Raw genomic sequence first — 222,259 nt, 5'->3', positions numbered from 1 at the left:
ATACCAAACAACCAGTGCCACGCAGCACCATCGCTGGCTCCATCGCCACTATTTCGAGGCAGCGCATTGATGGATGGAAATGTTGGCTCCTTATTATGCTGCTGTCCGTTTCCGTTTTTGGCCCCACCCCAAAACCCTCCCAAACACCCCACCTTCATGGGCAGCTGCCTCGGTCCGATTTGTTTTCGATCAGCCTCATTATTCACTCGCATCTCGATCGATCATGACCGTGCTGAAAGGTTCCGAAGCGATGCTTTTGCGTCGAGTTGTGTTTTGAAGTGAATCTCTGGACGTTCCCGCCATTGGACGTTCGATTCGGGAATTGGATCGTCATTATAATATCACCTCACCTCTCCGTTCTGCTGCTCTGCGACACGTAGTTGTCAAATCAAACGATCGCGATCGATTGATCGAACGAATCGCGCGAGTACGACGAAAAGTGCCGCTGCCATACAAAATTCAAAAACGCAAATTTCTTTTCACACGCACACACAGCCACCTAAAGGAAAACAACCAATGCTCTGTATGCAGCGAGGGTAACTACAGCGTAACAGGGTGATTATTGCTATTTTTCTCTCAAGGTATTGTTGTTATGTTTTTTCCATACCATGAAACCAGCTCTCTCTCTCTCTCTCTCTCTCGATCTCACCGGACTAGGGATTTATGCTCATAATGCTTTTCTTACCATTTCATTCGTTCGTTCGCCACTGTCCAAGCCGCCTCGATGACTCGATCATTTTTTCGGGATCTTCCTTTATTAACGAGGTCTTTGGCTGCTAGGAAACAAGTCATAAAACAACGCACAAGCGACCACTCGAAGGGTGTAGGGTGCTTTAAATGTCTGTGTGCCCGAGCGCGAGAAAAGGTTGGTGTGGGCTGTTTCTGGAACTCGAAAAAAATAAAATAAAACCAAGTCCACCGACCACATCGATGGAAAAGCTGGGAGATGGGGATGGAAAAAATCGATGTGGCGATGCTGTTTATGCTGTACACGACCGCGCTACCATGCATGTTGCGCCTCGTTATCAGTTTTCTCGAGCTTTTTTTGTGTGTCTCTTGTGCCAGCGTGAGAAAGAGCGGGAAGAACAGGATCGACCAGCAGTGAGGGTCTTAATTTTCTTATGTTTTACCAAACCCTTTACGAAGCCCGATCGTACGAAGCCATGCATGTAGTTCTTATCTTGTTGAAGCTGTTCAAACTGTCCTACTGTCGGGATGTGTTAAATGTGGCGTAGCATCGCTGCGAGTGGAAGTATTTAAGTACATCATAAAGACAAGGGGGAGGAGTGGGTGGTATAATGGGGTACGTTTATTTCAGGTCGTTTAGATTGGAGTTTGTTGTTGAAAATGGGTAATTAAATGGAGTTTTATTTCAATCTTCCTCGATTGAGACTACTTTTCGTCGCACAGAATGATGTTAAATTAATGTATAAATGTTTTTACATGAAGTAATAAAAAATATGTAAACTTTGGTAACGTAAATTATATTCCAAAGCTCATTTGTTTCTTGCCTTAGCTTCATGTTCCACACAAATCACATTCCTTTTGGCGCCGAAAGGAATTGCCAATTCTCTTGAGATTTTTTCCCCGCTCCTTCTTCACAATATTGTGTTACAAGAGAACGAGAACCTTGTAATCCATTCTCGTGTCCCGTGCACACAGCGCTTTTTAGCCAGCGTAATCGGGAACAGACGCTTCCACGACCACTCTCGACTGGTTAAGCGTAGAAGGGAACCAACAAAAAAAGGATGGAACCAAGAAATGGTGAAGGGAAACCGGGATGGCAAGTGAAGCTTAGCCCCCGCTACGTAGACAGGTACCACTTAGCAAGATATATTGGAGCATGGACAATCCAGATTATAGCCCTGTCCCGTGATGCAATTGATGCAACCTTGAGCTGGATTACTGGCGCTAAGTACAGTGGAGTGCATACGATTAATCCGTGGGCCGCTTTTGAAAAGGATGTTGTAGTTTTTTATAGATTCAATATTAAACCTGTTTTGTAGTATTTTTATTGTTAAATCTATTTAAATATTAAAAAAAGTTTTTTTTAATTTCTCTAAAATTGTTTATATGACCATCCCTGTAGAGTCGTTAAATTACGCTTATGCCTTTACTCCCAAATGGCAAATTATCATGTACAATTTTGTGAGCGAAAAACAAGGTCCACAGGACGGCGAAACCCATCTTCAGTGGTAATCTATTGTTTTCTCGCTTACTTTTTGGTGTACTGGAGTGTACCAATTGTGTCAAACCTGTTGAAGGAGTAGAATTTTCTGGCCTTAAAAATATTTATTTATTAAATTTTGAGCATAATGACATTTTTATTTTATTTATTTATTTATTAAGTATGACGGTCCGATGCCGTATTGCCACCACCGAATGTTGTGACTGTGAATTAAAAAAAGGAAGTTATTTAACAGTTATTAAATGCTGTTATGATAATAAATTAAAATTTTGTTTGTATCTAACAGACAATCGACAATGCTATTAAATTAGTGAAATTTATGAAATGAAATACTAAATCAATTTATATTTTTTCAATCATGTGTTAAATTACTTATATATGTTTTTATTGTTATATGTTTTTCATTTTATTTTATTATATTATTTAAACTTTATTTATAAGTTTCACTTACTTATTTATTTATTTAATTGGTTGTTTTTTATTTATTTACTTATTAATTTCATAAGCCATCCGGCCGAAGGTGGGCACCACATACTGCTGATCGTTGATTCCATAGGCACGTTGCAAATTTTCCCGAACTGTAGGCAAGATGCCATTATATGATTGCAAAGTTTCATAATTGACTCGTATTATTCCATTATTAGTTGAATTTGAAACATTCACCGGAGTGATTCCCCTCACTAGTTACATTGTATGGATCGAAATCCTGTAGCATATACAAAAATGTAATTAAGGTTGAGAAACACATTAAAAATAAATACAAAAATAGCTACAAGTTCTAAATTAAAATAAAACAATGTATCTTTGCTTATCTACAAAACAACTAATTTCTCAACAAGGTAATATGTTCTCTATTAAATGACCCTTTATGTTTGGTAGATTAATTTGTATGAATTTTTTATTTCAAAATCTTTACAAAAACGGCCTAAAATAATTTTATCATTTATGCTTTACGCTCACTCATGATGTTTGACGCTCATGACCCTACAGTATCATCTGCATGCTACACGGGCATGCTTGCTCGTCCTCATGCTCCATTTTGCAAGACTCAGCCCAAAATGTGATAAAACAGGATCGAGTTTCAACCAACTTTTCACGCCCCAAAGCAGATGAGCGGAACAAACACAAGAACAACAAAAAAAAACAACAACAACAGCTTCGAAGCCTCGAAGGGGTAGCCCTCGAAAATGGATGCAGCTCCAAAAGGGACTGTAGAATCTTCCTTCTACAGTCTGGGACTGTAGAAAGCTAAAGCTCGAGTGACGGTCGGTACGCGGGTACAGGTATCAGTTCTCGTTAATCAGGGACGAGCTCGTTTTATGTTGTTACTTATTTATTTTTTCCCCAAGCAATCCCAGCACTAGTGTGTGGCTATTTCCGCGCTTTCATTTCTTTCTTTTTTATTCTTTCCTACCTCCATGCTTTTGTGATCCCACCCCCCTTTCTGATGCTCTAGAATGCAATTTAAGAGAGAGGGATGGAGAGCAAGGTATTTATGTAGCGCGCTTATCACGCCCCGGACCTTATGGCGGAAACGCAGCAGAAAAATCCGCCCCAACGTTACCGTGCCGCCACAGGCGTGGAGCTCACGTACGAACCATTTACAGATGTTTTCTAATACGGCAACGTACCTTTAGCAACGCTCATTAGCAACAGCAAGGGGTTTTTTTGCTACTTTCCGTGTCGGAGTGAAAAACCGAAGTAGGCGGGCAACAGAAGACGTTCGCAATGGCAGTTGTGTGGCCCGAGTGTTAACGATGCAAAATAGAACAACATTCTTGTGGTGCTGCGGTACACGCACAGCGCGGATGGATGTTTATGTTTTGTATGCTGTTCTGCTGCTGATTAAACCATTCAGCGCAGCAAAAAGCTTTGCCTTTGATCGATACATGTTCCGTCAATTTATGTGTTTGTTTAGCGGACGTAAGAGCATTGGAAGAATTTGCTTTATGTTGTTAACCGGTGAGCATACACAATTTAGATAAGCTTTTTGCAGTATGAAATTAAAATAATGTCTAATTTACCTGAAAAATTAAACTATGCTAAAATTATCTCTTAGCTGGTGTGAAATTAAGCGCAAGATTTTTCCATATCCACGTCCAACTCATCCGATGATCATAAAATGTGCTAATTTCACCCATTGCCAGAGATCGGTGCTTCCAGTCTTCGTGTGCTAGCACACACGCTCACACAACACTCCCATCTTTCGTGAGATTGCAGAATAATCTATCTTGTTAAAATAACGATAGCTTGTTGAACGAACGGATTGGCACGGCAACGAAAACGCCACCATATCCGCGTTAAGAAGAAGCTTGACGCACTTTTCTCCCAACTGCCCACCCTGTTTGCGTGTTGCTGCGTATTCTTGCGCCTCGTACCGCGTGTCGATACGGCCCAAAGAGCGGATACAGAAATAACGAGCGTGGAAGGAACAGAGCAAGTACATGTATTTAATTTTTCAAACCATACCCCCAACCATCGCCTATCGTATCTGTCTGTTCTCATTAGGCAACGGCACGAACCACCGAGCACGGAATAAAACGCGAAAGCAACACACACACACCCAACTCCGTCCGTCTGGGAGTTTAAATCACGATAAAAAATGGTTCCTCGCGTTTGCCCCTGCACCGGCAACAACAGCAGCGTGTTGTCTGTGTTGACGCGAAACTTTACGCAAATGGTGATGGGTACCAAGCAAAGGGATAAAGCAGAGAACGAAAGAACGAGAAACGAAAGAACGGTTCATCTCCAGAACGTACGGAAATCTTTCAGGTCGACCAAATGTGTGCTGCTGCTCGTTCGGGGATGGGTTCCTCGCTTGATGTTGCATCGCAGTCTCTTGTTTTATTTTACGTTCGCTCACACCGCCGCCAACACCATAAACCGTCCACGCTTCTTTGCATGTCCATTTTTCTCGCATACGTACCACACTCTTCCCCCCACCCCTTCTGTCTTCTCCCCTTCCTCCCCGTGTGCTCCCGGCAGACCACGAGTAAAGGGTAGAAAACAGCAACAAAAAAATGGTAAAACAAAAGTGAATAAACCAAAATATCGTTAATCACCGCAAACGCAGCAGATATTTCAACAATGTTGCCCGCAGCCCCAACAACGTTGTCGCTGGGGCCAACCCATACCGTGCAGCAGATGCAGCCGCTTTCTTAACAATGCAATGCAGAATAAAAGAAGAAATAAACCACACACCAACAACAACACACTCGTTCGTTGGCCGGCATGTTGCAGGGTTTTGGCCGGTCATAAATAAGCATAAAGCAGTTCCTGCGTTCCAGCGTTCCCGTAATTTTTGGCAGTTTTGGCAACATTTTTCGCATCCGTTGTCCGAGGAGAGCACCTACCGGTGCTGGTCGAAATAAATTCTTTGCCCCTTTTTTTCATCGACGCTGTACTTTCAAATAGAGTCGGTGTTTTAATTTGCATGTTGATGGGAAACAGCAACAACGAGCGCATCTTTTGCCGGTGCTGGGGATTTCGAGCTCAGATTTATGTGTACATGGACGGTTAACATCGTACTTTTTAGTATTTATTTTGAAACAGCAAAAACAGCTTAAAAGTAAGTAATAAATTACTGCATTTTATATTTGCTTTGCTATAAACCGAATAAAATTTAATGCGTGTGTTACAGTACGAACATTCAAAGGTGCTATTATGGAGCAAAGTGCTGCTTGAGTATTTGAAAAGGATATTTTATTTTAAAAAAATGTACACTTTATTATTTATAAGAAATAATTCGTTAAAGATTACATTGAAAACAGGAATGAATAAAATTTGACTCCGTATGATAAATATTAAGCATTTTATTTATAACTTATGTATGATCGAAAATGTAAGAAATTGGCCCTATCATAACTAATTGAATACTAGTTGTATTTTTTGTTGGATAGGAATGGCCTGGAAAAAATACTTAAAATTTAGTTAAAAATATAGTTCAATTCACATTGGTTTAGAGACATATCCTTCTGCAAACCGTGAAAAGGCACCTTATCCCGGGCGAGCTCGGACATCTCTTCGTATTTTTAATTAAACAAAAATTTAAAGAAACTAGATTAAAGTTATCGGGGCGGTCCGGTGACTGAAGCAACAGCGGTGCCGGTCTTCACACGGCAGGACCTGGGTTCAAATCCCATCTGGACCGCCTCCCCGTACATTGGGCTGACTACTTTACTACGGGTAAAATCAAGTCACAGAAAGCCAGAAATGGTAGGCCCAAGAAGATGATGAAAGTAATATTGTAGAAAATTGTTTAAAATTAAAAATTCACTTTTTGCCTCGATTCGAACACCTACGGAAAATGTTTGTTTTAATCTAGAGTTTTACATAAGCAAAACAGCCAGACCAGGCCGTCCATAATGAATACAAAAAAAAACAGAAGTTTTAAACGAACTTTATTTAAGTAAACAAATCGTGTTTTGTTATGTATTTATCTGCCTGCCATGCAGATTACAATGTTTCTTTAAACGTTTACCGTATTGTTATAATCGAATATTAATATTCATTATACATTTTCATCAATTATTTTATGTTAAATTGCTGTTTAAACTGTATTTTAATTTTTTTGTAGATATTGCAGACCAAATACCCTTACGAAGTTGCAAGCTGAAAGTAAGCTTAATAAGTATATTAAGAAAATTTTCCTATTTTGGTATGTTCACTTGCTTATATGGGTCCTTATCCCGGACATGGTCGGTTGTGGGTGTGTGGCGATTGCAGTGTAGTTGTCCATGCCTATTGTGGAGGTTGTATTGATGATTTGGTCCGGGTCTATTGCTATCTTTTTATTTGTTGGTGGTAGTGTGGTGTGTGAAACGGAACTTCCTTCCGTGTAGCGGATCTGTTTAAAACAATACTTAGCTAATAAAATTTGAACCATGGAGCCAACATGGTTCTACAATAAACTTATTCTATAAAATCGTATCCTCAAATAATAATATTTGAACACATTTTTACATTTTTTTTTACTCATCAAGGACGGCCTGGCAGTATTGCTACAGTTATTTGATTATTTGCACAACAAATAAAACATCTGCCCACAGACCAAACGCACCAACAGTGCCCGAAAACAATCAACCATCCGCACCCCTGCGTTACATGTTAATTTAATGCGCACTCCATAATTTGAAGCCTATTTAAGAAGTTCAGTTTGTGTTGCTTTTGTTTGCATAAAAAAATGCATAAAACGCTCATTAAAACTGCTCATTTATACGGTCGAGATGCGTTCGGCAAGCTTGCCGTTTTCAGCCAACTATAAATTATTGCCCACCGTTACCTTCGCACTCTGGCACACCGGGACGGGATCACGCAGTCACGCTGTACGCATAGAATGCGCGTACATAATAATCACTATTTCTACCCAAAACAACAACTCCACGACGCTCACTCGCAAGCTCTGCGTACAGACACGTACGCCTGCGGGGAAAGTAATTGAGTAATAAAAATCGTTAAATATGAGGTGAAAACTTGTACTTTCGGTGCACGATCCAGATCTTCCCGGTTCTTCAAGAAGCGATACTGGCTCAACATAGCAATTGGCAAACTCCCCCTTCCCAGAGGACATCAAAGATAGTAGCCAATTAGTTGAAACAATAGTTGCCGGTTTTTTCTTTTCTTTCACGACGAAGCGATAAAATCTTTTGAGCGTATATGCTGATCAGCTGCTGGTAGCGTGCCACGATCGAGTGCATCATCGCATACAATCTACAATGCGCGCTACATTCTCGATAACATGATGCTTGTTTTTATTTGTTGTTTTGCGGAAGCCAAGAAGAAAACAACGGAAATACACTGGAAGCTCGTGTAGCTGGTGCGCATGACTGCTTTTGCACGTGAACGTTTGTTACAGGGTGTATCTGAACTGGAGATAGAGTTTAAGAGAATTCAGCTTTAATTCAGGACAAAATGCCCTTAAAACGATATCAGTAATTTTGAAGTAAAGTTAAACTTAAATAATATATTTTTAGTTTTTCTAAAACAATTCTATTGCGAACAGCTAGCAATTATTAAAACAAATCATTTGTATCACCCTTGGCCACTCGTGTATTAGACAAAGTCCCCTAGCAACCAGACGGTATGTTTGTTTGCTCCTGACAACGGCGACAATACCAAACATTTAGTGTCTGTTGGAGCCATGTAACGCGTCTCAGTATAAAAATATTATTTCCTATTAGTTAAATCGTGAATTCCAGTGTCCCCTTGCGAAAATGTTTCGCAACGAGTATAACCTTGCGATGGAGCGTGACTCGGGCAGCGTTTCGTCCGTGTCCTCCTTCCAGGTGGACGATCTCATGGAGAAACTGAAGCTCCTGAACTACGAGCGACTGCTGCTGAAGGAGATGAAGATGAAGCAGATCAATCGCTACTACTTCCTGCGCTCCTTCAACCCTGGCGAACAGTTCTTCATGTTCACCTCGATCTGTGCCTGGTTGATACGCAAAATCGGTAAAACGTTCGATCAACCGCAAGAGTTCGACGATCCAAACATTGTGATATCGCGCATCATAAAGGTGCTGCAGGAAATGGTAGGTTTCGAGGGTGTTTCCAAACAGAAACAAAATTTCTAATACCGGGATGTTCGATTGCAGGATGTACCCACCGACTTCCAAACGAATCGGCTCATTCAAGGAGCGGGCCCGATCTGTGTCTACATCATGGACTGTCTCGCTACGCAAGCACTCAAGCTAACCAAGTTCCAGATGAAGCGTCCCGAATGTCGCAAGGAGGACGATCCGATGGTCGATCTGATCGAGAACGATTCCGAGATTATACTGGAGAAGGTGGAAGAGGAACAGATGGCAGGTGGCAGCGATGACAGCGATGACGAGCGGAATGGGCTGTTCGATCTGAGCTTCTCCGATCCGGCCCGTTCCGCTGCACACACTCGCAAGGAAGCGCGCGAGTACAAGGTGGATTCACTGTCGGACAGTGAAGCTTGGAGGTTAGAGCTGGAACGTGTCCTTCCGCAGCTGAAGGTTGTGGTAAAGACGGACCCGCGGGACTGGCGCGCACATCTCGAGCAGATGAGAAGTTTGCGAAGTAACATCGATTCGGTAAAGGGATGCCGTACAGTTCCAGCAGAACAGAGACGCGAGTAATCGTGCTTCCTTTCTAGGCAACCGAAGAAACGGACAGTCAGCTCGCCAAACTTCAGTCCGACATTAGCTACGTGATGGAGAAGATCGAAAGCCGCGAAAAGCATCTAAACAACGATCTGAAGGATTTGATCGCTCAGTACAAACAGATCCTGATCGAGCACAATCAGGCGACGGGACAGATACGGCAGGCCGAGCAGGAGAAAACCGAGCACGAGCATGAACTGTCCAAGATCACGAACGAGCTGGAGAATGTTAAGATTCAGATGGAGCAGCGTGGCAACTCGATGACCGATGGCAGTAAGTGTTGGAGCAACACCCTCCTGTACGAGCAACTACTTGTACACCTGTTCTCTGTTTGTCTAACGTTTGTAGGTCCTCTGATCAACATCAAGAAAGCGATCTTTCGCATCAAGGAGGAACTGTGCGAAATGGACATCAAGATCGGTGTAATGGAACATTCGCTCAATTCGGAAATTGTGAGACAAGGCTCACAGTACGCGGAGCTGGACTCGCTCGTAATGGCTGCTCACTAATCACAGTGTTGTTTGAGAAGAATATGTGGAGTCAACCTCCTATCGCTTTCGTTTGAAATAAAAATCATGATAAACAGTAACGTTAAGATCATCTTCTTGATGGGGCGATCAAGTAGCCTAAGACCGTTGCAAATAGCAGCAAGACCGGTTCATAAGGCAGGACCGTTCTTCGTGCCCCAACAGTATCAAAATAAGAACTTACTAGACGAGACTTATGAAATTCTTGCCTCAGTGAATATTAAATTGCCCAAGAAGCTATTTGAAATAGTTTTTGCAACCACATCACATTTTGTAACGTTTGGTCTAAAAATCTCAATTGAAACCTCGTATATTTATCCCGTTCATTTCGGTATTCTAGGCAATGAAAGGGCAGATCGATTGGCCAAAAAGGACCTCACGAGCACATGCGTGGCTCCCAGTCTGTCTGCATGACTCGGTGGCGATGTATGTGGAGTATGTGGGACACATATGAGCTTGGGAGGTTTCTACATTCGATCACCCCCCCTAAGTGTCCTTGGATCGTGGATCCAAGGTATGTCAGAAGTTCGTGCGTTCATTCGAAAGCTGTCTAGGGTTAGGTCTAACCATTTCGCATTGGGCGAGCATCTCCAGCGTATAGGACGGGTCGACTCCAAAGCATGTGGCTGCGGCCTTCAATACCATCACATAGATCATTTCCATGGTTTTGTGAGGAGTACGAGACTGCTTGATTCTCCTTATTGGACGCAGTTCGGGACATCGGCACAACGCATAACGCTCCTATTCGAGATCTGCTGGGAGGCGAGGATGACACCTACCTAAGGTCTATTGTTGAGTCCTGCCGAGCGAATGGTATAGTAGTTTCGTACCTTTCCTTCTTTCCTTCCACTCCTACTATTTGTCTGTTGTAGCTCGCTTGTATGTATGATGATGAATGACTAGATGAATGAATAAATGTATGAATGAGTGAGATGATAGAGGGAATTGGTAAGACATAAGCGGAACATCTGGGATCCTGTATAAAGATCGCGCATGGAGGTGTTGCAGCGGCTAACAACAGCAGACACAATTGGGTGATGGAGAAACTCTGGATCTACATAACCAAGGAGGTACCACGAAAATTATTCTCTTTTGTAATCTAGTTTTAGGCAGTTTGGTCAGGCCGTCCTTTATGAATAACCAAAAAAAAATCATATATTTTTATTGGAGATAGCTGTCCCCCTAACAAATGTCAAAGAGAAATAATGAAAGAATTCTAAGGAACTATTAAATATTACCTTAATTCAAGTATAACTTATAATACAAAAAGCATTGCATGGTCTCACGCACAGGGAATACAAAATGTGCATATTCTTCCCCGAAGCGATCAATGCTAACCATCCCTTGCTCCACTATCGCCCTCAGGAACGCCTAAGGAAGGAACGAGCAATAAATTATCTTCGATGAAAATATTTGTTTAACTTTTCATCACAACCTTGCGCCGCTGCTTGCTTATTTACGCAGCCCGGCCCGATCTGTGGCCGCGGCCGATAATGTGAACGAAACGCACCAAAGCACGCCATCGAGATCACGACGAGTGCCTCTCGGTGCCATAACCTTTACTTAATTGCACACCCCGATCGGGCTTTAAGCTGTTTTAACAAACTCGCAGCAAAAACTCGATCCGTACCCCCAAACTACGTTGCGTTCGAAGGGCACCCGACCCTGATCGTCGACGTGCAGATGCGATCTCGAGCAACCCCTAATCAGGTTGTTTGTATTAAATTGGGACAGTCGTAGGGAGGAGGAGTTTTCGCCAAAAAAAAAAACCATCAGGAAAAAATAAACACGTTCACTATAACAAACATGGTCGTGATCTCGTTAGCAGATTAATTCGTGCAAGTCTGCATTTTTTTTTGTCTGTCTGTTGGTTGGTTCCTGTTGCTTATCCGTCCGGCAGCAACGATTATCCTGGACGTTGCTTCGGACGCACTGCTGCTGCCATTTGGCCATTGCAGACTATTTTATGGAGCATAATTACTATCAACAGCCTTGCAGCTAGAGAAAAAAGCACCTAAAAACATAGGATCAATATCAAATGTAAAGTTTCTCATAAAACTATCCATGATCGTCGATTTTATCGTTGAATTTCCGTCCGTTTATTCCGTCTATTAGTTTTTCTTCTGCTTCTCACATTCGTGCTTTACATTCTTGTCCCACGGTTTTGTTGTTTTGTTTCCTCCATTATCACACGGCCAACCATACGCGCTGCTTTTCGTTTTAATTACTATGAACAGTAGCAATAGTGCTTTACACGGTAGGCTATTTATCGATAGTAGCAACGGTAGCAGTGGTGTGACAAAATTGATTTTCTTTTTTCAACGCAAACAGACAATACACATCCATCGGCAAAGTCTCCGTTTGCCAAGCGTTCCTGTTTCCTGTGACCTTCAGCATGTTGTTACCGGGAAGCCCAAGGAACGGGGTGCTCGGAAACAACACTGCGCCATCACTACTTGTGATCACTATCATCTTGTGTCGGATAGAAAAGTGGACTTGAAATTCGCACCCTGCTCTTCTATCCCCACCGATCATCATTTACATGCTTAGATCTGTTCGTCCGTCCACAGGCTTATCTCATTGGCAGGCTCAAGATATACAACGCTGTACCGACCGGCAGGCACCCTTACTTCAGTACCCCATTTTCATCCTCGCACACACACATACACACACTAGCTTTTCACGCGGCGCCATTCACATAACGCACCTCAGGTCCCCTGCAGCCATTGAACGTAAGCGTAACACAGTTGAAATGTCTACTCTAAGTCTACATCCTTTCGCTTTTGTTTTGCTCCTACTATGTCAGCTACCTTCTGTCTTACACACAGCTCCCAACGCTCCTAACCCTTTTCCGCACTCACTCCAGTCCCTTTCTTATATCAAAGCGTTCTATCATACGTGTTACCGAGATATCTGTTGTTGCTTTTTTTGTTTTAATTAGAATTTTGTCTATCAGCTACTTACACACTATTTAGAACGATCTTTGCCTTCACATTCCACCTTTTCTAAAGCCAATCTGCTCCTGCCATCGTCCAACCTCCCAAACTCATTCCCCATTAACGCGTGATTTGTTTTTTTTTTTTTTGTTTTTGGTAGAGAAGGAATTCGTGTTTCATAAAAACAGCTGAGTTTAAGGTGGGCAAAAAACAGCTAGCAGAAGATATATTTTACACAGTTCCTTAGAGAGCTGGGCACACCAGGCCGGTGGTTGGTTCACGCTCGTCCACGTATCACGGCATTGCGTCGGTCGTTGTTGTGTTGTTTCGCGCACAACGCAAATTTTCAAAGTGTGTTGCAGTGTTGAGTGTTGCATATTAAATTCATGAGAGCGATGTTTGCACGATGCATTAAGTTAGGCATGCTTCCGTAACGCCACGTAACAGCTGTGCGTTAGTTTTTTTGTTTGCGTGCACAGGGAGTTTTCATTACCAAGGCTTTAGAGCAGGATATCCCGAAATGTTGACACTTTCCACTTGTTTGACAAAAGGAAGTTTGTTTTGTTCTTGTACACATGTTCGTATAGTTAAGTTTTGTGCAAAAATATTGGTTTCAAAAATTTGGATTCAACAATATTGCAAGTAGGAATCTTAGTAATAAAACCGAAAATAGTTGAGAAGAGGTAAAAAAAAACCGTGGGACAAACTCAAACCCGTCTGGGAATGCGTTAAACAAACTCCGGGATACCCATGCAATTCCAAGCAACACAATTAGTAGTTAGTAGCTGATAAACAGTCAGTCAAGATCAGCAGTATTTGCTTACAGAAATATCTATACTAAAACCGGAATTAAATCAAACTTTATGCTGACACTTTATGTGACACACGCACAGCAGGCCTCCTCAAAAAAAACCAAGCCACACTTTCCTTCTAGCATTAAGTGAAGCGTTTAACATTAGTTAACTTAGTCAGTGCACTCAACAACGGTCGCTACTTTCGTCCAGCGCTCTCGGCAGTGGAGCCACCGCACTGTCACTATCCTCCGGATCGTTCGTCTCGAGCGACCGGTACTCGGAATCGGCCGAATCGCTCACATCATCCGCGATCGAGCCAAATCCGGCTCCGCTACCGCCACTTCCGATCGACAGCAGCGACTGTACTGGCGGCGGCTGTTGCGAGCTGCTGCCGTGGATGTTGGTGGCGACAAGCGGATGGCGAGTGCTGCTGGCAGTGGACGCCTCACTGTTGTTACCACTGTCGGCGGCGATAGTCGGTGCTGCCGGTGCGGGAACGGCTTGCTGAATCGATGAGGTGCGAATGGCAACAACGGAAGTGTCAGTAGTGGCGCTTGTGTAGCAAGCCGGATGATCCTGTGCCGGGGGCATTTTAGAGTCCAGCCGAGTGATGTTGTAGAGTTAGGGTGGATGGAAAGAAGAAGAAAAAGAAAGGCAACACGGATTTGCTTTACTTCGTGAGCGTGCAGTTAGGATGAACGGTCTGCTTACTGGTTAGGATGATGGTGAATGATGCTGTTAGTAATGCGCGTTATGTGTGAGTTATGGAGGCATGTCCCCGTAACGCCCGGGCGGGTGTCGTGCGTGCGAAAGGAATCGCGAGTATGATTTTGTGGCCCGATCGGTTAGCATGAGCGGAGTAGAACAAGTAGTTAAGGAAGGGGGAAGCTCTAGAGAAAGCAACGAGCAACCGTCTGTACCAAGCATGTTTGGGAAGGCAAGTGTAGCACCAGCAACAGCAGCAGCAGTAACAGGAGCAAATACGCATACGATCACTATGTGCAAGTTGAATGTGCGTCGAACATACAAAAAGAAACAATAATCGTACAAACTAGCAGCATTAGGCGCGTTAGACTTTGACTAACTCGGCGTGTTAAAATCGAACGCCGGCGGTAGGAAAACAAAATTGACTAACATTCCAAACGAGCTTTCTAACACCGAAAGTAGTTTAAATCATTTTTTTTTTGGTTTTTATTTTTAAATTTTCATTAGAATAATTTCACTTTTCGTTTGTATTTAATCTACGGGTTTTTCCGTCTGTTCCGTTTCCTTTCGAGAAGCATCCTCCTTCCGTAAGCTAAGCATTGTTCGATACGACAACGACGACGACGGTTCGTTTCGCTTCTCTACCCTCACCGCTGCTCCACTAGCTTTGGCTGGTTCTGGGCCGTACTTTCGAGCAATCACTCTGCATTCTGGTCTAGTTCTAGATGTCCCTCACAATTTTCAACCTTTGCCAATCGGTTCTGTCAACACATAGTAGTGTCGCTGTGCAGGCCCCCCGGTAAAAAAAAGCTGTGTCCCTCACTGTCCCTGCCTGCTTTTGTGTGTGCCTTTCTATTCTAAAATGTTTAAAACACGGCCATCACGGTATGTTGCTGTTTGTTTTTTGTTTTTGATTCTGTTTCTGCCCGGCTCCTTTTTACACCACCCGAGATATCTCTCCACCGTTCTGTCTCATCGATCCTGAGAAATCAATGAGAGACCAAAGAGTTTGCATTGTTTAATATTCGATGTTTATACAGCTTTCTTCCCTCTGAGAAAAATAAAAACAACGTTTCCTTCCCTCCCGTTCCCTTCCCCTTATCCTATATATCTACTGCCGCTCTGGTGGTTTGGCATGCACACAACACTATGTTTGAGGGTGTGTGAAACAGCTTCATAGTTTCCGCCTATCGCCACAACTTTAGGGCAATCATGCACTCGATTTACACAACCCGCTGGATTCTATCACTGAATTTAAAACATCACCGACTGAATACATCATCATTTTACATCACAATCGTTCTGATCTTCATTATCATCTTCTTTCCTTTGTTTTTTTCTTTTCATCTCATCTATCATCATCATGATCATCATTCCTCGTCGCCGTTGAGTAGTAGAAAAGCTTTAAGCAGCATCAACTGGAGGAAAACCGAAGGAGGATCACAATCAATACACAAAACGATTCAACAAAAAAACCAAACCAAAAGTCACTAAAGCGAGAGGGGTTCTGGTGGTGTGGCGGATGCGGATGCAAAATATATAAGAGCAAGCGCCCTCAGACAAATAAAAAAAAATGGATCCATACACCTATCATTAGGCAAAAAGGATACAAACGTACGTGTGATGCGGCATACGTTTATATGTTTTACAATTATTGCCATCTAGCTACGACGCAGATATAGATATAGAAACAGCAAGCAACGGTAAGCTGCTGCATAATCTGGTTAAATGAGGTATAAACTGAACCACACCGTTTGAGTTAGCTACACATGTTTCGCGAATTCATGTATGATGAAGAGTAATCCGGTGATGTAGCATGAGTTGTAATGAGTAATTGAAACACATTTCCCTTCCTCAGCAGCACTATCGATGAATAATGAATTGAATGGATTTGTGGAATGGAAGCAACCTTTTACAACATTTGTGTTTAAAGGATGAATTTGAAAACAAAACAACATCTAAACACATTAGCTTTAAGCAAAAAATATTGTACGGCGAAAAAGTAGAGCAGTATGATAGTTGAACAAATAAGCGATATGGGGATCCCACATGAAGGATGAACAATTACAATGTAAAACCGTAGACAAATAGATACGGTTTGGTTTTGTAAATGGGCTGTTGCTAAATTCAAATGTTTGCTGATTGAATGAGAGGAATGGAACGCATGGAACCGTACCGAGCATGTTGCGTCGGTAAGTGCACGTCCGGTATGAAGATGTGTGAAAAGGCGTGCAGAATGTACAACAACCACACGATCGATGCACGGTGCAGGAGTGTAGCAGCGAAACCAACCAACAGCGAAAGGAAAGGTACAGTACAGCAGAGAAAACAAAACTAACGCCCCGAAACTAATGGGAAAACTATCACAAGTAGAAATTTACCGTCGCACTACTGCTACCGCCGGTACTCTCCGGAAGGCCACCACCACCACCGCCGTCGGTCGTCTCATCGTCGTCGCCGGCCGCCGGATCTTCCTCCTCGCACACGCTCTGATAGCGGATACGATCGATGCTACCGGTCGAATCGATGCCCGCCACCAGATCGTCATCATCGGTGTTGCTAATGTTGCGCTCCCGGTAGCTGCTGCGCTCGACCACACCGGAATCGATCATGTCGCGGCTGGTAGCGGTCGGTGATTTGCTACCATCCCCGATCAGCCGCGTCGACGTGGAGGCCGGCTGTTCGGTTTGTGCGAAAGAATCTATCAGCCGGCCGGCGGCGCTGCTGCTGGATTGCATTGCGATCGTTACTTCAGCCGTTGGAGGTTGTTGGTGGGCTGCTGAAATATCTGCCGCTGAGTCACCGCTCAGGGACGACGCTGTATCACCTATTGGCAAAAACCAAAAAAAACGGAAGGAAAGATATTGTACACTAACGTTTCTTCATCGACTAGATCGATTCCACCGCTGCTGCTGCGTACCTCTGGGCTCCTTCGTGAGCGTGATAGGCTTTAGCCGGACGCGATAGAACCGGGTACCGCGCGGAACACCGTACCGGTTATCATCCCTGCGTACATAGCAAAAGTGTTTGTTGATGATGGTGCCGTACCCGAATAATACGGCTGGTAGGTGATTCTTTTTCGGCTGTACCAAACCGAGATCCTCGTAGCAGCTTTCGTGCAGGAAGTACATGTAATCTGCCACCTGAGGAAGAAAGGTCAAGATTTAGAAAGCATTCTTCATGGGACATCTTCTTACACTCTGCTGACTACGAACCTGCGGAATAATGTAGTGCGAGTGTGCGGCATTCCACACATACGAGACGGTGTCACCTTCGACGCAGTTTAACAGCTGGATCGCATTCTTCCGGTGCTTTTCCACCGCCCGTGCCAGCGCACTCTTTTCCAGCTCGAGCGTTTTCATGCTTCCGTGCAGCTTTAGCAGCTCCTCCGCCAGCTGCTGCCGATCCGCTTCCACCGCTTCCAGCTGCTCCCGGCAGCTTTGATCGGTCAGTGGACTCAGTTCCGGGTCGGTCAGCGATAGAATCGTTTCGCGCATGCGCATAACCTCACGCGCTAGCTGCGATTCCTTCTCGCGCAACTCGTCCAGCTGGCGATCCTTCTCGTCGAGTATGCGCTTGTACACGTCCGGACTGCTACTGCCGGGTGAACCGGCCCCACCATACGACCGATGCAATCGGTTCGCACTACCCGCACTACCGACGGGAATGCCAGCACTGCTGCCGGTGGCACTCGCTTCCCATCGCTGTCGCTCCTCCTCGATAGCCGCCCGTACCGCCCGCTCCTTGTCGCGCTGAAAATCGTCCCGCATCTGCGCCACCAGCTGCTCGTGCGTCGCTATGTCGATCATGTCCGGCTTCTCGATCTTCTCCAGACTCGTGTCGGACGGCGACCGGTCCATGCTGGTGGCCATCAGCTTGAACCGACAGCGCAACGATTCGATCTCCGTTCGGTGCTTGTGCTCCAGCTGCTCTACCGCCTCCTGGATTGCCTTCTTGCGGTCTACCTCGGCACTGGCCAGCTGACTCTCCAAGCGTCCGATCACTTCACGCATCTGCGCGATCTGTTCGTTCAGCTGCTGCTTCTCCTGCTCGTAGCTCGAAACGGTTTCGATGTGGCTTGCCTTCATCGTGCTGTTGTCCGACCGCAACGATTGAATTTCATCGTCCTTCTGATGCACGCTCTTGCGCAAATCGTTCATTTCCAGCTCGTGGTCAACCGTAAGCTGCTGGATCGTTTCCCGTTCGCGATTGCGTGCTAGCTGCTGGATGTCATTCCACGCACGGTTCATTGCGCCCAGCTCGGACTGAAACTGGGTGCGGTTGCTTTCGGCCTCGGTACGCACCCGCGCCAGCTGATCGCGCAGCATCATAATCGAGTCCTGCGACAGCTGGTAAACACTGCTCAGTAAACCTTTGAGCCTTTCTACCTCCAAACGCGTGGTGCCGAGATTATCCTACGGGCAAAGGGGGAGGGAAAACAAAAATTTTCAAATCTGAGGTGAGCGTTTTGCATTTGCGGTACATCGTTAGTTTTCGTCATTAGTTCCAAGCCGTCCTTTCCAGTCCAAACGATGCAAACGAAAATCAAACGAAAATAAATACCCACGAGAATAGATTAAGGGTTGCTTTCAATGGTAACCCTAATTTATCTCGTAACAACAAATAAAAACCAAAATCATCCCATAAAAAGGCCCAATTTGGTTTAAAAAAAATAAAAAAAAGGCAAAACTATGCTAGTGTAACGCATAAAACTGAAACAAATTGTAATACAAATAAAACAAATAATTTGTTTCGTGTTTCGTCCGTATTTCATTCGGTGGTCTCGCTGTCTGTACCTGCAGGAGCAAAATGACGGTTCCCTCGTCATAGCTGCTACGACCGCGGGCCAGCAGACAATCGGCAAACGGGTGCCGAATATCTTGCGAATAGTACGGCTGCTGCTGCTGATACTGCTGTTGTTGTTGCTGTTGTTGTTGCTGCTGTTGCTGCTGCTGGTAGTGCTCCAGCTGTTGGCGTCGCTCGACACTGGCCGCACTTGATGGCAGCGATTCGTCGATGTAAAATTCACTATTAATAAACTCGCCTTCCTCGCCGGGCGAACGCAACACTACACTGCCCGGGCTCGGTTCCATCAGTGCCAGCAGCAGCAGCTCCTGCGAGCTGCTCGAGCGCTCCGATGAGGAGGTGCGTGTGAAAATGCCTTTACGCAGCCGGCGCCCCCCACCCTCTAGTGAGCTTGGGACGTACAAAGGGCAACGACCGTCAAGGCTTGCCGCACTAGCAAAGGCTCCAGCTGAAGCATTTTCTTCCGGTATCGCCGGATGAAACCCCGACAGCAAGGTAGGGTGCTGTTCCACGAGCTCCACCGTTGCAGGAGGTCTTGCGGTCCCATCCTCACCAACCGTGTCAGTGGAAGTTGTCAAAGTGTTAGTACCCATGCATCTAGCTGTGTTAGTAGTAGTAGTAGTGGTGGTAGTAGTAGAAGTGTTTGTCCCTGTGATCGCTGTTGTGCAAACAGCAGCGTCCGGAGGAATTATGTCGTTAAATCGCACCTCTGTTAGTGTCTCCGCACAAACCGTCTCTATCGGTTCGGTGCAAGTGGCGACGGTGCACGTCACCGGAACAACAGGCAGCTTCGGTGTTTCCTCCTGCCGCGAGGAGCATCCGTCGACGGGACTCTGATTCTGCACCTTCTCATAGTCCTCTGTGTCGGTTTCCGATTCCGCTCCGATCCTACAACACACACACACACACAGCAAAGCAAAAAAGATAAGTTTAAAGATTGCACCACGGGGGTTTCAATGTTAGGCAGTTCGTACTTATCACTCTCTTTAACCCCCGCTGCCTGGTCGGGCCCATTCGAAGAAGATTCGACATTTTCGTTACTGGACGATGCTGTTGCGTTGTCTTTGCTTCGAACTGAGGCATCGTCCTTCTCGCCACTACTCCCTTCGTGTTGCTGCTGCTCTACCGATCGAGTATGAAAAAAATCTATCACAGAAGCTATGTTCGGTAGCGGAAACTTTTCCGTCAGTTCAGGCAGGTGGCGGGACAGTTCCTCAAGGTCTGCAATAGAACAAAAAAGAGAAGCAACCAGACCACAATGAATAAAGGATGCACGTGTCTACCTTATCTATAGCAGCATCCTTTAACGCATACCCTGCTTGTCCAACGCTGGTAGACTAGAATCGAACACCGATGGTGCCTGAATGGCGTAGGACGGTGGCATATCGTTCATGCCAGGAAACAGTGTGCTCAGGAAGTGGCCTTCGAATAGGGATGAAAACTCCTGCCGCCTTGCTACCTCCTCGTTGTGTATCGCCATCAGGCGGCATGCTAAGTCGGAAGCCCACTGTAAAACGGACACCAAACGTATATGATCTTCCCGTTTCACGGCACGGTATTCAACGGATGCTTACCCTTAAAAATGCGCTAGAAAACATGCGCCGACGGACCACCTCCGTTACAGCGCTTACGTATATGCATGGCACCATATGGATTTGCTCGATGATGCTCAGATGCTTCTGCAAGCGCTGCAGCGACGTGTGGTACAGCTGCAGGGTACTGTCCAGCTCGTGCACCCTTGTTTCCACGTTCATAATGTACCTGTAACGAACAGACGCGAATGGGTAAAGTGCAAACTACGGTTGCAAACCAACACACATACTTTATCCTCTTGGTTAAGTTGAAACCAAGCTCGTCCTTCGCGCTCGTGCAACGGCGCCGGTATTCGAGCAGCTCGGTATGGTTTTTCTTCATCAGTCGCAACGTGTTTTGATGCATCGCGCACAGGTCCGGCAGCACTGACACGTCACCTATCTTGTTCGCCCGATCTTGATTCTTCAATATTCCTTGTGCCAGCTCGTTCTGATCCTGGAGCAACTTTTTCGCGCTCGCCAGCAACTCATCCAGTCCCCGCAATCGTTCCTCCAAGCCCTTTACAACTTTTATATCCGCCTGCAAATGAGCGAAACAACAACAAAAAAACAACCACGTGAAGCATGCCCGCTCGTTACGGAAACACACACACACACCATACTTACACTTTGCGACGCTTTCACCGATTTGTCGATGCGCTCGTTCAAATTTACCAGCAGCGTGCGGTTGAATTTTTCGATATTGATCCGACACTCCTCGGCCATACGCTTCAGCGTTAGTTGACCATCCATTGCCGATATCCAGTCGAGCAGCGATATACCTTTCGCACGCTCCAGCTCCGTTAGCGTGACCTCCTCGGATGTACCTTCGGCCGCCGTTGTCGTTTCGGCACCACTTTCGGCCGCGGTGTCTTCTGCTCCGGGAAGCTCCGACGACGAATGAGCAGATTGTGTCGCCGGATCGTCACTTGTTTTCACGGCCGTCGATTCAATCGCACCGGGCACACCCGGCTCGGACTGTTCATTGTTGCTAGCGGTGCGGCTTGCTCCGCTGTTGGTCGTTACGCTCGGGTTAAACACCTCGTCAAACACACCGTACGGGCGTGATTCGGCATTTTCCATCAGCGACGAAAGGATTGGAATGTCTGCCAGCTGCTGAAGGCTTTTGTCAAAGCTGTAGAAGACATTTTAGCACACATTAACACCTTTGCCCAATCGCATCGCTTCACGCACATCACTCACTTTTGCAAAATTTCCATCTGCTCCTCGTGCAACCGTAGCTGCTCTTCGTAGTTACGGTTAAAGTATTCGGAGCGCTCCTGAAACACCTTGATCGTGTCCTCCATGTTGGCGACCACTGCGGCCCAACCCTGCTGCTGCAGATGCTGCTCGTGTATGAGCACCTCGCACCGTCTTAGCTCCTCCCGGCCCATCTCGTAGATCTTTTGTGCTAGCTGGGCACGTGCGGCGACCGTCGTGTAGGAAACGGGAAGCTCCAGACTTTTCCTTACCAGACCCTCCAGATCGACTTCAGCTGTGTTGCGCGCAAGAAAGCGAACCAAACAATATTACTATCTATGATTTCTGTTTTCCCCACCATACGTACTCTCTTTGATCGGTCCGGGGGACAGTAGCGGTGATTCGCCCACCGTTTTGCAGAACATGTAGATCGGATTTGTGTCGGTACCGGTTGCATAGTGACAGGCGCGACTATCGTCCTGCAGCAGCTCACCGCCACTGACGAGCAGAACGATGCTTCTGGCCGGTATCGCATGGTTCCGCTCGATCACCTCTTTAAGCTTCCGGATGCTGAAAGCAAACGTGGAGTGTCAGTAAATTAGTTTTCCGAAAAGCCACCTTCATTTGCAACAACACTTACTCCTCAAACATGCACTGCATCTTAAAGGTCAGCATGCGACCTTGATCCACGTGAAATACGAACATCATGATGCCGGGGGGGATTTGCCGACGCTTCGTTCCGTTCCTATTCTTCTACGACGATCGTCGTCTGCCACCGTTGCTCTGCGTCCTTGCCGTTCGCTGTAGTTCGTGCCTCCACGCGCGTTTCACCACGTCAGCCAGCAGCGGTGACACACTGGAAGAGCCGCACCACCGCATTCGTTTCGCTCGGTCTAGTCTACGCTTTCGATATCCTTGGCGATCCTTTAGCTGTGTGGCAGCGCATCCCTTGCCATGCACGCACAAACGGTTCGCAGTATCGAACAAGACTTTGGCTGTATGTGTGTGTGTGTAGAAATCGCACGAGATGATCGTGCCGTGCAATTTCGTGCTTGTGTGAAGGTTCAACTATCTGTGTTCCCTTCGAGGACCGTGCTGTTTGTTCGGGAGGATGTTTGTTTTATCTCAGCACACTCCAAAACAAATACACACACGTTCGTCCTGACGGCGCTACAGTGGTGACACTCCAATGGCAACGCCACCGGTATGGCGCATCGCTAATGCAACCGCCGCTGTGTGTTTCACGTGTGTTTCGTGTGCAGCCTATTGCTCCAAACTCTCTGTCTGTCCCTACCGCCCGGTCCAGCTTATTATTACTCTCTACCACACTCGATCGATTTCGCCGTGCTGTGTGTGCAGTTTCTATCCGCTACAGTGTTGCCGCCTGCCGGTCTGCACTGCTCCACTGCGCATATTATCGGATCGCACGGGAATGTGGCGCCGCCTGCACCAACAACAAATCTGCTATGACGCTGCAACCTCTCGATGATCGCTCGATTGCGATCTACTGTTTGTTGCCGTCGCGTTGCAAACGCGTGCCCTCGCGTTTCCTGATGCACGAGCCCTCTCTCCCTCTCGCTCTCCTCGGGTGCGATCTCCTCGATCGTTCTATCTAGCAGCAACGTGTTGCACCAACTTGCTGTGTGGGCGAACTTTGTCCGTGTGCCAGGGAAAAGGGGTTGTATTACCGGGCGGCTGTTCGCTATGTCTCTGCCTTCCTCCGACACACTGTCTACACCGTGTGAGTGTGTGTGTGTGTTTTTTGTTGCTTTCAACGTACGATTCTGTGTGCTGTGAAAGTAAACAAAACGAAAACAGACTCGATTAGATGAAATGTTGCAGAATCACAGCAGCAGAACAGCAACAAAATCGCTAAACAGTAGTGGGGCGGCCATGTGTGGTGGTGAATTTTACAATGAATGCTTTTCTCCCGGTGCCGGTGGCACGTTTTTTTGCACACTCCATGCACGTGGAAGGTGGAATGCGGCACACGCTCAGTTCATTGCACCGGCCCTTTCGGTGCCGCAACGCTGGTTCATTACCCAAACGGCGGTGTACAAGCCTCTCTGAACCAATATGTTCGCCCCGTCTGAACGCGTGTATGTTGCGATGGCTCTTGCATTCAATTAGTGTGTACCCTTAACACAAACGCGGAGGTCGTTAATCAAATCACCCAGCCATCGATAGAAGCGGCACATTGCCCTAAAACCAATCGTTTATGTTGCGGCTTCATGGGCCACTGGCATCAATCGCGATAATTTGTTGGCAAAAGTTCTTCCGCGTAACAGTCGCTGCTCTGATAACGCCAACGACACCTTGGTGCGGGTATGGTGGCTAATGCTTTCCGATTGATAATAAACCTGCCCACCGCCTACCAAACGTGCAAACAGCACGACATTGGTAAGGCATGATGTGGTCCAGGGTGCACAGCCCGGTAAGGTGAAATTACGTCTTAAATAGCAGGTGACGGTGATGTGCCGCTTGCTGTCTTCATTCAACATATTCCCTATCGTACTAACACCACCACCGAAAACGACAAAAACAACTGATCATCAGCTAATGGCGGAGGGTGGGGGGGGGGGGCAGGTTGAAGGACAAACAGCAGGCCATTCAGCAGAACAAATGGCGGACGGGGAGCGGTGAGGGTTGGGAAATCCTACCCCAATGAAAACACAATCTCCCACTGACCTAATTACGGCCCGGCTCCGTATCTGTCAAACGGCGCTTATGGCGTGGTGTATTCGAACGACGGAAGACGGGATACACACACGCCACGTACGCATACACTGGCAGTGTATGGCCCCGGTGCATCATCCGCATCCATCCTCCATATCGCTAGCAAATAAATGGGTAAACAAACATTACGAACCTCTCTCCGTGTAAGTCGTTAAATGCAGACTATTTACGCCGTCAAATATGGGCCCATTCGGGCGAGAAAGCGCGTTCACCGAGGGATTTTTTGTTGTTGTTGCTTTTCGCTCAATGATAGCACCGTTCATATACCCTTCGACGCCAGTTAATCACTACCTTCCCTCTAGCGGAGGAAGTGTTGGGCCGTGATTTGCGCTCAGAGTCTACAACTTCAGGTCAACTAAGTTTAAGATAGAATGAAAATGGAACGGTCAGACGTGATTCACGAGGGAAATAACCTCTCGGCAAACAACCTTACAAGTAGACGACACCTCTCTGCCAGACGCATGTGAAGGAAATGATCGCGAACGATCGCCCAAAAGGATGTTTTAAATTGCAAGTGAGCTGTGGAATACCAAGAGAGCTACGGGTATGTTTCCGGAAAGTACGGAAACCCGGCATAACCTTCCGGCGTCCTTCCGAAGAATGTTTCTTCTAAATGTACCGCTACTGTTACTCCATTTGCTGGATACACACAACACTATTTAATGCTGCCTCCACAAACAAACGGCTAATCGCTCGGGCGAAGGTTTCCTTACATTGGCATGCGCAAGAACACAACATACAACGTTCCGTTCGTTGGTTGGTTTTGTGCCATACTCCAATCGAACGTGTTGTGTGTTCGACCTGAAGGTTTACCGTGCCGTGTGTGCCCGAGTGTAGTTTCTTTCTGCGTGTTGAGAGAAGCCGCCGGCATTAGACGGAAGTATCTTCACGGCCTTAAAGAAGTGGTTGCGTCCTACATACAATTACAGATTGCTTCCGATGTACATTTTTCGCAACAACTTTTTGCGGAAGACTTCGTACGCAAATATCAGCAAATCTGTTTCCTAGAGGTCGATGTAACCCATTTATGAAACTATTGCTTTTCTGATGATTCTGAATTAGCTTGATCGTGTATTCGCTTTTGCGGTCCTATTATGAGTAATTTTGCTTTAATAACCCGTTAACTGATGGTCAGTATTGAGGAGAAACAAACCATCCTAAAGACGTCTAAAACGCGATGATCCGTGTAATATTTCGTCCGTAGCGCACCACTCGGTACCAACCGCGCCCGTACGATCGACAACCCAACAACATCGCCAGACATACTAATTGCGCATGTTTATTATTATTATTTTGTCGTCATACCTGTTTTCCTTTCCGCGAACAATGACATTGCACTCAAAACCGATACGTGTGTTTAAACCCAACCATCCGATTAATGCAACCTCCCCGGACGATCGCGCCCAACTTCCTCTCCGGATCAACTATGTCACCAAGTCACCAAGGTGCTCCTCCGTGCATAAACAGCAGAAACATCTGATCCGTCAGAAATGCGGCCTAGTGTGCGTGATCGCACATGTTCGAGCTCGAGCATCGGCCGTTTTGGGAAGTGTTCTGTGTGGGTATCGGACACGCAAAACACCCGTGCCACCCTTCTCCTGCTCGCTGTTAAGACACGCACCGAAAAACCCCGACGGCGACGGAAAAGCATCGACAAAGCGTTCCAAGTCGAACTTGAAACCGAACGTCATGGCGTCGTGGAACTAGTTACAACCCTGACGCTTACTATCACAGCACATTGCCCTTGAATGATGGGAAGCGAGATTTGAGTACAAGCGGTTACAAAATCGTGCCTCAAATTATGGGTATGTAAATTATGCGACCCACTGAAACACAACGAGGAACAATGAAGTAGAGTTGGTTTTTTTAATTATTTTTGCGAAAAACTTTACTATCAAGACAACTGTATGGATGTTTTCAAATATCTAACGAACAATTGTACAACAAAATGAAGTTGCATTTCAGTTTTCGAATATAAATTCTCAAACTACAACCGATCCTGCCATGCAAATGAGATGATCTTTTTTCCGCTTCATTATCATCGGAATGAAATTCGATGATTGCGATTTCGAGTAGCCACCTTGAACTTTTAGATTTTTCAAGTCAGCGTATTAGGTATTCTTGCAGTGTACGATGCTACCTGTACCACAGTCAGTCGAGTGGACTTGCTTCCGCAAACATGAATCATGGAGGGAGCCGAACGTCAAACCCGTACATTTTACACTGCTGCGCTTGTTATCTAAAGTCACAAACACACCGACCAAACGTACTTTACGCACAGGCAGAGACAGGCAAACGTCCCGGTTTTACATTTTTTGGGGCATTGATAAGAGAGTGTGGCCTTCCCTCCTATCGCCATTAGCATCGTAATTAAACACAGCTGACGAAGAAACGGGGCGTTGTGTACACCCAACCGATGGCGGTTGACATTTGAAATGGACGATTTCTATTGTGCCGCTGTCCACCGTATTCATACTGAGGTGTCTTTCTCTTTCCGGGTTAATCGGTCAATCGGGTCCAACGCGGGGTGGTGCTTTGTTTTCTTCTTTTCACCACCCAGCAGGACAACGTTTTGTTTCGCCATTTTTGTTTTTTCTCCGTGCCGCCATAAAGGGTGGGAACGCGATTACACAACATAATGCAATGTGTGTGGGCTTCTTGAAGAAAGGAATGCATATTTCATGACCCTGATTGCGTCAAACCGGAAAAGGTTGGATGAAAGTGAAGTGGCACACCCGCCAGTCGGTAGAAAAACAATGGAGCTTAATGAATGTAGGAAGACGAAAGGGACAATTTAGCCGAACGTACATTATTATTGCTTGGGGGGATGGCATACGATCAGATCTCGACATTTACTACCGATGAAAGACACCAATAATTGAAACAAAATTGTGTTCGAAGGGTTGATCGATCAAGTCAGAGGCGGTTGATGGGAAACGAGAAAACATACATGTGCTTCTGGTTATCTTCAGGTGAGCTAATACTTAACGCCACAGCAAAAGCTCTGATAAAGATGATGAAACCACCTTTACACTAGTGTACGTTACTTACAAAAAGTGGAAATTTCCCATTTCTTTCCATTTTCCGTGCGATAGCTTTTTCATTACTGTTCAGCCACATTCTAGCCTGCGTACGGATGGAATCGAATGCAGCAACGTTCACCAGAACCGGGGCTATTGCACTTGCACGTGAGCGATCAGCAGCATAATGCGTGGGATTTTAATTCGCTACTTTATCAGCCTCGGCTAACCAGGCCAGCGCATTGCTAGGGCCAGCAGTACGTAAACAACAACAAGAAATCGATTTCAATATTATCGACCCATTACATCAGCTAGTAGCGGGACCAGCCAACCACGAGCAACCGTCCATCTCGGCCGCAGTAGACACACAAAGCCAAACTCATCCTGCCTCCGGTATTTACCCACGCCTCCCATAATGGTCCGGGGATCGTTGGATGGTAGGGACCAGTTTAACTCCACCCGGCTACGGTAGGGTCCCTCCTGCTGCGCGATGCAGCACGTGCATCGTAATGTGCAACGCCGCACAAACAGTGACAGACCGGTGGTGTACACGGGTAAACAACAGGCGATATCAACGCATCCATCGGAGGGGTTGTTTGGCACTCGGTAGTTGTGTCTAGTCGCCCCTTCTCCAGCTCGAGATTTTTGAGCACTGAAGTGGCAAATGATCCTCCCGACAAACGGTCGCTAGGATTAGGGGAGGTTTTGCAATGCTGGAATGGAATAACAAACGCCCGACAAGCAGGCGAACTAGCTGAGCATGAACGAAACAAGTGAACTAATAACAACTTTGTGCTTTAGAGGGAGTGAAATACTGCTGTGCCCTTTGATCGTCTGAAGATCGTTCGCTTTTCAAAAAATAGAATTATTTTCTCGATATTTCATTCGATGACTCAGTTTACTATCGATCTGTAACGTATGCTTTGGCCCCTAACGACCTCCTAGGTTATGCCTGCCATTTCTGGCGCCGGTCTTCATGTGGCAGGAAAGGGTTCATATCCCATCCAGACCGTCCCTCCGTAGTGAGGACTGACTGACATGACGTAATATGTCGTTAGATCCAGAGGCGAAAGAGGGGGTTATACTTGGCTCCTAATTTGAGTCCCCCTGTAGCGGACAGACGGCCCTAGCCGACCGCCTACTCTGCCCACCGTTGCATCTGCTACTGCAGTATTGCAAATCCTGACGCCCTTTTATACATCTTTCGGGATTGGGAACATATTTTCACTTCTACACGAAAATGTTTAATAGATGTCAGATTCGGGACACCCAAAACAATCGTTCCATCCTTCAGGCATAAAGTGACGAGGAAACCCGATGGTGATTCCATCTTGCTGAAGCTTTGATCAATAATTTTGTAGTCTCCGTCTATGAGAGGAAGGATATCTTTGACAAACATAAAATAGAACTCCTTAAGAAATCCACTATATAAGGACATTATCCTATCATTTTGTAGCCTGGACTGAGAAGAGATTTTTTTAAACGACTACCATGCCTAAGGTCCCAGCTATCCTTCGAAAGCGCCACCCAGGAAGAAATGGAATAGACCTCCAATAGACTAGATATATTATCCCTTTATGGAGTAACGAACGTACATCCAAACCCAGAAGAGGATCAAGTCGTAAGTTTAGTTACAGATAACACATCTTATAGTATGCCAAATCTAACAAATCGAATTAGTGTTGACATTGTAAATAAATAGAATACTAAGTTCTGTGACTCCCTCGACGAACATTGGTATGTGTGTGTGCCAGCAAAACCGCCACACTAAACCCTTGTTATCCTTGCTTCGAACCACAGAAAGGCGACTTTTGCACGTTGATTCATACCCAGTCTGGTCAAACATGAATGAACACAGCTACTTCACACACACACGCGCGCGCACACGGCGTTATATGTTTGGTGCCACTTTGTTGCCGTGCGTTAGTCTTCCTTTTCTTATGCTATTTTTATGACATGTTCCCACCAAACCAAAAACGACGTTACAGACACCCGTGTCGAGTGAATATCCGCGTGTGTGGACAATCGTGTGGCTCATTGCAACACCACCCCACAGGCAGGCGATTGAACTTCTTCACGACGACAGTGCCGCTGCTCCCTTTGTTTGGACGAACCAACCCGTGATGCATCATCGCCACACTGGTAGAATGCAATCGGGGGGATGTCATCGTCGGGCTCGAGTATGCGCGCACACACAAAGGAAGCGGTCGTACGCGGTTTTGCGTATGAAAAGTGCACGACACGAAAGCAGGTTGAAAAAATCTCGGTCCAGTGGTAAACGCACGTCACATGATGGCACAGTGCAGGCGAAATGCACGTGTTGTGATAATTCTCTTCGAAAAAGCTCGCTTGATGACCAGTAAGACATACAGCAAATGGCAGCACGCACAGCTCCAAATCACAACGGTTTCACGCATTCGTACGACAACGCAACGTGAACCAGTATCGAGGGCATTATTTGTAAACATTGCCTCATACCGCACACACTGACAGTCGCCCTCAACACTTGTGTGCCTTGACGGCTGGTGTTATTGTTTTTGTTGTTGTTGATGATGACGATGATGACGGTGATGACGATGATGATGGTGTTAGTAGTCTGGGTAGTTGCAAGAGAGAAGAACGAAATTCCCTGCTTGAAAATACAAATAGCGCACTTGTTCCGGGGCAAAATGGAGCAACCGCGTACTCGGTCACCACTGGCTGTCACCAGGTATTTTGCACGTTTCGAATTAAAACCCGTCCGTATGCTCCGCGGTAGCTTTTGTTCAATCAAATCACCAAACACACACGCACCGTGTAGTGCAAATGGCGTACGTTCAAAACACACTTCGAAAGACCCTTTGCTCTAGCAGGGCACAAGATTTAGGACGCATTTTGTTGCGCCTACTGCGATCCACACACACTCTGCTTTATCCATCATCGCACACGCACGTAAAAACGACGTCATCCGCAAGAGAACGCGTTGTTGTGTTTGCGAACATGTATTGCGTACGTTTTTCTCTGTAGCTTTCCTTCGCGATTTTTGGGTGGGGGATGGGGGGTTTGAAAACGGGATCGCGGGTATCGCTTTGATGGGGAAAAGGGATTTACTTTATCATAACAAATGAGATGCACATCCAAGTATACGCAGCCACACACACACCTTCATACATACGACGATGTTAACGATTTTTCACCAAGGGAAAAGCACAGGTACAGCTGGGGTTTTCAAGTTCGCGAGTCCGCGAGAACGGTTCTGACCATCGAGATCGCTTAAATGTTATCGAACAACTGACCAAAGCGAGGCAACATGCAGCGCGAGCACACACCATACAAAAAAAATCACCCATGTAGATGTGTATCAACCACACACACGGACACACGGCCACAGCAAAGAGAGCAGATAACCTTCAGCCAGCAGAGACTTCAGCAAACCAACTAACAAAAAAAAAATACAAACACAACACACAACACCACAGTCTCACCCCTTCGTTTACGTCACTTCCGACCGAAAAAAAGACATTAGAAAGAGACGAGACTCTTCCAACACTGGCAGGCATCAGCAGGGCAGCACTTTAATTTGCCAGCGGGCTGAGCTGTTGCTATACTGCTTCCGATTTCTTCGCACACGAGGCTGATTCACCACCCCACAGAACAGAGCGATTGCCTTTCGATTTCTGCTGATTAGCTGCTCTTTACGCAGTTCGATAATTAACCCACACGGAAAACGGCCCCCCGGGTGAAGTGCCACCAACCAACCAAACATAACAAAGCAACCTTTGCTGCATGTGTTGGTGGGTTGTGTTGTGCGCACACACACACACACGCAGGAGCTACTCTATACACAAAGCTCTTTTCACGCGTCTGGAGATTGGAGTACCGATCCCCGGAGCAAGGACCGGAAGGGCAAACTGGTAGACCTCCTTTTACGATTGGTTCCGTATGGCGTGAAAATGGGATTCCCTCAACATCGACGGGAAACGGGAGAAAAATAGAAACGACATTCGCACACACACACACTCGCACAACACTTGCTTGCCCTTCCTTGTGGTGTGGTTTTGTGGATCTCTGCCCTGAAGCACACTTACAATTCGGAGATATGTTGTGTGTTTTTACGCCACCTTTTTTCCTTCTGGGTTATGCTGATGGGTCGCGATGTTTGGTTTGTTGCGCTACAACACTTCAGTGTGTCTCTTTTTCCTTGGTTCAAAGTTCGAACAATTTCAACAACGATCGACACACACGCACGCGAGCGCACCACCTGGATCACAGTTTCGCGTAACAGCAGTACGGGCACACCGTCCGCTCTTATTGTTCCGCGAGAAGTTTCTGAACAACAGCAGCGAACGGACGACGGAACGAGCAAAAAAAACTCTTGCTTTTCAAAATGGGCTGAGAAAATAAAACTGTACACAACGAAACGCACACAGGCGCAACCGCTGACAGCTGATTTTAGAGACAGCTGTCAAAGGCATGTTTTCATTCAAATCCTTTGTCCTGCGGTTTGGTATTTTGGAGCAGAGCAACGGGTCGATTGGATTATATTATTTTCAATATCTTTTGATAATAATAAACCAAAACCTTTACTTTTATAAAGATTTCTTCTATTTATCGTTCGCTAAAATTTCCAGTCAAATCCTCAACATATGGGCATAGACACATGCTTTGCAGGGGTGTCGAACTCGAATACAAATTTCGTTCCGATCATGATCGTTTTTTTTCAAATTATCACTTGGAATTAGAAATTCAAAAACCCACCAGACTTTACAAAATGTGCGTTTATGTAGTAACGAACAAGCAAACAGTTTTACTCTTTGGCTACTTTCAACCGTCTCTCCTTATCATCTAGCAAGCGTTTATTCCAACAAACTTTTTCGTACAACAGCTAATCTTCTCCCGGTTTCGATCTACTTAACCATACTGCTGTATTTTCTTCTTCCGCTCCTTTGAATCTACCCATTCCTTCACGAACAAATCGTACTGCCGCTGGCTTTTGCAAACGATTATCAACGATTTCGGCCGGCAACCGATTTCCTTTAGCTGCGCCATTCGCTTCTTCGTCGTCTGCAAACTGTGCATCAGTATGCGCGGGTTTAGCGCAATATCGTTCGGTGTGTAATCAAGCTCATCCAGCAGATAATCGATCACTTTTTTCACCTTCGTTATGCGCACATTCCGTACCGATGGTGCTTTTATGATGATCGAGTTAGCTACCTCCTGATTGAACCCTAATCGCTTGCAGAAATATTCAACAATCGTTTCATTCTCCCCGAGCAGTGCGCCACTATCCTTGGTCAGCTGTAACGACTTCTCCAGCACTACTTCCGGACAGCGAACCATCCATGGCATCAGCTTCTTTCCGCGCACCTCTTTCGCCCTTGCAATACGTTCGGCTACTATACCCGGCGAGTACTTGAAGGCCCATAGGTCCGCGAGAATATCTTCCCGATTCATGTGCTCCATAAATAGTTTCAGATTGGCGAGAAAGCTATCCTTCGGTATGCGAAACATGAACGTTCGGCGGGCAAACTGTTCCGTCACTTCGCTCGGTAGAAAGCCGGTACTGTCGGAGAAGTAATATATCCGGTTCGTATTGACGCGGCCGAGCTGCTCGTTGTTAAGATTGGTAACGATCTTTTTCAGCTGGTATGCCTTCAAAACACACAATGGTATAACGTCGTTTAGATTTCGCAAGCACTGGAGCGTTCCTATTGTGGTTATCTTTTGCTGTAGATCTTCCCGCTTTCCCATCAGTATTGTGGCATGTTTTATGATCGTTTCGGCCAGCACTCCCTTCTCCAGCAGGAACTCAATATTTTCCACCAAGTGAACTGATCCTTTACACTTTTCGTAAATTTCTCGGCTTTCTTCTTCCGTGCAGCCGAGCAACGATTCCATGCGTTTGAGCACGTACGTCTCAAACCATGTGCCTGTGACGCTATCTTTAAACACTGGTTGTTTGCCTTTCTCGATCACTTCTTCAAACGATTTGCCAAGCGCGATGTCCGGTACGCGCACCATCCACGGTTTAATCTTTTCCAGCGGCGAGTTTTCCAATGCCTTCAACCGTTCCTCTATTGAAGCCGGTGCGTAGGCCAACACCGACAGATGCCGCACAACGTGAGCCGGTTCGAGATGGTCCAAACAGAGGTTCAAGTTGGCAATGAACTTTTCCAGTGCGATACGATACACGCGTATGTTGGTGGCGAAGAACTTGATCACAACAGGAACTTCGGTGCCGGTCCGTTCGCTGATGTAGTTGATACGATTTCCACCGGGTATTGTCTCCTGCTTGGCCACATCGATCATTCGCTGGATAGATTTGAGCGATGCTTTTAGGAACGGCGAAAGCATTTTGCTATCTTCCACTGCAGGAAGTTCGCGCAATAATTTCAATTTTGTAGAAAGCTCATCTACAACAAGCAAAAAGAAAGTAGCCTTGGTAAGCATTCCCTTTAGTTTTCATTGTTTTCACTTCATACCTGTGGGTGTTGAAAGTACGCGCGGGTTCTCGTAGATAAACTTATCCTGGATCCCATTCGCTCGCAGCAGCTCGATGTTATCGGTGAGGAGCTTCGGCGCAAAGATGCGCAACGCCTTCCTGTTTGCTTTGTACAATTTTTCCGTCTGCTCGTGGCTGCAGTTGAGCAGATTTTTCAAGCGCGACAGGAGCTCTTCCTTTCTCCACAATGCTGTCGCTGCCGAGATCGAATCATCGACCAGTGGCAAATCGTCTTTGTTTGCATCATCCGCGCGAAAGGCGTGACGCAAAAGCCCGCCATCAATTGCACCGACGTACAGACTTCTGGTAGAAAGCGTATTACATTTCTTTGGCACAAACTGAAGCCACTTGAGCATCTTTTACTTCGATTCAATGCATTAAACTTGCTTAAACGCACTTTTTTGCGGTAATCACGTTTCGCACAATAGGGAAAGGTGTTTGATAACCAGCCGGTGTGTCGAGAACTGTCAAAGAATTTGCGTTGTAAACAAACTAATATTGAGGCTATTCACACTGGCATGATCACTGCATCGCCACACGTTTTGCTGAAATAATGTTTTAAACGCTAAAACAACAGTTAATGTATTGAATTATAAACTGAGTGCTAGTAATGTGCGGCAATTCATTTAGTTTATTTCTTTAATTTAGCTTCGTTTCGTTTATTGACCAATTTAGCGAAATTTTACCGACCACACTTTCCATCACGTGTGTACCCCACCTAGGAATGATTTTGTTGTGAATCCTCGATGACGTTTCTCGTATTGACACTTTGCCAGCAGGTCACTTTTTCCTGCTCGATGTAAACAATCGAAGCGAACGTTCACTTTTTTATTTTAGTTTAATTTTTCACATTCTACACGCGAAAATGATGAAATTGAACGCATTTATAGAAGACAGTGATATCTCCACCGCAGACGGTATAGAGGAAGTATGCCAACGTATGACGGAAAAGGAGGTACGCCCGGGGGCGAGCCGATGGGTGGGTGGGCCATTAAAAAAATGCTGTGTGATTAATGTGTCTTTGCTTTGCAGCAACAAATCGATACCCGACTGGAGGAGATCCTCTCGCAACAGTGTCAACTGGAGGCAAAAATGCGTAACATAGGTGTTGCGCTGAGTGGGCTGAGCGTGGTGTCCGATAAGAGCCGGCAGCTGTCCGACATGATCAATCACACGGCAACCCTGGCGGAAAGTGTAAGCGCCAAAGTGAGGAGATTGGATGAAGCGCGGGTATGTGAGATGGTAGCAACTTACTCAACACCAAAATTGTAACCCGGTATGCAAATCCCGTTCCATTGCAGAGCCGAGTTTCGGAATGCCAGCAAAGGGTGCACGATCTGATTGATCTTCAGCTATGCAGCCAGGGCGTAATGAGTGCGATCCGTGAGGAAGACTTTGAGCAAGGTGCTGGGCACGTAAATCGATTCCTTTCGATGGATAAAACGCTGCTCCAGAAGACGGCGGACGATGTAAGCGGTTCGATAACGTCGGTCAGCCAGGCGGTATCGACGCTAGAGCAAGCGACCGTGCAAATGCAGCAGATGGTGAACCAAAAATTCGACGAAGCAGTAAAACGAGATGATCTTGCATCGGTAGAGCGCTTTTTCAAGATATTCCCTCTGCTCGGTATGCATGACGAAGGTTTGGAAAAGTTCATCACGTACATCTGTGGCAAGCTGCAAAACAAAGCGGCCAAAGAGTTGCGAGCTTCGATGGATATCGCCAAAGCGGAAAAGCGTACGGCCGTTGCATACGCCGACACGTTAACAATTCTGTTGGAAAATATCGCTCGTGTGATTGAGGTTAACCAAGCGATCATTGAGAGTTGCTATGGACCGGGACGGTTAGTGCAAATTTGTCGCATTCTGCAACGCGAGTGCGATGACGAGGTGACGAAATGTGTGCAGGAGTTCAATCGTAACCGACAGACGGGACGAAGGATTGCGCAGATAAATGATTATATAAAGAATGCGGGTAGCAATTCAACCCTGGGTCACTACCGGAAACCGTCCGGTGGAGGATCGATCGATAAGCTGAACGCGAAGGACATCGATAGTTTGATTGGGGAGATTACGATAATGCATTCGAGAGCCGAATTGTACGTAAAGTTCATCAAGCGAAGGTGTGCTGTAAGTATTTCCGTATGTACCTTACACCGCTCTTATGGTTGCTTGTTAATTGCTTTATATCTCCTATAAGAATGATTTGGAAAAAAGCCCTTTGTCTGCAGAGGTGAGGCAAGAGCGGCTGGCCGAACTGCAAGCACTGTTACAAAAGTCACGGCTCAACACACAAATGCAGGAGCTGCTCAGCACTTACTTGCTGTTCGAGCGTTACTTTATGGAAGAAAGCGTTTTGAAAGCGATCGGGCTGGACAAGCTGGAAGAGGGCCAACAGTGTTCCAGCATGCTGGACGATGTTTTCTTCATCGTGCGCAAATGCATACGCCGCTCGAACGGTACACAATCGCTCGATGGTGTGTGTGCTGTGATAAACAATGCCGCCAGCTGCCTCGAGGAAGACTATCTGAAAGCGCTGAAAGCACCTTTGAAAGCCGGCTATCCTACCGGTTACATCGATCTGGCCCAGGCGTACAATGCATTCCAAAGTTCCATCCAGCAGGGACGGCTACAGACGAGCGATTCGGATCAGGCCCGCGGACGGTTCGTAGCCGCACTGAACAATGCCGACATGTCGACCGAGTTCATCGAAACGCTCTGGAAGATGATGACCGAAGAAACCGAAATCACATTCCCAGCGATGAGTGTGCGAGAGAAGGAAAAATTGGACAGTTGCTTGGGCGGTTTAAAATCGGTAGGAGATTCGCTGAAAGCGTTGGTTGATTTCGGTTTCCAACAGCTGCGGTCATCCGCCATCAAACCCCGACTACATCCATGGGTTGATCAATTTTTAACGCACAATCATAATCTTACGGAAGAGGAACTAGCCACGTACGAGGCAAGCGAAACGTTTGTGCAATTTTTAATCGTTCAGATCGATGGGCTGCTGAATTCGTTCAAAGTGGCGCTCACGCCTCGCAACTATGATGCGCTAGTAAGTATCGTGACGACAGAAATAACGGCACGCATGGAACGGGCCATCAAGAAATCGACCTTCAACCGGTTAGGAGGGTTGGTACTCGATCAGGAAATTCGTGCGCTCGCTTCGTTCCTGACCGGTGCAACATCCTGGTCGGTGCGGGATAAGCTAGCGAAGCTGCTGCAAATGGGGACGATACTAAATCTGGAGAGTGTGTCCGAGCTGCCAGAATATTGGGAATCGTCATCGGCCAGCTGGCGTCTGACGGCTAACGAGGCACGTTCTATTTTGGCGCTTAGGTGAGCATGGTTTCCATTAACATTCGCATAAAATTGTTTTAATCTAACGAGCTTTTTCTCTTCTTGCAGGATCGACTTTAAAATGGAGGACATTAAAAAGATTAAACTGTAACCGTTAATAAAGTGCTAGCAAACAATTTATATTATTTTCTCCACACTCGCGCTCACCTTTTAGAGCGAAATTTTCTCCTTCACAAATGCATTGCTCGTGTTGAAGTAGATATACAGTACGGCCGAGGCAAGTCGGGCCTGCGAATCTAGCCGCTGTATGTCGTGTGCCCACTCTACCTTGCCCCAGTGTCCTTGCTGGAATTCTTCCTCAAGTCGGGCAAGCTGAACAGCCTTCTCGATCGGGATGTATCGGTCGACACAGGCCATCGTTAGAATGATCGATTTTATCGTGTCCACCGCAAATACAAATCCGTGCAGTGCAGCAGTATTGTAGGATGAAAAATACCGGCTCAAATTCATTGCCATACCCGGTTCAAACGTTGGCACGACGAGCGAATCAGTGGAGGCAAGATTGATTTCGTACCGCTTGTTGCACCACTCGACGATCGGTGTCCACTCTTGCTGTTGCAACTTTTTTAGTTCTGGCTCCTCCTGTTGAAAAAAGGCGCGAAAGGTTAGTAATGGCCGGACGGATTTCTACTGCGGTACGACCGGCTTTATACGTACGCTCGAGTGGAACAACACGGTATCGGTGGTGATGTAATTAACCAAATAGTTCACCATATCGTGCTTCTGCAGACTGTTTGGATTATCGATCACCGTGCTGCTCAGTGCGGTCTATACAAACGGTGAAACAAAGTTAGTCTGTTTAATAGCATCAGAGTGCTTATTCCATACCACCTACCAAATGCATTGACGAACGGTCAATCACGTCCTTCTGTGCGTCCCATTCCGTGGCAATCGCGATAGCAAGCGGTTCACTCTCCACGTAAAACGGTAATCCTCTCGGTGTTTTCAGCTTACGACTGTCGAGCGTAATTTCGTACCGACCGTTGCTTGAAACGACGCCGGTGTTTTTGTAGAACCGTTTCGGTGGAGCGGCTAGAGTAGTTGTACAATTTTATTGCTGTTGTGCTACATTTTACGCCGATTACCTTCCACACGTACCATAGTGCCGTATGCTTGTTTGAAGCGAAGAGCGTGGGATTCGTACGATGTGGGAAAAACAAGAACGCAGCATTTTATGGCTCAATTCCGTTTTCCAATAACTTACATAAATGCGGTAAATGCTGCTGAAATTAGTACAGCACGGTGTGTTTGTTATGAAAATGAACGCCAAGCAAAGTACGCAAAATGACAATTCTTCTGACAGATTGAGCTGCGCGTGAAACAAGCCCCTATTTTTTATCCCTAATGGCCGTTATTATATTCTGCTAAAAAAAACGTTTTTAAAGTCTGCTATCAAATTACTCCAAATCAGGATTGCGGCTTTGTGTGTTAAAATTCGAAAATAAAATTATCAACCCCCTAAAGGAAATAAAACAAACTGATAAACGATTCCTGCCTGGTGCGTGAACGAATGCCGTCCCTAACTACAAGCTTGACAGCAGAGCGATTCTTTTGTTTTCGCGCATTTTGTTTCCGATTCGCCGAAACGGCCTCGCAGCTTGGATCTGATTCGTTGCGGTGGGTTTCATAAATTTTTAGTCCTGTGGCGCCTAAATAGTGTATGTAGCTAAATCGATTGTAACAAAGTGCTTTTGGATCAATTTCAGCTTGTTATCCCGGTTCTCCATCCTCCCGAACAGTATCCCGTGCCATTCCATCTCCATGTGCCATAATGACTACCGAGTACAAAAACTTTCAGCCGACTCGATGCAACGTATGCTTCCGGGATTGTCCAAACAAGCCAACCACGGGCAAGCTAAAGTTTTGCGCGAAATGTAAGCTTATGAAATACTGCAGCAAGGAGCACCAGAAAATCGATGCACCGGTGCACGAAGAGTTTTGTTCCGCCGTGCATTCGGTGCTCCAGAAAAGTGGCTCCGACCATATACTGTCCTGTGCCGATCGATACCTAGGAAAGCCGTTGGCTTATGCCTGCGCCGAACCGATCGATTTGATCGATCTGATGACACGCATCAACTGCGCCAGCATGCTGTTGGCGAAGGTTTTGGATCGTCCGCTGTACTACCACGAGCAGCAGATGATCAGCTTCCCGGTGCTGTGCAACGTCTGTCTGGAGTTCCGCCCGGGAAAGCTAACCCTGTGCCAAGATTGTCACCAGATTGCTTACTGCAGCGAGGAACATCGGCTCAACGATCGAGACAAACATTCCAAGTGGTGCGATGGATTGCGTATAAACTTTTTCTACGACGGTAAGATGCAACGCGATTCGGAGATTGAATTTTGCTCCATCTTCGCTTTTTTTTTTCTTTTCTCCCCTTTTACAGGTGGTCCGGTTTCAATGCCAAAAAACGTGTATCCCAACATTCGTTTTGACGATGGCGACGCGTTGCGCAAGCCGATTCCGAAAGATACATTCGAACTGGCAAGTGCAATGTTGCTGAAAGACATCCAAAATCCCGACACCGAACCCGGCCACGAGCTGGCGCAGCAGATCGAGGAGCTAAAGCTGGCCGGGATGTTTTCGCACGTCGGTACAATCCTGTACGTTTTGCACAAGGTTAGTTTGCTGGAGGCGGTAGGAACGGAGCTGAATATTTTCCTGCTTGGTGCAGAGAAAGAGCACCAACTGTTTAATATAATCACACAAGCGGCATTTTTCGCCTATCTGCCCAATTTAAGACACCTTCGACTGTGCTTTATTGGCCCGAACGTGGAAACAGTGCCCAAGAGTGTTGGGCATTTCGCGGGCAATCGTAAGGTGGAGATCGAAACCTACCGATACCTTTACCACAAGCTGCCAAGGTGGGCCAAACTTCCCACGCCGCATCTTGCCATAGCTTTCAACTGCGGGTTTAATGAGTTTACGGATTCGCCGGACCGTACATGGGACAAAACGATATGCAAAATTCTAACCATTCCCAACGTTCCGCTCGCATTTACGTCTTACACGCTCCGGGAAGCGACCGATGATGTTTGCGTTGTGGAAATGGCAGTGAAACGCAATGAGCACACAAGCGGAGAACTCGTGTACGTGGTTCGAAACGCGGTCAATCCATTCCGGCAGCCGATACCACTGCGCAATCCCAATCTGGATGATGTAAATCACGTGCTGTACCATGAAAATGGGTACCTTGCCGTGTGTTTGATGCAGATAGGATAACGCTTTTCCGAAACTCGGGATTTCAGATGAGAATCTATGCAAAGCTGTCGTTTTGTATTATACATGCCATAAGATGGTACATTTCTACACAAGAGAAACAGCCACACAAGCGACTTCTTTCGCGAAGCATTTAACGTTCCAGTGTACAATGGGAGCATATCCCTTTTCTATGCATGTTTTTTGTAAGACTAATATTGATGTAACTTTATCACGAATTTATTAAACATCACTTCAAATAAAGTACAACGTTTAGAGTAACTAAGAGAGAGGAAAACTAGCACTGGCATTGGAGAAATCAAGGAGAAAACTACACATCCAGTAATGTTTATCATAGTCGATGGTCGTATTTATTGTCATTCAGGTAAAACGGGCTGGTAAACGTAAGTTAATGATAATTGTCCGGTTGGGTAAAAACAAAAAGACTGCTGAATCTTCCCGCTGGAAAACCAGTTTGGTCTCTTAATACTGCTCCCCTTTTTCTCTGGTAGGTCGCCGGGACCACCACCGCTCCAACGTTGTCAAAGTGCGCCTTAGTTCACCTTCAGGAATTCGGACGAGTGTTTCACCCAGAAGACACCTCCGTTGAGAGCGATCGTGCAGTAAACACGTGCCTGCTCGCTAAGTCCCTTCGGAGCGATCCAGTTGAAGGTAATGGCGTTCGGTGGGTTTTCAATCTTCTTGTGCGTAACGGCCGACTGTGGATGGTGGTACAAACAAAAGGAGAACAGTGAACATTCAAACCTTACAGCTGCCGGACCGGACTGTTACAATTGCAATTTATCTTTTGAACGAAGCTATCACAGGTAACGGACCGATCCATACGTACGGCTAGAAACAGTAGCACTATGCTATGGTAATCGGAACCAGTTAGAACAGCCCGAGCCCCTTTCGTGTCTAATTAATATCCATTAGACACCTCGCGCCTATCACACAATCACGACAACGTGCCGTTACTACATTGCCACCCAAGGCGCTTGCGGGAATCGAATGTTTCCACACATGTTTCCGCCGTTAGAATGCAAACGGTTGGTTACACACTTACCGCCTTAGAATTGCCGCAGTCCAGCTTCTGGATGTAGTTGTTGTTCGGCGGCACATCGAATGCACCGACCGGTGTCTCGCCAACGCGCGCCTGGCAGAGCAGTCCCTTGATCGTGTCCTTGGCGCTGTTACCTACCGGCCAGAGAGATGCAGGTGAAAGGATAGAGATGTGAGTATCATATGCTGTTTGCTGCACGGGGTGCTACTCATGTTTATTCGATTCTAATTTCCCGCTTCCCGTACCTTGCACGGTGATCGTGACACCTTCGCCAGCGTTAATCTGCTTCTTCGAGAGGATGATCTGGTACGGGGCAGCCGACTTTTGCGGTTCGGTGTGATGCTGCGGGATCATGTCACCGCAGGCACCGTTCGGGGCACCGGCCGAGAAGCTCAGCGCGGGAACGGCACAGAGGGCCACGGTCAGCAGGACACACGCGAAACGGTAAGCCATGTTGAGTATTATAGCTGTCGGTAATGAGCAGAGGTTAGTTAACAGTTAGTTATTTCAATGTGATTATGCAGTAAACAAGCTGCTATTTTGTAACGGTCATTAATGTATTGAGTACCGTGAGCTGAGTGATTAAATTAATTTGTAGTCGTATAGTAACAATATCTGGTATTTGTTAAAATAAGTCTGTGAGCATCTCATTTCCCTTCGCGTTTGAAAGCACCCAACACATGTTTTAAGGGATCTGGTAATTCTAAACTGACATCACAGAGCTGTAACAAGCCTCCAAAGTAATTACGTTTGCTGCGGTGCCCCAGATATTTGTGGAAATACGGAAGAGACCCGACCTTCGAAAAGTTGACAAATAAATTTAAAAAGGCCATAAGTTAAATTGAAAAAAAGAATCACCTGTGGCCGGAACTTACAGCATTGAAAACCTGCTATATTGCTGGCAACATTATTCAATTATTTTATCATCCGCTTCTCAATGAAGCTAGCAGCAAATTTATGCCATCAGTCGTATGCTTTTTAACAGGTAACAGAATTATGTTAAATTGCCTTGCCCGTGCCCGTCTAACGATCTAAATTACGCCAAATCATTAAAACTGCGTAAGGTCGTATCGATCTTCTTTAACCATTTTAATCACGGCACGTGACTGCATTTTCTGTCCGGCAAAAGTAATGTGAGCGCGGGGTTTCTTTGCTACATCCGCGTGCGGATATATCACCATGGCCTTGCTTCCATCGTAGAGGAAGCTGATTATACAGCGAACAGTTAGTTGCCGGGTGAATTACTAGTTGTATCTGTTCGATCGTGTTTATAGATATCAAATCACCTTTCTTGGCTTCTGCCATACATTCGTACCACTCGCATCGCAACGACATTGCGGGAAACATATTAATCAGTGAGTCGAAAAATTGAAAGTAATGTACTAAAAACAGGAGCCTCCATCATAGCCGCACCAGTGCTTAATCGCCGACCGTATCAAAACTATCCACCCTTGCGGGGCCTGTGAACCTGTCAACCGGTTCGGACTGTAATTATGTGGGACGTAAAAATTAGCATAACGGCGACGATGTCTGCTGTGGGGGCGGGGTATGAAGAGGTTCCACATCTCCACCACCTCAAGTCTGCAACTGGGCAACCCAACGGACAGCATCTCGACTGGTTGTTGTGACTTTTGGGTCAATGCTGTCCAAGTGTGACTGCATAATCAAGCTGCAGAGTCGCGGGAACCGCAGGTGCGAGCCGAGTTGGTGGCGGTCGGGTCAAACTGTGAAGCTGAGAGAACTCTGTTTTCTAAAGATCGAACCTTTAGACGGTCTTGAACGTTTCCGTTCTCATCAGACAATCCCCCCCCACCCCATCAATCGAGAACTAGAAATCAATCAAGTCTCCAGACTAGTCGGGTTCTGTGTTTCTCGCTCCAACTCGCTCGTATGTTGTGCGTATTTAAGATGGCGCCAAACGGCAAGCACGTAGCAATTTTGGTGGAAGGCCTTGAAACGGAGCCTGTACTTCAACGTAGGCTCTACCGCGCCACGGGTCATTCATCATTCGTTCGGTGTACTTACGGTGCCAGCTTACGAAGAGCGTACAAAGATAAGCGTTGGCTCGTTGCGAATATGCTCTAGGGCCTGTGGTGCTGTGAGCAAACAGACAAAAAATCAACACCATCAAAACGAGCTCAAGTGAAACAGGTTTGGTTTTTGGGGTGCCGTGGACTTACCCAAGCGATCAATCCGAACTGACAGGGTTTTTCATGAAATGTTAGTATCGATTTTACTTCTCCGATCGCGATTACTCTGCTAGGGGTCCGCTGCCCAGACGTTTGTGCTAGCTGGTGATGAACAAAAAAAAAGCGGAACTCTCTGGAATGGAAGGTTCCAAAGTGTGTCTAATTCATCATCCGTTCCTTTCAATGCTGTTCAACCCGTTGCCAAAATTGCCCATCCATCTTTCCTTCACCTCTGTCATACGCGTATGGCCATCTTGAACGTTACATTCATCCACCAAAAAGGGTAGGGCATGGACAGGTTTTCTTAAGCCGTTTGCAATGGACACTGAAGATGGCCGCTATCCAGTTTTATGGGCAGCATCCTTCGAAGCGGAGAATCCTTCGAATTATGTATAACTTACGGATGGTGAGGGCAGACAGCGATCGTTTAGGAATCGAAGCAAATTTCGGCACCTTTACGTTTACGATCCGGGCCGGTCGTGCCTCCACACTTGTTGTTGTCCAAAAAGCTTTGGGTTCGAAAAAAAAAAACTTCAAACACCTTCCAGACAGCAACGTTTTTGTTCCTCCTCCTTCTTGTAGACTGTATCCTACGAAGGTTAACTGCTTTGAATCTAATCTCCCGCCTGTCTGACCACTCGGACATAAAGCTGTACAGTCACTGTCCGCAAATAAAATGGAGCCTCGTTTTGAAGTCGGGGCCTTAGCCTTCCAACCTTTGTATGATCCAGCCTTATGGAAGGCAAGGAAGGGAGGTTTTGCGGTTTTTTTTTACTTTATTTTACATGCTAAATCCGTTTCGCGCATGTCAACTTATTTCCTGAACCGCTTGCTCGGCGAAGGACAAATAATATTGAGCGAAAAAATAGGCAAACGGTAGAAATGTTTGCTAATGTCGTTCAACGATTAGGGGCAATTAAAAAAAGTGGAAAAATGTACTATTCTCCTATTTACTATACAATTAATAAGATTCTTTAATTTGCTCTACTAATGCGTTAAGCAGAAAGTGAGATTTCCACTGTGAATCAACAATCTGCTATTCCCTCGTGATGTAGCGTCGTCCGATAGAACAGAGGAAACACCCCAACAATGGTGGCTTATTTCCCTCCGATTAGAGGGAAGATAAGAGGTTTACCCTAGCTCAGCCTAGCTTTTCCCAACTCTAATAGTTTAGCTGGGAGGAAATCGTTACTACACGATCACGATCGCTCGATCGTCATTGCGCAAATCTTGTAACAACCACACAATTATAGATCAGATCACGGGCAAATGCAATAGAACACCCATTCCATAGGATTGTGCATAGGAACTGCGAAAAACCGGCCATATCCGTATTAAAAATCACTTTCGATAATGGCTTCCTTCGACGAGTCCAACACAAACACATGGAAGCAATACTACAGTACTTTGGCAAATAAAATGGCTCATTAACTACAGCCGATACGAGGCCAGCCTTCCTGCTGCTGCCCCCGGCTTCACATTGCCCCCGTTGTAATCTTTCTAATTTTTGGGGCGGAAGCTTAATCCGCAACATTACACGCTCGATCAGTATAAACCAAATTCACAACGACATTCCACAGCTACGCTTCACTAAACCGCATGCGTCTTCCGGCCGGGGACTACTTACCTTGATGGGTTGCTGGATATCCGGAGCAATTAAACACTTTGGTGAAGGTGATCGCTGTGACAACACTACACACTGCTGGCTGAATTGATCCTCTCGAATCGAACTCAAAACGCTGATTGAAACGATTGGCCGCGCGTTCCGAAGCTTTTGTTCGCAACCGCCGACGACCAGCACGAGAGCAAGCTGCTGCTGCTGCTCTAGCCCCCCTTTCGCTGACGCGTTTCGCGCGTTATGCTTGAGAGGTAAGATCGTTGCCGGCCGAAAATGAGTGTTTCTTTTTTTTTTTTTGCTGCCACTTGACTTGGCGAGAACGATTGTCGTGAGCGCGCCGGCCTCCCTGGTGCCGGTGACGTAATGGATATGCGTGCGAGAGCTTTTGCAGCGGGGATGCAAAACGGTTGATGGATGCACCGATAAGGTAATTAGCCCACCGGTCTCATTCGCATTCAACGCCTTTTTAACGTCACTTTACAGCTTTTGGCTTTTGGTTTATCGATTGGGCGAACTTCACCAAGACTGGGTCACAAAGACGATACGAAACAATAGTACCGATGAATCTTTTCGGTATTACATTATGGTATATTTGGCTATTCGATAGAGCTGAACATGGGAAGAAATGAGTCGTCACATGAGCTTGACGGATAAATAGGTTTAAAATGATCGATCTGATCTGAGACAGCAGCTGAATTATTTTGAAATTGCGAGGAGGTTTTAGAAGAATTTCTACAATGTAAAAGTCTTGTAAATTGTGTATTCAAAAAGATGTATTATCTCTTAATGTATTTATTAACTCCTAATCGTATAGCCTAAGCACTTTTCATTCAACCCCACATAGCTAGGATTATGTTGCAGCTTTGCTGATGCGTATGAAATGTGAGAGAGTGAGCAAAGAGCAATGTTACACTAAAGCAGCCGCTTTTCAGCTTTATTTATTGGAAATTTATTTGGAGTTTTATGTGGTAAAATAATCGAGAAGGTCCCCACCCCCTGACAAAATTTGTTAGGCACTGTAGGATTTACGCCTAAATGTATGCAATCCGCAGTACACGTTGTGAAAGCTTCACAGTGTGCTTTCAGTGTGGTAAAAAATGGTTGAATAAAGTCGAATGAAATATTGTACATTATTCGATTAAATCCCCCTCCCTCTATCCTGGCCATTTATATTGGCTTACAGGAGCTACATACTAATTTTTGGTCACGCTAGGAGCCCCTGGGAGGACTAGGAGACCAATCTGGCCTACAACATACACGGTGTTTCCGGACTGTAACGGAACATTGGTTCGATGGATACTTGTTAACGGGCATAGATATTCAAAAAGGAGGAAAAATAAGAATAATAACATTTCAAAACACTTCTTACAATGTATATTATCATGCTCTACTCGCTGTCCAGTAACAGTATTAAGGAACAATGCACAATGTTTATATGAAACGAGTTATGACCATACAGAAATCCTACTGTGCAATATAAATGACAGACCACAGTGCTGCACACAAAAGATTCTGGAGGGGGCGTTCTCGAGTCTTTTACCTTTTTGGTAAATAACCTACGTATTAATAACCGGTTTACGTATATTTTTTATAATTTATTAATAATCTTCGCAAACCTTATCCGATATTATTTTACAAGTTAGATAGCTCTATTGCTGGGCAGACTTTACTTTTCCAATTGTAAAAAATTTGACATTGCGGCTCTTGTATCTACAAAAATTTGGAATGCCCTGCTTTGAAAGATCTCACCAATACTAACCAATTAGGCCGGCCTCAGGTTAGTTGTCATAGTACTTTCCTTAGAAGGCTACAGCTGCCGCCGTCTGTTCTATGTTGTCGTTACCATGACGATGATCATACGGCACCAATCGAGACCACATGTTTGTTACGGCAAGCAACCGACACGAAAGGAAATGTACGCCATCGTGTATAATCCCGCGCCATGTGCCACGATAGGCAATCGGGCCCAAGTGCCGGCATCGCGCGGGTTCATTCCGGCATCGATAGGCAGTCGCGTAAGGTCCGGCATCGGATTCAGTCGGTTTCGTGAAAGAAGCGTCGCTGTTCAGCAAGCTTGTCCGACCATCGTGGGCGATCCGCTGGACGCTGGTAAGTAACGATGGTGGAAAGTGGACAATATTTGGAGCAGCGTTTGCGCAAGGCGTGGGGCGGTGTACAATGTTACGATTTCAGCATTTTTGGAACCATCCTCATGCGCGCATGTTGTGGCGTGCCCGAAGCTATATTTACATCGTCAGCAAGCAGCCGGTGCAGATGGCGGCGTGTTAGAACACTGGCAGTGGAAGTGGTTATCGACCGCAAGTAATAATCGCGTGTGAATCTATTCTCTATTTTCCTGTGCAGGGCCCCACCGACCAAACTGCTGGTAGTAGTGGTGTTGTTTCGTCCTTATCTGTGTAAAGCAGTGCGCGCTCGCCTAGAAAGCTTCAAGGACTGTGTGGCACATACGGGCCGCAGAGCAAGACGCCGGTAGAGAATCAGTGCATTTATAGCGTGGAACCTAGCTGACTCGTGTGTAGCGGCAACTTACAATCGGCCACCGAAAACGCAACAGTGTTCCTACCGATGTTATGAAAGTATTCCTGTAATCGTTGAATTTTTGTTTGAGTGATACATGTGTGAAAGTTTAGTCTAAAGCAAAAGAAAAAAACAAAACAAAATGGCCGGTATACTGTTTGTGGTGCACATTCCATCGGCGCGCTATGAGCGGGAGCTTCGACGCAAAGAGCAGGAACTGCTTGCGAAAACGACGTCTGTCACCACGGAGGATGAGAAGGATTCCGAACGACCGGCCGGCAAATCGGACGAGATGGAACCCTTCGTAACGCCACAGCCCAAAAAAGCTACATCAAAGGTAAGTAAGGTTCGGGGATTTGGGTGGAGGAAAAGAAGGACAACGTGTGATGCATATCGCAATCTTGTCCCAACCTAACCGAGCCATTTTGGCAGCAGCAACTATCTGCTACACCTATCAGCAATTTGCATCCCGTCCAGATACGGAACACATACACACTTCCTGGTCGGTGTGCGTTATCAAAGTTCATCGCATGAGGTGTTTGCACCTCGTGCCTGCCACGAACAAGAAAGCATGATCATGATCTCCCCCTGTATGCCCGTTTGAGCTGAAACGCACACTTACCATTACCGCTGGCGTGGTTCACTTAACCTAGAGGACGAGCTAGCCAGCGATGGCGTCTTCCTGTTCAATAATCAGCATGGCTGAAATGGCGCAAAAGTCCACAGCTTTGCACAGGGTTTGCCATATCTAAAGCCATGCCCGGTTACATCCATACTGGCGGTGGCTTCCTTTCGCAGCGTTATGAATGGTAGTTTAGTTAGCAATTCAATGACGCTATCGGTCCGGTGCACTTCAAACGAAAACAGCGAAGGTGCGATGTGGTGTGATAAAACAAGCGAACGCTTTATACACTAAACTACCCCTCCCGGCTCTCTTTCACCGATCATGGTGGATGATAAAAGTTTCTAAATGGAAACCCCAACCAGCACGGTTTGTCGGTGGGTGACACGCGTGGAAAGTATCGGTTTTTGGTAGGATCGCTTTTCTTCCCGACTCCGACACAACGCCAATCAGCTAATGTTTTTCTTACTGATTAAAGGTACTTAAGCTCCGGCACTTTTTTTGCTGGTTTACGGCAGCCAGTAAATATCGACCTCGTTGATTGTCGGTCGGGTTGAGGTGTGTTTTTGTGTTTTATTTCAGCCTCAAGATATTCGTTTTCCTGACCTAGAGCCACTGTTTGAACAGGTGAAACGAAACGAAATGCATTATGCCACCCGACCAGGGGGTACAACACCGAACGAAAAAACAAATGAATTATGGCAGTGGCTGCAATTTGTGACTCGCTTTCCGAGCGAAGAAAACACTGAGGCAAAATAAGGCCAATATGCAGGTGGTCTTAGCTTATGGTAATTTAGGCGGTCCCTTTAAAAGAATGCTTTACTCGAAAATAGACTTGTTTATTGATTTAAAGTTTTAATCACTATGGCGCATGCAATGACGATCCATACTTTGAATGGATTTTTCCTTCTTACGTCAAGGAAATTAGCTTCAAAAATGTGATCAATAAAAGCAACAACAGATCAACGAAAAGAGCGTTAATCGTTCGGCTTAATGATTTACCCGTCCCGACAACATTGTCCAGGGGATGTTAATTGTTTGCTTTACGATTAGAGTGTTGCGCCCGCCGCCTGCCCGTGTACGTTAGTTCCTGCACCTCAGCCATATTTGATGGGTCAAACACAGAGTGAAGAGATAATTTCTTTGATAAGCAGCAGTGTATTCGTACGCGTTGCACAGGAAAACAGTTAGCTTCCTTAAATATTAATGCACTACAGCAGGGATCGTCCAAAAAGTTGACAAACGGACGGGAGATATTGACACAAGATTGAAGAAATTGAGTTTCATATTAGAGAGTTTTTAGCTGTTTGTTAAACTCACAATGTCCGCCATCTTTGGTAGCATTAAGAAGATTTGTTAGGAATGTGATAAATTGTTAAGTAAATTATATGATTCCAGCTTGACGACAGCTCTGGTAAAAAAATTACCATAAATTTTCCCAAGCAACACTATTCGACAGGATCGACTAAAGCGGATCGCTTGTAGGACCTACCAGCTTGGAGACCCCTGCACTGCAGGAACCACTTCACTTACATTGCCATCATCGTGCCATCTGCCTTTGTCAGCATAAATCTATTCGAAGCGGGGGTTTGTTTGACAATTTTTGTTTTGAAAAGCTTGTCGGGCGTTTGGATTCAGTCCAAGCGATACTTTAAACCAATTTGCACTTGATGCTACACACACGATCACCGGGCAGTCGATCATCGGCGGCGAAAGAGAGGATGATTAGCACTATTTAAAGAACATAGCAAAAACTCTGCTTCACATCCGGAGGTAGGCGTCATCACGTGTTGTTACTTTCTTTCACACTCTCCAAGACACGCCTTACTTGCACAGCAATAGGGAGATGGCTTACGGGTGTTTGTGTTTTAAAAATAACTTCTCGAAAATAAGTTCCTGCAAACCGTAGCTCCATTTGCACACTGGGGAAGCGGGAAAACGTGTCCGAAGATTTGTCACGGTTGTTTTGTAAACGAAGAACCACATTTACGATGATACGATCGCAGACGCTACGCAGTTCTAAATAAACACCGAGAATGCTCCGCTCCAGGCAGTGAGGATCGAGAGAATGTTTAGCAATCAGATTAGAATACAATTTCACATCTATTTTTGCTGCTACTACCCGTCTTCTAGCAGTCTTATCACTTGTTTCGTTTCATTTCGTGTGCAGATTCCAAAATCCAGCAACGTGATAAAAGCGTCCGATGATGATGGTAAGAAAGCGGAACCGGCCGGACCACCGACGATCAAATTCATCGATCAGGATGGTGAAGAGATAGCGACACAAGCGGCCGAACCTAAGGAGGACGATGGTAAGGATGCGGGTGAGGATGGAGAGAAGGGAAAGGAGAAAAAGTCCAACTTCCTGGCGGAACCTTTCGACCGGGCGTCTGCACTGCGCAAGTCGTGGGATGGCTTCAAGGATCTTATCGGCTCGGCACGGAAAGAGAAGACGGCACGTGAGGAGGCGGCCGAAAAGCTAACGCTTACCGGCGAATCGTCGATGGAAGAGATATTGAAAACGATTATCGCCGAGAAACGCATCCACACTGCAGCTTGGATCGAAACCGATAAAGGCAACGGGTTTCACGTAAGTGTTTAGGGTGACCAGAAAGTTCAGAACCGTCTAGATAGAGCATTTGCCAACAAAAAAAAAACGCTTCCTTTCACAGATCATGTTTTCGATTGCATCGGGCCCGATTGGTGACGACATCATCTACATGCTCAGCTCGTGGGGTGTTGGTCAGCGGTTCAACTCAACCATCTCGATCACGTCATGCACGCTGTACAGTCAACCACCGGAGGCTCCCGAAGAAACGGAAGAGTAAGTATATCGGGTTGGGAGGAGCAAAGGTTTTCTAAGAAGCCGGTATTGATCGATTCACCCCTATCAGGGATGGTGCGGCTGGCGACGCAAACAGAAACCCCGAGGGTGGCGCGTGGAACACCTTCCTATCGACCGTCCGGGCACGGCTAAACGTGGCACAGATCGTGGAGGAAGTGAAGCACGATGCACAAGTGTCGTTCGATTTCGTATCGATGCTTGCGGTGGCCAGGTATGCTTGATAAAAAAAAATCGCATGAATCACACGCCCCCGAGGTAAATGGTTTCTTATCTGCTTTTCCTCTTTTTTTTCATTCAAAAGTATTTTGGCTGCATTCGGATTGGTTGAGGACAGTTCCGTTTTCCTCATCGCCAGTATGCTGATTTCGCCGCTAATGGTAAGTATCGGCTTCTTTCGTATAGATGGCGCTTTTTTCCTAGGAATGGTTTAAAGCTTCACACATAGAGGGCGCTAATGACAGTTGAATTTAAAAAAGAAATCGTTACTAATATCCACTATTTTCTTTCCAGGGTCCGATTATTGCGGTTATTTTTGGAACGGTGGTCAAAGAGCGTACCCTTCAGTTGATTGGTCTGAAAAATGAAATTATCGGCATTATGCTGACCGTCACGGTGGGTTTCATCTTTGGGCTGATCGTGTGCAGCATTGACGATCGGTACAGCGTTGGCGAGGGTATTACCCATGAAATGTTGGCCCGTTGTGAAACACATTCGCTGCTGGTCGGTATAGCGATTGCACTACCATCCGGGGCCGCCGTTGCCATTGCCATTTTGGGCGAAAATATTGGATCACTGGTCGGTGTTGCCATCTCGGCTTCGCTGCTTCCGCCAGCTGTAAATGCGGTAAGAAAATCAGCAACCGAAATCAAGAAGCCTCGTGCGTATGTGAAGCTACAATTTAATCCTATTCGTTTTCCCCCTTTTCCAGGGCGTACTGTGGGCTTTGTCGTGTCTGTACTTCCTATTTGGGTCGGAAGAATCTCGCTACGGAACGCTGATCAAAACGCAAATCTACTCCGAAAACCAAGGCATCGAACTGTTTACACTCGGATGCATGAGCATGTCCTTGACGTTGCTCAACATTTTCTGCATCTATCTGGCCGGTGTGATATTCTTAATCGTAAGTGTGCAGTACGCTCATCCGTCAGTGAAACAAATGGACGCTGGGGTAATAATTTTGCTTGTATCCTTGCTCCGAATAGATCAAAGAGGTTGCACCGGTGGTTCCTAAGGATCAGAAACAGTTCTGGAAGCACGACATCAAGATTGCCCGCGACTACAACCGAACGCTGCACACCACCGACGGTCACTCGATGAGCAAAAACCTCATGCAGGAGCTAACATCGTTGCACCACAACAACGACACAACCGGTGGGCTGCGCGGAGACTACTTGCTGAATTCGGCCTCCAAGGGCAATCAGAATACCTGGTCCCCGCGGCACAACTATCACCAGCGCGACCACAGACCCACGATCCAGGAACTGGAAGCGCTGTATCTAAGCTTGTCGGCCAATACTAGCGAAAACCAGTTCCACTACTCGTCGCACCATGCCGGGCCTCATTTCGCGCACTTCGAGCGACTCGTAAGTATACTTGCGAACGGTTGGAAGGGATATGTTCCCCTCTCTCAACACAAATCTCCTCTTTCAATAGTCCACCTCACCGACGCAACATCGGCGCATGAATGCCTCGAACCCGATCAACATCCACGGTGGAATCTCGCGGCACAGTCGCTTCTCGGAGTCGCTGCGTGGAGCATCCGCACCGCTGTCCAAGATACTGGAGGATGTAGCCGCTGGTACGTCCGGTGCCAAGGGTGAAACTAGTCACGGTGCGCATCACGGTGAGCGTGGCAAATCGACGCGAAGTTACGGTTTGCCAGGATTCAAGCGCAGCTCGAAAAAGTTCACCGTCACCCCGGCGTACGATCCGATCCAGAAGGAGTGAGAGAAGCAGTCCCCGGGATCTTTTGCCGAATCTTCAAAATGGCTATTTTATGCAGGCTGCACTTGTGTTGCGCTTTGTGTTGTCGAGAGTTGCGCCGGACATTGCGTCCAGTGTCAAGTGTCTTGTGGTATTGTCTAGTTCTTACTGTTTCGATTTATCGATTCTGAGTGTGTTGTTGTTATTGTATAAGTTTCACTACCATCGTAACCCGCGTCGTTTGCTTTGTGTCTCCACCGTCCACTATCAAGAGCACAAACTGTAAATAGTCATCATAATCGTGTAAGATCGTGTAGTTCGTAAGCAAAAAAAAAAAGAAGAAAGGTAAGAAAGGCCACATTTGTCTGGCAGGTGGTCGCCTGCAGGAAACAAACGTGATTCAGGCATCGTGCGCGAGTCTACCAGCCACAGATGCCAATGTGAAAGGCACTGTACTTAATCGGTTCAATGGTAAGTGAGTGTGAAAGGATGCTCGCAAGCGTCTCAGCCAAAGCGATATGCTTATCGGTATACGAGGATTGTAATAAAAATCGTGTAGGAGTGAAGCAGATTACAATCGTTCACGAAGATGTGGTTTATTTATTTGCCAAGTTCCATTCCCTTTTGCCGGTTTCCTTTCGAACGATTGATAGTCTATTTCAGCACGATCCTCAAACAGACTCCTATCCATTCGTATGTGTCAAATCTTAATAGACGGCTTTCACTTGTTTCACCCGCACAACTGCATCCGCCCATCGCCTGCCCTACTGCCCATCAGCATCAGCCCCAGCCACGTCCGATGGCATCTGCCAGATGACCTTTTCGCGAAGCGTTTTTGGTTCGTTCGATGCCACCACACGCACCGTCTCCAGTCGGATTGGCTTCGTCTGCACGAACCGATCGGAAGATTCGGTTGCATTCCGAGTAGTATTGCTGGACTGATGGTTCTCCTTGCTTACTGTCTCCAGGGCGCTACCGTTCACCGGCAACGGTCCTACCTGATGGCGCTTCTTGCTAATGGTGATCGTTTGGTTCCGCAAATTGCTCGTGTTTTCCAACCGCTCGATCTTGATCTCTTCCGTGCCCAAGAACGGTTGTTTGGACGGTTGGTCATTTGGCTGCTCCGCATGCTGTTGGAAGCGATGCAGGTGCTGCTCCAGCTGCTGCTGCTCCAACTGCTGCTGATGGTTGTGGTTGGTCTCGACACGCTTATCGTCCACCGCATCGTTATCGTTCGTATTCATCAGAAAGTCACTAATCTCGAGGAAGAACTTGGCCGGCAGGTTGGCCCCATTCACTTGCAACATCGAGGCACTAATGTCGGGCGCCGCTTGGGAAACGTTCCCGGTGGACTGTTTCTCCGCGGGTGATGGCAGCTCTACAGGGGGCCGCCGTGAGGATGCTTCCGGTTCGGCGAACCCGGCCATCTCAACTCCCAGCAAACGCAACACGGAATTTCGAATGATCTGTGCCATGTTTGACTTCTGGAAGCGGTCCAGCTGTGATTCTGGTAGCTGAAGCTTAAAGTTCTTAATGCTCAGCCGTATGTTGGTTTCGCCATTGACCTGCCGCTGGTCATAGATAACGTGCTCGGCAGAATCGGCCCTGCCCTCATCGTCTACGTTTTCGGCGGGCCGATCGTCAGCTACACTTTCACGTTTCACTTTCCCTGCCAGCTGGTACGATCTCACAAACGCATCGCCCGACCCATCTTGCTGTTGGCAGTTGGTCACCAGCGTCAATTGGAGCACTAAAATCGCGATCAATAGTACGTCGCACAGTCGCACCTTCGACATGTTCACTGCGTTACTTCCAAACGTGGGTAAAACCAGGGCCTCATTCGCCTCAAAACTGTCCACAAATTCACATTCACCAGCGGCCGAGTGTGTGGCTTATCGTGTCACACCGAACGGGCGAAGCACACGAGTCGTCCGAGACCGCTAGGCTAGCGAGCAATGTGTCCGCACGGTTCGGCAGCACTTCGACGGATGACGAGCGGTTCCGAGGGAATCGCGTGCACCTTGTGCCATTGTGACGAAGATGACAACGGTTCAAGATGGGAAGGAACCCCTCCTTGACCGCTCTTGTATATTGGGGACGGCGCAGCATAGAAAACAAGCAAGCAACAAGGGAAACAAACATTTTCGGGTCCTGCAGAGAGGCGAAAAATGATCATCTCGCGTACACGGCTTGCTAACGCATTAGGTGACTTGGCTTGAAAATCGAAAAAGGGGTTTTTGTATTCAATTTGGAACTAAATATGCAACACATAGATTAAAATTCAAATATTTTAAGAACATTCAGCATGCTACTTTGCCATTGTCCATATACCAGTTGAATTGATGTCACTATTTAAAAATAATGAAAATCTTCTGATCCTCTGCACTCGAGATCGAATAGAAGCTTTAAGAGATGGTTTCTCTTTTTATTGGGTTCTAAACCCACGAAAGATTTTGGTCTGGGCCTCATTGGTCCTGTGCATTGGTTCGGACGGACTGAATTTATCTGATTCTGCCATCTCTATTTTACCTGAAATCTAGCTTGAACGAAGTACCTTCCAGTTCATATGAAAAATGCTTAGCACGATATAATCCTCCACTAGACCTATAAATACACCCAGCACCGTTCTTGATCGATTGATCGCGCATGGAAATACCATTTCAAATACGTGACCGTCCGTTTGGTGGTAGAAGAAACGTGAAGAAACTGGGAAGCGAGCCGCCAGCAAACATACGCCACACACAAACACAAACACACACGAGACCCATTCAAGCCATCGTCAGACACAAAGCAAATGCCATCCGTGGCAGGGAACCCGCTGGAAAGAGAAACCCCAAAACAGGTGACTCGAATGATGCGTGACACGCGAACCTTTGCCACAGACAGCGCGCGCGATCGGATATGCGGATTGGCTCGTAAAACTACCTGCCCTGAGCGAGCTTGAGTTGCGGTTTTACGGCTCACAAAATGATGTGTCCTTCCTCGATTTAGCTGTATGAGGGATACGAGCAAAAACCAAAAAGGGTAGCTGAGTACATCCCGGTACGTAGTTCCCGCGGTGAATTGATTAAGCTGTTAATGGACGTCAATTTCACGGTGGATTAAGTGATCTTGCCGTTCTTCAGATGCTTGATTGGCCTCGTACGATTGTTGCATATTCTATTGTAAAGTAAGACGAATTGGACACTGCCTAATTATTTTTTTATAATTGTATAAACTGCTTCTTTTTCCTCCTTGACACTACTACCGATCTTGTGAAGACTGGTGCCGTTACTGTCTCTACCACCGAACCGCCCTAAACTAATACTACAATCGAAGATACTAATCAAGGATCAAGCATTGCGATCGTCTGTCCTATGAAAATTTAAACAGTATTTTAAATGTATTTTTTCAAAATTAAAAATTCTATGCCCAATTCGATAATACAGCGGATCACTGTGCATTCGATCACCAAACTCAAACTTGACCCAGTTTCTGCTTCTGGTTCTCGCAGCAGGTTAGTGGTTCAAATATTATTTTTTTCTTTCTCCAACAAGACCAAGGAAGAACTGTTAGCTAAAATATTGACCGAAGCGTGTTGAAAACCAAACCAAAAACAGGTTCCTTGTTTGTTGAACGGCATGGCGTGACGCTAAAGAACAGCCGAGTGCGCCAGATGATCGAAGGAGAACACGAAGATGGGTCACCGGTGTGTGTGTGCTTTGTATGAATTTTGAATGAAATAATTTAACTACATTTATATTACCTTAATTTACGAGCTTTTATTTAAGTTATCATAAATGCATGTTTCTTACTTTGCTATTAGATTAGTTGAGCCAAGCGAACGTTCCTTCGCGGTAAGGTGTGTCCTTTTCCCATGCTTGCTACCAACTTCTCCCTATCCAGTCGCTTGCGTTCTCAGTCAAGTAATTTCCCATTTTTTTCTCAACGAACTTATCACAACGGAAGCCACGGAAAGCCCGGGAAGCCGTTACTGAACCAGCACGGTACGCTTCAGCAACGGTCTCAACAAGTTGGCAAGGCGCACCTTGTACCTGGCAAATAAATAAAAACCGTTACAATTTGAATACCGACGCACGTGTGACCACGGAACAATAATTACTTTCGCTTATGCTTACGCTTCTTCTTGCCCGCATGCTGCTGTTTGGGCGTTTCTTGTGATGCTGCAATCTCGCGGCTATCCTCATTCGATCCGTTCGCCTCCGGATCACGAGCAGCGGGCGCTTTGTCCAGCTTCGTTATAAGTATCGGGATGGCCGGATTCGTGGATTCGGGCGCCGTGTTGAGACGGAACGGAATCTCACCCCGCTTCGGATTGAAGAAGAACGATAGGCCCTGGCCGAGCAAGCTGGCGGGCAGATTGGCGGACAGCCCTTGATAAGGGAAGTCACTGGCGAGCAGCGGATCGGATGCCACCACCGTAGCCGTTGTGGTGCTGGTGGTGGGAGCGACGGTAGTAGAAGTGGTGGAACTTGCTCCTGTCGCGCTGGCAGCAGAAGAAGATGCCGATCCCGATATGGTACCGTACGTTTCCTCCGAACTGTCGTCCTCTCCGCCCTCGCCAGCTGCCGACAGTTGCGATGCAAACAGATCCAACAGGGTCGCTCCGGCAAGGGTTGCCGATGGAGACATGTCTGGTGCTGGCAATGCCACCATAACACCATCCACCGATACGCGCACGTTAGCCGTTCCGTTCTGGCGCTGATCAAACACTAGATCGTAATCGTTCTCGAAGCTATCGTCATAATCACTGTCGTCGTCGAGAAGGCTCGTAATGGGCAGAGAATCGATTCGTACCACTGTTGCGACCAGCAGAAGCCAAAGGGTCACCGAACGTCCGCTCCAATAGGTACCCATGATCGGGAAGCGAGTTACACAAATCGCACAGTATGCTCGTATAGACACACGGTCAGGATCGCTCACTGTTTCAGCCCCACTGAGATGCTGCTCCGAGCGCAGCCTGATTTCGAGTGAAGGTTCTAACGGTGGACCACAAGCATCCAACCCGGGTCGAATTGCAGAATTGGTTGTTTATCCCGTTCCCCGGGAAGAACGTCCATCCGATCGCCGACCGTATCCTACTCGCTCTCTCTCACTCACTCTCGTGCTCAAAACGCTATCTTCGTGGGGCCAGTCTGAAGCAATCATCATAAAATCTGGATTCCCACGTGCAATTCTGCGGGAAAGGGTTCCTCTAGGGGAGGAGGGTTTCCATTCTGGTTTCCTTATGTACTGCGGCGTCCAGGTCCGTCCCTATGTACAGTGTTGAACAATTGTTCTCGGCATATTATTTTTTCTATTTAATGTATCATAATTTTTATTAAATTTCATTCTATTTTTCCCAACACGATTCCTAATTGACCATGGCACTCTCACTGGAAGATCGATTCAATATGAAAGAATTGTGATGCGTTGCATTCGTCACTCACTGTGCCCCAACATCCTACGACTTTCACAACGCGTTCTATACTCAGCATGGCTCACAGTCATCGCGCTCTCCTCCTGTCCCCTCTTAACTCAGACTCAGCTGTCCCGCCCAAAACATCTCACGCGTAGGGTCAATCGAGAGGCTTCAGGAAAACGATGAAATATCAATACCACTTGCTAGAGATCATCTAGCAAGAGAAAGCATAGACAAGTACGTCAAAACCCTCCACAAGAGACAGAGAAGCAAAGAATCACATCCTCCCGGTTCACCTCGAACAGGTTACCGAGGAGATGGTTCCACCCTTCCCGGCTGGAGGGTGGCCTCGAACCATCTACCTGCACTTATCCAATTCACCCACGGCCCAACATCCCAAACCCCCCCACCCCTTCCCCCCAGAGCAATCGGACGCGAGAGCTTTCGTCCCCGGACTCCCCCTTGGGCTTTCTTGGGGTCAACGAAACTAACCGTTTCTTTGCCGTTTTTTCTTCATTTCGAGTTTGTTTTAGCTCTGCGTGAAAGCTCGTACTACGTTTCTAGCGAACGATCGAACGCGGATCATTTGGAGAATATCCACCCCATCGATGGGGTACGATGTTTATGGACCCGAGCGGATGTCGTTTGGGGGTCGCCCCAAACTGTGACATCCGTTAAGGGTTGGGGGTGAAATTTTCGGGGGGGATTCGCTAGACGATACGATAATTGACACTGTCCAGAGAGTTTTGGGGGTTTCAAGCGATCATGCTAGCCTCCGGAGCTCGGGACTTACAGGGAAAACATAACCCACAGGACGCACACGATCGGAGTGTCATCGAACAGAGAAAAATGACCTTCGCCGGAAGCTGTCACGAGCTCCAACCGGACCAATTTTGTGCTTAAACTGCCGACGGATGAAACGGTACTTTAGCTGGCTTCTTGGTGGAATTCAACCGTGCACGGGTAGGATTTGTTTGCGTTGCTCGATCTTAAGGTTTGGAGTAGCTTCTGTGTCTGATGACGTCCACAACGAAGCTGGCGAGTGGGCAATTAAGCTAAGTTGAATTGCATTTCCCCGTACGAAAGGCTGACTACTTTTCTACGGGTAAAATTAAGTCACAGAAAGCCAGAAATGGCAGGCCGAGACCTTTCAAGGTTGTAGTGCCACAGAAGAAGAAGAAGAAGAATTGCATTTAAAAAAGTTGCAACGCTTAACCTGAAGAAAATGGTTGGTAAGGTTTTGTTCTCAAACCTGATACTTTCGAGATAAGCATCTACATGGTGTTATTTATAGAAGCATATCTAGGTGAGCTTACTTATCTCCCAATTTCGAACAACATTGGCATGGCCCAAATAGAATAAAAAGAACCCCCGAAAAAGAGTGGTGCGAATCACCTTCAACGGACGGCAAAGGCAAACATCGAAATATCACTCGGGCTATAAGGCTTGTGTTCTGCTCCATCACCTCCCGGCTTCTGACGTGTACGGGAGCAGTCCCGCTGCGTATCAAATGCGACATGTGCTCGATAACGACATTCACCGGAAAGTAGGTCGTGGAATATAACGGAATCGTAGCCCAGCTGCCCGGCTGACAGTGGGGTCGGACGCGATCGTCACACTGTCCGCCTTTCCTTTCTGTGTGTTTTCCGGATTCTTTCTCCAGTGTGCGGCTCTGTTTTTGCTAGCATTTTCTCCTCTGTTCTGTTGCTTTCGTATTTAATTTTACAATTGCGCTGGTTCGCGGCTTTGTTTTGCAGACCTGGGGTGATTAATCATCCGATGCTGACCACACAGAGAAAGTCGTCCAGAGCGTGATGCTGATTCTAGAGACGAGGCAGAAAGCCGCACGAGACAGACTGATGTAGATTATTCTTAAAATACACATCTCCGCGCTCCTTCCTCAGTTCTTCCTCAGAACCTAGCCCGTCAGGTCCCACCGCTGCTTCCGCGACGTCATTAGATTATCTTGTGCATGGTCTCACCGGTCAGATTCGGATGCGTACTGATTTGGTTGTAGCGCGCTTCAAGGTTCACCATGTTTTCAATGAAGGGAAACAACGACAAAAAAAAAAACAGATCACACGGTCGGATCGAGTAGAATATGGCTTTTATTTGGCACAATGGCATCAATAAATAAACAGCAGAAGAAGTGTTGGGGTTTCTTCTAGCGCAAAAGCTCCCCGACAAAGCTCGCCAGTCGCTCGAGCTGCGGGAGATCATCGATCCTTTCTGTCGGTCCCTCTCAGAACCACACTTAACCTACGAACTAATCACTACTAAAATGTCTGCCACGATCACGGCTGCACAAACTGACAGACGCCGTAGCTGTCCCGCTTCCGGTCCGGGCCACACTGCTCCTGTGCGCCGAGTAGCCGCAGCTCGTCCCAGTCGCCGTCCAGTGTGTCGGCCTCATCGTTCTGCTCCAGATCGTCGTAGCGGTATTCGCTGTCCGGCTGTAGCTGCAGCTGCGTCATGTCGACATCGGAGCGCACCGGCTCGTACTCTAGGCTGTCGAGGGAGGAAGGTGGAGGAGGATGGTGAGAATAGACGGCCAGCCCGTTGTCACCGTCGATACCGTCCCGGTCCGGTTCGGTCGCGTGTCCGGCAGCGTCGTAGCTCCGGCGAAGCAGTAGCAGGGAGTTGGTTCCGTCCCGTGGTGGATTGTTGTCCCCGTCACCAGGAAGGATGTGGTTGTTAGTGGCACTACTACTACCGGCGGCTACTAGCAGGGTGTTAGTGTTAGGGTACCCGCCGACCCGCAGGGCCCGCCCGTTCCCATGCGGATGGGGATAGTTACCTGACGCGGCCGGGAAGCGAACCAAGCGGCTCGACGACGCCGGCTCCACACTGAACGCGAACGATGCTTTGCGCCCTGGCGCACCGAGCGGACCCGCGTCGTCTCCATCAACGCTGCGCGCACTGCTCGACAGATCCACCTTGTACGGTGTGCGGCCCTCGATGAACTCCTCCGTTTCGAGCTGCGCCGACCGCTGGCTGTTCTCGTCCAGCACGATCACCTCGGGCGTTACCTGGGCGATCTTCCTGTGGGCACCGTGGGCCTTGTTGTTTTTGCGCTTGTGCGACGCCTTGCGGGTTTGGTGTGCGTCCTTCTTGTGGGCCGAGCGGGTCAACAGATCCAGCAGAGATGCACCGGAGGACGAGCCGGACGGGACGACCACGATTACAAAGTTTTCCAAATCGGCACGAATGTTGTATTTGCCTTCCTGGCGCTGATCGAACGTGATCACTTTGCGGGGAGGCTTCGTCGTGGGGACGGTCGGTTCACCGCTGACCGCTGCAGTGCTCGGGGCTTTCGTCGTGGTGGAAGACGTCGTCGAAACTGTTGAAGAGTCGCTCGCGGCCGTAGTCGAAGCTGAAGTTGTAGGCACCGACGTTGTGGATTCGCTGTCCGTTGGCTTGGTTTCACTAGCGGCGGTGCTGGTGGCATCGTTCGCTGGTTCATCATTGCTAATCGAAAGCTTCACGGGAGATTGAATGTTTTCTCCCGGCGCGGGTTCTTCACTAGCAGGGGGTTTCGTTTCCGGTGCTGGAGGCACCGCAACAGTCGTAATGGCGTTGGCTGTCTCGTCCTTTCTTACGGTAGGCCCTGCGGCAACGAGCGCCACCATGGCTACGAACAGCAACAGTGCGTGCGTGAATCGTAGCATCTTCTTTGTGGCTGTTCAGGTTCACTGCTCTCCAATTGGCGATCACTGACTTTCGGGGTTTGCTTGCTGAATGGTGTAGCTCTTTTCTGGTTCAAGTTCAACGCGCGACTGCTCAGCACAATACTCAACCACGGCCAGCGCAGTCACCAAAGCGCGGTCTCCAACGGTCGTTCCATCGGGAGAGGGTTTTGTTTTGGGGGGATGAAAAACAGGGGATAAGCCCGCGAGAGTTGCTGGTACGCAACGAGCAACCAGCGATTGCGAGAGGAATCAAGAGAAATCACTGAAGGCGCCGGCGATCGCGGACGATCGTGAGCGATCGTCCGTAAGAGCAGGAGAATCGGCAAGAAAGAAGAACGCAGTAGTAAACAAACAGCAAGTAGGGTAGGAGGGTTGAAGGGTAGTTTACCGAGGGTAGGGGATGAAAATCTAATCGAGATGGAGAGGATTCTCCTTTGCTTTATGCCCATTCAATGTTGTTAAGTTGTTTAGTTTGTTGCACTGTTATCACTTTATGCGTTTAAAAGTGGAATGGTAATTCATCTACTGATATTATTAAATATAATTTCGAATTGCTTGTTCAAATGGTAATTCAAATTCAAGATTCTAAGTTTCAGTACAATACCAAGTAATATATTTAGTAAGATAATACACCTCCTCTCACATGATCCTCCGCTCGGGTACATTTCACTGATCGCAATATTCTATTTCAAATGCAACGATCTACGATTAGCATAACACTTTCACAAACAGTGTCCCCGTCCGGCAGCCAGCAATGAGTGAAAACATTCGCAGACTTTCACGGGTGAGGCTCACCGGCAACCGATGCAACAGAATCGAGCAGAAACCCTTGTTGGGAAACTCGCCGCTTGTTGGAGCATCGGTGAACGGGAATTGGCAGAATCGCCCTAGAACAGCATAACGGCATCGCTGATCGGGGCTTAATTATGTGCGTAAAGACTACGGGACAAACTGGTTGCCCGATGGTTGTTGGCCAGCACGGAACGCAAAGCTACCGTCCGCATTCGTCTATACCGCCATGAGGAGATCGTGCTAAGGTAGATCTGTTTTGTTTGAAGAGTTAATATTTTTTGGAAGTTTTTATTAAGGAATTTCAGGAGTGCCATACTAAAACAGATAATCAATTTATCTTTTACCTATTTAGTAGCCTTTCAGACAAGTTAACACTTATATCACGAAATTAGAAAGAGACAACGAAATACAAGAGACATCAACTATGAACTTGATTGCTTATTAGCACCATTTTGCTGTAACCTTCAGATATGTTTGCCATACTCTGCTAAACATAAGCCACGAAGCCACACAAATGTATCAGGGTCTCGCGATTTGGGGCGCCTGTTGCAGAAGTCTAGCGCCGACGGTCCATGGCTACGAGCGCTGGGCCGTCCGGTGCCATTTTCATGACATGATCAGCCAACCGATTCTACACTATCCTTCACCACTAATGGCGCTAATTATTATTCTAGCTCAAGCTTTTGGCTAATAAAAATTAGTCAGTATCGGACAGAGCCCATTACTTGATAAATACACTCACAGCTTTGTTTTAAATAATTGTTCACTTTTATTGACTTTCAATATTGGACAATAAACATACACAGAAACTGGTTTGAGTTGACAAAAATCTGCCCGCTGTATAGGGTTAGGTAATGTTCTAGCACTCAACAAAGCTGGTTGGAATACAAAACGTGATTTAGTTTGAAGCCTTCTTACAGTTTGCCCGTGCCGTTACTTTCATTCATTCAAATCATTTATTGCAATGTTCTTCTGTCATGTTTGTGAGCTGCAGCTGTGTTGACTGGTCTCCTTTGAGTATCAATTTCTACAATCCATCCCTTTCCCTTAACACTGGAATTTGTTACAGCTTTTCGTATCCTGTAACCCTGCTTCTTTCCATTTACACTGCACAAGGTGTAGTGCCATGTGCGGCTATCGCACAAAGGAAGCGATAACGTACGGTTAATTATAATAAGAACAGTTAATAAATTACATTTCCGTTTTCACACGAAACAATACCCAAGATGCGCCTCACACTACATCAAATTCATATAGATAGCTGTATAGGATAATATGTATATATGGCACTGGTTGTTAGAGAGAACAGGAGCGGTGCATGTATCGGTGCTGTGAAACAAAAAAAAAGGATCATCAGTGCAATGCTCAGTAACTAATCCTACTGCCGGCACCTTACGGGAATCGAGAACTTGCGCTTGTTTGGTTTCTTCATGCATCACTGTTTTATTTCTCGGTACCGTCTTAACTCTTATATAGCGACGTGTACGTGGCGCATTACTCCTGAACCGGACAAATGGCGTTTTGTTACGCTTTGTTATGGCTTACGAACACAGGCTTACCGAATCTTTGATCACTTTAACGGTAATCTCAACATAACAAGTAGCAGTGGGCTGCCGGGAAAGGGGATGGGCAGAAAACTTTTCAATCTAACGCACGATAGAACTCGATTGCTGTCGTCCTCTACTCGTTATTGTCGTTTAGTTTTCCTTCCGGGGAACTGTTAACATGTGTGTACAGAACGCGATCGTAAATTGCTTTCCTGTCGCTCGAATGCGTTTTTGCAGTTGCAAGGCAGGCGGCGGCACTCCTTGCCCACTCGGTTTCTTCCACCTTCCTTTTTGCGGAAAAACTATGCTCACCGAACCGGTCACAAACGTTGCTTGCCTGGTACTATTTTTCGTTCTGCTTTCCTGAATGAATTGTCACGATTATAAAATGCAAAAATCGCGTCTATCATGCAAAATACCCTATACAAATATGTCACGGCACAAAAGTATGTCCATCGTGCAGTGATGGCGTACGATCGCGTCTCGATCACCTGCTGGCATAGCGTGTTTCATAATTCTTTGATTCGTCGCGATATGGCGATATAAGTTAGCTTTTAGCCCACCCGATCAGGGGAAAACACCTGAACCGTGGGGACACACATACATACACACATACGTTCTTTTATAATTTGTTAACGTAATTTTTGTTCTTTTTTCTCCTTACACGGGCACTAATATGTACATAGAGAGAAATGCATTGTAGCTATCGGCAGCTGGTTAGATAATGTAAAATGTAGTTACTGTCACATACAACGGGTTTCGAAACGGAGAGCATATATAGCGGGAAGAGCGAAGCGTAGGTTAGACATTAAATTACTTCTTTGGATGGTGACCGTGTGGCTAGGTGCTAGCATATGCTATGAAGTCACCTGTTTCGTGTCCGTTTTGCTGATGAGTTTGTGTGTGATGTCGAGACAGAATACTAGCTAGAAGCAGTTACAGTTTATAAGTAGTAAAATTGTGAGGTATGTAGGTATGGGAAAGATAAATACCATCATGATATATCGGTCCACCTTCAGATGCCACCCTTTTTGTTTTGTTTTTGCTATCTCACTTGACTCTCCCTCTTGCCTCATTCGATATGGTCGAATTGCCCCTTTTGACGCTAAGCGAATTAATAGGCCAATTTATACTGACTGCTCCAAGGGATTCTCCCTCTCCCTCTCTCTGTATCACTTTCCCTGGCGTTACAATTCCATTACAAGAAGGTTGCGAAAGAATCACCTGAACACCTAACTTTGTGCAGGTCACTCGCTCGCTAAAGCATCTTAAATCGTGAAGCCGTTCTAGCTACTTTTCACATCAAACGTGTTGATAAAAGTACTGAAAAGCGTGCTTGCTTCGAACTCAATGTGATGTCCGCTGACTTCCAAAACACGGAACGTTAAATTAAATAATGCTCGATATTTCGGTAGACACCCGAAAACAACGCTTGAAGAAGAGGTACGGCCACAACAATTGACGCGGCACGCACAGAGGACACTCAAGCTCGAGCTAGACAGCGTGCAGCAGTGTTTCCTATTCTTTGGATTCCTCCGGCTTCGTAACCATGAAGCAGCGTCGATTGAAATGTGTGCACATTTGCTGGACCTGTGATCATTGATTCGTGTATTAGTATCGAATTAGACATTAATTAAGACCGAAAAAAACACTTACCACACCGGAACCATAGTGCCAATGTGCCAGGGAAGATCCAATCACCAGCAGATACAGTATCGGTCTTTCCAACAGGGGCATAGTGAGGCTCATCACAATGGCCGCACATAAAACGCCCGTCATCCAGTTGAACGTTTCTGCCGTCGTGTTGGACATTTGCGACACAATTAGCCGACACTGGAAAAACAAAAGAGGAAACAAAGTCAGTAAATCCCTTCCACCGCTCGGCGCGCAACCGGGTACTTACACTGATGTTACTAAAAATGGTACCCGTCATGATGTACACGGCTCGCGGATCACGGTTCATGATGTCGCTCGGCGACACAAACACCCACAGCAAGCAGACGAACATAAAGCTGCCGTACGTGAAGAGTGGTCGCATCGCTTCCTTCATGGTGCGCATCTTGCCGGTACGATCCTTGTACGATCGGTACATATTGTACACGACCATCGGCAGGTTGGACATGGCGCTGATGTGCAAGCACAGCTCCATCAGCTGGCCAGCCGAAAGGCCCCACGGCAGTGCCACCTTCCACAGCTGATAGCCAAACATCCACGTGGCTAGGTACATCAAAACGGAACCCTACCGAGCGAAAACCGAGAGAAAACATGCGGTTTTAGTATCGTGCACCGTTCCGCATGAAGGCCCCACCAACACCGAACCATACTCACCCACATGCCCAAATCGTATCCCCACGGTAGGTACAGTACACCCGTGTTGTACTTTTCCCAATGCGATAGATAAAAGTTGAAAAATATCGTCCACATGATGTAGTACATCCGTATCGGTGGTACCGACGTAGGGCCACGTCCAAATATGCTGTACAGGCAGGCCGGAATGAAGAACGCCGAGTACGAGTCAAGCCCGTGGTCGAACAGCTCACCGAGCGGCCCGGACAGCTTTATCCTTCTGGCCTGCTTGCCGTCGATACCGTCCAGCGTGTAGGCTAGGAAAATGTTTACGGCCGCCAGCGCCCAGAACCAGTTCGGCACCGGTGTCGTGTTTTCCAGCTCCGTACTCGCCCAAAACCCCCAATCGTACCAGGAGAGCATCACGAAGTTGGCCACCGTGAACAGGAAGCCGGCAAACGTCATCAGGTTCGGTGCAATCCATTTTGGAAAGTACTGCAATAGAAAGAAATTAGCGAGGTCAGCGAGATGATATTGTGTTTTCTTTTTGCGTGCATGACTGTAATCGCGGCCACCTATTTCTACCTTTCGCAACCTTATCAGCCGACTAAACGGAGTAGCGAACGAGAATGGGAGAGTGTTCCCCCTGTTTGGGTTTATGTATGATGCAATCACAAAGTACGCTTGTTTTCCTATCGAAAACGACATTTTCGGCACTTTTCTTGAGCGGTGTCTGTCGTTTCGAAGAAAACGATAAGACACCGACATACCGGACATGCCTAATCAGTGATAAGAGAGCGACGGTAACGCAACCCCAACTGAACCGTCTAATATTTACATTTTAATAGATTTAGCTACTTTTTTTTAGAAGCGTTAGGAGCAACAAAAACTGCATTCTAAGCGCGGTTTGAACTTACCTCTACGAGCCAGTTCCAAAACGGATGCATAACATAAATACTGAGCGGTGATGTGTCCTTAGCATTGTACTGAAATTAGAAAATAAATATGCATGAGTACGTTTGGAAGCGGGCCAAACCGGAACTGATATTAGTAATAGCTTGCGGCTTTTAAAACGCCCTGCTCAAGGCTGGCAAATAAATACGGGAATTATTGACTAAAAATAGATTCACAGAAAACATAAAAGTACATTCTAGGTGCTGGGACAATATTTGGTCGATATCGTTCACGAAACATCTTATGACGCGCTTTTTTTTCTTGAACTCGCTGTTTGGTGCAACATCGCTTCGATTGTTGACAATGCCAGCTTTCGGGACATTGTTTTCCGCGTGCGTGCTGTATCCTGTATGCCCGAAAATTGGCACACAATGCTCCTTGTTCTTATGTAACGGGGAAATAGCGTGTCCTCTCACCTTGTAATTATCGAACCCGGCCAGATGCTCCTTGGTCAGGTAGGCGTCACTCATGGTAAACTAGTCGCACGCACAACGTTAACGTTAGCAGGGAGTTAATTAGCAAATCGTGCTTCACAATCGTGGGCACACCTCTACTGGTGTTGCCTGCTGCCGCCTTACTGCTTTTCGGACCCGGTTTTGAATCCCTGTGCACGGATGCCTTTGATGCTGCTGCTTTGGACAATCGATGGCAACTTCACAGCGGAAACAAACTATCCGTTCACACCCGATTCCGTTGTGGAATGCGTGGCTGCGAGGTGCAAAATAATCGCTGCTGGTCCCGGCCCGTCCACAGTTTTGCCGGCTGAACGAACCGCGTTGATCGATACACACGCTGCACACGCTTACACACCACAGTTCAACGATGCAGACTCCGTCCCGGCAAACTGCTCATCGCAACCCGGTTTTCGCTTCGGATGGATTAGGTGGCCGCTGGACGGGAACGGGAAAATGCGGCCAATGTTGTGTGTGCGTACGCGAAAACCACACAGCATGCAAATTGTTCGATTTTCTCTGCGAACCACTGAGACGGTTTTTCTATCGTGCTTTCCTTCTTTGCGCTGTGCGTTGTTTGGGGGCGACCAGCAGCGTTCTGACAGCTGTCAAACCCGCCGCTGTGCGATAGTGTGTGTGAGCACGTGTAGCTACGGAGCAATCAACTGAATAATTGTAGGAGATATCGTCGAGGAGAATGTATATTTATTGGTAAAAACTAGAAAATTTTCCCGTATTTTAATGTAATGGAAGGAAAATTTCTCCGACTGGCGTAAAAAATGACGTTATAAATTTGAATAGCAATTTAAAAAAACCCAATCGATGATCGATTGCTGCTTTGACCGCAGCTTGATGTTGCCAGTTTATTTACATCGAACTGTCAACACAGCTAAAACACGCGTGCGGCATTTGCAGCACATTTTGCGAGAAGAAGCACAGTAGTAATGCGCGTAGCTAAAGTTTTTTAGTGAAATTACCCAACACAGCACGTATTTACAATGGTTAAATCAACGGCATTATCGCCGCCCGCGGCGGACAAAATCCTGGCACTCAAACCGCAGGTGACCAAATTCCGCAAGTACACAAAGTACCCGGGAAATTACTTGAAGTAAGTTGCGATTTGCCGATAGTCCACCTTTCGAAGAAAATCAACGCCTTTTGTTTGGCACGTTCTACAGGCTGCAGAAACCTCTAGCTAAAAAGTTGAAATTGTTGGTGAAACAAATATATGACCATGGAACGAAAAATCCTATTGTGGGGCACGAACAACCGCTCCCGTACCTCGACGAGCTGGTCACGGAGGAGATGGATAATGAGCAAATCTGGCAGCAGCTCGAGCTCAAGAATGACCATTTCATCGAGCAGGACCTGAAACAGTTTCTAGACGTCGTGTCAAAGAACGAAAAACGTTTGCAACTTGCGTACAGCACAAAACCCGCATCTCAGGTGGATGGTTCCGACGATGGTTCCATGTCTGCCGATGAGGCGCACGATGAATCGGACGAAGAAAACGGGATTAATGGAGACGGAATGGATTCAGAGGATGAGGAGAACGAGGCAAACGGAAATGGGATGGATTCGGATGAAGCGGAAGAAGCACCGAGAAAGGCGAAGAAACAGAAGAAAAAGGAGAAGAAACAATCTAAGGCAAAGAAATCGGTTGTAGACGATCGGTTCTTCAGGCTGGATGATATGGCGAAGTTTTTGGATGAGGAAGATGAACGTGAAAGACGAAAGCAGTACGGACTGGCCGAGAGAAACCCGCTGATCGAGATTGATTATTTTGATGAGCATACTGGAGAGGTATGCGATCTGTTTGCCACTCGGACACGAGAGCTTTAGGAAGACTTATCCTACGTTTGTCTTTTTTTTACAGGACGGTGAGGATGGCGCTGACTTGAAATATGCCGATTTCTTCGATGACGAAGACGACGAGGAAGATGATAGCGAAGACGACGAGGAGGACGAAGACGCAGAAGACGAGGAGGAGGACGAGGATATGGAAAATGAAGCTAACAGTGATGACGCTGAAGTGGAGGATGAAGAAGAGGATGAAAACGACAAGGAACCGAAACAGGATGATGGTGAACTATCCGATGAGGCGGAAATGGAACGCAACCGGAAGCTACGGTTCGAAATCTACAAAGGAGAAGGAGGCTTTCCCTCATCGCTAGAAAGTCCTGCCAAGAGGACGGCCATTGATCAGCCGGATTCGAGCGATAGCGAAAGTGAGGATGAGAAAAAGCAAGGCAAAGACGATGGACCAAAATCCTCGTACGAACTTCGGCAGGAGAAGCTCAAAGAGAAGATAACGCAAATGGAATCGAAGCTGCTGAAAGATAAACCGTGGCAGCTGAAGGGTGAAATTTCGGCCGAAACAAGACCGAAGAACTCGTTGCTTGAGGAGGTGCTAGAGTATGAGCACACAACTCGCCCTGCGCCGGTAATAACGGAGGAAACGACGATGCGGCTGGAGGATATCATTAAGCAGCGCATAAGAAACAAAGCGTTTGATGATGTGGAAAGGAAGGTGCGTCCACCTGAGAATCCTCGCGAGTACCGTAAACAGTTGGTGCTGGATGGCGAGAAGAGTAAGGAGTCCTTGGCCAAGGTGTACGAGCAGGACTATTTGAAGCAGCTCGAGAAAGCTAATCCCGACGCGGATGGTAAGTGAATCGAGTTGTGTTTTTTTTAAGTTTTCTTGTTAAAAAAAGACTTAATCGTATTACTTTTGTTTATAGTTCAAGCAAACGAAGAAGAAGAGGAACCGAAAGAGCATAAAGAAATTCGTCAGATGATGAAAGTGGTCCTTGCCCAACTGGATGCACTCTCCAACTTCCACTACACGCCACGCCCGGCCGCACCGGAGTTGAAGATTCTTACCAACACGCCTGCCATCAGCATGGAAGAGGTGGCACCGGTAGCCACGAGCGATGCCAATCTGCTCGCACCCGAGGAAGTTCACCGTCGGCCAAAGGGAGACGTCATGTCCAAGGAGGAACGCACCAAGACAGATCAGAACCGCGAACGGCGGTTGAAGAAGCGCTTCCAACAAGCAAAGTTCCGTCGCGAAGCGGAACGCGAGCAGAAACAGCTCGAAAAGGCTGGAAACAACAACTCCAAACAGAACCGAGCACTGCAGACATCGCTGCTGAAGAAGGTGACGAAAGCGAAAAATGTACAGCAAATGGTGGAAACATCGTCCGGACCGGCCAAGTCTTCCAGTGCGTTCTTCTCGCAGCTGCAGGATGAGGTTCGTTCACAGGTAAAGGCGAAGGCGGACGGTACGGTGAAAAAGAAGAAGAAAAATACGGACAACTTGATAGCCAGCAGTTTGAAGCTGTGAGAAATGTGTAAAACAGATGTAAGTGTTAATAAAGGGGAAATCTTGTTTCTTCAGCAAATAATTAGCAAAAGCTAATATTATTCTCTTCGCTTATCACTCTCAAACTGTGCTCATATTGTTGCTTCATATCTCAAACACTGTAAACCATAACGTTATGTTGTTCTATTACGACCGGCTTTTTAAATGTCCGCCTGCATTTGCGTATCGCTGAGCTGAATTTTCTCGCCCGGCTTGAATGCCGGCATACCCAAATATGGACAGGTGGCACACCGGAATGCATCTCCCAGATAGCACTGTAAGTACATGGAATAAAAAAAACTGTTGTAATGGCTGCGTAGGATAAACCATATCCTGTTGACTTACACTTCCACAAGAAGATTTCGCTGTGGTGTCGATAACTGCTTTGCCTTTTGCTTCTGCATCCAGTTCTTCCGCTAGTCCGCAGGAGCAATCTTTGCAGGCCTTTCTTTTGCCGGTTGTTCCACAAACTATAATAGCAGGTAACTTATGATTGTTATTTATCCATCGCATAATTCGTCCGGTCGGACTTACCTCGAAGAGATTCGGCAGACGGTTTGGCCTTGTCTTCCTCATCCAACAGTTCCTCGTCGTCAATGCGTTCTTCCTCTTCATCATCGTCCAGTTTCCATACAGCGGCTACCTTCGATTTGTTGGCAAAGGACAGCTTCGATTTTGAGCCAACTTCGTAGTCTGGTTTCTCGCCGACGTACACTGGAGCGCGAAAAGGGGAACCACATACAAAACCATATCATAACCATTTCGTGGTTAGGTGATAATGACCTCCCCTCCCTTTTAAGCAGAAGATTTTATCGTTTACCATTATTGTCCGATGCCACAATGTTGATAAATCCCGCCAGCAATAGATTAGAACGTGCCTGCTCAACGCTTGCTGCTGAATCATCTCGGAACACAACTTTGCCCTTGGGCTTCAGCAACTTTACCAGCAGCGTTACAAGAGTTGTGTTTGAGGTGGAAACTTGTGCCAGAATTACATCAAATTGTGAATTTCCATACTCGGCTGGTTGGGAGAAAGAAGTGGTGAGAAAATCAATGGAAAGTTTACGGGACCAGCCCGCACATAACCGATCACATTCCAGAACTTACCAAGCTGCAGACGGTCAACATTTTCCACATTCACCTGCACTTTTGGAATGGATTTGATTTCGTTCACTTCCTTCTCGATTTCCGGCCCAACGGCACCGCTCCACAGGTAAAGTACGTGATTATTTTCCTGAACAAAATTCATCTTTCTGTGCGTTTTGGACTGTGCAATTGTGCTGCTCTTGCTCTTCAATTGAATCAACAATAACTTGCCGTTCGACGACGCATTTGACGTTTACAGCACGGTCGATGGACGAACGTGTTTAGTCGATTTATTTCATCGATTAATTTCAAATATTTCTTAATTTTTATAATATTTCACTGCTTATTCAAATCGCATATGAAGCCATTTTTTTATAAAATAATAATAAATTCTACTGCTTAAAGCATTTTTCTTCTATTTAGCATCCATATCAGAAATGTTATCCTCCCCGAATCGAGCTACACGTTTCATCGATTTTTCACCCCTTTCTGACAGCTGCATTTTCACGTGCGGTAACCTTTTCTCTTCACGTTGCTCGGTAGCAAAACAGAGTGTGCCGGGACGAACGATGGAATTGTAGGTGCGTGGAAAAGCACCGTCCGTCCGTTCGTATTTGTTGCTAACCAGCAACATAAAATGCTCCCAGTGTTGTTCCGCCCAGTGTAATGCATAAATTCCTCGCAAACGGGCGATTATGGTGCGACCTAGTGCGTCAATCCGGGCCCAGAATCAGCGGTCGTCCTCCGTTCGCTTTCTGCACTCGGTTGGTAAGTACACGGGGAGATGAGTGCGTGATGTTGTTTTGATTGTGTAACCACCAATCGATGAGTCCTTCTCGTGTGACGAAATTACCTTGAACAAGGGTTTGGCTCTATTCTTGGCTTCTTACGTACCGTTTTTTTTGTTTGTTTGTTTGTTTGTTTGTCTATATTTATGTTCCTTGCAGGACACAACTGGCGCAACATCGAGCGCGGTACACCTGTACGCTATCAGGAAGCGGCATAGCGGAAGCAATGACACCGATTCCGCACAGTTTAGTAGCGATGCGACAAAAACATCTCCGGTGCATCGACCGGTGGCCATCCCGTTGGCTGTCCCACTGTCCGTAGTACCGCCCGTAGTGGACGCGAAAGCGTTAGTTAGTGAAATTAGTAAATCGGTTGGTTTGCCGGCGGGAAGCACGGTTAGGAAAAGTGGAAAAATTAGCAGTGAAGATGGAGCGACGGAACCCGTGGTTGCCTCCGTGACGTCTCTTCCTGGCTTAAGTCGGTTGATTTATCACTATCTAATGCTATCAAAGATCCGGTTGACGTGTAAGTGTACATAGACGATGGAATGCGCAAATGGTAAATGAGATGCACAGCGCAGTAACACACCGTTTCCATTGCAGCTCTTGTGGTGTTGACCGCGATGGCCGGATATGCGATGGCACCGGGATCGTTCGAGCTGGGAACGTTTCTGCTATGTTCCGCTGGTACAACACTCGTTTCGGGTGCGGCCAATTCCATCAACCAGGTCATTGAAACTTCGTTCGATGCTCAAATGGCCCGCACGCGCAATCGCGTGCTCGTAAAAGGATATCTTTCGTAAGCGTTAACGAAGCATGATAAATGTGTCGAACAGCCAACTTATGTTTCCTTCTTTTTAGCCGAATGCACGCGGTCGGATTTGCGCTTGGTGCGAGCACGGTCGGATGCAGTATGCTTTACTTCGGTGTGAATGAAATGACGGCCGCACTGGGCGCCGCCAACCTTATCCTCTACACCAGCATCTACACCCCAATGAAACGGTACAGTATTTTGAACACCTGGGTCGGATCGGTTGTCGGTGCCATCCCTCCACTGATGGGTTGGGCCGCTTGTACTGGCGGAGATCTTGGCGCCGGTGCATGGATTCTGGCCGGTTTGCTGTACTGCTGGCAGTTTCCCCATTTCAACGCCCTATCGTGGAATATTCGGCCGGAATATCTGAAGGCTGGCTACAAAATGATGGCCAACTCCCATCCGGCCCTCTGTACACGTGTTTCGCTTCGCCATACCGGTTTTATTACGGGTCTTTCGCTGCTCGCCCCTGTTCTGGACGTAACGAACGTTTGGTTCGCACTGGAAACACTTCCTCTGAATGCGTACTTTGCGTACCTAGCGTACGATTTTCATCAGAAAGCGGACAGCAAAAGCTCCCGGAAGTTGTTCCGCTTCTCGCTGCTGCACTTGCCCCTGCTGATGGCACTGTTTCTGTTGAACAAAAAGCATTGGCTGTTTAGAGAGGACGGCAAGAGCGATGCGGTGGAACTGGAAGGTGGTCTCGCGGATGGTGCCATGGCTACGGGTGTGCTTGTGAGTGGAGGTGCAAAGAAAGGCGAGGAAGGTAGTGAATACCTGGTACCAAATATTGTGGCCGACATTGGAGCTTCAACACCATCCCCTGGAAGCATCAAGGCGATCGAAGATAGCCTGCTATCGAACGTGGCCACTGTACTTCCTACGGCAGGCAAGCAAAAGCTTTGAACGGATGAATGCTACGACAGAGATGCTATTGTACAAAGGAGCTAGATTTACGAAGTGATATAGAATCAATGATCAATAAAATGTCGGAAGAAAGGAAAATATTTCCCACGTTTTCAGCAATAGAAAGGAGTGGAAAGGAGAAAATTGTCGTCCACGCGACTGGCTGTAAATGAATCGTTGTTGATTTTCGCACAATGTACGGACAACCAGCCGGCCAAAGTAATTTATATTTAAGTTTGCACTTGCCTTTAGTTAGTTATTTATTAGAAATAAAAGGATTGAAATAAGCAAATGAAAGCCAAGCTTTGATAGCATGATATGGGCACAATTTAAAAATCATGAAACTCTTTAGCCTCGTCCATAAAACTAGCACCAGCTACGAACGGTTTCAGATTTAAAATTATTTTTCTTCAGTTAAAAAAGCAAAATCTATTCAAATAAATCATGTTTAAATACTAAATAGCTTATTTATAAACCACAAGTATGATAAAATAAATTATTTATTCTCTAAAGTGCCATTTTATTTGCTCTGCGCAGATCCGATGATCGACCACTATCCAAATGTTGTTGCCGAATGCGAAAACGTCAAATAAAACGCCATTGAAAGAATAATAGAAGCGTAGTGCGTGTATTTCTCTTTACAAAAAGTGTTTAAAAAAGTCTAGTTGTATCGGTTGTGTATAGTAAAGATAGGCTCGTGGCATACGTGCCGCGCTAAGAGTAGTTGAAATTGTATAGTTGCGTATCGTGTAGGACATAGGTTATCCCCACTGCCGGTACCTTCCGTGTGAGCTTTGTATTACCCCAAGCGCGAGTGTAATCCCTAGCTATGGCCGATCCGCTAAGTTTGCTGCGTCAATACAACATCAACAAGAAAGAAATCATCGAACGGGATGGTCAGATCATATTTGGTGAATTCAGCTGGCCGAAAAACGTGAAAACCAACTACCTTAAATATGGGTAAGCTGGGGGACGGCTTCCCTTGCGTCCCTTCCCGTACTAGAACGCCCTTTGTTTTGTTTGTTTACAGTTCTGGAAAGAAGGGTGCACCGAAGGAGTACTACACGCTCGAGTGTTTGTTGTACATACTTAAAAATGTGGGGCTGCAGCATTCGGTGTACGTTCGACAGGCCGCTGCCGAGGACATACCGGCCGTCAACCGTCCGGATCGTAAGGAGCTGCTGCAGTATCTTAATGGCGAAACGAACACCTGTGCCAGTATCGACAAAAGTGCCCCGTTGGAAATTCCGACGCAGATCAAGCGTCCGGCTGAGTCGGACGGATTGGACAGCCTGGCGAAGAAGGCCCGGTACGAGGACACACAGGTGCAGAAGGTGAAGGAACAGCTGGCAGCTCGGTTAGACGTGAACAAGAAGGAAGCATCGGTGAACATAGACAACATTAAGTATGTTTAAGCTGTAGAAGGTCATTCCTGAGGGTGATTTCTTACTTACTTTACCGACGGTTCCCCCTTCTTGCAGATCTCTTTCGGAAACGATGTCGGTGGAGAAAATTGCTGCTATCAAAGCGAAACGTTTGGCAAACAAGAAGGTCACAATCAAACGTACCGACAACGACGATGCGATGGGCGTGGGACCCGATTTGCGCGTTATTCTCGACTTTGACGTCGACTCCACGAAGGATATCGTTAGCCGCGAACGGCAGTGGCGCACGAGGACAACCATCCTGCAAAGCAATGGCAAGATATTTGCCAAAAACATTTTCGCCATACTGCAGAGCATCAAAAACCGGGAGGAAGGTAGAGGCCGTCCACAGGCACAGCCGGTCAAGCTTCCCGAACCGCCCCGAGTCAATCGTCCGCAGCCCCAACCGACGCAGTACAATCGTTACGATCAGGAACGGTTCAACAGGCAGAAGGAAGAGACGGAAGGTTTCAAGATCGACACCATGGGTACGTACCACGGTATGTCGCTGAAGCTGGTAACGCAGGGTTCGGCCGGTCAGAATAAGGCACAGCAAAACAGTTTAAACAATAACAACAGCACCAGCAACAATAACCTGTCGGCCGGTATGCCACCGGGACGGCCAAAGGAACTGATTCCAACGGCCCAGGCACGGCTGTTGGCACAGAACGCGGCAAATAAGCGGACATCACGCACACCGATCATCATCATACCGGCGGCGACGACTAGCTTGATTACGATGTACAATGCGCGGGATGTGCTGCAAGATCTGAAGTAAGTGTCGGTGGTCATGGTAACGGGTCAAGTCAGCGAGTAACGATTGACATGGTGCTTTCGTTTTAGGTTCGTTACTACGGACGAAAAGAAGAGAGGCGGATGTTCGCGCGAAAATGAAGTGCTGATCCAGCGCCAGAAGGCGGGCAATTTGACCGTTCCGTATCGTGTGATAGACAACCCATCGAAGCTGACGGCGCACGATTGGAACCGGGTGGTGGCCGTATTCGTTATGGGACCGGCGTGGCAGTTTAAGGGCTGGCCTTGGGATGGCAATCCGGTGGAGATATTTTCGAAAAGTAGCTATCGGGTTCCAAACGGGGTTATTTCTAGCGTAATGGTACAAGAACACATTAAATCGATTCGATCGATTATCATCCTCCTTTTCAGTCGCTGCCTTTCATCTACGGTACGACGATCTCAAGCTGGACGCAAATGTGGCCAAATGGGCTGTGACGGTGCTGAACATTTCGAGAACGAAGCGCCATCTGGACAAGGCGTGTCTGATGGCGTTCTGGGAGAAGCTGGACCTCTACATGACCAAGTACAAACCGGACCTTCGATTCTAAATGACCACCAGAGAAGCGATGTAACAGCAATACACTACTAGCGCACGAATGCGGACTCGCTGGAGCAGCGCAATAAAAACGATAGGAATTATTTTTAAAAGCTCATCGGGCGGACTTGGTAGCATTCGCTTTTGCCGAAAGAACCTCTTTACACAGCACTGCAGAAAGAAACTGCGCCCGAAGGGTTCGCATCGGGGGTAAAGAATGAAGTGTATGACAAATCGAGCGCAAACAATTTCACCACCGAGAGTAGCAGTCTCGTTAAAATTGATAAATTCGACCCGAAAGCTGGGTGGGATTAAAGCGAAGGTGATTAAGATATCGGCCAGGACGCGTCGCACAATGGCAAATGTGCAGATAAAGCGCTCGATACGCGAAGCCTTCGGGTAAAAGGTTTTGCACTAGGCATGTGGAAGTCTCGGGAGCGATTATCTTTGCTCGTTTTCGGCAATTCTGGTGCTGATCCGCGCTCGAATGTAACGCGAACAGAACAGAGCTGATTGTGGCGCATCAGCGAAAAGCGGTTGTGATTGTGGTTTTGCGTCCTAACAAACGGTAGGAAAATTGGTAACGAAAAGTTTAGCAGCATTGGATTGGTGGTAAAGAGGTTCACCTTGTGTTTGCAGACATTCTTCGGTGGAACGGAACGATTGAAAACCCTTCAGAATGCATGCCTCCCGCAAGGCACTGAACATGATCAAGTATCTGATCTTGATGCTAACGTTCATGTGTGTTGTAAGTTAACCTTCGTAAAGATAAATCTGGACAGTGGATCGTTTAAACAAAACTTCCGTTTCGCTGCAGGTGATTGAAATAATTCAAATCGTCGTTGGTGCGGTGTTACATCGACTGTTCGCAACCTACACCGTCTTCATTGACAATGACTTTGTGCGTGCGACTCACTTCCTGATAGCGGTCGGTATCGTGCTAGTGTTCCTATCCATTTTCGGCTTTGCTGGTATTATTTTCGAAAATGTGATAATGATATTTTTGGTCAGTATGGTGGTGTTGAGTGTGAAGCCGTAGGTTTACTACAAACAACTAACCGTTTTTCGGGGATTTTTTTGTTTGTTACAGTACGCGGGAATGTTCAGTTTGGTTGTTATCCTGGAGATCATCCTTGCATCGGCCGCATTCTCGATGTACAACCGGGTGGATAGCATGCTTACCCGGCGCATGAACATTGGCATACAGGAGTTTTATTCCGATAGGTTTATGCGTTCCAGCTTCAACCATATGCAAACGACGGTTCGTATTGAAAGAATATTGTTCGGTGAAGTTTAAACTAATATTAATGTATCCTTTCTCTCCCCCATAACAAGATGCATTGCTGCGGTATTCAATCGTACGTCGACTGGAGTAACTTTCATCCTGATCGAGAGCTACCGAACTCTTGCTGCCGTCGTTTTGAGGACGGTTGTATGCCCCACGAACGTGGCTGCCATTCACCGATGTCTGATTTTATAGGCTCTCGCATCCACATGATCGCGACCGGCACGACGATTATTATCGTGTTTCAGGTGGTCTGTATCATTACGGCCATCATCATGGGAGCCCGGTTGTCGCTGTACAAGCGGCGACTGAGGGAAGCCGGAATGAGTCCGGGCCCAGTAACGGCGCCGGAGCCTATCATGACCGAGAAACCAAAATATTGAGATTAAAATGCAAAGCTTTGGATTGTTGGGCTGCTCTAGCGTTAAGGATTGGAGGGTATTAATATAAAATGTTGAGATAACAATGGAATAAATGAAGCTTTTGCTTGAGTTACAATAAGTTAGCAACTTCCAACTGATACTTTTATTTTCCAAACTCCAATCTGTACTAGTGTACGAAGGAAGTAGTAAAATGAGTAAACGAAGGAGTAAAATGAGTTATTCTTCTAAATACACACATTAAAATTTAAAGTTAAAAGCTCAACAGGGCGAAGAACACATTTTCACAGTTTAATTACCAATAAAATACCATAAAACGGTTAATTTGAATAAAACTGTCAACTGCCCGATGTCAGCTGTCGGTTTGACACTGGCAGAAGGCGATCTCACGCACACAATCGCAAACGACCTGTCAGTGGCTTGCTTATCAAAATAAAAAAAATAATCTGAAATAATATCCGTTCGTAAATACGTCATCCTCCGCTGGATCGAAAAGAAAGCAAAATCATCTGTGTTTTTTGAGTCATTTCCTGGACTGGCCTGATCGAACGGCACGATAGGCAGCAAACGCATATTTACTCGATTTAGCGAAACCGTAGCAGAACGCAGAATGTTTCGTACATCCGTGTTTGATAAAAGTTTGGGTAGGTGAAGGAGGAGCAGTCTGCGAGAAACACGGGAACAGTAGCCCCAATTGTGAAAATAATGTTTTGCTTGCTCTTTGCATTTAGAAAATGCTACCAGCAACCTTAACCTGGAACCGGACTGGCAGGCGATACTGGTCATCTGTGACACCATCCGGCAGGGCGATGTGAAGTGAGTACAGAGCACGGCGAGCACCGTGTCGAGTTGGGCTGGACATTCCTAACCAGTAGCATTTACTTCCAGTGCCAAGTATGCCGTGCAGGCGCTGAAAAAGAAGATGCAATCGCCGAACCCGATCACGGCCATGTACGCCCTGCTGGCGCTGGAAAGCATCGTAAAGAACTGCGGTACACCCGTGCACGACGAGATCGCGAACAAGGCCAACTGCGAGATGTTCCAGACGCTGGTCAACACTACGAAGCACGAGGAAGTGAGGGCGAAGATGCTGGAGCTTATACAGGCCTGGGCGTACGCGTTCCGGTCCACCATAAAGTATCGCTCGATAAAGGTAAGGGTGGGTTGGTGTGCTGTGTTTGTTTGCGCATCAGCCGCGAGTTGACAGTTGTTTGGTGGCGGTCGAACGCGAAAGGAACACGCATTCGTATGCAGTTTGCACCCCGCTACGGTCTGTGTTGGTGCTCGGTGTAATTGGATTAGTGTACAGGGAACATCGGGCTGAATCATCGGTGTGAAGTTGAAAATGACGGTAGGGTTTACATGAAAATGTTGTTGTTTCGTGATAATTTTTCTAACTCTTGCATTGTAAAATGCAGTAAATATTGTGCTGTTATCATTTACGCTACCAATTGCAAGGAAGGAAGGAAGATTTTAAACGATTTTGTTTCGATTTTAGGCCCAGAAACACCACAACAAAGAACGAGAAAACTGTAAAGTGCAGTGTTAACAACCTAGAAAATGCAGACTTTGGTTAACTTTACAGTAGATAAATCAAATTTTCATATTTACAGAGAAAGCGTCCTTACACTCGTGTAACCGCCGTGTAACGACCACAGCTCTTTGTCTCGATTCATTGTCTCTGACATCTTCAAGTGCAAATATTTGCTTAATTCTTGTGCTAACTTTTTTTCTTCTCCTATATCCCCCCAAACAGGATACGATGAACATTTTGAAAACGGAGGGCCATAAGTTCCCGGAGCTGAAGGAAGCGGATGCAATGTTTTCCTCGGACATTGCCCCCGATTGGGTTGATGGAGACGTTTGCCACCGTTGCCGATCGCAGTTTACGTTCACCGTGCGCAAGCATCACTGCCGCAACTGTGGACAGGTCTTTTGTGCCCAGTGCTCGTCGAAGAACAGCACGCTGCCCAAGTTTGGCATTGAGAAGGAGGTGCGCGTATGTGACGGATGCTACGCTCAACTGCAGCGACCGACCGCAACGCTTACGAAGAAACCTACTGAGGAAGAAGATTTGCCGGCCGAATATTTGACCAGCTCGCTTGCCCAACAGGCACAGGGTCCGGCACGCAAGACGGACGAAGAGCTGCGGGAAGAGGAGGAACTCCAGCTGGCCCTTGCGTTGAGCCAATCGGAAGCGGAAACCAAGCAGCAAGTTCAGGCACGTCGGGTCACGTTCCACAAGGCACCGGAATCACCGGAATCGCAAACGCCCCAGGCGCAGGTCAAACGAAGCCCGTCGCCTGTTGAAGAACCGCCGGCCGATCCGGAGCTGGCACGCTATCTGAATCGCAACTATTGGGAGCAGCGCCAGGTGATGGATTCGCCGGCCTCGCCATCGGCACCGAGCCCGATGCCAAGCCCGATGCCATCGATGCAGCCGATCCTTCTGACCAAGAGCGCACCGGAAGACGCGGAGATTGACGAGTTTTCCAACATGATGAAAACGCAGGTGGAAATCTTTGTGAATCGCATGAAATCGAACTCGAGCCGGGGTCGGAGCATTTCGTGCGACAGTTCGGTACAAACGCTGTTCATGAATCTGACCTCGCTGCATGCCCGGCTGCTCACGTTCATTAAGGACATGGACGACAAGCGCATGTGGTACGAGCAGCTGCAGGACAAGCTGACGCAGATCAAGGATTCGCGCGCCGCTCTGGATGTGTTGCGGCAGGAGCATCAGGAGAAGTTGCAGCGCATTGCTGAGGAACAGGAACGGCAGCGACAGCTGCAGATGGCCCAGAAGCTGGAGATTATGCGCAAGAAGAAGCAGGAATATCTGCAGTACCAGCGCCAGGTCGCTTTGCAACGCATTCAGGAGCAAGAGCGTGAGATGCAAATGCGTCAGGAGCAGCAGAAGGCCCAGTATCGCATGGGAACGGCATTCCCGTTCATGGCGCCTGGTCCGGCACCGGGACCAGGACCACAGGGATCGCCTGTGCATGTTGGAGGAGTGCCTGGTGGTTATCCGGGACCGGGATATGGACCGTACGGTCCAATGCCTCCAACGAACGGTACACTTCCACACTATCAACAACAGCCGCAGCAGCAGCAGCAGCAGCCACCGCAACAAATGTTTTCACCCCAACACACCGGACAGTACGGAATGCCTGGTGCAACCGCTCCGGGTGCGGACGGACAGGTTCCAATGCAGCAAGGCCCGATGCAACCGCCACCCGGTGGACCTGGCATTATTCCTCCCGGGATGAATGTAATGCCTGGACAGGTGCCACCACCGGGTGCCATGAATATGCCTGGCGGCGGCCATATGCCAGGGGCACCCATGATGGGCCCTCCACAACAACCTCAACCACAGCAGCAGCCGCAGCAGCAACCACCGCCGCAACAACAACATCCACAGCAGCAGCATCCCCAACAACAACCACAACAATTACCACCCCCAACTCAGCAGCAGGCCGGTTTAATGGGCGGCAACCCAATGCAACCGCCGAACGATCTGCAGCATCAACAACAGCAACAGGGACAGATTCCTCCACCGGTTGCGATGCCTCCCGTAGTGCAGATTCCTCCACCCGCGCCGATAGTTTCGGCACCGGAAGCAGCACCGGTAGCCGCTCCACCACCTCCGCAAGCGCAACCCGCAGCCTCGAATCCTGAACCAGCTACGGCCGAATTAATAAGCTTTGATTAAAGAAAGGAATGGTAGAAGAAGCTAGACGGAAATGCCCATCAAGTATCAACTATTACAAGCAGTGGAGCTGTCTGTTCAGAGCTTTTTCGTTCTATTTTCCCTTTATTATATGCAAACACTTCGTTATTGTCAAACTGCTGCGTAAGCGCAAAATAATTATGTACCGAACCACATGATATGATAATGAAAATAAATCTTACTATGACAGGTTAAGAAGTGGATGTTATTATTGAGTAAAAGCTTTTAAAAAGTACCTTTAAAAAACGTATTTGGTAATTATGTATCGAATGTTATAAAAGTGGTAAAAGGTTCCTCGCCTGTAGAGCTTTCATCGTACTTGCTTGCAGTGTGATAGTCCAGGCTTGACGCGGCTTGTGGCGGGATAGCTTTGCAAAACCGGAACTCTTAACCATGTGAAAATGAGAACTCTTCGACGATAGGACGATGATGCGACGACTACGAGATCTTTTGGTCGATCACGACGTACCTTGGTAGACCTTTCCCGTTGAAGTTTCTTTGTAGATGAACCACAAACAGGCCCTTAAATCGAAAGCGTAGCTCTTTTTTTTATTCGTAAGGATTTTTAACTACAGTGGAACTACAGTGGATTTTTAACTACGAGGGCCAACGAGGCTCTCGTTAGCCTATTAGACTCAAAAGCTAGGCCATTTCAACTATGAGCTCACTTGACATATATAACGTGGGTGAAAAGGTCCTTTAGTGTGCCAGGTCTCTTAATACACGAGGCTTGATAGATGACGGGAATTCATGGTGTATCAGGCACTTACCAGGCCCTTAGAATGGCGAGGTCTCTTTGATTAAACGATCTCTTGGAACGACGATGTCCTTCTTGTATAGACCTTGTAGTGAAATAGAGATCTTGTCGACGAGCATTAAAAGAACTCTCTGTTGAAAATGACAGCTACCAGGAAGGCACTTTCTACTACGAGGCTTCCTGGTAGCTGTCATTTTCAACAGAGAGTTCTTTTAATGCTCGTCGACAAGATCTCTATTTCACTACAAGGTCTATTAGTACATGAAAGTTGGATGAAGAAAACCTCAACGAGGTCTCTAGATAGATATACTTGATACTTGGGGCTCTTATGACCTTGGAGTCTCTTGGTAGAAAAGACTTCGATAACAAAATCTCTTGGTAAACGAAGGATCACGAGACTTCTCTGATTAAATGGTGTTTTAGTAGGTAACCTTTTCTTTGCAGATGAAGCCTTTTTGATCATCAGAATCAGGCATTACGTCCTTTACGATGATGAAGGTCTTTCGAAAGACGAGGTCATTTAGTACATCAGGGCTCACCTAAAAAGTCTCTTCGTAGACGAGGGATGAAAAAGTTTGGAGGATATCGCACCTTTGACGACAAATGCCCTTGAATGACGAGCCCCCTGAAAAATACCAGGCAGCCGCCCACTGTTAACTGTAAGCTTCCACTCTCATTTTCATGTAAAAAATACTGCCATAACAGGTTATACATCAAAATATTTTCTGAAATACTTAAAAAAAATTATCAAAAATTTGCATTTTTTTATCAAACGACATGCCCTAAAGTTTGCAATTCACATCACAAACTTATCTCGCGAGTATCTATGAAGCATCTTTCTTCAACAGCTTGTTATGGGGGCAACAAAGTCAACTAACCGCAAATAAGCACGCACAGCCTGTGCTGTGAAGTAATTAAACTTACTTTCATTGTTTCGTCCGCGCTTGCAATTCTGTTCGCCGAGATTGCCGAGGAAACGAGATGGACAGCTTGGTTAGATTTTTATGAAGTAGAGAGAAAAAAAACCATCATACATCAATCCACCCCCGGTTGCATCCGATCGACGCGAGATCCTGGTGCACGTTGGTCACGTCCGTCTCGCATTGTGTCACTTTTTTGTTTGTTTTTCGTTTCGACATCCCTTATCTCGATCGATCACGGCTACAGGCGTCGCGGTGCGGGTCGCGTGAGTTATCAGTCATTCGCATCACGAAGTCTATAACTTTCACGCGGACCGAACCGCGTGGATCGAGCACGGGTTTCCGCCAGATTGTCTTGCAGTAATGAGGGTGATTTTCAGCCGGATGGGGTGGGTGGGGTATGGAGTGGCAGCTCTCCTTTGGTCTGCCGGTTCGAGATCTGAGTGAATGGTGCGCGTCTTTGTCGTACCGGAACGGTTACGAACATCCTTGAGACGGCGGCTTAGGCCATTGACAGCAGGTGCGAAATCTTCGGCCGGGAAGCAGCATACACTAAACGGAATAAAGGAATCGGTACTCGGCGCCCATCAGTATGCCGCTTCTTGCTGAATGCTTGAGCAAGAGCTTAGCAATTTCTTGTGCTGTGATCAAGTCTCGTTACCTTAGCCGTTTTGTCGATCAATCAGGTAAGTAGCAAATTCTTGTAGTAGCTTGGAGTCAAATAACCGTGCAAACCGTAGGACATAACCCTTTAGCCAGTGAGAAGTGTCGGAGATTAATAGTAGCTGATTAGGAGACATTTAAAATGGAAGGACGCGCGACCAGATGAATCAGTTGAGGCATTATCGAACTGATAGGGATTTATTTGTGCAGAAACTAATCCAACATTGGCCTATTTCGACTCAAGGTAGTTTACGGCGAAGGACGTCTAAATTGATAGCGTTAAGTCTGATGTCATGATGAGCACGTTACACGTGATCGTGGTTGGAACGTGTGTCTAAGTATTTACAATTTGAGATTGGAGGTTCATTTTAAAAATTTAAAATATTTTTTTAATGTACTAATGGTCTTCAAAAAACCTGCAACATTTGCTTTTTTATGACAGTTCATAATAAGCCCAAAATACTTATTAAAGAGGTTAGACTTTTGTTTCATCATAAAATGCAAAGTTTCTTACGATCACCACACCAGCCCGCTGATAAGGTTAAAGTCATTCAGAAATATTGCCACTTCGTTTGGTGTCGGGTGGTGCGATGCACAAGTGCGCAGCAAGCATGCCGTAAATCAATTGCAATCGCGTTGTAACCCGATAAATGGTGGGTCCCTATGCAGACGGGTACACTCCGCGACACCGTACAAGGAACGCAAAATTGGGCAATGGCCTAACCGCAGTGGGATGCAGTCGACAGTTGCCTCCCCACTCAAAATCGGTCTGCGGTCGTGTTAGGTTTGGCACCAGTCGGAACGTCGGGACGGGGATCCAACGTTTGGCATTTCGCGCCTACCAATCGCGCACACCCAACCAGAACACGTCGCCCCTTCTCCTTAATGAACTCCTATGGAATGCCAGAACGTGGAAGTGAGTATCTTATACCACCTGCTTCTGTCTGCTCACCAGAGCCATACGAGAGTGTAGCAGCCACTATCCGTCGCACTATTGGCAAGATGTCCTAAACTGTAGAAAAATAAATGGAAACCCGAGCGCGAATGCGGTTTTTCCCGTTCCCACCAGCAGATCCGTCCGCGTGGAGGGCGCACCTGCAAGCATCGATCGCCAAGTCGGCGTGCCCGGTACTACGACCTGATGGTTTATGGGCGCTTGTACAAGCGAGCTTCGGTGCACACACGACGAGCGCTTTTGGACAAGACAGATTGCGAAATTTTGGAGGTTCCAGCAGGCTCCCGGACGGCTGTCTCGATGGGGCCCCGGGTGTATGGTGCAATGCGAGCGGGAGTCGAACAGTGTCACCGTGTCGTTTGTAGGAACGGAACGCATCGAACGCCACACACTTCCACTCCATTATGGACCACCCTGCTCCGTGTGTGTGTGTGTGTGTGTGTGTTGTGCAAGATGGTAACCGTGTCTCCGTGCTGTGGGATGAAAATGGAAAGTAGTTTTTCGTCGGCATTTTCCGCGGGCTCGCCGGTACCCTCCGTCCGCAGTCGGGTTGGAGTTAGAAAAGTAGGTTGCTGTGTGCTGGTGGCCGGTCGGTGGTACGTGCGAGCGTTGTGCAATGTGCCGTTTTGAGGTTTTGGGACCCAGCGCCAGAGCGCGATCGTGACCGGTGATCGCTTCCTAATTGAATCGTTCGCCATACGATCGTTGGGTGGGAGTATATTTGAGTGGTAAGGTATTAGTTTATCTAAGCTAATTGGCCGATTATTTACAATACTTGCTGTACGTTGACATGATCTTTTCAGCCTTTCTTTACTACTTCCCTAAGGTTTGATTTTAATGACAGGCGATCCTCTAGCAATAAGGAACCATTATCCGGAACGCGATAAACACGCAATTCTAATGAACCATAACAAGCAGCCAACAAATCAAGCAGTTCGTAGATTCGCCCGATAAGAGAAAAAATAGTACAATTATTTATGATGAGAATGACCTGACCAGCATGGGAAAACGAACCAGTAACGTGAAAAATAATGTTAGAAACAAATGACGATCTTGATCGAATAGCAGCTGTAACTTTTCGATGAGCCATCAGTATTAAGCTTGTTTTGATAGAGATGGCGACTTACAGTTGATGGGAACAACTAGTGCGATGGTGGGGAAGTCCAGCTACTCTCTTTTCATTTTGCCTTGGGAAAAAAAAATTCTCGGATGATTGATTCGGGGAATAATATGTCCCTATGTGTGGAATATAGTATGGGTCGTCGTTCTTCACTCCCTTTCAGACAACCTTCCCGTACGCAGGACTGAATTGCCTTACTACGGGTCAAGCAACAGGCAGCCAGAATCGCCGAGACCTCAGAGGTTTTGTTCTTCTTTTTTGTCCTAACGACCTCTTAAGGTCATGCTAGCCATTTCTGGCTTACTAGTCTTATTGATACCGCATAGTTGGATAGTCAAGTCCTCACATTACCATGGGAGAACGGCCCAGATGAGATTTGAATCCCGGGCCTACCGTCTATCACCACAGTCGCAGCTACCAGGGCGGCCCTTAGAGGTAGTAATGCCAAATGAGAAGAAGCAGTATAGCCTCAATTGGACATCTCCAACAAACCAACAATGTTCTATGTTTCAATTATGGATAAGTAAGTGTGTGAGTGATTTTCTTTTAAAAAATACAGCGATCTCCGTACACTGAGTTTACTATAGTATTTTAGTTATCTGTCAGGCTCTGAAAGGTTGATAAAGTCTTAAGAATAATGCTGCACGGGGAATACAAGGACATTTTTTTGTTCTCAATATTGAGATAGCTTGTTGACATACTGAAAAGCAACGAAATGATAAAAACCGTACGGGGCACTTCCAAATTCAGGGCCAGGAACGCTCGTTTTAATTTTAAACTTAACGTCCCGCAAGAACTCGAAATCTGTCATGTCATATCTCAGTGTAATTTCTAGTTTTGGTCTCAGCAACTTTATGATCTGTCTAGCTTTGACGATCCTTCAGGTTATGGCTAGAATAATAAAGATATTTGTAACTTTGTAACTAGACTGTCACTCTCCTAGCTTTCAAGGATCAGGCTAGGTGCAATTTAATCCTCAGTGGTGTTTAACTATTTTACAGGATTTTTAGATTCCTGTACAAAGTTGTAGAATTTAATCGCACTCTAGAAATGTTTGCAATTTCTTGTCAATTGTTTTACCCGCTCTAGCCTCCCGGTAACCTGCACCACCTATATTAGGAAACGCGCGCCGTATCAAAACCATTACTCACCATGCGAAAGATTTATGACATCGTTACAACCCGCTTATTCGCACCAAATCAATCGCCGGCATGATGCAGCGGTGCGTGTGCACGCGCCCTTCGCGCTGTGGATAATAATAAATGTCATGGAACTTGATCTAAGACGACATTCTCGGCGCCCGATTAGTTGGCGATCGGCAGCGGAAGGTCATCGTTGTTTTAATGCGCCTTGCCCTCTGATTAAAACGAGTATTAAGAAGAAGTCAGACGGGACGAGGAAAAATGACTTTACACACGAGAAGCTTTTTCATTCATTTTCCCTTTTTACCTCAGCGGCTGCTGCCTCCAGCCCCTCTTCCAACCGATGGCTGTTTTGTTTTGATATCTTGCCAGCATTTGATAAACGAGCAACGTGTTTGTTCGAGGTGGAGTCCCATCATAATGGGACACGTGGTTGTCGGTGGTTTTGTCGGTTCTCTCGAGGAGGGATCGGTAGGAGTCGATCCGTTTGGGTGCGTAAGTCATTATCGTTAGCTGGCGGATGTTCATTAAAATGTACTCTAGATCGGAGGTTGGAGACTCTCGAAGAAAAACACAATCGCACGTGTTCCGCGGACTCGCTTGTCCGTACCGTAGTAGCGCACTGTGAGGATGTAAGGGTACGGGCAAAATTTGTCGATCGCGAGACGGCGCTGCCAAACGGTCGCTAATTGCAAGGCCATTAATTAAACACCTCAAATCTCTCGGTGGTGGACCGGCATGTGGCAGATTTTCGTGCATAATTTATCATAACTTAGCCGGGCGGGCTGGCCGGTTCTTCCCCGTTCTTTGGAGGCGAAGTTTGTAGTTCCCATTAAGCTGGCACCGTCAAAGGTTTAGGGTTAAAGGTTGGTTTGGGCGTTTTTTTGTGTATGTGTGTGTGTGTTGGGTATCTGTGGCTGTACCGTTGTTGTCATGCGCGTATCGTTCAAAGTGCAGCCGGGGAGGGATTGAAGTATTAGATCAGGCCATACCATTAACGATCGGAAGGTAATTTGATGATTGTGCACAGTTTCCAGCTGCGTGCGAACCTGCTTTGATTGCATACCCTGTAAAATGCAGGCGGAAGTTTAGGTGGGCTACACCCAACAGGTAGGAGGGGGCAGGTACGTCACACACCCGTACGTCACCTGGTTCTCGGAAAAGCTCGATTAAAGTACTGTAATTGTCGAATGCGTGTGTCGCAAACTTAGAACCTATTGTCGTGTGTGGTACGCTTCGAGCGCAATTCGCTCTTTGTTTTACGTACCTCATGGAAGCCCTTTTTGCCTCCCTTCCTCCTTGATCTGCTTGCCTCTTTGCCCTCCAGTGGCAGAAGTGAAAGTCCACTCTGGGACGCATCGTTCCTGTGTAACCGTACAAACGTTCAAGTCCAGGGCCGTTCATGGTCATGGCCAGGTTCGATGGCAATTCCTGGACCTTATGCACACCTTCCTGGTAGAGAGCAAAACAAAACTCTGAACAAGGAGCAATATACTGCCTTGCGTACGTTGCCTGTTATTCCAGACACGGAGAGATCTTTCGAGAGGATCACGTCCCCCAGTAGTGTGTTTCGCATAAATGTGATAACTTCCTTTTTTGCTGTGTTGATTATATGTTTTATACGAAATCCAGTGTTTGAACTTTGAATGAATCATAAATCTTCATTTTTTTGTAGCATTGTTTGCTTGTGAATCACCATTCTCACCATTCAGCTCATGCAGTGTCATTTTCAGCGAATGTCCATTCGGGAGTCTTGATGTTTTTACTGTACTTTAGTATCATTAGACTCTCAAGGTGTTAATTTCTGTGCAGTACGTTGTAATGTATCTCTTCTTTTTTTACATATGGCACATCTGTTTACAGACCCGATAGTGAGATAGTAATTAAGAGATGTCAAAAATGGCGTCTGATGTATGAGGATGTAAGCAATAGAGAGAAGTAAATAATATTTTAAAGGATGTGATGATTGCATTACAATTTAAAGGCATACTCAAAAATGATAAACACACAATTAATTATAAAATAAAATTTAGGGTTATCTATATAAGCTTAAACAGCGCTAGGGCTTTGTTCTTTGAGGCGCTTGAATGTCATCAATTATTTGAATATTTTCTACAACTCAGTGAAATAATCGATCAATCGTTCTCTAAATAATATACTTCTTCTTATAGCAGGGAGTTCTTATAGCATTCTTATAGATATCATTAAAATGGTCCGCTTTTGAGGGGCTTTAGTACATCATTAGTTAGGTTTATTACTCACAATTGATAGTTCGAGTTAATGATAGTTCATTTAAACTTGGAATTGACATCGTAAGAATGATAAAATAAAGAAGTAAAATTATTTAAAATGTAAAGCAAAAAACTAAAAAACACTACACTACTGATTCGGAGTACGATCATATGGAAATAAAAAATTGGTTTGTAAACATCTTCTCCACGTTACCACCTTCTACCGTTCCGGTGTGACGAAAATATTAAGAATGTTTTCGAAATTTTTGCGTCCCAGGCCTGGAGAAACAAACAACACGCTCCATCTGGAGGGCCTGACCGACAAAGTTCACCCAAAAAAAAAAAAATTGTTTTTCGCAACCACGCGGCGCCAACGACCCGACCAGATATACCGGTTTCGGTGATTTCGGCGTTTTGGAGCAAGTCGGGCGCGGCATGGGAGGAAATAGCTCAATTGTTGCACATTTTTCGCACAAGCTTACCAGCGCACACGAAACTGAGCCGAACCAGGAAGCCGTGTCTGGTGAATGGAATGGAGCAAAAGAAAGAGATTGGATTAAAAAATATATATTCTGAAGATATTCAAAGCGCGTCTAAAGTCCGATAGCAGTTTGGAGACATTGTTTTTAACAGTGTCATCGTCAGTGAGTTTCGTTGCCCCGCTTTTTTGACCTGCATTCGGTTAGATGAAGAATCTGGCAAGCAACACGGAAAACAACGATCTTCTGGTGCTTAAGATCTCGGAGTTGGGAGTTGAAGAGGTTCGGTCAAGTGTTTGACATTAGTTCAAATTTAGCATATGATCCTACACTTCTCGCACTTAAGATGGCTTAGAACTGATTGGAACCGAATCAGCAATTCCACAGCCCAACACGTTAAGTGAACGCCGTTCACTGTCGAGATACGGCTTTCTGGACGGACGTCTTTGCACCGATGCCGATCGAATCCATCAAGCTGGTGCGAAAACACAGCACACTCGCTCGTTGCTCAAGTTCTCGACGGGGTAGTACCGCGCACGTCTGAGAAATCGCGCGCGCACACACGGCACAGGTCAGCTGTCGAACGGAACTGGCGCGGTTGCTCAGTTCTCGCGTAAACTCAAACCGGACGAGACGTCCGTTGCAAGACCTCGTGGTCCGGTCGTCTTCGCCGTGTTACCGTCGTCCTCATCGTCGTGCTTGTGCATTGTGGGAAGTGAAGCAGCTGGCGCTGAACCGTACCGAGCTGAATAAATTTCGGCTGAGAAGGTAATGCAACTCGCATTACTTGCACTCGCGGCAGTGTCGATCGCAAGTGATGCACCGTGCGCCGATCGTATGTAGCGCAATGTGTCTTATTTTTAGTGCAGGTAATCGTGCACAATTCCAAACGATTGTCGCACACCGTGCTGGCTGTACGGCAGTCGTTTCTCATACCGTCAGCACGGTGATTGGTAGTAACGGGGAGCGATCGTAGCGCGTCGTGTTAAGTGTTAAGAACGTGGAACGCCCCGGGAGGAGCAGCGCAGAGCAAAGAACAATTTTGCCTAATTGAATTAAGAGCAACGCTTAAAGGTTGCGACACGCGATATCACATCGGGACAAGTGATGAAGTAGTCGGCAGCAGCACGAGGTTCGAGATCGAGAGATTCCCGTCCCGTTTGTAGCTCTCGGCAGTGGACGATAGAACGTTTCTCCCGTGCTGGAGATAGCAAGCCAGTGTTACGAATGCGTCTTGTGATGATACAATTTCATGGTTCAATTCAGACTCTTTTGGGACCTAGTGCGCGGATTCCCGAGCGTCATTGTTTACGTGTGCGAATTTTTAAAAATAACCGTGCAACTAAAGACTGGTGCCCCACATTGATAGGGAGCCCCACCGATCGAACGAAACCGGCACACCGGGTGCATATGTTTGCAGGAAGAGGTACCATCTCGTCCACTTCTGGATGACGCATTCGTCGGCAAGTCCACAGCTGTTTCTGACTCCACGGCCGTTATCAATCGATGGCGGAAGATGGTTACGTGCCGCATCCTTTTGCACCCGGCATGGCGGTGTCTTATGCCCCGGGATTGTCCGTTTGCCCCCCCATCTTTGGACTCCTTTTCTTCGGAACTTACCAGAATGACAGTGAATAATTAATTAGAACACGCGGCACTGGTGTGTTGTACTGGTGTTGCACATCGTACTGCTATTGATTGCCAAAGGGCGGTGAAGACAAACCAATATTGCCAGAAGCAAGCGGACTGAGGTGACCTCGTTCCAAAGGAACATGTCGATAGCGTCGTTGCGTTTACCGATAACGCGATGCGTTCTTATGTGATGTCTGCGACCTACCCCAACAATCGTCGACCGTCTCGGTTCGACTTTGGTTGCGTTATCATGCGAAACGATGGAGCAACGCATCCTGCTCCTCCTGGGAAGCGTTTTCTATGCCGGAAGTCACAGCCAGCAGGCGCATTCTAGCAACATCTACAAGATTCTCGAGGCTTTTTGCATCACCTCATTAGTGGTGGTCCTTATCGGAAACGCATTTCGACGCAGCCGACAGTGACCTTGCGCTGAAAGTGATAGCTAAGATCCCTTGGGACAGGGCCTTGCAGCGGTCGGCCTCTCATGTGCGTTGTGTTGGAAGTTTAAGCTTTCCCCATCCCCGGTTTGTGGCTCAAGCCAAAAGCGGACGTTCTGACCTAGAATTCCGTCGGAGTGTTGTTAATTAGATTAGAGCAGCTTTCGAGGTTGAATGTTCCGAAAATATTTCGGTACACAGTTCGCAGCTCCGGCGCCGTTGCAGTGATTCACGCTTCGCTCGAGCGGACTGCTTTCCGATTACCGACAAGGCTGGCTGATCGTGGTTGGTTTGGATCGGAACGTCGGTGGTGTAGGTTTGTGTGGCGATTGTGCTAGTCATGGTGATGAAATGGCGAAAAAGCCCTTCCAGTGAGGTATAGAACAGGGCAATGTGAAAGTATTTGTGGCACAAAGGCGTGTGATATCGATAGAAACTGTGGCGAGTTCTGAAGTGGTAGAAGACATTTGTCGGAACAACATGATACAGGCTTTAAGTATAAGGGCCAATTACAAGCTGAAAGCGTATACTATATCTTTACGACAGCAGTTGTCATCGGAGTTAATCAATGCAACGTTAGACGGCAGATACGATGCAGATCACACTCATCGCACATAAAAGATCACCTTCGATCCTCGATCTATCTAGGTGGAACCTATTAACCGGTAAGGTCCTAGTGTTCCGTATGCGATCCCTTCGTACAGACCAAGCGTTTACCTTGGATTCGTCTGTTCGGGAAGGTCTAGTCAAACTAGATTGTGTGGCGTCTGCTAGTGCTTCCTGTTTTGTTCGACTAAGCCGCTTCAACTACTGCTGCTGTTGCTGCTGCTGCTGCGTGATGACTGTTCTTGGGGGTACCATTGTGAACAGGTTGCTCGCGCGATAGCCAACGCGTATCGGCGCTGCGCGTGTATAAATGATACCGCGTTTGAACATTAGGTTCTGCTTTGGAAATGATTTCCGCGTTCGTTGGTCACCCGCGGATTGGCTTGAAGAAGCCTACGAAACGCTAGAAGTGATCGTACGGTGATAACACTGGCCAAACAGCTGAAGCTAAGCTCATGTTCCTTGTTTTGGTGTATAACGATGATCTTAGCTGGTGCCGAGACGGAGCACCGTATGATCGATTTTTATTCTCCTACAAAACGGCTTTCTGTGACGCCAATCTCCGCGAGGCGGGAACTCGGTAGCTGCTAGGATATGCCAGTGCGCAATTCGTTCGTAGGAAAATTTTTCACTAACGGCAGCGACACACCACCGATTTGATCGATTCCTTCGCTGGCGTCCCAGTTGCCCCAGGCGGGGATGATGGTTTGATGCCGTTTACGTAAAAAAGCTGTTTGCACTTGATCATAGATTGTTGCTGTACGCGCGGGTTCGGCCTGGCCAGTCTGAATTAGTAGAACCAGTTCCACGGGCTCACCCTTCGGTAGGGGAGATTGCGAGTGTTCTCGGGCTAATAGATTCAGCGTTTCTCTTTTCCCTGCTACTGTGGTGCCGCCAGATTCGCAAGTACGCGTCAGGTAATCTAATCTGGAGCCTGGTTGTTAGCTGCGTTGATGTGACGTATCTGTTTATGGCGGCGGGTGACAACCGTACGAGGCGGTTAATTTGAATTGCAGGAATCATTCCAGGGGATTCTCTTATGTAAGACGGCGTAGAACTTTCCAAACAGTCGATGAGAGTTTTTATTACATTTCAGCATTTTCAGTATTCGTAATGAACATTCCGTCCAGTGTTAAGACTTGTGTAGTGGTTGCGGATTTATAGACTCGCCAAGTGAATCTGCCAGTGATAGCTGCGGCTGTTATATCTCAGTGATAGATGGTAAACATTCCGAAAGCAACAAGTGACCAGTGACGGTATAGTGTACCAGTTGAATTCAACCAGTTTGATTCGCACGATCGTTGCTGTTCGAAAAGCCCATATACGTCCCCAAAAGCTAACAAGCCAGTCCTTCGCGCGCAATGGATGTCACCTTTGACAACATCACCTATACGGTATCCACCGGCAAACGAGGTAAGTTTTTCGACGTTTAATTGAGGCCGGTTCTTATGAGGTGTATCTGTTTATTTCTGTTTGCGCTTTTTGGAATGGTTAGGCTTGGTCGATGTTGTTTTCCACTACTTTTCTGTGTGTGTGTGTGGGCGCATTTTGCGCAGTCATTTAGTTGTGCCTTTTAGCGTTCTTTGAACGCTATGCTTCTACTGTTTTCAGCACACGCGTACCTCGTGGATGGTAGCAATTAATTAGTTTAAGTGGTTCTAAAGGTGGCTGAGGTCAATGTGATCGTATTTTGGGGATAAAGGTTGGGTTGTGGAAAGAAGACGAAAAAAAAAAGCGCTCTGTCTGCAACCATAAGGAATGAGGAAAAAAGGAGAACCAAGTACGATTTAGCTTATCGGTAGACATTCGTGAGGTTGGTTGTTAAAATGCGTTGTGAGGACAGTTTTTTTTTGTATCTTCCATGAGGAAGATTAAGACAGATCTCTTGAGGCACGTCTTGTTGACATTCTACGAATGAGGTCAGTACGCGTGTGTGTGATCGCAAAACAGTGACGGATGTAAGCGTTAGCGGAAGAATGGAGGATGGAAAGGCACCACCAAGGTAGATAATTAATTTAAATCTTCTTCATGCAGGAAGCAATGGTGTGCATGTTTGGGAAGATTTAGTGAATTTCCTAGGTAGATAACCGGTTTCGGGTGTATCCCAAGGGTAAAAACCCCTTAAGATGAGCAGACATCATAGAACCCTATTCGTATGTAATTGTTTTCGTCGGACTCATAAATTTTAAATTAAATTAGAACGATGTCGCAAAAGCTACGGTTAAGCCGTATTGCGTACACATTTCGTCGAAACCATCATCCGGAATAATAATTAATCAAACCGTCGTTATAAATCAATCCATCTCCGTTGGCATCGTCTGACGAATCGGTGTGCCCTAGAAGCGTTCGTCGATGCGATTTATCTGATTTGCTAAAAAATTTCGACTTGTAAATAATCCTCCATTTCGCAAGCGATCGACTTCCACCGGACGACCGGCGATTGGTTTTGTTGTTGCTTTTGTTTAAGCTTTCATATCAACCATGCAGTCTTATTTGGTGGGCAGTGAGGCACATCAAAGCAGCTTTGCGGCGACCTTGAACATGACGGGCGTGTGCGATAGTGAAGAAGTTCGAAACCAACCGGAGGCCGGTTGTGTATAGAATACGTTCCATATCGTTAGGTTTGAGCTTTGCTTGTTGGGTGAGCTTAAAACACACCTCCTCCCACACCCTTCCCCCTCCCTCTCCACCTATATACACTCGAATACAATGAGCTGCCTTGCTAATCGCTAAAAAAGAAGTTCCCAAAGGTGTGACCTTATGCTAAGGTTTTTAGTAAGATCATTTTGCGCTGAATGCCGGCAGCGATACGCTGTAGAGTTGGTTACTGATCAGAGTGGAAACTTGAACTTGAAACCGTGCAGTATTATGAAAGCAGAGAGAAGAAAACCGACAAAAAATACCACCCTTCTGTGCAACCCTCTCTCTGCGAACATAAACATCGATCGCAGGCGGTGATCAACGCCGTTACCCAAGCAAGCCATGCCTTCGGCGGTTCACTTCAGACACAAGACTGCGACTGGTGGTCGTGTTCGTGTGTGAGCGATCGTAACCGCGTGGCCTGACTGGGGCCCGCGATGGCCTAGCGAGCGATTTCAAAGTCAAGGTAAGGCTGGCATAGACCGGCGCGACGTCGGATGGCTTGGAATCGGATTCGTTGCACTGCCGTGGTGAAGTTTGACAGGTTGGTGACTTTCGAAGAGGCTAATGACTGGATGGTAGCCGTTTTGGGTGGATTCGTCTCACGATCGTCGCTGGTAACGGGTTTTAGTATTAGTTGGACGGGAAACGGATTAAATTGACCGTTTTTCTTGATTGAGCTCCGTTTGCGAATCTTCGTTAAGACGGACGTTTGTATTGAATCATATGCAGTTATAAAAATATTGTGTCTTCTGCTGCTGTGTGGTAAGGGGCAGAAAATGCCAAGGACAATATGTGGTTACGGCATCTTTCGTGTCGATCGTTGATACGTATGAGACAGCCTTTAGGAATTCCTGGTTGTATCAAAACTTGGTCTAAGGTTGGTTGTGCACAATAGACTCATCTAAAAACACGCCATTCATCTATTCGTGAATTCTATAGGTTTTCAAGTCCCAGTCATTCATTTATTTCTTTATTTACTCTAATATTACTCACCTGCCCGGGGCTTGTCTCGGTAGCGATCAAATCCGTTCTAGGCTGTAATTTAATTCGAACGCTTCTAGCCTTTGAACGCCCCGTTTACCGATGCTGGTAAGCAGGTGAAGGATGCACTGCATTCTCGCATCCGCACGGCAATGCCCCAGTAAGTGTCAACGCCGGGTCCAGCGTGCAATTCGCTGCATCTGCACGAGGTTTCGAACTGAATCGAATTAATCTCGCACGGTCTCGGTTGAGAGTCATCGCCGGAATTGCTGCAATTCTCATGCGCGATCGGAATGTGTGTGGAGGGCGTTTCTTGGCCACAAGCACACACACGCGGAGCTTGTCGTCGACTAATTCACTTAGACTTGACCGTATAACCGAGGTGAGCAAACGCAACTAGGGCATGCTTTTCACCGTTCCAATTGGCAAACGTGCTGACCTTAGGTCAAGGTGGCCACCGTCGGCTGCTGGGTATTGCCGACAGATTGCCCGTTCTACGGGCGACAAACGCCAGAAAAGATTGCATTAGAACCGATTTGGGGGAGCAATTATGACAAAATGGATCACAGCTTCGACCACAGTTGATGGGTTGTGCTTTTTGCGCGCTGCGTTTTCACCAGACCGATCCTTCGCTAAGGTCAGCTCGTTCAGGCGAAACCCATTTGCTAAGTAAGGCTAAACTGCTATGCCTTTTAAAAAGCTTTGGACCATTTGACATTAGGCGAATTAAGGGGAGCTGAGAGATTGAAAGCGCGATCGCCGGCAAGGTAATTTGGCCGGCGGAACGTCAATCTTAAGGTGACAGAGTTGTTGAAAGGTAGGTGGGTAACACCTCTGTCCAATTTGAACTTCGCCATCAAAACGCCTTCTTTTGGGGTAAACAAAACAGCTGCTCCAGCAGACGCCAATGTGACGAGTGATTGATCGCGCAGGCCACCATTAAAAATTATCGAACAGGTGCTGATTGGAACCGGTCCAGCCGTTCCTTCCGCGTTCCAGTACTACGGTTCGGCCGAAATGGTGGAGTATCTGTTTTTCGGACGCATCAATATGATGTGCCACTAGCGAACACCCGTAAATAACCTTTGAAACAACAAAAATACCGGACCCAGGTCCGCTCTTTCGCGAATGATAAGCGGACGCATCAAGTTGTGCTACCGAAATCAAACGCCGTGGCATCGCATCAATTTTTACACGATGACACATAACGGCGAGTGACGCAAACTCCGCGTCCAAATTCGATGTTTACAGAGGCTCTCTGTTCGGCGCACCGACCCGACCCGGCATTTCTTCCGGCGAGGTGGATTGCGAAGCGTGCAGAGCACGGGCCAGAATGATCGAGTAAATATTTGCTTTAAAGATATGTGGTTTTTGTGGGATGTTTTGTTTTTTTTGCAAACATTCTTACCAATTTTCTGCATGCAACATCACCGAACAGACATTTCAATGTCTGCCCGGTACCTCTGGAAGATTCTCCCGGTAGTTCGGTGCCGAGTGTCTACACTGTTTGGAGTATGATTCGGTTGTTTTACTTTGTGCTTATGGTGTCAGGAAAGACAAACACACACGCAGCGAGGGAGAGGAATTTGTTTCGGGATGCTTCTTTGATTTTGTTTTTGCAATATCCCCCGGCACGGTTTAAGGTCACATTGCAGCCGAAGAACCGAGGAACGTGCCGTGGGGGAAGGCACCATTTGGGGAAAAACAATTCCATACGCACGTTTGGCAAATGGGCCTGTTAGGGCAGGAGCTGTTTCCTGTAGCGACTATTGGAGGAAGTCCCCAAAATATTCGCCTCCAAAACATCGCAAACATGAGCAACAACCGGGAGTCAAAACGGTTCGCGTCTTTTGGTGTGGTCGGGTCAATATTTGTCAATCATTCGCTGACATTTGTCGATGTCAACAACGGTAGACCTAGCAGCTACCAGCCTTTGGTACACATTATTTGATGGAATGAGATTGGAAGTTTTCTTTTTCATGTTCTAAGTCGATTTTAAGATTTTATTTCACAGTGTGATGGTGGGGATGTTTAACGCCAGCAGGACTTCTGGAAGAAAAAGAGAGAGCGCTTGTCAATTACGATTCAATTACGAGCCAGCTCGTTCGATGGCCTGCTCAAGGCGTCCTTCACTTGGGACAATGATTGTTCCAAGGCACTGTTTGCTCACTGAATCATCGATTGTAATGCAATTAATTATTCGATTACGAGCTATTTTAAGGCGAGTGTTTGACTACTTTCAATACAAATCAGCACAGCAAACAGTCTTGAAGAACGATTATTCCCTCCGGATAGTCTATTATCCGCTGCGGCGATGGTAGGATGGGTGGGATGTTGAGTTCTTTGTGGATGGAATCCGTCGTGTTGCTTCCAGCTGCTTTAACGTTGGTTTTTCTTTTTGTTGCTCAAGGTTCGGCCCTTTTGATGCGCGATGGCATTTGAAATTATGTTAACACGAAGCAATTCTCAACCTACGTCATTGGGTGCCCGGTATGCCGGTAGGGTTCTTTTTGCCAGGTACGCTGGAGCGCCGTGACAATGAGGGGAATTTATCGAATGCTATTGACATCTTCGAGAGTGTCTTGTGCCGGGCTTGCCGATCTTCGCAAGTAAAGCAGCCGAAAGAAGAACCGAATTCCCGTTCGAGTATTGGTATTTTGGATGCGTGACAGGAATTCCTGAGCAGCAATAGCGCGGCAACCGCGTTGGCAAACCGTTTGTCTAAGCCGGTTTACCTTGACATATTTACAACGCATCCGGCCGGTCGCACCGAAAGCACGGTCGCGTGCTGTACGCATCAAACGTGACGAATAATAATTTGACTCTCGGTTCCAGAGTCATATGGGCCTGGGCGTTATTTTCTCTCCTTTGGGCATTTTTAATAGTTCGAAGAACTAAAATTATACAGATCAATTAAACTGTTGGCCACGCGAGGAGTTGTTTCGTTTTGGCAAATCAAGCAAAAACGTTACCTTCACCACCTGTAAACCACACCGTTAGCTCTCGCGTGTTGCCTATAATGTTTTGTTGAAATACCACCTCGATCGTAAATCATCCCATCTGCCACACGTGGATCAAAAGTATTTGACACTAAAAAACAACAGCACAATACGATTCCACCGATTTTGGTCACGTTTCACGGTCCGTTTCTCATCTCGCAATTAATAACTTCCCAGTGTGCCATCCTTTCCGTGAATCTGTTCCCGCACACCCCGAGCCGATCGAAAATGGGGCTTTTAAAGCTTTCATCAACTCGAATCTGCCCCGTTTAGCACCGGGGCATGCTAGCCGGGGATGATCTGCATGTGTCAAGCTTCACCCGGTGCCATAATTAAACTGAGCTCACTGTGCTCACCACCGATGAAGCGTTGAAGGTTTTGGGATGTGATGATGATATGCATCTCCAGCATCGTGTAGCGTGGTCGTTCTCGTGGACACCGGAACACCGAAAGTGGCACCCGATAGCGAGCCACGATACGAGGCGGGGTGATTTAATAATTTGCTCGGTACGCGATACGCTTCTCAGGCCGGATATTAGCGGCCTAGTGCCAGCGTTGGGACATTCCGAGATGCATCGGGGACCGTATAAATAGCAAATATTCACGGTATGTTGTACGGCATTCGCTTCGCTCGGCATCGGTGCAACGGTCGGGTTGCGAAAAAGGGGCACCAACCGATTTGGATGCGCAACTAAGTACGCCAGCGAGTGTGAAAAGATGAAGTGTTTGTCGGGTGGACTGTTGCTCAGCAGCGCCACATTGCTGGTGTTGGGTCAAGTGAGTGCCGGCCAATCGGCCGTACCGAGTGTTTTCTGTTTGTGTATCCCAAATATTAACCTGCCATTCACCGTCCTAGGTAGTGACCGGGCTTTCGCTGAGACCTCGCCGTGATGTTGTAGAGACGGGGAAAGCCATAGTGATACAGGGAGTGGCCAAAATTAAGGAAGCACTTGACCACGGTGTCAGCGCAAAGTCGGAAGGAAAGCGTTCTGTTGGTCAGTGTGAACGAACGGGGTGTCCCAACAGGTGTCGTTGGTAGCAGTGATAACCTTTTCTTTCTTCCCGTGTGTTTTTCGGTCGGTTAGATCTGTTTGGATTTAAATTCGGCGGTGGGTCAAGCGTGAACGCCGGCTTCGGCGATGCAGCGAATGAGGAAGGTTCTGAGGCGGAGGAAGATCTGGTAAGGCGTCGTCGGGCGGTTGATGCGTTGGGCGCTGCCTATGCCGTTAGCCTTCTGCCTCAGTCATCGCACGGAACGAACGTCAACATCGTAAAGATTAGTTCGGTGTCGAACGTCAATAATTTTGGCGAGCTACCGGCAGCGGAACCGGCCGGGACAACGGTCGCAGCACCAGCAGCAGAAAGGCGTCGCCGATCGCCTGATATGGTGCAATTGGCTGACTTCCAAAAGCAAACGTACACAGTAGATAGTGAGTTTCGCGGGAAGCAAGCTGTAAAGAAACACGAATCACTGGAAACGATTAAAGGTGGTAGCCGTAAGCTGGTGAAGGATACTGTTGTTCGCAACAAGCGTTCCCCTCAGGAGGAGCAGGAGGACGGTGGGGAAACTGATGCACCCCCGAAAGGACCTCCACGCGGAGGACCCAAGGGACCGCATGGCCGTGGACCGCCGGGTGGATGTGCTAGAGGTCCTCCTCCAGGCAGGGAAGAAGAAACAACCATGACCACGGCAACGGTTGAACGACGCAAGCGCGACACGATCGAGCAGCTGGAGATCGAACGTAGCAAGCGATCGGCGAAGGGTCCTCCGGAAGGTATGAAGCGTGCATCCTGTCGTGGTGGTGGTGGTGGTGGCGGTGGCGGTCAAGGGACTCCAACACCACGGACGGAAGAAGTGAGACGAAAGCGTGACACATCCAATCAGAGCAGCGATTACAGCGAATTCAGTGGATCGGAGTCGGAGGAATCGCAAGAAGCGGCAAAGGGACAAACGCTGGACCGGACACGCAATCGGCGACAGGCACTCGGGGGCGGGGAAGGTGCGGGAAAGGTGGGAAGCTGGGTTGAGCAGCTGGCTGGTGTGTTTGTGGACACGATCAAGAAGGTGGTTGACGTGACGAAGAAGACTTTTAGTCGAGGAAATTCTGAAATGTAATGTCTTGGGACGCGTTTGTAATAGCGGTTTCTCGGATGGTTTTTTTTCGCAATGGTGTGATTTGAAGTGTAAGCAAGCCAATTCTTCCTATGTTATTTGATATGCTGATGTTTAATAAAGATTAAGAAATGAAACTACCCTCATAGGTCACTGCTGGTTGCATTTATGAACCATTTAAATGGAAGTTAAAACGTCCTATTGACTTCAATAAAACTTGTAATTCTGCCAAGAGAATATACAGTTCACTATTTTTTTACTACAGGAAACGCTTGGCAATATGCATGAAGAAACCTGTATTTTCTGTCATAAATACATGATAAAAAGCTTGCTTAACTAAATTAAATCAATATTGAAACACAACAGTTCCATTAAAACCCCTTTTTTCAGTCGACTGCTGTACAGAACAGTTCATTGGAAACTGCATGTAAATGCTAACATGGAAACGAGTGGGCCATTCGACACGCTACAGGAGAACAAGTAACAGATCAGCATGCAGATATGATCGTTAGCGGATATGTAGTAGTTCAGTAGGAAAAAATGTACACTAGTTAATTGGTAGTAATGCAGGAAGTCGCCTATAGATATGTACATGATCAAGCATCAAGCTGTATTAATACGGCTTCGTCGTTCTCTATTAAAAAAAACTTACATTGAGTAATGTTCTTCTAGTTTAACGATTTGTATATTATTTACATAATCCTGGAATTCTTGTTTCACATCTGTCGATGACATAAAATCATGGCTAGGCTACAAACAGCCATCTTTATTCCACCACGATAACCTCGTCTGCCTATTTATACATCTCGAGCGGATTGTAGATCGCTTCTGTTTACAGCTGTCTCGAGCAGGGATTTTCGTCCCCGGCAGACATTTAATTATTCCATGAATAATAATTAATGGTTCCGTACTTCCCACGACGCCCCGGGAACAAGCGGTGGCGTGTTGATGTGTCGTGAAAAACTGAAAAGATTCGTGTCAAAAATTAGAAATATTACAACCCAATTATGGCCAACGTTGGCTGGCGGTTAATCATTCATCGCGGTGACCAGTGTCCCTTCGGTTGCTGGTGCACGAGCCGAAAGGATAGGATAATCGATGAGCTTTTACCAAGCCATTTGAAATTGCTCTAGAGCTGCTCATTGAAGCGCTTGATTTAATTATCTGTCCCGTCGTGCGAAAGACGTGTCGTACAAAATTGCCCAAGTGCTTTCGGGGTTGCTCCCGGAGCGATGTCGTACCGACGGTGTAGAATTCTTCACTTCGAAGTGATTTTATTACACGCGACGGAATGAAGTTGCGACCCCGCAGGATGACAGCCGTTATCATATGGTTACTGCACGCAAATGCATTTGCACAGTGCGTCGACAGCACTGCCCCACGCTCGTGACCAGGTTCGAGTACCCTAGAACCAGGGTACTTCGACCTTTTTTTTTGCAATGGCCCTGCCATTCCATTCCAAACACATTCATGTGCTTGAGGGGAGGGTGGATTGTGCGAACTGTCTGGCAGGCCACCGTTTGTGTTCTTCCGGGAGCGAGCCCTTTTTTGCGCTAATGAGATGAAACCACTTACCATCCGCAGTGCGAAGGGATCCGACGATCGGTGCGAGCGGTACGCTGGAAAGGCCAGTATTGTAGAGCGCGTGTGATTCACAGTCACTGGAATCACTTTTTGCTAAGTGGCCGCGTGGGTAATTGTGGGAGAAATGCAAACGAAGAAACAAGCCAGGCAAAACAAGATACGCGTACGCGTACGTCATCGGTTCGGCACGGTTTGTGGCGGGAATCGTGTAGTTCCTTGTGTGTGGCGGGCACGTTTCTAGCATTATGCTTCGTACACAAATCCGGTAAAAAGAACCGTGCCGGCACCGTGGAGCTCATTAGCACTACTGCCCATTGCTCATTAATATGTTGAGCGGGTGCTAGAACCAATTAAAAGCGATAATCTCATTGTGATGATGATATTTCAAGGAGTTTCGTACCTGTTTGACCGTTTGTTTGTTTGTTTGGTTGTTTGCTTACTTCGTTGTGCACTTACTCGCTGGGCCAGTATTGACGGGTTGGGATCGAATGGCGGTTGTAATTGTAGGTTTGTAAAAGTGATTTACTCTACGGTGTGTAATTTTCGAGTGTTGCATCTCGTTAAAACGAATTGCAACTTGGTTGTACTTGCATCGTGATAAGATGCTTGAAATGAGGCAGGATTTTAAAAACATATAATCAGGTGGATATTGAGTAATTTATAAAATGTATAAATTATATAAATCAGTATTAACTTTATAAATGTTAAGATATAATTTAAAGTAATCAAAAAGTAACTTACATGTTTGTTCCTCCTTGGGTTCTTCGATACTTTTTGGTCTACCATTTCTAACTTCGTTGACTTCATTTTATACAGGGTTGTTTTTATTAAAGCTCAGAGTTATACGAAAAAATAAATCCCATTTTTCTATCGAAATTTAAAAGTTTTTAGATTAAGCTATGCTTAATAAGAACATTTAAATAAAAATCCTTCCTAGGAGGAAAGCTGAAACTTCGCTGATCTGGTTGAACTGTCTTGTAAATTACTCCTGTTTGATTCTACAGCGTATAATAAACATCCAAATTAGCAGCGCTGGTCTTCACTTGACAGGATCTGGGATCAAATTTCATCCGCACCGTTCCCCCATAGTGAGAACTGACTGTCGAACTTTCGAGTCTAGTAAGCCAGAAATGGCAGGTTTGACCTAAAAGGTCGTTAGGCCATGAAAGAAGAAAAAGAATTACTTATTTAAATCGTCGAGAACAAGCACATCGTCAGCAAGTCCCTGTTGAGAGATCAGGACTGGGTACCTCTCCTCGTTCTGTTAGACTCTTCGACTCGCAGAGGAATGCTCGAATCTTCGAGGAGGCATCAACGCATCTTTGATAGAGCCCATGTGACAAGACTCCTTCTATAAGGGACCTTCAAACAAGGCCCTTTCGACAGGGCCCCTCCAACAAGGCCCCATCGACAAGGCCCCTTCGACAAGGCCCTGCAATGTGATTGCAATGCGATCTTGTAAAGTTGTCCACTACTCCACTGCTGCCATTTAAAAACGCCTTTGTAGAACCAAAGCATTTATTAGTTAACTAATTTTATTTTTAATCATTCTAAGTTCAAAATTAAGCTTTTTCTCTGTTCCTAGAGATCCAATGCTAGATTTCGAAAAGAAATATACAGTCATTTCCACTGCACAGTCTAAAAACCTTTATAAAAGTTTTGTTTTATTCGCTTCAGCTTGCATGCTTACCGTTGGCACATCTTCTGCGTAAATCGTTATTTTATTTTACTTTTGTTGCCACAAGTGCAAGCTCTAACGAGTAAACTTTGACGGTAATAAGTTTTGTAATTTTATTTTTCTCCAGTCGTTTTTGCTGTCTCCATCTCTCCATCTAACGCGTTCCGTACGCGAAGAACGGTGGATGCGTGTGGAGCAGATGGTAGAGAAATTCATTCCATCAACCATTTCCGGTCGCGGCAGCAAAAATGTCAAACCATCACGCCATACCGGCTACCGCATGATTAACGATTACATTCATTATCTAGTTTTTTAGCGTCTGGTTGTAATGCCCGCATGCCGAGAGAGAGAGAGCAAAACAAAGCAGCAACAACCACAGCAACTACACACGGCGTTCTAGTGTACACTTTACCCCCGGGTTTGCTCCACGTGGCGCATAAAGTTTAGCATTTGAATAATCCCGCCAACTCTGGTGCTGTTGCCCTTGCGACCTGCACTTGCAGCTTGACTTGATGCGGAAATGTGAACTGTGTAGGCGTGTGTGTGTGTGTGTGGATTGTCGCACTGAGAGGGCAAAAATAAAATATTAATTGTGATTTGTCTGCTTGACGGGTCGCGTTTGCGGCACGCAAGAACTGAAGCCACACGCCACACAGGGACGGTTAAGCAGCGAGCCGTTGAGCATTGGCAGGCTGACAAGGTGGAATGGTCAGCCGGATCAAGGATCATTGCTGGAGACGTATGACTCGGCTGGGGTAAGCTGGTCCAGTTAGTGTTTTGTCGTTGCAGCAGTAAGCGTAGCTGCTGCATCATCGATAGGATGCTTGTAAATCAAATGAACTGCACCTTCGGTAGCAGTTGCATCAGGACGCACGGCGGGTTTGTTTGTTCAAGTGGTGGAGAACACGAGAGCAAGCGGGCAGTATGATTGATGAGTCAAGCTCTCGTGGAATATTGGTCGGTAATTCAATTATATTCGATATACTCTAAACACAGGCGCACAACTTATGCATATGCATCGGGAAGCTGTGCACCTCTCAGCGCAAAGTGCAGCTCAATACACCGAGTTTGAGCCGCAGATGCTGAAGGTGATGGAGATGCATCAGCAGAAAAAGTCCATCGTGTGTTGCATCAGCAAAAATGCTCCTTTCGCTCTATCGCTAAACTCTTACCCTGGGGCCAGGGACGATCGCCACACACAATACACGGCACGGCACGTTTCTAGCCAACCTCAACAAGGATGGTGTTTAATAGTGCTGATGATGATACTTCCTCTGGCCGGAAGGCAAGTAAATCCGGAGTGTTCAATCGCTTCCTCGGGCTCTCCATGGATGGGCTTAAGGGTGTGCAAATTTATCGTCACTTTCGACTGAGATGGCTGCGGAGGCTAAGTGGGTGTCTGCCGCTTGTTGCTATACGTAGCTGATGCTGCTGCTGCTGGAGTGGTTCGGTCGGGATGAGCCCTATGTGCCCATTATCCTGTGACTCATGCTCGGTAAAGATTCGTCAAAAATCGGAAGCCAATTTGAAGGGGGTGAAGGTGTTTGGCCGGAACGGATGGCCGTTTACCGAAGAGGAAGCAGCTGAGTGGATGTGTTTTCCAAGGGCGCTAGTTAGTGAGTGAGTGAGGTTCAGCAATTTCGGTATCGACGGAACAGCGGTACGTGGTTGATGCGAGCGCATCGTACGATTAGCTTCGATAGTATACGATGCATTACAGCAGTGATGCACCTTACTGTAACACTAATTCTTCAGTACGTGGCATGAATGATTCGTATACCCGTAGGGTGCATGTATGGAGCGGAAATCCATTATCTAAAAGCAGGAAACCCTGTTGTATGCGATGCTGTGTAACGGGGGCAATCAGTGCAATGGTCAATGAAATCGGTGCAATCGACACACCAATTGGTGGGGCAATTCCTTTTCTTCTCGACCCGCAACATTTGCCATACACTGTGCCTCTACAGTATGAATCCTTCAAGTGCAGCAGCAGCAGCAGCAGCATGCAACGCAGGATGGGTTCGTTGGTGTGAAATGAAGCCTGTTAAGCTTCGGTCAAGTGTCATTGCGGTGCTATGAGTGTGATTGTTGAGAGTGTGTTGCCCACCGCATACATCCTTATCGTGAGGTTCATTAAGTAGCCTACCACAGGCACACAGCTGGGTCCTATGGCATGTGGCGGAAGATTATAGATAGGAAAGAACATATCCTTGATGCTCGGTTGTTTCAAGTGCATTGGCTAGTGTTAATTGCGATTTTAAGATGCTTTGCATATGCATTTTTCCAACACCTTGTAGGGTAATTTATCATCCTCTGTATGCAAATGAGAGCAGGTCTTCTTTGTTGGTGCCTTCTTTTTGACACTTTGTATTTGAAAACGACATGCGATATCATTAGCACAAGATATGTCAAGTTTATGTTATAGAGCTGGAATTAAACTATCGTCCCAAGCGGTATGATACTATGGATATCGTCTTCATTATTTGTAGCAGCTAGCGAACGCAAGACTTACTATTAAGCTAGGGGTAAAATCAAGCCAATGAAGCCAGAATAATGGTAGATAAAGGCTTTTGGAGGATCCAAAGTTTCTAAGAAGAAGTTAAAGAAGACTAGCAGAAATTTCTTGCTTCTTTTCAACTTCAAACAAAGAAAAACGACTTTTAATTTGCGGGCAATTATAAATTTATTTAAAAAATTTAATAATAGTTTTCTTAAATTTTTCGTCAGTTTTCCCATAATGTTATTTGTACTGCGTTTCTGTAGATTCGAGATGCCAATGTAATTTATTTCCTACTTGTAGTTGTTTTTATTACTTAATCGGTGCAGAGTGTTTATGTATGATTATTAGATTAATTTTAATTTACTTTGATTTATTTTGTCCTATAAAATATTATAAATTGAAAGATAATCAAACCAAATAAAGAAGCAATACGTTCAGCGCTACGTTATGATGATAAATAGACTTCAGTAAATTAAGTTGAAGATTGATTGAGCTTCAATATTCCTTTTATTTATTAATTTATTAAAATTTAACTTTTTCATCTGATTTAGAAAATAATTTTCAAATAAATAAGTTCGCATACTACTAAAGCATTCCTTCCTTCCTTGGCACTACAACTTCAAAAGGTCTCGGCCTTCCATTTCTGGCTTTCTGTGACTTAATTTTACCCGTAGTCAGCACTGCGTACCGAGAGGCGTTTAGGATGGCATATGAACCCCGGTCGTGCCGTGTGATGACTGTTGCCTCTGCCACTTGACCGCATACGGCTTCCAAAGCAAAAAAAACAAAGTTATGATCTCCTTCTAATAATCTATGCTGATTTCGTTCAAATTGACCATTCATCACAAACAATTGATCATTACTTTTAATACTTTTTTTCGCAGCAGATAAGAAAGCTTTCAATAAAATTGACCGTGAGATAATATGTTAATAAGCTTTTCACGTTTGTTTTACAATGAACCACCCCATTCGCAAGCAGTGATATTATGGAAATTTAATTCTGGCAAGCCGGTGGCCCAGCTTGCCCGTGAGTACAGTTTTCCACTCAATTGGCTCATCATACAGTGGGATAGTGGAAAAATGGAAATTTTCCCCTCAGGTTCAGAACAAACATGCGAAAAACGTTTCGGCTTTCCTTCTTATGCTCACACGTTCGTTGATGTGTTTTGTGTGTTTAAATATATTTTATAAAGTCGTTCGTTGTACCAACAGGCCGCCATTTGTGCTTGTTGCATACTACACGCAACTGCATTAATTACAATATTTGACCAAATGTTTTGTTGTCTGTTGAATTTTCCAGAAAAGAAAACCGTCCTCAATGGCGTTTCGGGACGGTTTCAGTCGGGTGAGCTGACCGCCATCATGGGTCCGTCCGGTGCAGGCAAATCTTCCTTACTGAACATCCTTACCGGTTACACGTGAGTGCGCCCACAATATCAATCCCTCCGATCGCTGTAACGTTTGATGCTCAAAGTTTGACCAATTCTGTCTCGCTCTGGTTACAGGACACAGGGAGTTAAGGGAACGCTTGCGTTCGGCAGCAGTGGCAGCACAAATCGCAAGCTGTGCAGCTACATTCTGCAGGAGGACTATCTTCAGCCACTCTTCACCGTGCACGAGATAATGCTGATGGCCTGCGATCTGAAGGTTTCGTCCGACAGTCTTAACCACAGCGAAAAGCTACGGCTGGTAAGCCTTGCCGGCCAATCGGCGGTGATTTCCCTTCCGACGAAGTTCCGCCGGTCGTTCTTTGTGTGCATTCTTATGCAATTGCCTTCTTTTTTTCATCGTTGCACCATTCCGCAGGTTGACAAAATTCTCGACACGTTACAGTTGAGCTACTGCAAGCAGACGCGCTGTGGCAGTTTGTCCGGTGGCCAACGGAAGCGTCTATCAATCGCACTGGAGCTTATCGATAATCCGCCAATCCTATTTCTGGACGAACCGACCACGTAAGTATGGGTGAATGCGGGATGGATTGCTTTTGTTCCTAGCGATAGAGCATTTGTGGTTTTTGTCGAAAGAATGGGATAAAAATAGATTCATCGGAACGGAAGTGTCGGTAACAATAGGTTATGCAATGGCCCCAACTTGATGGAAATCGCATCGTGCACGGCGAAGGGAAATGGGTCAAGAATGCAATAAAGTTTGGAGTGCAATGAAAAAGATTACGAGCTCACTAGATTCGCAGTTTCGTTCCTGGCTAGTCACGACAGTTCCAAAGAAACTTTATCCCGGAGCGTTGTCAAAATATGGTATTGCACGGGAAACTTTGGTTTGCGTTTGTCAGTTGGACCCGTTGTAGTGCTGTTGGAAGTTTCAATGTCATACGCTAGAACATAGAGCGCAATTACATTAGTTTAATGAGCTCGCCAGCAATCGGCATCATCATCATCATCATCGGCGTCACGTGTACCGAACCATTTCTCACCGTGTCATTATTTTCCCTTTTTTTCTGCTCATTTAAACTTCATCCTTTTGGCCGGCTCGTCACGGATGGTCGCGGATGTGTCCTGCAAACTACGTTCCTGCGCTGCGTATCTTCCCCCGGGGATCGGGGCTGGATTTTGCAACAATTGTGTCGCATTTCAATCGTATCGCAACGGACAATATGCCTGTTGGCCGTTATGGCAACTCGCACGACTTGCCGGTGACTATGGTGACGAACGCTGAAATCAACGTTTTCCGGCATGCTGGATGCGCTTGGCGACGGCATCGTCCAAACAGCGGGTTGGATAGCTCATCATCGCTGTACACCATCAAACTGCTGCAGGGGTTGGCCCGCGAAGGGCGTACCATCGTGTGCACGATCCATCAGCCATCTGCAACGGTTTACGAAATGTTTGACCACGTGTACGTGCTGGCTGAGGGCCACTGCGTCTATCAGGGCTCGGCCCTGAACACCGTACCGTACCTGCGCTCGGTCGGGCTCCACTGTCCAGCGTATCACAATGCGGCCGATTACTGTAAGTTGCACCGTTTGCCCGCCGTACCCTTACGGTAGCGCGTATGGCTCTCTAACGCTAGCCCACCGTTTTCTCGCCTTGTTTCTCGCAACAGTGCTCGAGGTCACCAACAAGGAGTACGGTAACTTCACCAAAGCGCTGGCAAAGGCTGCAACCGATCCGAGCTGGCGGCTGGGCCCGCTAGTTCCGGTGGTGGATCGGCTGGCCGTTGGGGTACCGGTCAGCCCGCCGGCCTATGACAGCAATCACAACGACGCCATCTATCAGGGCCACCGGAAGGAAGTGGAACCGCTGACCGTAACGGTGAAGCAGCTGCCGGCCAAGCTGGACCAGCAGCAGCACCAACAGCACCGACCGTCCGAGTTTGCCAAACTGTTGATCCTGATGAAGCGTTCCAACATTCAGCTGTACCGTGACTGGGTAGGTACGGGGAACGGCGCGACACGAATTGCGCGTCGAATGAGAAATCAAAACAGCACTAAAAATCGAACCAATTCCCTGTTTTGCTGCTCCGCAGACGGTGACACATCTGAAGCTGTTTGTTCACATCGTGTGTGCCATCGTGATTGGATTGCTGTTCGGCGATTCGGGAATTAACGCAACGAAATCGATCTCGAACGTGGCCTCGTTTCTGGTGCACATACTGTACCTGTGGTACACGACACTGATGCCCGGCGTACTGAAATGTGCGTATTTGGGGACGGTGACGGGGGTGACACAATTAATTGAAATTTCTAACCTTATTCCTCTCGCAATGTCTGCAGATCCGTACGAAATGAATATCTTGAAGAAGGAATCGTTCAACCGGTGGTACAAAATACGAACGTATTTCGTGGCTTCCATGCTGACGTCGCTACCAGTCCAGGTGAGAATAATGAGATTAAGTAACGCCAAAAAAAAAAGTGACGATAACGTGTGTAACGTTAAACAACAGACTTTGTGTTTTGGAAAAGACTTGAGAACAAAATTCTTTGGGAGCTTTCCTTGTTACGAAAAAACACGGTTACGAGAGACCTCAGTACCGGCTCGGACTCGCTCGCCTCACTCAATTACCTCCGAAAGCAGTCGAGCACATCTGACGTGAACTGACAGATGTTTATTAGTATAGGCTCTACTAACGTTTGCTTACCTCCGTGCCCGTCAACTAACCACTTTGACAGATCTTCTTTTCGATTGTTTACGCCTCGATTGTCTACGCGATGACGTACCAACCGTGCGAGCTGGAGCGATATCTCATGTTTACGGCCGTGCTGGTGCTCAACACCATCGTTGCCGATGGGTTCGGTCTGTTTCTGGGCACGTTCCTGAACGAAATCGTAAGTCGGCACGGCGGAGGTCGCCAGAGTCAGGTCTCATTAGCCGGGCCCCATCCATCCGATCCTGGTTGGCTGGCTGGCTGGCTTTGAGGATTTGGCTTTGAGCGGTTCCCTCCCGATGCATTTGCTGTTTGTGTTTGCCGGTGGCTTCGAGTGAACGGATTGTCTTAACGGTTTCACTGTTTATGTATGTTTGCGTCTTTGCGTCGGTTCCCGACCAACACAGAACGGAACGTTCATCGGTGCCATCATGACCTGCTTCATGTTTGTGTTTTGCGGTTTTCTCATCATGTTCAGCCACATGTCGGATGCGATGCGGGGCATCAGCTACCTTTCGTCCCACCGCTACAGCTTCGAGGCCCTCGTGCTGACCGCCTACGATGACAGCCGGACCGACCTGGTGTGCCCGAAGGACGAGATGTACTGTCATTACGTGTAAGTAGCGTCTTTCCGGGTGAAGCTTGGCCCTGGCATGCGTCCACGACGTGTGCACGGTAGAGGAACGGAGCTCGGTTCACCTTTACCTCCCGTGCCACAATAAATCATGGCAATCGCACGGTTTTGATTCCCCACGTTTCCCATCCGACAGGAAAGCCAACACGATACTACGGGAGCTGGGTGTGGTGTCCGGCAACTATCTGTTCAACGTGGTAACGCTGGTCGTGCATTTCGTTGCAATTAAGGTGGTCGGTTTCTGGACGCTGAAGCGCAAGCTGAGGATGGGCTGAAGTGAAATGGTTCGTGATAGTAAACACACACACGCACACACACAAATACATGCAGGGGAATACACACAGCAAATAAATACAAATACACACATACACACACACACACGACTTAAGCACGGGTAGCAAGTCATACCGGCGTGCCGGACCAGGCTCCAGGTACTGGTTGGCTGGCATGGCTGGAGTATGGTGCAGCAGTAGCACTAGCAAAACCCTTAAGTGGAATGGATTGTGATTAATATTTCGTTGTACATGTTTGGTACTTTAACGTTTTAATATGCTTCATACGTGTGAAGCGGTGTACATTGAGGATATATACTAGTGATCAAAAGCCGGCTCGACTTTTAATTCCAGCCGCTCGTTATCTGCACGGATAAGGAGAGCAAACGCATTAAAGAGGTACAAATGGAAATGTTCAAATCGGGTGTGTTTTTTTGTTAGCTTTTTGGACAGCAAAATATGAGAAAGATATCTAGATTTGTAAGTGCAGAGGTATCGAAGCTCTGGACAAGAGCTTCTGAGCTTACTGATTGAAAGTTTCAATAAATAAGGTCAACTGAACTCTGGATATGATCTTTGTGTGGAAATAAAATTAAAATTCTAGATCGGCCAAACTCTTTCAGCTTTCACAATGTTGTCCATACGTTTCCGCTCTTGTTTTGCATTCTAAAATAGCGTTAATTTATTTTCAAATAGCTCGGAAGGTGATCAGGAGCTCTAGCTCTGGTGCGATTCAGTAATCGACTCTTAGTTGATACATTTGGGATATTAAAAATTTCAAATGTTATTCTAAAATGACGGTTAAAATTAAGAAGCGTTTTTTTTCTAGACCTGATCTAATAGTTCTATAATAAGTTAAATCGTTGAAAACTCTCAAACCTCGATCAAAACATTATCCATGACAGCCATTTTGTAAAAAGCTCCAATACAATAAAAGGAAGCACAGCATTGCATTTCGGGTAATAGGAAATAGAATAATCCCCGCATCCTTAAGGCAACATTAACAACATCATGTTAACATCATCCTAATTCACCCACCACGCCACTTACCCGAGTAAAACGTTGGATGAAATTGCGATCGGCTGAGGGTTCTGCTGAAAGCACACACCACAGCAAAAAAGAAAACCCGCCACGGCCAGGGAAAACCACTACCGAACATTTGCCGGTGCAGGAGGGCGTGCATAATGCACATATCGTGCAGTGGCCTTTGCCTGCAACGGTTCCGGAGACTGAATGGAACCAATCCGGAGCATATCTAAGCATATTCCATTAAAATATTGTAAATGCTTTTACTGATATTGCGCGAGATATGCATATTTGCGCTGATGCGCTGACGAGGCACGACGAGGATGTTGCACTTTGGCGAATGACGGCCATGTCCACCATGTCCGGTGCCTTGAGCGAGCTCGAAAATAGCACACGGACGGGCTGTGTACGTCCCGACCGGGATGTGTGACTTGTGCGTTGGTCCGGGTGATGAAATGCTTGTTAACTTGTACGCTGCTACCTGGTATCCCGATTTCCGCCCGCCGATTTTGGCCTGGACGAAGCATCACCGACCTGGACGTCTGACGTATGTCGTCGGACTGCGAGTGTGTGACCGCATGCCCGGACTGCAGCGAGGCGTGCATTATATAAGCTCTCCCTTGGCCTGCGCATATCCACACACACACACACACCACGTTCGTTCACGCGTATTTCGCATTCTCGTCGCCGGTGAAGCGTCCAACATGACCGCGGCGCCTATGCACCTATGGCACCCGTACGGCTCGACTCGGGGAAAGCTATCCGAAATCTGTGCATATCAAAACATGCACAAACAGACGAACAGGTGTATGCTGCTGCTGCTGCTGCTGTGCTGCCGTGTGATGGTGTCAGCCGCAGGCGGCATCAGCCGGGCGTCGGATGTTTAAAATCGGGTCGATGGTTTCCGTCAGCTTATCATATTTTTGCCACCAGTCGCAGGGAACCGCTAACCTTTCCACTTCACGCTTCAAAGCCGAGCCAGAAAATGATGTCCGTGGCAGGTGCATCGATAGGGCATCGAAAGAGTTGCTGCAATTCCCGGATGGACCTGTTCCTTCATCACCGTTGGCATGTTGTGGTTCCGTACTGTTCGAACTGTTTTGAAGTAATGTTTGATTTCCGTGCCTGAGTGCGTTTGAAAAGTGTGCACAAATGTGTTTAAAGCTTACAGAGAATGCGATGTGGCTTTTGTATGGTTCTTTAGGGAAATTTGAACACATTGAAAAGATGAAACGTAATGGAAATATGGAGGAAAAAGCGCATAATACAAAACAATAAATTATTAAAACACTATCAAGCTACAGACGAACATTGTTGCCGTATTTTGATGATCGAAATGTGGATATGGTTATGTTCATGGTAGTACAAACGATCAGCATCTAAGTCGAACTGAATGAGATATATGCGCCTAAATGTAGGCAATGTTTTGATCCAATTCATTCCCTATGAACAGATTCGTGGTTATATCGACTTTTGAATCTCGACCGACACTAACACAGGACATTACAAATGGACAAGCCATGACCGAGTAGTTTTTTCACAGTTTGGCCAGTATATTTGAAATCATATTAATATTTTTTTAAAACACCAATTACGGGGTGGAACTGGAATTTTCATGATTTAGCCTAACAAATCCAACACATTTATAAGAATTCTTATAGGCAGACTAAAACAGTGCCATCTAATATACATTAAACAGGCATGCTATCAGTGTTTCTTACTCAAATGTTAACAAGCAAAATCCACTGGACGAAGACTAATTTCTTAGAATCGCCTATAAATTGCTTACTGCACTTTATTCCTATAAATTCTCCATGTCGTCTAAGAATAGCAAACTTGCCTTCAACCACTCGATTACTTTCCGGGATTTCGCGAAAACGCTTGCTCTATAATGAATCAACAGTAAATGGGGCGTTCTACATCGTTCCAGCAATATGCATGAGGAAAACGAATGCAGCAAAAGCTGTTAGTTTTATGTCAAGGATATGGTTCTGCTGCCAACCTGCCAGCGGAAGCAAGCCACAGAATGAGCTGAATGCATCAACAGTGAGTGTTGCAACCAGCAGCCACCTTGCATTGAAGGCTGATGAAGTTCGAACGCCGGATGTTCAATTCGGAGAATGAATTAAAGCTTTAATTTATTAAACAACAGTAGCTGTGTTTCTAGGATCGTGTAACTTTTCTTGTAGAATTTAGTTTAGATTATCCAGAATTAGTGATGTTTTTGGAAGTCAATACGACAAAATCAAGCGAAACAAATGATGTTATATTTTTACATGGCGAAAAAACTTAACACACAACAAAAACTGCTTGCAGAACTAATCCTAGGAGAAGCCAATTTAGTGTAAAACCTTGCGGGAAAATACTCAACCACCGTACAGAGCATCTCCAACACCAAACGGTTCAAAACCAGTGCTCACGCTCTATACGCCATCGTCCGTTGTTCACACCGCAATTGTGAAGCTGTTATAAAAGCTGACAAGCTTTCGCCTAAACGAAATAGTTGAAAAATTTATCACCACCCATTCGCTGCCGCTATGGCCAAACGCTCGGCTGTCTCTAAAGCGGCTTCTTTTTATCGCTTCTTCTTGCACGGTAATTCATCGGGCCATGTCCATCGGGCATGCTGTGATACAGCTTTTTAAGGATTTAACACACGCCCAAGACACCACTGGACGGTGGAAACAACTGCGGGACAAATGGACAGCAAATCAGAGGGGGAAAAAGCAAGAGCGCGAGCCTGAACGTGGTGGAAAAATACGGACGTTGCTTATGAATAATTTCGTCCCAGGAAGCGTCAAGGTGTCTTGAGCAAGTCCGTTTCCTCACAGCGCAGCCATGAAACATTCAGACACGTCCCTTTCACACGAACACACGAAACGATCTACCGTTGGACGAGGATGTACGAAGGAGATTCTTACGGGAAGTGGAATTTTTCCACAAAACCAGACACAAAAATCGGATCCCCATCAGTGCCGATCATGCCGTAACGATTGTTCGGATGAGTTTTTATGAGTCCTGATAATGAACTTCACCTCCTAGGGTGCATAGTGGATTGAAATGAATTTCCCATGGAAAGTTCCTGTTTTAATTTAGTCGCCTTTTTCGGTGCCTCACTTGCTGAGAGCCTAGCTAAAAGCGCTTTTCAATTCAACCCCAGGTTTTCAGGGGGGTGTCGCTGGGTGTTGCTTGCATGCAAAGGTAGCACCTTGCATGATGGCACATGCATAATATCGCTGCAGCCTTGGAACGCTCAACATGCCCACCATGCCGGGAGCTGCTGGATTGAGGACGAGACGCGTCCAAGAATTAATTCTACCAGCATGCGAACTGCAGGCGGAATCAGGTGCTTGCAATGGTTGTCGAGGAATGGGACGGTATGCAGTGGCAGTGCTTAAAATTTATAGCCTTCGCCCGTGAGTGTGACAGTAATATTAAGTTATTTCTGACATATTGGCACCGCACGAATCTGCGCTCCGTCATCCGGTTTCGGGTAAGCCGATTTGCCCGGAGCGAGAGAGAGAGAGAGAGAGAGAGTTTGGTGCGAAATAGGGTTGCCGGGTGCGGGAAATCCTTTTCTTATCCTTTTCAAAGGATACCGTGTGCTGGCGTACCGACCGGGCGGGTGAAAAGTTTGAGACAGTCGTTCTGGGTCGTTCCGGTACTAGCGAGAACCCTCGCAACCCAAGCACGCATTCCTCAAGCAGTCCGCCGTGTAGTCGTGTCCCGGAACCGGCGGTGGTTGTTTCGCATGTTTCAGGAATAATTTCTGCTGTCGACAGCTTCCAGTAGTTGGGTGAAGCTGTTAAGCACCACCATTCTGCATCCGCTTTTTAGAAGCATAGAAAGCACACACACACATACACATCTTCTTTCGAGATGCATTCGAGGAGTTGCGGTTGATTTATACGTCATGCCAGGCAGCCCGATACTCGGCTCGGCGTGCAGACGTTGGTGCTGCACTGGTCACGGTACATGACATGACGGTGCAGAGGTGCAAAATATTGCGGCCAAGTTTTTCAATCTTGCTGCGTGTGTAAGGCTCCCCATACTACGCCGCTCGTCCCTTAAATCTCTCTCCCCAAAAACTCCACCAGAACGAGCGTTTATGTTGGAGCGATCCGTAACGAACGAAATTATGCGCACATATGCGCCGCACAGCTTCAACCAAAGCCAGCAGGATGATGAGTGCTGTTCGTCGGAACACAAATGTAAATGGCCGCAAGATGTACTGACAACTTTGCCAATTTCACCACCAACCAACTGCCTGTTACTGCTGGATCGAATAGCAAAGGACGCATGGCAGTTTTGCTTGATTCCATGGTGCATTTTAATAACCACTGGAAAGGTAGCGTTGATGTTGTAAACTCGTTTAAGGGAACTTTCGGTAATCTATTACTGGTTTGTTTAGGTGAAGTTCGCGATCGCGGCTTCACAGGAACAACTGTGTAACAGCGTTGAATGCCAATATGGGACAGTTAACTGTATGTAAATATATTACTGCGATGGAAATGAATATTCACTTTTAAGGCGCTAACTACTGCCAGACGCCATGAATAATATTTCAATTATGGTCAAGGTTAGAATTGAATAAGCAGTTCAGATGGTTGGTATTGCTATTTAAGTAATAAATATATAAAATTAATTTTTTTTGAGTTTTAGAATACCGTCGGCGCAAGAGGCGGTTCGATCTCGGAGGTTCTTCACACGGCAGAACCGGACCTACAATATCCTCACGGTTGTATCAAACCTCTCCTATATAAGTCCTTATATAAACCTATCCCTATATAAGTTTACGAAGACATTTTCACGAAATAGTCTTAGAATCTTATCAAAGAAACAGGGCATCGGTCTTCACACGGCAGGAACAGGACTCAAACCTCATTTGGGCCGTTTCCTCCATAGTGAGGGCGGACTATCCAACTAAGCGGTATCAATAAGTCTAGTAAGCCAGAAATGGCAGGCATGACCTTAAGAGGTCGTTAGGTGAAGAAAGACGAAGAATAGGAGCGAACAGCTGTAACTATGTAAATTTATCAACTTTCTAACTTTGGTAGAATTGATATTATAAGTTATTAGTAAACAAACAATGAACAACACAGATATAAAATACATCAGCGAAAAGAATTTCTCTTTGAGTCCCTTCTTAATTCAGTGTAGAAAATGTGTTCTCCAGATTTCGATATCCCAACGGACACGTAATCTTCTATTTTCATTTAATCATAAAAAAAACCATTTTACTTTTTGTCCTCACTCACTTCCCGAAGGCATCCCCTTCAACATCCAATATCTTCAATCCGCGAAAGCAATTCGAAACCGTTCCGCAAGAGTAGCAGTATCAGCAGTACGCATCTCCAATGTCTACCGAACTCCGCTGCAAATCTGCATGGTGCATAATGCAGTGCAACTGTGTCGACGGCCCTTCGGCTTCGGGCTGTTCTTTATTATTCAACAACACGCCACGCTTACTCTTAAATTCAATTACACTTCCATTAACGCTTCCGACCGGCGGCAGCACATTGCCTGTCGCATTTGGCGAAGAAAAGCACACGCGTGTTGAAATCGAACCTTTGTATCTGTGGAAGGCAATCCACGGAAGAAAGAAAAGCTTCCCTGCGAAGACCCGAAGATGCGCAATCGAGAACGCATCGGGCACGTTACACCCGTCAGGCCATCCGTCAAAGGAACGATACTGTTCACGTGCCCTCTCCGCCGATATTTATTTATTCCTGCTGCATCAGGCACAGGTTGAAGGGCACGATTAGCTAAATTGAGCAGCGGAAGAAACGGGGGAATCGGGGGCAGGGCAATGAAATCTCAGCTTCACTCAAGCAGCTTATCCTGAGCGACGAATAACGGGTGTGTGCGGATAGTGAGAATAGATGAAAATCGAGCGCTTGAAAATCAAAGCTTGAACACGATCGGGAATGGTGTGCGTCCTAAGGGAAGCGGGGCCGGGTTGGATTTTTCGTATAAAAGCGGTAAATTTGTGCTCGAAAATTCTGCTCACGATTCTTGTAAAACTGTGCAAACTATACATATCCCGGACATCTACGGCAGCAGTATTACCGGGGTACCGGAGCACGAGCGTGGGGGGGAGGGGTTGGGCTGGTGTTGTTCGGTCGATGGAAACTATTTCCGGATGCGGTTGTAAAACAGGATTTGACAGTATGGAAAGACGCGACACGAGCGAGCAGGGTTTGGGGGAGAAGGATATGAAGTTGTCCCTGTGCACTCACCACCCACACAGCGAGCCGCTTCCGCACGAAGCAAGAAGTTGGTCCGTGCTGTCGATGTCCAAATCCTACGCCCTGCCGGAAGGCACCCAAAGGCGAGCTTGCGATTGGCAGGGAAAATGGTAGCAAAAAAGGACATTTACGACGGCACTTAGATGATGGGTTTGGGGGCACTTGGGAGCAGCTGGGTGGAATGGGTGTTGGGAGATGCGGAAGGTGGGTGGGTCGCCTCTGTCTTTTATGTTGGTCGGGAGAGCTCGATTTTCAATGCTTATCTCGATTCAATTTATGTGAATAGAAAACGGGAGACTAGATGGAAGCGATATGGAACGATCAGAGTTGGTGGTTGTCGTCTTTCGGGCGTTTTTGTCCCACTCGACTCCCGGTACCCGCTACAGCCCGGTATGTGGGTCGGTGACAATGTTCCGAGTATTTCCGGTCCCCTGTTTTCCAGTGGGGATCATGCCCGGCACGGTGAAGGAAGGGCAAACCGGCTGCAGGATCAATCGCTCCAATCTTCACATCCTGGCACTGATTGAATGATGAATGTGTGCCATCCGTACCGGGTCGTTCTAGGCTAGCGATCTTGGCGACTCCGGCTGGCGGCAGGACTTTCCGGCTTCCGGACCTGGAGTGCCTTCTCGCGAAGAAACATACAGACACACACACACACACACACGAGGTGGCATCCGTACGAATGGCACACATGGAGTTTGATTCTGGTGAAAAAGTTGAAATTCATATTTCCAATCGGTTCTACCTATATTTTCGGTGTAGACGGTACCACCCGCTTGGTTTGTCCACCATGGGAGGGATAGAGAGAGGGCCTGTGGTTTAGACCACCGGTTCGGAGGAGCTGAGGATTATTGTGTTTGTGTTCGAGAGCTGTAGAGCCGTTCAATCGCGCGAGAACCAGTAAATCGGCGCGAAAGTGTAGCGCGAGAGCTAGAATCCCTTTTGGACGAGCTTTGCCAGCGCGAACGGTAGGATTATAATCTCTGATTGAATCGAATCATGCTCCCCATGCTGCCGGTGGTAAAGCGGATTACAAACCCTGCCCTGGGAGGGCTTCAGTTGTGCCTTTTCGTGCCAGGCGATGCTACTCATCACCGTCGGATGCAATCTTGCAGTTGAGCTTCACAATTTAAGCAGGAGAAGGTAAGCGCTGGGTGGCCACCAGTCAATGGCTACCTCCCGTTTTTGGGACGATTGGGACGGTGCGTGCTACGATCGCTGATTAGGTTCGGTTAGAAAGTTCATCGCATCGTCGTCGATGGTCCGCTCGAATCCTGCGGGTTTAATTACGTTCCATTCAAAAAGGGGTTTGCTAGCTGCATGGTTTGAATTTGCTTTAAGAACGGGTGGGAGCGAGTGTTCGTTCTTCGGCATGTAAGCAGTGATTTCTTGTGGCTAAGGTACGGTAATACCTTGTTTTCTCGGTTCCATTTCAATCATTGCTTGGGGATGCGCTTAAGACATCTCTTTTGGTGTATTTTTCCGAAGGGAATTGGATTCGTCTGAAGTGTTTGCCATTTGTTCTTGCTCGGTCTGGTGCTTTGGTCTAGCAACACAAGTGACCTCATCAGAAGATCTTACTGCAAGGTCATTACGAATCTCAATTTTCATGCAGATGAGTCAATCGTACGTGGTGATGGTGTTGATAAATGCTTTATCATGTGAGGTGGGATTTATGAACTGAGACACAGAGGCTCATAAGGACAATAGATTCAATCCATAAGGCCTATGCATTTACGTCTATGCAATGTCTATTTCTTATTATATTTACGCTAAGATTTGCAGCATTTCAAATGATTTCATGATGTCTTTGCGATATTAATGATATTTTAGAAGTAGCAATATGGCTGTTCTCTCATAGCATGAAGAAGTTGCTTTTTTTTGTTACAATAACGTCTTTTTCATTGGAAGGAAATTTGAAAATGAATACGCCTAAAGGTATGCAATGTACTAATAAAACTGTTCAATAAAACTTGACATTTGTGTACGATAAACTTTACAGCCTCAGTTTACAAAATAATACTAAAATAGTAATGTAGTGAAATGTGAATTATTATAGTTATATTATAATAAGAGTAAACTATCCAGCACTGGTCAAAATCCTGGCGGATTGAAATAAAAAATATAAATTTGCACTGAAATACCTTATTTCTGCAGATTATTTCGGAGATTTTGATGTTAATGTTTTATAACTTTTAAATGTTTTATTTTCTTAGAAACATCAATTATTATTGAACTTAATCTGTTTTTAATTATTCTAAAATTGTAATTTGTCAATGAAACAGCAAGTTCAATGGTATGAATTAATAATTCCTAGTTACAGTAACATTTTTTTAGGTTCGTAACGGCTACTTATCACTTATCTAATAAGGCTTCATACTATTCATAACTGCTCACGAAACAAGTGTGAAAGTATTACGAAAGACAAAAGAAGATGCCAGAAAAAAACACACACCTCGTCACACAATTTATCACGCTAGCTAAACGTTAAAGCCATAATTTAAGGTTTCAACTAGCTTGAAAATAGATCTGAACGCCCCACTGCGGGACGTGCTTAGATGACTTTTGTTGCAAACGTCTGGTAATATTTATATCACGGCCATTCGCAAGCCCTTCTGTTTCACACGGGCACAGGGATCCGAGCAATCTAGGATCTCCACCGAATCCTTGCCGTGTCGGCACACCTGAAAAGAAAACCAGTCTGCGGTCCATCATCAACCCTGTCACGAGTAGGTCCCTACCAAAAAATGACCTCCCGGTTTACCTACCGTAGGGTAGCCGAGCCAGCGTGCAAACGTGCTCTGTGGGGCGAATTTATTGGTGAATTTATTGAGTAACTTTTCAAATCTCACTTTCACGGCAACCGAGCGTGCTGGTGTCGTTTGGCCCGGCACAAGCTTAAGGTGTGTGTGTCTGGTCCGTGTGTATGAGATCAAGCACGAGTGCACGGATCAGAGATGATATAATTTCACATGCAGCAGGAAGCTTCCGTTGAGAAGGTGCGAAGGAATGCAAAAGGAGCAAGGACGAAAAAAAAAACGGAATCCCGACACATAAAACGAGTGCCAGCGAGAGTGTGTGTGTGTAGTTGCCATAAGCCGCTTTCGGTTCCGCTCGTTTCGTTATTTGAATAGATAAATCAAGGTTGTGGTGCACTTCCACACGAAGCCACGCAGCAGAATGCAGAAGTTTTGTGGAAACGTATTTCGGACACTTGAGATCGTTTAATGAAGAAAAATGAAGATTGATGCCGTGGTGGAATATGAATGACTGTCGCAAAGGGTTGTGCGAATCCTTTTCTCGCGGTGGATCGTAATCCACCTGCTGGAACTTTATGCGCGGCGGAAGTTTTCGGTGAATTTTCTCATAAATAAGTGCACAAGTACAAAAGAATTACCTTACGACCTTAAAGCGGAACTCGTGGAGCTTTAGTAGGGTGGGGAAAATCGTAAAGCACGCTGATTGAAAATGCTCGTTGAGTTTGAATCGAATGTGCTTTGCGTATTGCATACATTTAGGGGGTGTATATAGAATGTCGATTTTGTTGACTTAAATTTTACTTCACACGATCTAAATTTATTGATTCGACAAGAAACAATTATGAAATTTATTGGAAAGCATTAAAACATTTTTCAATTTTATCATCGATACTTTCAATAAAGCAGAGAATAAATCTATACAAAATTTATGCTCAAACTAAATTCTTGCACCCGACAAGCTGACGCATGAAATGCAACGCAACCGTAGCGAATACTCTCACTGTCAATTGGTGCATTTGGCATCGTATCGAAATACGAAGGAAAACGACGTGATACATTTTTCATCTCACCAAACGACTGTTTGTGCGAAAGAATGTTGATAACACTTTCGCTGTCACCGAACGAACACGAATAACGTTCAGGTTTCAAACCAATTTCAATGAACCTTTCATCGCCCGTTCTTCTTCTTTATCCAGCACATACCGAGCTCCCTTGATTTCCCTGTCCTCCCCCACTGTTCTCCAGCGTTCATCTAGCACTGCTGACAATATCTCGTAGTTGGACCGAGAGCAAAACCATAAAATTTGAAAACTTTCCCTAACAAATGCATGCGCTCCGGTAGGGTAAAACAGAAGTGAACTTTTTGGTTTTCTGATTGAACATTCTTTGCCGGTTGGTTGCGCATCTACTAGGTACTCAATGGAGAGGCGGGAGGAGGGATCCTGGTGCTGGAGTGAAATATGTGTGCGGTGAGGGGAACAACGGTTAACAACGATGTAAAATCTGACTCATAACTTGCATTGCTTAATGAAGTTGAAATGTGTTAATTTGTAAAGTTTGTCCACGGCTCGGTAGCTCGGTGCAATCGATTGCTCGTGGGAAATCGGAACCGATGATGCTCTGGGGGGAGCGCACAATAGGGCACGGCAAAGCAATCGCCTCCTTGGGCACGGTGGCAAAGGAGCGAAAGGGAATTGTACAGCTTGTAGTGTCATGTACCTCATCGTAAGTGCGTACCGTGCACATTGTGTGGTACCCACTTCAATTCCATTCGGCACAGCACGAATGCACGCATTCGGGTGGAAAACATTGGAATGTGAAGCGCAAAAATTACGCGACCAAAAGTTTTCTGTGTCTGTGATTAGAATTTTCAATTTTAAATTCTTAATGTTTCGTCGTCGACGTTGTCGCACGGAGTTGAGGTGTTGCCCCGCGCTTCATATCTGCTATCAGTTTGTCGGGTTTATTGCGCGAACAAGCAATGGTTTCCTTGTGGTTACACTCCAACCGGCTGCGTCAGTACGCAGCCAGCTGGGTGGTGTGAGTCACCAGGCGTCTCCATGCAGCTTCTAAGTTCAAACGATCAACCAGCACTAGTTTCGTTTCTGTGTTTGGGTCTGTGTCTGTGTGTGTCATGCAAAAGTTTTCCAATGAAATGTTTAACTCTAACTGCAATAAGTTACTTGGTTTTATTGACCAAAATTGATACATTCACCGTGGTACGCTAGATGGGCGCCGAACACGTGTAGAAGTTGTGCAAAGCTTATTGCACTCAACCACTGTTGTGTTTGTTTTGTTTGTTTGTTTGTGCTTTGCGAAGCGAGAATCGTTCGATGCAGAGAAAATTCTTCGTCAAAAGTTCGTACGGTGGATGTTTTCATAATGCTGTCTTTGGCATTAGTTGGGTTATTGATTGGATGCTGATAAAGCAATGCGAACAGTCTTTCACACACATAAGCTTTCCAATCTCAAGAGGATACTACTTGGGTATGTTTTGTAGCGTGCTCGTAACCTAATTTCTATTTTTACGATACAATAACGTCTTTTGCAATTTATTATCCATCAAAACGAGTTTATTAAAGCTACATCTAATATAGAAAAGAATATAAATCTTCACTTCATTTTCCATACGACTTCTCAAACATACTGATGCCGCTTCTAACTAATGAAAATGTATTTCCATGCCATACACAAAGCCCATACATACCAAAAGGCACGAACCATCATACACTCCCCAGAATGTTACACATTTCTACACAGCATCCCACTCGCTCGTGTCGTCTCGTGTCGGTCCGTACCGACAAGATGCCGCAAGTGATTGGCAATGTTACGGCCGCACCCACCCTGCCAGCACAGCATGCCAGCTAGCAAAAGGTGCTCATAAAATATAATTGGATTGTAAAACAAATTTGTCCTAGAATATGGTGGGATAGCTTTTAATTAAAAATCAATAAGTTAATTAAAGGGCCACCACTCGGTTCGCGCTACCTGGTTCGATGGTAGAGCGGCGTCACTCTTTGCATCGTTACTTTTGTTTTTTGCTTCCCCCGTGATGACTTTTCGTTCCATTTTTTTTGAAGTTGTAAAGAAAAGATCGCTCGTTGCCAGAGGCCGATAGCGTTCTTCTCGGTAACACGGTAACGTTTTCCAGATGGAAACAGGACAGAAACATTCCACCGGCTTAATTCTCGTATCGCACAGTTTGTGGTGCATTTACAGCACAGTCTGATCGGATGATCCTTTCGCGCGCAGGTGGCGATGAAGAAGAGAGAGTGGGTCCGGTTTGCGGGCAGGGACTTTTAGTTCGATTTCAAACGATGGAACTTTCCCGGCTACGAAACCTTCCTGCCGGAGGCGCCGGTACAGCAAGAAGCCAACCTGACAAGCTTTTCTTTGGGGTGGTTGATCGGGAGAATGGCGGTGGGAACGGATCTGACACCGGTTGGCGAGGTGTCTGGAGTGATATTAAATTTAATGATGCCGGCGCCGGGCAACCGAACGCGACGGCCGGCCAGGCCGGAAGTGGGCACGAAATGAAGCGTTTTCGTTTTAATGATGGTGTGCGCTTTTGATGGGATTAAAAAGTCGTAAAATTTAATATTCCAATTGAAAGCCTGAAACTATTCCAGGAAGTCGAACTTCTGGTCCAAAGGAGTGGAGCGACGCCGGTAAACGCCGGAATCGGACTAGAACGAATCCGCTTTTTCCTTTGCCAAGTTCTTCCGTGAGCGGTCAGCCGAGGATTATAATTAATCCTTTTGGGCGGAAGGGGAGGTAAGAATCAACCCAACCCATCGCCCTCCCTCTCCCTTGGGATTTGGCATCGAACATCGGTCCGCGCTGACCGGACGGTTTGTAAATTGGCGCAATGATAAGTGTACCACCATTATAGATTTGATGGTGCGAGTAAGGGTGAAATGGTTCGATTGGTTCGATTGTGCGAACGTTTTTTTTATCGATTCGTAGCGTTCGTATTCTTAAACCCGAAGAGCGAAAATGAAGCGAAGATATCTTATCTGCCCCGAGGCGGGCTCATTAAATTACGAATAATGATCATTAAAATATTAATTTTCTTTGTGGGGTCGGAAGAGGCTTAGATGGATGAGTTGGGTTGTTCATTTGTTTGCCGGAAGTGTGCTTTTTTGTGAGTGTGTGTGTGTGATAAGAATGTTTAATTATCATTGTATTTGCAACGCTAATTCGCCAGAAGAAGATGCAATTAGATCAGATGAGTTTTATCTCCCAATTTCCCGATTAATTGCATTATACACTTTCATTCCGGCTTCGTCGACATGATTTCGGGGAAATTTTGCAACAAGCAATTGAGACTTACAACAAATAATTAATCACAAATAATTAGCATCTTTTTAAGCCCGCAGAAGCAGAAGATTTTTTTAGATTTAAGTTTATTCAAAATTTCAAAAAGAGGACGCAATTACTTAAGAGCTATAATGCCGTCAACCAGCATCTAAGAATACTTATCAAAAAAACAAAATAAAGTCTTATGGTTAATTGTTTTCTTTGCATCAGTTTAAAATAAAAATAGTGCAACAACCATATTCAACAATCCCCTTCTGCATTTTTGCCATTTTTTGCTATCTCTCAATACACGACCACTCTGCCACATCGAAACCAGAATGCAGCTACGTACAAAAAACGAGGGAAACGATCAAAGTGTTAAAGTCGCGTAAGTGAATAGGATTTCGATGAAGGCGTAGAAGCTTTCCGTAGCGTCGGGTTTTGTTTCTAGCCGACATCAGCCCTAGGAATAGAACGCGCGAACGAAGCGTATCGAAAAACGGAGAGCATAAGCAGGTCACCGGGGCTGGGCGAGGGCAGAAGGGACAAAGATGGGAACGGGACAAGAAGATTTATTTCCAAACTTCCGGTCTTTCGGATGGGATATTCATTCAAGTTGAAAATTAAACTCAACACGCCAGAAAACTTAATTCATCGTTGGCGAATGGGGCATCGAACGATGGAAGGTGAGGAAGTGTTCGTGTGCATATGTGAGACGGTGGTGTATGTGTGAAGCGATTATAGTAGTAGCTTAAGCGACTTGCATGCATGTGAAACACACGCTGACGTAGTGTGTGGTGCGTTAATCCACCGTCGAGAATAGGCAGTGCTCTCCTTCACTTCATTTGCACCTTTTTTATTAGGCGCTTAAACGATTTCTTTTCACTGTAGTTAAACAAGTTTTAGTGAAGATAAGTTTTGAATAACAATGTAAAACAAAAAAAAAACCGTCGGTAGGATTAGAAAATAAAATCTCGAGGGACAGTTTTGACGAAAGAATTGTACTTGAGTGCCACAAACAAACAGATGAACTAAAAGAAGGGTTTTTTATTCTTTCGCTCTGGTTATTTCCCTAACAAACTTCTCGTATAAGTGAAAAGGTTAAGCGGTTTTTGTTCAACTTGTACGTACTTCGCCGCAAACAACAGGCAAGTTTTAACGCTTTTCTTACACTCAAACACACACACACACGCGCTAGCTTCACATTTTCGCTCCGAATCGTAACCCGATTTCGCGACACCAAGTTCCATACCAAAGAAATCTGGTGGACTAGTTTGCGTTCGCCACACGGACACACACGGTGGGCTTAACGTCCTGCCGTGCGAAAGTATGCGAGAGTTTGAATGCGCTTCCGGGTTCGGACTGTCTTTGTGTGTTCAATTGCCGTTGCCGTGCCAAAAAGAGCGTCCAGGTGGTGGTGGTGGACATCGTCCTCGTCGTCGTCTCCAGCTGTGCAATGGTGGAATAGTAAACAGCCGAAAGTAGGTGAGTAGAAAAGAAGCACACATAGGATCATAGGGCGCTAGGGTTCTGGCGGGATGCAGCTTCACAATGGGAAAAATTTCGGAAGCAAAAAGTGAAATTATTCCTGTTAATCTTATTTATGCTGGAGGATCTCCATAAATACGGATCTTCCCCCGGAGGGTAAGGTGGGTCAGTTGCTGGCAGCAGCGAGAACCTCGGAAAGACAGAGAAAATGCGAATAAACTTACTGCTGTCATACGCTGGCCGACAGACGGATTCCGGACGCAGAAGAATGTCCTTGTTATTTTGAGCTTAAATCCGTTGACTGGTTTATTTGTTTTTCCGTCTATCTTTGCACGAGAGTGTGTGTAAGTTTGCCGGTCTGTGTTTGATTGCAATGGTTATGCTTATGTGTGGCTGGCGGGATGGGTTACCATGGGTCGCTCGATCGGAACGAGGAGGCCAATGAGATGATCCGGACCGGACGTTTCCGGTCGACGTCATTGCATTGCTTTCCCCCGGGGGAGCTAAAAACTTTCTTTCCCGCCGGGTGTCTTCTTCGTGTGTCCTCGACGACCCTCGGCGCACACCAAGGTCTTCCGGTAGATGTGCGCTCTTTCTGCTTTAAACTTCTTGTGATGTCGGACGGCTAGGGGAGAGCGCATCGTGACGGACGACCGGACCGGAGTTCTGTAGAAAAACTTTTGCTTCATTCTATTTAGAGCTGATGGTTGAAGGCGTTTGTGTGATTCGGTTTTTTTTTGTCCCCCTGTCTTTTTTATCTTTTTTTTTTCTATTTGCATTTCCCCTTGCTTGCATTCGGTGTGTGTGTGTGTGTGTTTTTGTGTTGCGTCATACACCATGTACACCCATTAAAACCCCGCAGGAATGAGTGTCCCGATGCAGCTCGGTGTCCACTATGCGGGGGCAGGAAAGAAAGTTTGCGCGCAAAAGTTTTACCGGCCATCAGAAACAGTGTGCCTGGAACGGGGCGGGCGAACGCGGATCGTTTCTAGTGATGTTGTTTTGCTGCGTTTGTGAGTTTTTGTGAGAGTGAGTGTGGGTGAGGCGCTTACAAACAACTGCACCAACGGGAGCTGCATATGACACCGGAAGAGGAGAAGACGGAGGATGAGGGTGGGTGGACACTGATGTGCGCTTTTGTACGAACTTGGGGAAATTCATGCGCTTACTTGGAGATTTTGTTTGTACCCGTACAAAGGGGACAGCTTTTGCGTAACATGTCCACAAATCTGCACTTCATTGGGGGTGGGTTATTATGAATTTTAAGGGATTACTTGTAGAGGAGAGCACGCGAATTATTTTCCAAGCAAATGGAGGCCGATATTTCATATGGACAGGTATTTTGATTCGTATTTTACTATTTTTGTTTAATTGTATATTACAATTTCGGAATGTTTTCGGTGCCTTGACTTAGCTTTGCTGTAGCTAAAATATTCTGGAAACTATCTCCAGCTCACTTAAGAAACGATCATCTTTACAAGCCACGCTTAAAAAAAACTAGAGATTTTATTAGTTATCCAATCAACGATCTGCTACATGGAAATCTAGCATCTGATCCCACATTTTTGTTTGAGAGAAGAAAGCCAACTATGTTTCAAGATTCCAAGTAAGACAATCTAAAGCTCAAGCTTTTGATTTACGGCGGCCCGGAGGTTTACACTGCAGAACCGGGGTTCAAATCCCATAGTGATCGTTGGAGGATTGACCAAATACGTGGTATCAATAATTCTAGTAAGCCTAAATGGCATGCAAGACCATAAGAGGTTGTTAAGATTAGAAAAGAAAAAAAGCTCATGCTGCTCCCCGAAAGCTGCAGGATGTATCGTTCGTCGGACCAAAGAAATCAAATAACCATTCAAACGCAGAAACATGCCTTGTACAAGATGGACATAGCTGTGAGAAAATCCCAGGTGAGACCATTAGTGTTTGAGCGGTAGACAATCAGTCCGAAGAGGTGTCACTCTTAAAAATTCTGAATTCTGTATTCTGAACCATTATCGCCTCGCTGATTATTTTAAGTGTCCTGCAGGACTCTTCCATTATAACTTTTTACTATATAGTCTCTTATATTGCGTGGATGGTGATGGGCGTGCAGTTGAATTGACCAAGCCTTCCTTCAAGCACGAATACTTCACATGCAATAGCATACAAACTAGCACGATTACGTTATTTGTATCTCAAAAGGGGTGGCCTGTGACGCCAAAATTATATTCGAAGTTCCCAATTGCCCAAACAAATCTAATACTTTAGTTTAGGTCTGGACTGTACTTCGATACATTGATCCTAAGAACCATTAGGCGAAGAAAAAAGTCTTCGCCAAAAGAACGTGACCAAGAATTGTAAGATCTCTGAGCAACAGCCAATAGAAATTTGAGATTTTTTTTAATCGGAACCCTCTAGCCTGTAATTAATTGGTATCAGAGTTGCTGCTCACCAAGATAGCGCGTACCTGGCTAGTAATCAAACCTTGTTTAAATAATTTTCATCAACTGCTAAAAGTCGATGCTCAAGGTATGGTCCAATCAAGTCTCGATAATTTAAGAACACTTTTTCTGGAAGGAAAAGCTGGTAAAAGAAATTATCAAACCTTTCATACACTAAACGAAATCGTCAGCAGTTCCCAAGTTTCGCTCCTCTGCATCCATCCGCCTTTATCTTTATGTCAAGAAGCCACGATCATAAATAAAAACTTGATAGCTCAGTAGTTAATATTTATCTTTTTGTTTTGTACCAGCACCGCTTCGCTTCTTTGTTCCGACGATTGTGATTGCATCCATCGATTTTTATTATCGTTCGCTCAATACATTCACTCTCCCCCAAACTGCCAACTGTCGGTCCCCACGACAACGGCCGGGAACGCAACCTCGACGGGGTAGTTCGCCCGTTCCAGTGAGTACGACCGTCTGACACTATCGCTAAGGCCTCAGAGCAATAAATTCTAATAAACGAACGATGGCAAACGAATTCCCGCGAGTGGACAATTGAAAACGCAGCCAATCCACCGAAGGGTACGCGGGAATCCATTCCGAACCATACCGATTGCGTCCTGCAGAAACCACCGGTGAGTTGCATCCGAAAGCCCAAGGATAACAGGTCCCAGCGCGAGTGAAGGGCGCGTAGTAGCGCAAGCACAAAAAGAAAGCTCTCACAGTGTGTTTGTGTGTGTGGAAAACATCACACCAGGCAATAAATCAATTTTTTCTCTCTACTTGACACCCTCGGCTAGGTGATTGTCAGTGTAGGGGGAGTAACAGCAACAAAAAAGAAAGAAAGGAGGAATGGAACTGCTTGCGGAGACGGTGACAGTCCCGCAGGAGGTAATCCATCCCCATCGGACCAATTCGTGTGGCCGGAATGGTGTGCGAGCCTAGCGAAGGAAGTACATCCGCGGGACGCGCACGGCATTGATGAAGACGATAATAAATGGACACTGTCAGTTGATCCTGGTCTTTCGATTCCCGCAGCTCGATCAGCCTTCAATGTTGGTGCTTCGTTTCGGTTGGCTTCTTTGGATGCTGTCGTGTTGTGTGTGCGGGCCGGCCGCTCGCCACATTTTTACCGTGGCACGAGGGCATCGCACCGGGACAGTAAATTACTGAGCCTTGTCATCTTTCGGACAGTGAATCTGGACTGTGAGCGCTTACGGACGGGACTTCGGGTGGCGAAATGGACGGAGTTGCTATGGCTCGCACCTGGTTTGAGATGGTCGTGATTATGGTCGGCTGGAGGATAAAAAACACACACACACACACAAGTGTCACTTTCCAGCAGCGTTCGATTCTCGCTCTCTCACTGGTTGTGAATGATTTATTGAATATTTATGACTGACCGCTGGAGCACGACTACCAACGGGTACCGAATTCAAAGTGCTTTTGCTCAGGAACGCAAAGCTGTTTGGCGTTGAATACATAGAAGATTGAAGCAGAAAGTACCCACCTAGTATTAGAACAAAGTATAAAAAAATTTTTATATCCTTATGCACATTTGTTAAACGTTTTTGTCTATAAAACTTATCACAGTACATACTAGAAAAAATATACATTTCTTAAGAATCCTGAAATCAATTAAATTTTAAGGCGGTTAAGCCTGAAGCAGTTCTTTTCCAGACGGTTGATGATGCGCCCCCAACAGCAAACAAGCTATTTCACTCGAATGCTTTTAAATAATCATGAACCAGACACCATCAAAGGAGAGAGCATTGTGCAAAACGTACGGCCAGCATTGGAAGGCGCCACCAACCTTCACATAGCAACGCGCCTAGAAGTAGACGATCAAGCTTTCCGCTCGGCGGTCCTTTTCGGTATCGGTTAGCACAAGTGTTCCATTTAAATGCGAATGAATGAGTTTCTATCATGTCTAGCACCTTGGCCCACCTCTTGCTCAGCTCTTCATTCCGTTGCATGCATGCGCTTGCCATAGTGATGGCAGGCCGTGCGGATTGATGCTGCCTGTTTGTTTGTTTCACATGCTCATCGCACAAAACCTTCCGAGTGCTCCGGTCGCCGAAAGGTTACGGAATTCATCTTAATCCCAATTTCCAAAAATTGACAATTGTTTTTGTGCTAAACTCGAATAAAATACCAGGTTTCCAAGAGGATTTGTGTGATGTGATGTGAAAAAGAAAGAATCCTACCCACACTTTGACACTTGCTGGGTGTTTTTGTATCCATCTGCTAGTTTCTTGGTAAACGACCTCAATACAGAGAAAAGCTTTTTTCGAAGACACAAGTGCCGTGCACCTTTCCATGTGAAAAATTAAAGCAATTACTTAATTCAATCTGTTGTTGATTTTTGAACGATAAAAAAGGCACGTTAGAGGTGAGACAAGTAATTGCATACTTTTAGGAGTGTGTTTGGAAAATCTTGAAACCTATTATCATACCCGAGTGTTTGAGAAAAGCTCTCGAAATCGACCGATCGGTATTATTGGAAACAGAAACAAAATTTAGCTGACAGCTTCACGAGAACAATCTAGTAAAAAAGATTAAAAAATATATAAAGGAATATGGAGTCCTAATCATTTATAATAGATGGTTTTCAAGAAAAATAATAAAAAACCTACCTTCCGACAGTGATAAATTTAAAATTATATTTACCTTAAACTTATATCCTTTTATGGGCTTAATTTTCTAGCGGACGTGTGTTAGAGTAAAAGGTGTTTTATTATTACCATTATCATCATAGACTATCCTGGAATTATTTGTTACTTTCTCAGGAACGACTGGTGATTTCTTTTTCTTTTTGACAGCATGACAGCTTGACTCCGTATTTTACATTTGATGTGATTGTGATTTGACATGGCTTGTTCGAGAATGTACCGTTAGAGAATGCAAACAAGGGTAATGAGCTTATGAGTACAAAAATACATCCTATTGCTTTCAAAGTTGTTAGTTTAATTGTGATTTGCCTTCAATAAAATTGCGGGCGCTACAACCGCCTCGAGGTCTTGGTCTGCTGCAACAATCCTCGATACCGCTCGCGGTCTAACGCCGTCGTCTGCCCATCCATTATCCCAGCCTTTTTAGTGAACCTCACCTCTGTCCGTGTCGCCGGCCTAAAAGGACTTTACGGGCTTGGTCATCCGGTGTCATTCGCATGACATGACCAGCTCAGCGGAGGCTGGCGAGTACAGCTCGTAGAGCTCGTCATTATAGCAGCTCCTCCAACAAAAATATGCACCTTACACAAATATTTTATATTGCATATATCAAACAGCTTCAACAAAACGAATCATATGTAGCGTCAATTGAATGTTTTATTTGTTCTTGTACCAAATACTGTTCCTTCCGCTACAACTCCCGCTGAATGATGCATTCGCGCAAAACGCAACTACATTAACGAACAATTCCACATTACTCTCCTCCCTGGTCACATCGATTGGGAAGAAAAAAACAAGAGAGCTACAATTGTATCGATTTGATTGCAATCATTCTCCAACAGTCGCCGCTGCCCCAACAGTAATCGTTTGATTTGTGCTTGCTGTTTTATCGCCCAAAAGTACCTGGTTCGCAAATTGCATCCGATTTTTTTGTTTTCCTTTTTTTCGCTCTCTGTTCGTTTTTTCTCCTTTCTTTTTCTTTTATTATTGTTCAGCTCGGTTTTTTGTTCCTCATCCTCATCCTCACCAATCGACAGTTTGCCAGGTAAAAAGGAAAATTAATCATACATTTTTTATCGACACCATTCCGCCCTTTGGGCGGATGAAAGTGATTTTCGTTTCGCAGCGCGCGGAATGCCTTGCTACGGGAAGCTTCCATGCCGGCTGGTTGCGGCAGCCCGTAGTAGCCCGTGCTGAAATCTAAATCTCGTCATAAAGCATGGGACGCGGGTCAGGAATATTCCTGATTGGAAATTAGTGCCGCTCCAATAAGTACGGTTGCAGTTTGCGCAACGCCGAATCCGAATCGACCGCGTCCAACCAGTTGCATTTAGTGTGATGCTGGTGGGCATCCCGAGGTTAACGGGGAGGTTCTTTTTAATTTACGATAAACCTCACCCCGTACCGCTTACACCCATCCCAATCGCCCGCACCGCTCCGTTGAGCCATGATTGCGTTGTACCGGCTCCAGAATTTGCCGGATATCGCCAGCTACCGGATATCGAAAATAACTTCCAGCACTTGCCGCTTGGTGACGTGGGGCAAAAGTAATCTAGCTTTAGCTTGCAATATTGAATATCGGTCGGTTGGAATTTAATTTTCCTCGCATGGCGCAAAATTGTTCGCAGTAAAACATTCAGGCTGCGGTTGCGCTTCGAACAGGCCGCGGTCGGTCAAACTTTCACTAATGCTCCCGTGGGCAGCCGCACAGTGCCGAGCACAATCATTATTAGTGCAGCCCGGGAATCAAATCGAGATTGACCGAAATCTCGATGGAAGATGAAACGGGAGCGTATAATGTAGGGCCGGGCTTATAGGATTGAAGGTTTACTTATAGGATTGAAGGTCTCGGACATTTCATACATAACATAAGCACTGAAAACGAATAAGTGCATTTAGAGTTGAGAAAAAAAAAATGATGCTTTGAAAACGTATCTGACCACTGTGCAGCGTCAGAAAACACAAAAAGGACATTAAAACAGTCACAAGTCAGCGGCCGGCCCTGTGGGAAGAGTAAGCCTTTTCGAACTGCACCCATGCCTTGATCCACACCAAAACCGCAACACAGGCGATCGAGCGAATTGAGTCTGCTGCGGGATGCTTGTTACTATGGTTAAAAACTAAAAGGCATCCCCCAAAGCATGCTTTATGCGAAGCCGGCTTTACCAAAAACACACTCAAAGGTATGTGGACCCATGTTGGCTTACCGTTTGAAGGGAGCGGGGGAGGATCGAACACGGCTACCATTAAAACCTGTCGTGAAAATGAAAATTTGTCGAGCTTTTAGCACCAATCGAGCCGCAAAAACACTGCTCCAACTCTCCGGGGCACGAGTCTGAAGACGCGCAGGGCCCGAGCAGACCCGGGAACCGGCACACACGGAACAATGCCACTGTGCTTGTAGGGATTAGATTTCGAATGTGAACAGTCGTGGTGTGGTATGTGAGAGCAGGATTCTTTCCCCTGGCCCCGGCCTGCCATCGTCCGCACCAATAATTATCGATTGCAGTAGTTCTGAGTGGGGTTTACCGATATGCTTAGGGTTGGCCCGTAATCGCTTTCGACTCGAAGCGCACCGAAGGAGATTAAATGCAGGGTTGCGTACATCCACGTAGCATCCACCTTTTCGGCCAGCTTTTCCTATTGATATTTGATACTGGCAGGCAGGTGAATCGAAACAGGACCGTTCGAGGTTTTTGCATTTCACTTCGCTTGCAACTCCTTCCCGAAGCTCAGCTGGTAGGTCCAGTGTGTAATTATTTGAGGTTAAAAATAGAAGCGTATTTTAGGAGGGAAAACAATTCCGCTTCCGGAACAACCGGATGCTGGGGGTGAACCGAGTTGTTTGAGGCTTTTTTCCCCTTCGAACAGAAATATAACCCTTTTGGCCGGGCCGGACATGTGTTTTGCCAGATGGTAAACTTGCAAATGTACCCACCAAAAAGCCCGACCCATCCATACTGCCGATCGTCCTCCCACCGATCCCACCGATCGAACGGTGCATTATGCAGCACACGAATCGGCACCGAAGCGTGTGTATGTGGCTACCGGGCTTCCCGAAAAACGGGATATGGCCACCCAATAACGATTAACATATATTGATATTGGGGTCATCATCATCCCCACCGGGCATTGCTGGGAATTTTAGCGTTAAATTAAGTTATAGTTTATTGCAGAAAATTATGCTAATTTCAATAACAATAACGATTGATACTGGCGGCGCCTGCCATATCCGTGCGGGCGGACATACTACCGTGCGATAGTATTTATGAATAAGCTGGGTTTAATTAGAGGAGCAATATTTGAGTTAAGTGGCCAACGGTCTTGCGTACGGGAGTTCTCACGTACGCACCGGCGGCAAGGGACCGAGGAACTTAATCGACCACAGAAAATGTATGAAAGTGGGTGTGTGTGTGGGTGTGTGCTTGAACGGGTCGAGCTGCTGCAATCAAGCAAGATAGGAACAGGGCTTTTTTGCATAATGGTCACAATTTAGTTTACCGCACGATTTGACAAACCCGCCGTGCCAAGAATTTAATGGGAAAGTAGTTCCCGTAATGGGGCCACTATCCGACGGCCGGTAGGAAATTGAAATGATCCGTCAGGAAGTTCCGCAACCGACGGTTCCGGTTATGATTGACTGCATTGCCCTTCATTTTCTCCGGGACGGTTTTATAGAAACGGTCCTAATCGTATGGAGCCATCCGAGTTTTATTGATATTGGCTCTGGTGAGGACCCAGGTTGCGTTGACAATAATGGGTTTGAGTTTTTCGAGAGTTTGAATTGAACCGAACGCTGAACGCTAGTTTTATATAATTCGTGTATAGTGTGTGCTTTGCATAGGAACGACGATAATTTGACATTTTCGTGTGGCAATTAAACGTGGGCAGTAAATGTTCATGCATATTCAATTAAATCGTTCGAACGATTTATTTTTGGTACCTCAATAGGGTAAAATTTATGGTTTGATCTTATCTTTTAAGTGTGATATGTAATCTGAAGAGAGATGTCACCCGGTATGGTAAATTATGACACTACCAATCGATCATTGATCTTCATCTGGACCAGTTTTATAGTGTGGCCGGTGCATCGGCTCTGTAAAAAAAAGTTGAATCTATGATGATGATGGCGTTAATAGAAGTGCTGTAAACAAACCTCGACCGGCTGAGACAGGAAGTACTTTCGACAGCATAGTGATCGCCTAAAAGCTAACAAAAAGTAAGATCGAGTGCCAACAAAAATTTTGAGCATCCGAGATAATATTTAAGATTTTTATATCAGTTTTTCTATACTCGGGATTTTTTTTAAATCTTCAAGCCTTGAAACGTTGAGACGATTGACTTTAGCTGTACGAAGACTTAGTTGTACTTAATTTAAAGGAATAAGACCTTTAAGTGAAAGGATAGTGAAGTCCTAAATTTAATGATGAAGTTTAAGGAGGATTTTGGGGGATGTTTTCGATATCATTAATATCGCCAAGGATTACTAAACAATTTCAATTCCTGCTCATTCACGACCAGGATTTATTCAAGAATGAAAAACGCATATAAAATAAGATGGCAGACATTGCTAGTTGTATTGCTAGCGACTTGAGATATCGAAGCTAAAACTGTTAAAACAAACCAACGTACTGAGTTTTAATTATTTTCTCCAGCAACAACCCCACGGATTTTTTGATTCTAACAGGCTTAATATTTGATTTGCTTAAAAGTGTGTCTGGTAACAGAAATAGATCATTTAATGAAATTTCCTAGAAAACTGGCCGCCCACCATCAGCCTGCCTACATTTCGATCCAGCTACTGTTCTTGCGTACATGCTTCAGGCAGTCTAAAGAAAAAAGAAGCACTGATAAACACAACCACCAATCAGAAGAAGAGAGAGAGAGAGGGCGAAAGAGAAGAAGAAGAACCCGCGGTGCAGTAAAGTTTGTATCAACAGCGACAGAAGTTTTCCCCGGCATGTCCTAATTTCGCCTCACTTTCTGTTTATGTTGTCTCAGCAGTTCCAGTGTTACGCCATCGATGCCGCGGTAGATTTAATTACCGGCGCGAGAAGAAATTAGGTTTCGAAGCCGTGAGCATGAACACTTCCGTTTGAAGTTTGATCGGCCCGTTTATCGGATTACTTAGATCGCGAGGGATGTTACGGTTTGAGGCGCACGGGAAATTGGAGCTCCCTGTAAACCCTGTGGACAGGGAAAGGCGTGGGTTGGGTTGGGCCAGGAAAAGCGCTTCGCTTCCGTTGACCTAAACTCCCCCGGTAAGGATGCCGGCCCGAGGGCGTGGTGCGTGTGCGAGTTAATTAGCACTTTGCGTAATGAATTCGCACTCACTCCTGCGTGCAGGGCGAAGGGACAGTGGCCGTTGGTGGTGGAACATGGTTGAGTGACGAAACAATATTTGCACTCACCGCGATGAGGTACTTGAACTTGAAGAGACTAATTTGTGCTGTGTGCACAGACCATTGCAATGGTTGCCATTTTTCATCGTACGACGCCCAATGGATGCGGTATGTTACTGATGTATGCAAACAAATTGTATGCACCGATTCCGCTACTGCCACAAATGCCACAGACGGGAAATTGATAGGGCTACGCTAGCTGCACCTACGCAACGCCCGCTGCCGCGCCGTGTTTTGTTTTATTGTAGTAAGCTAATAACAAAATAATAACAATAACGATCCAACATGGACGAAATGACAGCACGAACCGGTTGAAGGCTCGAACCGGTTCATCGACATCACACTCAAGCTTTCATCGCCTTGACAACGCTCTGCTTTGGGCTTTTCTTCACCCGATTGATGGTGCTACCTTTCTGATGCTGCACCTTCTGCTTCACAAAGATCGGTTTCTTAATGTACACTGGGTAGGGTTTCGGGACGTGCACCGGATACGGTTTCGGCACTTCGACAGCCACCTTATGGAAGACGGGAATCTCGATCGGCAGTGCGTACGGAACCGGCCGATCAACCTGAACCGGTATCGGTTTCTCCACGTACACCGGTATCTTGCGCTCGACCACGATCGGTATCTTGTTGTGGATTGCGATCGGCACCGGTATCTTCACCGGCACGGCTACATGCCGCTCAACCTTGATCGGGTACGGCACGGGAACGTTTTTGGTGATGGTGATTTCCTTAAACTGCTTGTTGCCCCATGGTTCCGGGTTTTTCGTATCAAAGGTGTGTGACGAAATGACGTGCTCGGATGTTCCCAGGGGAATGTAGCGTTTGGTGGGAGCTTCCCTTTGGGATACAATTATCGCCGAGGATCGTTGCGTCGCTAGCACCAACAGGGTTATCACAATGCTCTACGGGTGTCGAAAGAACAAAAACATTTAGAATAGATAACGGGAACACAAACACAAGACACTAAAATCACTCGCCACTTGCTACTTACTTTCATGCTGTAGTACTGATCGTTCCAATGTTGCACACTGCAATGGTTGAGGAATCACCCACAACTGGCATATTTATAGTTGGTGCGCTTTACATCGGTGCGTGTGCCATGGACGGTATGGATGGAAATAGGTGGTACTCGGTGGTTTACTCGGAATCACTCCGGATCCTCATTAGGGCATGGAAGTGAGTGGAAGCGATAGCTGTTATAAGTTAAAACGCCATGAACCCGTAGGTGCCGCACAGCACATCGTACATAGGTAATTATGGTACGGAGGATTTTTTCTCCACAATTAGTATAATATTGTAAAGGAGAAAAGAGCAACAAAACAAAACACACCTTGTGCCCTGTAGGGAATGTGGAATTTAGTTGTACCGGCTCTTATTTGACATGCAAAATCGAATCGCTTGTAGCATGTTGAGGCACTGCTCTCCAATGGTGTCCATGTGTAGCTTTGTACCATAGCAGTCGAAATATTGTAGCATTTCCAAGGCAGCTGATCGGAAAATGTTTGTCGATGATTGAAATGAGTGAATATCTATTACATTTCGATAAGTTAGTTATGTTAAAAACCGATGTTTGAAAACAAGTTTAGCATATGGCTTAAAAGATTGGGTTCATTGCATGAGTCGTACATACACTTCGCCGACCCATAAGATAGGATTCATCTTCCGGGAGGACCCTTAGGTTTAGTCTTTAAGACCTCTGTCCATAAGACGACGACGAGCGGTGGCCAATGAATATAAGGTATTAAAATCCGTTCAAGACCTTTAAGAAAAGTAAAGAGCTAAAAACTATGAGCTAAGCCCTGAAAACAAAAGGTACCACCGTGATTTTGCCCTAATCTGCGCAACTATATGCAGCATGGTGAGGCTGCGTTAGCTCCGGTTAGATACGGTTGACAAACTCATATTTTTATAACATATTTTTAACGGATCTATTGACTTTTGATTTATTTTATAACTTACACCCTACACAGCTTGCATAACCATATGACTCAACAAACCACAGAAAGACTAGAAGAACATCGGGACTTAGTCCAGGATTTTATTGCAAACATGAGGAGAGTCGGGGCTTCAGCTAAACCAGCTATCAAGTCAAGGGAAAAATGAACACCGGTCGGCGCTATTCAATTATTCAAGTCCAAGTAAGAAAGAAAGTCCGATAAGAAATATCTTTTGAGGTATCAGTCTTTTTAATGACAGGCAGGCTATCGAAGGTGTTAGTAGCATCTATTGCGGTATCGAGACTTATAAGTTAGGACTTTGATTCACCATTTATCAATTGAATCAATTGAAGTTTTTTTTTGGTTAATATATATATATATATATATATATATATATATATATATATATATATATATATATATATATATATATATATATATATATACCAAACGGTATACGGTAACGGTATACGAACCATGGTAAAAGGAATATTCTCAAATGACCATTATAATTGTTGAAATAGTTTCAAAAGCAGAAGATCGCATTCCTTATAGCGAGCCGTTCAGAACTATGGCTTCCAATGTCAAATTGAAGTTAAATAAGCATCAACTCCGCGTCCAGAACTACTACCCAATTTCGTCAACTTATTGCAAAAACAATTTCACCGATAAAATGTACATTCCGCTCAGCCGTATCAGGGTGGTTCCGAAATATGGTTCATTAATTCGTAATTTACAATTCCATTCCCGTGATCCCAGCACAGGCAGGCGGACGCAGCCGGAACGAACTTGAAGTTTCAGCAACCGAGTAGCATCATTATCCTGTGACTTCAATCGCCTTATCGGATACGGACGATTCCACGAAATGCAGCGATTAATTCGTTGCACAGAAAATTTATTACCTTACCACTTCAGCCTACGCTACGCAAACGCTGAGCTGACCGCCCACCACTGTACCGCCTCAATCAACGTGCATCCCCCGTTGACCTACGGCAAATGTGATTGCGACCCTTTCTGGTCACGTAGTGCCTCTTCTTTGTCATCGATGCCACAAGGATACGCAGCGCAGAAATTCGCTGTCGGTAAACAAACCATAAAGATATATCATCGATAAATGGTCCATTGCGTTTATCCGATGCTGAAGATCTTCGGGGCACGGCTGCTCGAAGCCCCGGTTCGCAAGCGGGTCGAAACCGTGGACGTGGCCCTAATTCATTACGCCCTAATTGGAATGGCTTGCCCACTGTTTGCATCGGTTGGGGCGGCGGTTTCCTGTTGGCGGCGGTGATGCCTTGGAAACTATCGCCCGGTCAGGTGAAAAACGTGTGGAACCCGTGGAACATCCCCACCGACGCAGACGAAGCGCTGGCGAAGCACATTCAATGAAGTCATTGTTTCCAACGACCTTCCTCCGGTGCACTTTCTTAAGGATCACAAGCCCGGCGTACCGTTCTGTGTCCCTTGGTGAGGGTTCGTACAAACTTTCCCGTCTCGTACGAATCGTGCCACAGGCCCGTTTACTGTATCCCTTTGCTGGAGATAGTTTTGCTAGTGGTTTGGATTTTGTGGATCAGCAAGGTGTCCTTTGCGAGAGGTTGGCCGAGAGGATATAGGGGGCAGCCTACGGTTTGGTGGTGCCAGCCTTCCCGCTCTCCACTTACATCTTCCCAGCCAAGCGTTTCCTAATCAAATTCTCTTCGATCCCGCTTGCAGCCGGATCGACTGCGTTCGCTCAAGGACCAGGTCGCAGATCGAGCGCATTGTTTTTGCGGGCACTATAGGGCAAATTGCTGCGCTGCACACAATGGAAATTAATAATCCACAAAGCGCCGCGATGCCATCCTACTCATCGTCCTCCGAAGGCGCTCGGTACGAATAATGGCTTGTACTTACATCGATGAAGCGTCTCCGGAATTTCCAAAGCCAGAGAAGCTTCCCAGCACCGCCTCTGCCACGCTTATCGTGTGCCGACCATCTTGAATCGAATCGAACCAGAGCCGCCTCTGTTACACCGCCGAAGAAAATGAGCTTATTTCTAATTTCGAACGTGAATTAAAATAACGAGCTGCGGAAAGGAATCGAAAGCACTATTTCAACGCTTTATCTGATGCCGATATGCTAATGCCTCACTCGCGCGGTGCCACACGTCACCGAAAATGCGCCGAGTGTCTGGAGGTGCTAGCTTTACATGCTTCGCTCGCGAAACGTGTTCAAGTGTTACACTCCCGGCGAACGCCCAAGCTCCGTGACTGTACCCGACTGCGCGAGACAAGTCCTCGCGGACGGTTCCCGATGAAATACGTCCAGTTGGCATGAAAATCCGTGTTTACAGTTCAGCTTCGTTCTTGTGCGGCTCGGAATAGATGAGTTGTTGTAGTTGTTTCCACCTTTTTTTTCGTGCTGCTGCTCGCGTTACACACCACGACTAGATCTTCCCCGGGTTGGAATGGCACGAAGCTCGATGGAGATATGGTCGGGAAATATGGGAACAAGACGGGACAATTAGATAACGGTAATGAAAAATGGAGCGTGGAGTGATTTTATACCGAGTTCCTGCTGGATGCTCCTGGATGTGTGTGTTTAGTTTACAAAGTGGAGGACGATTGGAGCATTTAACGAAGGGATTTAGTAGGAAGGGGGTTTGTCAGCATCGTCGTCAATAAATGTAACTCATAACCGTATCGGGCGATCAGTGCCAACAGGCACGTAGTAGCTTTTAACCCAAGGCGAGTCGAAGGACGTGTTGATGACATATTAAGTTTTGGCTACTTTTTTACCACCAGGTGGCATCTCTTCGGTGAAAAATTTATCGTCTTCCTAGTAATGCTAATTGGGGTCATAAACAGCTAGCAATCACTCCGGCCTTAAAGTAACTTTTTAATTAGCTTCAGAAACAGTTTTGTGTTTTTGTTTTTTTTATTCATAAAGAACAGCCTGGCCGTATTGCTCAGTTTTGTGTTGATTGCCTAATAATTTAAAATAAAAGAAAAGCTACTTCACGAAAAAAAATTTAATTATGATACAGTAAAAACTTATCACTATTGACTTAATGATTTCTAAGGGATGAAAAATCTGTAGTTTAATAAAAATTGAAATAAAACCTTGTTCAGACATAAATTGGCTTCCCTTTCTCTCCTTTTTGGCACAGTAACCTTGGGTTGATGCGGTCCCGTAGGCGAGGTGTTTGGAACGCCGGTCTTCACATGGCTAGATCGGAGATGAAATACCATCCAGACTGGCGTCCCGTACGCCTATTGGACTATCCAGTTGTGAATAAAATCATATCAAGGAAAGCCATAAATGGCAGGACCTTTAAAGGTATTAGAGTTAATTAACCTCTGAAGTTTAATTTATCAGCTGTTTCTGAAAAATAATGTGAGCTTCCTGCTGTCAATCCAGTTAGAGTATTTACGAGCACCTTATGATATGTGATTATCTAGAAATTTTCTTAGTTTATGTTCAATTTCTTAACTTATTTTTATAATTTATGATAATAATATCTTGAATATTACTGCCTCAAGTAATCATCATGTAATGAGCATTTTTATAATTAATTTTGAAGCTAAGCAACGCAGCGACACGCAATTATTAGAACAACAGAAATTATTTCAAAGGACATCCTTGAGCAGGCTGAGTAAAAATTAGCATAATAGGAAAATTCATCAGAAAATATGGCTAGAGCCGTATCAGCCGTATTCCTCTTCTTTGGAACTTACCTTTCGAAAAGTCTCGGCATGCCATATATCTGGCTTCCGGTGACTTGATTTTTACCCGAAACTGGATAGCCGGATTTGGGGTTTGAATCACGGTTCTGTCGTGTGAAGACCAGCGCCGCTATTGAATCTACCACCTCGGCTAATGCTGTAAATATATGTTAAAAATATGGCAAAATCTGCTTAAACAATTGAGCAACATTTTTACCATCATTATTGCCAACTAAACAGTACTATTACCCAAGGAACTGTTTACACTTTACATCGAATGCAAGAAACACCATATCCTGCACTTGGCAACATCTCCCAGTCGCAGAATCATATTTGCCGTTCGCTCGATAATAGATGGTTATAGTAGCGTTTAATATGTCGCGCTCCAGCTAGCAGCGATCAATTTTATGATTATTATTAAACTATCGATTTATTTGACTGCAAGGTAGAACTATCGAGAAGGGAAAGAATAGTGCAACCCGATTCGGAAGTATCCTGCGTCAGGCGATCCTGCACCCTAAGGCACCTCGAAAGCTTCGAAAGGAATTCAACGAGGTAATGTTAGCTGCACAAACACACATACACACGGCATTGGAAGCTTCAAAGTTATTGCAGCCGTTTATTGAATTGCTGTGTACGAGTTTCCCACAATCCAGGCGCATACAGCGCACCCCACCCTTAACGACTGGTAATTTATCCATAAACATTATCTGGCCACCTTCTATTGAGGGTGTTATCATTCCGGGCATATGTCGGGTTTGGCACGAATAGATTTACCATAAAGTGCACCGGTGAGATTGCACGGGCAGCGTTGCATTTCGACACACAAACCCTCTCCATGGTCACGGATCGACGGAAAAATGGAAGACGGTCCACTAGGGTCGCATCTCACAAGTGAAACAAACAAAAATGGGGAGAGAAAATGGAGTTGGAGGAACACGAGACAAATGCAGCTGAAATATGCACACCCGAAACACACCCGAGGCACTCGACAGTTGCGCTCCATAAATAATAATATTGGCAGGTGGCAGCTACCCAAAACCGAAATGCTCAAGAAGACTGTATACGCCGAGTGTCCTGTTTTTTCTTGCGCTTCGGCCAGGGAACAAATAAAAGGGAAGGGATGAGAGGGTGGAAGGGGGAGAGGACACTGACACAGGCACAGCGGAGAAGAAAAACCCGAAAGCATCGAGCAGTCTTCGCAGTGAGCATAAAACTAGCTAAACTCAATAAGCGCGCCCGTTAGTGGGATATAAATGCACCAATTCATGGCCATGGTACGTCGGTCCGGAGGGAAAAAAAATAAAACAAAGCCGCGGTTTAAGCGAACTCCGGCTAGAGAATCAGGTTTAAAAGGAAGGGAAAATTTATTGCAACTCCCATCCCAGCTCGACGATGGTGGCTCGTTTGTCTGTCACTAGAAATCCAGCCGGATGGTTCCGAGCCGTCACTGGATTTCATATACCTCATATTCACTTAACGTGTGCGAACAGCGCGAAATGGTGATTCGCTCGAAGAAGAAAAATGGCTAACGTGGAAAACGCTCGAGCACGGGATTGAAAATAAAACTAAACTACCCGGTATTCTCTCAAACTGTATACCGGCTTTTTTCAAACCAGCTCTAGGAGAGAGAAAAAACGGGTGAAAAAAGATTTGGACCAGGAGTGAAAAACAAAACGGACAAAACCCCAGAAGCTTGATCGGTAGGAATCCACCAAGATGCACCCGGTTGCCCACGTGAACAAATGGTCACGTGAGGATAAACTTCCGGTAGTAAGCACACATAAAGTACACCAGGAAGGGAGGGGGAGAAAGAGGACAGAAAAAAGGAGAGAAAACGTCCCGGCGGGGACAAAACCCCCAGTGAAACAAAACTGTAAAACAAAACGAAGCTCGTTATACGGTTGGAGCTAGGAAAAAAAAACACAAACGTGATACAGAACCTGCTGCATCTTCGTTTTTCACACTACGGGTAGTTTGTGTAAAAAAAATCCCCTCCCCCGGTAGCCCATAAAACAAGTGCATCGTTCCGGTTGATTGAAATAATACCGCCAAAGAATTAGTTTCCTAAAGCGAGATTCATGCCACACGGGTTGCCTACATTCGGGCGTGTATCTGTCACTGGACTGGATGGAGAAAATGACAGCACACACGTGAGAACCCGGACACGGACGAAGAACCCGATCGACCTTAAGCTGCTTGTTTATCCTGTGTGTATGTGTTTGTGTGTGTGTGGGCAGTTCGATTCTGTGTTCGGGTTGAAAAGTTTCCCGGAACTCAAGCGAGTGATGCGAGGAGGACGTACATTTCCCAGCATTGTCCCGGAACACTTATCTCGTCGTCATTCGTTACTCATTTGTTGGGCCACATCTTCCTAAAGCGGGCAGCCTTTTATTTTTCTTTCTCGGGCCAATATCGGAAAATACGGTGATGTCGTCAGAGCTTTGTTCAGAACCGGGGGAGGGGTTTTCTGTTGTTTCTTCTCACTTTTCCCATTTAAAAGGAAAGCATAAATGCACTTTCTTTATCAGCCGGATGTAAGGGAACACCTGATGATAATTTATTTATTGGTTGCCTTGCGTTCTCTGTCCTCCTCAGCCTTTGGAACGTGCCAAAGAACCTTTGGAATGTTGGAACAGCTGCTTACCCTTGTGCGCTGCTACTTCTTCCCCGTAAATTTCTTCTTTCAGGTCGGGTTTGGCGCATTTTAAATGTCGCGCCAGCGAGCACCGTTTTCTGCCAATCGACCATCTATGTATCGACGGCGACGGGTGAGCTCCTCAGCTCAAACCTTCCAGCCTCCTGTTCGATGAGCAGTTTGCACAACGACAAAGCTGTCGCAATGAAGTGGATGGACAAGCGGTATCCACTTCCACACTTCATGCCCATGACGCTTTGGCAAAGAGGGGTTGTGCGCTCGGTCCTGGTACGGGGACACTGTTTGCAAAAACACTTACGGCATTAAGGACTTGCCGTGCATTTGATGGCATTATCAGCCACGGTACAGCAGTATTTTGCCAGCACCGTGTGGATGAGAATGTTTTTAAACAGTCGAGTGGTTTCTTCCAAATCCATCCAACTAAACGACTACTACATTGTTACAACTACAGGCACAGCTCCGGAACGTCAACTTATGTTGACACGGCGGCATCGTTTGGCCGGAAGCTGATGGGCAGGATTTCTGCGAACAGTGAGGTCGATTGCAATGTTTTTAGAAGCAATCCGTATCGATCGAGTTGGGTTGAAGCGAGCTCAAAACATGTGTGCAAGAGCGGGGGATGGGATTTTTGTGCGCTCGCCAGAGATGTTTGCAGTGACGCAATTGGCTATCATATGGTCGATAACATTCGTGGAATTAAGATACTGGAAATAGACTTGCGGATCATTTTAAAGGGTAGTGATGTGGATGTAATTTCAGCAGCCATTGCTGAGAAGCAACTCGGGAAAGGTGAAGAGCGACATTAATGTGCCGGTGGATATGTTTCATGTGAGCTGCTAATTCATCGGCGAGGTCAAGTATCATCGCGGTGGATGATTAGGATACAGCGACAATAATGATTGTGCTACTGTTTATAATGTTGACAATGACCTTTTGTTGTTGGTAAAATATGTTTCTAATCTTATGCCAAGAGTTAGGTCAAAGATATTCTGATTTGAATGAGTCTCTTTACTTAAAGCATTTCTTTCATAACTCTACAACTAAGGCTCCCAATTGAACCACAATCTTTTTAAATAAAGTGATGTTACAGATTACATACCAGTTGAACAAGTCGACATCCATATAAGATCTCGCTTAAGATAATATCTCTCAAGCACTGGCCTGATTATCTAGGTAGCAAGTATTTAAAAAAGTGGAATCATTCCCTGGAATACAAACAACGAGCCCTTAATACAACGAGTTCTTCTTCTTCTTTGACACTAAAAAATCAATTAGTTGTTACGCAGACCAACCTCCACCAGCTCCAAAGAAAGAAATGATAGTGTTCTTTTGCCATCATACATTGTTTCAAACTGAATGACCATGGAGCAAATCTATCTAGAATGTGCAATTATGCTTATTATAATAAATTACTGCTTCATATTAATTTCACAGTTCATGATCACGATTGAGCTATTGGCTTATCAGATTGTGAAATTACAAAGTAATGCTGTCTTTGAAAGTCATCGATCAATCGCATTCGAAATTAATCCTCTCGCTCTCGTCAAAATGCGATTCACGCGATCAAAAGCCCAGCACAGGCACACAGCAACTCACCGCACGATTCACACGATAGCAAAGGCACGACCAGCAGGCACACAAAAAAACCTCCCCGAAAACTCCAGCTGTGTCGTCGCCGTTCGGTGCAAGAAATTAACGCCCTTCCACACTCTAATTAAACCATTGCAGGCAAAACCTCCAACAGCGAGCGTTCGGGCTTTTCGGTAGTCACATTTGATTAAAATGTCCTGTTTTCCATCGTCTGCCGTACCTTTCAACACGCTCCCTAATTGACGCCCTTTGCAGCATTGACACACCGGCCGACTGGCCGCACCGATGTGCGAGCCGTCATTCAAATCGATGCCTTTCGATGTTGCTGGCTGCTATAATTTGATGCAGTTGCAGTGATTTTCCACTGTGGCATGGGGGGGACGGGGTGGATTGTTGGGCATAACACGCCCCTCACACACACACACACACACAGTGGCACACAAGCCACAGCTGCTACCAGCGGGAGAAATGCATCCAGAGAGTTGCCATTCGTCAACGTGTTTTTATTTAAACGTCACGCACACAAATCCATCCATGCTCAATCGAATGGAAGCGTATCGAAGGGAGGTTTCGGTCGGTTTTAGTTGGAGAAAAAAAGGGGAGGTTGGGAAAACTGTGGTCCCCGGTAGGTGGCACACTTTTAATTACGAATGCATTCATAAAATCACTCTAATTTCGAATGGCTACCGTTTGACCGTTGGGACCGGGTTGAGGCCTGGCTTCGTTCGTGTTCGCCAGTGCCCTTTACCAGCATTGGAAAACAATATTTCCAATAATTCTCCTTCCGGATCCGGATGCTGGTAAAAACGGGAAGCCAACCAGGGCTACGCGAGGGCTAGGTTAGAGGTGGGAAAATAAATTATCAGATTATCAAACGGCTGGCGTGCGGATGATTGATTTCGATATCAGAAACTAGCAAGCGAGATACTTGCGTGAACATAATTTCCATAAGGTCCCACAGGGCGCGGTCCAATACGTTGTAGTGCACTTGTAGCACAATGATTGAATTATTTTAATTCATATCGACTGCAGGCAGCCACTGCTGGCGCCCTACTGCACGTGAGGTCCGGTGCCGGGTGAGATATTGAAACACGACCGTGTCCTACTTCGTAGCAAATTTGGGGTATTTATTTGCTGCGCTATCGCTATCGAGCTGGTCGCTTGCAAGAGCTTAGCGTTTGTAATAATGTTTGGCAAGGTTTTTTTGTTATTGTGAAGAAACGGTGAATGAAAAATTATTTAATTAAAGTGGACGGTTTGAAAAGATTTTTTTTGGTTTGAAATGTAATTGTGTTTGTTACACCAATTACTCACATTTACACGAATGTTTGTTTTCCATTTTTCTTTATATTTTGATTCTTCTTCTTCTGTGCTTTCTTTATCTGTTTCTTTTTCTTTTATTATTTTTTTCATATGCTTCTAATTTTATTTTCTCACAAAGGTAATACAATAGTCTATTTTTGATTAATAAAAAGAATTTATTAACATGGCCAAAGTGTTGTAAACCAAAGAATTTGTGGCTGTGAATATGGTTTAAGATATTCAGGGAAATAGACCGAACTATTTTAATTTAGCCTGTGAACAGAGAGGGTTTTGTAATGATTTTTCTTTTCTTTAGATCGTCATTAAATGTTCTGTCCCATGCTGGGAAAACGTCAGTTTGTAATAAAAAAATCTCTTTACCTGCAGGAGGAAGTTGGGGCCGAGATGGTAGCGGCACACGACAGTAATGGGTATTAAATCCCATCCATACCGCTTCCACGTACCCAGAAGTCAGAAAAGGCAGGTCGAGACCTCGCGAGGTTGTAAGGCACATTCCACTAAAAAGTACTACAAAGATGATGTTTTTATAAACTGGAAGTAAATACGATTAACAATCCTTAAGGAAACAGAAGAAATGTGGATTGATGCCCTGAGCTACCAGAGGTTCAGAGGTAGAAATATTATAAGTATAATATTAAAAATATACAATTCTTTTGTTTAAGCATTTTACTTTGAATTTCCAAATGTAGTTTGACCTATCAAACTTTTACAATTTTGTCAAAGACATTCAAAATTTAATGAATATGAAGATGAAACGTATGCTTTGCGAATTGTATGCTAATCATGATAAAAATTATCATGATTATTATTATCATGAAAATTATCATAATTAATGAAATTAAAAGTCCTACTAAGGATTACGGATTAAAAATTTGTCATGACGGGTTTTGTTTGTTAATCATAAAATTTTTACTTACTTTACATAAATGTTAGGTACATTACATAAGTAATGGAATAAATTAAAGAATGAATGAAATGATTGTTGTGTACTTATAAGGGTGAAAGAAAATCTTCAAAGAACATGTGGAACAAATAGCAAAAATTTGTAATACAGTGTTTAGTTGTGATAATGTTTTAAACTTTTGGGATCGTTTTTTAAAACCCTAGCATAAACGGCTTACGAAAAAATGGCAACTTTGACTTAAGGAGGAGATTGCTGAGCCATTTCTGGTTTCCTTACTCTTATGGACGCCCGTAGCCTGTGGAGAGCCTGTATTGTGTACGATGAAACGTTGAAGATGAGATTTTATACCGGTTTTGCCGTGAGAAAGGTTAGTGTTGTGACTACTGCGTCTCTAGACACCCCTGACACAATGCAACCTTTAAAACTTAATAAATAGCAAAAAAGTAATTTAAATATTACATCACATATTGCTATTTAAAAACAATGGAGGAAACCATTTGTTATTAGGCAAATGCTATGCAAGCTAACACATTTTGCTTTTGAAATGTTAAAATAAATGTGGCTCTACTTATGAGCTTTTTTATTGCATTTCTTACGCATTTCAAGCATAAAAGCCCTTTCCTTTTAACAAGCGACGAACTTTTAGATTATACCTTTAGGTTCACTTTGTTATTTTGAACTCACCCAACGTGATCGTGTTACGGTGAAGATGAAATGCTTGACCCATCAGGGAAGTGATATTTTATAATGACTTTAACATCATAACCATCTTAACCGACACACAGTAAAAGCTGAAGCTCTAGTAAAGCTCTTTCACCCAGACCCCAAATAACCACTAACATCGATTGTTTTCTTTACCACCGCTTTCCGCTTCATTCGACCGAGGCGTTCCCCTGTTATTGATGCATCGAAAGCATGAATAATTTATTGTGATAATTGTAATGCTTACCTTCTCCGCAATCGTAATCTTCGTCTTCAAATAATATTGTTGCTCGAGTCATAAATCCGCACCACTAGAGACATCCCGCTAGTGGACGTCTGTCATTTGGGGGCCGGGCTTGACCCGACGTCACAACCGGAGTCTGGGGTTGAGGCGAAGTTGGTGTAGCGGTGGTCGGTGTCGGTGATGTAACATTGTAACACAGAAATGTATTCAAAGCATCGAAGCGCACACCACAGCTGCGAGCCGCATCGACAAACGCGATGAGAAAGTTCATCTGCGTGATGCGCTTTGGCTGTGTTTCATCGCGATTGCCGAAGACTGGGTGGAAGATGGTGGGCCGGCGCGCAATGTGGCGTATGATTTGAAGCAATGTGTGCGGCGAAATGCAAATGTTGGCATCTCACACCACGTCTCTTTTGGAGCATAATGTTGCCGTAGGACTGTTCCCTCCCCAAGCGATAACGCTCTTTCTTGCGAGCGGAAGATGATCTGCGGCACGCATGGGGACGTAATGGAACTGTTTGTCCGGATCCGGTCCGGACCCAAGACGGCTGTGGACGAGGTTATAAAAGTATCCGAGCGGAAGATGCACGCGGTCAGTGCTGTATGATCGGTTCCGGTGGCTGGATGTTCGCGGTGGGTGGTACGAACCCTTGGAAAGTTCGAACATGGAAGTAAGTACTGTCGGGGAGAGGCGTTGCAGCTGTTAGGGTTGATCCTCTTCAATTTTATTTCTTCTCCGAACGGCGGCCTTCTTGGACGCAGATCTGTTCATCACTTTTGTCGCGAACCTTACCGACACTGGCTTACGGAGGAACGTCACAGCGTCGGTGGAAGTTTGGACGAGATCTACTGTTTGGCCATTGCTGTTTGCTGCTGTTGGTGTTATTCTGCTGGCTTCAGACACCCGTTCAGGGTGCACCGTGGCGAAACATCGCGAAATCAGACGATTCGGACGAGGGTTACTACGAAACGGATGGCAGCTACGAGACGGACGAAGGTGAGCAACACCACCAAACAGGTGAGGTGAAACACGGTGCATCCAATCCTCATGACGATAACGAATCTGTAGAAATCGAGTACGAAGAGCACGATCATCATCCTCACCACCAATACCATCTGCCAAACGGAGTCTCGGAGTCTGACGAATCCGGCGAAGATCAACCCGATTCCTTCAACAACGCTGAGCTTCTTGCACAGCTCGGCATCCACCAGAAGACTCCGCGGGAGAAGAAGAAGAAAAGCAGGAAGTTGCCGCCCCCGGTAACGATTGCTGTCCCCTATCCGGTGCACATCGAGCGTAAAGTTCCCGTGTTCATCGAGAAGAAGGTGCCGGTGATTGTGGAGAAGAAGGTGGAGGTGCCTGTCGATCGCCCGTACGAAGTGCCCGTGCCGGTGAAAGTGCCCGTCCACGAGAAGCAAGTGATACACGTGCCGAAACCGATTGTCTTTAACGTCGATCGGCCCTACCCGGTGTATGTGCAACGGACTGTGTTTGTGGAGAAGTACCGACCGTTCAAGGTGTTGATAAAGTCGAGAACTCGCTACTAAGCGTACAGCAAGTGATAGAATGTAGCGTGTGACAGTCTCCAAAAATATTTCCATCGTCAACCGGGTGCTGAAAGTGAAATTGGGGGGAAGTTAATGAAAGTTGTCTTAAGCTGAGTGCAGTGCCGAAATGGACAAGAAACCATCGGGAAAACAAACGTCAATGAACTGCGCCGGGTTGTGTGCTTTACACCGAGATGTGGGCCGGTTGTGTGGGCCCCACAACTGCGTCTAATCCGTTCGCCAATTTTCGGGGAAACCAACCTTAGGTAATGGTCCGGTATATCCGTACCGCTTTGTGTGTTGGCCGCGGAGCAGGGTACGGAATAAATCAGTGAAACGCACAAACGCCACTGTGCTGCTGTGGCACTGCACCGCTGCTCTGTCTTCTTCGTGTGGCTCTTCACGTAACCTCACAACAGCCGAACAACGAAGCAAAAAGGTAACGAGAGCCTTTTGCCCGTTTGGGATTTGCCCGTGGCGTTCGCCAATGCTTTGACTGCGTCTATTATGCTTATACACGCTCGTTTCGTTTCGTGTTCGGTACGGTTGACGGATTGACTGGAGTGTGTAAGTGATGTTGGTGAGTTTTTTTCCATCCATCTGTGTGTGTGTGTTTTTCCCCTCCATTTGGAGCTACAAATTTGGGACTGGTGCCACTGGTGAGCTTCAACATCCAACAAATAATCCATGCAAATTAAACGGCCACTTGTACCAAGGTGGTACTTATTAGTCAGTGTTAGGCTCGATGGGTTGTTATCGCATCGTAGCAGTGCGAAAGTGCCCCCACTCTTCTTTCCTTTGGCAGACATTATCAGCCAGGTTTGTGTTAGACACTCACTGTGTGTGAATGATTGTAGCGCACAAGTGGATGAAGGTGCGATAAAAGGTGATGAAATGCATGACCGACGACGGCCAATGGCGCAGAAGGGTTGGACAATTTTGTAAACATTACATAACTTTACAAAGTGTGTGCATCATATAAGTTGTGTACAAGAATGGGAAGGCATTGGCCTTCATTGTAAGCTAAGAAATTAAGTCTGTTAAATCAAGGCATTGAACTACGGAAATAAACTCTTAAATGTGCTCAAAATTTATTGCTTTCTAATTGTCAACTCCAGTTTTTTACGAAAAATGTATATATGTCAATAAGTAATTGAAGTTAATTAAACTACATTATACAGAAAACCTAATGCTTCAGTTCAGACGGTCTGGTTGAACAATTTTGACCCCGAGTGCATTAACATCTTTTGCTATAGTGTAACAAATGTATTGTAAATAACAATTGTTTCCAGTAAAACAACAACATAATGTATAAAACCAAACCAACGTCGTACTCAGGATGAGCTATTTTTTTCTTTTTTTCAATTTTCTCGAAAATAAAAATGTGAACTCGTCACGTAAATACTACAGCACGCTCTCTCACACACACTGAAAATTTACAAATTACTAAGTAGATCTTCTCCATCAAAACCAGATTCTGATATGCTAAGGTAGCTCAGCAAATCAAAACAGATATCTGATTTTTCTGTAACGACAATTATTTTTGAGAAAAATCCAAAGCAAAATAGAAAAACTTTCAGAACTTTACTGGACTCTTGATTGTTGATAAGGTTAATAAGTCATGTTAGCAGTAGTCGTTCGGGAGTCTAATTTAAAGAAATTTTTACGTAAATTGCCGATCAGACCACTTTTTCTGTAACTCTTTTTCTTCTTCCTTGGCACTACAACCTCGAGAAGTCTCGACCTACCATTTCTGGCTTTCTGTGACTTAATTTTACACGTAGCAAAGTAGTCAGCGGGATTCATATCGTAATGAATTCATATCCAGAGCGCCTCCCTGTACGCAGAACTGACCTGATCTCTTCTTCTTCTTTGGCACTACAACCTCGAGAGGTCTCGGCCTGCCATTTCTGGCTTTCTGTGACTTAATTTTACCCGTAGAAAAGAAGTCAGCCTTAAGTACGGGGAGGCGGTCTAGATGGGATTTGAACCCCGGTCCTGCCGTGTGAAGACCGGCGCCGCTGTCGCATCGGCCACCGGACCGCCCCATCTCACTTCGGGTAAAATAAAGTTCCAGAAATCCAGAAATGGCAGTCCGATACCTCCGGAGGTTGTAGCGATTTACTTTAAATTCTCAATGTTTTTTTGTATCACTTAGGAACTTAAGACTAAAACCCTGTATTTAATTATTTATATACTATTACGGGTTGACACCGTATTGTGAATTTCAAGACCCTTTGATTTTTAATTACAAATTTCCATAAAACGTTCCGAAGCGTCTACACGGTTTAATTTACTCAGAAAAGAGCATACTTTTACGAACATGAAATCGAAAGCCGCTCTCAGATTAACAGCATGAACTATTGTCAAACGAGCTTTATTGGCATGCAAACATGTAAGTGCGACAAGCTTAAACAACCCCGCCCCGATGCTGTTCCAAAATTCCGAAAAGCTCTTAGGCCCGTATACCTGTACTTTAAGACGATTGTGACATCGATTACTTTTTGCAGGTTGCATCAAACTCTCAACAACCTTCTCCCCCTTCACACTCCTATAACACGTGCACTGGGCCCTAATTCGGCATGAAATTTAAATTCTTCCCTTCCCTCGTACGTCATCAACGATACTAACTCACAAACGCCATTAAAAGAACAAGGCTCGGGTCCCGGCCCGCTTGGAACGCATTCCAAATAAATTGAGTACATCGATGCACACCATGTACGCCCGTTTTTTTATTTCTTTCTTGCTTCTTCGGTACATAGATTGCGGTTCATATTTCTTCTTCCGGTTAGCCTACGGTCCCAGAACTTACGGTCAACCATTGTTCCATTTTAGTTGGCATCCTTTTGTGCGGTTAGCCTGCCTGCCAAACCGATTCGGCGGGCGGTTTGCGGATGGGGAAAAGGAAAACAGAAGCATAAGTCCCCCCCCCCTCCCCCCAGACTCCGACGTGCAATCGGTCCAGTTCATCGTACACAATGGACTCAATCCTGCCGATGGCCTGTCTAAACTGTTATGATTTGCAGCAGAAGTAGCAACCCTCTTCTGCACGTGCAGCACGCAGTCTCGTAGTTTTTTTTGCATTAGATAAAGTGCACATAATGGGTAAAGCAGGGCCAGGACCCGGAGGGTACTTACATATAAGGACAGTGGCCAACAAAAGGCGGGCACCCTGTAACGAACATGCAATTTGAAGATGAAACCATAACCTGAAACGGTCACTGGAGAAAGAGAGAGAGTGAAAAAAGACCAACCCGGGCCATACTACCATCAGCAGCGAAAAGATAGTGCAACCCGGAGGGCCAACTCGGTGGCGCGATGGTGCTGTGGGCAGGAATAAAGTGGATGACATGAAACAAAACTCTGAAGGAAAGAAAAGTGGACCGAAAGGATACACAACAACAGCAGCGGAGCAAAAAAAAAAACCAAAACGCTCAGAACTTCTCCGGAACACATCGGAACACACAAATCTCGTAACCGTTTGTTGACGATATTATCGCTTAGTGAGAGGGCGCACGATGTCGGACATATCGGGATCGTTTTATGGGATCGAAGGACGACGCTTCCACCGAGGTTTTCCCGCGCCCAGTCCAGTCTTCTCCATCGATGCCCGCAAGGTTTCGTGCGCAAGTGGATGCTCAAACCCGGTCCAGTGCACCACTGAGCAGTAGGAATGGCTGTAATGGAGAGCGTTTCGGGCACTTTTCCACCACACTACGCTACGGTCCCCTTTCCTCGGTGCTGGTACGGGCCAATAGGGATCATGCAATCTACACATGGTATCTATAAACATGGAACTATGATGAGTTTATGATTCGCTTCGGGGGTGATGCTGGTGATGCTTTCGTGAAGCGTTACAAAGAATTGCTGTCGTTTGCAGGGACGAACGCATCGGACGGTTGCTACGGTGTCTGGTTTACGGTATCCGATGGCCGAAGGATACAGGCCAGTGTCGCAGCAAACGAAACTGCAAACCGGAACGCAAATCGAAGGAAAGAGATTCAATTTGTAGTGATTCCGTTGTGATGTGTGTGGTTCATGTTGAGGAGAGGAAGGATGTTTTTTTTTGTTCGTCCCACCCGAGACACAGGGTATTTCAGTGGAGGAACACACTAAATGGAAGCTTTGAAACGAATGGTCAATGAAATATTTATGTTAGAGAAATCCCTAGATGACAGTAAATGCTTGCAAGATATTGAGAAATGGTATCGACGTTTGGAAAGTGGTGAGGGAAGCTAGCTTTATGGAAATTTTCCGTAGTTTAAAGGAATTATAAATTTTGAATTTCGGGCAAATTTAATTTTGAGGGTCGATACGAGACCAAGCAGTCATAATCAAACTTAAATAAAAATAAATAACAACAAAACTGAACCCAACACAATATAAAATTAATTTTAAATTTAAAACATAGTTCATATTTTTATATGAAAAAATATTGTGTTGATTGAATTGGTCGTAGATTCTTTTTTCCAAATTCTTCAACTACATTTTACCAAAACAAAAAAAACCAAGTCGTATTGTTGGAAATCGGCAGTATTTCCTAATTATTATGATTTAAAAAAAAAGGATGATTGTTGATTAAATGCAACATCAACGTCTGTTGCCTGACAGCTGACTGGATGGATGTACGCAGCCTAAGCTCAATTAATGTAAGTACGCAGCCAAATGAGGATAGAGGAGATAGCCGGAGAGTAAAGTCGATGACCTTTTTCAATCGCATATTTATAGCGGCTTTAGGTCTTTGAGACCTCATTCGCCGATTGACCGATGAGCCGGCAGAAGCTACCGAGGGACGAGCAAATACGTTGTATGTTTTATCCTTCAGAAGCACAAACCGTTAGAAATCAATAAAATTGTGTAAAACCATCTCAAAGCCCAAATTCCCAAGTTTAGTTCTCGTAGCACGGTTGCTATCTGTTCAACGGTCTTATTCTATTATCCATCACTATATCGCACTTGTTTGATAAATGATAATTATCTGACGCACGAGTTTATATACTAGAATAAAAATATGATGCAGACCTAGTATTTGAGTCAGAAAAAAGAACTTGATCCCAGTAAAGATATGAAATGACAGAGTATTCTGTCAGAACCTGTCAAAATCCACCTACAAAATATTTATATTAAGGCTTTTCTTGGAATCACTCTGTTTAAACTGAATAAGGAGCATTGAGATGAGAGAGAGGCAACAGCGATGGTTTATAACAAGACAGGATTTGCCTTGGGTTAATTACTCTTAAAAGTTTATTATCCTCTTTAGAAAAAAAAACTAACCATTCGTAATGAATTATCTTCCAATTCCAATCATCTGAGATCAAGAGAGTAACGAATTTAGCAATTATTAATAAAACATTCTCTGAAAAGGGTTTCAAATATTTTCAAACTACAAACCATTATTGTAGTTCTTTTCAAATCATTCCTTTTGTATGACTAATAGCAATTTAAAACTTTTAATAATTTTATTTCCATTTTTGTATCCCACATATCTGCCACAACCCTGTGATTTAAGCGGCAAGCTCGTTAAAGCAGAATACATCAGCGCAATGTTATTGGTTCCTTCCGGACAAGCGTCACACAATGTAGTACAAGTGGGCGCGCGTACCAAGCAATCACTGCATCGATGCACTCTTAGTTGCTTGTCGTGCTGCTGCTGCTGCTGCTGGTGGTGGGCCAACTTGTAACCTAGGGAAGAAGCAAAGAAAAAATCTAGGATCCTGATCCATAAACTTCCACCCATGTACGGGTGCGGTTGCAAAGTTTCCCGGCCACCGTTTCGAAGGATGCATGTTCCAGAGTCATTTTTTTTCGGGCCAAGGTGTCAAAATTCAATTTAAAACAACAGCTCGAAGCTTTTTGAAGAGTTTTCCGCGCGTATGGCACACAACCTTCACGGTCGCTTTGATCGAGTACGGGGCCTGGTTTCTGCGGATCGTGAACTATATCGGATCGTCCCATGGAAAGGTAATTGCGGTGCCAGCGCTACTTCATCATGCTCCGTAAAACTTGTGAAACGAAAGCAGTGCAAGCTGACAGCCCTGGCTCCGGCGAAGCGCGGTTCATGCGTAACGCCTAATCGTAAGTGATCGCCGGCGAACGTCAAAAGCTCGATAAGTCTCGGGGAAACTTTTCAACCTTACATCTTGCAGTTGGTGCAAACTCGTCGAGTGGTCTGCCCGGGGCTGGAGGTCGGTGGACGACGGTGGAAAAGAACACGATTGTTCGACGCTGATGATGAGCATGATATTTCTTCTGTGCGATGATATAACCACCGACCTTAATGCTGTCATTGAACCAACCGGAACACAATAGTACCGAGGGGTGACTTTTCTTTCTCTCCCACCCTGTATGGAACTTAAACCGACAAAAGCCGTACAATGGGGGAAGCGACGCCTCGCTCGGTAGCAAAACGAGTGCTCTCTGCTCGGTTGTGTTCCCTTGCTTTGTGTGAGGGATTTGTGGTAGTCTTTAGTGTGTGTGTGTCATGAACGAAAGGAGTTGCTAGTTCTTAGATCATTGTCAGAGTACGTGCAATATTAAATTGACGCAGGAACCCCTAGCGGACACGGGCGGGCATAATGGACACTGGGGAAACACGCGTTGAGATGCTGTGTAAAGCTAACATTTGGCCATAATATCGGTAACTATTGCGCACGGAACAACGTCGGACATTCATCACCGCTCGCAACCGCAAAGAAAAGGGACAGAGAAGTGCGGCGACGGGTGCTTTGAAAATAAAGCCAGGCTTCATCTAAATGAAGTGCTTTCCCGCACCAGATCTCCCGATTCCCGGCTAGAATCCAGGCTACCACGGGATCTCTACTCAGATTATTACTGCCGTTGATTCAAGGCACAGCGAGAGATGATTCCCAGTCTTCGTTCCCCCTCCAAAAAAAAAAAACTCCTGCGGTTAACCATCCCGAGCCCGAGAAGACGGCTGCGAGAAGAGATCCATGTAGTATGTAGTGCCTCACTGCTTGGAGCCGAGCAAAAACCAGATGCGCCCAGAATGTTTGCGTTATTAAATTGCCCATCTTCATTACCGAAATTTGCAATCACGCGTCACCGCCTGCCTGTCTTTTTCGCCCGGACGCCTTCATCACCGACACACACACGTTTGGCCCAAAGAAGATAAAGAACTTTGTCCGAGAATTCGATTGGCACACTCGAGGAGCCGAGGAACGCCACGAGAGGAATGGAAAGAGTTGGGCGAAAAGCGAGAGCCTGTGATGGTATAAAAGTCGAATCCATCACCATGATTGATCGATGAGTTTTATGGTTTTTGACGAGCGGGCCCGATCGAAGGGCCTCTCAAACTGCTGAGGCGTAAGCCAGCGAAAACTGTCTGCCGTACACGGATTGTTGCTCCTTCCAGTGTTTTTTTTATTTGGCAGTGTATCGAGCACGACACGTTTATTTTTTGCTACTTCTTGCACCAATCATTCTCAGACTATTATTCTAGGCTTGTTTCGAGTGTGGTTCTGGAGGCTTTTTTGTTCCGTTTTTCCAAAGCTGGAGCCCAAAAGGTACGCCATATGAACCATGTGTGCCAGCACGCTTTGATGATGCTGCCGCTCGGTACGGCAACATTTGCTGCCAGTTTTTCTCCCTCAAAAATGCTGCCCCGGTTGACATGGGGGTAGAAGAGGATGCAGATTTTCCAGAGGTTCGGATAATCAATGGCCATTGCTTTTTGTGTAATGAAAAACCGGTCGAATAGGGTTGCCGGGTGCCGAAATTGCAATGCAATGTAAGTCGGGGTGATGATGTGTCGGTCCAGTATTTCGAGGTCAGCACTGCTAATGGAGTGCATTTTGGGCAGCGAAATCAAAGACCCATCATTCGGATATCCTGTGAGTGTGTGTGTACGGTGAGTTGTTTTCAATTTTTGGCCAACACGCCGTGCGCCCCGAGCAGGTACTCAATTTGATGAAAGGTTTATCCGGTTTTCCGCATCATTGTTGGGTTTCTCACGTACAGTTGTACTACAGTTTGACCGTGCATTTTCATTTGTAACTTTTTTTTGGTGTATTTTTTTAAATATTTTTCCGTGAAAATGGTTATGAAAATCGATAAGTTTAAATTTAATACTTTTGTTGTTATTAAATTTAATACTCGACAAATGTATCTGTAGTGTTATCCCGGAATCATCCATTAAGTTGATTTGAGTTTAAAATTATTCTTCACTTCTACGGAAAAGTTTTTGTTTAATTTTATTTGGAGCAATTTTAAAATGCAGCGGTTATTTAATCTGGATCTCTTCTACCGACTCTGGCCTCTGAAACCGAGAGGTCACCGGTGCCCATGTTCACACCGCAAGAACGGGTTTCAAATCTCACCCAGATCGACTCCCCGTACGGAGATCTCTCAAGTGCTAAGCAGTGGTGGGTCAAGACATTTGGAGGCCTCGAGCAGAATGGCAGTTGAGGCCCCTCTTATTGTGATATTAGAGGGAAACAACAGAGTTTTCCTCTCTGATGAGACTCCTCCCTGACCGACGAGGCCCCGAGCGGACGCTCCTTCCGCTCCTAGGTTGAACCGCCACTGGTGCTAACGAAGGAGAAAAACTTTTATATAATATTTTAAGTTCACAATGTTAAACAAACACTAATAAAACTATAGACAGCAGCATAACAATTTGCTGTTGGATCCAATATCGCTTACTATATCCCTTCCTGTAACAGTTGAATGCTTGCTTTGTTTGTGATCGTATCAACACGGTATTCAATTAAATCCCTCTACAAATAAATGTTAATACATTTTTAACTTCCTTAAACGTGATATCCCTTTGCGCTTGTTTCGCCAAACAATCAAACGCTCTAGCAGCCCCTTACAATAGCCTCTCGCACTTTTTTTTCATCAACCATTATCTGATCTGCAACATCGTTATCACAATTCCGTACATTCATTTTAGCATAAACGCTCGCTACCCGGCACATCCAAACGCGATCGCACTTTCGTCTTCAGCACGCGTGAAAATGCAACCACGCGTCCAGCTGTTACGCAACCCAGGCAAGGTTTGCGCCTACTTTTCTATGCCACCGCACAACATTCAGCCTGTGGCAGCGTAACGGATGGACGGTCTCGAGGAAGATCACACACATCACACCCACGGTTACGCCCGCGATAAGCCCAATTGCAGGTGTCGAGCCACCTCACCGAACCGCTCTCAGCCGTGCGTCAGCCGATCAGTTTCGGCCAATTGTAGCTAATAAGATTTAATCACAACCTCTGCCATCACGATAGCGTTTAATTGGTGCGGATTTGATATTGGTTTGGTGCAAGAAACAAACGGCAAGAGTCGACTTTTCGCGAACCGTGTATTGGCCTAGGAATGGGAAACTGATGGATGGGCTAAAGGTAGAGACTGTTGCAACTGGTGCGTTGGGTTTGTTGTTGTTTGTTTGATTTAATTTAGCGAAACTTTCACGCTCGACCATCGTTTGCTGGGAGTTTATCAATGAGGCGTTGGTCATGTAAGATACGGGAGCGATTTAAAGACTGAATTAACGATTGAATATTGAGAGTGGCTATTTACATGGTTATAAGTTGGACTAATTTGAATGCAGCGATTCAGGCATTAAAAAATAATTCATAAACATCTATATTCATTGGGTGTGTTTGATGGGAAAAATAAGGGAAATTAAGTATTGGAGAGCTGGTTGAAAACAGAGACCTATTTTATAATAAATTTTTAAAGTTTAAAGCATTAACTAGAAGTGTAGGCATCAGTTTTCGTCCTTTCAGAATGAAGTGAGAAATTTTTCATAAGAACCAGGTTTACGGATTGGATCCGATTCTCGCTAAAACTGACTCACTATACCTTGAATGTAGTTCCGAAAAAAGAAATGGTTCTGATACTATTATTAAAACTCCGTTGCGCTTAACTATTTTTTAGCCTCAAGTTATTATATTCAAATGTTGTTAAGCTCCAACATTCTTCATTCTAATACTTCACCAATGCCCAGACAAGCAGTCAATTTAATTGAACATGGTCAATTCAGCAATCGATACTCAGATTCTAAACCCACCATTCCGAGAATTTTCACTCATTTATTATGTTTTCTTTTTCCCCATAAACTCGCTTTCCCCTCACGTTCATCTATATTTTCGGTAGACCTCCGTATGAGAATGAGCCACGACCGTTCCGCCGGGCACAGTGGCAACAGCCGGTACCACGGGCACAACCGGCACTACCACGGGTACCACGGGAACGGTTCCACTGCGACGATGCTGTCCAATGTCAACTCGCGTGTGCAGCTGATCGATGGCCTGCATCGGGCGGCGTGTTGGAAAGTGGAGCACGTGCGCCTTCGTCTTCTCGTGCTGCAGCAGCTGATTTTGAATGTGCACCGAGGGTACCACCACCGGTACGAGTGGAACCTTCCGTACGCTCGCGATCTGATCCGTTCGATACTGGTAGGCGTAGGCTACGTTCTGCCGGTAGCGAAGATCCCGCCGGGTACGGCCCTCGGACAGGCAGACTGTCGCGAGCACGATAAGCAGCCAAAACACAACCTGGAAGGACTTGGCGACGGAACGGAAGAAAAACAGGCGAGAAATTATAATTAAATCCAAACAAATAAATTCCGGTGCAAATAGATTCGCCTTCCTTTCTTCGGCTCTTTCTCTTTGGTGCACCGGAGTTTTCAGCTTTCCTACTTCGAGCCGGATAGTTCTAATGTGCAACGAGATCGATTTACCTTCATGGTGTCGTTAAGCGTCGATTGCCGTTGATGTGCGGTGGTGAAGTGATGCGGGTTCGGGTATTGTGTGACAGGTTTTATACCAAACCGACTGTGACTTAGCAATGGCTTTTGTGACGAGCAATGGCAGCTTCTTCCAGACCGGCCGCTTGTTGACTGCATCGGGCGATCGGTTTATTGATGGGGTTTTATTGAATTTATTGTACGTATTAGGACATATCCTTCTGTGTGTTTCCACAAGCAAACGCGGCTGAAATTGTGGTGGAGTAATGCGTCGTACAGTTGTTGGCACATGTTTTATTTTGGCAAATGGACTTTTGTCTGTAAGAGTGAAAGCCATGGTTTAGGAGTAACTGAAATTGGATGCTTTTTTATGAATTCAAATTCCGATTGGATTGCATAAAGAAAGGCGATATTAGAATAAACTAATTGTAGAAGTCGCCGAGAGGTCTCGACCTGTAATTTCTGGCTTGTTTCACTTGATTGCACTCGTAACTAAATATTCAGTGTTGGAGTTCATACAGGGAGGCTATCCTGATAAGATTTTATCCAAGGTCTATTACTAAAACATACCTAGTGGATAAAATACTTATCATATCAGTTACTTATCATAACAGATTATAGAAGATCATCTCTTGAATGTTTCAATATCAACTGTTGACGTATAAAAGAGTTTAAGAAATCGTAGACTTAGAAAAAATTAATGACGTATTGTAGTTAGCAGTTAATGTGGATTGTTTTAAACATGAGGCATTTGTTTTACCATCTGTTTCAATCAATCATCTTCTTTAAGTCAATCCAAATGCACGTCATGAGAATGACACCGGACGACCCAGCCCGTAAAGTCCTTTTCGGTCGTCCCTAAGGACAGAGGAAGCATGGTATGCCCAAATCGAGATGGACTGTTGTTGGCGTTGATGCGTCCGCCAGAACGGACGGTATAATTGATTGGCAGACAAAGGAGCTGGACCGTATCAAAGCGGTATCAAAAGCACTCAAAAGCACAACGGAAAACTTCTAGCTAGTCGATAATGCTGCATGATTATCCCCCCTATTTTTTCAACTACTATTGATTCTTCTAATCATACGTGCTAATAACAGCAGTATTTTCACTACATCGACAGCTATTGATCACCGAGTTGCCACCTTCGTTTTATTTTCCCTTGTTCTAACACACACATACACCATCTGTGAGTGTGTGCTTGTGTTGATGCCACAACGCTTACATTGCCCACCCATCTTCGGCCCTAAGCCATTTACAATTTATCGAAACTGTACGAAGAGATTCCGCCTGTAAATAACTACCAAAGCCAAACAAAATGGATCGAACCGGGCGTGAGGAACGCTCCCCACGCCTCACGTATATTACAACCGAACGGTTACTTTGGCGAAGTCGTTTTTCTCCGACAGCGACCGGCCTGCCAGCCGTTCGCACTCACAGTTCCACAGTTTCACCGGTTTCCCGGTTAGTAGGAAGAGATGGATGGTGTCGCTGTAAACATGGTGCGCTACAAACTGGTTCGCATCCAGACACCGTTTTCCGTGGGCTTTCCTTGGGAAACTTTCTTGCCGTGTGGAAAGCTCCGGCGAGCGTTGGGATGATGGCCCACCAAACCGGGGGAGTGCGAGCTCCATCGGGCTGTAAATTGCGTTATCAAGACGTATAAATTTAGGATGTTTTGTAATTATTTAATGTGGTTTTCTCCATATCCTAATTTATGTGCGATATTAACTTTAATTGGTGTCTCCCGAGCCGTGATAATAATGGATGTACTGCTAATGTTTTCGCTTCTCGTTCGTGTTTGGCCGTACTGACACCACCGTCGGTTGGTTCCTTCGAGAGAATGGGTGCCCACGGTGCCCGGGTCTGTAACGTCTTGCAAACGAGAGTCGTCCCAGTTGCAGTGGAAAACGATCCGCTCTGGAGCTTTGTATTGGTTGCGATGGTCGTAGTTTGCGGTTTGACTTCATGACGTTGTGTTCCGTCTGTACCGTCTCTACGCCTTCATGCTTCCATTTGGAGTCATTTCATATTCTTACCTGGTGATGCTTCTCAGTACCAACCAATTATTCCTTCTTTTGTGCTCTTACCTGTTGGTGGTGCTGCTGCTGCTGCTTGTTAACCTGCAATTTGATTCGATTGCGCTTGTACAAACCATCCTTTCAGGTGAGGTGTTGGGAAATTAAATGCATTCAAGTACTTAGTTTTTCTGTAGCGTGGACAAACTAACTAACTTGAAAGGGTCATGTCAATGTAATTTTACAAGCTTTAACTACTACAGCTCGTTACTCATTTCGACCTATCAGATTGAATTGTGGAGTGCTTCCGTACTTGACGTCCATTTTAGATTTTTCATTATTCCTTAAATCACTTAGTTCATCAGTGCGATTTTACTTATTCTTAAACTTTTTTATTTTAAATATACGCATTTATAAAAGTGTTTGACTCTTTCTCAAATTTTCTCATAACTTTTTTTATGGATCTCTAGGAAGTTTGATGAGTTTTTAGTCAAATAAAGATTCGTCCCCAGCCTTTATACAGTTTTTCAAATGATTTTTTTAATGATATTAAAGTAAACTCGTTGGGGCGGTCCGGTGGCCGAAGTGATAACGGCGCCGGTCTTCACGCGGCAGGACCGGGGTTCAAATGCCATCCAGATTGCGTCCCCGCTGACTTCTTTGCTACCTCATACGCCATTTGCTTTTGCTTTGTCCTCATACGGCAGGAGCAGGATCAAATCCCATCCGGACCGTTCCTCCGTAGTGAGGGCTGACTATTCAACTACGTGGTATCATTAAGTCTAGTAAGCCAGAAATGAAGAGAAGAGAAGAGAAAGAGAGAGAGAGCGAGAGAGAGAGAGCAATAGAGAGAGAGATATTTTTTACAACATGCAAGAATTATCCAAAATTTCTTCTTGGAAACCTATTTAAACATTCATTTTGCTAAAGTCTTCAAGTATTTATTCCATGCTCAAAAACGCCAAGTGGTTTAAAGATATCAAAAGCACCTTTAGAATTTTTTCAACTATGCTTAGTTCCTCGATGTACCCTGTAACGTTTTAAGACCGACTTACGGACTTCTATTTGCGGAACGGACATTTACTTTATATTTATAAAAATATTTAATTATAAATTGTTGTAAAAAATAACCAGCTCAGATTCATATCTGGTACCCATGACCACATGCCTGACCGTTGAATCTTCACTTTGCCCTGCGGACAATAATTTAATGCACGTTTTCAGTGATTGCACCGAATGGATGCGTTTTATTTGTCCATATTTACGGATAAACGAAACGAAACACATTCAGACCAGCAAACGGTGAGTGGTGAGTTCCAGTAACACTATCATACCAAAGTCGCGCAGTAACTCGGTGGATAGTGGATGAAAACATTTTGCAAATTTTTCGCCCTTCTAACCAACAAATAGAAAAAAATCCCTCAAATGAATTAAAGTAAAAAAAATAGAACAAAAGAACATGAGAATAACAAATGGAAAAGAGCATTTCCACATCAGTACGACAAAATGGAATAAAAAAGCCCCGAAAAACGGACGCGGAAGAGCAACGTCCGGCGGCAAAGAACGGCCAATTAAACTGTTGCAAACCAACCAAAAACTCGGACCAAACATGCAGCAAATCCGGACTCTAAAATGTTCTTCGACTTTGCTATCATTCCCTCCCCACCACCTGGCCAAAGCGGCACCAGCCAGCTGCCAGCATCGTGCCACAAACAAAAAGGGACAACATAAAATAGAATAGAAACTGCATGCAGCACTGGCAAATCGTTCGCCATGTTACTTGGCGCACGGTACACTGGTTATCGCTTTTGCAGCAAGACAGCACACTATCTTCCAGGAATCCCGGAGCTTTACTATGTGGGTAGAGCTGAAAAGTTCTGAAAATAGAACGCTGCGTTAACTGAAACAAAGCACGGGAACCATCGCCGAAACTATCGACACTCATCTCGGGTCCGTCTGTAAATTGTCCGTGCCTTGCTGTGCACGTGTGCTAACAACGATTCGGCAACAGTATCGCGTCGAATCCGCCATCACTATTGCTATCTGTCGCGCGTGAAAGTGAGCCGGGAACAATGACAACGGTCGATGAAAAAAAAAAATGACAACCGGGAATGATCTTGCCTTTCCTCAGAACTTGTAACGAACTGGGTGGAAAACAATGGCAAACATTAAAACATAACTAACAACAACAGCAAGGCCTCCTCCAAACAACATCAACTACATGCAAACCGACACGGTCCACTGCCGTCCCTTTTTTTTGCAAACTTTATTCTTGCGGCACAACAACAAAACAACCAGCACACACAAAACGACCAACTCAAACGCCATCAATTTCGCGTTGTAATAAATTCATGAGAAAATTGGAAAAACTGCATGAAAAATGGACTAATAATAATTGCCAACCCCACCAGTCCTTTTTTTTTTGCTGTTGTCGCCCTCGGACTGAAAATGAAACGCAACCTGGTATCAGCCTGGCGAATACGGGATGTGCACGACATGAAAATGAAAATCAGGAGGGAGGGGGAGGGGGGGGGCAGAAATTGGGATGAGGGTAGAACAGCAACAGAAACAACAGCACTAGAAAATGCTTGTCCCGAAACACAGAAACATTCAAGATTTAGCAGCCTCGCGGCTGTAACATGCAACGCGAGCGAGAGAGGCAACCTCCCAAAGGGCGACACCAAATTTGCGTTTGGCCCTCAGCGTATGAATTGTGGTCAGTCGCATTGCTAGAGAGAAGTAATAATAGTTTGTCGTTTTTCCTATCACGCACACACACACACTCACACACACTAACACAGCCGTACAGTACGGGGGAAAGCCACACATGCAGATCGGTGCGGATCAGCGTCATCTGTGCGAAATGTTTTTCCTCTAACTGCGGTATTTCGTGTTCGCTCTTGTTTTGTTTTGTGGAACCTGCCGGTAGAAAGTGACCACACGCTTGCAAGCGCTTGTATTTGCATGGTGATTTGTATTACTTTTTTCTATGTTGTCTTCTTCCGATTTTTTTAACTTAGATGTTTCGTGGTATGCGTCTTCCTTTCCTCGGTGACGGTTAAATTGCCCCATTGTGTGCTGGCAAATGTGGCAAGAAAATTTAAGCGTTCTGTTCTGGCGTCCGCTTTCGAGAAGAACATTGCTAATTGTGTATATGTGTGAGTTTTTCAGTTTCCGCTTTACCAAGCACATGCCGACGAGCGGAATCGAAATCATTTTATATTCTTTTAGTTGTCAAAATTAATTTTACGTTAAGTGGAACGAGTGGAGAAAAAAGAATGGTCATAATTTTAATCACACGTCCTACAGCAGTTGGGAGCGTTTGTGTGGTACGTTTCGTTGTTTCTGACGATTAATAAAAGATTTGCTAAAAATGTGTATATAGTTCCAACGCTAATGGTTCAGAATAGAAATTTTTCCTTTGCATTTTGTGTTTGTTTTTAGTTTTTTGTTTTGTTCCGGCTTTCTGGTTTTGAAATCATTTTTATTTTTTGTCCACGAAGATTGTTCGTCATGTGTTACATGATTTACTCATAAATGGATATTTGATATTACTTATTCTCTACAAAAGTGTAAATGTTTTGTAGCTTAATTTTCATTACGTTCTGTTTCAAAATTCAAAAATAGAACGACGTTTATAATAGAATACTAGGAACAATTAATGTTTCCAACTATATTTTGTATCTTTGTCCTATATATTCGTTCTTTGCTTTAACCATTTGTAACACCTTTTTTGAATTGTTAAGCTTTTTTACCATCTTAAGTCATTGGTACAAGGGGATCCTCGTTCAAAAGGATCTAAGACATCATGAGGATCTAAGGTACTCTCCCCCTCTCTATTTCTCTTTCTATCTCTCTCTGTCTCCCTTTCGCCATGTAATTTTTGGCTTACTAGACTTAACGATGGAGCGAAACGGTAGAACCCCGGTCCTACCGTGTGAAGACTGGCATCGTTTTCGCCTTTAGTACCTGAGATACTATATGCGTCTATTTCAGAGTATTAAATAAAAAATGTTCTTCTCGTGTAAAATGTTTTAAGAAGTCAATCTACTACGTTTTCGATAAGTGATCAAGACCCTATAAAGGATAAATATTTCTGGACATATTAATAAAGATGATATTGTTTTGTATAACTCCAAAATAAAAGCACTTTTTCCTTATTAAATAATTTCAGTAACTGTTTCGTCGAAATTCAACAACTCTAATATGTAGTCTGTAGTCTGTAAATTATTAGAGATCTAATTTGTAGTCTCACATATTTTCTTCCTCTAAAATTGGGATACATGAGTGTTACTCCTCGTAGTAAAGGACATTCCCTTGGTCCCAGGCTTTTAACATAGATGCTTTCCTAACTCAATTAGTTTAATCCACTTATACGGACTACCTACATGATTGATGCTTAAGTTACGTCAGTCAAGTAGAATATTTACCAAACATCACTTGACAAAACAAACCCTTGCTTAAATTGTTCAACATTCTTCTAAAAGCGTTTATCTCATCTGCTCAGGAAAATTTCACTATTGTGAAATCTATAGTTCTGAAAAGATATTCAAAGAACTGTAACGTGGTGAAAACGAACTAACAAACTGTTTGACTCAGTTTTTGTGCAGTAGTTGTTCGACACCCACATTGGAAGATTCAGCCACAGTTGATAAGCTTTAATGGTCAATCTATGTGGACTAAGTCTATGACTTCGTTCTTACGCTATCAATTTTCGATTCGCATGACATCTTTTTACTCTTAAAGCAAAGCATCTGTACACATACCTGATTACTTCAGTACACACAATAAATCGCATAAAATCAACAGCTCGCTAAGGATTTTGGACGCTGATATGTTACTCAAACCGTCAAAGTATACGTGTCAAATCGTATACTTACATGCGTAGCCCCAATCTATTAACAACTCATGTTCTAATTTTATCACAAGGTTATTGCAAAAACTATAACATTCGCAACGAAACACAATTAAAAGACTGCAAGCCTGAAACCGCAGAGTCATAAAACGCGACGCAATGAATCACCATTTTTATTGGCCAGCACCCTTTACAGCACACAAAACCCGAGCCCCGAGCAATGGACAAAGCTTCCTTCTCCTTCTTTATACCTCCCATTTGGCCGGAAACTTTCTTCACCGGAGCGCAGCGCTTTAAAGCTCGCCGACCATGTCTTTGATACCGATAGCAAACGTCACGATCAATGGTCAACCGTGTTAGTGGGATGGTTCTCTGCATCGTTCCTGCACGGGATGTCATCGTACCAGTTGTACCGTTCGCCCTGTCCATGGCTAGCAATGATTTGCGATTCCGGGTTTGCACAATTGCCCTTCGGAACGTGAAGCTTTTTTGGTCCCTTTCAGACGATGCTGTTCCTCGCACTTGTTCGTTGACAGGATTTGTGTAAAGATTTTTTACGACACGCTTTGCATGTAGTTATAATCACAAACCCAGCACCGTGTGTGAATGTGTGTGTTAGTGTCGACGTCCTATGTCTCGCCTTGTTCAGAACGATCTTGCATTTCCCAGGGGGGAGGAAAAGTATCCAGCCAGCAAAATGGATGGTACGCCTCGCATTGTTTCTATGTTTTGTGAGGAACAATTTTTATGCACCCTCCTCACGGATTCCAGATCTGTGCTCCACTACACACACACACACACACACACACCCACACTAACCAGGGACAGGAATAACAGAAAGCGGTTCTTTGTTTTGTGGTTGCGTTATTAGATTTTACCAGCAGCCGTGCTCACGTACATGGATCTCCCTCGCTCGATCGGCATAGATCGGCTCCATACCGCTCCATATACTGCCCTCCCAGAATGCATTCAACCACCGTTGACTACTGTTGCGTTCTCGTTCGCACCCACCCATTCATTCGCGTATAAATTATGGATGCATTGTTCGCGCGAAAAATAAAACAGTAAAGGGAAGGGAATTTTCGCGCGCTCATAAATATGAGCCAAATATGAAGGAAGGTGGGGCGTAGTATGTAAAGGGAGTGAGGTGGTCCCAAACTATGGGCAAGAAGGATCCATTGCCATCGCCAAAAACGCCAACCTAGGCAAGACAGAAGCAGCAAGAGCGGTGCAATGGGTAGTGCGACACCGAAAGAAAAGCGGGAACCTTTTTTGAAAGAAAAGCGCAAATACCGACCAAAAGCTACGGCCAAAGCTCACTCACAACAATACAGGAAAGGGGCTCCAACGCTCTTCCTCCACCCGCCATAAATACTTCCACCACGTGACCCACAGCGCACCGCGTTTCTTTGAGACTTTGAGAGATTTTTATTGTTGCACTTTTGCATTGCACCGCTGCAACAACGGACGAACGCGACTCTCCTTTTTGCAGTGGAGGAGATATTTCAAAACATGAAACGAACCCGTCCGAAAACAAAACACACCGACCGACCGTAACAAACCAAAAACAAAAAACAGCAACACGACGGCTGGCCGGAAAAAAACAAGACTCGCAACGCGCGTGCAGCATGATTTGAAATTTGAATTTATGGGTCGCGCACAAGAACCTCTCGGGCACAAATATTCAATGAAACGATCTGGACCGGTGGTGGTAGCGCTCGTGAACGAAAGGGATAGAGCAGGAGCACGAGAGACATGCACAACAACAAAAAAGTTACGCTCTTAATTTTTGTTTACCGCACAGTTTTACCCTATGCCCTGTGCGAAAGCGTTTCTATTATAATTTCTTTTTATTCAGCCTTTTCCTACACTATTGCTCTTCCCTCCCCAAAAAACAACGTACGTAACAACGACATCGTAAGAAAATGGCAACTTTTGAGCTTAAATTTAATAAAACCCGGAAGGCGAAATTGAATGGCAAAACCATTTCCCTGCCTCCGTTTGTGTGTGTGCTCCCTTGTGCACCATTTTTGTTTGTTTGTTTTCCTTTTTATTTAAGTCTTTTATCAACAATGCAACAACAGAAAGAATGCACTCATTACCTACCTGGTGTAGGATGTAAAACCCGGGCAAGAAATGCAATAAATTACTCGCCGCCTGTCAGAAATAAGCTATTTGCGTGCCGGCGCTAGATGGCGCTCCGCTGATGTCAAAAACGGGGTCAGCGTGGTGCTTTCGCCTAATGGAGACGCCTGGTGTTTGATGGCAGGCGATACGTAAATGAGGAATATACATAGAATGCAGTTTTATGATGAGAGTTTTAAAGTAGAAAGTTATTACACGCATTTTGTTTATTTTGTAAAAATGTCTTTCCATTTTAAAAATTGAATTAAATTGATGTTAACTTGAAACTTTATTATTATGATTATTGTTTTACATACTTTGCTGTTATTAGAAGCAAAAAGACATAATTTTAGAAAGAGGAAGCTATTGAAATAATTATTTAAAAAAGCTTTTTTTAATATTTTATTTTTGTCAAATTTTTAGTTTAAGTATGTTTTCAAATAAGCCTATGGCCTGCACGATAGATAGACCATAGACTCTCACCACGCTAAAGCTCTTTGTCAGAGAAGCAAAGGATCAGCTGTCGACAACGAACTCGAAGGAGTTCTGCCAGTTTAGAAAGATTGCTCTTACACCTTGAATAGAGAATTCCAGATTCGTATTGTTTAGATACTCAGACCTGTGGTAGAGGTGACAGCGGGACTGGTCTTTACACGGCAGCCACGAGGTTCAAATCCTATCCGGGCTTTTCCCTGACTATCAAACTGAGCAGTATTTAAAAGTCTTGTAAGGAAGAAATATCAGACATGACCTGGGATGTGGCTATGCTAAGAAGAAGAAGACTGTTGAAAGGAATCGTGCCAGATATTCTATCGGTGGTCAGAATGTCCTGAGGAAAATACTGAATTCAAGCCCAACCAGGAAGGTGCAGAAGACTCCAGATATTCTGAGAGTGACCATTATGTTATGGAGAGGATAATAGATTCAAGTTACACTTAGAAGATAAACTTGAGTTGAACATATTGAAGATCGATTCTAGCCGTTGATGGAAAAAATAGCCCATAAAACCGAGGTTCCAGATGGCGATGCATCAACAGCCTTACAGAGCTAGTGCTTGTCATGAAAATCTGCTGTACTTTCGGATAGCAAGTTAATAAGCAGTACGATTCAACTCAAAATTAATATGTTGTCACCACACCTCATGCCGTGACTGACTCGAGTTTGGTGCCCTTCAGGCTCCTACAATATATTTCTTTTCGCCCTACACATCGCCTCTGCAACCGATCGCTTTACACCTAAAAACGGTGTCATCCCGATCTGTTGCTCGCACACTCCTCTCAGTGATGGTGCTTCTTCACCTTCTTGATGTGCACACTGACCGGGACTGGCTTCTCGATGTAGACTGGCTTCTTCACGTACACCGGGTACGGCTTCTCCACATGCACCGGGTATGGCTTGGGCACCTCGACGTACTCCTTGTGGTAGACTGGCACCTCGTACGGTACCTTCACTTCCACCGGCACTGGACGATCAACGTGCACTGGCACCTTCTTCTCGACGTACACCGGGATCTTCTTCTCGATGATGACCGGCACCTTCTTCTCCACGTGCACCGGGTACGGGATCTTCACCGGGACTGGCACATGTTTCTCCACCTCGACCGGGTACGGCACTGGAACCTTCTTCGTAATGGTCACATGCTTCACGTGGTGATGATCCGATCGGCTTTCGATCTCACCCAGACCACGCTTCTCGATGTTTTTCTCGCCGGATTCGATGGCAGCTCCGGCCACCAGTGCCACCACAATCGAAAGCACAATAAACGTCTGGAAAACGGGAATGGAGAGAGAGAGGAAAAAAGATTAGTAAACGGACGAATCGGAGGGACACTTTCACTTTGCCGCACTTTGCATTACCTTCATGATTGAACGTTGAATGTTTGGTGTGCTGGTTGGAGCTTGTAAAGTTTGTGTAGCTCGCTACTGAACAGATCGCAACTAACTGATGTCTTTACCGGTTGTCCGCCCGTACTTTATATACGTCTGCGTACATTGTTCGACATCGCCCCGGGACCGCCGCACAGAGGGCGCTAAAGCAAACCTAATGAGTGCGCCAAATCGCCCAAAAGCCCCTACCGAACCCGCCACAATTCAAATCGCCCTCGTTCACGGTTAAGGCTCCGAGGGGCCAAACCACCACCAACCTTTTGGCTTAACACGTATGACATACACCCCGTACAGTTCCTTCGCCCAAACCATCCGCTTGCCGCCCTAAAGCTCTGGGTTGCGATCGTTAGCAGTGCGAGAAATGCGCCCAAGCTACACGAACTAATGCCGATTGCGTCATGATCACACCGGCACACCAAAAACCACCAACACCAAGTCGAATGTTGCCATTTGTTCTGTTTTTTTGGGTTTATCCATCTTGGTTTGAAGGTAGGTTTTGATTGCATTTTCATGCAGTTCAACGCTCCAGTTACAGCGAGCCGGGTCGCCTCAGTTTGCTAATGGTCCACCAGGTATTTAGTGCGCTTTAGCAGTGACCACCGCGGGCTTTCCTTTCATCGTTCATTGTGGAGGGTTGAGTGTTTTGTTGCCTTATCGCAAAGGATGCACAACACACACCTTCTTTCCTTGCAACACTACTAAACGGTCCAGTGATAACAGCCCTTCTGCTTTGCTTCAGCTGTAGTGACCTCGGTCAGGTTAGCGACCACTCTGGCCAAGGTGTATTAATGTCAAATACGTAAAAGCATTAGCGATTTAGTGCACCTGCGACATCGCACGGGTCGTTGCGTCGTGAGGTTTTGCTGCAATTTAAGCACTTCTTCTTCTGCTTTGGTTTAGTGATCGTTACAAGCCGGTTTTTGCATCATGAAAGTGAAATGTAGCGAGACGCATCGCATTCGGCCGGGAAGTTGCGCCGGCCGGAACACGGAGGAAGTGTGCGTGAAATCTTTTACAGCATGTTTCACCGCAGCAGCATCAATGAACGGTGCCGTTGGGTGAACTGTTACTGTTTAGTGGCTTGTGGCTTTTAGTGGGTGCGTTTTCATCATCTGCGTCCTGAGTTTTATATGTGTGCGATGTCATCAAGCAATCAAAAGGAAATAAATAAATTTTCCACGCATGGCGGCTGTGAAATCCAATGCATTACTTTGTTATCGCGAAAAAACACTGAATATTGCAAAATATGTTTTGTATGAAAAATGGCAAATAAGCGTAACCAATTGCACCCAAATGCAATGTTTACACCATGTATCGAATATTGGTATTTTTAATAAAAATAAATTTAATAAAATAAATTTAATAAAATAAAAATGGCAGGCATGATCCAAGAGATCGTTAGGCCAAGAAAGATGAAGAAGATGCCTTCACTGTTGATAGGAACGTCGCTTAAATGGCTTTACCCGCTAGATCATGACATGATCAGACCACCAGAAATTTGCTTCTCTTTTAGCTCTGCAATAACAAACAATCTTGGCGTGACACGTCTTTATTGCTCTGTTGAAGGTCTGTGTTTCGTACGAGGGTGCAGTGTGGATAAAATTGGATGCTTATGTCAAGTCACAAAACCGAGATAAATCTGGTGATTCGACTGCTTTCACTAATACAAAATATTGTGAACATAGCAAAGAATATTCAGCTGGTCGTTGTTCGGTTCCTCCTTTGGTTATCTATTGTCAATGTTATGTTCAATTATGTTCAATGTAAAGGTATGAATGAAATCAAAGGTGCAATCATCTTAACAGTGACGGAAAAAATGATAAGACCACCTTTGTATCAGATAATAAAAGCAGCAAAAATAGCAAAAATAGACTCAGAATCAGTTTTGATCAGGATCAGGAATCAGGATTGATGGGATAGTTGTGTTGAAATCTTAACGAAGTTTCATAAACAACTGAATCGTTTCGTCACAAATTGTCACAATAACTTAGATGCTTTTGCTTAATTTGGTAATCTTATTATATTGTTTTTCACTGTATGTACATTAACCATGCGTAAATCGGCAGTAATGCAATGACTTTATTTTTTTCTTGTGGGATGAAGCTTCTAATTAAAAATCCGCCACTGTATCGAATGGCACGTTCTGGACGGACGAATGGACGAAGTTCCTTGTCCAATGCTTTAACTGAAATCGATTTTGTGTAAATAATGTTAAATAAGTAATAATCATAGGAATTCATTACATGATGATGATAACTCGTACCCTATAAAAACTGGAAGATTCCTTTGAGAGTGCTCAAAACTTCAACCGGCTTAAAACTTCAACCCTTAAATCAAATCCTCTTCTTTAACTTTCTCTTCTGCCTCCTCTTTTCCTCGTACCATGTTCTGAGCTTGAAAATAAATTTAAATATAACGTAACAAGTAGTAACATTACCATCCATTATTAACGAGCAGAGCACATATACGTCTAATACAATTTCCAGAAACAAGGTCAATTTTCCAAAATGACATACGGCAAATAAATTATAAATCATAATAAACACACACACTCACACACCTTACATTAAGCAACATGAGGCAAGTCCCGGCCCGGCAAAAAAGTATTTCAATCAGCCAAACCGAACCGTCTAGGCCCTTAATTGACCCTTGACCCTCGTCACTCATCAGCCAATATCCCGACACAGAAAAACCCGTCGTCACGGGGCCTGCCATCGGTCGATTGACAGCTCAAACCATGGCTGCCGCCGGCTTCAAGCGTCATCCAGGCACTCGCCAAAACCGACAGCAAACAGCGGTGGAAGGAGGATGCAATATGCAAAGTTCCTGATGTTCGCTACCACCTACGATGCTGTTTTATATTTTCCATTCTTTTAGAACTTTATTGCTGCTATTCTTGTAAATTGCTTACTGCTTACAGCGAAGAAAAGCCCGCTCGCCCCTTGGCGGAAGCGGTTCCGTTCTTCCAGGCAGGCAATTATTATAAATGGGGAACCCCGGGATGGAATTGAAATTCCAGACCTTGATATCGCTTCTTTTCATCCTTCTACCTTCAAGGACCCTTCAGCTTTACACCTCTTTTAGAACGTCTGCTTAGCGATCGCGTTCAATTTCACCTCATCAAGGTGGTCGGGCTGGCCTAAAGCGGCTGCCATATACTGTATCCTCTGAGAAACACCTTTTTCTATTTTCGCTTTTCTCGAGAGTGCTCAACTGGGCGATTGGGGGAATGGGTAAAAGGTGTTTTACACGGCCGGAATCTACCAAACGCTTGTTTGCGCTTATTATGTTCGTGTCGGTACCGGGAAAAACCCCCACCCCACACTGCTTTTCCACCGGCTCTAGGGCTAATCGAACTGAATTTAATTACGCCTTACACTGAATCAATCGCAAGCAGTTGGAGATCCGATTTTCCTCGAGGGATGATGGCTCGGTAACTTTACACGTGCTAATGCTCTCATTTCCCGACATCCATCGGAATTGATTATTTGCTGATTTTTAGAACAGCAGCGGAAACCGAAGGGCCACCAAAGGGCTGGTGCGTTGGTTTATTTCGTTTTTTCCCTTCGCTTTCTAAGAAATCTTACGCAACACCTGTAAATCGGACGAGCCTACCGAAAGGTAGCACGAATTTTGCTGCGTCATGATTCAGAGAATAGAAAGAAGAAGATGAGAAAAAAAACCCCACCTCCAACTTGATTAGTCTAATCTGCGGCATCGCTTACTTCAAGAGGTGATGCAATCAATTCATCGGTTTAAATTGTCATGCAACCGTAACCAAATGGTCACGGTCGACCGTGCTTACTGGCCGCGCGCTGCAGACAAGATCAAACGGTCGGTCACCCGTTGTGATATGGTTTTTGATAAATAATTAACCATCCCCGGGTGGGATTGGTCACGCGGCAGTTTGAGTACGGCTCACTGTTTGCATTATTCATTACAAAAGCGTCAAATCACGGCAATCGCTTCTGTCTCTCGTATGTGTATGGATGGTGCACTGGTGGTTCTAGTTAAAATTAAGAAATGCAAATATGACGCATTTTGTATTGGCGTAGCAGAAGTGAACCGAAAGGCTCTTTTAATCAGCATTTAATTTTCATAGACGTATAAGAGGTCTTTTCATTGCGTTTTGGATACGATGGAGCAGGTTCATTATTTTCAAAATATTTGAACGGATAAACTTTAAGATGAAAGCATAGAGTGATAATGGTGTGGTGTTTAGGATTAATTTTAATCATTTGTTTGGAGTGAGAAAAGAAGCTTTATTGGTAGAGTGTGAATTTAATAAATGGAATAAATGCAATATTTTCAAAAATTGATTAATAAATAACTTGAGTACTTTAACAAGTTGTATACTTATGATAGCTTGTTATTGAGTATATCTACCGAAATATCACAATTACAAGACTTTTACAATGATTATTTTACTGTACCGAGTCAAATTTATCCCTCAAAAAGACTATCACTAAACGGAAAGCAAGATTGACTTTTCCTATTCCAAACAACAAGTTTGAACAACTTAAAGCGAAATCATCTCATTCTCAAAACTTAACAATGAATTAAAAATTGATTGCATACATTTAGGCGCCTAAGTAAGTGAAATTTCGTAAAAAGCTGATAGAGGGATGGTAATTGAAGATTCATTCCTCGTCTAATAGCTTCTAGCCTGTTCTTTGCTAATAGTATGCTTAGGAAATATCCTGGTCTTAGGCCACAGTGCTTTGGATTTCTGAGAAGAAAGCCTATGAATGGCTACAGCGCGCTCAGCGTATGATCTATTCAAAAATGGCATAAGATATCCAAGTTGAAGAACAGTTGTAAGAAATCGATCACAATATTGGATTGATTCGGTGACGCTATCCTTAATGTAAAGGTCACTAGATTAGTTTAGATGTACAACAGTCTCAAGACAATTGAATTCACGCCCTTGTACCTTGGCCTTTAGTCGTTTAAAACATTTTACTTCCTGAGCTTACTTAATAAATCTAAGTTATGTTAAGTTTTTTTTTCCATCAAAACATCGTTCTACTGAACTTCTAGGATCAACAGATTTTAGTCATAACTTCATATCGTTAAGAATAATATTACTGCATCGTTACGGATCTCAACTATTTTGCTTACATTCAACTTTGAAATACAACTAGCTTTAAAGTATTTACCACCTGCAGTCGTCGCTCAAAATGCTCCTTGCACTAACGAGAAATGCCCCACGTCAGCAAACCACTTGCCCGAGAGCTTCATCGAAACATCATCGACGTCCCTGTAATAGGATATTGTTTTATGAGCTTCATAAATTATCGCTAACGTACATTCAATTATTTCCGGATGTCAGTCTTTTTGGCATTAGCTGCAGCAGCCCACACCCCCTACCCCTTCCTTCCTCCAAACTCCCCACAGGTTCGGTTCGCTTGACCAGCCAACCTTTTTGCATACTGGACCGAGTTTATCGCTTCATCTTCGTACCACGGATACCAGATCGCCAAACGACACTGTACCGGCCGGTGTGGAGCCGGCACCCGGTTCCGGATCGTTGCCATCGGGGCCGAAAATTGTGTGTTTCCTCTCGCAATTTATTACGCCCGAGCGGATATCCTGTCTTCGGGATGGTCCGGTTTGCATTGCCCGGTTCCGATACGAAGGTGTCGGGACGCTTCCATGCGGTGTTGTGGCGAGCATCTTGAACTGGTCATGCGGCAAACGATTGGCCTACGAATTTGCTATTACTCTTCCCGGTTTTAGCAAACGATTTTAAAGTGTCGTGCATGTGCTGAAGGACGATTGTCTTTAATTGGCAGTTTGGAGATGGATAGCTAGTGGATGTTTAATTGTTTAAATTGCTAGCTTTACAGCTTACCGTATTTAAATAATCAGCTTTCGTACGACAAATGTTTGTGTGACAATCAACAAAGAAAATAGGAAATACGATTGGAAAAAAAACTGAACATCGTACAAACATAATCCTCTTTTACAAATGGTTTGACTCGGACGAGTGTCACGCACCGCTTTTGCTGCTGATAATTGGATGTTGATTTATTCGTACGGAATAAACACGGATACCCGATCGTGCATTCTAACCTAAGCTACTGCTTCGAAATAAGCTTCCATTACATTCCAAACAAAACAACAGCATCCTTTAAAGTAAAAACCCTAGCAGCAAATGGCCATACCATTCTCTGGTAAGGTATGATAATACATAGCACATGCTTGTTTGCTTTTTATGCTTCCCATAGGCGAGCGTAATTTTATTTGATCTCTGACAAATAAACTGTAGCCAATCGGGTCATGCATGAATCGTCAACGTGATAAATCCTGGCTTTTTTTCATCTTCCACACACTCGGACTCGATGGGGTGCCTGTCCATTCCATCAAAGTCAATTGCTTAAACAGTGCTCAACGCGTTCACCCGTACCCGATCGGGTGCAGCATTAATCCACTTTAGTTTTCTGCAAAAATAAATGCTGCATAATGCGATTGACACACATTTATTGCACAAACAAATTCATTTATCTGCCGATTATCTGCCCGGGAGAAGCGACCAGAACCGGCCAACTGGGCCGTTTCGTACGTTCATTACAATTTCGTAACCTGGGCTGGCTCGCACGCTATCACAACCGAAATAAAAGGGCCCTTCCCGCTCGTGACCATTTTTATGACAGTCCGAAAATTGCCGTTTATCGTATCTTTCGGGTGCGAGATTGACCCTCTTCTTTATTGGGCCAATCAGTGACGGTTCCATTTTTTTGCGCATCCAAAATCCATTTTCCCTGCACAATCGGCTGATTGCAGCTTCTTCGGTCACAAAACTAGCGAAAAGCGAAATGTGTGAACGCACCTATCGAACTCAATCAACCGATCACCGGTGTGATCGAACCGAACCGTTCGATGGCTGAAGAAGAGCATCCCCGATGATGGCCCATCATTTGAAGGCACAATTAACGGTGTGGCAGGTCCGCTTTATCAACCGCGGTTCGCATCTTCGTAACCGTTTGCACAAACGATAATTGACTAATCTGCTGGGCATTACCTGTCCGGTGGCTTTATTTTGCCACCGCATTCCGTTTTACAGTATTTGTTTCTTTTTTTTTGCTGTACGTCGTCTGCCCTCTTTCGTCAATCTTCCTTTCGATAACTGATGGGTGCGAACGAGCCTTTCCGTTCCCGAGATGGAGGATGTGTGTGCTTGTGTCGAAAGTCCAACGCAGCGTTGGCTTCCGTTTTCCATCGCACGTCTTTTTTAATAATCGATGAAAAATACATCACTTTTCGGGTCACACACAGGCGTTATCGTACTGGAGGCCGAAAGAAGACGCTTGACGAACAGCAGCAAAAAAACTCGAAACATTACATGTCCTCCATCGCGCTAATTTGATGTCATGTTTTGCTTCTGCCCGAGACACACAGGTGAGCGGTTTTCGTCATCATCGCGTGGTGATCGGCAAGCGCCGCTGTGCAAGAGCTACCCTCCATCCGGATGGGGCAGAAAGAGATGCAACGAAAACAACTCATATCGGTCGAGATGCGGTCTTGGCTCGCAGTGAAAACTCTAGTGGCGTCGAAGGAAAATTCGGGCGCGGTATAAATTGATTACGATCCACGGTGGGAAGCATCATTCGCTTGCGATCGTTCGTACCATCTCAATCGTGTGAGTTCGAGCTTTGGATATAGAGTTTTCACGGATTTTCGATAGTTTTTGTGAAAAACGGTGCAGTGTGTGCATTACTTTTGGTATTTGGACATTCGGCTCAACACAGCGAAAAGCGGCAGTTGAACTCAATTATGAAGGTGCGTTGGTGTTAGTGAATATGTGGGATGAAGAAGTGATTAAAGACATTTCGTGAAATTGTGTGATCTTTAGACGAGAATATGAAGCTGTCACAAGTGATCCTAAGTCCTTCTGGACATACACTTCCCTTGGTGGACTTTTCTCGAACAAGAACTCATTCTGTGAAGTTGTGTGCAGTTGTATTGTGTTTCTAATACGATATCTCTGTGTTTTCTTTCCCATCCTCCCATCTCTTGCAGACGTTCATTGTGTTGAGTCTGACGGTGGCACTGGTGGCCGGTGCCAGCCTGGACAAGTCCTCGGCCAAGGAAGCGCAGGACCGTAAACTGGACGGACAGTCCAAGAATCATGGCAAGCGTGGCCTTCTTGACTACGGCTATGGTTATGCGAAGGAACCGGAACTACAGGGTGGCTTCAAGCCTTCCTTCGGCTACGACATCACCGTGAACGAGCATCACGTGCCACAGTTTAAGACCTATTCTGCCCCCGAATACCATCACAATCAGTACGCTCCGTACCACAAGGAACCTACCGTGTACAACTGGAAGGAAGAGAAGCACACCATCATCACCAAGAAAGTCCCCGTACCGTACCCGGTGAACGTGGAAAAGCAGGTGGTCATTGAAAAGAAGGTCCCGGTGCATGTGCCAGTGAAGGTGCACGTACCGTACCGAGTGGAGGTTGAGAAGAAGGTCCCGGTGTACGTTGAGAAGAAGATTCACGTCGATCGTCCCGTGCCGTACCCGGTGAAGGTGAAGGTCCCAGTCTACCACAAGGTGGAAGTCGAAGTTCCCAAGCCATACCCGGTGCACATCCCCAAACCGTACCCGGTGTACATCGAGAAGGAGGTCCACGTCCCGGTCGTTCATCGTGTGGAGGTTGAGAAGCCATACCCAGTGTATGTGGAGAAGCCGGTACTAGTGGAACAGCAGGTTGAACAGCACGAGCATGAGCATAGCCACGAGCATGAGCAGAGCCACGAGCTTCAGCTTCACAGCCACGAGCAAAGCAGCCACGAGCTGCAGAGCCATGAGCACAGTCACGAGCACAGCCACGAGCATAGCCACGAGCAGGATCATACCGTGCATCACAACATTCGCCCAGTTGGCATCAAGTCTACGGACTTTATCTCAGAGCCAATCAATGTCGCCGAGCACGAACATCAGTACGGTGAGGAGTCGCAGAAGATCGAACGTAAGGTAGAGAGCGACCAGAAGGCTGCTTCGGATGCTGCCAGCGAACAGTCCAAAGAGGCGGAAAAGCCCACCGAAAAGGAATCTGCTCAGTAAGCAGCTATTACTCTGTTATTTTAGTTAAATAGTGTCACATTACTTCATTCATAAGTATCCTCTCTGTACGATAAGCTTTCTCACAGGGATGCTCGCCTAGTTATCATGTCATCATTAATGCCTCTCGTCAAACGCATGGAGAAGATTTTGTTCTAATAGCTAAGAATTGTAACCACCAATACCAACACTCTAGTCTCAAACCACGCATCGTCTCATCAAGCGAAATGTGTGTGTTTGTTCCAGTTAAAATGTGAAGCTTACGAATCATAACAAATCATCCCCACTATACATCTTCAAACGATAAGTGAAACGAAAATAAGTAAATAAACAAAACGAAAATGAAAAACTCAGCTCAGTTTAGTTTTTATTTGGTAGTGAACAGAGACGATCAGCCACGTGCCACAAATGCCGATCATTTTCCCTCTCGATGGAACGCGAACCGTTTGCGTTTGACCCAGTTTCACTCGATCGTTTTCTTTCTCTCGCTCTTGGGGTGAGGGGGGGGAGGGGGGTTGGGTTGAGAGTGATGATCGATGATACAACCACAACCAGCACCGCGTCATATTTGAGCTTATTGCTCAATAACTTACACTTTTACCCTCGTTACATGGGCCGTTGCTTTCGCCCAGACGACGCACGCATGCCCGTCGCTCGATCTCGATCGCTCATTAGATACGGCTCCCGGTGGAAATGAGCCGAAAGCCGAAAGCCCGCCTCACGGATCACTCCGCTTCGGCCAAACTTAATTTCGTCTCGATTCGTCGCACACCACGTCGCCCGGGGAGGCAAACGGTCCACCCCTTTCGGTGAGATGATTTGCAACGGGACTCGTGAAGATCTTCACGATCGAACCGTCCCGCAGTTGAACGTTTGGGGCTAGTGGGTGATCGTGGGTATTGAGTAATCTGTTGACGTGAATGGAACTGGATGGAAGAAGGAAGGGGTTGGATGGAAGGCAAGGAGAGACCCAAAGAATCAGCCCAAGAAAATCAAATCAACGCCAACGCCCCACCACGGCAGAGACAAACACAGATGTAACTGAAACCGATCCGAGATTATAATGTGCGTCGTTTTCGTACGCCGTGAGCCATGAAACGTGGCTCAAAACATAATTTTGGATTATTATAGGTAAATGCATGAAACAAACACAGGCGGAAGGTATCGAAAGGGCCCTGATTATGTTGAGCTTGATGAGCTTTATACTTTGCTAAGATTGCATTGACCTGCATTTTTTGTAGGTTTGGAAATTGAAAATCAAGCAATAATTAATACGAAATTGATTGAATTAATTAGTTGAAAGCAAAGGGCCTTCCGGGTAGTACAGGTAAAATCTTATGTTGTATGATTTTTTTTTTCACAAAACACCGTGAGAGTTTGTGATTTTCTCACTCCCATTTACTGAACAATAATTTCATGTTTTATTAGTTGAATTGGAAATTAATTTCATTACGTATTTTAATTGTTTATTTGTTGGATAACGATGCCATTAATAATAGGGCCTTTGATTAAGTCATCAGTTAACTGTATTGCCACATTTTGTAATACTAGATTTTATTTTTTAATTTGTACCATTCAAATGCCATTCAAAACGATAATCGACGGTTGTTAAGACTCCTACCGTTCCTACTCAATTTTAATTGCATAAAGTGTTATTTATAAATCTCTCTCTATGAATAATACTTCACTTCATGATGCTCAAACGAATGATGAATGAAAAGTATAACGAATACATTCGATTTTTTTTAGTTAAACCGGTTTGCCAATACAAGCTGCAGATCACATTCAGTCTTAAAAGGAAACATTTTTATAACTTGAAATATAAATATAAATTTTGATAGCTCCACTAAGTTTTAAAAGGTTTTTATATTAAAAAATTAATTCTAACGCATAACTACAATCGAAAAGCTTTTCTGTGCTTTTAGGAGAAAACTGGCTTTCGACGTGTTTCACCATTAGTTCTCTAAATATATATGGGTTGAACTTTCTCTCAAATGTTATATGGGTAGCTTTCAAAGAGCAGCAAATCGAAAAATCCCTTCACTTCGTACACTTTCCATTAAGGATGTGCACTTTCAAAACTGTACCAGGGTAATCAATACCAATTCTAGACCTTTTACTACTATTCATAGTGAGCTTCAGCGTGCTAGAAAAAAGTACGGCAACTCACAATTAAGTTTACTTATGACATAATGGATAAAAGAATAATACAAACTTTTCTCTACGAATTTTACTCGGGAGTGGTTTTGCCACTTTTTATAATGAATTAATTCTTTTGTGAGTTATTTATAGATGGGAAGTTGCTAAGTTTTGAGCTTCAAATAGTTTTATTTCTTTACTATATAATTTTAAACAATTCTACCATTCTTGAAAACGGCCTTACTTTTTTATGTTTTTAAAGGTAGTTTCCTTAATTTAAAATAATTTAAAATAAATGTAAGTGGAAGAACTTATTTGAGATCCCACTTATTAAGTTTTTTTTCATGTAAAATGTTTACCTGTGTCAATGGTATATTCGAGGAGCGATCTAGTGGCCGAGGCGACATGTCAGTACCGGGGTTCAAATCCCATCCAGACTGCCTGCCCGAACGCAGGGCTGACTACCTTTCTACTACGGGTGAAATCGAGTCATAGAAAGCCGAAAATGGCAGACCGAGACCTTTCGAGGTTGTGGCGCCAATAAAGAAGAAGAATAGTATATTCGAAGATAGCAACATTAAATCCAAATCCAGTGTAACATATACGAAAATAACCGACTAAATTATCATCATGTTTGTTGTTTAGATATCGAAAGAGATGTTTATGTATATTGTTCTATGATTACCTTTCCCGTGGATAAAGCTTTACATAGCTTAGCATGACAAATGTACGATTCACATTCGGCACCTACAAGTTCCCAGCCCAACAAACAGCCTGCCCGACATTCACATTACCAATTTAAAGCCTCACTAACAAACCACCCTTACCAAGCTAGTGGGAAAAAGGTGTACAAGGGAAAAGAAAAATTAAACAGACAAAAAAAAACACACACAAACACAGGGTGATACGTCAGCCAGCACGACGCCTGTTATGGTCGAGCAAATTGCTGCAAATTGAAATTTATTGAAACAGAAAAAGCCGTCACACAACCGCCGGTAGGATGCGATGGGATCGAACAGGAGTGAGGGAAAAAAAAGTCATCCAGCGGGTAGTTTTATATTGTTTTCCCAGCCTTTTTTTGTGTGTGTATGTATTTCTGCGTTATTATTATTATTCCTAATACTGGTCTCGATAAATTCTCCACTATTTAGACGCCAGCGTACTCGCTGCCCGACGCAGCTGTCAATTGCATTGTTTTTGCTGTCAAACTATTTAGTTTTATTTGACGGATTTTTTAATCGTTTTTCGCTTTAAGCACAACTTCACCCAAACACACACACACACACAAACCAGACGTGCGCCAGCGCACCACCCTTCAGCGCGTACACGTGGACCACGGCGGGAGTCTGTCAATACCTAATGGACCCAGTTTTCGGGAAAAGCGGCGGTTTTGTGTGTGTGTGTGTGCAGTTTGGCGCACGCTGATTGATTTTTATTTCCCCATTGCGTTGCATTTTGTTTTATTTTATGGTGAACGATTTTTACCCCGCTCGCGTTTTTTTTTTTGTCGACCAGCCCGCCAACCAATACTTGCATCCCGCTGGCTGTAGCTTTGGAGCTTTTTTTCTGCCCGAGAAACTCCCTCTCACCGTTCATCAATCTCCTTCCGAGCGGGCGACGCGGGCGAGTGAGTGTGTTTTTGTTGGGATGGATGGAACGCTCGGAAAGTTCTAATCGTTTTCTCGCACTGCATCAAGCCCGGGTAAAAGTTCAATCAAATGGAACATTTTGCTTTAATGGCATTTCTAGCGTTTGCATAGGACGCGAGCAGGCTTTTCTCTACCCACCCCGTCGTCCCCGGGATCGGTCTAGACCTAGCGAGTTGAACCGAATGTGTGTGTATGTGTGTTTTTATGTTATTTTTTATATTCTCCCCTTGACTCTGTCCTTCCTCTGAAGTTACCGCTTGCCCCATGGCCTTCGGAATCGTACGGACGATGAACTTTGATGTGTTAAAGATCCATCAAAGCGTACCGATACGTGCCGCACTGAAGCTTGTAGATTTGGTGGTTTGATATGTTTGCCCTAAGCTGCACTAATGCACTTTTACCGCCGCTGTATCACGGGATGCTGGATGCAGCAGCGTGCTTTTGAAGTGTTCGGTGAATTTGTTGAATGAGGCCACAATGCGCCCACAATTGCTGATGACTTCGATTCGACGAAGAAACATTTAAATCTCTAACTACGTTCATGATTGAGAATTTATCGGATTTAAAGCTATTTTCTAATGATTGTAGCAAATAATATGATGGTTAATTTGTGGTAATATTTCATCGAAGTTGATATTCTCAGGTGAATAATTTTTAAAAAATAAATAAAGAAAATAAACTAAAATTTCAACACATGTTTGTCGTTGGACAACTTTCACAAACCATGAAAATATGATGTAAAGTAGCACACACGATATAAAAATATTATCCCCCAGTTCTATTTCTTGGAAGCAACCGTTTTGAGAAGGCGTTGGCAAAGTGTTGAAAACCCTATTAAAAGCTTAACGCACAGCTTTTTTATGTTGAGACGAGTTGCACGTAGTTTAAAATTGCTGTTGAAACTAATCCGATTAGTAGTAATTTTATCGTTCATCAAACGAGTGTTACTTATGCATATGAAGTGCGTCGATAATTCTGAAAACTGTTCTAGTCAAGGTGGTTTTTGTTGTGTTTCAGCATTAGCTGTAATTACTATGTGTGGAACATTTAACCCATAGTTTACTATATAATTATTTTGGTTTTCCCCTTTAAAAAAAATAACTTCCTAAGAAATTACATCCATAAAGTCACATAATTTTCGTGCCTTACATGATTCGGGCAGTAGGCGACATCGGCGCTTGTTTTCACACTGCAGCACCAGGAATCAAATTCCATCCAGACCGTCTCTCCGAATGCAGAACGAACTATCGAGCTACGGGTAAAATCAAGTCACAGGAAGGCAAAAATGGTAGACTTTAGATCTCTCGAAGAAGAAGAGCGCATAATTATGTTGACAATACAAATATATGCACTACAGATTACTCAAAGCATTAAATGAAAATTAAAAATTTCTTGTTGAGCCTTGACATCTTGGGTTAAGGGATGGTAGACAATTAAAAATTCAAAGCATTGTCTGTTTGGAGTTAGAAAATTAAGGTGATGTTTGATTATTCTTTTGCCACCAATATGTCTCTAATTAAGACAACCTGTTGTCCTTTTGTTGCATCTACTACCGTTAACAGTAAAAAACTCTTTATAAGGACTAGGGCGTGGTCTATGTCGAGATGCCTTATACTGCAACTGCAAGCCTTCGGGGTTTTCAAAGCCACAATCGTCCCAGCACTTCTTCTTCTCTTCTTTGGCTTAACGACATCTTAAGGTCATGCCTGCCATTTCTGGCTTACTAGACTGAATGATACCACGTAGTTAGATAGCCAGTCCTCACTACAAGGGGAACGATCTGGATGGGATTGGAACCCCGGTCCTGCCGTATGAAGACCGGCGCCGTTGTCGCCTCACCATCGAGTCCGATATGAACGTAGTCATTCAGCCGGTGAAAAGTCTGCCCCTGAAAGGTCTAGGTGTTCCTCCGCTAAGGTTTGTAAAAAGACTTTTGGTCCTACAATACAATAAATATCCAACAACAGCGTTTGGTTCCTACTGAGGTTATTTGAGAATTGGATAATTTGTTCTTATCTCATGTATTGTCAAATTGATAGCTGTGTCTTAAACATGGATTTTAATTTTTGTATTAATATATCCAGTGCTTCTTCTTCTTCTTCATTGGCACTACAACCTCGTGAGGTCTTGGCCTGCCAATTTCTGGCTTTCTGCGACTTGATTTAACCCGTCGCAAAGTTCTTTGTACGGAGAGACGGTCTGAATATGATTTGAACCCCGGCCCTGCCCTATGAAGACCGTTATCGTCTTTTGCCACCGGCCGCCCATCCAGAACGTCTTGTTCCTAATATTCTTCAAAAACGGATGATCTGAACTCTGGATCAAAGTTACACAACGATAAAGCCTTGGTTTTGCTCAACAGTTTCTGTTCTATATTGCGATCGCAAAACGCTCTTTGTTGACCTTTTTTTGTCACCTAACAGACGTTTAAACCATTCTCTAAGATATTAACAAATAATATAAGATATTAACAAATTTAAAGTGATTACAACCAATCGTCAGAATAAGCCTCACTGATCGTTGGAAACATATATAAACACAAAAGTTAAAAATAGAACTATCTTTATAATCTAAAAACATAAAAAGCTTATCAGTGATGAATTTATCAATCCCTCGATCGTACTCATTGCTGTCATTTAGTTTCACTAGGAAAACCACCCCCCTCTATATATTTTAATCGCTGCTAATGTTTATCTTTGATCCAAAACACATTTCCCGGCCCTTTTTTAATTGATAATAAGAACGAGCATTCCTCTTATCTCGGCAATGCTAATCCTTCCGAGCAAAACCCATACTATTAGCTACTTTTGCCCCTGCTTCAAGAAGCTCGTCTCAACTCCAAAACCAACCTAATTGCCATTAAGCGGTGTGGGGTGACCGGTAAGATAATGACGCCCAAAAGCTAAATACCCTGTCCTACCAACATTCCCTAACCGTACGACGCTTATCACCAACTTTTGCGTCACCCAGCTAGAGTAATAACCCTTCGAACGCAATTGTATAAGTTGGGCATTAAATAGAAACAGAGAGCGAAAAAAATGCCCTCTATCTCAAAGTAAACGGCTAAATTTTGCGTGCCAAAGTTGCCCTGTTGGCTATCATCATCATCATCACGGGGCAAGCATGATCGAAAACCGGTCCGAGTAATTGGGTCTGCCCCTGGCCGGAAAAACAAACTCGGCCTCAATCGGTACAGGGCAAACGATTAGCAACTTGTTGGGCTCACTGGAGTGGCCTAGCAAGAGAGAGAGAGAGAGAGGGAGGTTGACCCAACTACCCACGCCCGGAAGTGAACCCTTCCGCGTGATACAAGTCCCCACTTTATGGTGACAAATTTGCGGACACCAATTACCCATTTCCTAATTTTTCCAAACCATCTCTTAATTACAATTACGCCAAAGTTCTTTTCGGTCTGTGCTTTTTTTTCTTTAATTCTTGCTTTCAGACGATCCATTCGCACAAGTAGCAGCAGCAGCATATCCTTCGGATGAGCGATTACCGAGGAATGAAAAGTGCTCTGCAGCGGTGTGCAAATAAAGACAAACAAACAAACGGAAAAAGAAGCGCAAAAACTCAGGCACGGCGCAAATCTCAGGTGAGCAGATGGTTCTCGTTTGCTTAGGACACCTTAGGACGACGCGGCAGGCGAGGCAACGTGGGGTTCCAAGTTAGCACTTGAACGTCGGGCCAGTAGCGGCTGCCCCGTGGACGGTTTTTCACGCTTTGTAATTTTTGAGCAAAATTTCCGTTCCGCTTGGTTTGGGTGGCAAAGGAAAACCCCAACGGCCAACCGGTCGAAACCGAAACAAACTCTCACCTCTCTCAAACAGGCCGTAGGAGGATCTAGTTTCGCGCGTTTGAAGCCGCAGCCAACAGCAAAAAAAAAGCTCCATTTGCGTCCGAAATTGTGTCTCATTCTAGTGGGAAGCAAGAGAAGAAAACTTATCCGAAAAAAAATCATCCATTGCAAACGGACCAAGCGAAGTGGCGAGAACGCCAACGAGACAATACACCGGTATTAAATTGAATTAATATCCTCATTCGAGAGGATAGGCCTGACGGGTGCCGGTTGGGCTAGCGGGCGTGTTGGGTGGTGAAAATTCTTTCCATGCTTTCGCATCCCACACGCAAACGGGCCACTGACTCAGGAGTTAGGGAATTGAATGTGGAATGTCTACATTTAATGGGTGCGTCATGGGTCACCATTTTTAAAGCCTGCTGCATGCTGCTGCCTGAGAGCAGAATTTATTGAGATTTCCTACATTTCATCACATGCCCAACCCGGACCCGGAAGCGTTCGGGTGAAATGTGTAGTCGTATACCCGGGGCCCTTTAAACCCGTCCCTTAGTAAATGGTTCACCCCATGGTACGACGTTGTTACGGATTACATCTCATCACCATCGAAATGGAAGGAAATGATGTGTTTTGTACTGTGTGCGGAGAAAACCTCGTTCTCCCGTACGCAGGACGCAGGGACTCGCTCCACCCGCAGCACAGCTCCACGGTACCGAAACGGGTGGTGGGTTACATCTTTAATAAAGGATTTTAATTGTGCTCATCACGAGCACGAGTGTGGACAGCGGAAGCAGTTTGGGCATGTTTATTACCGTCTTTACCTAGGCTTTTCCCTTTTGTCTCCCTCTTTTTTTGCTTCTGTTTTGTGTTTGGGAATGAAAAACTTTATTCCGGAACTAATTCCACTCCAACCGACCGACCGACCGACCGGGATGATGATAAGCCGACGGTTCAAAACGAGACCACCCCCAAGTGTCCCGACAGAGTGCACTTTGTAAGGCCGAAAGGTAGAAAAGGTATCATCCATCGAGGATTTCGGTGGCAATAAAAACAGGTCGTTTTGTGTGACGAGAACAACTGGCTCCCGATTAGCAATGTAGAGCAAATGAACACGTTTCGGACAACGATACAACGATTCCACCACAATCGAGAGAGCAATCCAATACAGCGCGTTTAGAAAAGTGAAATATTTCCGGAAACATTTCATCAATCCATCGAATGGTTGAAATATTTCAAGGTTTATAGCAATTTAAAAGTTCACTTGAAAGGGGAAATGTGAAAAGCTTACAAAAGGGGAAAATGAAGTTTTTCCAGCATACGGGGAAGTATGTTTGGTTTATCCGTAGGAGAACATTTTCCAACATGTAAATTATTTTTAATTAGAAATATTTATTTGAAATGAATCATTTTTCCCACATTCAGCATTAAGAATATCGCTTTAAATTTTGATATAAAATTTTACCGTCATAAGTAAAATAAATAACACAAAATCACTATTTTTTTATAAAAATCCCTGTTTACATACTGTAACCTTAAGCAGGACCAAACATTACTTCCTTGAAAAGAAGCAAAGAACAACTGATGAACTAAATGTATTAATACATGCTAATGCTTTTGAAATTGTTGCAAGCAGCAGTGAAAGGATACGTCCGCTGTAAAATGTTTTTGGGAAATTTAGTTTTAAGCTGGGGAATAAATGTAGCAGGAGAATGCTACACGATTGTGTTTGGAAAATTTGAATGAAGCTGAAGAACGACAACCCCGCAGCTTGTTTGTAGCTGGGAAATTTGGTTGAAGTTGGAGAAGTTATGTTGCAGGATTAAGTCATGCAACGTGCAATGTATTGAGGCCTGTTTTACACCAAGCCTCACACATTCTTGCATGTCGCATGGGAAATTTGGATGAAACAGGTAATCAAAAAAGCGAGATACGTTCTTCTATGTAGCAGGGGAATTCGGTTGGAGCTGGGGAATAGACACTGCAGGAAAAGGTTTTGCAACTTACTTTTCCCCTAAACATGGTTTACATCAAGCGTGTTTCATAAGGTTCCAGGATCTATCACGCAACAAGCTATGTCCCTTAAAGTTGTCCGTACCAAACATTTGAGATGCAGGATAAGGATATTAAAATTGCTATTCTCTTAGAAATGTCTTACTTACTGGAAACAGAGTTGGGAAAGTTTTGTACAAGTAGGGTAAAACCTGCTGCATGCTTGAAAGTAGCTGGAAAATATTGCTAGAACTAGGGAACGGACGGCGTAGCATAATTTCATGCAACTTACAATTCCCCTAGAAAGAGCCTCAAGTATCACCAAGTACGACCAATATTTGCTTTTAGAATGGGGATAATTCCCCGATATATTAGGGGAATACCAAAGTCTGATACAAACTTCGATTTAGTTGGGAAATTTTATTGAAGCTAGGGGACGGATAATGCAGCATGAACTTATGCAACTTGCATCTTGCTACATAGCTCTGGTACCTATCTTGCAACATGGGTGGTATACGTGGTTATATGTAGTTTGGGAAATTTTGTTCTAGCTGTCGAACGGACGTTGCTGAATCAAGTCGTGCATCTTGCCACAGGAATGTCCATGTTGCATACTTTTATGTAGTGTACAAAAATGTACCTAAAACCTGATGTTGGGATATTTTGTTAGGGGCACAGAACTTGAAGTTGTAGTGGGATAATTACTGGATTCCCCTTGAAACATAAAGCACCAAATTTCGAAAAGAAATGTGTTGCAGCATTTAAAATGAATTCATGAAGAGGAAATGATTGGTAAATTGTACAACAGCATCTTGCTCTACAAAGAGGTTGTAGTTCGATGGAAAAGATAAATCGAATTGTCGGCCAACCAATGTCGTTTGATGAACGGTTTTCAGCTAATTTATTCACATTTTCTTTTGTTAAAAACAGTCCTTGATTCAAAATGTACCAGACAGTTTAGTGTGAAGAATATTGCATATGTAGCAGCATTCGCTCACGTGTTTATGATGATCTATAATATTTAAGTTAATCGAAAAGTTTTGCAATGTTTTAAATGGAATTATGGAGAGGATATATATAATAATTATGTTTAATATTGAATGATTTAGAGCTAAAACAATGACTGGAGAAGAATATATTTGAAATTTTAACAGTAGTTGTAAGTGAATGTTACAAAATACCAACTTCAGATCAACCATGGATAATACGACTGTTTTGGTTTAAGATCAATTGTATCTCTGACAATTATATCTGCTGTCTTAAATAGTAGCCATTATACATAATTCAACACATCAGAAAGCTTACAAGGAAAAACATTCTGTTACTTCATCTCACGCGAAAAATAAAACATAAACAAATCATGCCTTAAGGCAACAAACATTCTTCATTTCACTAACGAAATGTAATAATTTCTTAACCTTTCATGTTGTGTCTTTTTTTTAACAAAATGCATCATTTGATTGATTTTGATTTGATTTGATGATTGAATGAAAAAAATATGTTGTTTTACCCGATAAAACATTATACCACGCTTTTCGCACGAAACATGAAATGATTTCAACGGATTTATAGCAAACTCAACTGAACCGGTTCAACTGATTATGGCACTATTATGGCATCGAACATAGGGTGGTCCGTTTTTAACGATAATAGCTGGTGGAAAATAATAAACAATACTCTTGGTGTAAGAATAAGCCGTTCGAAGGGCTTACATAATGTGTAGTTGAAAATATTTCGAAGATCATTTGAAAATTATCAAAATTTTATGTGACTAAAAACTTTAGGTAGTAAATTTATGGAATAGAAATCGGTTTCATATTTACCCACTTCTGTATGTATGAGTATGAGTGAATGGAATACTGCACCGGTTCAAAACATTTCTACTTCATTCATTTCATGGGGAAAGTCCTATCAAATCCCTTTTGTTCTTGGATGATTTAGGGAAATTTTGAATGGAATATTACTTGTTAGTAATGCTTGTGTGCAGCAGTCAACAAAAACAAACAGAAACAAAGTGATGCAATTTTTATCAATTTTGATTTGAGGAGCGCAACATTGTAGCTGCTTTATTACAGACAACGATCGAATGTGTAAAATGCAAACAATTATTCATAACAAATAATTAATTTTTGACAATACGGCATAGGTCCGCAATAATAAATAAATAAATAATAAAAAATAATTAATTTTGTATTACAAGATTAGAAACATACTCTTAAAACTGACTAATCATTTTTTTAATCATTTTTTTCTTATAAAATGGTCTGGTCGTACGGCCATATTGACTCCGTAAGCCGCGTGCGGGAAGTTGAATTGAAGATCCTGTTTTAGCTCCATAAATAACTAGCGGTGCTTGGAATAATTGATTAATGAGCTGCTCATCAATAGTCACGTGTGCGCAGATGCATCTTTCAAATAGCCCTTCATGTTACAAACGTTTGTAAAAACAATGCATCTTACCCCATTTTGCTAATGAACTAATGGTAACGACATCACATAGCGCTTACTGACACTGCTCTAACCTCTTGTTCTAAGAAAGTGTGCAGCCAATTTCAAATCGTGATTGATTTACCCAACGTAGTACGCACGTGGTACATGTTTGGAAATTCAAATACCCCCGGTGCCGGATGTGCCGCTAACGCCGGTGGCATGAACTCACGATCGAAGAAGTTTGCAAGAAAATATTAACATATCTATCCCGAGTCAATAGTGAATCGATTAGGGAATCGGTGGAAATAAACGGCATCGTTATCCACCTGCCCAACTGAGCGTGAATCACTTTCAGTTTCGTTTGTAGTCATTGTTGGTAGCACAACCGTGCTGCCCGTGGTGCTGTACTGCAATATGCTTCCAGGCTGGAATATCCCAGTCGCAACTGGTTGGGATGATTCGTGAGATGATGATTCTATTAATATGATAATTGCACTACACTGCTGAGGAGCAAGTGTTCTACGACACGTTTGAGGATTGTTTGGGTGTGCCCCGGTCGTGTATAAAAACGGAAGAACTCAGCTGTTCTGGCTCAATTTGTGCTTCGGAATTGATGCAGCTGGAGTTGGATCCCTGCGATAGTTTAGCAACGGTGATATAGAATAGAGGAGAATTACCATAGAAAGTGAACAAAATGAAGTGTTTCTTGGTGAGTGAAGTGGATAGAACCAATTTCCATAAGCATCTAGAATTTCAATGCGACATTGTAACATAAGTGTACAAAATGAACTATGCCTCTACAGTGGAGTGAACGGTTAGGCAACAAAGTTCCTCCTTTACTGCAAAGTTCCTCCGTTCCTTTGTGGTGTCATTTTTAGTTGGAAAAATCCAATAATTATGGTTTAGAAAGATTAAAAAGTGTACAAAAAATTAATTTAAAACGCTCAAATCATTAAAAAGAAACTTAAATTTGAATTCAAGCGTTTCTTGAAACGCTTCAATGTGCAAGTGTTGCACAGTGGTTGCCCCGCAGGCCTTGCACGATAATAGTGATTTTTAAGTAAACTTTACTTTTATTTTATTTATATCTTTAGTATTACGGCTTGAAGCCGTTTTGTCAACACCGCATGTGTTAAAATTGAGTTATAATTACACTTTTTTTTATTTGAGTTTGGCATGTTTCTAATAAATTGTTATATTATTTTCAATTTCCTTTACAGATTGTCACACTTCTCACGCTGTCGGTAGCAAATGCGCATTTATTTAAGAAAAAAATGATCCTCACCTCTGAAGCCGACGGTGGCCATTCCGGTGGAGGTGGAGGTAGTTTTTCGCTGGGTGGCGGAAGCTTTGGCCTATCTTTCGGAGGTGGTCTACAAGGAGCTGGTGGTGGCCATGGAGGCTCTGTTGGAGGAGGCTATGGAGGAGGATCCGGTGGTCCGAGCTACTCAAGCGGGGGACATGCTGGAGGATACGGTGGAGGTGCCCCAAGCCATTCCGGTTCAGGTGGTGGTGGTCATCAAGTAGCTGGAAGCACTGCTTTCGCAAGTGCAAGTGCAAGTGCCAGTGCAAGTGCGGGAGGTGGTTCCTCGGGAGCACACACCGGACAAGGTGATCATTCCGGTTATGCTCCAGCATACGGAGGATCGGGTGGATACGGAAATAATGGTGGTAATGTTGGTGGACCTGCAGTACATGCACCGTCCGACCAGCTAACACCTCCTGCAGGTACAGGAGGGTACCAAGGGTCTGGTGGAGCATCTCACAGCTATGGCAACAGTTTCGCGAATGCTGGAGCTAGTGCAGGAGCACATGCCGGTGTGTCTCAAGGTTCTACGGGTGGTTCTTATCAAGGTGGAGCTCCACAACAGTCATATGGCGCCGCTCCTTCCAGTGGATATGGGGGACACAGTGGACCTGCACCTTCCAACGGACATGCTGGACACGGTGGGCATGGTTTCACGAAGCAGATCACCATCACCAAACACGTCGATAACAGTCCTCCGCCGCGTCCGATCGTTATTGAAAAGCCTGTCCCAGTGCCGGTCGATCGACCCTACCCGGTGTACATCGAGAAAGAGGTGCCGGTGGTGAAGGAGGTTCCGGTTCACTCGGGAGGCGGTGGTGGTGGAGGCAGTTACGGAAGTGGTTCGGGTCATGCTGGAGCCAGTGCTAGTGCAAGTGCGAGCGCACACGCGGCAGCAAGTGCCGGTGGATTCGGTGGTAGCTACGGTGGTGGTTCTAACGGCGGTGGTTACGGAGGTGGAAGCGGACACGTTGGAGGAGGTTACGGAGGTGGAAACGGGGGAGGGGTTGGAGGAGGCGGTGGATACGGTGGAGGTAGCCATGGTGGAGGTCATGGAGGCGCATCGTTCACCAAGACGATTACGTTCGAGAAAACCTTCAACAAGCATAAGCACCATCTCCATCACCACGGATGGTAGAATGCGTAAGAATTCCTCATGGCTAGACGGAAAATTGATGATGGCGTAGCGGAAATTCTCACCTTCAATGATAACCAGAAAAGCTTTACCTATGTTTTATTAGCCAAAATTGACCGCAGTTGTGTGTGTGTGAAATTGTTGATAAATAAATAGACTTTAAGAATTATTTGAGGTACACTTTCGTTTACTTGCACTTTTTCATATCACACAAACTGAATTTAATATATTTCAAGCTCATTTGGCTTCTTACGTTTATCTGTAACAATTTTAAGAGAAAAATTTCAGATCTGTAGTTAAAAATGTGTAATACGTATAACTATAAACGAAGGCTCAAATTACTGCTTAAATGGTTTAAACAAAACGCTTCACAGTTTAAATAAACCATAACACATTGATCACCAATCGAAATAAGCCGTGTTGTGAGCCGTGATCGTGCTTGAGTGCCTTTTGATGGCGGCTGAAGAAAGACTCACAGCAGCAAAGCACTTTCGTACAACCCCGGATGCGAGAAACCAGTCTCTGCGCCAACTTATGAATGAATTCGTCGACGGCAGCGAATGGCAAGGTGTTTCCGGTACGGTTTCGATTCAGTAGCACACCATTTCCTTCGTCGCCTGGCAACCTATGCCTCCTCGCTTACCGGTTCAACAGAAACCAAAAAAGCCCCACACCATATATTCTCGTTCAGTTTAGCCCCAGGCGCCCAGGCGCCGGTGATACCATTATTTTTGAGTGGTTTTTGTCTCTGTTTTGGATATAAACCATGGGAAATGGGTTACCAGGCAAAGGACGCAAGCGCGCCGGACGCACGACGGCTGAGCCCATGATTATGAAAGTGAAAATACACAGCCCTCGGGGGGATTCGCCGTTTGGGGAAAAAAAGGGGATTGACTGGGTTTCGTTTCGTTTTTCTTATTCGGCGATGGGTGCAATTTAACGATGGCCATCGATGACGGAATTGGCAGAGGGTAGTGTATGTGATTGCATGGCGCGTGAATTGGTTCGTGACATGGTGGTGATCGTGCAAAACGTGTCCGTGTAGTACAACAGCGTTATTTTATTGCGAGCTCGTAAATAATGAAGCTTAACAGAGACGGACATAAAAGGGGTTAATTGACTAGACCGACAATCAATATTGTGGCATTTTTTTTTTGCGCACCGCAATGAATTTGATAATAGATAACATATAATAAGAGCATATGTAAACCATTAATCAATTAACTTAATTAATATATACCACGAGCATGGAGTGGATTTTTTAGGAAAATAAAAGGAAAATATAAATTATTCATTAAAACTAGTAAGTGTACTGATTCAAGGTTTTTTACTTTTGTTTATTTCACTTATAGATTAATTAAACATTCAATCAGGGGAAAGAAAAAGGCATTCGAATTTAATTGATAATTTCACCATATTATGTCATATCGAATGGGAACTGGAGGAATATTATTTTTGGAACTATTATTCTATATTTTCATTGCTTTATAAATTAATTGGTTAATTGAGTTCTTATAAAATAAAAAAATAATTTTTGGCATATCTTATAAAAATATATAAATAAAGAGAATAGCATTAAAACTATTTATTTAGCTTGGATTGCACGTTAAAAACTGAGAAGCAGTTAAATATAACAAAAATTGAATACAATAAACAAAAGCATTAAATAATGAGAGGACAATTCAAAACAAATTATTAAATAAAATCTAGTCAGGCCATCTAAAACAGGAGTAAATCCCAAAAAAATATCAAACAAATTATAACCTTTGATGCAAAGAAGAGAAAAATGTGTAACAGAAACAGAAAAACAAACAATAAACAAGATTATAATCTGAATTTATAATGCATATGCCACAAGTACAAGCCATTTGTTATTATTAATTGAATGAAAATTGTGACACATTTCTATTAATCACCGAGCCACATTTTTCACTCTCTCTTCAAGCTACTGTTTTGCATACCATTTTTGGCACAACCATTGTGTTGGACCGCGTGTGGACGTGTGCCACCGCAAACCAATTTCATTTATCATATGGCTAACAATCGTGAATTAAGACATCAATCTACAACGACGATTAACCTTTTATGGAACCCTTCGTCTGGGGCCAACTTCAGCCTCACCACACCTTTTTATGGACGCTGCTGGCCGAGTCTGTTTAGCTGTTGATACAATATTCGTGACCGTTCCGCAGCGCAGTGTTTGTTTTGTCGTACCGATGATTTTGTTTCACCTTTCGGGTTGTAAAATGAAGAAAAGACAAAAAAACACTCCCCAAACAACTCAATCTGCATGTGTGGAGGATGATGGTCAACCCTTCTGCTTCTTCTGAGCGAAAAAACACCTTACCCGTCTTCCACGCGTGATGAACTTGATGGATTGGCCAAAGTAGACGATACATCATAATAATAGGTGTGTAAATTAGGTGAAGATCAACTGACCGCGATCGAGCTCGGGCGAATCCAATCGGTCAGATCGCTCATCATAATGGCGTCTCTTCTTTTACGGCTCGCCGGTTTAAAGCGGACCTTGAAACGCTGATTCGATTCAGGGTTTGGTTACAAATATGCGAGGAAAAAGACCAGAAAGGAAAGCAATAGGAGCCACATGAAACGGGAAGGAAAATGATTTAAAAAAAAAAAACAAAACAACGATGAAAAGGGTAAGTTTCGGCAGTAGGTGAAGGGCGTGCTCCTTACAAACCGACACAATTAATTAAGTGACTGCAAAGAAAATAAGCGACGAACCCGAAAACAGGCGAAAGCCCATCGGCTAAACCTAACAGTCGGCTTCTCACAGCACCACCAAACGTCAGCCGAGCAGAGCCCGATCATTATGCAAGCTGCTGAAGTTGTGGCCCACTAAAGTGGTCAGGGAGCCGTCAACGCAAACGGAAAATAGGGTGACGAAAAATAACCTTAAACCCGGCTCGTGCGGTGTGGATATGCGCCCGAGACCCGAAGGCAGCATAGTTCCAATCGGCACTGAAACAATGCCCATTGTTTTGCCTTATATTTGTGATCTATTTATGGGGTACAAACGACATCAATGTTATGGTTTTTTATCGGTTTAAGTAGCTGGCTCATTTCTCATCTAAATATGAGCAATCTGATTTAGCTGAGCATTTAGCTCAGCGTGCTGCATCTTGACCAACTTTTCGTATCAACTTATTTGTAGAAATGCAAACTAGCTGCACTGCCAATTGCAGTCGGCAGACACACATACGCAAGCCGCTGCTGGTTGGTATGTGCGAGAAGTGAGGCTCGCGACTTTTATGACACTTGTCTGGAAGCGCGAAGCAGCACTGTTTTGGGTCAACGAGCCAGGCGGGCTCAAGTGTGCCAGACGGACCCAGTTGTAATGGTGCCCGGTCCCTCTCCAATACGCTGATCGGTTATTATTTATCTGTGAAAAACGGTCGTTTGTTTGAGTTTTCGCGTTAGATAACTCGCGTGGCATGATAGTTGTTGTTGTTGTTTGTCCAGCCCGCGTACCCTCCGATTGCCAAATCGTAGGTCCCAACCATACGATCGCTAATATTGAAGGGGTTTTCCTTTGTTTCTTAATCGACACAGGTTCAATAAAGAAATAGGTTGACCGGTTTCTTTATTTTGAGCAGGGGACTTTACAAGAGTCCAAAGCGGCCTAACGAGTTGAGGACGGGATTAAACTCTAGTGAGGTAAGGCCGAAGCTTAACAATAACATCTGATACCTTAGCCTTCAGCATGATGATGGAGTTGGTAACGAATTCGCAAAATTAGCGCACATTGAAATAGGAATAGAGTTTCACATTTAATAGAGCTCAAATTTTTATGAAAACGGCTTCTCTGCTTATTGTCAACGTTTTGCATAAGATAAATATTATTATTACGAGTTACTGGTTTTACGATACTGCTCATTACAATGTAGAGTCGAAGGCTTATTTTACGAAGTTTGTTATTCACAATTATATATGTTTTTAATAATTTTACATATTACAATATTTCTAAGAGGTTCTCCTAAACAATCCTTAGCTACTAAATCACTGAGCTTTATTTAAATTGTGTTAGGATAGATGGGACAGAAAATGAGGATAGGAATAAGCATCGTCTAGGAAATTTTATCATCTATGTAGCATCATCCATATAGAGACTGTATCGTCCAAGGGACCTCATCGAGACTTCGTCCTCCAAACTACCTCATAGTTCATTAAGTCGTCCGTGAAAGATCGTCATCCAAGAATCTCTTCTCCCATTGGACCTCGATGTTCAATGTTCTTCCTTGCTGAGGGATTTTACCTATCAAACCTTATGATTCTCAAGACCTCCCCTAGGCTAGTCTCCTACCACTTAAGAGTTGTATAAAGTCTGGTAAAAAATCACAAAAAAAGTTCTGAGTCTCTGTGAAGTCGCTTTCTATGCCACTGGTCTAAAGAAAACGAACAGACACGCTTCTCCTTCTTCCTTAGCACTACAACCTCGGAAGGTCTCCGCCTAACACTTCTGGCGTTCTGTGGCAAAATAGTATGCCCTGCGTATAGGGAGGCAGTCTGGATAGAATTTGAACCCCGGTCCCGCTGTCATATTGGTCACCGTTCTGTTCCTCATATCCCCATAGTCTAGGAAACTTTGTCTTCTACTGAGCTTAGTCCTGCAAGACACCTCCTATTTCAAGGGGTCTTACCAAGACATCGTCGTTCAAAACACCTCGATGTCCATAGTTGTCGTCCGTGAACGATCATCATCCAAGAATCCCATCTTCCATCTTCGTCTACCAAACATTTACTTCTAAGAGATCTTACCGAAACTTCGTCGTCCAAACTACCTCGTGGTCTTACCAAGAGATCTCGTCGTCGGTGAAAAATCGTCTTCTTCCATAGGAACTCGGTCTACCGACACCTTATCGTTTACAGAACCTCGTCACAAATAAGACACTTTTGTCTAAGAGATCTTGTCGAAAAACATTCTATTTTTCTCATTTTTTTTCATTTAACACACACAATAAGTGATGAAATGTGTATTGAATCCTGCAGGCGTGTGATGAGACGATCGACTGGCGAGATAGTGCTCAATAGCAGAGCGGGATAGGTTTGACACGCGAATCAAAAAAGGGCTGTTCCAACGTCTAACGAAAAGTGATTTCAAGGTCTTAAAAACATTGCATTTCAGTTAATCTAAGCAAGAATAAAACAAAGCACAAGTGGATACCCCAAATAATAAATCATATTCCATCTTCAAATATAAATTTGCGTCTCAAAAACAAATTTCTTCACAGTTCACGAAACTGCAACGATTCAACAGCGCAACGAACATAAAATTCTCACCGTTAATCATCTCGCCCCATGTTTCATTCATTTCACAACGTCCAGCAACTATTACGACCATCGAGGATTCACACCGTCTGGGAGGCGGAACGAGAAATCGGCAGTCAGGCAACAAAAAAAAGCTCACCCCACAGCCTTTTGCCACAACCTGTACACACCCCCCACGCGGCAGGTATCGCGTAGGCTGAAAACGATGGGCTGGGAGGGCACTGTGACAGATACGAGTGCGATGTGCCTGGAATTGCGCCTAGCATAAGTACGCATTTAATGCTCCCGGGGTCTGGATTTTCTTCCGACCCCGTTGCTGTTGCATCTTGCCAGCGGTTACCGGCGCCTATCCACAGGCAGCGATACCAGTCGGTCAGTGTGTTATGTAAATTAATTATTGCAATTCCGCCAGGTTGCCCAGTTGTTGCCGTTGCTGCGCCGAGACACCGGCGGACAGCATGTTTTGATGCGGTTCTTGCGCTGCATACCAAATGTCAGTAGCCTTACGAGCCGAGTGCGCGAGGATTGCAATGCGGCAAAGTTCAGCTCATAGATGACACATTCTCGCTGCTGCTGCTGCTGCTGCTACCGTTGCTGTTGCAATTTTGTGAGCCTCCTCGTGCCTCGGTACTTCCCTTCGATCGACGAGAACTGCGCAGTTCTCCGGCACCCAATTGATTGCACTGATGGATACCGATGGTAGGGTAATGAAAATAAAATTATAAATGAATTTTCTCAACATCACTGCCAGCGATGGTATGAGTCCAGTATCGCAACAACAACAGCCCGACACACAAAGAAAGAAAACCCCGGGACTCACTCATTGCATTCCAGTCCCGGCCGATAGAGTGAGGGATAAAATGCTGCAATGGCTAGCGGGAAGATCCATCATGCAGATTGGGTGGCTGATTCATCGTCATCATTATTGCCACCTGCCAGTGCTGCTGTGCGGTGATGAAGCCTTTGTCACGACAGAAACGGCCTAGCTTACACCAAACGCGTAGAAATGAAACAAATTAAGCTGAAATATTCATCAGGAAAAGTGCGAAAAGTTTGTTTAATTTTAGCGCTTGAGCTGAATGTAGGGGACGAGTAAATGAATTGATAAGTTACTGGAGAAAAAAGGAAATGTCACACAGATTAAAACTGAAGGTTAAATAATAAATATAAACACTTTTCGATAAGCTCACAAGTAAAATAATATATTGTTTTAATACCAGCAATATCGAAGGAAAATCGAAGGAAATAATTATTAAGAGTGTTTGATCTTCACTGATTTTTTGATACATATGACCGGACAAAGAAAAGGGAATTTAAACGGAATATTTGTTTGAAGTATTTTCAAAGTAAATTATCTATACGGCCAGGCCGTCCTTAATGAAGACAAAAATATATTGCAGTGAATATTATATTATTTTTAAACCTTCAAAAAATCTGAACTGAACATGAAAAACTGAATATTCTACAAACTTTTCATCCATCACCGATCATTATCAAACGGAGACCGAGTTCGTCGCTTATCGTAACGTTTAACTTTATTTGCGTTCCACATCGGTGACGCTTCGGTTTTACCTTCCCCGTCCCTCCCCGTCCGCTCTAAAGTCACGATCTTTTTTTTTTCTTCCATCCATCCAAACCCTATCATTATCCGTCTTTCCCATCTTTCGATGGTACGATAATCACACCATCAACGGCACTATTGTTCACGATGCGCAATGCGCGTTAAATTTGCAACCGACGTCTGGCGCATACTGCAAAGATAGCGGCGTGTGACGGAACAGTGACGAAGACACGGTACGCCACTGAAAACATTTCGTCATTATCACACCTTCCCCGAACGTGGTTAAATCGGTCGCATGGATTGAGCGTCATCAAGTTTGCTACTTAACTAAGTGAAAATTAGCTCAAACTGATCGTGTGCCCCGAGCTGTGGGAACAGTGCAACACCGTTTGCACAAATTTTGGCACATTTACTTTTACTACAAGTTGGTTAGTTGCATGCCTAAACCGGTGACATCAATTTTAAATAGATGAGTATTGCGAAAGCTGAATACGTCGAACACGCGTTAGAAGATTAAACAGCTGCTAAATTGCTTCTATTGCTCACCGTACAAGCTAAATCCAATTACACCGACTGACATATTCCCATCTGCAGCAACGAGACGGCAAAGCGATACGCTTGCGAATCGTATTGCTACCGGTTTTTTGACACGTTTCATTAGGCGAGTGGAAGTGTGTTGTTGCAATGCCGGTTATAAATTCATTCATGTTTCACAAACAGTGTTGGTACGATCGGTACGTACTGACGTTAGCATTTGCATACCCGCACCTAACGGTGCTCATGTTAATGTTGTTTTTGCAGGTAGTACGCGTGTCTTAAGTGACGATAGGGTTTGGCGAGTTGCTCGAGAGAGCGTTCAATTAATTATCTACATGCCGAAATTAATCGCTTACTATCGCATTGCATGTTATCAGGAGTTCAATATGGATGTTTGCATTGGCTGTGCGCATTGCATGTTATCAGCCAATGTGGTGGAGATTGAAAGACATTCTTTTTAACTTAAAATGTTGTTTATGTCATTGGGTGATTTGTAAGCAATATTCGGAAGCGACACATGAGATAGACAAACATGGCATGGATGAGTATTGGATTTGACGGCTCATCTTTAGCTTTATCTTACCTTTACGATATTATATTCACCTTACAAGTTCAACAACAGAAAATCGCCCTAGACTCTAATATCCTCCAAACTCTAATGACCCTCAAGACATCCAGGGAGCTCAGAATAAGGAAGATTTAAGGGCAGATTGTTGAAATCATTAAATAAAATCTCACAAATTATGAAGGGCCACATTTTCAATTTAAAAAAATATCTTTGAACTTGAGAAGGAAAAACTTTATTTATTAAAACTTCCAATTTCTTTGGATGGTTTATCCTATATCATTCGAACATCAATCAATATTTTATAGGAAAACGTACAACGTTAACAATTTTTCTATTTGTTATAACAGCCTACATTTTTATTTATTGATGGTATGTGTTTCTTTCGTTTCTATTCTGAAAATCTACATTCACCACCAACGCACTTAGTGTTATGGATTTTTTTCACTTCGTTTATTACTTGCCTTGCTTTCGTTAACACCACCATTATTTCTATGACTATAATCGACTCATCCAACCTACATGGCTCACCACAAGCAACAGATGTGAGCAAACACAAACAATCCTGCAACAATCTTCCCTAATGACAGCACATAGCTTTAACCCAATTTTACATCTAAACTCTCAAGTACACGCAAACCCCCAACAGCAGTGCTCACGCTGCTTAAATCGTACCGTTTTTCTCTGCTCGACCACGGACCACCGAGAGGTCAATCTATTTCAGTGCACTGTTTTAGCGGTGCTTCTGCGTTTTTTTTTTCCTTACATCTACTTCATCTTCAATCCACCATGTTACGTCTAATGATTTCACCTCACTGTGCGTGGTCAGTCAACTGCGAGGCTTCCGTCGGATGTAAATTATATGTTTTCCGACTGCATGCCGACGGAGATTGGTGGACCTCAGCCGGCGACAGAAAGGGAAACATTGACGATGAAAAGGGAAGGTCGGTTCAAGCGGTTGCGCCACAGCTCGAGAGTGGCGCCTCGTGGGACCGGTGACCTTGACAGACGACGACGACGCCGCCGCATACTGACCTAGAGAAGTTATGTCCAATTATTTCTGCTGCTGTAGCTGGACAGCTGTACGATACATGCTCTGCTCAAGATACGGTGACCGTTCCCCGAAAGGGTGCATACATTATATCTTCATTCTACCTACAAAAAAAAGAAACTCAAAATTTCAAAACGCTTAAAGTAAAGCCCATCCGGAGCGTTAATTTTTGGCGAGCTAAATTTTATTGCCCATATTATATCTACCCTTGCCAGTTGCCCTTGCCTGCACAACCATTCAATAAACTTACCTCACTCGCGGTAACGACGCAAACTTGCAGCATCCGATTAGCCGGAAATGAAAAATTCTACCGGAAACCGGACCGGACGCACTAAAAGCATTTTCCACAAGGCCGCACCGAAACTGTTTCCTACCAATACGTTAGCTTTTCCGAGTCGTTTCAACCACCAGAGTGCAACAAAGCTGAGGTAGGTGGGGGTTGTAAGAGATGGAGGATGGTAGCAACGCAAAGAAGAATCATAAACTCTTCGTACGTCACGGTCGGCCGACGATGCCACCGTACTGGAATCTGTACATGGTGGCAAATGAAATTCTACTCACCAACCGACCGACCGGTCAGATGCAGAAACGGGTGAAACAAATGGCTTACATCAACTAGCCGTCGCAGCCCGTGAGGTTCTGGTGTGCGATCACCGATCACGACCTTTCCTTCGTTGCAGCCAAAGCTTCTAACGGGGGAGGTGGATTCTTCAACCGATCATCATTAGATCCGTGATGATGTAAAACCGCTGCTAATGAAGGTCGGAATGAGATCTTGGGCTAAAAGTGCACGTCGGTTCGGTGCGGAACGGTATGATTGATAGGGAACGGTCGACCCGGGCAACTTACTCGGCGGTGGTTAATCGAATCGAAAGGAGTTTAGTTCTGCGGTGCTGGTATTTACGCAATCCCAAATAGAATTAGCACCAAATGAAACTGATGTACTCTGTAAGAGCTTCTCTATCACCAAGGATCCCTTCTATGGAGATGAACTTGCCAGGCTTCTCTTCAGTCTGACGCAAGACCAGACCGTCCGAGACTCGAATATGGGAATTTGAGGACCTCCTATAAGTTACTCCCGACCCTGGCATACGCTAATGACATAGACATCACTGGTTTGAGGTTCTCCTACGCGTCAGAAGCTTATCAACCAAAGGATTGATCAAGCGGCATTAAGGGGTTATACTGGCAAATACTTCTTAACGCAAATTCGTTTTGGAGATCCTCAAGGGTGATCGCACCCTTGAGGCCATCAAAAATTTCAAATATCTTGTGCCAAAATACAGCATGGATTACAACACTGATATTGGGACAAACCAAAATTCATGCCACAACCGATCTATCAAGATATATTCGATATTTTCAAGAAAGGTATACAATTACAGTTTTGATTGCATTACCAAGAAAATGAGCTGATCTTAAACAGTTATTACCAAAAAAAATCCCTATTTTTATCATCGAACCTAACATTATTTTAAAAGCAAAATTATTAGGCGTTCTTTATCTTTGGGATCTCCTCTATTTCTCTCCTTTTCTTTGTTTTACCACAGTGCATGACCGCCCATACATTCCGAACGGACGTGATGAAATGAAAAATGTGCACCGAACACTATCAACCCGAATCGATCTGAATGAGCAAACAAAAGGCGAAACCTTGCACCCATTAAGAGCACCCATGACCCGCAATATTAAACCGTTCCACAAGACCCACGAAAAGCCATCATCAAAATTAATAAACCATTCACTAAACCGCAGCGCCGGCGAAACCAAATCCCCACCACTACGGGAGGGATCTTTCTCAATGATTATTAGACTCCAATTAAGCGATGCTTTCGCTGTCGGGCAGCGCCACAGGGCAGCGGATGTGGCCCATCAACGCACCTTTACGACAAAAATCCTCGTCTCCCGAAAAGACCTTCCCGATTACCGTACCGTAACAAGCGCACAAAGCAGGATCGCTTTTTGTGTGACCGTGTGTGGGGCTTGCCAATCAACGCCGAACGGTTCCAATCACAGCCCTAAATAAGCATCTGCTGCAGCGATGCAACCGAGTGATGCTTGTGAATGTTGACCATTCATTCCCCCAAAAAAAAAACGTTGCGAGATAAACCTGCATATAGAATGGCATTTATGGTTTGAACCTGAAGGCACTGTATGGAAAAAAGCAAGCGAGCGAGATGTTGGAATAGAAAGAAAAATACAATCATAAAACCTCGCTTTTCATCGTTTGTCGTACAAAATCGATCTCCCGTGGAATGGTTTGGTCTGCCTGTACGCAGTCGGTGTGCGCCCGATGGCTTGGAAGCTGAACTGGTGAAGCATAAAAATTACCCAAGTTATCATAAAACCTCGCTTAGCCGATGGTGCAATAGAATCTGGTGCTCAGAAATTAACCCGAACACGATCTCGCAGCAGAGAGGTCGATGGGTAGCTACCTACTGGGTGGTAGGTAAGAGTGCGTACCAGTGTACCATCGTGCAGCCTTCATACTCGGAAAGATGAATTCCATCGGAAAGGTTCAGTGGGGAGTGAGACAACTCGTATGCGACTTTGCATATGACGGGCACAAAAATCTGCTAGCATTATTGCGCAAAGCAAACAGCAATTTACCAAGAATTCAATCCGCTGCAGTTGATCGCAACTAAGCTAAGCAGTATATGTGTCTTAAGCTACAAAGAGGGTTTGTGGTAACCTCTTTTTTCGTTTTATGCAACAGGTGAGAAAGTTATAATAAAATTTTAATTTATCCAGACCAACCCAGCTCGATCCCGATGCGATACGGCGGCGTTCCCAGAACTGGTCCAAGGGGGTTTATAAACCAGCCAGTTAGTACAGGGATTCGATTGGTGGAATTATGTAAATGGGAGAAAAAAACAGCCGGCAAACCGGTGAAGAGTACGATCCAGTTCCAATTAATTTGGCCAGTTTGGAACGATGCAAGCGAAAACCGAAAGTGAATCTGGTTTGATGTTGTGCTGGTTGCGATGGGCAGTGTTGATACTAATAATGGCATGATTAACACGAGCTTGCGAGGCTCTAAATAAATAAATCAAATGACCCTGCTAAGATGCTTATTCTGCAAGGTGGAGAAATTATTTCAAAATAATTAAAGAGAAAAAAAATATTAAGATACTTAAGACATTTTAAATAAAGTCGTAATTGGATTTCCTTGAATTAACTGATAAGCTGGCAATGTTCCATTCAAGCTGAAATGGAAAGTTTTTAGGTAGAACAGGACTCTGTTTTCCCTGTTCAACTTCAAATGGAATCTTTTCAGGCAACTCTAAAAATAAAATAAATAAATATTGGAGCATTTTCATAAACGATAAATATATTTTTTTAATTTAACAAACAAGCTAGGAGTATATTTCAACTAAATGGAAAAGAGAAAAAGTAGTAGAATACAGATCTGCTCGAAATGTTAGACCACATCCTGAAGCAAATCCAGAAATTATTTGATGATCAAACTCTGTACAATTCTTACAATAAGTACAACACATAAAACAAGTTTAATCCAATATAATTAAACCCAACAGTAAATGTATCTTTTGTCTGAAGGATTGAGATCTTAAGAAGTTCATTCTTTCTGAAAATCCAAATGCCCTATTCATAAGTTTTATGATCAAGCTGTCTACTTTCTAAAAAATAATAAAGCTTATATTAAACATCTAATTTGGTCGAATTATTTTATAAAAGTTGGTGATTTGCATAACTATTGCTCACAAAATGTTGATATTGCGGAGGAAATCCGCAAGGACACAAACGTGCAAGGATGCAGGGCCCCATTGCCCAACAGCATCCGACGCGGGTAATTGACTTTACCAACGCACACACTCACGCACGCTTACAGCTATCTCGAATGTCATCTCGCCATCATCACAAAACGCGCAGAGCCCGTTCGTTCGACTTCGTTTAACGGCAAGGTCGCCCGACCCGAGGAAAACTGTTTGCATTCAAACCAACCACTCTCAAATGTCTTCATCGCCCTTCGTCGGGCTACCGTGTGGATCTCATGAGATTTTCAACTGTAGCCACCGCCTGCTATACCTTCTTTGGAAGATTGCTCCACCGAACCGTGAACCGTCAGTGCGCAGAGACACGCGCCCAGGCAGCGTGTGACAATAAACGGTATCAATCGGCCAGCACGTTTCCCAGCACGTTGCGCATGGCCATCCGCTTAAGTAGTGCATTTAATAAACGCGGCAGCGCCAGATTGTGGGTTATTGTTTCGCGACCAACGGGAGCGGAGACACTCGACAAAAAATAAAACCAACAATCGGCCCGCTGTGACACAAGCCATCATTAAAGTAAATGTGCTAAACGAGCCGCACGACACTGTTCTGTCGCTTGAGGACGCACACGGTGCGAGCGTTTGTAATTAAATTTGGACGTTAATTTAGATGTTAAATCGTAATTTACACGCACCGTCAAGGGTGTGAGTGGATGTTCGCATGCTTGTAACGTCCAGCGAACAGCTTGCATTCGGTTGGGATCTACAGCTAGTTTCAAGTGATACTATACTTTTAAACAAAAATGTTTCTTGCTATGCTTTCCTGCTGTCCAACCATCGATCAGAACCCGTTTTTGATGGACATCAAAAATTGGGCTCCAGTTTGTCCCAATTAGCTGCAGTTAAAATTTTGTTTCAAACGACACTTTATGTAACGTCCTCCTGATATCTTGCGGCTTCAAGCTGTCTAAATCTGTAGCACAGACTCCCAGCAGGCTCGGTTGCAGATCAACTTATCAATCATGTGAAACCGCCCAAAATTAACCGTATTAGGTGGGGGTGAACCGGTTTTGCATCTGAAGCAGTGGTTGAATGAAATATTGAATGATTTAGTGTCATAAGATTTTGTTTCCATATTTTGGCGCACCGATCAAAGCTAACAATTGAAAGTGTCTCAACTTGGAGCGATTAAAAAAACACACTGAGGGATATTTTAATTATGTAGAACTTATTTAATTGCTTATTTTACAACAACGCTGCTTAATGTGCAACGAAAGGAATATATTGGTCTATAGTTTCTAATTACACCAAATAACTATTTCCTAGGGGCGGCCTGGCGGTAGGAGCGAAAACAGTGCCGATCTTCACACGGCAGGACCACGGGTTCAAATCCCGGTAGTGAGGACTGACCATCTTACTACGTGGCTGGCATGACCTAAGAGGTCGTTAGGCCAAAAAGAGATAGAGATAGACTATTTCCTGGGCAATCAAAATTCTTCACAATTAATTTTGAAACTGTTTCAATCAAAGTTCTGCACTCACTCACTATCATTGTGACAATTATCAAACTACCTCTAGAAAAAAAGTGTTTGAAGTCACGGAAGCCATCTTTTTCTAAACGCAAATTATCAAAACTAAAACAAACAATTTTTAATAATAATTTATATTAAGTTCAGTCTAAATTTAATTCAGAGAGAGCATCTGTTTTCTTTCGCAAAACTCAAACACTCACTTAAGCAATCGAACATTAACTAAATCTCTTCAAAACTCCTGCTTAAATCAGTTCACTTCTACTATGCAAGCAATATTCCAACTCAAAATTCTATTCAAAAGAACAAATCCAGGATTTCTCTCTAGGTCCAACTCGTTCAAACGGAAAACAAATCCTTACGATATTGCTCCACACAAAACCAAAACTGCGCCACATAACAAATCCAATCGATTAAAACACAATTGCCCGCCAGTGTCGTGTTGCAATGCAAACAAACTAAACTTCATTACCAATTCATTCCGTACGAGGATACAAGATAAAACCGTTTATGCAAAAAAAGCACTAACCAAACAACCAGCGTACCATCGATGTACGCCATCGACGCTGTGGCCACGCACTGTTACCCATACGGAAAACTCAGATCAACTGATTCCGCTCCAAGTGCCGCTGCGCTGTCGATGCACGTCTCGCATCCCCAGCACCCGGCGCCCAGAACCAGTTGCATGAAAACGAAACTGAACAACCGAACACGGCCTCTTCCAAACGGGCACAGCCACTAAACAGCTGCGAGTGGCCTAATTTCGTGGCGGGACTTATTTTCGCATTCAAAACCAGGTGTGATTGGCGCTAACGGCCGTGCACCAAATGCCGCCACCCCGTAGAAACATCTTCACCCTTCCCATGAAACCGGATTGCTGGATTGAGCTGGAAAGTGAAAACGTACGACACAGGTGGGTAAGATCGGTCGGGTCACCGAAATGAGGCCCTCGATCAGCTGTTTCCAAACGATGTGCGCCCAAGACCCATCGCGGGAGATGACGTGTTGCAGGTAAGTGTGATTCAATGAGGATATGGTTTTCAACCGGGTCGTCCTCCAGAGTCCACACGGGGTGTGTGAGTGTGTGTCCCCTTCCACTTAGGCCCGAGTGAGGATCGGAGTGGCGCCTGGAAATGTCCACGGTGAAGTTGTTTGGCTGTTAGGTTTCGAATGCGCGCCAAAAACTTGGCCCCGGGACCCACGATCTGTTTACAAACACACACGCATACACACAAACGACACCGCAACAAACGCGTTCGCGGAGAGCCTGCCAACATACCGTAAGTGGGAGATGAATGCGTTCTAGCGAATGCCCACCGAATGCGGCACCATTACGGTGGGGCGAAGTGCAAGTGATCTCTTGGTGGAACAATTTGACGACACGCTGCCACATTTTTGCCCTCTCCTTTACGCGCGCAGGACCGAAGCGAGATAGGAGAGCCCCGACGGTGAGCATTGTTTTTTGGTGGCATCGAGGTGTGGGATCTGGCGTGCCGGTCTGCCAGTAGTATAAATATGGCCAGTTAGTTTTGGGAAATCATCATTCGGTCTTCGGTCACCAGTTCACCAGAGTCTACCAGTTTTACGTGACAAAAGCAGCTGAAAATGAAGGTGTGTGGGTGTGTGTGTTTGACGAGGACATTACGAGTCTTGGCGATGTATCGTCACCGTTGATCCTTCAAGTGAACTTCTTCCAGTGCCATGTGACCGTGGGGAACGGGTTCGAGGCGGGTTTTTGTGCACCTGAGTGATGTAAACTAATCCATTTCTTTGTGTGCCCATTCCATTCCATCTGTAGGGATTCGTAGTGTTTGCGATGGCAATTGCCCTGGTGGCCAGTGCTGCCGTCGAGAAGAAGGAAGCCGAGGCAGCCGCTGCCCCTGCCGAGGGTGAGAAGAAGCAGGAGAAGCGTGGCCTGTGGGATCTTGGCTACGGTTACGAATCGCACGGCTGGGACTCGCCCAAGCACGGTTGGGAAGATTCCCACGTAACCACCATCACCAAGAAGGTGCACGTGCCGTACCCGGTCGAGGTTGAGAAGCATGTCCCGTACCCGGTGAAGGTGCCGTACCCGGTCACCGTCGAGAAGCACGTCCCGGTTGTGGTCGAGAAGAAGGTCCCGGTGTACGTCGAGAAGCATGTCCCGGTCCACGTTGACCGTCCGGTCCCGTACCCAGTGAAGGTCCCCGTCAAGGTTGTGCAGAAGGAGTACGTCGAAGTGCCAAAGCCCTACCCAGTGCACGTGGAGAAGCACGTTCCGGTTGTGGTGAAGAAGCCAGTGTACGTCGAGAAGCATGTCCCGGTCGTCGTCAAGTCGCACGGTTGGGAACCTCATTCCCACTCGTACTCTGAGTTCCACTCGTGGTAAACAGGGAACCAGCAGAACCATCGCTATCCACCGGGTGAGATGCTTTTGTCGGGCGCACGGGTTGATCCTGGCCGCCGACAGAAACATGCACCAACACATCATACACACATGACACAGCAACACTCACACACCAGTACCGTTTGATTGTGATCCTCGGTTTGGCAACAACGTTCCTCGCTGTGATGACTCTCCTGTACTCTGCATCCACATCTCCATCTGACCCATCTGCTCTAACCGAGCTCTTTCCATCGCTGTGATCTAACGAAAGCGATCAGGAGTTTTTTTTCTACTACACAATCCTCAAAATCCAGCATGATACTTGATCTCCACTGCTCTACATCTTCCACTGTATCTTCACCGGCACAACCAAAGCAATCAGAGTAGACTTTCTGCCTGCCAGAGAAGTCAAACGGAACCGCGTAATCCCCCATTTTCAGCGTGTTGTCAACTGTACATAAATTATTTTACCCTGTCTTACGCACTGGCTGTAAGCAGACATGTAAAAAAACGCAGCAACAGATGAGACATGAAAAAAATGTAATAAAAAACTTAAAAATATTAATCTGATTATTTTCATCTTTGTGTTAAGTATGAAAGAACGTCGTATTAGGAATTGGGTAAATTAATCTCCGCTTTACAATCCAAACCGTTTATTCTACCAAATTACACCTCCTGCCAGCCGTGGGACCATTGCTTCTAGATACATCTCACTGCGCTGTATTATGCTAATTATACTGCTCTGTTCAAATAGATGACCTACTTTACCTACTGCCCAACATTAGATGACCCTTGACCATTAGCGAACCGTTTTCGAATCGAGCCCAAAGGGTGCAAAACGATGTCAAATCGACAGCACAATGCAAAAAGAACCTTCGCCCACAGCTAACCCATCATCTGGACCATCTGATGGATGTCTTCCGACGACCATCGGGGATTTTGATTTTCGTACACCACGAGCTTGCACAATGGAGCTGGAAAACCGATGACAACGTCGATGATGATGATGATGATGATGGGCCAGCGTGCTGAGGTCAAGGTACGCGACGGATGATGGATTTTGAAAGTGTAGCTGCGACGATGAAGATCTTTGCATCAATTATGGCCGTGCTGCCGTTTGCTGTGCGTCGTTCGTAAAAGTGCGACACGGTGCGGTTGGTATTTATGCTGCGTCGAAGGGCTCTCGACGAGATCGGTTACCGCGATCAGTAGGAGCGTCTCGATGGGTGATCTTGTACGATGCAGAAGGTAACGTTCAGGCGCATTCAGTAGTATGGAGTGTTGGTATGGAAGTTTCGCTAGTAGATGACTAATTAAATTCCCCTAATTAAGCGTCAACATCAACATCCACGATTATCTTATTTTTAGGAGCCCTCTTCTGGATCTGGAAGTCCCCAGATGATTCTAACGCCAAAAGAGGAACATCACTTCACTAAACAAATGTTGTAACCCATGATTTCCACACAATGGTGATAATATTGAGAACAAAATGTTTGTAAGAATATATATTCCCTCTTATTTTGTATATTTGTGGTATGCAAAAAAAATCCTATTTTGTTGATCTTCTTAACGACTGCTTAAATAGCAATAAAACTTCGAGAGGTCTTAGGCTGTCAATTTTAGATTGTTTGACTTAAATTAAACTTCACCTATCTTGAACCGAATGTCAGCACCTGCAATAAATGACATACTGTTCCCTTTGGAGAAATCGGCTCTGTCTAAAACAAATGAAGAAGATGATGATGATCATCTGATCAGATGATGAGTTAATATTAATTTAATTCATTTCATGCTTAAGATAAGAAGAAATGTTTCAATCTATTCAATAATGAACAAAAATGATAGGCTCTCCACCGTTTTCAGATCCTTTGGTCCTGCTTGTTTGGAAGGATTATCGATAAGTCACAACTAAGACGAATATTTATGTACCATGACTATTGGCTACAACGACCATGTCACAAGAAAGATGCCGAAGGAACCAGACCTTAAACACATTTATGGCTGTTCTGAGTTATACTGGAAGCGTTAAGGTATGGCCAAAATTAAGTTGGAGATGGCTTTGGTGTATCTGCCGGAATATTGAACTTGCTGATGGCAACACTCGACACGGTAGGACTTGCACGATAGGGCAAGGCTGTAACCAATTATTTCTGAGTTAATAAAAACAGCTTTTCAATTCAAATTCTCCAGATTAGTTGACTGTCGCCTGAATTGGTGCAAAATAGTAATAAAAAAAAATGTGGCAATATTATAAAAATTTTGAATTTAAATTTTAATAATTTTTATTACGAATTCGTAAAATCTATTGTAGCGAACTACTCTTATTTTGCTTCCATTTTGCAAAGATTTATCGTGAATTATAAACAAACAAAAAAATATAGTTGTAGATTAGAAAACTAAATAAATAAATTCAATGCCATTTGCATCTTAATGTTCCATCCAAATGATTCAATCAAACCGTCATTTCATGCTATAAATACATTATAGCATCAGTGTATACACATTTGCATACATTTAGGCGCACATCCAAAACCGATCGACAGCGATTTAATTGATATTAACAGGCAGACTTACTCATAAAAACAGTTAATAGGTTTTTTCCGTATTCATTGGGAAAATCAAACACAAAAAGGAAAACACTGGTTTTCTTCGCTCATAAGAAAACCCATTCACAAATTTCCCCATTATCACCAACAGTTAACGAAGCAACTTCATAGCAAATACTCGATCAACAAAGGGTGTTCATGGTGCATACTCGGGGAAAAAAGGCGTTTGTTCACACCAAACACTATCATTAAACGAAATCGACGTATATTAAAAGACCGTAACAAAACGTTTTCTTCGCACGACTTATGGGGCAGTAGCATTTGGCGTCAAATCGCTCTTACTCGATGCTCTTTAAAATCAGATAAAATGTTTTATACATCCTGTTATAGCTGCTCGGTGATTAATAACGCTCGACGGTACAGATCGTGGCAGATACCGTGTAATTAGTGCGCCTGAATGCTAGTATCTATCTATTGCGTTAATCGTGGATTGAAAAACGCTGCATAACCAGCGGATGGTTGCACTTCAAACACAAGATTAATGATTAAGCTATTTACTCGTAGTTATGACATCAATCAGTGAGATAATCTTACTGTTAATAATATTGAACAGTATGTTCTATTGGCTTATGGTTAGTTTATTGGTTTAATAACCGCCAAAAAAAATTTTTTGCATAATATTACTCAGTTTATGGCATCAAAAGTAATTAATGGTATCAGAATCATTCAACAAAACTACATTAAAATGTAAATTTAACAAAACTACATTAAACTACACTACATGTAGTGTTAAATAACTACATTAAAATATTCTTCTTTTATGAAAGCTTTACATTTTTAAAGAAATAAATTGTTCATAATTATGTCCTGGAGTAGTTATGTTGTGAAACTTACTAAACTTTTAAAATTAATGATAACTATCAATAATCTTCAGTTGTTCAAAAAAAAAATGGCAGTGCATAGAGAGATAAAAATTTTGAACATCCTTAATGTAACACATCTTAGTTGATGTCTCCCACGTTTGATCTCAGACATTAATTCCTACTACTTCCCTAATGCCACATCCAAACAGGTCAAACAGCATCGCTTATCCTGCTCAATCAAAAATAACTTTGTCACACGACGTATGGATATTGCATAATTGAAACTTATTTCTAACCAACCAGTCCGTTAAAAGCAGCCCTTCGGATCCACCACCTTCTCGACACCATCCCGCCGTGACAAATATGCGGAAGTCACTTCAGCACCAGATAAAACTCTTCCATCGCCATTTTACATTCGAGACGCACATCCTTTGATCATCCATCAACACCATCTGTACGTGTGTGAAGCTCGCCAATTATTATTCGATCGAATATGCACGAAGAAAGGGAGTTGGTATGCGATTAGGGCTCGACCATATCTAATGCATCAGGGTGATACACTTTCGCAACCGGTTCACACGAGATGAGTACTGCCCGCTTGTAAGCATCTTGGGTGCGTTCGAACTGTAATTAAGTTTAAGCGTTGCTGCTACTCCCTAAAAGCACTGGCACGGAACCGGTGATGACCTCCGAAGGTGTAACGCCGACCGAAGCAGTCGGTAATCGGAAAATCAACCGACTTCACCACCCATCAAGCGTTTCCTCCTTTACAGCTCGGTGTGATATAAGTCGTTCCTATCCATACTCAACGCACATAGCCAAGCTCAAGCCGGTAGAAAACGGCTCCAATCCTCCTCGAGCGATGATACCTCACGCTAGGTAGCTGGGGTGTGTATGTGTGTTTGCTGCTCTCGTAACGCGTCCACCAAGTTCCAAAGGGATGCCCCCTTGCGGAGGGCATCCACCACCGTCAAGGAGGAAGTTTTTCTTTATTCACTTTCCTGCATTTCCCTGCCCGACTAGCCTGCAAGTGCAAGTGGCCCAGATTTGTTCGATGCCCACTCTCGGTTTCGCGGTGTGTATGTAAGGGTAGGATTTGTTTTAGCGGGCAGAAATCAACACCTGCACACGCATGGGCGTACGCCTCTGATAGACGCAGGGTTGAGGGGCATCAAAGTGGCCAAAAGGAAGGATGCAGTTAGTGGCATGTGCGTTCGCGTGTATCGGCGGTCGGAACTGCACGGCACACACGCGGACGGGCTCGTTCACATACGTGTTCGTTGCCGCGAGCAAATGTGATTAATTTGTTGGAAAAAATGTATCATTTACCGACGAATAGTCGAACGCACATCAAGGCTTAATTGACAGTGGAAACGTTTTTGGAAGCGGCTTGTTGATATGATTAATGGACGCATTTATTGTAGTTCAATGAAAGAGGTCGTAACAAAAAGAGCAATTATATATGGGAGGCGTTTTAAAATGTTTTATTACTTTTATATTATTTTTTATTGTTGTGTGTGTATTTTACCATACTTTCATTTTTCATACAAATACATGTGCTTTCATGCTTCCAAGGTCCTTTTAAACAAAACTACCCGGAAGAGCTATAAAACAACATTTAAACGAAGTCCTGAGACACCGATTTGCACCTGCGTGGGTCTTTACTTCTTCTTTGGCTCTACGTCCTCAAGAGATCTCTGCAATACCTGGCCTCTTGACATGATTGTATCAGTAGCTCGATAGTTTGCCCTACGTACGGAGAGGTGGTCCAGACGGGATTCGATATCCGGTCCTGTCATGTGTGCCACTAGGGTGAAAATATTTTTCCTGATTCTATAACAATATTTGCTCAAATTGAATAATCCAACAGGTGCCTTCGTAGCTACCGTTAGGTCCTATATGACGTATGATGTTGGTGGATCATCCTGTTCTTGGACAACGTTTCGATTTTCAGAAAAAAGGCTTACATTCTTTTGTCTACCTTGGCACTACAACCTCAATAGATTTCGGCCTGCCATTTCTTGATTTTAATCGTAGCTGAAATGACGTCCTGCGTACGAGGAG

At 45.0% G+C, this 222,259-nt stretch overlaps 25 protein-coding genes across 45 annotated transcripts; 14 read left to right on the top strand and 11 right to left on the bottom strand.

The window, feature by feature from the left end:
• The first annotated feature begins 8,303 nt into the window (after positions 1 to 8,303).
• On the top strand, positions 8,304 to 9,906 carry LOC118513544 (intraflagellar transport protein 57 homolog). The gene is made up of 4 exons (XM_036059426.1): positions 8,304 to 8,718; positions 8,782 to 9,246; positions 9,309 to 9,588; positions 9,664 to 9,906. The coding sequence occupies exons 1-4, from the start codon at positions 8,401 to 8,403 to the stop codon at positions 9,822 to 9,824; spliced, it is 1,224 nt and encodes a 407-aa protein (XP_035915319.1). The 5' UTR covers positions 8,304 to 8,400; the 3' UTR covers positions 9,825 to 9,906.
• A 2,011-nt stretch (positions 9,907 to 11,917) lies between these two features.
• Positions 11,918 to 31,994, bottom strand: LOC118513543 (RB1-inducible coiled-coil protein 1). Of its 6 annotated transcripts, none has more exons than XM_036059424.1 (14): positions 31,678 to 31,994; positions 22,495 to 23,645; positions 22,222 to 22,424; positions 21,858 to 22,149; positions 21,282 to 21,789; positions 20,906 to 21,195; positions 20,658 to 20,844; positions 20,398 to 20,590; positions 20,058 to 20,304; positions 19,791 to 19,971; positions 17,493 to 18,692; positions 17,198 to 17,420; positions 16,659 to 17,104; positions 11,918 to 15,695 (listed from the first exon to the last, which is right to left on the bottom strand). In XM_036059424.1, the coding sequence occupies exons 2-14, from the start codon at positions 22,560 to 22,562 to the stop codon at positions 15,648 to 15,650; spliced, it is 4,086 nt and encodes a 1,361-aa protein (XP_035915317.1). In that variant the 5' UTR covers positions 22,563 to 23,645; positions 31,678 to 31,994; the 3' UTR covers positions 11,918 to 15,647. The 6 variants fall into 6 exon arrangements, with proteins under 6 accessions (XP_035915317.1, XP_035915313.1, XP_035915315.1 ...); XM_036059420.1 differs by having other exon boundaries at positions 11,918 to 14,148; XM_036059422.1 differs by having other exon boundaries at positions 11,918 to 14,148; positions 31,711 to 31,994.
• Positions 31,995 to 32,394: 400 nt separating this feature from the next.
• On the bottom strand, positions 32,395 to 34,631 carry LOC118513539 (transcription termination factor, mitochondrial). The gene is made up of 2 exons (XM_036059412.1): positions 34,072 to 34,631; positions 32,395 to 34,002 (listed from the first exon to the last, which is right to left on the bottom strand). Exons 1-2 carry the CDS (start codon positions 34,445 to 34,447, stop codon positions 32,501 to 32,503), a joined length of 1,878 nt encoding a protein of 625 aa, XP_035915305.1. The 5' UTR covers positions 34,448 to 34,631; the 3' UTR covers positions 32,395 to 32,500.
• A 217-nt stretch (positions 34,632 to 34,848) lies between these two features.
• LOC118513537 (conserved oligomeric Golgi complex subunit 4) lies at positions 34,849 to 37,570 on the top strand. Its single transcript, XM_036059409.1, has 5 exons — positions 34,849 to 35,046; positions 35,124 to 35,321; positions 35,393 to 36,220; positions 36,291 to 37,429; positions 37,499 to 37,570. Exons 1-5 carry the CDS (start codon positions 34,957 to 34,959, stop codon positions 37,539 to 37,541), a joined length of 2,298 nt encoding a protein of 765 aa, XP_035915302.1. The 5' UTR covers positions 34,849 to 34,956; the 3' UTR covers positions 37,542 to 37,570.
• On the bottom strand, positions 37,044 to 38,737 carry LOC118513541 (ATP synthase mitochondrial F1 complex assembly factor 2). Of its 2 annotated transcripts, XM_036059415.1 has the most exons (5): positions 38,549 to 38,733; positions 38,286 to 38,482; positions 38,108 to 38,218; positions 37,598 to 38,032; positions 37,044 to 37,504 (listed from the first exon to the last, which is right to left on the bottom strand). In XM_036059415.1, the coding sequence occupies exons 1-4, from the start codon at positions 38,619 to 38,621 to the stop codon at positions 37,601 to 37,603; spliced, it is 813 nt and encodes a 270-aa protein (XP_035915308.1). In that variant the 5' UTR covers positions 38,622 to 38,733; the 3' UTR covers positions 37,044 to 37,504; positions 37,598 to 37,600. The 2 variants fall into 2 exon arrangements, with proteins under 2 accessions (XP_035915308.1, XP_035915307.1); XM_036059414.1 differs by lacking the exon at positions 37,044 to 37,504 and having other exon boundaries at positions 37,545 to 38,032; positions 38,549 to 38,737.
• Positions 38,738 to 38,786: 49 nt separating this feature from the next.
• LOC118513540 lies at positions 38,787 to 40,932 on the top strand. Its single transcript, XM_036059413.1, has 3 exons — positions 38,787 to 39,067; positions 39,157 to 39,759; positions 39,835 to 40,932. Exons 2-3 carry the CDS (start codon positions 39,222 to 39,224, stop codon positions 40,668 to 40,670), a joined length of 1,374 nt encoding a protein of 457 aa, XP_035915306.1. The 5' UTR covers positions 38,787 to 39,067; positions 39,157 to 39,221; the 3' UTR covers positions 40,671 to 40,932.
• A 57-nt stretch (positions 40,933 to 40,989) lies between these two features.
• LOC118513542 (putative defense protein Hdd11-like) lies at positions 40,990 to 46,054 on the bottom strand. Of its 3 annotated transcripts, none has more exons than XM_036059417.1 (6): positions 45,526 to 45,790; positions 43,890 to 44,031; positions 43,735 to 43,805; positions 41,955 to 42,176; positions 41,713 to 41,843; positions 40,990 to 41,365 (listed from the first exon to the last, which is right to left on the bottom strand). In XM_036059417.1, exons 4-6 carry the CDS (start codon positions 42,160 to 42,162, stop codon positions 41,201 to 41,203), a joined length of 504 nt encoding a protein of 167 aa, XP_035915310.1. In that variant the 5' UTR covers positions 42,163 to 42,176; positions 43,735 to 43,805; positions 43,890 to 44,031; positions 45,526 to 45,790; the 3' UTR covers positions 40,990 to 41,200. The 3 variants fall into 3 exon arrangements, with proteins under 3 accessions (XP_035915310.1, XP_035915311.1, XP_035915309.1); XM_036059418.1 differs by having other exon boundaries at positions 43,890 to 44,000; positions 45,526 to 45,657; XM_036059416.1 differs by lacking the exons at positions 43,735 to 43,805; positions 43,890 to 44,031 and having other exon boundaries at positions 45,526 to 46,054.
• A 1,341-nt stretch (positions 46,055 to 47,395) lies between these two features.
• Positions 47,396 to 54,026, top strand: LOC118513538. Its single transcript, XM_036059411.1, has 10 exons — positions 47,396 to 47,625; positions 47,881 to 48,391; positions 50,847 to 51,266; positions 51,349 to 51,500; positions 51,571 to 51,732; positions 51,823 to 51,898; positions 52,032 to 52,364; positions 52,450 to 52,641; positions 52,724 to 53,104; positions 53,175 to 54,026. The coding sequence occupies exons 2-10, from the start codon at positions 48,197 to 48,199 to the stop codon at positions 53,466 to 53,468; spliced, it is 2,205 nt and encodes a 734-aa protein (XP_035915304.1). The 5' UTR covers positions 47,396 to 47,625; positions 47,881 to 48,196; the 3' UTR covers positions 53,469 to 54,026.
• Positions 54,027 to 57,166: 3,140 nt separating this feature from the next.
• On the bottom strand, positions 57,167 to 59,912 carry LOC118513536. 2 transcript variants are annotated; one of them, XM_036059407.1, is made up of 2 exons: positions 57,547 to 59,912; positions 57,167 to 57,478 (listed from the first exon to the last, which is right to left on the bottom strand). In XM_036059407.1, the coding sequence occupies exons 1-2, from the start codon at positions 58,299 to 58,301 to the stop codon at positions 57,415 to 57,417; spliced, it is 819 nt and encodes a 272-aa protein (XP_035915300.1). In that variant the 5' UTR covers positions 58,302 to 59,912; the 3' UTR covers positions 57,167 to 57,414. The 2 variants fall into 2 exon arrangements, with proteins under 2 accessions (XP_035915300.1, XP_035915301.1); XM_036059408.1 differs by having other exon boundaries at positions 57,563 to 59,912.
• Positions 59,913 to 60,935: 1,023 nt separating this feature from the next.
• Positions 60,936 to 62,823, bottom strand: LOC118513531 (cell wall protein DAN4). Its single transcript, XM_036059403.1, has one exon. The coding sequence runs from the start codon at positions 62,511 to 62,513 to the stop codon at positions 61,140 to 61,142; it is 1,374 nt and encodes a 457-aa protein (XP_035915296.1). The 5' UTR covers positions 62,514 to 62,823; the 3' UTR covers positions 60,936 to 61,139.
• A 1,248-nt stretch (positions 62,824 to 64,071) lies between these two features.
• LOC118513532 (ethanolaminephosphotransferase 1) lies at positions 64,072 to 69,165 on the bottom strand. Its single transcript, XM_036059404.1, has 6 exons — positions 68,530 to 69,165; positions 68,077 to 68,145; positions 67,202 to 67,654; positions 66,777 to 67,112; positions 66,530 to 66,706; positions 64,072 to 66,463 (listed from the first exon to the last, which is right to left on the bottom strand). Exons 1-6 carry the CDS (start codon positions 68,581 to 68,583, stop codon positions 66,392 to 66,394), a joined length of 1,161 nt encoding a protein of 386 aa, XP_035915297.1. The 5' UTR covers positions 68,584 to 69,165; the 3' UTR covers positions 64,072 to 66,391.
• A 270-nt stretch (positions 69,166 to 69,435) lies between these two features.
• Positions 69,436 to 71,975, top strand: LOC118513528 (U3 small nucleolar ribonucleoprotein protein MPP10). The gene is made up of 4 exons (XM_036059400.1): positions 69,436 to 69,673; positions 69,744 to 70,368; positions 70,442 to 71,231; positions 71,307 to 71,975. The coding sequence occupies exons 1-4, from the start codon at positions 69,564 to 69,566 to the stop codon at positions 71,909 to 71,911; spliced, it is 2,130 nt and encodes a 709-aa protein (XP_035915293.1). The 5' UTR covers positions 69,436 to 69,563; the 3' UTR covers positions 71,912 to 71,975.
• On the bottom strand, positions 71,957 to 73,405 carry LOC118513533 (anamorsin homolog). The gene is made up of 5 exons (XM_036059405.1): positions 73,037 to 73,405; positions 72,750 to 72,950; positions 72,464 to 72,643; positions 72,275 to 72,399; positions 71,957 to 72,204 (listed from the first exon to the last, which is right to left on the bottom strand). The coding sequence occupies exons 1-5, from the start codon at positions 73,176 to 73,178 to the stop codon at positions 72,091 to 72,093; spliced, it is 762 nt and encodes a 253-aa protein (XP_035915298.1). The 5' UTR covers positions 73,179 to 73,405; the 3' UTR covers positions 71,957 to 72,090.
• Positions 73,406 to 73,414: 9 nt separating this feature from the next.
• LOC118513530 (protoheme IX farnesyltransferase, mitochondrial) lies at positions 73,415 to 75,624 on the top strand. The gene is made up of 4 exons (XM_036059402.1): positions 73,415 to 73,783; positions 73,963 to 74,329; positions 74,407 to 74,602; positions 74,665 to 75,624. Exons 1-4 carry the CDS (start codon positions 73,682 to 73,684, stop codon positions 75,521 to 75,523), a joined length of 1,524 nt encoding a protein of 507 aa, XP_035915295.1. The 5' UTR covers positions 73,415 to 73,681; the 3' UTR covers positions 75,524 to 75,624.
• A 480-nt stretch (positions 75,625 to 76,104) lies between these two features.
• On the top strand, positions 76,105 to 78,395 carry LOC118513529 (parafibromin). The gene is made up of 5 exons (XM_036059401.1): positions 76,105 to 76,483; positions 76,554 to 76,928; positions 77,005 to 77,721; positions 77,791 to 78,020; positions 78,112 to 78,395. The coding sequence occupies exons 1-5, from the start codon at positions 76,353 to 76,355 to the stop codon at positions 78,288 to 78,290; spliced, it is 1,632 nt and encodes a 543-aa protein (XP_035915294.1). The 5' UTR covers positions 76,105 to 76,352; the 3' UTR covers positions 78,291 to 78,395.
• Positions 78,396 to 78,521: 126 nt separating this feature from the next.
• Positions 78,522 to 80,067, top strand: LOC118513534 (tetraspanin-6-like). Its single transcript, XM_036059406.1, has 5 exons — positions 78,522 to 78,845; positions 78,917 to 79,025; positions 79,095 to 79,283; positions 79,368 to 79,538; positions 79,613 to 80,067. The coding sequence occupies exons 2-5, from the start codon at positions 78,957 to 78,959 to the stop codon at positions 79,943 to 79,945; spliced, it is 762 nt and encodes a 253-aa protein (XP_035915299.1). The 5' UTR covers positions 78,522 to 78,845; positions 78,917 to 78,956; the 3' UTR covers positions 79,946 to 80,067.
• A 318-nt stretch (positions 80,068 to 80,385) lies between these two features.
• Positions 80,386 to 83,867, top strand: LOC118513527 (hepatocyte growth factor-regulated tyrosine kinase substrate). 2 transcript variants are annotated; one of them, XM_036059397.1, is made up of 4 exons: positions 80,386 to 80,586; positions 80,674 to 80,758; positions 80,831 to 81,095; positions 81,699 to 83,867. In XM_036059397.1, the coding sequence occupies exons 1-4, from the start codon at positions 80,553 to 80,555 to the stop codon at positions 83,652 to 83,654; spliced, it is 2,340 nt and encodes a 779-aa protein (XP_035915290.1). In that variant the 5' UTR covers positions 80,386 to 80,552; the 3' UTR covers positions 83,655 to 83,867. The 2 variants fall into 2 exon arrangements, with proteins under 2 accessions (XP_035915290.1, XP_035915291.1); XM_036059398.1 differs by lacking the exons at positions 80,386 to 80,586; positions 80,674 to 80,758; positions 80,831 to 81,095 and adding an exon at positions 81,124 to 81,293.
• A 1,870-nt stretch (positions 83,868 to 85,737) lies between these two features.
• Positions 85,738 to 114,539, top strand: LOC118513524 (ATP-binding cassette sub-family G member 1). Of its 10 annotated transcripts, none has more exons than XM_036059389.1 (12): positions 85,739 to 86,035; positions 95,711 to 96,027; positions 110,413 to 110,530; positions 110,618 to 110,801; positions 110,919 to 111,064; positions 111,840 to 112,078; positions 112,173 to 112,498; positions 112,596 to 112,764; positions 112,843 to 112,943; positions 113,239 to 113,394; positions 113,621 to 113,829; positions 113,984 to 114,539. In XM_036059389.1, the coding sequence occupies exons 2-12, from the start codon at positions 95,976 to 95,978 to the stop codon at positions 114,120 to 114,122; spliced, it is 1,839 nt and encodes a 612-aa protein (XP_035915282.1). In that variant the 5' UTR covers positions 85,739 to 86,035; positions 95,711 to 95,975; the 3' UTR covers positions 114,123 to 114,539. The 10 variants fall into 10 exon arrangements, with proteins under 10 accessions (XP_035915279.1, XP_035915282.1, XP_035915287.1 ...); XM_036059394.1 differs by lacking the exon at positions 85,739 to 86,035 and adding an exon at positions 92,521 to 92,707 and having other exon boundaries at positions 95,720 to 96,027; XM_036059387.1 differs by lacking the exon at positions 85,739 to 86,035 and adding an exon at positions 92,521 to 92,707.
• On the top strand, positions 101,839 to 103,496 carry LOC118513526. Its single transcript, XM_036059396.1, has 3 exons — positions 101,839 to 102,014; positions 102,094 to 102,232; positions 102,323 to 103,496. The coding sequence occupies exons 1-3, from the start codon at positions 101,955 to 101,957 to the stop codon at positions 103,351 to 103,353; spliced, it is 1,230 nt and encodes a 409-aa protein (XP_035915289.1). The 5' UTR covers positions 101,839 to 101,954; the 3' UTR covers positions 103,354 to 103,496.
• A 26,056-nt stretch (positions 114,540 to 140,595) lies between the features above and the next one.
• LOC118513523 lies at positions 140,596 to 141,469 on the bottom strand. The gene is made up of 2 exons (XM_036059385.1): positions 141,440 to 141,469; positions 140,596 to 141,350 (listed from the first exon to the last, which is right to left on the bottom strand). The coding sequence occupies exons 1-2, from the start codon at positions 141,443 to 141,445 to the stop codon at positions 140,787 to 140,789; spliced, it is 570 nt and encodes a 189-aa protein (XP_035915278.1). The 5' UTR covers positions 141,446 to 141,469; the 3' UTR covers positions 140,596 to 140,786.
• A 12,654-nt stretch (positions 141,470 to 154,123) lies between these two features.
• LOC118513520 lies at positions 154,124 to 156,055 on the top strand. 2 transcript variants are annotated; one of them, XM_036059382.1, is made up of 3 exons: positions 154,124 to 154,182; positions 154,274 to 154,508; positions 154,581 to 156,055. In XM_036059382.1, exons 1-3 carry the CDS (start codon positions 154,177 to 154,179, stop codon positions 155,057 to 155,059), a joined length of 720 nt encoding a protein of 239 aa, XP_035915275.1. In that variant the 5' UTR covers positions 154,124 to 154,176; the 3' UTR covers positions 155,060 to 156,055. The 2 variants fall into 2 exon arrangements, with proteins under 2 accessions (XP_035915275.1, XP_035915274.1); XM_036059381.1 differs by having other exon boundaries at positions 154,274 to 156,055.
• Positions 156,056 to 165,025: 8,970 nt separating this feature from the next.
• LOC118513522 lies at positions 165,026 to 165,793 on the bottom strand. Its single transcript, XM_036059384.1, has 2 exons — positions 165,760 to 165,793; positions 165,026 to 165,583 (listed from the first exon to the last, which is right to left on the bottom strand). Exons 1-2 carry the CDS (start codon positions 165,763 to 165,765, stop codon positions 165,155 to 165,157), a joined length of 435 nt encoding a protein of 144 aa, XP_035915277.1. The 5' UTR covers positions 165,766 to 165,793; the 3' UTR covers positions 165,026 to 165,154.
• Positions 165,794 to 175,878: 10,085 nt separating this feature from the next.
• On the bottom strand, positions 175,879 to 176,697 carry LOC118513521 (zinc finger protein 512B-like). The gene is made up of 2 exons (XM_036059383.1): positions 176,617 to 176,697; positions 175,879 to 176,526 (listed from the first exon to the last, which is right to left on the bottom strand). The coding sequence occupies exons 1-2, from the start codon at positions 176,620 to 176,622 to the stop codon at positions 176,038 to 176,040; spliced, it is 495 nt and encodes a 164-aa protein (XP_035915276.1). The 5' UTR covers positions 176,623 to 176,697; the 3' UTR covers positions 175,879 to 176,037.
• Positions 176,698 to 184,407: 7,710 nt separating this feature from the next.
• LOC118510007 (keratin, type I cytoskeletal 9-like) lies at positions 184,408 to 200,162 on the top strand. Its single transcript, XM_036051392.1, has 4 exons — positions 184,408 to 184,428; positions 184,669 to 185,714; positions 195,592 to 195,613; positions 198,939 to 200,162. Exons 1-4 carry the CDS (start codon positions 184,423 to 184,425, stop codon positions 200,160 to 200,162), a joined length of 2,298 nt encoding a protein of 765 aa, XP_035907285.1. The 5' UTR covers positions 184,408 to 184,422.
• Positions 200,163 to 215,952: 15,790 nt separating this feature from the next.
• Positions 215,953 to 217,351, top strand: LOC118513519 (zinc finger protein 512B-like). The gene is made up of 2 exons (XM_036059380.1): positions 215,953 to 216,032; positions 216,220 to 217,351. The coding sequence occupies exons 1-2, from the start codon at positions 216,027 to 216,029 to the stop codon at positions 216,787 to 216,789; spliced, it is 576 nt and encodes a 191-aa protein (XP_035915273.1). The 5' UTR covers positions 215,953 to 216,026; the 3' UTR covers positions 216,790 to 217,351.
• Positions 217,352 to 222,259: the final 4,908 nt, after the last annotated feature.

The sequence above is a fragment of the Anopheles stephensi genome, chromosome 3, assembly GCF_013141755.1.
Source record: "Anopheles stephensi strain Indian chromosome 3, UCI_ANSTEP_V1.0, whole genome shotgun sequence".
Lineage (NCBI taxonomy): Eukaryota > Metazoa > Arthropoda > Insecta > Diptera > Culicidae > Anopheles > Anopheles stephensi.
The sequence above is the reverse complement of the archived record's forward strand: the minus strand, read 5'-3'. Positions and strand labels throughout refer to the sequence as shown.

Bases quoted from the DNA above. Each gene is read 5' to 3' on its own strand.
- LOC118513528 (XM_036059400.1), top strand. From the start codon at position 69,564: ATGGTTAAATCAACGGCATTATCGCCGCCCGCGGCGGACAAAATCCTG. The intron at 69,674-69,743 runs GTAAGTTGCGAT...CACGTTCTACAG, and splicing joins TACCCGGGAAATTACTTGAA to GCTGCAGAAACCTCTAGCTA. The intron at 70,369-70,441 runs GTATGCGATCTG...TTTTTTTTACAG, and splicing joins TTGATGAGCATACTGGAGAG to GACGGTGAGGATGGCGCTGA.
- LOC118513527 (XM_036059397.1), top strand. From the start codon at position 80,553: ATGTTTCGTACATCCGTGTTTGATAAAAGTTTGG. The intron at 80,587-80,673 runs GTAGGTGAAGGA...CTTTGCATTTAG, and splicing joins CGTGTTTGATAAAAGTTTGG to AAAATGCTACCAGCAACCTT. The intron at 80,759-80,830 runs GTGAGTACAGAG...ATTTACTTCCAG, and splicing joins ATCCGGCAGGGCGATGTGAA to TGCCAAGTATGCCGTGCAGG.
- LOC118510007 (XM_036051392.1), top strand. The intron at 185,715-195,591 runs GTAAGCAGCTAT...CAATTCCCCTAG, and splicing joins ACCGAAAAGGAATCTGCTCA to AAAGAGCCTCAAGTATCACC. The intron at 195,614-198,938 runs GTACGACCAATA...TTTCCTTTACAG, and splicing joins AGAGCCTCAAGTATCACCAA to ATTGTCACACTTCTCACGCT.
- LOC118513532 (XM_036059404.1), bottom strand. From the start codon at position 68,583: ATGAGTGACGCCTACCTGACCAAGGAGCATCTGGCCGGGTTCGATAAT. The intron at 67,655-68,076 runs GTAAGTTCAAAC...TTTCTATTGCAG, and splicing joins TTTGGAACTGGCTCGTAGAG to TACTTTCCAAAATGGATTGC. The intron at 66,464-66,529 runs GTAAGTGTTTTT...CAATGATCACAG, and splicing joins GGCACTATGGTTCCGGTGTG to GTCCAGCAAATGTGCACACA.
- LOC118513541 (XM_036059414.1), bottom strand. From the start codon at position 38,621: ATGCTGCGTTCTTGTTTTTCCCACATCGTACGAATCCCACGCTCTTCG. The intron at 38,483-38,548 runs GTACGTGTGGAA...CAACTACTCTAG, and splicing joins AACAAGCATACGGCACTATG to CCGCTCCACCGAAACGGTTC. The intron at 38,033-38,107 runs GTACGTATAAAG...TTTTTTCAACAG, and splicing joins CCGTGTTGTTCCACTCGAGC to GAGGAGCCAGAACTAAAAAA.
- LOC118513540 (XM_036059413.1), top strand. From the start codon at position 39,222: ATGACTACCGAGTACAAAAACTTTCAGCCGACTCGATGCAACGTATGC. The intron at 39,760-39,834 runs GTAAGATGCAAC...CCCCTTTTACAG, and splicing joins TATAAACTTTTTCTACGACG to GTGGTCCGGTTTCAATGCCA.
- LOC118513531 (XM_036059403.1), bottom strand. From the start codon at position 62,513: ATGCTACGATTCACGCACGCACTGTTGCTGTTCGTAGCCATGGTGGCG.
- LOC118513538 (XM_036059411.1), top strand. From the start codon at position 48,197: ATGGCCGGTATACTGTTTGTGGTGCACATTCCATCGGCGCGCTATGAG. The intron at 51,899-52,031 runs GTAAGTATCGGC...TTTTCTTTCCAG, and splicing joins TGCTGATTTCGCCGCTAATG to GGTCCGATTATTGCGGTTAT. The intron at 52,642-52,723 runs GTAAGTGTGCAG...TGCTCCGAATAG, and splicing joins CCGGTGTGATATTCTTAATC to ATCAAAGAGGTTGCACCGGT.
- LOC118513526 (XM_036059396.1), top strand. From the start codon at position 101,955: ATGAAGTGTTTGTCGGGTGGACTGTTGCTCAGCAGCGCCACATTGCTG. The intron at 102,015-102,093 runs GTGAGTGCCGGC...TCACCGTCCTAG, and splicing joins CATTGCTGGTGTTGGGTCAA to GTAGTGACCGGGCTTTCGCT. The intron at 102,233-102,322 runs GTCAGTGTGAAC...TCGGTCGGTTAG, and splicing joins GGAAGGAAAGCGTTCTGTTG to ATCTGTTTGGATTTAAATTC.
- LOC118513524 (XM_036059386.1), top strand. From the start codon at position 85,942: ATGCCGCTTCTTGCTGAATGCTTGAGCAAGAGCTTAGCAATTTCTTGT. The intron at 86,036-110,412 runs GTAAGTAGCAAA...TGAATTTTCCAG, and splicing joins CCGTTTTGTCGATCAATCAG to AAAAGAAAACCGTCCTCAAT. The intron at 112,765-112,842 runs GTGCGTATTTGG...CAATGTCTGCAG, and splicing joins GATGCCCGGCGTACTGAAAT to ATCCGTACGAAATGAATATC.
- LOC118513543 (XM_036059420.1), bottom strand. From the start codon at position 22,562: ATGATGTTCGTATTTCACGTGGATCAAGGTCGCATGCTGACCTTTAAG. The intron at 20,305-20,397 runs GTATGCGTTAAA...GTTCTATTGCAG, and splicing joins ACCAGCGTTGGACAAGCAGG to ACCTTGAGGAACTGTCCCGC. The intron at 14,149-16,658 runs GTAAATTTCTAC...CCCCCGGCACAG, and splicing joins GCGGTAGCAGTAGTGCGACG to GATCATCCGGCTTGCTACAC.
- LOC118513534 (XM_036059406.1), top strand. From the start codon at position 78,957: ATGCATGCCTCCCGCAAGGCACTGAACATGATCAAGTATCTGATCTTG. The intron at 79,284-79,367 runs GTCAGTATGGTG...TGTTTGTTACAG, and splicing joins ATGTGATAATGATATTTTTG to TACGCGGGAATGTTCAGTTT. The intron at 79,539-79,612 runs GTTCGTATTGAA...CCCCATAACAAG, and splicing joins TCAACCATATGCAAACGACG to ATGCATTGCTGCGGTATTCA.
- LOC118513542 (XM_036059416.1), bottom strand. From the start codon at position 42,162: ATGGCTTACCGTTTCGCGTGTGTCCTGCTGACCGTGGCCCTCTGTGCC. The intron at 41,844-41,954 runs GTACGGGAAGCG...TCTGGCCGGTAG, and splicing joins TGTCACGATCACCGTGCAAG to GTAACAGCGCCAAGGACACG. The intron at 41,366-41,712 runs GTAAGTGTGTAA...CACCATCCACAG, and splicing joins ACTGCGGCAATTCTAAGGCG to TCGGCCGTTACGCACAAGAA.
- LOC118513539 (XM_036059412.1), bottom strand. From the start codon at position 34,447: ATGCTCAAGTGGCTTCAGTTTGTGCCAAAGAAATGTAATACGCTTTCT. The intron at 34,003-34,071 runs GTATGAAGTGAA...TGCTTGTTGTAG, and splicing joins CGTACTTTCAACACCCACAG to ATGAGCTTTCTACAAAATTG.
- LOC118513536 (XM_036059407.1), bottom strand. From the start codon at position 58,301: ATGGGTACCTATTGGAGCGGACGTTCGGTGACCCTTTGGCTTCTGCTG. The intron at 57,479-57,546 runs GTAATTATTGTT...TTTATTTGCCAG, and splicing joins AAGCGTAAGCATAAGCGAAA to GTACAAGGTGCGCCTTGCCA.
- LOC118513530 (XM_036059402.1), top strand. From the start codon at position 73,682: ATGCATAAATTCCTCGCAAACGGGCGATTATGGTGCGACCTAGTGCGT. The intron at 74,330-74,406 runs GTAAGTGTACAT...TTTCCATTGCAG, and splicing joins ATCAAAGATCCGGTTGACGT to CTCTTGTGGTGTTGACCGCG. The intron at 74,603-74,664 runs GTAAGCGTTAAC...CCTTCTTTTTAG, and splicing joins CTCGTAAAAGGATATCTTTC to CCGAATGCACGCGGTCGGAT.
- LOC118513537 (XM_036059409.1), top strand. From the start codon at position 34,957: ATGATGAAATTGAACGCATTTATAGAAGACAGTGATATCTCCACCGCA. The intron at 35,047-35,123 runs GTACGCCCGGGG...TTTGCTTTGCAG, and splicing joins AACGTATGACGGAAAAGGAG to CAACAAATCGATACCCGACT. The intron at 36,221-36,290 runs GTAAGTATTTCC...ATCTCCTATAAG, and splicing joins TCATCAAGCGAAGGTGTGCT to AATGATTTGGAAAAAAGCCC.
- LOC118513544 (XM_036059426.1), top strand. From the start codon at position 8,401: ATGTTTCGCAACGAGTATAACCTTGCGATGGAGCGTGACTCGGGCAGC. The intron at 8,719-8,781 runs GTAGGTTTCGAG...GTTCGATTGCAG, and splicing joins TAAAGGTGCTGCAGGAAATG to GATGTACCCACCGACTTCCA. The intron at 9,589-9,663 runs GTAAGTGTTGGA...TAACGTTTGTAG, and splicing joins CAACTCGATGACCGATGGCA to GTCCTCTGATCAACATCAAG.
- LOC118513529 (XM_036059401.1), top strand. From the start codon at position 76,353: ATGGCCGATCCGCTAAGTTTGCTGCGTCAATACAACATCAACAAGAAA. The intron at 76,929-77,004 runs GTATGTTTAAGC...CCCTTCTTGCAG, and splicing joins GTGAACATAGACAACATTAA to ATCTCTTTCGGAAACGATGT. The intron at 78,021-78,111 runs GTAGCTATCGGG...CCTCCTTTTCAG, and splicing joins GGTGGAGATATTTTCGAAAA to TCGCTGCCTTTCATCTACGG.
- LOC118513533 (XM_036059405.1), bottom strand. From the start codon at position 73,178: ATGAATTTTGTTCAGGAAAATAATCACGTACTTTACCTGTGGAGCGGT. The intron at 72,951-73,036 runs GTAAGTTCTGGA...TCTCCCAACCAG, and splicing joins TGTTGACCGTCTGCAGCTTG to CCGAGTATGGAAATTCACAA. The intron at 72,205-72,274 runs GTAAGTCAACAG...ATGTACTTACAG, and splicing joins CGAAATCTTCTTGTGGAAGT to TGCTATCTGGGAGATGCATT.